The sequence below is a fragment of the Sminthopsis crassicaudata genome, chromosome X (genome assembly GCF_048593235.1).
Source record: "Sminthopsis crassicaudata isolate SCR6 chromosome X, ASM4859323v1, whole genome shotgun sequence".
Lineage (NCBI taxonomy): Eukaryota > Metazoa > Chordata > Mammalia > Dasyuromorphia > Dasyuridae > Sminthopsis > Sminthopsis crassicaudata.
In genome coordinates this window covers 43211656-43500013 of record NC_133623.1, presented here as the reverse complement: position 1 = coordinate 43500013, position 288358 = coordinate 43211656, and the positions used below count along the sequence as shown (strand labels likewise).

Genomic DNA, 288358 nt, shown 5'->3' with positions numbered 1-288358 from the left:
CCACAGTTTGTCTAGCCATTGCCCAATCAATGGATATCTACTTTGCTGATACATAAATACACTGATGCAAAACTGATGTATATCAGGATTCTCTTTCTATCAGTGACCTGTTTGGAGTATAACACTAGTAGTGCAATCTCTGGATCAAAGATTATAGAGATTTTAGTCACATTATTTGTATAATTCAAAATTGCTTTCTAAAATGGTTATACTGATTCACAGCTCCACTAACAATATATTAGTGTGTCTTCTCACAACTCCTCTGACATTGACTTCGTTGTCATCTTTACTAAGTTGTGGGATGTGAGGTGAAAACTAGGGGCTGTTTCAATTTGCATTTCTCTTAATTTCAGTAATTTGGTGCATTTTTTCATATGGCTAATAATTTTCAAATCTTTTTTTGATAGATCATATCATGTGACCACTTATCTTTTAGGGCATGGCTTATGGTTTTTCATGTACATGTTAATTATTTATCTTGGAAATGAAATCCTTATGAGAGAAGTTTGATGCAAAGATTTTTTTTCTCACTCTGCTTCCTTTCTTGTTCTATATGTATTAATTTTGTTTGTGTGGAAACTTTTTTGCTTCATGTAATCAATGTTACTCATTTTCTCTTTTGTAATTGAAATTATATGGTCTGCTTCTCTTCGAATTTTTTAATGGTATAATCTATTTGAAATCTATTGTGGAGTATGGTATAAGGTGTAGGTCTGAGACTACCACACTGCTATGCTGTTCTTAGGGGAGGATTTTCCTAAATAATTTGTTTTCTCTTTTATCAAACGCTGGATTATTGAGTTCCATTGTTTCTGATTCTCCCTTATCTAGTCACTTCTACTAATTGATCCCTCCATACTTTAACCAGCACCATCTGGTTTTAATGATCCACTCCTTGATAACATAGTTTGTGATATTGAAGTGCTTTGTCCTCACACTTTTCATTACTGTCCATTGATATTCTAAATCTTTTGTTTTTGTTTTTCCAAATGAATTTTGTTGTCATTTTATTGAACTATGACTTTGATTTGATTGAATTATGACTTTGATAATTCAATTGGTATGGTACATTAAATTTGTGAATTGACTTTCGTGGCATTGTTGATTTTACTATATTGTTTGGGACAGCCATGAACACTGAATATTCCACTCCAGCTACTTAAGCTGTTCTTTATTTCTTTAAGGAATGTTTTGTAATTGAATCTATACTAGTATGTTGTATACCTTGGAAGGTTGATCTCCAGATAGTTTATGTATTTTGTAATTATTAGGAAGATAGTAGGTGGCCCAGTAAGTAAGAGCACCAAGCCTGGAGTCAGGAAGACCTGTGTTCAAATTTGGCCGCAAGTACTTACTAGCTAAGTCACTTCATTCTGTTTGCCCCAGTTTCCTCATTTGTAAAATGAGTTGGAGAGGAAAGGACAAACCACTCTAACATCTCTGTCAAGAAAACTTCAAGTGGAATCATAAAGCCAACTCAAAAGTTATTTTAAATGGGACTTCCCTTGATATTATTGCCCCTTGGATTTTGTTATCACATAGAAATGCAGATGATTTTTGAGGATTTATTTTGTAGCCTGCAACTTTGCTGAAGCTGTCAGTTTTCTAAGATGGTATCTTGCTAATTGTTTGGGATTTTCTAAGTAAACCATCGTATTACTAGCAAATAGTTTTATAGTTATAATAGTTTTATCTCTTCATTACCTGTTTTTATGCTTTTAATTTCTTTCCCTTGTCTTATTGTCTTATTGATATTGCTAGTATTTCTATGGCTATATAAATTATAGAGGGGAGAGTGGGCATCTTTTCTTCACTCCCTTAGGTACCAGGAAAGGTTCTTGTGTATTTTCATAGCATATATTACTTGCTTTCGGTTTTGGATATATGCTCTTTATATATTAAAAAAAATTCCCTTACTGTTTATACTTTGTAGGGTTAAATAAATAAAATGTGAGTGTAGTACTTGTTAAAGATTTTCCCTCTATCTAATGAGATAATCATGTGGTTTTGGATGCTTTTGTTTGAAATAGAATTATTATGTTGATTGTTTTCCTAATGTTGAACCATTTTTATATCCCTGGTATAAATCCAACTTGGTCATCATGAATGATTTCTTGCATGAATAGCTATTGTCTATGTAACAGCATTTTATTTAAAAATTTTGAATTGATACTCATGATGGTCTTTATTTCTGTGCTTCACCCTCTCTGGTTTTGGTTTAGAACTATATTTGTATCATAAAAGGACTCTGGTGGGATGCTTTGTTTCTCAATTTTTGAGAATAATTTGTGTCATATTGATACCAATTGTATTTTAAAAGTTTGATAGAATTCTTCCAGGAATCTATTATTAAAAGGAGTTGTTTCTTTTGTATTTCCTTTACAACTAGATCTGTTTTCATTTCTGAGATTGAATTATTTAATGTGTCTCTGCTGGTTGACCCTCTGTTACTTTGGGTATATTATATTTGTGAGGGTATTGCTTTCTTTTTTGTTTTGTTTTCTTAGCATAGTAGATATTTATTTATTTATTTTTCTGATTTTACCTTACTCATTTGTATTTAATTGATTAGCTTTTCATTCTTTTCTTTTAAATCAGTTTGACTAATGTTTTTTTTTTTTTTATATATTTTAATAGTTTTTATTTACCAGATATATGTATGGGTAATTTCACACATTGACAATTGCCAAACCTTTTGTTCTAATTTTTCCCCTCCTCTCCCCCACCCCACAGATGGCAGGTTGACCAATACACGTTAAATATGTTATAGTATACATTAAATACAATATATGTATACATGACCAAACAATTGTTTTGCTGTACAAAAAGAATCGGACTTTGAAATAGTGTACAATCAGCCTGTGAAGGAAATCAGAAATGCAGGCAGACAAAATTGGAGGGATTGGGAATTCTATGAAGTGGTTCACAGTCATCTCCCAGAGTTCTTTCGCTGGGTGTAGCTGGTTCAGTTCATTCCTGCTCTATTGGAACTGATTTGGTTCATCTCATTGTTGGAGAGAGCCACGTCCATCAGAATTGATCATCATATAGTGTTGTTGTTGAAGTATATGATGATCTCCTGGTCCTGCTCATTTCTCTCAGCATCAGTTCATATAAGTCTCTCCTTGACTAATGTTTTATGAATTTTATGAGTCTTTTCAAAACTAGTTTTTAGTCTTATTTAGTGTTTCAATAGGTATTTTGGTTTCCAGTTTTTGTATCTCCCTTTCAATTTTTAATATCAACCTTGTCCATCAATTAGGGAATGGCTGAATAAATTGTGGTCTGTGATTGTCATGGAATATTATTGTTCTATGGGAAATGATGAGCAGGAGGCTCTCAGAAAAAAAAAAAACCTGCAAAGGCCTCTATGAACTCAAACAAAGTGAAATGTAATGCATACAAAGTAATAGTAATGTTCTGGGATGACTAGCTGTAAATAACTTTGCTATTTTCAGTAGTACAATGATCCACGACTACTCTGAAGGACTTAAGATGAAAAATCCTACCCATACCCAGAGAAGAAACTAATCATGCCCAAATACAGATTGAAAGATTTTCTTCTCCTCTCTTTTCTCTCTTTCCCTCTCTCCCTCATTTCTCACTTTATTTTTCTTGAGGGTTTTTTAAATTCAGGGTAGATATCTATGTTATCTTTTTTTTGCTGAGGCAATTGGGGTTAAGTGACTTGCCCAGGGTCACACAGCTAGGAAGTGTTAAGTGTCTGAGGCCAGATTTGAACTTAGATCCTCCTGAGTTCAGGGCTGGTGCTCTATCCGCTGCACTGACTAGCTATCCCTCTATATTTTATTTCACAACATGACTTTTATTGAAATGTTTTACATAACTTCATATGTGGTTTCTTAATAGGGATTGGGGTGGGGATAAGGGAGAAAAATCTGGAACTCAGAAGTTTTAAAAACAAGTATAAAAATTATTTTAAATGTAATTGGGAAAAATATTAAATAATTTTTGAAATGTAAATGGGAAAAATGTTAAATAAATTTTGAAAAAATTAAAAATTTCTATCTCTTTGGCTTCTAATTTTATAATTCGTTATAAATATCCAGTTGATTTTCTTTTTAAATTTTGTTAATATATATTTATAGAGATGTGATCTTCCCCTTCCCCCAGGTTGCTTTAGCTACATCCCAGAAATATTGGTATGTGGTTTCATTTATCATTTCCTTTTGCATGATTATTTGTTCTTTCACAGACATTTTCTCATGACAGGATTTAATTGTTAAATTTCATTTTGCATCTATGTTTTGTTTGTGCTTCCTGAACATATGAATATTTTTATTACATTATAGTTTATAAAGAACATATTTACTATTTGTCTTTTTATTAAAGGTTTTTATTTTCAAAATGTATGCATGGATAATTTCAACATTAACCCTTGCAAAACCTTGTGTTCCAATTTTCCCTCCTCTTTCCCCATCCCCTCCCCTAGATTGCAAGTAATCCAATATATGTTAAACATGATAGAAATATATGTTAAATTCAATACATGCATACATATTTATACAATTATCTTGCTGCAAAATCAAATCAAACAGGAAAAAAATGAGAAAGAAAATAAAATGCAAGCAAACAATAACAAAGAGTGAAACTGCTATGTTGTGAACCACACTCAGTTCCCACAGTCCTCTGTCTGGGTGTAGATGATTCTCTTCATCACAAGATCATTGGAACTGGTCTGAATCACCTCACTGTTGAAAAGAGCCACGTCCATGAGAATTGATTATCATATAATCTTGTTGTTGCCGCATATAAATGATCTCCTGGTTCTGCTCACTTCACTTAGCAGCAGTTCATGTAAGTCTCTCCAAGCCTCTCTGAAATCCTCCTGCTGGTCATTTCTTATAGAACAATAATATTCCCTAACATTCAGATATCATAACTTATTCATCCATTCTCTATTTGATGGGCATCCACTCAGTTTCCAGTTTCTAGCCACTACAAAAAGGGCTGCCACAAACATTTTGGCACATACAGGTTCCTTTCCCTTCTTTAAGATCTCTTTGGGATATAAGCCCAGTAGTAGCACTGCTGGGTCAAAGGGTATGCACAGTTTGATAACTTTTTGGGCATAGTTCCAAATTGCTCTCCAGAATGGTTGGATTCTTTCACAACTCCACCAACAATGCATCAGTGTCCCAGTTTTCCCACAGCCCCTCCAACATTCATCGTTATTTGTTCCTGTCATCTTAGCCAATCTGACAGGTGTGTAGTGGTATCTCAGAGTTGTCTTCATTTGCATTTCTCTGATCAATAATGATTTAGAGAACCTTTTCATATGACTAGAAATAGCTTTAATTTCTTCATCTCAAAATTGTTCATATCTTTTGACCTTTATCATTTGGAGAATGGCTTAAACTATTATAAATTTGAGTAAATTCTCTATATATTTTAGAAATGAGGCCTTTATCAGAACTCTATGTATTTTTATATTTCTTTGCAATATAAAGTGATCTAGTGTTGCAAAAGTTCCATTTTGTGAAAAAAAGAGTCTCCTCATTGACATTTCAATTCAATTCACCACATATCTGAATACTGCTAAGGGAGGGAGTGTGTGTGTGTGTGTGTGTGTGCCCGTGTGCACATGTGTGTGTACCCATGTGTGCCCGTGCTTGCCCATGCCTGCATGCTGCAGTGTAAATCAAACCCTTAGTTTTCTCAGGGCACTTCACCCGGCCTTGCCACTTTTGTACTTTTCTGAGGCCTCCTTGTCGTGTAGTTTTCTGTTACTTTAAAGTTGAAGTGACTACAGAGAGCTGAAAAATCAGTTGGTGGAAAGTAACCAGAGGAGTCTAGATCTAAAGCCTGAAGGGATCTCAGAGGATGTTTAGTCTAGCTCTCTTCCAGGCCCAGGGAGGTTTTAAGCTAGTTAAGCAGCCAAGTCAGAATTTGAACCCAGGGCCTCTGCGTTGATTTTCACCACCACATATTTGGCTCTTGGAGACTCGAATCTCAAGAATAGACATATGCATCCAGTATAAGCATTTATTAAGCACCCAGTATATGCTAAGCAGTCAAGATGAAAGGTGAATGACAGCGGCTGCTTTTTAACCATACTGTCCAACAACTGGGTTACAGATCCAAAAGCACAGCATTACAAAAGGCAGTGGTCCCTTTCGGGATGCTGGGGCTGAGGACAGAAGGTCATGGGAAGGAATCATAGAAAAACCAGGGTTGGACTTGAGGCTCGGAGGGCGGCGGCTGGACTTTAAGAAATGGTTTTCTTCCTCTGAGGTGCTGGACCCTTCCTCTCCTGTTTAAACTTGACTCTGAGTCAGCTCAGTGTTACCAGTCGTTGAATTCAGAGGAACAGGGGAATTTATACTGTTTATTGATGGATGCTTTTGGCAAAATTGAGGGAAAAAGGAAGGTGGATGACTGTGATTTGGTGTCCACATTGGGTCTCAACCCAACTCAATTGTAGACTCATCTACACAGTATGCTAATACTTTATTTGGAAATAGGGTGGCATACCGAGCAGGGCAAGAAATCCAAGGAGCAGCAGGCTGGGCTTCATCCACTAGCCATTCAAACAATCCTTTTTCTCCTGCCCAGGGCATCAAGTTACAATCAGGGATTTAGAGCTGAAAGGGGCCCCAATGGCCATCTATGGCAGCTACCTCATTTTACAGATGAGGAAAAAGGGGCTGAGAGGGGAAGGGATTTTACCTAGAAACCCAGGGAGCAAGTGGCAGAGCTGCACCTGAGCCCAGTCCTTGGCCTCCAAATACAGTCAGTTTTCCACTCCGCCAAAGGACTGGAACGGGGTTCTAGATCACGTTTTGTGGCCTAAGGTGTCCTGGCAGTTTAGGGCAGCCCATGAGTCTCTTCTCAGAATCATGCAGGGATGAACTGCATAGGATTACAAAAGGAACTACATGATTATAAAAGAAACCAATTACATGGAAATACAGTTGTCAAAATATATTTGGAAAACAAGTTCATGGGCCCCAGATGGGCTTCCAAAAAACACAAAAAGTCTATTTTTGCAACCAAGAAGCATGGAATTTTAGACCTGGAAAGGCTGCTAGACCTTCAAAACCAGTCCCAAGCAGAGAAGGGTGTTCTTGGTGCCAGCAGTGGGGAGGGGAGCATTTTTCCCCATGATGGAGCAAAGACTTCTGTCCATGCCTCCAACCTAGTGGTCCTTGCTCCCAGGCTTCTAAAAGGGGGAGAGGGGAAGGTAGGCCTCGTGTGGGGTGGCAGAGTGGGGTCCAGTGCCAGCAGAAAGGTGGCGGCTGTAACTCTCTTGGTGTGACCACACCCTTTGTCAGCCCCTCCCTCCTGTAGGCTTCATGGCCCCCCTATCTTCTGTGCATCACCCATCCCTGCCTCTTCTCCAACTGGTTTTGTCTAAGGTGGGAAAAATGCCTCTAGTCTAACCCTTTTATTTTATAAAGGAGAAAACTGAGGCTCAGAGTGGAGACCTCTTCAGTATTTCATATTAGCATTATGGAGAGTCTATAATACAGGACACTCCTCCATTCTAACAATTTTAGGGAATGGACAAAGAATTGATAAGTCTGATTTCTAAAGTATTTTATTGTCCACAAAACACTTTGCGTCACAACAACCCATCAAGGTGTAGGCACCACTAGTATTATCACTCCTAGTTTATAAAAGTACAAAGGATCTGTGATCCCCTAAGATATACTTGTGGTACAGTTTATCTCTTCTGCCAATGTATACCTGAACTTTTCATGACATTATTATTTACGATATGAGGTGATTATTTCCTGAAAGGAGAATAGACTAAAAATATTCTCTTCACTGGGAAAACATCATCATTTGCAATGCTGCTCTAATTTTTTTTTATAGGGAGATTCTTCTTTTCTTGCTATTCCCAGGCCCATTTTCCTACCCCCTTGTAAGAACTGAAGCATCCTACTAAAATGTAACAAACACGTTTTAAAAATCTATTTTGTGATTTTGTAATTTTAATTTAGTTTCTAGATGGGCAGGGCAATCAGTGCTGCTCACTGCCTCAGGTGAATAGACACAAATATCTTGATGCCATGGACTGGCATAGTGCATGGCCCATAGTAAGTAAATGCTGGTTATTACTATTACTATTATTTTTATAATATCCTGTGCTTGTGGGATAGGGGAGTAGTAAGTTGGGAGACTTGATTTTCCACTCTTGTTACCTTGCCAAGTGGGATGCTGTCATCTCTCCATGGACACTATCACAAACTGTTTATTCTCTGTTCTAAATCACCTTTGATGAGAGAAATGCAAATTAAGACAACTCTGAGATACCACTACACACCTGTCAGATTGGCTAAGAAGACAAGAAAAGATAATGACGAATGTCGGAGGGGCTGTGAGAAAACTGGGACATGAATACATTGTTGGTAGAGTTGTGGAATGATCCAACCATTCTGGAGGGTAATTTGGAACAATGCCCAAAAAGTTATCAAACTGTGCATACCCTTTGACCCAGCAGGGTTACTAGTAGGCTTATATCCCAAGGAGATCTTAAAGAAGGGAAAGGGATCCACATGTGCAAAAATGTTTGCGGAGGCCCCCTTTTTTCCCCCCCAATTTAATGCAGAATATCTTTGTGTTACGATGTTAAAATACTTTTAAAAATTGTCTATTATTTTGCCATGGTATGCAATCTTTTTTTTTTTTTTCTTTTTTTTTTTTTTTTGTGGAGGCCCTTTTTGTAGTGGGAAGGAACTGGAAACTACATGGATGCCCATCAGTTGGAGAATGGCTGAATAAATTATAGGATATAAATGTTATGGAATAATGTTATTTTATAACAAATGATCAGCAGGAGGAATACAGAGAGGCCTGGAGAGACTTGCATGAACTGATGCTGAGTGAAATGAGCAGAACCAGAAGATCATTGAACACAGCAACATCAATATTATATGATGATCAGTACTGATGGATGTAGATCTTTTGAACAATAAGATGATTTAGGCCATTCTAATAGACTTGTGATAAGGGAGCCATTTGCATCTGGACAGAGGCTGTGGCACAGGTACTCTGTGGATCACAACAGAGTATTTTCATGTATTGTTTGCTTGCTTTTTTTCTTTCTCACTTTTTTACCTTTTTAATCTGATTTTTCTTGTGCAATATGATAATTGCGTAAATATATATACAATTGCACATGTTTAACATATTGGATTATTTGCTGTCTAGGGGAGGGGGCAAAGGAGAAGGGAGGGAGAAAAATCTGGAACACAGGGTTTTGCAAGGATGAATGTTGAAAGCTATCTTTGTGTGTATTTTGAAGAAAGTTATTATTAAATAAATAGTTTATTTTCAGGGCATTTGCTAGGCACTTTCTTTGAAGGGAAGCCATTGGATTCCATATACCCTCCTGCCTGTCACCAGCAAACTCAGCTCTATCCCAGAAGCACAGAATTTCAGAGACGGTGCCTTGGTGGGCATCTAGTCCAGCTTGTGTACCAGAAAGCATCATATACAAAGTTGATCCTCTGGCCTCTGCTTGAAGGTCTCTAGGGTGAAGACCACTACTTTCCCGGGCTGCCCATTTCCTTTTGGGACAGCTCTAATTATTATTAGGCATCTTTGCCTAACATTGACTAGAGACCTGCCTCTGAAATATCTACCCACTGCAGGGAGGATTCTGGGAAGATGGCAGAGTAGGTCAGTTAATTTCAAGGTTTCCAGATTTCCCCCACAACCAGAATAAATTGGTGCTTCTTGGTGACCATAGACTAGAGAAAAATCAAGAAGACTTGGGGCAGAACAGGGGAATTCCTGGTACAATCCAATAGGACCCAAACACCTCCAGGCTAGTTCCCCACAAACACCAAGCCGTGACCCATGGGGCTAGCAGGACTTAGCTGGATCATTCTCAGGAGCCACAGGAACTTTCACTCCTGGACAGCCTGGGAAGTTGTCAGGCCTGGCTGTGATGCTGAGACACTGCCCTGATCAAGAGGGAAGCAGCACACTGGGAGTGCAGAGGGAGTGGGGCAGGGATGCTGCTGGCTGCCAGCACTTGCAGGAGGGTGGAGCTCTTGGTTTGGGGTTCCAGGGCAGAGGGGAGAGCTGAAGTGCAGCTAGAGGCACCCGGCCCACCCCACTCCACAATTAGAGATGCTTCCACTAATTAAAAAGTGAATCAACAAAGAAGGAACCCAACCATAGAAACTTATAGGAACAGAAAACTGGAGTTCATCTTCAGAGGATAGTGAAGTTAAAAAAAACTTCTACCCCAAAGGGACGAAATGGCTCCCTGCCCAGAAGAATTTATAGAAAAGCTCAAAAAAGAATTAAAAAATAAATGAGAGACATTGAGGAAAAACTAAAAAAGAAAATCTAAGAAAAACAAGATTATGAAAAAAATCAACAAGAAAAAGAGTCTTGATGAAAATAACTCTTTGAAAATTAGGTATTGGCAAGGGAAAGGCAGTGAAGCTATAAGAGAACAAGTAATAATAAAACAGAATATAAAGAATGAAAAAATAGAATAGAATATGAAACATCTTATTTAAAAAATAACAGAATTGGAGAAGAAATCAAGAAGAGAAAATATAAGAATAATTGGACTACCTGAAAGCTGTGACCAAAAAATGGACCTTGCCACAATAATGAAAGAAATAATCCAAGAAAATTGTCCTGGAGTGATAGAACATGAGAAGAAAGTAAAAATAGAAAAGATCCACCAATCACCACCTCAAAGAGATCCTTTATGCAAAACACATAGGAATAATATTGCCAAATGTTGAAACCCCAGATCAAAGAGAAAATTTTGCAAGAAACAACAGTAACAACAACAATAAAAACGAATTCAGATATGTTGAAGATATAATCAGAATTGTACAGGACTTAACAGTTTCTGCAATAAAAGATCCCAGGTCCTGGAATCACATATACAGGCAATCAAAAGAATTAGGCCTGTGGCCAAAAATAGCATGTCCAGCAAAATTATCCATAATATTGAATGAAAAAAAAAATGGACATTCAACGAACTCGCAGATCGTAGGACTTTATTTCAACAAAATCTGAATTCAATAGGAAATTTAACATGTAAGAGCCCATATCAAAGATCAAGTTCAAGAAATTTAACATGGACAAATGATTTCTATCTTTTAAATGGAAATATATGTTTAAGATTGATATCAGCAATAGAGTAGCTGAAAAGAAACAGGGGGGCAGAGTTAAAGTAAAAATAGTCATTATGTTGCACAAATGAGGTCCAGAAGAATAGACACAGAGTCATTAGGAGGGAAGGAGGGCTCATAGGTTCTCTGATACTCCCCAGGATCAAGTACAAAATCTTGTGCCTTGCTTTCAGAGAGGTCCCTTCCTACCTTTCTCACCTTTCAGGGCCACACCCTCTCTAGCATCCCCTGCCATCCTGGGCTTCCTGACCCAGGACCCCCCATCTCCAGAGCCTGAGCGTCCTCCCTGGCACATTGCCCATCGCAGGGACTCTCTCCCTCCTGCTGTGCCCTTCTGGCCTACTCCACTTTTGCCTGTGTCCCCCCTTGCACAAGAAACCTGTCCCGGGCCTCCTTTCTTTTTAGGGTTTCTTGCTGTGGATGATCCCCCATGCACCTTGTGTACATTTAGCCTGTGTGCTGTTTCCCCCCTCCCCCCTTCTCCACTTATATTGTGAGCGCTGCCAGGGCAGGGACTGGATTTTGCCTTTCTGTGTTAGGTGATGAATAAATGCTTGTCCCCCTGCCGACCCACACGTTCTTTGGCCTCCTTCCTTCCCTCCCTGCCTCCATCTGCATGTCCCGAAGCCACTTTCAGAGAGGGAGGGGAGAAAGAAATGCTACTGACGTTTCCCTCCCTGCCTTTGCTGGGCTACCCAGGTCTCCATTTCTGCCCTTGCCAGCCCAGCACCATCCTCTCAGCTGTACCTGTAGGGTAGGCTCAGGTGTACCAGGGTACCTGGGGGAAGACTCAGTGTAGGGGCCTCAGTCCTCTAGGAAGTGTATAGACAAGGTCAGAAGCATGTTGCTTCTGAAAACTGAGGTTAAGCAACATTGGCCAAGGTCTCAGTTTCCCCATGCATAAAAGAATTGGGTTGGATTAGAGTGGTAGGGGGTCTCGAAGCTCTCTAGGGGGTATTGAAGCTCATATGGAGGTCCTGATGCTCACTAGATGGAGCTTTCTAGGGGGTCTTGAAGCTTACTAGGGGTCCTGAAGTTATCTAGGAGCTCTCTCGGGGGTACTGAAGCTCACTATGGGGTCTTGAAACTTACTGGGGGTCCTGAAGTTCCCTAGGAAGTCTAGGAGCTCTCTCGGGGGTACTGAAGCTCACTAGGGGGTCTTGAAGTTCTGTTGAAGGTCTAGGAGCTCTCTAGAGGGTCTTAAAGTTCTCTAGGAGGTCTAGAAGCTCTCTAGGAGGTCTCTAGGAGGTCTAGGAGCTCTCTAGGGGGTCCTGAAGCTCTCTAGGGGGTTTTGAAGTTCTCTAGGAGATCTAGAAGCTCTCTAGGAGGTTTAGAAGCTCTCTAGGAGGTCTAGGAGCTCTCTAGGGGGTCTTGAAGCTCACTGAGGGGTCCTGAAGCTCACTAGGGGGTTTTGAAGTTTTCTAGGAGGTCTAGAAGCTCTCTAGGAGGTCCAGGAGCTCTCTAGGAGGTCTAGAAGCTCTCTAGGAGGTCTAGAAGCTTTCTAGGGGGTCCTGAAGCTCACTAGGGGGTTTTGAAGTTCTCTAGGAGGTCTAGAAGCTCTCTAGGAGGTCCAGGAGCTCTCTAGGAGGTCTAGAAGCTCTCTAGGAGGTCTAGAAGCTTTCTAGGGGGTCCTGAAGCTCACTAGGGGGTTTTGAAGTTCTCTAGGAGGTCTAGAAGCTCTCTAGGAGGTCCAGGAGCTCTCTAGGAGGTCTAGAAGCTCTCTAGGAGGTCTAGAAGCTTTCTAGGGGGTCCTGAAGCTCACTAGGGGGTTTTGAAGTTCTCTAGGAGGTCTAGAAGCTCTCTAGGAGGTCCAGGAGCTCTCTAGGAGGTCTAGAAGCTCTCTAGGAGGTCTAGAAGCTTTCTAGGGGGTCCTGAAGCTCACTAGGGGGTTTTGAAGTTCTCTAGGAGGTCTAGAAGCTCTCTAGGAGGTCCAGGAGCTCTCTAGGAGGTCTAGAAGCTCTCTAGGAGGTCTAGAAGCTTTCTAGGGGGTCCTGAAGCTCACTAGGGGGTTTTGAAGTTCTCTAGGAGGTCTAGAAGCTCTCTAGGAGGTCTAGAAGCTCTCTAGGAGGTCTAGAAGCTCTCTAGGAGGTCTAGAAGCTTTCTAGGGGGTCCTGAAGCTCACTAGGGGGTTTTGAAGTTCTCTAGGAGGTCTAGAAGCTCTCTAGGAGGTCCAGGAGCTCTCTAGGAGGTCTAGAAGCTCTCTAGGAGGTCTAGAAGCTTTCTAGGGGGTCCTGAAGCTCACTAGGGGGTTTTGAAGTTCTCTAGGAGGTCTAGAAGCTCTCTAGGAGGTCCAGGAGCTCTCTAGGAGGTCTAGAAGCTCTCTAGGAGGTCTAGAAGCTTTCTAGGGGGTCCTGAAGCTCACTAGGGGGTTTTGAAGTTCTCTAGGAGGTCTAGAAGCTCTCTAGGAGGTCTAGAAGCTCTCTAGGAGGTCTAGAAGCTCTCTAGGAGGTCTAGAAGCTTTCTAGGGGGTCCTGAAGCTCACTAGGGGGTTTTGAAGTTCTCTAGGAGGTCTAGAAGCTCTCTAGGAGGTCCAGGAGCTCTCTAGGAGGTCTAGAAGCTCTCTAGGAGGTCTAGAAGCTCTCTAGGGGGTCCTGAAGCTCACTAGGGGGTTTTGAAGTTCTCTAGGAGGTCTAGAAGCTCTCTAGGAGGTCCAGGAGCTCTCTAGGAGGTCTAGAAGCTCTCTAGGAGGTCTAGAAGCTTTCTAGGGGGTCCTGAAGCTCACTAGGGGGTTTTGAAGTTCTCTAGGAGGTCTAGAAGCTCTCTAGGAGGTCTAGAAGCTCTCTAGGAGGTCTAGAAGCTCTCTAGGAGGTCTAGAAGCTTTCTAGGGGGTCCTGAAGCTCACTAGGGGGTTTTGAAGTTCTCTAGGAGGTCTAGAAGCTCTCTAGGAGGTCCAGGAGCTCTCTAGGAGGTCTAGAAGCTCTCTAGGAGGTCTAGAAGCTCTCTAGGAGGTCTAGAAGCTCACTAAGGGGTCTTAGAGCTCACTAGAGTTTTGAAGTTCACTAAGACCCATCAGAAGTAGCATCCCTGAACAGGGTCCAGGACCCAGCAGGGACACCCCCCCCTCCCATCCTATCCCCACCCCCCACCCCCCATTCCCTTATATGTACTAAGGGGCAGTGGGGGAGGGATGTTGAGCCCTTGTTCGCATGTGCAAAGAGCGCCTTTTTCGCGTTAGCGGATGTACCGTTATACACTTTATATACCTTGCGCCACTAACCCCGCGGTGACCCTTATGGTTTTGGAACTCTACAGAGGAGGTAGGGAACGGGTCTCACTGGTCTTGGGGAAAATAAGCTTGTGGGGGGAGTTTGAGGCTGGGGAAGACCCTCGCTGGGCAGGTGAGGGAAGAGGGGAAAGTCTTGGGTGGGAGGTGGTGGGCTTTGAGCGGTGGGCAGGTGGGTAGGTCTGGCCCTAATAGCTTTTCTTGACGTCGTGTCGACGACATCTTGGCCACTTCTCAAGCTCTTTTTTGGTGTCTTTGAGTTGTGCTTTCCCACTCAGGCCTATTTTTCTCAGTACTCCTTGGAAGGTCTCCTGAGACCGTTGGGGACCGATCCTTCGACCTGAACTGAGCCTTCCCTCCCACTAACTGGTGAGCGGCCCCTCGGACCATGTAGGCTGCCCTTCGAAGAAGCTTTGAGTCCCTTTCTCTTCCTCCCCTATCCCCGGAGCAGCCAGTGGCGTTCGCTGGCGAAATGCCCCAACCAGGCGCAATAGAGTTCTAGAAAGCAATGGAAAGAAAAGGAAGTGGGGGCAAAAAAGCAGAGAAAATGGGCTACTAAGGAGGGATAGAAAGGGGGGGGGCTTGTGGGACTATAGTGGGTGGCGGAGGCCAGATGCTTGGGAGCAAGTGCTCCGCTAACTACGCCCAATAGAAAAAAAAGGAAAAGAGAAAGACATGGAGGAAGATGCCGGTGAAAAGGGAACGACAGAAAGCAGAGCCGGCATGCTTGGTATTGGGTTCTGAGGGTCACTAGGCGGGAGCGGAGCCACATGGAGGGAGATGAAAGAGTGCACTTGCAGGGATGGGAGGTGTGGAGGGCCCAGCAGAACTGTGCAACTGCAGTGTGTAGGGCAGCAAAAGAGGGCGCTAGCATCGGACCCCAGCCTCCCTCTTATTGCGCTTCCGCGTGCATCCGTCGAGGCCTGCCGCGTCCCCTCTATACCTGGCTTTGTTTACAGCCACACCAATGCTCCCTGCTCTAGGTGATCCTCCTCACGGCCCATCCCTCAAGCAGTGACTGCCTCCTGAAGCTTCATCTCCAGTAGCAGGAACACCACCGCCGGCGGCGCAGGCTCTTGGATTCTCAGTAAGCCTCCTTGGTTTCCTCTCCTTTCTCCATGGATGGGAAGGGGATACAAAAGGAAGGCTAAGGGGGCAATCCTGGGTTGAGGGCCTGTGAGGTGCCCCGCAGCCCTTCCTCCCTCTTCCCGTGGGTCACCCTGAGATGGTCACTTCCCAGGGTCCCAGAGAATAAATGCCCTGCCAGGAATAGACCCCAAGTGGCTGCTTAGAGATAGGCCGGGCTGTTCCCACTTATTATACCGAGTAGGAAATTGAGGCCCAGGGAGCCCCAAGTCATTTGCCCGAATCCCTAATATAAGGGGTGACGAGGGCCACTAAATCCCAGCAAGTTCCAGCACTCACTCTTCCTTCTTCCCTTTGCCCCTCCCTCCCTTCTTTGCCCCTCCCTCCTCCCTTTGCCCCTCCCTCCCCCCTTTGCCCCTCCCTCCCTTCCTTTGCCCTTCCCCTTCCTTCCTCCCTCCCTCCTTCCCTCCCATACTTCCTTCCCTCCCTCTCTCTCTTCCTTGTCCCTCCTTTCCCTCCCTTCTTCCCTCCATCTCTTCCTCCCTCCCTCCGTCCTTTCCTCCCTCCCTCTTTCTGTGACATTCCTTGTCAGATGTGGGACTCGCATCACACCTCTTGGTTTCAAGGGCTACGCTCTGCTGTTCCATGGTCCAACCGACCTGTACTTCTCCTGTAGCCTCAATCAGGCATTCCCTGGATGAGTGAAATCATGGATTCGGTCCCCATCATCCAATGATAGCGATCTATAAGGACCTATAGTTTCAGGTCCATGAACTAAAACACATTTTTAATGGGTAGATTTCAGTATCATTGGTTTCCTTTGTAGTCTGTGTATTTTATGAATTTCAAAACCTGATACTGAGAAAGGGTCCATAGGTTTCACCAGGTTAATGCCACCTCACAGGAAGTTGTCAATGAAAAGCTTAATAAGACCCACTTATTCAGAATGCTCTAGAAGGGTTTCTTATTAGGTGTAGACTGAATTGGATCATGTATCACAGAAAACTGTCTTTCTCCTATTGTGTCCGGACACCCCAAGTATTATAGGGGCTCGCACACACCTGTGCTCCGAAGCTCTAAATGAGGCTTCTTCGCTATTTGGGAGCCGTCAGTTTGGCAGACCTATAGATGGGCCCCTTCTCAGAATAAGGCTTATAAATGCCTAAAATGACATCCAGAGGTTCACCTAGGAACCAGTGTCATTGAAATATCACCATCAGAATATTTTTTCCAGTTGAGTTCTTGGCTTTCCCCCCCACCCCCATTAAGAAATCCTCTCTTAATCCTCAGAATCTGGCACCTTTCAGAATGCTTCCCAACTCTGACCTCCTCTTTATGTCAGCAGAATCTGCCAAGTAGATTAGGAGATGATGTCAGTAACATTTGAAAAACAACATTACTAGCTACCGATAATTAAAGTTCTTGGATTGGCATGAATTACCTTTAATTGGTTGTTTTTAAGAGTTGCTTTCAAAGTTTAATAAGAAAAACATTTAAAAGTACTATTAATTTAAGATAGAAGCCCAGTACAAACTAATTAGACTTCCTTTGTCAGTCATTTTAACATGAAAACAGATCATGATGATTGAGTCATCACCCAAGGATTCTTTACCCACTCGTTGCCTTTTACTTTTCACCTTTGGTCATAATGAGAATTCAGTTTTTGGGGTTCCTGTTGTTTCACTTGGTATTATTGCATTAAGGTCAGGCCAGACTTTTTAAAGCTATTATGCTTATCAGTCTGAATTACATTGTACAAATGTGTCCGAATTGATCGAACTTTCTCCCCCATTGTAGGACATTTGGATTACCTCCGAGTTTTTTGTAAGGACAAATAATGATGCCATGAAAAGCTCCAAGTAGCTTTAAAAAATTATTGGAGAAGGGCACGATTGATACGCTTTCAGAATATATTCCCAGCAGTGGGATTATTGACCAGTAAATTTTTCTGCAGGGCTTAATAAAGCTTTAAAGAAACATTTAGCTACTGCTATGCTTGGTGTGTTGAGAGGGAGGACCACCTGGTTTAAATGGAGACACCCAAAGCAGCAGGAAGCACGGGTAATAAGGGAAAGGTACAGTCCCTCAAACTCCTCCCATTGGGATATAGTGTCCTCTTTTTGGAGCACAGGCCAACATCCTCAGAGTAGAGCTGAGCAAAGGGTAGGGACAGAATACAACCAGAAGCTAGAAGAGAACAACCAGAAGAGAAGCTTGATAAAACTTGAACTATTGTGAATCACATGAACAAAACAGCACTATATGTGAAGATGAGAATCAAATAAAAGTGACAGTAAATAGCCAATGAGCCCAGAGTAAATGCAACCGAAAATTGATTTTTGTAGATGCAAAAAAGAATCCTGGTGGCACCTTCCTCAGAGGGAATAACTAAAAAACAATGAGGATACTTTTGGGGCTGACTTTCACCAAAATACAAAGTAGGTTTAGTTGGTGGTACTCCTGTTAGATGTCAGTGTTAACATTTTTTAATGAAACCAAAAGGCCTTTAGGGAAGGACTAATCCTCAAAGGGTACCAGATAGGAAACCAATGGTGTTGTGTGTAAGATGGGATGGAGCCATGTAATGCAATGCAAAGAGTGCAAGTTTGGGGTCAGAAAGTCCGAATTTGAATCTTAGGTTCTTGTCTATAAATGAGTTCGATGAGGAGTGACCTTTAAAGGTCACCTGGAGACTTTGGTCTCAGAGATGACTGCACTCTACCAGTGGGAGAATTGTAGCCCATTCACACCTCTTCATCCTGTGTGACTCAGGTCCAGGTTCTGTACTTGTTCCAAGGCACTGGGAAGTTGCCCCTAGATCAGCTGGCAACGTGTGAATGCCCGAGGGCCCCATGAGTGACGTTTGTCACCTTCCCTACCAGTATCTCTGGTGCTTCTTATATGCCTTCCTGACCCCATATGTTTCTCAGTTTTCATACCCCTTCCACTTCATTCAGTTTTAGTAATGTGTTGTAGCATATGCACGACTCGCCATTCCCTTTTGGACCACAGGTAGCCAATTCTTTTGTGTCATACTCTATGACTTTTAGTTATGATTGCCTATTCCTTTTCTCCTGGGGGAATGAATACAGGGATTGATTGAAGTAAATAGAAAACAATTTCAAGTAGGGTAAGCACAGAGAGAGAGAGAGAGTGAGTGTGAGAATGTGTGTGTGTGTGTGTAGAAGGGTACCCAAGATAAGCCTTGAAGGAAGCTGAGGATTCAGACAGGTAGAAAGGGGGAGCATCCTGGCTGGACAGAATGGGAGAGCTCTGGACTCAATCCAGATTTGGGTTCCCTTACCAGCTCTGTCATTTAATTGGCTCTGAACGAGGGTAGATTATCTTGTACCTGAGGCCCTCAGTTTCTTTAGTTGTGAAGTAGGGGGCCGTGCTAAAACATACGCATGTGTGCTTCCGACTGGTCTCTGCCTTGGCTTTTTGGCTTTCTTCAGAATGCCAAGGTTACCGGTGGCTAGACACCAAAGGTTTTCCCATCAGTGGTTTTTGGCCAGGATGATACAGAGAGCGTGTCCTTCCCTCTGAGTTAGTGCATTGGGCTGTTTGTGGCACTGGAATTTGGATTCATGGAAGGTAGTGACTGGGAGACATCTCGGAGACTGTTGGCTCTCTCCCCCTCCCTCTCTCCCCTTCTGTGATGGTGGACTTGGGGTCCCAAGGGACCACTTGGACTCTTGGTGAAGTAAGCATTTGGTAGGGCTTTATCTGCCTCTCTCTAGTGGGTCAGCCTTCCTTCCAAGCCTTTCCTTGGGCACGCCCTCAAGCCACTTCAGAGTAGGGATGATTTGGTTCACATTTTTTGGGTCTCCTCCCCCACTCCTGACTCCCACAAAGTCTAGTGCATTGCTGGCACATAGTAGGCCTTTAGCAGATGCTTGTTGCTAGTTCTGCAACCCTGGGAAAATAAGTTCACCTTGGAGAGAGCCCCAGAACTCTCTCCAAGACTCCTAAGGTACAGAGGAGAGTTGTCCGGGCCTCTGTGAGGAAATTAGGGGTCTGGGTCGTCCAAACTTGAGGTCCCCAAAAAAGGAAAGGTAAAAACCAAAAAACACTAAGAAATTGTTGCTAAATAGAATAGGTAACGGCACAATCATGCCAACTAATGCACATGATCCTGTTTTAAACCCAGTTAACTGATAGGAGGGGGGCACGGTTGCGTGCATAATTGCTGGCAATTTTCTGCCAGCAATTTCTTTGCTTTCGGGGTCTTATTTATTTGCAGGATTTGGGGTGTCTTTTTTTTGAGACATTTTAAAACAAACTAAAATTAGGCTTCCCTGCAAACAGAAAACGTTGTAATGTTTTGTTTTGTTTTGTTTTGTTTTTTTCAATTTAGCAATCATTGTGAAGTACCTGCTATAGGCTAAGTACTAGAGATGCAGACTTGCATCTTCCTGCCCTTGAGGAGCTTATGTTCTGCTAGTGGTAATATGATGCACACACAATAACTAGTATTTGAGTACCGGAGAGTTTGCAATGTAAAGTGTTTTATCACCAATTTTTTTTTAATTTTAAAAATTTGTTTTTCTTTACTGATATTTGATTTTCCCACTTACATGTAAAGATAGTTTTCAGCATTCATTTCTGTAAGATTTTTTTTTTATAAAATTTTTTTGACAGTATATATGCATGAGTAATTTTTTTATACCATTATCCCTTGTAATCATTTTTCCAAATTATCCCCTCTCTCCCTCTACTCCCTCCCCTAGATGACAGCAATCCCATACATTTTACATGTGTTTTCTGTAAGATTTTGAATTCCAAGTTTTTTTCTCCCATTCCTCCTCTCTCCCCAAGACAGCAAGCAATCTCAAATAGGTTACCCATGCACAGTTATTTGCAACATTTCTGTATTAGACTATATTATCTATTACTAAGATTTAAAGTTGTTTTTCTTGATGTCGTTTGTTGTACTGTAATCTACATTTTCCAGTGTCTCCCCTCAGCCCTGCCTTCCCAGAGAGCCATCTTTTATTTTAAAAAAAAGAAAAAAAAAGAGAGAGAGAGATCAGAAGAGAGGAATTCCACAAAAGTAATGAGCACATCAAGCACGTTAGGCAGTATTGCACAGCCGTTTCCTCCCACCTTTGCTTTGCTTTCAGTGTTTCCTGTGGAAAAGTCTCCGTGTCCAAGCAGGGGCCGAGATCCCCTTCGTCCTATTTCATTCCTTGTCCTCACTCCCCCTACTCTTGGGACTTTTCTCTTGCTTTTTTTTTTTTTAATTTATGCACCGAAAGAAGCATCTCTATAATGTGGTACAATACAAAAGCAATTGTAGACTGAACTGCTCATCTGTGATGCACAACTTGCTACTCCTTTCCAATATACCGCAAAATTGTCACATAAATTTCTCCTTTTTTTCACTTCTTTTCCCCCATTTTTTTCAGCTAATAAAAACCCATGGGTCTAAGCCCGGGGATTAACCGAAGTTGGGGAGGGTATTTTCTGAAATAGTGTGAGAGAGGTTTTGGACAGAAACGTTGCTCTTTGTAAGGCACAGAAAAGTTCCAAGATGTATTAAATACCTGTGGAATCTTAGGCCGACTAGCGTTTGCCATTTAGAAAAACATTACCTGGCCCCCGTTGGTAAAGACCATTCTGGAGAGGGCTGGAAAGGTCTTCAGGATGCCAATGAACAACTGACTGAAAATCAGAAAGGGACTTTATAACCCTAAGTTGGGCCCGGACTTGGGATGGAGACGTTGTCCTTGGCCTGCATCGTTCAGGGACAGATCCGTAAAGCTCCCCCAGCCCTGGTGGCCACTGGTCTGTGCCCTGAGAGAGATTGGCTCAGGATTCTCCCCTGGAGCAAAGCCCCACGGAGCTCGGGGTAGGGAGGGGGCTTCATTCTGGCACAGAGACTGGCAGAGGATTTCTTCTGGGTGGGAAGTCTTGGTCTGGAGGGGCCTTGGCTGCGTTTGGGTTCAGGGAGACCAATGGTAGAGCCCCTCCTCCCCTGGGAGTCACCTCAGCTCTGGTGTCCGGCCGAGGCCTGGAAACTGGTAGCAGAGAGAAACTCTTTGCCCTCCTTCATACCCAGCAGAGCCGTACCTAAGAACCGCGTGGTATCAGTGAAGCACCGAGCCCAGCAAAGATTGTAAGCCCTTTGAGACCAGTGAGGAGCAAACAGCTGGAGCAGTTCGCAGACATCAGCAAACACTGACAATCTTGAGGGTGTGAGATATCTATTGCATTTCCACCTGTGTATTGGCTACGGGTACCGTTAGCCCGTGCCCTTCCACATGTGTACCCTACGTGATTATGAGCCTTGGCTGCCATTCCCTATTCGCCGGAACCTTTTGATGCCTGTGTGGGTGTCACCCACTGTATGCTATGTGCCTGCTTATTCTTATCCTTATTTTTTCCCGTATGATACTTACCAGGTATATGACCCCTGGACTTGGTCTCTTACATATGTATACCCCATTCTACCTACTCCCTGGCAGTGGCTCCCCTACTACCCCACTCTTTCTGCTTGGGATTTCTCTACCCCTATGATTGCTGACCAGTGGCCTCTTGTTGCCCAGACATATGGGCCTTTTTACATGATTTCTGACTTCCAGGAGTTCTTTCCTGTTTACTACATGGTCACACCTGTATACCTATATGATTACTTCTATGTGGCGACCCAGCCATTTGGCCTGCCTGTCCTGGTGTATGCCCCTTCTTATGTGGGGCTACTTTCACAGCTTCTGCCAGCTTATATTGCCCCTTTTACACCAGTTCTTCCCAATGAAGTGCCTGCACAGCTAATCCCAATAGGGAACTACATCATCTATGGTCCCTTTCAGCACCCTTTCTATAATGGTTTCAACTTCTTCTACATCTACTGGCTGGGTTAAATGTTACTCCACAGATTCCAGTTCCCAGGAGCCATCTCCTTTAAGTAATGCCTCATATATAGAGAACACCTTAGGCGTACTCTGCCTCCATCTGATTCTTGGTGCCCCTTTGTGTATAAGCTTTATTCGTGTTTCGTCACTTGTGTACTCACTGTGTGTTCCACTTTTGGATACCTCCATTTACTAGGCATACTTACAGTGCATTGAATGTCTATATTTTTCCAGGAGAGAGTGACCAAGTTTATTGGAGCAAAATGTTCTGATGTTTCTGCTTGTAATAAATTTTATTCCATTAAATGCCTTTTCTTCAAACTATTTGTGTCTTGTCTCACTAATAAAGATAAGAATTCCCGTAGAGACTTTAGAGGTATTATGTTTGAGCGGCTTTAATACCATAGAGTTTCTTGAACCCACGCTCACTTTTTTTGGAAAAGGAGAGACCTGGAAGATGAACAAGAGCACCAGCAGATACTGTGGGATAGGTCTCCATCCAATTTTCACATTTGACATGACCTTAATACTTTTGAAGCTATGTTTGAACTGGATGGTTTCATGACATTTTTTCAATACATTAGGCCATTCGTTTTCAAATAGTTATGGTTTGGTGGTGGTGTATTAAAGTATGGCTATCTGTTGTATCACTCTGTATATGTAAATATAATCCAAAATGAGTAGTTGAGGTATTGATTCTTTATTTTTTTTTGTTTTTTATTAAAGCTTTTTTATTTTCAAGACACATGTATAGTTTTCAACATTCACCCTTGCAAAACCTTGTGTTCCAAATTTTTTTCCTTCTCTTGCCCCCATTCCCTCTAGAAGACAAATAACCCAATATATGTTACACATGTGCCATTCTTGTAGACGTATTTCCACATTTATCGTGCTGCACAAGAAAAATCAGATCAAAAAGGAAAAAAATGAGAAAGAAAGCAAAAAGCAATCAAAGAACAACAAAAAGGTAAAAATGCTATGTTCTGGTCCACCCTCAGTTCTCACAGTTCTATCTCTGGGTATAGATGGCTGTCTCCATCACAAGGCCATTGGAACTAGCCTCAATCATCTCATTGTTGAAGAGAACCACGTCCATTAGAGTTGATCGTTGTATTATCTTGCTGTCACTGTGTATATAACGATCTCATGGTTCTACTCACTTCATAGTAGGGAGAGAAAGGGGAAAGGTATCCAGTGAGAACATGATGGCAAAGTCCAGAGTAGTGTACCTTGGATGGGAAATGAACAAAGGTCTGGGGTGGGCATCCGTCTCAAATGCAGGATTTGGGATGAGTTCTCTGCTATGCCCTCCTCAATTAGAGGCTCCAGGGACAGAGTTTCCTGAACAAGAGGTGAGTATCAAAGCTGATCTGATTTTGCAGGAGAAAGATGTTTCCCAGCCATGATATGATGGGGAAGTCTAGAGCAGAGCCACCAGCTGGGGGAAAAACCATGGCTAGGGAAGGGAGTGTTCAAGTTTACCAATGGTGGTGAGGTGAATAACATCAAGGTCCGGTCAACTGTCATTGACTTTTGAAATTTAAAATTCTACTCTTTACACACAAGAAAAAGAATCTTCATATACACAGCAGAGTACAAATAATGAATACTGGGTAAAATTGTGAGTTTCTGTTTTCATACAGCTTGCCTTTTTAATAACTACGTAATTCTACCCATCACTTCAAAAACTGTCTTCCCTGTATGGACTGCTTTCTGTTCTTTTGATTTCTATGCATTTAAAAAGTACAAGGGCATGCTCTTTCTCTTTTTCTTCCTCTTCCTCTCTCTCTTTTCTCCTGCTTTCCCCCTTCTCTCTCAGTCTCCTTTTTTCCTCTCTCCCCTCTTTCCCTTTCTTTCTTCCGTGTCTCTATCTTCCTGTTTCTCTCTTGGTGTCACTATTGCTGGCCGCCCACAAATAACAAAGGGGAAAAATCCTTCTAACAAGTAATTATAGTTGAGCAAAACAAGTCCATTCAGTGATTGTGTCTGAAAATGCACACCACCGCCTACATCTTGCATCTTGTACTTTTCGGTCATAAGATGGATAGCTTGCTTCCTTACAAATCCTCTAGAGGTGCAGGCCTGGCCATTACATCGATCAGTGTTCTCAAGTCTTCCAAACTGTTTTCTTGCTATTGCTGTCCTTGTTATGTACATTGTTCTCCTGGTTCTGTTCACTTTACTCTGTCTTCTTTCCAAGTTTCCTGGAAATGGTTTATTGTCACTTCTCACAATGCAATAACAATATTCTATTACTTCATATACCACATTTTTGTACCACCTCCCTTAGATTCTTTGTTTTGCTTTTTTCCTCCCTTTTTAATTTTGTTTGTGACTATTTCTTCCCTTTATTATCCTCCCTCATAATTCTTTCTTTTTTTTTTAAACCTGGCTGTTTCCTTGTTGAGTTTAATATAATTTTTATACTGAACTCTGTGTGTATGTATGTGTATGCACGTGTGTGTGTGCGAGCATGTATATAAGTAACTTTTTTGCTTGCATGTGTGTGTTCAACCCTTATTTGCCCATTTCAAATAAGTGAAGTTCAACTGATGTTCATTCCCTCCTTTTAACTCTTCCTTTATATTTATATTTTCTTCTTCCTTTCTCTGATGATAATTAGCAAGTTCCACCTCCTTCTTCCTTTCTACCTTAAACCCTTTCCAAACCTTTGGAACAGAACCAGCCCAACCCCCAGATCCCTGTTTTTATTATTTAAGTCTTTTCTGTTAAAACTCCATTTTAGTCTAAGGAGGCTATTCAGCTACACAGGAGAAGTCATTCTTGACTGTAAGCTTAGCTTTCACCTTGTAGAATATTGTAATCCAAAATTTCCTCTGGCTTTTCATAGAAGCTGTCACCCTCACTATAGTTCCTTGGTGCTTGAACTGCCTTTCCCAGGATGCTTGTGCTATTTTTTCTTTCATCTGGGAGCTTTGAATTTGGGCTAGGACATTTGTAGAATTTTCCCTCTTGAGGTTCTTTTCAGGAAGTGATCAGTAGATTCTTCCTAATTACTTTGCTCTCTGGTTCTAATAGATCTGGGCAGTTTTCATTGATGACATCTTGAAATATAGTTTTCAGGCTATATTGTTTTTAAACATGGTTTTCAAGGAATTCTAAGATTCTTAAATTCCCTCATTTTTTCCAGGCCAGTTTTTTTAAAATATCAGATATTTTATGGTTTCTTCTGCTTTTTAAAATCTTTTGATTTTGTTCTAATATTTCTTAATGTTTCATGGAGTTGTTGAATTCTGGTCAATTTTGTTTTTCAGGGATTCCATTTCTTGGGCAAGGTTTGCTATTTATTCTACCAGTTCTTCAAACCTGTTGTTTCAAGTTTTACCTTTTGCATCATTTTTCTAGGTATTCCTGTAGTCTTTGTAAACTACCCCCTTTTTTTTTCTTTGAGTCTCTGCTTACGGTTGTCACGGAGTTAGACTTGTTCCTCTCCAGCTTTAGGTCCTAAGGGATCAGGGCTTTGTTGCCAGAACCACACTGTGGCTCCTGTTGCACTTTTGGGTCAGGTGGTCTGCCCTGCTTGGTTATAACGTGGGTTCTTTTGCTGACCTCTACCTCGCAGGGTTGCACCCTTCTCAGGATATTTGAGGCTCTTCAGGTTCCTAGAGCAGTGTTAGGGACCTCAGACCTGAGCCCATCCCACTTTGAGCTTTAGAGCAGTACCTTTGTGCTTTACACTAGTGTCTGCCCACTACCATTCTCTAGGACTCTGGTGTTTTCTGATTACTCTGGAATTGTTTCAGTGCATCCTCCCGCTCCTACTGCCTTCAGACACAGTCATGCAATTCGGTGCTTCCAGTTCGGTGTGGTACACAGTGCTATGAAGTGCCAATGTGGACTTGGCAGACTGCCTCCCGTGGTGGCTAGAGGTAGATTAGTGCTCCCAGAACTAGGGGGAATGAATGCTTCACTCCCGGCAGGGAGCACGGCAAGATTCCGAGGGTGGATGGCTGGATGAGAAGGAAGCATGGCCCGGGGCCTGCTGGATTAGGGATGGTGGGTTAGTTTATATTTGTACTCAACGTTGATGACAGCGCAGCCTCTGGACAGACTTCCAAAGCTGAGTAGATGAACTCTCTTTGGGGCTGAGAGTGGGGTGAGGATTTATGGTCATTAGAGATCTAGCCCTGGAAGGTCTAGTGGGGAGAGGGGAGGGAATCTCAGGCCAGTCTCTCAGAACTTTAGGTGCAAATAGTAGTAGTAGTGCATTCATTGTATTCAATCCTAGCATACATGCCAGGTACGTATATTAGTGAAAGATAATAATGTAACATCTATCACACATCACATAAATACAAAGACAACACCTAACACATGTAGTAGTTACATGCCATCCACTCCAACATCAGACGTGGCCTTGCTTAAATGAGTAACGATTTCTCCCATCATTCCTTAAACCTCCCAAGTAAGATTGGTCACTAGCCAAATAGATGTGGCACTTTTGGTGTTCCCTGAGCCTGTGGATGATCCTGGCTGACTATCCATCTCCACATGCTTGCTGGCCCTTAATAATAATTGTATTTGTATGTGCTTCAAAGTTTGCAAAAAACACTTTATATATGTTATCATCACCAGGAAATTTATCATCAACTTTGGTACTCATACTTCATCAACATCCTCTCTAGTCTCTGTCCCTGTGATTGAAGTGCTTGTCGATAGAACAAAAACTCCCAAAGTATCCACATAAATAGGGCCCAGAAGCCTAGTCATCTTCATTTCCCACCAGTTATACTCCTTGGATTCAGCTCCTGTGCCAAGTTTCGTCCCTCCTCCTTTCCAGTACCCCGCCTGCCCCCCTTTTCAGCTTCAGTGTTATCTTCCCGGATTCCTTGAAGGTAGGCACTTACTGTCTTTTTTTTTTTATTTGCATCCCCAGTGCTTAGCAGATACATAAAATGTTTATTGGATTATTTTGTCTCATTTGATCCTGAGCAGATGTTATTAGTTAGCAGCAGAGCCCAGTTCTCCTGACTTCAAACTCTAGCACTTCTTCCTCTCTACCCAGTTGCCTCTAGGTGTTGTAGAATGATGGACTATCTGAGCTGGAAGCGATGTCTAGCCATGCTCCCTCTTTGACTGTTCTTTCTGGAATGTTTTCTCAAGTTAGCAAACTTGATTTCATCTGAAACCTTTTCTCATTTCACCTTCTGGCATTCAGAAAGACTTGACTCCCCCCTGATTACAGAGCACCCCTGGCTAGCCTCTCCAACACTGGTTGAGCTTTTACCCATTACTCTCTGACTCACAAGCTTTGTTGGAGGAGTTGAAATACTTCTTGCTCCTCACTGCTACTCCCCAAATTTCCCTTACTACTGGCACTCGATGACCTTTTCTCCTGTGAGGTTCATTCACTAAATTTATCACTAAATTGACATTGTGATACTTGTTATCTCCTCGGATTTACTCCTTTCTTCTTCATTGAGTTTAATGCCTACATCACAGGTTTTCTCCACAGTAATTTGTGCTCTCATTCTGGGGGACTTCAAAATACCATACACTGATACTTCTTCATCAGTCTGTTTAAATCACATGACCCATTCCTTCACTCAGCAACACATAAAAATGGTCATGCCCTTGATCTTGCCATTACTTAAAAGTGTTCTTCCTTCATGTCCATGAACTCCAAAATATCCTTATAGGATCATTACCTTTTTGTCACTGTTTTTCCTCTAGCCTATGACTACTGTGTCTTGTGGTCATCATGATCTCTAATCCTTCTATACCTTAGTTATTTCTCAGGCCATCATCTTGACACTGGCTATAGACTCTTTTTTTTTTTTTTTAGTTGTTATTGAACTTTCCTGCAGGAATTGTACTGTTAGCATAATAAAAGTGAAGGGAAGTTGGACCAGCATCTTCAGCAATTAGGGAATATTCTCAGCTTTTGAGCAACGTGCAGCGATGCTGAGGGGCAGCTAATGGAGGCGGTGGCCAACACCAGATGGTGTTGAGGACTGATAGACCACCAGCTGGACTGTATGGTATGATTTCCAATCCAGAAGTTCTGCTGTATCTCACTAAAATTAAAGGAGAATGAGAGCAGAAGTGGGAAAGAGACTTGGCAACTCTACCCAGTTTGGTTTTTTGTTGTTGTTTTTAAGACCCAAACATCTTTTGGGCAGAGGATGATTTCTTCTAATGAGGAAGGAGAGGATGAGCAGGTCTTCACCATCAGGGAACTGGGCAAGTGGCATGAGAAATTCTGTTCAGTTATTCTCAATCTCTGCTCTATATATGAATGGGGTTAGATGGAAACCCTTCGAGTTACTCAAAACATCACAAGTAGTTTAAAACAACATGGCTCTCTGAAGGATGGAAAGAGCCAGAAGACATTTCTTCTCCAGTGCTGAAAAGGAAGGAAACTGGAGGACTTTGCTATACCAGCAAAAAAAGCTTCCCTTTCAATAACCCTGTGTTGCTCATAAGGAAGGCAGATGGCAACTGGTATATGCTATAGGGTCACTGAACTCCCCAATGCTTTTTAAAAATGTATTTGCCTATTTAATCCATTCTTAGTAGGTTTTCAGAACTATGAGCCCTTCTCTCTCCTCTAATGCCTCTGTACTTCGAATGTATAACATAATTATTATTTTTATCTTTTTCTAGGTGGTTGTGGCTTTTTAGAGTTAGATTATACTCAACTCTATCCCTATCTTTCTTTTGAGCTACCAAAATTGCTGATATCAATCTTAAACGTGTGGTATACATTTTCATGTTAAAAACATAAATTTGTCCATTTTGAGTTCCTTGAAATTGGTCTTTGATATTGGCTCTTATATGTTAAATTTTCTATTGAGTTTGGGTTTTCTTGAAGAAGAGTCTGGAAATCTGCAAGTTCATTGAATGTCTATTTTTTTTCATTTAGTATTATGAATAATTTTTCTGGATGTGACATTTTTGACCACAGGCCTAGTTCTTTTGATTGCCTGTATATATGATTTCAGGACCTGGAATCTCTTATTGTGGTTGCTGATAAGTCCTGTACAATTCTAATTGTATCTCCATCATGTCTGAATTGTTTTTTACTTGTTTCTTGCAAAATTTTCTCTTTGATCTGGGGTTTCAAAATTTGACAATAATATTCCTCTGTTTTGCATAAAGGATCTCTTTGAGGTGGTGGTAGATGGATCTTTTCTATTTTTACTTTCTCTTCATGTTCTATCAGTCCAGGACAATTTTCTTGGATTATTTCTTGCATTTTTGTGCCAAGGTTCATTTTTTTGGTCACAGCCTTCAAACTGTCCAATCATTCTTATATTTTCTCCTTTTGATCTGTTCTTCAGTTTAACATTCAGTTCTATTTCTTCATTTTTATACTCTGTTTTGTTATTTCTTGCTCTTTTATAGCTTTACTGGTTTCCCCTTGCCCAATTCAAACAATCAAAGAGTTATTTTCATCTTTAAGACTTTGTATCTCCTTTTTCAGTTGGTTAATTTTTTATAATCTTGTTTTTCTTGGATTTTTTTTTTTTTTAGTTTTTAAATGTCTCATTTGATTTTTTAATTCATTCTTGAGTTCTGTAAGTTCCCTCTGGGCAGGGAGTCATTTAACATTACTCTTTGAGGTAGAAGAAACTTTTTTTTTTATATCAATATCCTCTGAAGATGAACTCCAGTCTTCCTTATTCCCATAGCAAGTTTCATTGGTTGTGTTCTTTATTCTTTGCTGATTCTTTTTTTTTTTTTAATTAGTGTAAGCACCTCTAATCCTGGCATGGGGATATGCCTCCTTTAGCTGCACTTCAGCTCTCCCCTCTGACATGGAACCCTAAATCAAGACTCTCCTGTAAGGGCTGGCAGCCAGGAGCGTCCCTGCTCCATTGCCTCTGCACTTGGGCTGCCTCTTTCTTGCCCAGGGCCACAGCTCTGCTGCACTACTGGGCCTGAAGTTCAGCAGAGGTTCTTTCTGATCCTGACTGGCTGTCCAGGAGGTAAAAGTTCCTGTGGTTTCTGCTGAGGTTGCAGCCAAGCCTAGCTACCCCCCAGGGCTCCTCACTTGTTGTTTCCATGGAGCTAGCTTGGAGGTGGCTGCAGTTCACAAGGGTTAATCCCAGGCCTGTGGGCTTTTGGATCTTCTTGGGTTGTACTAGGAAGACCTCTGTTGTGCCCCCAACTCTTCTTGATCTTTCACCCATCTGTTTGCCCTGCAGCACAAATTTATTCTGTTTGTGGGAGAAATCTGGAGAGCTTGGTATTTACTGACCTACTCTGCCATCTTCCCAGAATCCTCTCTGCATTTTTCTTTCTTCCTATGACTGAGACTAGTCAGGAGCAGTTTGCTTTCACCATGGAGGGATTCTGGTATACTTTCACTGTCCTCCTCCAGGGCTACCTGAATTCTCCTTTATAAAGTCATAGTATGATAAGCAAAGAGCCTCTCTTCCTGAAGGCGTTGTTACATACCACTACATTGATGGCATAAGGTTGACTGTGCTAGATGAAATCAGTGACAGAAGCCCTAGAACACAAGTAGTGGCCCATATGAGGACCCCTAAGAAAAATACAGGTTCTTGCCTCCTCAGTCAAGGTTTAGGGAATACAGTGGATAGGGAAAACTGGAGATTCTGGATTTTCTGGAATAAGCTACTGATACTCTTCTCTATGATCTAAGAAGGTAAGTACAGAGGCCTACTGGACTCTCGAGGTTTTCAGGAGCCCACATTTTCTACCTGGGTATCCTGATACTCTTGACCTAATCATCTACAGATCTTCTTCTTTCATATGGGACCCAGAATCAGCTTTATCCATGGAAGATGTGAAGCAGGCTCTCTAACAGTCTCTCCCTTTGAGCCCTTATGATCCAGCAAAGCTCATGTTTCTGGAGAGCTCTGTCCATCCACTAGACTGAGTGGAGCTTTTGGCAGGCCCTAAGGGATGGCCACAACGAGTGTCTATTAGGCTTTTGTAGCTGCGAGTTCCCCAAAGCCCTCTTGCTACACTACTTTTGTATAGCAGTTGTTCACCTGTTATTGGGCCCCAGGTTGCTACTGAACAGATGATACAGTGTTGTACAATTATCCTTTGTCCAGAGTTGCCTATTATATGTTGGGTGAGTCAAGATGTTCCTCTTATAAGATGGATAGGGCTCAGGAGGCTTCTTTTGCCAAATGGAAATAATCTATTTAAAATCATGACTGCTTGAGTTCTTTAGTATTTCTACCTTTCACAAAAAGGTGGCAGCCATGCCAGAGACTGAGGACTCCAGTCTACATCCCCACTTTATCTGCTGGTCCAAAGAACCTCCATTTGTAAAGAGCTACTGCTTGACAATGCCATTTTGCCTGGTTTACCAATGGCTCCACTGTAAAAGAGGAAAATGCAACTAGACTTCAGCAGCCATTAATCTGGTAACAGATATTTAGGACTGAGGCGGCAAACGGGAAATACACAGGAGGGATGTGGCCCCCAACACTCCTGAATGCTACCGGAACTGAATTAAAGTAATTAGGACATATTTAACAAAATAGATAAAAAAGAAAATAGATGTTACATTTTAAAACTGTAGGAATCCTTGTATGTGGTTTAGTGCCACTCTTGCTGTTTGGGTTTGACATTACTGATACAAGGACTGGGATACCTTGCAACAGCTTCTAGGCTACTCAGTTCCAGACTGCATGGTTGCCATATGAGAGAGCCTTGACAACTGGGACAGAAAAAAATCTTCATTACTAATTCCTGAACAATGGCCATGGGTCTGACCAAGTATTCTGGGGCTTGGAGAGCGTACGACTAGATAATCAAAGCTTCTTCCCTTTGGAATCAGAACCAATGGGGTAATTTTGTTGCTGTTTCTATTACATTATGTTTATTGTACTCATTACTACTCATCTGCCTCCACGGCTTCATTTGGCCTAATCACCATTATGCTATCAACGTAGTAGTGTATAACAATGTCAGTACCCATCAGAGACATCATCTGCTAGCTGTTATGAGTCAAAAAGGTCGGGGATTTGCTGATATGGATGTTATGGCAGTGATGCCATATCGTGCTGGGCGCAAGACCATAATATCTCCCTAAGGACAGCCAGCTAATCCTGCTCAGCTGTGTTCCTTGTGCCAATTGAAACACCCTATTAACCCAAGTGACTCTCAGATTTTTCCCAACTGGTGAAATGGTACTGAACCATCTCAAATCAAGAAGTGTGCTCCTGATAGTCAGTAGCTACATCATCATACACGTGACTGTCCAGGTCATAGTCTAACTTTCCAGAAGCCATGTCTTTGACAAATTAGAGCTACCTTAGTAAGGTTCTCCTTAATAAGGTTTCTGGGAAGTCTCCAGGAAGACCAAACTGATAAGAACAGGCTGTTTTTGCATATGAAATTGGGATATTTAATTGGGAAATTTTTTTTATTATAGCTTTTTATTGACAAAACGTATCCATGGGTAATTCTTCAACACTGACCCTTGCAAAACCTTCTGTTCCAACTTTTGCCCTCCTTCCCCCCATCCCCTCCCCTAGATGGCAGGCAGTCCTATACATGTTAAATATGTTAAAGTATATGTTAAATACAATATGTATACATATTTATACAGTTATCTTGCACAAGAAAGATCAGATCTAGAAAAAAGGTAAAAATATCCTAGGAAGAAAAACAAAAATGTAAACAAACAATAACAGAAAGAGTGCAGATGCTATGTTGTGGTCTACGCTCATTTCCCAGTTCTTTTGCTGGGTGTAGCTGGTTCTGTTCATTATTGATCAATTGGAACTGAATTGGATCCTCATTGTTGAAGAGAGCCTGTCCATCAGAATTGATCCTCATATAGTGTTGTTGAAGTATACAATGATCTCCTGGTCCTGCTCATTTCACTCAGCATCAGTTCATGTAAGTCTCTCCAGGCCTTTCTGAAATCATGCTGCTGGTCATTTTTTATAGCACAATAATATTCCATAATATTCATATACAATTTATTCAGCCATTCTCCAAGTGATGGGCATCCACTCAGTTTCCAGTTTCTGGCCACTACAGAGAGGGCTGCCACAAACATTCTTGCATAGTGGGTCCTTTTCCTTCCTTTAATATCTCTTTGAGATATAAGCCCAGTTGAAACATTGCTGGATCAAAGGGTATGCACAATTTGATAATTTTTTGAGCATAGTTCCAAATTACTCTCCAGAATGGTGGGATTCTTTCACAGTTCTACCAGTGTTCCAATTTTCCCACATCCCCTCCAACATTGATCATTATCTTTTCCTGTCATCTTAGTAATTGGAAATTTTTTTTAACAAAATAAATAAAATTACAGTAAAGCACAGATCATATTACATTTTAAAACTAGATCAATAAAGCCTATGGAGATTTTTTTTCCCCTGAGGTTGGGGTTAAGTGACTTGCCCAGGGTCACACAGCTAGGAAGTGTTAAGTGTCTGAGACCAGATCTGAACTCAGGTCCTCCTGAATTCAGGGCTGGTGCTCTATCCACTGCGCCACCTAGCTGCCCCCTGGAGATCTTTATGTACAGATTAGTGGCCCCTGTTTCTGTTCTGAGTTTGATACCACTATTCTAGAAGATCTTCAGGACCTTGCTTCTCTGATGGTGGCATGTGAAAGGATCATTATCTACTAGGGTTCCCCCTTTTCTTGTAGCAGGGATTATTTTCCCCTCAAATAAGACAAAACTGTTACCAGGACCAGATTGGCTCTTATCTTCCTTGACACAACTTCCTGCTCACCCAGGGGCATGAAAGTTTCATCCATATGGATCTGGAGCTGCTCTAACTTGGTATATGTCTAAAAACCATAGGAGTCATTATATTCTAGCCAGCTGCTGCTTTTCTAGTCTTCTTATTTTCCAATGTGTACTTTTCAGTCCCTTGATACTGGCCTTCTGACTCTTCCATGAACAAGACCCTCTTGGGTCTGGGCATTTTCTCTGGCTGTTCCCCATATCTGGGATGCTTTCCCTCCTTCATTCTAACTACTTACCTCCTTGGCTTCCTTTAACCTGACTAAAATCTCACCTTCTCTAGGAAGCCTTCCCTAACCCCTCTTAATTCCAGTGCTTTCCCTCTTTTCTTTTTTCCTTTTATTTTTTTTAAATGATAGCTTTATATTCACAAAACATATGCATAGGTAATTTTTCAACATTGACCCTTGCAAAACCTTCTGTTCCATCTTTTCCTCTCCTTCCCTCCATGCCCTTCCCTAGATGGCAGGTAGTCTAATACATGTTAAATATGTTAAAGGATATGTTAAATCCAATATATGTATACATATTTGTTAGTTATCTTGTTGTACAAGAAAGATTGGATCTAGAAAGAAGGCAAAAGAACCTTAGAAGGAAAACAAAAATGCAAGTAAACAACCACAAAAAGTGAAAATGCTATGTTGTGACTCACACTCAGTCCCCACAGTCCTCTCTCTCAGTGAAGAAGGCTCTCTTCATTACAAGATCATTGGAACTGGCCTGAATCATCTCATTGTTGAAGAGAGCCACATCCATCAGCAATGGTCATTGTATAGTCTTGCTGTTGCCATGTATAATAATCTCCTGGTTCTGCTCATTTCACTTAGCATCAGTTCATATAGGCTTCTCTAAGTCTTTCTGGCTTCCCCTCTTTTAACTATTTCCTCTTTATACTGCATCTGTAGCTTAGTTTGCATATATTTGTGTATTGTTTATTTATTAGGTTGCAAGTTCTTTGAGGGAAAGGACTGTCTCATGTTTCTTTTTATGTCCCCAGTGCTTAAATGTGCCTGGAATACAGTGGGTGTTTATTAAATATTTATTGAATGAATATGGACCAGATGCTTTTCCATATGAAGGTAAAAGGGACCATGTCTAGAAGCTCAGTGCTGTTGTATCCTTGTTGCATAGTCTTGCTATATTATGGTCAAGTAAACTTCTTTTCCTCTTTTTAACTGTTAAGTCACTTACTAACATGCATTTCATCCCAGCATGGATCCTGAATGAACAGTGATAGGATCAAGACTGCTATCAACACCACTAATGATCTCCTTTGCTGGATGCTTATCCTAGTCATAACTAATTGTAAGTGTATACTCCAACGGTCTGTCTTGTGCCTGCTTCCCTTCTCTCTCTCTTTTTGTCTTATTGACTTCTTTGGCAACCTGGAGAAGTCTATAAACCTCTTCTCAGGATACCGGAGTTTTTTGTTGTTATTGTTGTTAACCATTAAAAATTGAAGGAAATGCTAAATTTCAGTTAGAACTCGGTGAAAATAACTTTTTTCCCCCTGAGTTCACAGACCCTCTTAAATCTGTCTGCATGGACTCCTGGTTAAAAAACCTCTGTGCCACATTAACTTATTTGGTAATCAGCTCCCATGGGTTCAGTTTTTCTATACAGATGTTTTCCAAATTTATACCCATCCCTAATCTTCAGTCTGAGCACCAGTCTCCTAAATCCAATAGCCTTTGGAGAGCTTAAGCTGCATATCTCATAGTCATATTATTAACAGTTAAAAAATTAAGGTAGACTGAGGCACAAAGTTCTAAGCATAATCAATTTCTTAGTAAACTTTGAATTTACCTGTAAATAGGATTTCAGCTTTCTCAGTAAAGCTATAACCCACTTATGAGGTTAATGGCACATTTTTATAGTTTTGTGGAGTACAGAAAATACGAAGGCTGGCATCATAGAATAAAATAGGATTGAATGGAAATTGGGAATGAGGGCTAGCAACAATACATTCCCTTCCCTTCTGTGACTAAGAAATGTTCATAGTTTGAGTCCAGCTGCATCTGCAAAGACAGAGAAAGTAAACCAGATATCTTTAAGAGATAACAAACCACACATCTTTGGAGGATAACTTGGTGGGACTCCCAGGTATCCATCTACTCTTTTAAGGGTAACAGATTTCCTTGACACAAGAATAGAAAGGAAGATTAAGAGGAGAACTGGATTTCTAGGCTTAACTCAATACAAGCCAGCTAAATTTCTGAATTAGGTTTAGAGACAAAGAATCATGTTGTAGGCAGTTGTAGGACAAAATCAATGAACTGTAAATAGGATCAAGTAAAATGACACAGAATCAATCCGATTTTTTTCAATTCCCTCCCTTTGATCAATGAGAGACATGTAGTCTCTCTTAAATCACTTTAAGTTAACTCTAGAAATTTTTAACTTTTATTGTGATTTTAACATATTGTGATTAATAGTATATACCGACGCCACATTTTTTTCTGGTGTCACTTCAGAATAGGCTTAACACAACACTTAACATGAAATCAAAGAATGATTGTAAAGTAGAGGGCAATAAGCTCCTGTTTACCAAGGGTTTACCAAAGGTGGCTAGCATGCTGCTTCCCTGCAGCCAAGTGAATCAAGAGCTGGGATTCTACCAGAGCTCACTTGAGGGATATAGTTGCATTTATGTTGGATCTTATATAGTCTTGTCACAATGTCTACGGACTGATTTGTATAAAAACCAGATTGATTAATCATAGCACAAACTAGAATATCTAAAAGCACAAGGAATAATATCTAAAAATATCTATAAATATCTAAATGGACTAATTTTAGAGGGAGGATTTATATGTCATCAAGATAACAAAAAGAATTCAGCAAATATAGATATTGTGAAAGAAAAAGGCAAAGTAATATAATTATGATCATCAATATTAACTAACATCAAATCTCCTTGTACCCCACTCTCAATGTCCACTTTATTTTGGTTCCCAAATGTCCCACATAGTCATATGCTCTCTGGAAACACATTGGTTCTCTTGGACATTGTGGAATAGAACTTTGTAACTTTTTGTAAAGACTGTAAATTTTGCTTTTTTTTCTATAACTAGTTTTTGTGGTAAAAACCAGCTCAAACTTTATGGTTCAAATTCCATTAACAATAGAGCTTTAAGAAGAATATCAAATTAGGAATCCATAGTTCACTTGAAACTTCAGAGAATTTAGATTTTATATACCCTGTGCTGTTTCTCCCTTCATCTAAATAAAGCAGATATAGACATTTCCAACAGTAGACTGAGGAGTCTTAAAAAGAATTGAAAGATTTTACTTGTAAAATGAGCTCTTCTGGTTAGGGATTTGCTATTTATCAAAGTAAAAATAAGCTAAAGTTAAGAGTGCTTTTCTAAATTGGCATTGACTTGATCATCCTTTAACTTTTTAAGGCCAATGTTCCTTTATTTTATTCTTTATTTTTAATTTAAGCTCATAAAAGGGGCTAAAACTTCAGTTTTACTACTTACAATTGCTCTGTGATGTCAATTAGCAAATTATGTTGTTATAGTTAAGAAATTCAAATAACAACTGGAGAAATCAAAAACTAAACATTTTAACGTACCATAGAAGTCAGAACTCTGAAAACTTTTTAAGTTTTTAACTTTTTGAGTGTTTAAGAAAAAAACAACACAGAAATGCCTGGTTTGTGCAGAGGGTAAACAGTGCAGTTTTATATATAGTCTTTAACCCAATTTTTAGAACTACTTATTGGAAAATATTCAAGGCTGATATATCCTATTAGGGTCATTTACATTTTACATACAACATCATGAGCTTTAGTTGCTTTCTCAAATTTTACTTTGGATAATTCCCCGTTAGATGTATGAAATACTTTAGAGATCTAATCCTGAACACGAACATTCAGCTATTGGCACTCTTTGCCAATATGACTTTACTCCCCTGGTTCACTGGCTACATAAATGGATTTTCACAAAAGATGCTTATTTAACTTCAGTGGTAACGATGACATCGAGATAGGATGTGTTAAGTATTTAATCTCAGATCAAGAGCAGTGTATATCTCAGACAAGCTGTCTATAATTAGTCATATTTACATGTTTTGTCCACAGTTTTAATTCCAAATTAAATCATGAATTTAAGCATAGATTGGATTTCCCTTTGAGATAATAAAAGATGGGTTACAAGTTACTCTCTTCTAAGAGAACTGATTGCAAGAAAAAGAAATTTTTTTCTTATAACCAAACAGAAGATGTTTCTGATTTTAACCTTACAAATTAATAGATTTATATCTTTGTCCCATAAATTTCTTCATCTTTGTCTAATTATTCCCATGTCATTCTGAGATACTTTGAGGACCACTGCATTCATAGGCAATCACTGTCAGGTTTAGGCTTAACCAGGTAGGAAACATTCCTCTTTGAAAAGAAATGGCACAATGGGGAAACTGAGCCAAGAGTATACTACCATAATCCACACCAAAGTCGTCCCTTCAATCTTTCCCAAGAACAAAATCTATCTACAGTGGTTCTCAGGCTGAACTCCCTTGAGCAGATGATGGCATTTACCTTGGATGGTGGATTACTGACTTAATAATCTTTCAGACAATTGTACCTGAATTCAGAACTCAGAACAATATCAGCAAAATTTCCCTAAGCATAACTGGGACTGCATATAATTATTAGTACTCTCATGTTGTTGCACTAAGTTAGTTAACTATAAAAAGTTATCATGCCTAATAAAAAAAAATCACTCAACATTCTTTTTTTTTTAACACAGTAATTATTATTATTTCCACTTAAAACATGTCCAATTAAATACTTGATAGTTTTTTGTTTTTTGTTTTTTAACATTTTGACCATAGCTTTTAACAACCTAATTAACAATTTCATGTTATCCAAATCAAAAGAAATGAAATTCTTCAGTGGTAGAATTTTATCATTCTGACAGGATTTCTTAATATAATAAATAGTTTCCAGAATTTATAATTTAAGGAAATTTAAAAACTCAATAATAACACTCACAGTTCCACAAATTCAAAACATGAAACTATGCATTTCCTCATTATCTTATGTAAAAAAAACATTCATCTTCTCACCTTTAGTGTTTTATTATAATCACATCTAACACTCAGTGCCCAGTACAGCATTCAATTAAAGAAATAATATTTAACATTTATGTAGTGCTTAACATATGCCAGGCTTTGTGTTTACAAACTTCATAATCAACTACAGAGACTAAATATGGATCAAAGCATAGTATTTTTTACCTTTTTTGTTGCTGTTATTTGTTTTTTTTTCCTTTCTTGTGTTTTTCCCTCTTTTGATCTGATTTTTTTGCACAGCATGATGAATATGAAAATATGCTTAAAAGAAATGCACATGTTTACCTATATCAGATTGTTTGCTGTTTTAGGGAGGGGGAGGGGGGAAGAGAGGGAGAAAATTTTGGAACACAAGGTTTTGCAAAGGTAAATGTTAAAAACTATCTTTGCATGTATTTGGCGAAATAAAATACTGTTAAAACTGAAAAAAAGTGAAATGAAAGAAACAAACAAACAAAAAAAACAAAACACCTTTATAATCTTGTGATTCCTGCAATAACTCTGGGAAGTATGTGTTATTTTGATCCCTTGAATAGATTAGTAATCTGAGGTAAGCAGAGTTGAGGTCACTTGCCTAAAATATATATATATTTTTAAATTAAAGCTTTTTGGGGCAGCTAGGTGGCACAGTGGATAGAGTACCAGCTCTGAAGTCAGGAGGACCTGAGTTCAAATTAAGCTTCAGACACTTAACACTTCCTAGCTGTGTGACCCTAGGCAAGTTACTTAACCTCAATTGCTTCAGTGTTAAAACAAAAATTAATTAATTAATTAAAACTTTTTATTTTCAATACATGCATAGATACTTTTCAGCATTTTCCCTGGTGAAATCTTATGTTCCAATTTTTTTTTCTCCCTCCCTTCCCCTCTATTCTCCCCTTTTGCCCTCCCCTAGACAGCAAGTAATCTAATGTATGTTTAACATATGTAATTATTCTAGACATATTTACACAGTTATCTTACTACACAAGAAAAATCAGATCAAAAAGAAAAAAAAAGAGAGAAAGAAAACAAAATGCAAACAAACAACAACAAGAGTGAGTATGCTTTATTGTGATCCACACTCAGTCCCCACAGTCCTCTCTCTGGGTGCAAATTGCTCAATCCATCACAAGACCTTTGGAACTGGCCTGAATCACCTCACTGTGAAAAAGAGCCACATCCATCAGAATTAATCATCATGTAATCTTGTTATTGCCCTGTACAGTGTTCTCCTGGTTCTGCTCACTTTACTCAGCATCAGTTCATGTAAATCTCTCTAGGCCTCTCTGAAATCATCTTGCTGATCCTTTCTTATAGAGCAATGATATTCCATAACAGTCATATGCCATAACTTATTCAGCCATTCTCCAAAATGTATCTCCAAATGTTTGTAGCAGCCCTTTTTGTGCTGAATGGCAAGGACTGCTACAAAAACTTTTGCACATATGGCTCCCTTTCCCCCTTTTATGATCTCTTTAGGATACAGACCCAGTAGAAACACTGCTGGATCAAAGGGGATGCACCGTTTGATAGCCCTTTGGTCATAGTTCCATATTGCTCTCCAGAATGGTTGGATCAGTTCACAACTCCACCAGCAATATATTAGTGTCCCAGTTTTCCCACATCCCCTCTAGCATTCATCATTATCTTTTCCTGTCATCTTAGCTATTTGCTTAAAATCACACCAGCCAACAAATTTACAGAGCCCAGGTTTTTTAAATTTATATTTTCCTCTATCTGTGCTTAATGCCAAATCACACTGTAATGTAGTCTCATGTTAAACCTTTACCATATCAAACATGGATTTACAATCACAAAATCAAAATGTCAAATTTTCCAAAGGCCCACATACTTCTAGTACTTCATGCTATAGGATTCATACTCTCTGTTTACTGTCAGAGATTTAAAGTGGAAGTCTCTTGTTTCTCATCCCCCTTTCTAGAGTCCCTGAGAATTTTAAGAACAAAAAATATTCTTCTAATGGTCCTGTCAAGAACAGAATTTAATTGTTATCTTGAAATAATTCTATGTTGCAAATATATTACTATAGTTTCCATATGATAAAGAATAGCCACACGTTTTTTTTTTTTTTGTCCAAGCTCCTTCAAATCTCTCTTCAAAACTCTAAACCCCTTTTACTTTCAAGCTCTGCTTACTCAAACTTTCTCTGTTACCCTCTATGTATATTAAAGCCCTTTAAAAGAGGATCTTTTTTGTTTATCTTTTATATTCTTATCTGCCTCTTCTCTTTCATATCCCAGACTATCTGCAAAACTCATTTTCATTCCACTGAATTTCTGCTTTGTAATTTGACAACACATTTTGTTCCTAGGTAACCTCAGTTAATTCTAATACTGTTGCCTTTAGGGTCCTAAAAAGCTTAGAAACACATTGTTTATTCAAATACCTTTTGGTGACTTCTTATTTATCCAAACAATTAAGTTCTATTATATTATTCATAGAATCATTTTTTCTAAATTGAATTTTATTTATATTCAACTTGCTCTCTTGAATAATTTTCTTTTCATGAGCAACAAACAAGACAGTTCTTTAAAATCTAAATTGTAAACTGGCTTTGATATTTAGCCCAAATTGACTTTCCCTTCTCTAATCTGTGGTGTCAATGTAGAGTAGGGAGGAAGATCTCTTAGGGGTATAACTCCTCTGTGGAGTGAAGTGGACATAAAGGTTCAGATTTTTCCCTTCCTTTGTTCTTTCTCTCATATCCATCTTTGGGGAGGCTGCTAAATTTTTCTATAACCTCTTACTCCCTCTTAGGCAGAAAACATAGATGTACCACTTAATTCAATGCAGAGATTGATTGGCAAAAGTAGAATCAATAATTTCAATCATGTAGTTTGAGTGGATCTAGCCCCAAATCCCACCTCCATATTCTACATAATCTATTCTTAAAATTGGTAGGAGTCTCATTCTCTTCTTAACAAGTAGTTCAAAACCTACTCCAGTTAATATCCACATAGGAATTAGGGAATCTTAACATAATTTACTGTAAAATTTCTAATTTCAAAACACAGAACAATTAAAAAATTCTTTTTAATTTGATTTGTACTTAGTTTTAATTTGTAAAACTCCCCCAAGTATCTAATTAAATGTTCTAATGAAACTTATTTACTTTTTAGTTGTTCTTTGTTTTACACAAACTTTTCTCTCTATGAACTAGCAAATCGTTAATAACTGGCAATTCTAGGTGCTGTTGATATTCTAAATATCTAATATCTAAATCTAAACAAAAAATAATTCTAAATGTTGATAAACAAATGCAAGCTGCAACCTATTTTTTTTTTCACTTTGGAAGTTCATTGATACTACCTTCAAACTAGTTTCAGTTCCCTTTTCTCTAATCATGAAATGACCTTCCCCTTGCACTAATACAATAAATCTCTCATTTTCCAAGCAAAGAGTGATATAAGATCTGTGTTGTTTCTTTGTAATTTTCACAGTTCTTTTCTCATTTTTCTTTAAGACAAATTCTACAGAGAGTTAAAACTCACCAAAACATTTTGCATTTATAAAAACATTCAAACTATGATTTGAAATTCACAGCAGAGAACATATATTTTAGTCTCTGATTTGTTTATTATGCTATAAATTTCTACAGATTGGAGGAAAGTCCTGTCTCTCTTATCTCTGTTTTGCTTGTCTGCCTTCCTAACTTCTTCAGAGTTAGGAAGAGAGAGAAAGAGAGTCTAGTCTCAAGAAAGTTTTTTTTTCCTTATTGTTCTTGGGCTAAGACCCCAGCAAAAGGCTATTTTGACTTTCAAAACTAGATAATATGACAAGACATATATACAAAACACTTGCTAACAAAGTTCCTTAAAAAATTCTGTGTACACAAATCAAAGTTTCCTTTTTTAGGTCAAATTTTAGGTCCCTTGGAATCCTTTGAAATTCTTATATATCTTTTAGACTAATGATTTTGGTTTTCCCTTTTCTGATTAGGAAGAATACTCATTTACCAGATAGTTATTTTTGACTGCCAGCCTTGCCATTTGACAATAATGGTTTCTTATGATATGGTGCTTCTTCAATTCCTTTTTAAAATAGGTTGTTGCTCTGTTTCTTTATTATCATTTCATCTTCCTGGAGCGGAAGTGGATAAATTCTCTAAGGGGTGTCTTGATGTTTCAGTATTTCCCTGAAGGGATGTCAGTAGTGTTTGCCCCTCCAGAAACCTTGGAGCCCTTCTAGAAGAAAAGGAAATTTTCCCAATGGTCTTAATCCCTTATTCTGATTCCCAGGTTTAGTATTGTCAAATACTATTGAATGCTACACTTAAAAACATAAATAGGGCACTAAGATAAACAAGTAACTTCCCCAACAGTATGGGGCTAACCTTTAGCTTGTTAAGCCTGGATCTGAGGCAGTGAGAGTTTGATCTTGATGCAGCTTTTCAGCAAAGAAATCCCTAGGTGGAAAATCTTACCTGAGTATACTTTTAAAAATAATAGGTTTTTATTTATTTATTTTAATAATAGCTTTTTATTTTCAAAATCCACGCAAAGATAACATTCACCCTTGCAAAGCCTTATGTTCCAAATGTTTCTCCCTCTCTTCCCTCTGCCCCTCCTCTAGACGGCAAGTAGTCCAATATATGTTAAACATGTGAAGTTCTTCTATATGTATTTCCACAATTATCATTGTACATAAGAAAAACCAGATCAAAAAAGGGAAAAAATGAAAAAGAAAACAAAATGCAAGCAAAACAATAACAAAAAAGTGAAAATGCTATGTTGTGGTCCACACTCAGTCCCCACAGTCCTCTCTCTGAGTGCAGATAGCTCTCTCCATCACAAGTAGATTGGAATTCACCTGAGTATTCTTAAAGGGCAATTTTTCCCAAGAGGCTTCCTTAAAGATTAACTTCCCTCTTCCAAATTCCTTCATGGTTACCAAGTTATAAGTTAAAAAATCATTAAGGTAGACTGAGGCATAAAGTTCTGAGCATAATCAATTTATTAGTAAAATGAGTTTTCTTTTTAGCTAATCCTAAATTACTTTTAATACTCAATTTTATTGAGCACATAATTATATATTGTAGGTCCTGAAAATAATTTTTTTTCCTGTTTTTTCCTTTGGGTAATATGATTTTCCTTTCTCTTTTTGGGGGGCCTAATTTAATAAAAGTTCAAGAATTCAAAGAACCAATTCTATTCTGTTGATTTTTATTTTCTATATTCTCCAATTTTCAAGATTTTCTATTTTGTGTTTATTCAGTTTTATTTCCTTTTTGATTTATTTTTACTTTTTAAAATTGTGTATTCATTTCATTAATCCTCTCATTTTCTGTCTTTTTTTTTTTAATAGAGCTCCATTCTGAGCTACCTCTCTGACTTAGCACTCTCTGGTTTTATAGGTTGGTACCCAAGGGGATGACTATTCTTAGGATTCAGGGGGGTATCTCAGGACCCCTCACCAGTGTGTTTTCCATTAGCAATCAGTAAATAGTTAACTCTCTTAGCAAAGTCATTTATTTAAAATATTATATGAACAGTAGCTACAAAATATCTTCTTTGCCAGTAGAGAGAGGACTTAAGCCAGCAAGTGTTGTTACCCTATACACAAACTGAAATTCTTGGCTTTTAAAGCAGGCTGTCACTGAGAAGCTGAAAGATTATGTATTTGAAGCCAAATTTAAAATTTGAATAAACAACAAATTCACTGACATATATTTTGATGAGTGCCAAGTTGGAAGTTATTTGTTGCAACATCACTAGCCAACTATGAGTTCATATCTCCTATCAGCCAGAAAAGACAAATGTTGATGAAGATGCTCTATCAATGCAAATCTGATGATATAGTTAAACTCCTAGAAAGAGTAAAAAGCCCATATATGATATCCAGGGACTGGATCTGTGGTTTTACTTTTATTGGGAACTCCCTGGCAAAGCACTTCCTCCCAATGTAGGTTGGTGCTTTCTCTGTAATTTTCAGTCTTAGTAAATCTAGAGCACTAAATTTGTTCAGGGCTACATAGCCAAGATCTGAGGCTGCAGGGAGCTGAACTAGGCAATCATAGGTGCAAATGAAAGTTTGGGACTCTCACCAGAGGGTATTCCATCATTTCTTTTAAACTTGGTTATACATTATGATTACTACGGTCCATGTTGTATTTTCTGTGTGTGATCTATATATTTAGTCATTGGATGAAGCTCTGTTGTGTGTGCTTTTTTTCCAAGTAGACATTTGTGTACTAAGTTCTCTCTCTCTCTATTGTGTTATAATGTATTCTGATGATTATATACCATGTATTATATTCACCTATAGGCTCTAATGCTAGCTGCATACAGTTTTACAATGAGTGCCATGTAGTAAATATCTGCTTGTGCATTGCACTGTGTAGCTGGAGGTTATCTTATACATTTAGACTGATGATGTGTATTTTAGTTACCTGATGAGCAATTATATACCTTGATAATTTGCAGGGATTGGAAATACTTTACTTGGGGGGACAATGTAGGAAGACTTGAGATTTTCACTGGTCAAAGCACTCAGGCTTTGTTGCTGACATATGCATAATATTGACAGGAATTCTATATAGCTTACCTTTTATTCTGATTCAAATTCATTTATAGTTGAGCCAGAGAAGATCTGGGGAGTGTGATAGACTGTCTAAACCCTAATTCAGATAGTTAGCTTTAACAGAAGGACTCGCTCTCTGGCTATACCTAGAGGTTGAAAAAGGAAGACCCATTCTCAGCCGGGCAACACCCTGCCTGGCTTTTATTGACTAGATGAGATAAAGGGACAGGTTGCCATCCTGCCTTTATCAGAGAATAGTTTTAGTCACTATCCCTCAGAATACTAAAACTAAAATAATGGAATTATCCCTGTGGAGATTAGCATGCCAGAAAAGACTACAAGACCAACAGAAGCCCATGAGACCATCAGGACCTTAGCAAAGCTTAGTGGAACAATGTGACTGGCAAGGAACAGGCTCAGCAAAGATGGAACCACCCCAGTGAAGTAAAAAGCTCTTCATGGGTTCTTTGCCCAAAAAAGAACAGGACCAGCAGTGATACCATGGCTAGTGATTATTATGTGCCCAGTGAGAACAGTGCAATAATATCACTAGAAAACACTGGGAGTGTGAGCTCTCTTAAGTATGAGGTACTCTTTTGTAAGTATTTCTCATGTATAGGCCTCTCATGGATGATCACTCTGTACTAAGGGTGCCTATTTCAGACAGATTATGCCCTGAAGGGGAATTTTTTTTATCGAAATCTTATTTTATTATTCTATTATCATTATTTATATTCTATTTAATCAAATTCCTTTGATTTGAACCAATTGTCTTTTCTGATCAATAGAAAAAGTAAACCCATTGGTGGAAGCTCATGAGCTAGCATTTTAAGTCTGTGTGGCTCCATAGAGTACCTTGAATGTGGGAATGTGAGAAGGGTACTCCAGTTGCCACATTTAATAGGTCAGGATGGAGTTATTAAAATTCTATTTTTCTCCTTTTTATTTCTCCTCTCTGTTTGAGAGATGGTATAAAATGATGGATAGAGAGACAGCCTCAAAGCTAGGAAGGCTTGGATTCAGAGGCCTAGCTCTGACACATATTGGCCATGTGACCTTGGATAAGTCACTCAAGTTCTTAGTGTTTTAGGACAATTTTCTAACACTTATAAGTTGCAGAGAAGGCATGGACTTAGATCAGTAGAGAAACTTTCCTAATCAAGGCAAATGAAAAAATTAGGTCCAATCTGCATCTCATTTCTATTCTGGTTTTCTTCCCGTTTTGATCTTGTGTTTTGATATATGGATGTATTCTTAGAGAAAGCGTTCATGATGGCTAGACCATAGGTTTCTGGGTAGTCTGCAAGTCCAACTTCTGTCAACTTATTCTTGATTTCTATTTTACTGCATGGTTTTGGTCATCCACTCCTTACATTGAAGAAAACTCCATAGACATTGATAAACTTAAGATTATCTGGCCAATCTAAACTAAGATGGTGGAGTGAAAGGCAGAGACTCACTGAGCTCTCCCCCAAATCTCTCCAAATTCCTTTAAATAATGATTCTTAAGCAAATTCTAGAGTGTCAGTAAAATTGGTCCAATGGGAGAGGAGATACAAAAGCTCACTGAGGAAACTAATTCCTTGAAAATTAGAACTGAACAAAAGGAAACTAATGGCTCTGATAAATGAATAAATAATAAAACAAAATCAAAAGAATGAAAAAATAGAAAAAATGTGAAATATCTCACTGGAAAGTAGATCCAGGAGAGATGATTTAGAAATTATTGGGTTACCTGAAAATCATGATAAAAAAAAGAGCCTGAACATCATATTTCAAGAAATTATCAAAGAAAACTGTCCCAATATTCTAGAACCAGAGGGTAAAATAAATGTTGAAAGAATCCACCAATCACCTGCTGAAAGAGATCTCAAAATAAAAACTCCCAGGTCAAGGAGAAGATATTTCAAGCATACAGAAAGAAACAGTTCAAGCCTAGTGGAGCCACAGAAAGGATAACACAAGATTTAGCAGCTTCTACATTAAAGGGTTAGAAGACTTGGAATATAATATTACAGAGAGCAATGGAGCTAGAATTATACCCAAAATCACCTACTCAGCAAGACTGAGTATAATCCTTCAGAGGAAAAGGTAGATAATCAATGAAAGAGAGAACTTTCAAGCATTCATGATGAAAAGACCAGAGCTGAATAGAAAATTTTGTTTTTAAATACAGGATTCAGGAGAAGCATAAGGAGGTAATCAGGAAAGGGATATCACAAGGGACTTAATAAGGTTTTTCTGTTTACATTCCTACTTGGAAGGATGATACTTATAACTCATTAGAACTTTCTCATTATTATGACAGTTAGGAGTATATATAGACAGAGGGCACAGGGGTAAGTTGAATATGAAGAGATAATGTCTAAAAAAATAAAATTAAGGAGTGAGAGAGGAATGTACTGGGAGAATGGGAAAGGAAGAGGAAGAAGGGCATAAATTGTCTGCCATAAAAGAGGCAAGAAAAAGCTTTTACATTGGAGGGGAGAAGGGAAAGGGGAGGGGGAGTGAGTGAACCTTCTTCTCATCAGAATTGGCTCAAAGAAGAAATAACATACACACTCAATATGGGTAAAGAAATCTGCCTTAGTCTGCAGCAAAGTAGGAAGAGAAAGGGATATGGGGGAGGGTGAAAGAAGACAGGGCATATTGGAGGGAGGGGGTGGTCAGTAGCAAAATATTTTTGAGGAGGGTCTGGGTAAAAGGAGAGAGAGAATAGAATAAAAAGTTAGCAACAATGACAGTGAAAAGAATTTTGAAGCAAAATAATTTTGAAGCAAGTTTCTCAGCTGAAGGCCTCATTTCTCAAATGTAGAGGGAACTGAGTCAAATTTATAAATAAAAATAAAAGCTATTACCCAATTGATAAATGATTAAAACATATGGCCTATGCCCAAAGGAATAGAAAATCATTCATATTCTTTGACCAAACAATACCACTACTAGACATGAATCCCAAAAGAGATTTAAAAAAAGGAAAAGAACCTATATGTACAATACATATTTATTGCAGCTCTCTTCTCATGGCAAAGAATTGGAAATTGAGGGGATGCCCATCAATTGGGGAATAGCTGAAGATATTGTGGTATGTGATCATGATAGAATATTATCGTTCATGGAAAATGATGAATAGGATGTTCTCAAAAAAACTTGGGCAGTCCTTCATGAACTCAAGCAAAATGAAATGTACCATATACAAAGTAATGGCAATGTGGTGGGATGATCTGCCAAGAATGACTTTGCTATTCTCAGCAATACAATAATTCAAAACTACTCTGAAGGACTTATGATGAAAAAATGCTATCTATACAGATGAAAAAATGCTATCTCTAAGTATGGATTGAAGCATACTCTTTTTTAACTTTATTTTTCTTGAGGGTTTTTTTTGGGGGGGGGAAGAGGAGAAATCTATGTTTTTTTTTTCTTTTTGCTGAGCAATTGAGATTAAGTGACTTGCCTAGAAGTCACTCTAGGAAGTTTTGTGTCTGAGGCTAGATTTGAACTCAGGTCCTCTTGACTTCAGGGCTGATGCTGTATCCACCGCACCACCTAGCTGCCCCTGAAATCTGTGTTTTCTTTCACAACATGACTTTATGGAAATGTTTTGAATAACTTCACATGTGTCATCTAAATGGGAGTTGAAGGAGAAAAGAAGAGAATCTGGTACTCAAAGTTTTAAAAAAGAATCTCTGGATAAAGTAACCAGGATGATGAAGGGTCTTAAGCTTATAACCTGTGAGGATCCATGGAAGGAAATGGGCATATTTAGCCTGAAAGGACAGAAGACTGAGGAAATCTTTATAGTTGTTTTCAGGAGTGTGTAGGAAGAAACAGCAGTTACATTTGGCCCCAAAGGACAGAATTAAGAGCAGTAGCAAAGAGGTAAATTTAGGCTTCATGCCAAGAAAATCTCATAATAATAACTATCTAAAAGTGAAACATTGCCTTGAGAGAGTAGTTTTCCTCCTTGGAGGTATGTCTTCATGCAGACTCAGATGACCTTTCTTCAGGTATGTTATTGTGGGGATTGCTTTGCTGCACTAACTAGATGGCTGCTAAAGTCACTTGCATATCTCAAATTATATGATTCTTTGTGTGCATAATAACATAATATCTATAATTAGTGTAATTTGCTTCTCCACTTGTGTAATCTCAGATCACAGGTTCTTACTTTTCTTCACAATCTATGTTCAGAGGTTGGAGTTTATTTTGCTTATGACTAATCTCTCCCTGAATCTAATCTCCTCTTTTAATACCTTCTCTTTTTACCTGTTTCTATATTAGGTTTAGTATTTTTCTACACCAAACTCCGTGTGTGATTAACTTTTCTGATTCAGTTGGCAGAGAAACTCATGTGATGTTTGCACCCTGTTTTTTCCTTTCTTATCTTGATTATATGAGATTATAGGTTCTTTTCCCTTCCTCTCCTTTCTTCTCTAGTGTATTCATTTACTTCCTTCTTGTTCTTCCTTTTAATATTATCAAAATATAGCAAAACCATTCTCAAATTCTCTGTATTATTTTATTTTTATTTATTAATTCCATCTATGACCCTTAAAGATAGTAGTTTCTGAGGGGATACTTTTTTGCTCCTCTCCCTATTGTAATGTGTTCACTTCATCATTGTATAACTTCTTCCCATTGATCCATTATATTTACCTTCTTGTGTTTCTCTGGATTTTTGTGTTTGCATTTGAAAGTTTCTGCTCAGCTCTGGAATGTTTTGAAGCTGTCAATTTAATGAAAGATGTTTTGTTTGTAGGAGTAGACTCAGTTTTGTTGGCTAAGTTATTCTCGGTTGTATTTATCTTTTGCCTTTTGGAATACTGTATCATATTACAAGGTCCTCTCATTATTCTAGTAGCTGTCAATTCTTTGGTGATTCTAAGGCTTCTCAGTACTTCAACTCTTTCTTCATGGCTGTTTATTGTATTTTTTTCTTTGACCAGAAAGCTCTGGATTTTGACTGGCATTCCTCAGAGTTTTCATTTTAGAGTCTCTTTCAGGAGGTTATTGATGAATTGTTTCTATATTTTAACATGTACACATATATTGGATAACTTGCCATCTAGGAAGTGGGTGGGGGGAAGGAGGGGAAAATTTGTAACACAAGGCTTTGCGAGTGTCAATGTGGAAAAATTATCCATGCATATGTTTTGAAAATAAAAAAAGCTTTAATTAAAAAAGGTAAATTTTTTTTAAATTTTCATTTCCTCTCCTGGTTTTAATAGATATTAGAAATGATTTCTTAAAATATGGTATCCAGGTTTTTAAAATTTGGTTATGATTTTTAGGTAATATGATTTTTCCTAGATTTGATTATCTCTCCTTAACCTGTTTTCCAGATCAATTTTTGATATGCAATACCATACCTTTTATTCTATTTATCAATCTTGATTCCATCCCCCCCTTGCAATTTTTGTTTTCTCGTGGAGTCACTGATTTCTATTTGGTCCATTTTACTTATCACAGAGTCTATTGCTTAGACAAACTTATGCATCTCTTGGCTAAGTGGTTTATTATCTTTCAAACTCTTATATTTAATTTCCAGTTCTTATAGTGTTCTTCTTTATAATATAATTTTTAACCTCTTGCTTAATCCCCCCTCCTATAATTTATTAGAATTAGGTCAAAAAATTCTAGTGGTCAAGCAATTAATTTTGTTTGTAGATATTAGGGAGTTATTCTTTTTTTTTTTTTTTTCAAGTTTAGGGTATCTCTGGATCCAGAACATTTCTTTATCATCATTATATTCTTCTGCTCCTCATATTTGTCTGAATTATAATTTTATGCCAACTTTTAGAAGGAATGATGGGACCTTGTTTGGTTCTGCTATATATATACAAACAGAAATAGATATATGTTATAAGCACACACATATGGATGTGTGTGTGTGTATATCTGTATATATTTATATACAGATATATGCTTTAAATTACTAATAAGAAGAGAAATGCAATTAAAAACAGTCCTGAGGTTTCACCTCACATCCTGTCAATTGACAGAGATGACAAAGGATGGAAGACTCAAGTTGAAGGAATTGTGGCACGATAGGGACACCAGTGCATTATGGTGCACCTGTGAGTCAGGACAACAATTTTAGACATTTGCCTATACCCTTTGCTACTAGTCTACTAGTAGGATCTACTAGTAGGCTTTTGCCTTGAGGAGACCATTTATAAGAAGAAACTTTCCACATACACCAAAATATTTATAACTTCACTTTTTGCACGAACCAAATATTCGAAACAAAGTAAATGCCCATAGATTGGGAATGGTTGAACAAATTGTGCTGCCTCAATATAATGGAATATTTTTTTGCTGTAAGAAATGATGGATGTGATAAATATAGAGAATCATGGAAAGACCTACATGAACTATTTTGGTGAAGTAAACAGAACGCAGTGATTACAACAAAAAATGAGAAGACATCCCCAAATCACACTTCTCTGCAGAGGTGGGTGGTCCATGAATATGGGATATAGCATATATTTTTGGATTATTTTGTTGATCAGTTATGCTATTTATGTTATTTTCTTTTTGTCTTAAAAACTTTGTTATATGGGATGGCTCTTTGAGAGGAGTTAGGGGAGGGCTGCTGGGGGAAGTTATAATGGTGTAAAAAAAGTAAAAACTTCATCACAAACTTTTTTTAAAAAACAGGGTAGTCCAAACTTCTGGCTGAGGAACATGGAGCACAAAGCTGTCAGGCCTGAGGGAATAAGGATTAATATAGGGGAGATGGTTATGGAAATCTCTCAGCTCACTTTAAGACTGACATCCTATAGCTGAGGGGAGAGATTGACCATGAAGGAAGGTCTGAGGGTTTCCACCTCTGTGCCCTTAGAGAGTTAGGACTACATTGTTGCTAACTGTTTCTGCCAGCTGCTATATAAAGAGTTGGGCCAGTTCAGCATCTTGGCATGAAACCAAGTAGTAGCAGCAGCAACAAGCAGCAAAGCAAGAAGCATGATAAAGTGGTAGAAGTAGGGGTGACAATAAGAGTTCTTCTTTTCTGACCTCCACAGCTTTGGGAGAGGTCCATAGCTGCTGGTCAAATATGAGCCAATAAAAGAGGAGCACTAGGTCTCAAATGGTAATCTGGGAGCAAAATAATTTTTTTCTTTTAAAAGTTTTTGTTGTTTTTTATTTTTAACATCACCATAACAATGTACGGATCCCTTCCCTCCCCCTCACCCCCAAGGACAAATAATATCTTTTCAGAGAGAAAAAAATTAGCACAATTGATCAATAGATTGAAGAAGTTTTAAAATATTCAATGTGTAACTTTTGTGGACCTCTTACTTTCAGAAAGGGCTTTATTGGGGGTGTCTTCTCATCTCTCTTCATTTAACTTCTGTTTGATCTTTATAATTTTATTGCATTTACTTTTGAGTTTTTGATGTGTCTATCATTCTATTTGCATTGGTGTAGTTACTATGTGTATTGCTTTCTTAGCTCTGCATACTTCATTCTATATCTATTCATAAAGATCTTTCCATGCTTCTATGAATTTATCATATATATATATATGTATATATATATATATATAATTTTTTACAGCACAGTAATTATTACATTAATGTACCACAATTTGTTTAGCTATTCCCCAAATTAATGGGCATTTATTTTCCTTCCAATTCTTAGCAGTCACAAAAAATACTAATATAAATATTTTGGAGTGTAGGGAGACATTTTTCCCTTATCAGTGGCTTCCTTAGGGTATAAGCCCAGTAATGGAGTCTCTGGTGTTTTAGTCACTTTATATGCATAATTCCAAATTGCTTTCGCAAGTCCTCCCACAATATCTAAGTGTGTCTGTCATTCTACAACCCCTCCAACATTGCCTTGCCCCTTTTCATAATTCTTGGCAATTTCCGTGGTGAAGGTGAAAGCTCACAGTTATTCTGATTTGCATTTCTCTTCTTATTAATGATTTGGGGCATTTTTTCATATGGCGAATACTTTTCAGTTCTTCTTTTGAAAACTGTTGATAGCCTTTGATTATCTATTGGGGAATAGCTGTTGGTTGTATTTATTCAGAGAAATCTGAGCTGAGGATTTTTTTTTGCCTATTCAACCTTCTTATCCTAGATGCATATTAATGTCTTTGCAGAAGCTTTTCGGTTTTTTAATTTTTGAATTGCCTCTAACTCTTGTTTGATTAAGAATACATATCTTCCTCATAACTGTGAAAAATATATGATTTGTTTCTCTTCTGATTTTTTAATAATATAATTTTAATATAAAGGTTATTTATTCATTTAGAATGCATTGTGGTATACAGTGTAAGGTATTATTCTAAGTCTAATTACTGGTGTGCTACTTTCCAATTTTCTAGAAGTTTTATCAAATAGAGAGTTTTTCTCCAGGTAATTTGTGTTTTCTACTTTATCAGGCACCAGGATATTGAATTCTATTGCTTCTGAATCTCCCTGTCTAGTTGACTCCCATTGATTGATCTCTCTAGTCTTTAACCAAAATCAGATGACTACTGTTTTTATAATATAGTTTGAGCTCTGGAAGTGCTATTCCCCCTTCATCCCTCCTTTTTTTCATCATTTCCCTTGATATTCTAGATCTTTTTTTCCAAATGAATTCTGTTAGTATGAAGTTATCAAGTTAGTTTGTCAAGTTATGTAAAGTATCCCCTTAGAAATTTGATTAGTATGACATTAAAATGTAAATTAATTTTGGTATTGTGGTTATTTTTATTATATTGACATGGCCTTACCATGAGCATTGAATATTTGTCCAGCTATTTAAGTGGTTCTTTGTTTCTTTAAAGACTACTTTATAATTAAATCTATACAAGTCTTTTATGTGCTTTGAGAGGTAGATCCCCAAATATTTTATGCATTTCATAGTTTTGGGGAATGGGATCTCTCTATTATTGCTTTAAGTAGTTTGTTGTTATAATAATATAGAAATACTGTTGATTTTTCAGGTTGATTTTATAACCTGTAACTGTCGCAGCTATTAATTGTCTCAATATCTTTTTTTAATGAAAATACTGATTTATTTTAGACGATTTAGTAATTATAAATTGAAGACATACAAAGCTAGCTTGTAGCTCAGTTTTCTGACCAACTTCTAATCTACTCTCTTATATTCTCTTATAATAAGCCACCTAACTGAAAAAAGTATTGCCAAGCATTGCTCTCAATTGTAAACATGCTACTGACCATATTCTCAAATTTGCTATTTTAATACATAGAGCTTGAAAAATGTAAGTTCCTTTTGCAAAACCCTTTAAAGATAAAAATGCCATTATACTTACTTTGCTTGGAATTAAGACATTATTAATTAAGATAGTTCCAATCAAGCTGAAGCGTGTGATCAAATTAACTAAAAAAGAAAAGATCAAAAATGAAAGTTCCATCTCTTAGACTCAAATTTAATTCCTCAGATCAGAATTTTCTCATTTCTTCCCTTTCATTAGTTTGAGCACAAATGATAATGCAAGAATCTTGACTGTATCTCCCATTATATTACTTTGTTTTAAAGCCTTGTCTCAATATCTTTGTTCATTTCCTATGACTTTCCAAGTAAACTATCGTATCATCAGCAAATAGCAAATATCCTCTTTACCTATCTTTCTTTATTCCTTTAAGTTTTTTTTCACTTGTCTTATTACTGTTGTTCCAGAACTATAGGAAATAAGAGTGGGGAGAGTAGATATCTTTGCTTCACTCTTGTATTTATTGGAAAAGATTCTTGTTCACCCCCGCCCTTGCAGATGATGCTAGCTCTTAGTTTTAGACATATTCTTTTTATGATGTTTTAAAAAGATTCTTCTATCCTTATAATTTGTAGAATTTTTGGCAAAAAAGAATGTATTTTTAAAAATTGCATATATTTAACTTGTATCAGATTATTTGTTGTCTTGGGGATGGGGAGGTAAGGGGGGAAGGGAAAAAATTTGGAACACAAAGTCTTACAAAAATGAATGTTGAAAGCTATCTTTATGGGTATTTTTATGTGTGTCTTTATGTGTATATGGAAAATAAAATACTATTGAACAATGAAGAAAACAAGAATCTGTTTTTTTCAAAGGCATATTTTTCTGCATATATTGAGATGATCATGTGATTTTTGGATGTTTTGGTTTTTAATATAATTATATTGACTATTTTCCTAATATTGCTCCTTGCCTGTATCCCTGGTATTAAATTTCACTTGTTCATAATGAATGATTTCTTGGATCAATCACTGTAGTCTGTATGATAAGATTTTGTTTACAATTTTTGAGGCAGTGTTCAATAATGACATTGGCTTATAATTTCCTCCTAAGTTTCATCTTTATCTGTTTAATATATTAGGAATATATGTCTTATAAAAAGATTCTAGTAGGATGCTTTTTTCTCAGTTTTAAAGAATAATTTGTAAAGTCTGAGTACTAACTGTTCTTTAAAAGTTTAGTAGAAATTTTCTTCAAATGTATTAGGATAAGGAGCTTTTTTTCTTTAGTAGTTCCTTTACAATTGTATCTGTTTCCTTTTCTGAAATTGGATTAAGATCTCTATCTGGTCTTCTGATGCAGTATTTTATATTTTTGAAGGCACCAATTTATTTCCTTTGTGTTCTTTATTTTTGTGAGCATCTACCTGTGCATTATATGTTCTGAATATTTTTTAATTTCTTTTGGGTTTACTGTAGTTTCACCTTGTTTATTTGCTATTTTATTGATTTGATTTTCTGTTCTCTTCTTTGTAATCAGATTAGCTAAGAGATATCAAATTTACAGGGAATATTGATCTTATAAAATGAAGAGTCAAGTGGAATTTGCAGTTGAAGTTTATACTTGGAAAGCAAGTTTGAAAGATTTGAACAAAAAAGACCAATTCAGAGGTCATGGAGGCATATGAGGTGGATAGCAAAGCAAGCAAAGAAATGAGGGAATGGACAGAACTTTTGATGATTTTGACAAAAGAAAGAAGTAGGAATTTAAAATGTACAAATCATAAAGCAACAATAAAGCAGAAGAAAAAAAGGATGGAGGAGGAGCTGCTGTGGAGGAGGCTGCATCGATAAAGCAGCAGGGAATACCTGAAAGAGAATCTTTAATGAAGGAGAACGTGGAAATAGCTTCCATTTTAGCTTTAGCATACTATCAACAGTATTAGTTAATTTAAGGGCTCAGAAACAGAGTAATGCAGTAGAAGGAACTGTTCAAAAATATTCCTACAATTTCCATTTCACTGTTAACAGGATTTATATATGAATTTCAAGGAGGAAATCCTATGACAGTATAACAGATTACCATATTTCTACAAGTTAAACAGTGCTTGGTAAATATTTGGAAGTAGTATTTGTCATTTATTCCTTTTTATGTCACTTCTTAACCAGATAGCAACAGTTGTAATTATATATTTTTTAAACTTTTGCCTTGCTGATTTCCTTTAACCCAAGCTTTCATGGCAACATTTAAAGACATTTTATTTTTCAGAAGGTCTTGCTGAGTTGTGATATTTTGATATTAATATTCAGTATCACTAATATTCATAGGAACATAAATTGAATTAAGGGATTAAAATTGGCTAAGATGAACCTCAAATTGGACAAATTTTAGTGCTGAATACTGGAATATTGCCTTTCTCTTCTTAAAATATTATGGCTGCTTTTCCTTCTTTATTCCACTGAAATTTTTTAATATACTCACTTCTACTTCCCTGACCTCCATATAAACTTCCTTTGTCACAAAGAAAACCATTTAAGTAAAACCATTCATCATAGAATCTAATGGTGTATGCAGCATTCAGTATCCACGGGCTTCTTCTACCTGTCTAGTAAGAGGCAGGAGGTGTGTTTCAAGATCTGTCTTTTGAAACAAATTGTAATTATTGTCTTGATCCCGAGTTTCTCACCTTTCTTTTTTGACTAATTGTTATAACTTCATTGCAAATATGTACTATATTCTTCTTAATTAGGTACATGTCTTCTTTTTCTTACTTGATTTTAGACATTTTTTCCTAATGGTTCTTATTAGTCATTCTTTTTAAGTTTTCCATTTTCTCTTTTCAGTCTCCTTTTAAATAAGCACATTTACTTGTTGATTTAATTTAACTCTTTAAGCATTTTACTTTTATCATTTACAGTTATCTTTTTTATGTTGTGACAGTTATGCTGTCTTTGATGTGGGAAAGAGGTTCAGGTTAATCAGGATCTTTCAGAACTTCTCCAGGAAATTTTGGTTTTGATTTTTAATGTATTATGATGTTACAACTGACCTATTGTTTGTTTAATTGAGTATAAAACCAAAGTGTAAAAATTAAAACAATTATTTCTTTTTAAAAAAGAGGCTTTTTGAGGCTTGGCAATTGTCAGTGCTATAAAATTACCCATGCATATATCTTGTAAATAAAAAGCTATAATAAAAAAATATATATATATATATATTTTTTAAAAGGCTTTTTGCAACAGGCTAGGCAAGTGGTAAAGAGTGTGAAGGTGGTAGCAATAGAAATAGAGAGGAGGAGATCAGTGTAAACATTGTTACAGAGGTAAAGTTGATAACTGTCCAGGAATAGGGGGAGCGAGATGGTAACCCCAAACTTGTGAACATGGGAGACAAATTGAGTGATTGTCCCTTTTTCCTACAAGTCAACCCACTGGTAGCCCATTTTGGGCCATGTTGAGTTGGTGATGCTGAAATGCATTAAGGTTGAGATCTCCTCTATGTAATTGGAGTTCAGAAGAGAAGTCAGAGCTAAAGATAAAGATTTGGGAATCCTCTGCATGGATGTGATAGTCAAAGCTCTGGGAGATTGCATAAGATTACTAAGAGAAAGACTAGGAGAAAGAACAGAAGAGGCCCATATTAAAGTGTCAGGAATAGCAATAACTCCCATTTCCCTACTATTTTAAGGTTTATAAAGCACCTTCCTTCCAACAGCACTGAGAGGAAGGTAGTGCAAATGTCTCATTTTTTTTAGGTAAGGAACCTGAAACTCTATAAGGGTCATAGAGCTGGAAGTAACTTTTGAGGTTATTGAGTCCAACCCCTTCATTTGAGGAAACTGAGGCATAAGAGATCACACAGCCAATGAGTGTTTGAGGCAGGATTCAAACTCAGGCCGTCTTCTTCTTCTTCTTCTCCTTTTTTTTTTTTGCTGAGGTAATTGGGGTTAAGTGACTTGCTCAGAGTCACACAGGCAGGAAGTGTTGAGTGTCTGAGGTCAGATTTGAACTCAGGTCCTCCTGACTTCAGGGCTGGCGCTCTATCTACTGTACCAACTAGCTGCCCCAAAACTCAGGTCTTCTTGATTCCAGCTCATTTATTCATTTATACCACTCTGAGAAGTGACTTGCCCACGAGGCTGTTAAATGTTCTAGATGAAGATGAGAGCCCAGACTTTCAGATGCCAAGTCTTACACTCTATCTTCTGCCTCCCAGGAAGAAGACAAGGGGGCTAAGACTTAGGTAGCTCCTGGCAGCCTTGATTACTATAGACAAAAATGTATTCAGTTCCTCTAAGCCTATGAGAGCTTTTCATGTTCTGTAAAAGTGGTGTCAAATTTGGATAGAAACAGAGACCACTAATTTGTACATTAGGATGTCCACATATTGACTTAGTTTTTAAATGTAATATGACCTGGGTTTCGTCGTTTTCTTTTTTTGTTAAGCATTTTTCCAATTACATTTTAATTTGGTTCAGGCCGCACTTGGGAGTCTTGTTGTCATTATGTGACCTGCAAGCCATGTGCTCAACACCTATATGCTAAAGCCAGTTCATTGTATAATACTGGGAGGAGGCAGAGGTACTACAGTAGACACAAATTAAACATGTCAATCAAGATCATGCACCTTCTTTAAAGGAACCTCTTTCAAGACCATCTGGAGCTCAGAAGCCAGGACTAGAGATAAAGATTTAGGAATCATCTGATATGGTCGTTGACGCTGGGGGGAGTGCATGAGAAAGAACAAAAAGGTCCAGGAAGGCCCCTTGGGGAACAATCAAATTAAAGCATCAGGGATACTAATAATTCCCCTTTCTCTGGTGCTTTAAATATTGAAAACTAATGTCCTAGAGCTGGGACATTATTGTGGAATATTGTAGGGTCTGTTAGATTATGCCTGCCATTATTCATTTCACAGTATCTGGTTTGCAGACTTTGGGATCCTTTTATAATTTAAAAATTTTTTTAAATTAATTTTTGTTTATTTTAGACTTAAATATAAAAAGAGAAAAAAAAACCATACAGGATTCCATACAAAACCATAAATTTCCATTTCAGACTATTCATTTTTAATAGTATTTTATTTTTTCCAATTACATATAAAAATAGTTTTCAAAATTCATATTTTGTAAGAATTTGAATACCAAATTCTTCTCCCTTCCTCTTTCTCCTTCCCCTCGCTAAGACAGCAGGCAATCTGATATAAGTTATAGGTTATATATGTGCAATTATGTTAAACATATTTCCACTCTATGATCCTCTTATGATATTTCTTAGAATTTTGTGACTTCAGATTTCTTCCTTCCTCTGAGGAGTGCAAATGAGCACTTACTGCTTTTTGGAGAATATATACATTCATAAACACATGACCATAGTAATAATTGAAGCCTTCCTATCTCCCCCATGTTTGGATCATTTTGTTTTAGAAGTTTACTCCCTAAAGGACCCACATGTATAAAAATGTTTGTAGCATCCCTTTGTGTAGTGGCAAGGAACAGGAAACTGAGTGGCTGCCCATCAGTTGGGGAATGGCTGAATAAGTTGTGGTATATGAATGTTATGGATTATTATTATTGTATAAGAAATGATGAGCAGGATGATTTCGGAAAAGCCTACAGAGATTTATATAAATGTGTAGTGAGTAGAATCAAGAGAATCTTGTACACAGAAACAAGAAGATTATGTGATGATCAATTCTGATGGTCATGGCTCTTTTCAACAATGAGGTGATTCAGGTCAATTCCAACAGATTTGTGATGGAGAGAGCCATCTGCATCCAGAGAAGACTGTAGGAACTGATTGTGGATCACAACATAGTATTTTCACCTTTTTTGCTTGTTTGTTTGATTTGTTTCTTTCTCATTTTTTCCCTTTTTGATCTGATTTTTCTTGTACAGCATGATAAATGTAGAAATATGTATAGAAAAATTGTATATATTTAGCATATATTGGATTAATTGCTATCTAGGGGAGAAAGGGAGGGAGAAAAATTTGGAACATAAAGTTTTGCAAGGGTGAATGTCAAAAACTCTCTTTGCATGTATTTTGAAAATCAAAAGCTATTGTTGTCAAAAAAAAGTTTATTCCCTGTCTCATAGAGAATCTATGACATGTATATCAAGAGGAAAAGCACTTCCATCCACGGGACTTTGATATGTCACTCTGAGGAAACAACTCAAGGCCATCCAATTGTCATTGCCAGGCAATTCAGTCAGAACTCCCAGGCAAGATTCATGCCCATCTTAGCTATTATTCTAATATACTTATATAGAATTTTCAAAAAATAAAATTTGTGTAATGCTTTTTGTTGTTGTTTTTCATCACCTCTATTTCTCAGTGTATCCCTCCCTCAACTTTCCAAAGAGCTATATCTAATAAAAAAGAAGAAAAAAACATTTTTAAAAAGATGGTTTAGGAAATTTAACATATCAAAAAAGTCTTAACATCTACCGTGTCTTATGTCTCTCATCTCAGATTTCTGCAAATAAATAGGGGAAAGGGGATGCTTGCAAAGAAGTCAGAGTTAGGGAAAAGCAGTATAGTCCATCTTTCTCTGGCAATTACTCCAGCACAGATTAAGGAAGAGTACTATACTGAGACAGTGATCGGGAAATCCAAGGACAAACTACAGCAGGTCATTTTTTCAGCCAAGGTCAGCAGAGAGAGACAGTGAGAAGCCTTTGGGTTCTGGGGAGGGATTATGTTTTTTATTTTTTTCTCAATAGTATTTTATTTTTCCGAATACATGTAAAGGTAGTTTTCAACATTCATTTTTGTAACACTTGGTGTTCCATATTTTTCTCCTACTTCCCTTATCTCTCCCTCCCCAAGACAGCAAGCAATCTGATATAGGTTAAATATGTGCAAGTCTTTCAAACTTATTTCCATATCTGTTATATTATGCAAGAAAAATCAGACCAAAAGGGAAAAAATACAAGAAACAAATAAACAAAAAAAGGTTAAAATACTGTGTTTCTTTTTTTCTTTTCTTTTCTTTTTCTTTTTTTAGGGAGAAGAGCAGAAAGCAGTAGTTTATTTATTTATTTATCTATCTATTTATTTATTTAATTATTTTTGCTTGTTTTTAAAATTCTGAATTTAATAAACAAAATAAAAAGCATATTTCTAAATTTATAAAATAAAATAGAAAAAAGAAAATTGTAGTTGAAACTTTTGGTCTCTTATGTGCAACTTGAAGCACTCATTTTAAGTTTGTATGCTATAAAATATCATTTTGGTCATGAAAGTTTTGTAGACCAGTAAAAATATTTAGAGTACCTATTCACAAAGAACATTATAGTATCCATTTCCTTATGGAACTAGAGAAAGAAAATAAAATTATTTGAAATCCAGGCCCCTCCTGTTAGTGGAAATCATTTTCTGCATATTTCCCATCTCCATATCTCCAGAAGAAGCACAGATCCTTCTTAGCTCTTCTGTACATCAGATTTCTTGTTCTGGACCAGATTACCATCCTCTCTTAGGTTCCTTGTGTTTGGCATTTACTCACTGGTCTATTAGAAAAATTTACTTTCTGCATCTAAAATGTAAAAAAAATGGTCATAATTCAAAGATGAGTAGAAAATAATGAATATAAAAGATCAGAATTTGATTTTTATAGTGTATATATAAACCACTAAATAATCACTAAAATAAACTAAGTGCAAAACCCCAAACTTAGTAAAGTTCTTGAGGATAAAATAGATGGAATTTCAAATTATTTCACTTATTATTCTTGTTATTAAAATACTGTGTTTCAATCCACATTCACTCCCCATAGTTCTCTTTCTGTATGCAGATGGCATTTTTCATCCCAAGGCTATTGGAATTGCCTTGTCATCTCATTGTTGAGAAAAGCAAAGTCCATAACAATTGATCATATAATCTTGTTTCTTCCACGTATAATGTTCTCTTGGTTCTTCTCACTTCACTCAGTATCAGTTCATGTAGGTCTCTCCAGGCCTCTCTGTATTCATCCTGCTGGTCATGTCTTACAGAACAATAATATTCCATAACATTCATATACCACAGTTTATTCAGCCAGTCTCCAATTGGTGGGTGTCCACTCAGTTTCCAGTTCCTTGCCACTACAAAGAGGGCTGCCCCATGTGGGTCCCTTTCGCTCCTTTAAGATCTCTTTGGGATACAGATCCAGTATGAGACTATTACATCAAAGGGTATGCACAGTTTGATAGCCCTTTGGGATAGTTCAAAATTGTTCTCCAGAATGGCTGGATCATTTCACAACTCCACCAGCAATGCATCAGTATCCCAGTTCTCCCACATCCCCTCCTACATTCATCACCTTGCCAATTGAATAGGCGTAAGGTAGTATCTCACAGTTGTCTTAATTTGTATTTCACTAATCAGTAGTGATCAAGCATTTTTTCATATTTAACTATAAATGACTAACTTCATCTGAAAATTATTAGTTCATATGGTTTGACCATATTTCAATTGAGGAATGGCTTGTATTCTTATAAATTTGACTCAGTTCTCTCTATATTTTAGAAATGAAGCCTTTATCAGAAACACTGGCTATAAAAATTGTTTCCCAGCTTTCTGTTTCCCTTTTAATCTTCACTGCATTGGTTTTGTTTTTGCAAAAATATTTTAATTTAATGTAATTAAAATTATCCATTTAGCATTTCATAATGTTCTCTAGTTCTTTGGCCATAAATTCTTCCCTTCTCCACAGATCCGGACAGGTAGACTATAGGGATGGGGTTTTCAATAGGAAGGATTTAGCAGACCCTTCTATCAGAGGGACTGGGCTGGAGCCTATGGCAGGATTGCAAATCCAGTGAGGAATGGGACTGAAGCTGCATGCATCCATCTGACTCCGAAGCAGAGTACAATTCTAGTGTGAATTGAGGTTGTGTATTAGGGCAAAGAATGTGAGGCTTCCAGTGTGGACCAGGTCGAAGGCTCAGTACTGGGTGAGGATCAGGAACAGAAGTGAACAGCGGTTGTGGCTCTAATCCCAGATTAAGGCCATAGATCTAGGCTTCATCCTAAAACTAAGTAACTAGAGCAGGGAACTCCAACCAAGGGTGAATTTGTGGAATATACCTCAGACCAACAGAGCATTCCAGGAAATTGATGTGGGGCCTAGTTCAACAATTCCAACTAGGGCAAACTGGGAGTTGTATCATCCAGACCCAGACCAGGACTGGGAGTTTACTAAACTCAGAAGAGGAAGCCATTAGTCAGATTTTGCCCTAGGTTAGACTGCTTAAGGGCACACTGAAAATGAATAATTTCCTGACCTGAAATTCTTGAAGAACTCTCAATACCCAGAAAATGCAGCAGCAAGACACTAGGGAATATATATTAGGATCAAACAAGGCCCCAACATTCCCTCCAGAAATGCACAGGGCCTGGCCCTAACACAAAGTCCCAATTTGGGAAATCAAACTAGAAGAATGAGTAAACAAAAATGGTAATGAACCATCATGGAGTCTGAAATGCTCAAGATACAAAGCCAGAAAGATAATAACTTCACACAGCTTGGCCATGATATCACCCAGAATTCATTGAAGAAATGAAGCAAGAGATGAAAATGAATATAAAAATTACATTATAAATGAAAGTAATAGGAAGACAAATTGGGAAAGAAATTATAATGCTAGAGAAAAGACTTGGAAGATAAATAAATAGTTTAATACAAGAAAAAAACCTCAACCAAGTAATAGACTTCCAGTAAATTAATCAAAAAAGGTAATGATTCCAAGACAATAAAAATATTAAAGTAAAATCCAAAGATTTTTAAAAGAAATTAAAATTATGTAATATGAAAAAATACATTAAAAACAGGTTAAAGAAAAAAAAAGGTTGAAAAATCATTGTACTATCTGAAAGCCATAACCAAAAGGGGAGCTTGGATGCCATATTTCAAGAAATCATGAAGAAAAGCTCCTTAAATATTTTAGAACCAGAGGGGAAAAAAACAGAGAAAGTCACCTCTTGAAAGAAAACCCCCAAATGAAAACTCCCTGAATTTCATGGCCAAAATTCAGAACCTTCAGGTTAAAGAAAAAATTATACAAGGAGCCACAGTATTACAAAAGATTTAGCTGTTACCACTACAAACAAGCTGAGAGTGTGTCATTCAATCAACAAAAATTTATTCCATGCTAACTGTGTGTTAGACACTATGCTAAGTATATTAAAAAAAGGCAAAACCAGCTTGGAATATTATATTTCAAAAGGGAAAGTATAAAGCTTTACAATCAAGAATGAGTTACCTGGCAAAATAGTGTATAATTCTACAAAGGAACAAATAGTTCTTTAATGAAATAGAAATCTCCCACGTATTTCTGACCAGAGGTTAGTAGAAAATTCAAAATACAAATACAGGAATCAAGAAAAAGGCAAATACATTTGAGCAATTGAAAGGAACAACACAATGATGGCGTGGCTACATTTTAATTAGGGAGAAGAATATTTCCCTTTGGAACCCTAATATCTTTAAGGGCATTAGAGGGAATTAAACAAGAGAGAGAATCTGGGAGATATTATGTTTTGATTATTTTAAAAGAAGGAAGAAGGGTGGAGAAGAATACATTAGACTAGGGAGAGGGATGTACTACTTCAGATAGTATATGTGAGAGAGACTACAAACATGGAGGAAGCAGTAGAAGTGAGCATCACTTGTCTGAACCAAATAAAGGAGAGCTGAATACACATAGTTTGTTATGGAAATATAGTAAACCTAACAGAAACAAAGGGTAAGGTAAATTCAGGGAGGTATTACTCATAAGCAAAACAAACTTCAGCCTCTTATAGGGGATGATGCTGGAGGAAGAGAGTTATAAGGAGATAAGGAAAGGGTAAGAATCTGTGATTGATATCTGAGCAAGGGCCAGAAGAGAGGAGAAATAGATTGCATCAAGCATAGTCCACCAGGTTTATGCATCCTGCTTTCTTATCATCTTATTCTCTGGAAAATGGGAGGCAGGTGACTATCATTCTAACCTCATTCTCTGTCCCTTCACCCCCCACTGCCCACTCTCTTATTCCTTCTAATCTGGAAATCACATCCTCCCCATATCGGAGTCTGAAGCTTCCGACCCTTTCACTGTGCTCTACAGAATATCTGCTTCATACATAACAAATTAGTTTTAATCTTAAATCTCTTCCTCATATGTTCCTTCCATCTTAGAGCCACTGAAACCTGGCTCCCTAAGCAGCTTCCCTGGCTATCTTTGCAACACTAGTTGTTCTTTTGTTCATAATCCTAACCCATTGCTTAATGTGGGTTCTGCTGTTAAGTAGTTGTATGCCCTTGAAAAAGTCATTTATCTGCTCTGAGTCTTGTGAAGTGAAGGATTTAGAGTAGATGACTTCTAGAGTCTTTTTGAACTCCAGATATAAATGACAGTTTATTTCTTTTCATCCTAGCCTGTGTATCAGGCACCTATATCAATGAAGGATAATACAACAGCTATCACACATTGCATAGAAATATATGACAAAGGCAATATCTAACACATGTAGCAGTTATATACAATCCACACATTTAATTCCATCCTCTCCAGAATCATGCATGGCTTGGCTAAATGAATAACTACCTCTTCCATCTTTCTTTTTTTTTTTTTTTTTTTGGCTTTTTATAATTGAAGTTTTTTTTTTTCCCCACACATATGCAAGGATAATTTTTTCAACCCTTGAAAAACCTTGTGTTCCAATTCCCTCCCCTTCCCTTCCCCCCTCCTTTAGATGGCAAGTAATCCAATATATGTTAAACATGGTAAAATATATGTTAAGTCCAATATAGGCATACATATTTATATAATTATCTTGCTACACAAGAAAAATCAGATAAAAAGGGAAAAAAGGAAAAAGGAAATAAAATGCAAGCAAACTACAATAAAAAGAGTGAAAATGCTATGTTATAATCCACACTCAGTCTCCATGGTCCTCTCTCTGGGTGCAGATGGCTCTCTCTATCACAAGATCATTGGAACTGTCCTGAATCACCTCATTGTTTTTTTGTTTTTTATTTTTTTAATTAATTTTATAATTATAATTTTTTGACAGTACATATGCATGGGTAATTTTTTTTTACAACATTATCCCTTGTACTCACTTCTGTTCCGAATTTTCCTCTCCTTCCCTCTACCCCTTCCCCTAGATGACAGGCAATCCCTTACATGTTAAATGTGTTATAGTATATCCTAGATACAATATATGTATCCCCTCCTTGTTGATGAGAGCCATGCCCTTCAGAATTGATCATCACATAGTATTCTTGTTGAAGTATATAATGATCACCTGGTTCTGCTCGTTTCACTCAGCATCAGTTGATGTAAGTCTCTCCAAGCCTCTCTGAAATCCTCCTGCTGGTCATTTCTTACAGAACAATAATATTCCATAACCTTCATATACCACAATTTACCCAACCATTCTCCAATTGATGGACATCCACGTAGTTTCCAGTTTCTGGCCACCACGAAGAGGGTTGCCACAAACATTTTGGCACATCCAGGTCCCTTTCCCTTCTTTAAAATCTCTTTGGGATATAAGCCCAGTAGTGACACTGCTGGGTCAACAGGTGTGCAGTTTGACAACTTTTTGAGCATAGTTCCAAACTGCTGTCCAGAATGGCTGAATCCATTCACAGTTCCACCAATGATGTATTAAGGTCCCAGTTTTCCCACATCCCCTCCAACATTCATCCTTATCTTTTCCTGTCATCTTAGCCAATCTGACAGGTTTGTAGTGGGACCTCAGAGTTGTCTTAATTTGCATTTCTCTGAACAATAGTGATTTAGAGCACCTTTTCATATGGTTAGAAATGGTTTAATTTTTTCATCTGAAAATGGACTATTCACATCCTTTGACCATTTATCAATTACTTCCATCTTTCTTTAAGCTTCCCAAGTATGCTTGATTATTAGCCAAATAGATCTGGCACTTCTGGCATTCTCTGAGCCTATGAATGAGTCAGACTAACTACTAATCACTACAGGCCTTCTGGTCTTTAATAATAATGCTACATTGAATTTATATCGTATTTTAAGGTTTGCTAGCCACTTTCCATATATTAGCTTGTTTGGTCCTCACATTAGCCCTCTGAGTTAGGTACTGTTGTTAGTTAGCAACAGAACTCATTTCTGATTTTAGCATTCCTTCTTCTCTATCAAATAGCTTCTTGGAGGCTGTAGAATGCTATAGAAATGGCAAGATCATCTAGTTATATACCTCTTCTATCACTGTGTTTCCTGGAACTATTCCATGATTTCATGTTAAATCATTTCCTCTTCAACTCCCTCTGCTTTCTGGTTCTCCCTGAGACCTGTCTTTCTTGATTGCAAGGTGATCAAGTTTTGGCCCATGATATCTCTCAACAAAATATCTAGCAAGTTATAGAAACAACCCACCAATTTCCTTAATGACATGGCATCCCTGGCCACTCTTTTTTTTTTTTTCTGAGGCCGGGGTTAAGTGACTTGCCCAGGGTCACACAGCTAGGAAGTGTTAAGTATCTGAGACCAGATTTGAACTTGGGTCCTCCTGAATTCAAGGCTGGTGCTCTATCCACTGCGCCCCCTAGCTGCCCCCATCCCTGGCCACTCTTTCCAACACTGGTTGCATTTTCACCCATACCACTAACTCACTGGTAGGGATTAAAGAGTTGGAGTATTTTTTGCTTCCCATTGCCACTTCCAGGTTCTCCCTTCTACTCCTATTATTCAGTAACTTTTCATTTGAGATGCGTTCAGACCACTTTGATCACCCAGTCAAGACCCTGATAGCAGGTATGTACCATTCTCTAGGACATACTCCTTTCCTCAGTAAGTTCAGTGCCTAGCTCACTTTGCCTCTCTCTACCCCTGCCTATTTTTATACAAGGGAACTTCAGCATCCAGATCAGATAGTCCTCTTGAACCCTAACCTCTCTCAGTTCTTCAATTTACTCATTTTGTGATTTACTCCTCCATCCCCCCTCAGCTACACATAGTGATGGTAATGTCCTTGATCTCGCCATCTCCCACATGAATTCCATTTCTATGTTCACAAACTGAAATTCCTTTATCTGATCATAATCTGTTGTCAACGTCTCCCTCTGCCTTACAATCACAAACTGTTGTCTGTCCTCACTATGACCTTCAATTCCTGTCCTTTCCCAGACCATCACCACTCTACCGAATATACTCTACTCCCTTCATCATCTTGACTGCTCAGTGAACCATTTCACTTGTACACTGTCCTCTTCTCTTGCCCCCTTTTCTTATCAAAGATATCGCCTTGCCAAGCCTTCGCTTTGGATACTTCCAGCATATACTGCCTTCACTCCTACTCACATGCTGCTGAACCAAGCTGGAGAAAACCACGAGATCATGCTTACTACAGTTTATGTTACATAATCTCAACTAGGCCCCTACTGTGGCAAGGCATTCCTTTTATATTTCCCTAATAGATTCACTATCCCACTCACCGCAGTAGTTCTTTCAAGCCTTGTCATCCTTCTTTAAGCTTCCCAGGGTTTCCCCTCCCTCTCCCATCTAAGCTGAGATCCTTGCCTCATTTCACTAACAAAATTGAGACCATTTGCCAAGAGCTCCCTTTTCTCCCCATCTCACATCAGTCAGATACCTTCTGCCACCATCTACTCCTTGTCTCCTGTGAAGATGTGGCCTTTCTCCTTGCCAAGGCAAACCTTTATGATATGTACAAGTAATCCTATCCCATCCTGTGTTCTCTTGCAAAATTTCCCCCCACACACATCTTGACTCTTTTTTTTTTTTACTACTTCCCTGTTGCTTACAGATCTGCCAAAGTTTCTTTTATCCTAAAAAAAAAAACAAAAAATTCCCCCACAAACTTACTGATCTGTCCATCCTTGCTAGCTATTAGCCTATATCTTTCCTCCATTTTGGGGGTGAATTCCTTGAAGAGATCTTCTACAATCACCAAATTTTCCTTTGTGTCTCCTTTCCCCTCAACCTCCCAAAGACCTCTCCCATATAACAGAGACATTTTTTAAAGAAAAAAGAGAAAAAATAAGCAAAACCAAACAGTAAATTTTAAAAATCTGAAATAATATGCATTTTCCCACACTCATGATCATCTCACTTCATAAGAGTGAGTTGTGAGAAGTATTGTCATATCTATTCTTTGGGGCTATATTCTTTGTAATATTGCAACCTTCACTTTTGATTGTTTTATGGTTCTTTTTGTTAATGTCATAGTCAAGGATACTGTTTTCTTGGCTCTGTGTACTTCATTATACCTTGTCAGTTCATGTAAGTCTTTGCAGGTTTCTCCATGTTTATATTTACAAGTTCTTATAGTACAATGATAGGCAATTACATTGATGTACCACAGTTTGTTTGTCTGTGCCGAGCTGATGGGCATCTGCTTTGTTTTCAGTTCTTTCAATTGCAAAAATGTTCTTTTATACACATTATATATATATATGTATATATATAAACTTTTCTTTTATTAGAGACATCTTTTAAATATATACTAAATAGTGGAAATTCTGGGACAAATGGTGTTGATATTTTAGTTGCTTTATTTACATAATTCCAAATTGCTTTCCAAAATGGTTGTACTGATTCACATTTCTGCTATATTTCTCATATATATCCTGACTTTCCCTTGGCAGATAGATTGCCAAATATTTTATACTATCGACAAGGTGCCTATATTTCCACAACTTCCAACACTGACAATTCCTATCAAATTTGCCAATTTGCAGAGCATGAGGTGAAATCTCAGAGTTGTTTTCATTTGTCTTTATCTAATTATTAGTTATTTGGTACCTGTTTGTGTGCTCTCAAATTTGCATTCCTTCTTTTGAGAATTCTTTGTTCATAACCTTTACCACTTATCTATTGGGGAATGACCTTTGGCCATATATATAGTCTTTAAACATTGTACTATATACATATATATGTATATGTATACACAGATAAATATTGTAAGTCCATATATCTTAAATGTTAGACTCTTACTTTTGAAACCTGATAGGAACATTTATCATTTTACCACCTCCCTTCTTAATTCTAGATATATTGATTTTGTTTGTCTAGAAAAATTTCCATTTCATGAAATCGGTTATCAGTTTTATCTTTTGTAATTGTTTCTATTCCTTATTTCATTAAGAATATATCTTTAATCTGTTTTGGTCTTTTTTTCCAGAGGCAATTGGTGACTTGTTTAGGGTCACACAGCTAGGAAGTGTTAAGTGACTGAGGTCATATTTGAACTCAGCTCTTCCTGACTTCGGGGATGGTTCTCTATCCACTGTGCCATCTAGCTGCCCCTGTCCTTATATTTTAATGATGTAATTTATCTATATTTGAAAATATAGACATGTGTAGCTATGGGCTTAGGAAAAGGGGACAGAGTAGCTGTATGTATAGGAACCTTGTTGCCTCTGGCCATCAGTAATGGCAGCAATACAAAGCCCTCATTTTCATAATGTACTATTTTTTTTTCTCTCTTGAGGCATTTGGAGTTAAGTGACTTGCCCAGAGTCACACAGCTAATCAGTATCAAGTTTCTGAGCCTGGAACGAACTCAGCTCCTCTCGACTCCAGGGCCAGTGCTCCACCCACTGCACCATCTAGCTGCCTCCAAGTACTCTTGAAACTTTGTTTAATAACATTTTTTTGTGAAAGACTTCATGAGGATATTTGAAAAGAATATTGGGCTGGAAAACAGACTCTAAATCATCCTGCTCTTCAGCAAATTTAGTTGTATGGCTTTGGGCAAATCAATTAACCTCTCTGTGTTTCACTCCTCCTATCTATAAAATGGGAGCAATACCTACCCCTATTTACCTACCTCACAGAGTTGTTGTGGGGATTAATTAGATATAATGTTTGTAAAACATTTGAGCTCCTTGGAGAACAGCTCAAGTTAAATATACAATAATAAAAAAAATTGACTTGATAGATCTCTGATTATCACAAAATGGGAATAGTATAGAAAGTACATCTTTACAAAACTTTGCCATGTATTAGGGCATAGAACCTTAACAAACAAATGCAGGAAAGCAAAAATATTAAGACCTTTACTGACCACAGTGCAATAAAAAATCATATTCAAAAAAGGGCCACTGAAGAAAGAATTAGAGTAGATTGATGACTGAATTCTAAATAATTGATAGGCTGAGAAGAAATGTAAATGACAAGATTCTTTCATCAAAGAAAATGATAACAATAAATCAACATATCAAAAGTTGTGGAGTATAGCCAAAACTGTCCTTAGTAGAAAATTTATATCTTTAAACACTTCTGTCTATAATCAAAAGAAGGAATAGATCACTGAAGTGGACTAGTAATTAAAAACACTAGAAAATCTGATCCCATAAAATACCAAAATAGAAATAGTGAAGATTAAAAAAGAGCTATTAAAAACTGCAAGAAAAAGAAAACATTGACCTAATACAAGTAAACTGATTTGGGGTGCAGGGAACAAATAAAATAGATAATTTATTGACTGTTTTGCATTTTTAAAGGAAAGAAAAGACTATGATTAGTGTCCCTACCTTTTTCCTCTCTCTTTAGTCTAGCCTCTGACTTCATTATTCAACTGAAATCACTTTTTCCAAAGTTATCAGTAGTTTTTTAATTCTCAAACCTAATGATCTTTTTTCAAGCTGCATCTTTTCTGACTTTTCTGCAGCCTTTATCTTTTGTCACTCTCTGTTCCTTACTGCTATCTTCTCTTTATATTTTCATGGTGCTACTCTCACCTGGGCAACAAGGTAGGTCAGTCTGGAGACACACAAACTCATCTTCCTGAGTTCAAATCTGGCCTCAGACACTGAGTAACTTTGTGACCTTGGGCAAGTCACTTTACCCAGTCTGCCTCAAATTCCTCATCTGCAACATGAGCCAGAGAAGGAAGTGGTAAACTGGAGGAGTATCTCTGCCAAGAAAACCCCAAATGGGGTCACAGAGAGTTAGTCACAACTGAAGTGACTAAACAACAAGCTGTCTCCTGTTTCTCCTACCTGTCTGACCACTTCTTCTCAATCTCCTTTACCAGAGACTAATTTAGGCCATGCCAGCTAATCAGTGGTATTCCCAAGCCTTTGTCTTGGGACCTCTTCTCTCTATATACTATTTTGTTTATTGACCTCATCAGCTCCCATGGAGAGTTGTCATCTCTATGCTGATGGGTCTCAAATCTACTTATCCAACCTTAATCTGTCTTCTGATCTCCAGGTCTCCATATTTAGCTGCCTATTAGACAGTTCAAATTGGATATCTCAGACATCTTAAATTAAACATATCCAAAAAGACACATGTTTTCCCCCAAGTCCTCCCATCTTCCTCTCTTTCCTGTTGCTGTTGAAGACTCTGCCTAATCCTCAGGTCTTGAAATCTGGATGTCATTCTCAAGTCCTCACTCTCTCCCCATATCCAGTCATTGTTAAGTTCTGTCACTTTTACCTTCACAACATTTCTCACATGTAGCCTGTTTCTTCTACTACATCAACCTGACAAATGGCTTTATCACTTCACATCTGGACTATTATAATAGCCTTATTTTTGGTCTCCCTGCCTCAAGTCTCTCCTTACTCCACTCAGCTGTCCAGTTGATCTTCCTAAAGCTTAGGCCTGAGCATGTTATTCCCTCAGTCTTCAAACTCCATGATCAAATATAAAAGTCTGACTTTTACAGCCCTTTATAATCTGTCTCTTTCCTACTTTTTCAGTCTTTTTGTATCTTACTCCTCACCAAGTACACTATGATCCATTATCATCAACCTTGTTCCTCAGAAAACGCATTTCATTCCCCAGTTGTGATCGTTTTCATTTCATTGTTTGTCTCCCATACTTGGAAATCCCTCTCTCTTAATTTCTGTATCCTGGCTTCTTTGACTTCTTCAGATCTCAGATAAAAAAATCACCTTCTATAAGAAGTGATTCATGATCTCCATTAATACAAAGGCCTTCTCTTGTGAAAATAGATGTAGCTTATTTGTACGTAGTTGTTGCCTATTGTCTCCCCCATAAGACTGTGAACTATTTGAGAGCTAGAAATGTTTTCTTGCCTTTATTCGTTTCCTCTCTGCTTGGTAAGTGCCTGACATATAGTAGGTACTTAATTAATACTCATTGATTGATTTGAAAGAGGAAAGCTAAGTTACCAATATCAAAAATGAAAAAGGAGAATTCAGAGCAAATGAAGAAATAAAAGAGTTATTACAAACTTTTTTGCCCAACTCTATGACAACAAAACAAACAACTTATTTTAAATGTTTATAAAATATATTTATATAACATAGTTATTTTGCATACTCATATTTGTAATAGAATTATATTAAGATATTTAATATAATACATAGTATATTATATCTATAATTTATAACATATTTGTAAAAGTATAAAATGTGCAGATTCACAACACAGCATTTAGAGAATTTACATAACTAAACTCAGAACAAGAAATTGAACAGGCCCTAAATGAACTCTTAAAGCAAAACCCCCTCAGCACCAGATAGATTAAACAATGAATCCTTTGAAACATCCAAAATTTAGTTACAATATTACCTTTACCATTTGCAAAAATAGCAAAAGTTAGAAAACTTTCTAGTTTTTTATGTGCTGCAAGTATGATCTTGATATTCAAAATTACAAAGCCTCAACAGAGAACAAAAATTATAGAACAATATCCCTAACAGACATAAAAATAAAAAATTTAAATAAAATGTTAGCAAAGGGGCTGTAGCAATATAACAAATGAATCATATACTATGACCAGGTTGTATTTATTGGAGTTGTTTAGGGCTAGTCCAGTATTAGAAAAACTAAAATTATAAGAAACCATTTTAATAAGAATAACAGTAGAAATCATGTGGTTATATTAATAAATTCAGAAAAGATTTTTCTTATAAATATAACACTCATTTCTGCTTTTTGAAAAAGCACAAAAATAAATGAGCTATCTATTAAATGATAAGGGTATCTATTGAAACTTAAGAGTCAAGATTTTTTGCATTTGGGATAGACTAGTTGTATTTCCAGTAAACTCAGGGGTAAGGCCAGTATGCCTACTGTACTACGATGATTTGATGTAATGCTAGAATTTCTGTATGTAACAGTAAGAACAAGAAATTGATGGAATAAGCATTGACTAAAAGGCAATAAATATGCTTTTGGAAGATATTATGAGGTTTAATTAGAGAACCCTATATAGTCAACTGAAAAATTAACTGAAACACTTATTAAGCTATTAACTTTAGCATAGTTGAAAGATATAAAATAAGTGCACATAAATCATCAGCATTTCTGTATGATACCAAGAAAAAAAGGAGACATTAGAAAGATAAATTCCATTTAAAATGATTTCAGAATATATAAGATATTTAATATTCTGCCTGCCAAGAAATGCTTAGAAACTAAAGGCATGCAACCATGAAATAGTCTTGAAATTAATAAAGATAATTCTGAAAAATTGGATTAATATGAATTACTCATGAGTAGACATAGCCAATAAAATAAAAATGATAATCTTACCTAAATTATTTTATTCAGCGCCATACCAATCAAACTATGAAAGGATTGTTTTTATAGAGCTAGAAAAATTAACAATAAAATTTATCTATAGGAAACAAATGTCAAGATTTTTAAGGGAAGTATAAAAAAAATATGGTAAAGATAGGGTCTACCCATATCAGATTTCAAGTTATATTACAAAATAGTAGATATCATGAAAATTTGCTGTAAGTTAACAAAAAAAGAGATGGAACAGGGAAACAGACTAGTTGCACAGTATACAGAAGAAAAAGAATCTTATAAATATTCTAAACCCAAAGATCCTCCAGTGAGCAGAATAAAAACTCACTTTGACAGAAACTGCTAGGAAAACTGGAAAGTACCAAGGCAGATACAAGATTCAGATCTTCACCCCATACCATGTATCAAGATAAACTCCAAATAACTTAGATATTTGTCTTTTATACACTGAAATTATAGGAATACATTCACTAAAGCCCTCTGTATGGAAATAAAGACAGACCAAAAATGATAGCAATACAACTTGCTTATGAGCAGACTCAAAGTATAATACTATTTACTGCTATACCAATCAAATTGTCAAATGACTGCTTTATCTAAAAAATAATGAAATTCATTTAGAGGAACAAAAGGTCAAGAATCTTGGGGGAAATATGAAAAAAAAGTAGAAATCATTATAGCAGTACCAAATCTCAAATTATACTGTAAAGCAATAATCATCAAAATGATTTGATATTGATTAAAAAATAGAGAAGTCAAACAATAGAATAAATTAGGTACACAACATTAATGAAACAAGTTAATCTAGTGTTGGAGAAACCCAAAGATCCTAACTACTAGAATAAAGACTTATTATTTGACCAAAATTGCTAGGAAAGATTGAACAGAGATCTGGCAGAAATTGGGGTTAAATTAAACACCCTATGTCATATACCAAGCTCAAAATTATTTAGGTATTTAATTAATGCACAAGGGAAAAACTTTTCATTAGCAAGTAAGTGATAAGATTATAGATGGTAAAAATGAATAATTATTATTCATAAAATTAAAAAGTTTTTACGCAAACAAATCCAATGCTGCTTATTAGAAGAAAAATATTGAATTGTAAAAAAAGTTTCTGCAGGTTTCTTCCAGAAAGTACTAATTTCCAAGGTATATGAGGAACTGATTCAAATTTATAAAAATAAGAGTCATTTCTCAATTGATAAATAGTCAAAGGATACCAACAGGCTGTTCTCAAGGGAAGAAATCCAAGCTATTAACAGCCATGTAAAAAAAAAAAAAAATCCAAATCCTTAACAAGTCAGGAAATACAAATGAAAACAACTGAGCTTCCAGCTTATATTAATGAGACTGGCAAAGTTGAGGAAAAATTAAAATGACAGATGTTAGAAAGGCTTCAGAAAAACAGACATATTATTTCAGTGTTGATCCAGTAATCAGTTGTTCTATCCATTCTGATAAGCAATTTGAAAATTTACCCACAAAGTTACTAAATTGTATGTGCCCTTCCCAGCCTATACTCCAAAGAACTTTTTATTGTGTCAAAGAAATTGAAAGTAAGGGAGTGCCCATTAACTGAGGAGTATATTCCTCAGTTTTAAAATATAAATATAAAATATTATTATGCCATAAAAATGATAAAAGGAATGGTTTCAGGGAAACCTTGCAAGAATTGAATGAAATTATGCAGAGAACATTTTATACAGTAAGAACAACATTGCAAAGACAAACATCTTTTAAATACTTAACTCTGATTGTGCAGTTTACCAACTACTATTTTTACAGATTTGGTGACAAAATATGCTACCTACCTGCTGAGAGTCAGTGGATGGATCTAAGATGTAGAATGATAAATATATTTTTGGATATCTCCAGTGTGGGTGTTCATTTTACTTGATACATATATCTGTTACAAATTTTTTGTTTTTCTTTTTGCATAGACCTGTGTCATGGAAACAGAATAAACACTAGTTAAGAAAAAAAAGTTTTAACAAAAATAGAGAAGGATATACTTTCTCATAACTTTTCCTTGGGCCTTTGCTTTATAATGTTTTAACATCCAAGTTTAATTGTTTATTGTCCAAACATTTTGTCATTAGTTGGGTAGAATATTCCATCATCAGAATTTTGTTTGGTCATTTCATTGATCAGAGTTTTAGAGTCTATCAAAGCTTTTTGTCTTTTCAGTGTTGTTGTTTTTTTTAATTTTTTTTTTATTACATTTGAATTCCAAGCTCTTTCCCTTTCTTTCTCCTGATCCTGCATTAGAGAAGGCCAAAATTTGACAAGTATGTACGTGCACACTTGTGAAATTATATAGTTGGTAGTTCCACATATATCAGTTCCTTCTCTGGAGATAGACAGCGTCTTCCTTCATAGATCCTTTATAGTTGATTTGAATATTCATGTAACTCAGAATAACTTAGTCATTCATATTACTCTTTGAACAATATTGCTATTATTATATATAATATTCTCTTGGTTCTGTTCATTTCACTCTTCATTTTTACATGTTTTTCCATATTTTTTTCAAATCAACCTACTCATTTCTTTCAACACAGGAATATCCCATCACAACCATATCCCACAAGTTATTCAGCCATTTCCCAATTGATGGGTATCCCCTCAGTTTCCAATTCTTTGCTAAACAAAGACAAGTGCTATAAATATTTTAGAACATATAGCTTCTTTTCCTTTTCCCCTGAAAACCTTGGGAAGCATACCTAATAGTCCTATTTCTGGGTCAGAGGTGATACCCAGTATCATAACTCTTTGGACATAAATCCAGATTGTTCTCCAAAAAGACTGGATCAGTTCATAGTTCAACCAACAGTGAATTATGGTCCCAATCTTTCTACATCCTCTCCATCATTTCTTATTTTTCCCTTCTATCGCTTTAGCCAATTTAATAAGTATAAGATGGTATTCAAAGCTTTTTATGTGCATTTCTCTAATCAGTAATGATTTAGAACATTTTTTCATATGACTACATATAGCTTTGATTTCTTCTTGCAAAAATTGCCTGTTCATATCTGTAGATCATTTATCAGCTGGAGAATGACTCATATGCTTATAAATTTGACTATTTTTATATGTTTGAAATTTGAGGCATTTATCTGAAACACTAAAATTTTTTACCCAGTTTTCTGCTTTCCTTCTAATCTTGGCTACATTGGTAATAGTTGTGCAAAGCCTTTTTAATTTAAGGTAATCAAAATTATCCATTTTATACCTCAAAATGCTCTCTATCTCTTACTTATTCATAAATTCTTCTTCTATCAATAAATCTGATAGTTAATGTGTTCCATGTTCTCATTTACTTATGATATCTACCTTTAGGTCTAGATCATGTTTCCATTTTGACCATATGTTGGCAAATACTGTAAGATATTGGTCTATACCTTATTTCTGCCAGACTGCTTTTTGTTTGTTGTTTCAATAATTTTTTTTTACCAGAATGAGTTCTTACACTAAAAATTTAAAACTTTCCATTTATCAAACACAAAATTACTACAACCATTTACTACTGTGTATTTCATATATATATATATATATATATATATATATATATATATATATATATATATATATATATATATATATATATATATATATATTCTATTCTACTGATTCATTTTGTTTCTTAACCAGCACCAGATAGTTTTGATAATTACTGCCTTATAATAAAATTTAAAATCTAGCACTGCTAGACCTCCTTCCTCTACCGTTTTTCATTAGTTCCTTTGATATTCCTGACCTTTTGTTCTTCCAAATGAATTTTGTCATTACTTTTTCTAGCTCAATAAAGTAATTTTTTGGTAATTTAATTGGGCACTTGCTTCGGCAGCACATATACTAAAATTGGAACAATACAGAGAAGATTAGCATGGCCTCTGTGCCAGGATGACACACAAATTCATGAAGGCAATTTAATTGGGATGGCACTGAATAAGTAGATTCATTTAGGCAGAATTGTCATTTTTATTATATTGACTTGGCCTACTGATGAACAATTAATATTTCCCCAATTATGTAAATGACTTTATTTGTATAAAAAAGTACTTTATAATTATCTGCATATATTCCCTGGGTTTGTCTTGGCAATTATGGTCCCAGGTATCTTATGTTGTCTATAGTTATCTTAAACGACCTTTCTCTTACTATCTCTTCTTTTTTTTAAATTAAATTTTATTTTAATAGCCATGAAAACCACGAACAAGAGAAACAAGAAAAACAGGGGAAATAAATTTTGCATAAATATGGATACTTGGCTGGAACACTGTTTTACAAATATATATATATTAACTAAAACATTTTAGAAGCATTTTTAGCCCACTCAAATGTTCTTTTCCTCAACATCTGAGGAATTCCTGAACATCCTCCTCATCTTTGGAGACTACTGAAATATATCAAGGAAAAAAATGCAAAGTGGAACTGCATGATAGTACAAATTTTAGACCCGAAGTGTCCATCCATTTTCTTGAAGAAAAGTCACTGAGCAAGCCAGTGATCACCCAGTTTATAGATAAAAAAGCCAGGCAAGATATTAAAAACAGGCTGCTATATGTGGCAGAAGCAGAATCTCTATGTGGGTGGTACACATGTATAGCACAGCAGCACATGTGACATGCTAGGGCTGTATCATATCCAAGATGGTGGGACAAGGTAAGGCAGTCACTGGCTAGGGATGTGCCACTCAATAGAAAAGAATGATTTGCCCTGTCCTCTAATAATGGCATCAAACCACTGGCCAAGCAAAAATGATTACCTTTATACCACTGAACTAGAGGAGCAGAGTGGTGAGTCTGGATCTGGATACATACCCACTGATGCTAGCAAAGACATCTTTCTAAGAAATGGGCCTGTGTCACATCTTCACTATTTCTTATGATTTTCTTAATTTTTTTTGAAGCCAGTATAGAAATGCTGATTAACGTGGGTTTATTTTATATTCTGTTGCTTTGCCAAAATTATTATTTCAATTAGCCTTTTAGTTGAATCTCTAAAATTTTCCTTTTTTTCTCAGCAGTATTTTATTTTTCCAAATAGTTCAACATTCATTTTTGTTTTCAAATTTTTTTCTCTCTCCCTCTCTTACCTCATCCTTCTCCAAGACAGAAAGCAATCTGATTTAGGCTATGCATGTACAACATTTCTAAACATATCTTCTTACTTGTCATGTTGTGCAAGAAAAATCAGACCCAAAAGGAAAAAAACCACTAGAATGAAAAAGCAAACAAACAAAAAAAAATGAAAATACTCTGTTTCAATCCACATTCAGTCTCCATAGTTCTCTTTAGATGCAGATGGCATTTTCCATCACAAATCTATTGGATTTGTCTTGGATCACTGCATTTCTGAGAAGAGAGAAGTCTATTGTAGTTGATCATCACATAATCTTGCTGTTGTTGTGTACAACATTTTTGCACATGTAGGTCCCTTTCCCTCTTTTATGATCTCTTTGGGATATAGACCCAGTAGAGACAATGCTGGATCAAAAGGGTCTGCACAGTTTTATAGCCATTTGGGCATAGTTCCAGATTGTTCTGAAAAATGATTGGATCATTTCACAACTCAACCAATAATACATTAGTGTCCCACTTTTCTCACATCCCCTCCAACATTTTTCATTGTCTTTTCCTGTCATCTTAGCCAATTATATAGGTGTGAAGTGGTACCTCAGAGTTGTCTTAATTTACATTTATCTAATCAATAGGGATTTAGAGCATTTTTTTCATATGATTGTAGATGGCTTTTATTTCTTCATCTGAAAATTGTCTATTCATATCCTTTGACAATTTTCAATTGGAGAATGGCTTATATTCTTATAAACTTACTCAGTTCTCTTGGAAACATTGACTGTAAAAATTGTTTGCCAGTTTTCTGCTTCCCAGTTATTAGTTTTGTTTTTGCAAAATCTTTTTAATTTAATATAAGCAAAAGTATCTACTTTGCATTTCATAGTGTTCTCTAGTTTTTCTTTGGCCATAAATTCTTCCCTTCTCCAAAGATCTGACAGATAGATTATCCCTTGCTCTCCTAATTTGCTTATAGTGCCACCTATTCTGTCTAAATCATAAACCTGTTTCAACTTTATCTTGGTATAGGATGAATCTCTAGGTTTTCTTAAGAATCTCATTATATTATCTGTTTTAATTTTTTTTATTATTAAAGCTTTTTATTCACAAAACATATGCATGGGTAATTTTTCCAACATTGACCCTTGCAAAACTTTTTGTTCCAAATTGTCCCCTCCTTCCTCCCACCCCCACCCGCATCCCTAGCTATCAGGGAATCTAATATATGTTAAATATGTTGAAATATATGTCAGATCCAATATATGTATTCATATTTATACAGTTATCTTGTTGCACTTGAAAAATCAGATCAAGAAGGAAGAAAAAGAAAAATTGAGAAAGAAAACAGAATGCAACAAATAACATCATATCTGTAAAAAAAAAGGAGTTTTATTTCATCACACATTCTGATTCCTTTACTTTTTTTCTTCTCTTATTGCTATTGCTACAATTTCTAGTACAATATTGAATAATATAATAATATTATAGGCATTCTTGTTTCACTCTTGATCTTGTTGGGAAGGCTTCTACCTTACCTCTGTTATGGATAATGCTTACTGATGGTTTTGGGTAGATGCTTTTTGTCATTTAAAAGAAGAATCTATTATACCTATGCTTTCAACTGTTTTTAATAGGAATGAGTGTTGTATTTTGTCAAAAACTTTATGTATCTACCTATATAATTATGTGATTTGGGGGGTTACTTTTTATTATTGATGTAATTGATATAATTAACTAGCCCTGCATTCCTGGTATAAACCCCACTTGGTCATGATATATAATTGTTGTGATATATTGTTGTAATCACCTAGCTAGTATTTTATTTGGGAGTTTTGCATCAATATTCACTAGAAAAATGGCTCTATTATTTTATTTCTTGTTTTGGCTCTTTGCAATTTAGATATCAGCATCATATTTGTTTCATAAAAGGAATTTGGTAGGACTCTTTCTTTGACTATTATTCCAAATCATTTGCTTAATATTGTAATTAGTTTATCCTTAAATGTTGATAGAATTCATTTGTAATCCATCCGGCCTTGATGCTTTTCTTTTAGGAAGCTCACCTGTCCTGTTCAATTTCTTTTTTCTAAACTAGGTGCATTGAGATATTGTTTCCTCTTCTGTTAATCTGAGTAGTTTATATTTTTGTAAGCATTCTTCCATTTCATTTAAATTGTTAAATTTATTGGCATATACTTGGACAAAATATCTCCTAATAATTGCTTTAATTTCATTTTCATTAGTGGTATATTTAACCTTTTCATTGTTGATACTAGTGATTTGGTCTTTTTAAAAAAACCATATTAACCAATGCTTTATTTTATTAATTTTTTTATAAAGCAACTCCTAGTTTTATTTATTAATTCAATAGTTTTCTTGCATTCAGTTTTATTAATCTCTTCCTTAATTTTCAGGATTTCCAATTCAGTATTTAATTAAGGATTTTAAATTGGTTCTCTTTTTAGCTTTTTAAATTGTTGACCCAATTTTTTGATCTCTATTTTTGTTAATGTAAGGATCTAGATATAAATTTTCTCCTGTTTACTGATTTTGCTGTATTCCATAAATTTTGCTATGTTGTCTCATTTTTATCATCTCAGCCATAGGAATAGAGAAAAGAAGCATTAGTGAGGTCAGTAACCACATAGCACTCATGTTGGTTTCGTGGTACTGTGGCATTCATGAAGTTAGGAACAGCTGTATTGATGGGCTGATGAGTTTGTTCAGCTCCCTGTAGTTGGCCATAAACTTCTGGGTACCATCTGCCTTCCTCATGGGCAACATAGTGTTGTTTTAATGGGACCCGGTATAACAAAGTACCCCATATTTCTTCATCTTCATCACTAGAGAAGGAATATTTTTCCATCTCACCCCCAGGGAGTCAAGATTGTTTGGGTAACTCTAAGGGATTCCATTTGTCCCTACCCACATATATAGAGGACGCTGAAAGGACCTGCACAGATATTAACTCCTGAGAAAGCACCCACGATACCATATCCTTCCATGGTCTTCCCTCCTTTAAATGATCTAAATAGGGTAGGGGTTTTTGGTGGATGCTTTAGGCTTAAGTGGGACTGGAGGGCCTTTAAGAACATCCTTTAAGAACTTACTGCTCCATTGCAGATCCACTTGGGGAACTGGCTCCAATGGGAATTCATCTTTATGGGGTCTGGTATAAATAGCTTCATATCAGCCACCTAAAAAAGGCTTTTATTGCATGGCCCCTGAAAGCCTACGTAGGTCTCTGTCTCTATTTGCTACAAGGATTCAGCCATTTCACTTTATCTCATGTTGGCAGTACAACTTATTCAGGACAGTCAACAATAATCAGGGAATGCTGAATTTGTAACTTTTGTTTCTTTCCTGGGAACCCTCCCCTAGTACCCACTGAGATCACTGTAATTTTGAGAGATATGATAATTCTGATCAATGCAATGATCATTCATGATTCCGGAGGACTGATGATGCTAAATACTGTCCACTTCCTGAAGAGAAATGATGGGCGAATATATATAGAAGGAGACAAGAGATTTTGGATATTACCCAAAAGGGCTTTTGTTTTGCTCGACTAGTCCATTTATGTTACAAGGGTTTTTCTTTTCTTTTTTCCGGTGAGAGAGGGGAAGAGGTATCAGGATGCAAAGATAAATGTTTCATAATAAACATTTTAATTTTCAAAAAAGAATCATTGCATTTCTTGAAAAATATAATTTTAAAAGCTTGCATATGATATTACAAGAAATCATAAAGGAAAACCATCCAGATTTATCTGTACCAGAGGGCAAAGTAAAGATGTTCTTTCTCTGGGTGTAGCTGGTTCAGTTCATTACTGCTCTATTAAAACTGATTTGATTCATCTCCTTGTTGAAGAGGGCCACATCCATCAGAACTGATCATCATATAGTATTGTTGTTGAAGTATATAATGATCTTCTGGTCCTGCTCATTTCACTCAGCATCAAAATTGAATATAATCTTATGGTGCTGGAGAGCAGGAAGATTGTAGGGAGAGATCCTTAGTGGAATAGAGGAGTTTTAAGCTTTTCTGATAAAAAGAATAGAGATGAGTAGCAATTTTGAAATGCAAGCACAAAAGTCTAGAGACAGAACACTAAGTTTATTAGAGCTATTGCTTGCGTGTACATGTGCTCGTATAGCCTATTGCTAACATTCCAATAGTGAGAGAAGAAACCAGCATCCTTTCAGACACCTTATGTCTTCAAAGGACATTCAGGGAGTTAATTAAGAAAAATGGAGGACCTGGTAGTAGCTTGTTTTGTTGTAAGGGTTTTAAGAAGAGAAAGAAAAGGAGAGGTAAAGAGAATTCACTAGTGCAAAAAGAAGAAGGGGATAGAACTTATTATTTCTTATTATTTGGGAATATTAGAAATCCCAACATGAAGGAAGGTCTGGGGAAGTGCAGCGGGCATCAGATCAACCTTACTCTTGTCAAAATAGACCAAGGAAAGTTGAGTTTACAACCTTACTCTTGTCAAAATAGACCAATTAAAGTTGAGTTTACAATTTGTCGTGGAATTACATGCAGCTCCAAGGAATCCCAATAGACAGGGACAGAGAGGTAACAGGGAGAGTAATACTGGAGAGAAAATAGTTCTAAGCAAAGTAAACTTTCTGAGTCTGGCCCTAGCCACAAGAGTTAGGAGGTCACTAAGTAGTAACCCTGAGATGGACTTGCCCAGGTTATAAATATTCTAAGGACTAGAGAAAATGCATAGTTAGTAGCAGATATTTTCCTTCCCCTACCCCAGAACCTGAGCAGAAAGGGTTGAAAGTACCACTTGCAGCAAAATAGCTTAACACATCAAAGGGGTGGACTAGTCAACAGTATATTGACTGTACCTTAACTTTTTGGTCACTATCCCCAAAGACTGTGTGAATTTGTGGGAGCTTGTGCTATGGGTTTTGGGGATATGTTTTATACTAACCTTTCTTGCTATATCTTCTTAGAAGATCCATTTTTTAAAAATGCTAATTGACTAAGCTGCCTTAAAATGTTTTTTTCTTTTTCTTTTTCTTTTTTTTTTTTGAAAAAACTATATTAAGCTTAATAAGGGTGTAACAAAATTGTTCTTTCTGTATTCTGTACCTTTTTGTCTCATTGTATTTTAAAATATTTTATTAATGCTCTTTTTTACATAATTATCACTCCTCATTAATCCATCTCTACTTCTATCTACTCAACACATAGTGGAATCACTACTTTGTAAGAAATATATGAATTTAAGCAAAATTAGGCATGCCTGATTCTATACCTCCAGGTATTACCTGAAGGTATCACCTTCCTCTCTACCAAAAGGTAGGGATATAAGTTTTAACCCTAAACTTTCCAAGATCTGACTGCTTGTTATTTTGGTCAGAATTCTGGGGTTTTTCAAATTTGTTTTCCTTTCATGCCATTACTGTGGTCAACTATTGCATTCTGTTGATTTCACTCTATATCAGTTCATACAAGTTTTTTCATATTTCTCTAAATCTGTTATATTTATTATTATAGTAGACTAAATTCCATTATATTCTCATACTAGAATCTGTTCATCCAGGAAATGGATTTCCTGATTGTCCCCAATTTTGTTTCTACTTCTTGCTGTAACAAACAGTATATTCATATGGCACCTTTTCCTGACATTGACCTCTGCCTTTTTTTTTTTCTTGCAAATTGATTCTCGCCCACAGTTCTTTAATAATAAGAGTTTACATTTATATAACACTTTAAGGTTTGCAAATCTCTTTGAGCTTCACAACAAGAACCCTATGAGGTAGATGCTATTATCCCCATTTTACAGATGGGACAACTGTAACTGAGATTTTAGTTACTTGTCCAGAGTTATTCAACCAAGTAAGCTTGAGATAGTATTGAAACTCTGGTTTCCTTGGTTTTCTAGTTATAGTGCCACTTAGCTTCCTTAAAATAGTGAGTGAGCTCTCATTGAAATCAAAGTCAAACATATTAGGAATCTATTTTACAATCTCCATTCTCTAGTGAGGAAAATAGACTCTACTCCTGCAGTAGCTTTACTGGTCTTTATGATCTTTTATGATTTTTACTGATATTTATGATCTTTACTGGTCTTTATCATCTTTACTGATAGTTATGATTTTTACTAGTCTCTATCATCTTTGCTGATCTTTATCATCTTTACTGATAGTTATGATTTTTACTAGTCTCTATCATCTTTGCTGATCTTTATCATCTTTACTGATAGTTATGATTTTTACTAGTCTCTATCATCTTTGCTGATCTTTATCATCTTTACTGATAGTTATGATTTTTACTAGTCTCTATCATCTTTGCTGATCTTTATCATCTTTACTGATAGTTATGATTTTTACTAGTCTCTATCATCTTTGCTGATCTTTATCATCTTTACTGATAGTTATGATCTTTACTGGTCTTTATCATCTTTACTGATAGTTATGATTTTTACTAGTCTCTATCATCTTTGCTGATCTTTATCATCTTTACTGATATTTATGATCTTTACTAGTCTCTATCATCTTTACTGGTCTTTATGATTACTGACAATGATCTAGTAATCACAGCTGGAAATATAGTCCCTTGGCAGCTTCAGTGGCAGTTAAATATCATATTGGAGAGAGGACTTGGTGTCAGGGGACAACTGAGTTCAAACCCAACCTCAGACACATACTAGATATGTAACCCTCTCAGCCTCAGTTTCCTTATCTGCAAAGTGGGGTTAATAACAAACTCCCGGTGTTCTTGTGAGGATCAAATGAGACCCCGTGTAAAATTCAGTGCTTCAGTTGGTGCCCTCTGCCTGAAGGCCAGACATGTTACATTTCATCCTTCCCCCAGGATTCACCAGTACCCTTAAGGGGAAATTGAGAGGAGGGGATCTAGGCTCTCTGCCAGTGGCTCTAATCCCTACCTGTCATACCCTACTACTATACCCTTGAGTATAGGGGAGGTTGGTCCCCTGTACCCCAGTTTCATTTAGCCACTAGCAATCAGATTAGCCTTCAGCAAGGAATATTTACTTCAAAAGTATATAACAAATATGCTAATATACAACATGTGGGAGGCTTAATCCCCCCAGTACCACCTCAGTCTCTGGATAAAGAAGGGGATTAGTTTCACAGTTTAGCTTGGTTCCTATAGAGCACACTCCCAAGTATCAAGTCCAAAAACTTCCTCAGGATCAAGTCCCAGGCACCTTGGCTTTCTCTGGGCTTTCCTGCTGGTTACAACATCCCATTTGGAATCCTGGCTCCCAGGTCACCGAGGCTGGTCTGGTGGGGGGATTATCTCTTGCACTTGAAATTGAGAAGGACAAACAAAACAGGACAAAAAATAGGGATACCCTGAATTATGGGGTCCAAATGGAAAGAGGGTAAATGTATTTCCCCTTTCTTGGTTTAGTTCATAGCATCCATACTGTGGGTGAATTAAACGTGAGCTTAGTTCATCCTTGAGATGTAGATGGAAAGAACTTACAGGAAAGAGAGAGATTGTCTCGGTGTGGCAGTTTTTAGAGACATGTGTAGTTGAAGGAGGTTTCCCCCCCCCATGTGGTAGGAGAATGCATGTTACACTGTGTCCTCATGTTAGGCAAGTTGGGCAAACTCCAAGCCCCATTATACATATAAATGCTTACTGTTATTACCCAAGGATGTAATTCATCTGGTTATGGGAGCTTAAATTCTTCAAGGACAACTAGGTCCACCTTTATTCCTTCCTTATGAGTTGTTCATGCAGTTAATAGAAAGATATTCTATTTCCTGTGATCCTTCCCCCCTTTTTCTTGCAGTTGTGAGATTTATACATTTTTCACGTAGGAATCAATTTTGATTTTTCATCAAAATGTTTCTTCCTAGACATTTTGAGCAGATTCTAAAAAAACAAATTCTGATATGCTGGCCAGTCTCTATAATTTCCTACTTACTTTTTTCAATTAACTAGCATTTGTTTTCTCTCCCTCCCCCCATTGAAAAAAAGAAAAGAATCAACAAAATCTTTGTAACAAATATTCATGTTCACGTAAAATATATGGCTACCTTGACCAAGCCCCAAAATGTATGTTTCTCTTCTACATCCGGTCCATCATCATTCCATCAAGATGTGAGTAGTAGGTACCATCATTACATTGATCAAGATTGTTTGTCTTGACAGTGTTACTTCTATGATATAAATGATTTACCTGGTTCTACTCACTTTATGTCAGTTCATACAAGTCTTAACAAGGTTTCTCTGAAACTTCCCCTGCCCCATTTTCTACAGAAATATTATTCATTGCTTGTGCTACCTTTTAGCAAAATGTAGTTTCCTTGTTTTATCTTTTCATCCAGCCTATTTTCATTGTTATCTTGAGATCTTAATTGTTACTCCTGCTTTTTTGATTTCACAGATAGCATGAAATTTTTGCTTTAGCACCCATTTTAATTGTTCATCTTTCTGTTCTGCTGACCTCTGTGGCTTCCTTTAAGTCTCAACTACAATCCTTCCTTCTTCAAGAAGCCTTTCCCATCCCCTCTTAATTCCAGTGCTTTCCCTCTTTTAAATATTTCCTATTTATCCTGTGCATTGCCTCAGTCAAACTAATACTTGTTAGAGACCTTAGCTTTAAAAGGCCAAGGTTTCCCGCTGCATCCAAGGCCATCTCCAGTCATCCTGATCTAGATCTGGCCACTGGATCTGGAGGAAGGAGCGATGCTGGTGACTTTGCACAGCCTTCCCTCGCTTCAGTCCAATTCACTGCATGTTATGGTATCACATCCCTGCTATCACAGTCCTCTTCAAGAACAAAGGACAAAAAACCAACAACAATAATTTGTCCTGTATGTGGCTTGTTTTGTATATATTTGTTCACATCTTGTCTCGCCCTTTAGATTATAAGTTCTTTGAGGACAGGGGCTGTCTTTTTGCCTCTTTCTGTATCCCCAGCACAGTGCCTAGAACATAGTAGGGACTTAATAAGTATTTATTGAATTGAATTGAACTGCAGTGTATTTCTTATAAACAACAAGTTGGATTCTGCATTCTAATCCATTCTGTTGGCCACCTTTGTTTTAAGCCCGAGTGCATTCCATCCACAATTATGATAGCTGATTGTGTATTTCCTTCTACCTATTCAGTAGTACTTCTTCCTCTCTTTGCTCTTCAGTCTCTCTTTAGCACAGATTCTTCTCCTTTCTTTCTTGCCTTTTAACCTTCTTTTCCCAATCCCCTCCTCCTGTTTTCCCATCCTGTAGATCAACCACCCTACTTCTTGGGGCTCATGGTCTCTTTGCCCCACTTTATCTCCAAGTCCTGGTGACTCTGTCTCAGCCTCCCTACTGTGGATGCCTAGTGCTTCTGGCCCATCTTTCGGGTAGAATTGGGGTAGGTTAAGCTCGGCTGGGCTGCTATGGATTAGTACATTCAGGAGCCATATTTTGAAAACTGGAAGGTATGTCTCAAGAAGTATTACTGAGATTAAGTCGCTTCCTTCTTGGCTTGCTTCTGGTTCTTTGGCTCTCAACGCTTCCCCGACCCTTTGATCACTTTGCCTGGAGCCTCCTGTAACTCTTCTTGAAGGCATAATAGAAAGAGACGATGGCTTTGGACTCCATCATTTACTATGGTTAGGGCTTTAGTCAAATCACTTCACTCCTGTGGAAATAAAAGCCTTCAGCTGTCAAATGATAAGACTTAGTAATACAATCTCTAAGGTTCCTTTTAGTCTGGAAGGTGCACAGGGTTTCACATCAGGGGACCTGGATTTGAATCCTGACTTTGCCACTTAGCCCTTCAGCAGGTCATTGCCCCTCTCTAGGTCCATGTTTCCCAATGATTTAAGATGAAGGATTAGTGGACTAGATGGTCTCTAAGCTCCTTCCAGAGCTTGGCTCTCCGAGCCTCTGGTTTTCTGAAATTTTTTTCCACCCGGTTGCTAATTTCTGGTGTGATTACCCCCTGACATCAATGCCTCTTCTGTTCTCAGTCTGTCTGGTTTCCCTCACCACCTTGGTTGGGCTTGGCCTGAAGCCAACTTGTGGAAATGTCTGAGGGTTCCCAGACGAGGCCTATACTGCTCTTCCTGATCTCTCTCCTTTCTTAGACCAGTTACCTCCTGCGTCTTGGAACTGATCTCCTGCTAAGAGGCTACTGAAAAATGCCCATTAGCTGATCAGCCACTTGTGTTCTGTGAGACTACTGTTACCTCACCTGGCCATTGGATTATTCACCAGGGGCTTCCTTCTGCAGGCAGTCACATTGACCCATCTGGGTAGGCTGGCTAGTAGCGTTTTGGGTTCAGCATTTTCCACCCATGGCACATGCTCGGCTCTGAAAACCCAAAGAAACCTTTTCTGTTCCTTACATTAGAAGAGCATTTTTGCTATCCGGCTCCAAGGAGGTTGTTAAACTGTAACTGAAATGCTACTATTTACCAATTTCAAAGGAGTTGGAATAGTTCCACCCCAGGAAACTTAAAAAACAAATTCCAAAGCTCTAATGATAGGGGCTTTTTAAGTAGATAGAAGTTGATAGAGGCACCTGTTCTCTGGGGAGGGAAAAAATGTTGGTTTTGGAGTCAGAGGACAAAACTTTGAATCCGAGGCCTATGCCCCTTACTGCTTACGTGAACTTGGCCAAGTCATTCAGCCTTTCTCGAGTCAGAGTGGCATTGGAGACAGGGGACTGGATTTGGAGGCATGAAGACTAGGCACGGTTGCTTACTAGATTTATGAACCCCCAGGGAAACTCACTGTACTGCTTCATTTCCCATATCAATGGAAATACTGGCCCCAAGGTCTCTATCTCTGAGTCTGTGTCCTCTGAGTCTCAGTTTCTTCATCTGTAAAACCAGAGAATTTGGATTGTAGACAATCTAGTAGAGACTTGATTTGACCAACCAGGAAAGAATAATAGAAAGCCAGAGGGAAGCTGTGAGAAGTCTTGTGACCACATTCATTTTAAGTGGATATGAAAGCAATTTATTCTGAAGAAGTGCTCACTGGGCAGAAAGGTGCTTTGAAGGAAGGTAGAGGAATCCAAATTATCTAGGTCTGGGGAGGGAGGAATGGTGCAGGGCCGTTGGAGTACAAAAATGCATCTCTGATTTCATTAGAATGGGGCAGTGTTGATGAGGGATTTCTTTCCATCCATATAGATTAACTCCTGTCTCCCAACTTGACTGAAGGAGCTTCCTGGGACACTGAGAGGTTAAGTGATTGGCCCAGGATTGCACAGCCAGCCAGTCTGTATTAGAGGTGAGACTTGAACTCAGGGCCTCCTGACTCAGATGTTGTCTAGTCTACCCAGATTTGAAGAGGTACAGCATCCACTAAGTGCTTGCCTATCTACAGGTTGAAGAACTACAATGGGGGTACCTGCTTCTCTGGAGACAGACTTAGGAAATCTTTTCTGCCTTGTGCGTTTCTTTGCACCCTTCCCTCCCTGTTCCTTCCTCTGCCCTCTAAAGACAAGCAGAACAGACCTGATTCCTCTTTTAACACTCAGCAGCCTTTCAAATACTTTTTAGAAGAGACCTCTAAGTCCTGTCTTCTTCAGGCTAAACAGTAAGTGATAAATTGTTATTCGAAGAGGCAATGGAGGCTGAAGATATTGTGATGAAAAAAGTCAGCATAGGTCAGTGTAAGTGAGTCCCCAGACAGACCACCTTCTTTTAAATTTTGCTGTGTAAAACTTACTTCCCTTTTTATCAAACCGATTCTGCCCCTTATCTCTACTAAGCTAGGATTGGTCAGTAAGGCTCTAAACCAAAGCTTCTTAAACTGGGGGTCCTATAACTGAATGTGGGGGGTCACAAAATTATGATCTATTATCAGTAAATGTTTGGTTTGTAGACCTATTTTATATACCTTTCTACCTGAGATCGCATAAAAATTTCTCAGGCAAAAAGAGATTATGGGTGGGAAAAGTTTAAGAAGCTCTGTTCTATTCAAATCATCTTATGCAAAGCCATAACAGGGATGCTATTTTGTCTGTTATTTCATGTTAGGATGCCAACACCAAAGGGTATGTACTTCTTCCCCAGTACAATACTCTGGTCCACGGTCCCCTCACCTCTGGGCCTTTTGCCACTTCAGAAAGTCCTGGGGTTGTATTCTCCCATTGTCACTCTCCCATTTTGCTGCTTCTTTCCTCTAAGAGTTTGAGAAGAGACAGTTCTTTTGCCTAGGAATTTGGGATAAAACTCCCTAGGGTACAGGCCTCCCCTGTGCCCATTCTACTGAGCCTAACCAAGGCTGACTATCACATTGTGCCCTATCCCCGATCAAATGAATTTACCCTGGGTACAGGAATGTGTTGCACGTGCTACATTTATGATGATTCTGGATATGATTTAATAGACTTGGTTAGTACCCCATGCTTCCCTCCCCGGCCTTCACACTGAAAAATAAAGGGTTTCAGTATCTCTTCTCCATTGCTATCAGCTTGAGGCCCACTAGCTCTCTTTCACTCACTCTTGGGAGTCAAGGACTAGCATCCTAGTTCTGTAACTTCTTGATATCAACTGGCTGTTACAAAAGGATATTTACTTTGAAGATATGGCAAGAACGAGTATAAACATTTTGTACAACTTGAAGGAACTGGACTTATAATTTAGCTCAATTTTCTTATAACATTTATCTCACCAAGTTTCTGGCCAAAGGAACAGATTAGTCCTTGCCTCAGCTTCTGCTGGCCTAGGGTCCTGAAGGTCAAACCCAGAGTTACTTAGTTTTTCCTGGAACACTGTTTCTTGAATCCAGATTCTGGGATATTGGGATAGTTTTTGAATTCATGAAGTTAGAAATTCCAAAATCCTTCAACTAAAAGGGAAAAGAACAAATATAGAGATACCTTCCTAGGGCCATATGACTTCAGAGGAGAGGAAGCCCCACTTGCTTTTCTCTGTAGATCATTGACTCACCAAATGAGATAAGGAAGTTTTGGCTGAAAAATGCTTCTAGAGCTAATGGAGGAGTTAGTGGACTGCAGCCGATTACAGAATGTCCATGCGTATTCTATAGTCCCTGATGTGTTTGAGCACCAAATGAGGATGTTTAGGAGAGTAATTGTCACCAAATGTTGGGGTTTAGTCACGTGAAGAATTCACAATGGCCTTTCTCTTTGGCAAAAGCTATTTTTATTTATGAGAAGAGGTTACAAGCAAAACGAAGAGGTAAAATAGACACCAGGAGTGGTAAAATGGGAAATGGATTTGGGAAAGCAGATAGTTAACAATGGAAAAGACAAATTCCCTAGTGGACCTCACAATTAACAAGGAGAAAGGGAATATTCCATAGAGTATTCCCTTAACTGACAGGTTAAATCCATAGAGAGTTTAGCACCTTAAAAGAGGTAATTAGCTACAAGAAGAGACACAGGGGAGAAAGGGTGAGAGGAAACACACCACGAGGCATGAGGAAGAGGGGAGGAGAAAGATACCATGAGGCAGAACACTGTGTCAGACTGACCCGAAAGGGATTCAGCAAAGATGACATAGACCATGGACAGATTTATAGGGGAAATTTAACTTTGAGGACTTGATATAACTTGGCCTTCTGAGTGGATACAATAAGGGGGTGGGTTATAGAAAACCTCCAGAGGAGGTAGGCCTGTAAGGTTGAGCTGATCCCCATCTGTACCCTTCCCCACTTGTCTCAGGGAATAATCTTTCTTTTAAAAATTGTTTATTTTATTTAATATTTTCCCCAGTTATGTTCGCAACAATTTTTTTTTACATTTGTTTTTAAGATTTTTGAGTTCTAGGTTCTTTTCCCTTATCCCCATCCATAATTAAGAAACAACATGTGAGATTGTGCAAAACATTTCCATAAAAGTCAAGTTTGAAAGAAAAAAACAGGTCTCCCATCCTAATGAAAATAAAAACCCTCAAGAAAAAAGAGAGAGAGAGAATGTTTCAATTGCTGTATTCAGACATAATCAGTTCCGTCTCTGGGTATGAATAGAATTTTTCATCATAAATTCAGGGAATAATCTTATTAGTACTTCAGGCATTTCTCTGTCAATCCCACCTGGTTACCCAGGACCTCATCAGTCTCTCCAAGTCATTTTCATTCCATGTCATCATGATGACCTCCCTCCCAGAAGCCATCTGCCTAGCTCCCACTATACGGAGATAATAGCTATACATATGCTAGACCATGATCACCTAAGTTTGAATTTTGATATCTGCCAACTCTAAATGATCTGCACATAAAAGTAAGCTCCTTGAGGGCAAGGACTGTTTCATTTTGTCTTTGTGGGCCCATTTGAGCCATGAAAGGTTAAGTGTTGAAAGGATCATAGGATTCTAGATATCAAGTTGGAAGGAATATTAAATTCCAAATAGTCCAACCCTCTCATTTTACAAAGGAAGGAATTGAAGCCCAGAGAGGGAATTCTTGCCTAAGTTTGCACAGATAGTGACAGAGCCAGGATCTGATTCCAAATATTTTCTGCACCACTATGGGACTAGAGATAGAATCAAGTAATGGTTTTGGGTTGGCTTTTTTTTTTCTTTCCAATATGGGCAAAGTTGGACATGTAAAGGCAAAGGAGACCACATAAAGCATTAAGGGGATAATTTCGGAGCAGAGATATGAAGTGTAAGGAAGAATCTCTTTGGAGAAACTTGGAAGTCAAAATTGATGAGAAAACTGGAAAAGTGACAGGATGATTGAGCCACATCCTAAACCTACATGGAAAGGAACACTGGCCAAGACACATTTCTAGAATAGACTACTAAATGGGAAATAGTAGCTTGGGGAATTTGCCCCAGCACACCCAAAAAAACCCAAAAAACCCACCGTAGGCAAAGAAAAAAAATCGGTCTAGTTGTGTTGGGAAGTATCCAAGAAAGCACCACAGTTGTGCTTTAGGTTACTTTGACAAGAGATGGTTCAGCTTTACACTAAGGGGTAGACTTGGGGCTCAGGTGGAAAAGATAGCTGTCCTGCAGAACCGCAGGAGAGAAAATCTGGTTTGGGGACAGAGAAGTGAGGATTGGGCCAAGGGATCATTTTAGCACTGACAAGGCTGAAGCATGAGGCTTTTATGACAAATGTCTCCCTATACTGTATACATGCATCTTCTTTGATACCACTTGATAGGGAATGAAATATTCTCTTGTCCTGAGTGTCACAGAATCATGGAAGAGCAGGTTCTTCAATTGCTGTTTGTGACTCCTTTTGGCATCTTGTAACTGAATGTGGGGGAGAGGTCACAAAATTATGGTTTATTATCAGTAAAAGTTTGATTTGTATACCTATTTTATATACCTATATATCCAGGGTCATGTAAAAATTTCTCAGGCACAAAGGGGTAAGCTAATGGAAAAAGTTTAAGAAGTCCTGGTCGAGCCCAACCCTTAAAATTACCTCTAGTCCAGGGGATTTTAATCTTTTGGGTGCCACAGACCCCTTTGGCAGATGAGGGAAACCTATGGACCCCTTCTCATGTTTTTAGATGTATAACATAAAACATATAGAGGGAAAAAGGAAGCCAATTACTTTGGAATATAGTGATAAATATATTAAAAGTTCACAGACTTCAGATTAAAAACTCCTGCTCTATAACATACTTCATGGATGGTTATCTAGTCTTTGCCTGAAGATCTCCAATAAGGATGAACCCAGTGCCTCCTGAGACAGCTATTTCCTTCTCAGGATGGTTATAATTGGCCAGAAATTTTTCTTTATGATGAGTCTAAATTTACCTCCCTATAATTGCCATCCACTCCACTGCCCTCCCCACTTCCCATTGCTCTTGGTTCTGCCCTTTGGGCCAAGAAACAAGTCTAATCCTTCTAAAGGACAAGCCTCCAAGTATTTAAACATAGCTATCCCTCTTCTCCTCAGACTCTGCTTTTAAAAGAGAGCATACTCTGATTTTTTTTTTTGTGAAAAGACAGAAACAAGAGGAGAGACAGAGATAGAGATAGAGACAGACAAAGTCAAAGAGAGACAGACAGAAAGAGATAGAGACACAGAGAGAAACAGAGACAGACCCAGAGAGACAGAGAGATAGAGACAGAAATAGAAGTAGAGAGACAGAGAGAGACAGAGACAGAGAAAAACAGAGAGAGAGAGGGGAGGGAGAGGAAGAGAGAGAGAAAGAGGGAGACAGACAGATGGATGGAGGGAACAGATTTGTGTCCTTGGGGCATCAAGGTAAGGGAGCAAAGTTTGTTTATCCACTTAATATAATCACTACCCCCATCCATCCCATCCATTCCTTCTCCACTACACATGGCCACTGAAATAATACAGATAGGCAGCAACAAGACATCAGACCACTTGTTGGAGGAAAATATACCTTTACCTGGAAGCTTCCTAGAGACAAGAAGATGAGTTTGGGATAAAGCTGAGGGAATCTAGTTATCTCAGTAACCCCTTAGCTTCAGAACCAAAACGAGTTGAAGCCAAGTACCAGGAAGGGACAGAGCCATCATATGGAGGAGTAAACGTGGACCTTGTCTTCCAATAGTACTGTGAGTTGCAAAGTAGTTGATTGTTGATCCCTAGTTATTTTCCTTTTCGGGGGACCATCAACCACAGAGATAAGAGAATAATTCTAGAGGACCATGTGGACCCTGGAAAGAGGGGCCATTCTTTGTCTTTTGGGGGGAACCTCAGCCTTAGGGAAGTATCATGAGTTGGGAGGACTTTGTGAGATGGAGGAGGAGGAGGAGGATGTCTCACTGGAGGACAAAGTTGTTTTCACTGTTTCTGGATCAAAATCCTTTATATTTTGCTTCTTCGGTCATGTAAAATCAAGCCTGACCTGTATCAAATGTATTGTGAGCCCCTTTGACCTTTTTGTATAACAATTTAGACACAAGCTATACTCTAGTATTCCAAAAAGAAACCTTGGCAGGGGGACATGAATTAAAGAGTAATTTGTAAGATTGACACTAATACATCGTTGGTGGAATTGATTCAACATGCTGCAGAGCAATTAGGAACTATGCCCAAAAAAATTCTGCATACACTTTGATCCAGCAGGGTCTCTACTTGATCTGTATCCCACAGACGTCTTAAAGGAAGGAAAAGGGCCTGTATGAGCAAAAATGTGTGTGGCAGCCCTTTTTGTAGTAGCAAGAAACTGGGAACTGAGGGAATGCCCATCAGTTGAGGAATGGCTGAATAAGTTATGGTATATGAATGTTATGGAATATTATTGTTCTGTAAAAAATGACCAGCGGGATGATTTTAGAGAGGCCCAGAGACATATAGGAACTGATGCTAAGTGAAATGAGCAGAACCAGGAGATCATGGTACACAGCAACAACAAGATTATACAATAATCAATTCTGATGGACATGGCTCTTTTCGACAGTGAGATGATTCAGGCCATTTCCAATAGACTTGTGATGAAGAAAGCCATCGGCACCCAGATAGAAACTGTGGGGACTGAGTGTAGATCACAATATAGCATTTTCATTTTTTTTGGTTGTTTGCTTGCATTTTGTTTTCTTTCTCATTTTTTTTTCTTTTTGATCTGGGTTTTTCTTGTGCTGCACGATAAATGTATGTATATAAGAATTGCTCATGTTTAACATGTTTTGGATTACTTGCTATTTAGGAGAGGGAAGAGAGGGAAAAAATTTGGCACACAAGGTTTTGCAAGGGTGAATGTTAAAACTTATGCATTTGTTTTGAAAATAAAAAGCTTTGATAATAAAAAAGTCGAACCCATTACATATAAGTTCAGGGTTTGAGTTCTCGGATTAAAGGATTCTTTGTATGAGACAAACATGGTCTTTCTAGAAAGGGTAAAGAGCATAGAAAGAGACCTATACACGTATTGTAGGCCTATAGTGTTAATGAATAGTGATTCTAAAAAAAAAAAAAGATTAGGAAAACATCATAGCAATATAAAGCCCTCTCTGAAAAATGTATTATTACCAAGCTGGATTTATTCCAGGAATGCAGTGATGTTTCAGTATTATGAAGACAATTAGTCTAATAAACTATATTAGTAAAACAACAAAAATCATGTGATTATATGAATAGATGGAGAAAAAGAGACTTCAATGGAATAAAACATTCATTCGTCAAGAGCACTAAAAAGCACAAGAATGAGAATTGTTTTTCCTTTAACATAGTGAAAAGTATTTGTCTGAAACCAAGAGCTAACATTCTTTGTAATGGAAAAATTTCAAATGCTCCCCCCTTGAAAACTGGATAAAGCAAGGATGCCCAGGGTCAGCAGTATCATTTGGCATAGTTCTAAAATGTCAGTTTTAGCAATAAGAAACAAAAAGGCAAAGAAATCAGAAACAACAGCAAAAAAAAAAAAAGCTAAAATAGTTTTGTTTGTTACTTACATCCAAGATAATCAACAAATTGAGATAGTAAAGAAGTCCTGCCAAATAACAGAACCCTAAATCAGCCCACAAAAATGATCTGCATTTCTATGTTACTTATACAACCCAGGAAAAAATGATAGCGAGAAAAAAAATTGCCATTTAAAATAACAAAATGTATTAAATATCTGGAAATTAGCCTCCACACAGGATTTTTGTAAAGATAACTATGAAACAGTTTTTTTTGTGTATAAATGGTGATGTATTCAATGTTCAGGGTTGAAGCATAGGAATATAGAGGAAATGATGATCCTATTGAAACCCACACATTTCACTCAGTACCAGTGGGCTATTTTGTGGAACCAGACAAAGTAATAAGAAAACTCACATGGAAGAATAGAAGGCCAAGAATATCAAGGGAAAGAATGAAAACAACAATAGGAAGGTTGATAGAATAGAAGGAAGATAGTAGACTGCATTATTAGTACATCTCATATTATACTCTCAAGTGCCCAGGGAGTCTGGCACAATGATGTGGAGTCAGAGGATTATGGGATCACTGATTTCAGGCTGGCAAGGGTGTCGGAGGTCATCTACCCCAATCCCTTTATTTTACAGAAATTAAATTAAATGGGAAATTAAAGCCAAATGACTATGCTAAGATCATACAGAGAGGGTGAAATAAATCTATAATCCTATGAGACCAGAGTTCCTTTCATTCAGACTTGGCAACTTTATACCTTTCCCACTTGGTCTCTCATCATCCCTATACTTTCTGAAAAATCATCATCCCTATACTTTCTGAAACAAACTGCACGGATTGCCAGCTCAGTGTTCTAGCCTTCCTTTCAGGCCTCTTTCATGTCCCTTCTTTTATCATACATAGCAATTCGTGCACATAGTAAATGCATACTAAATGTTCATTGACTGACTGACAGTTTCTATGAGGCCTTTCCTGATCTTTCCAGCTCATAGTGATTTTCCCCTCTTTTGGATACAGACTTTATCATGCAATATAGACAGTCTTGGGCATGCTTTGGCAACTCCAGTGCGATTTTCATTTTTCTTACATAGGAGAGTTATTAAACAAAAAAAAAAAAACCTTTATGATCTTGGGCTTTGCTAAGAGAGGGTTAGCTTCCAGGAGTCAAGAAGCAACCGTCCTGCTGTCCTCTGTCCTGGTCAATCAATTAATAAACATTTATTAACCTCCTCCTATGTGCCAAGCTCTGTGCTAAATGCAGATGATACAAATAGAGGTAAAAGAAAATTCCTTCCCTCAGTGAGTTCACAGTCTAATTGAGAGATCACTTTGGGAATCTTATACTTAGCTCTGGATGCCACCTTTTAGGAAATATTAATAAGCTGGAAAGCATGCAGAGGAGACTGAGCAGGATGGTGAAGAGATAAAGTCACGACATAGGATTTGTTTAAGAGACTGGGGATAACCTAGAGGAGAGAAGGCTTAGGGGGAATATGGCAGCCATCTTCAGGTATTATAATGGCCTTCATGTAGAAGATGGGTCAGAGTTGCTTCTTTGGCTCCAGAGGGCAGAACCAATAGCTATGGGGGTTGAGGGTAGGGGTGAGAGGGTACAATTCAGAGGCTCTCCGTACCAGGAACAGCTTCCTAGCAATTAGAGCTATTCCTGAGGGGAATGAATTGCCATGAGCTATCTTTTCCCTCACAAGAGGACTTTAAGCAGAATATGGATGTACACTTGTTGGCTTAGAGCACCCAGCTTGGAAGCCTGAACACTTGAGTTCCAACCTAGACTCACTTAATGAAGAGCTGGGTGACATTGGCTAAGTCACCTAACTCAGGGTTTCTTCAACTTTTCTCACTAGAGAAATTTTTACTTGACTCCTGGTACACAGATATGTAAAAATAGGTATACAAATCCAACATTTACTAATAATAAATCATAATTTTACCCCTCCCCAAGTCAGTCACGAGACCCCATATGGGATTGTGAACCACATTTTAAGAAACTGGGACTGAGGCTTGCCTCCATTTCCTCATCTGTAAAATGGGAATGATAATGATAATTGTTAAGTGCTCAGTACAGAGCCTGGCATAGACATGCTACATAGGCGTTAACTATGATGCCGGTGATGCTGACTCTGCTGGGATTCTCATTGTGGGATTGCCTCCGAGATCCTTTACAATTCTGAAGATTTTCTGGTTTTGTCTCTGGCTGGATCCTTCCTGAGGGCAGATAGGCGAGTTAACCCACTTTCCAAAACGGAGCGTGTATTCTGCCTTTTTGCAATGTCCCTAGCAGCTGGCTCAGGATGCATATTGCCTTTAGGTGCACAGTGAGCACTTGATATTTCTGACCATTTGGAGGCATGAGGTTTCTAAGGATATTTTCCATAATCCTTAAATTAATTGGGTGGTCTTGGGCAAGCCACAGTACCTCAAAGGCTGTTTCTAAAGCCGAAGTGAGTATTCCAGTAGCTGAGAAGGAGTAGCCTGCTGGGGAAAAGTGCTAGGTTCAAATTCTTCCTCCTACACAGATTACTTGATTTTCTTTGGCTCAGGCAGCTGGGAAAGGCTTTGTGCAGAAGGTGGGATTTTAGGGGAGACTTAAAGCCGGGAAAGCCAGGAGGTAAAGGTTCGGAGGGGCAGTATTCCAGGCAGGGGGCCCGGGCCGTATAAATGCCTGGCGTCCGGAGATGGAATGTTTTGTGCAAGGAGGCCCGTGGGCCCAGAGCGGAGTCTCTGGAGGGGAGGGATATAGGGAGAGTGCAAAATTAGGCAGGAGTCAAGTAGTGAAGTTTGTTTTTTAAAGCCAAGCCGAGGATTTTGTTTTTGATCCTGGAGGCAATAGGGAGCCCCAGGAGTTTATGGAATACAGTAACAAGGAGGATCTGCACTTTAGGAAGATCACTTGAATAGCCAAATGCAGGATTGACTGAAGTGGAGAGATAATTGAGGCCGGCCGTAGGGCCGTGGCCCGAGGGTGAGCTCAGGGTTTGCAGCGGGGCCAGTGCTGGTGTCTAGAGGACAGGAGGAGTTGGGCCAGAGAGATTTTAGGAAGGGAGAATCCCCCGAACTTGGCAACAGATTACATATGGATGGGGGGGGGGGGCGGCAGGGTGACTCTGATGTCTGCTAGGGGGAGGAGGGTCGGGTCGGGTGGAAATACGAAGCTACAAGTCGTCTACCAGGACTTGAAACTCATTTCAGTGTACTTTTAGGAGGGATTCTCCTAGCAAGTCGTTCCCTCCTTTATCTCACTGTAATTTGGGGGAACGTGTGTGAGTTTGTGTGTGTGTGTGTGTGTGTGTGTGTGTGTGTGTGTGTGTGTGAGAGAGAGAGAGAGAGACAGAGAAAGACAGAGAGAGACAGAGAGAGAGACAGAGAGACAGAGAGAGAGAGAGAGAGAGAGAGAGAGAGAGAGAGAGAGAGAGAGAGAGAGAGAGAGAGACAGAGAGACAGAGACAGAGAGACAGAGAGACAGAGACAGAGAGAGAGAGAGAGAGAGAGGGAGAGAGAGAGAGAGAGAGGAGAGAGAGAGACAGACAGACAGACAGACAGACAAACAGACTCATCGTCTCAGAAAAAGCCGGCACATTGGAAATGAAGCTGTGGGGGATCTCCCAAGCTGGCAACGTTTCCAGCATGGCCCGGGGTTCCTCACGGTGTCTGTCCCCCGCCCCCAACTGCTTTGGAGGAGCCCGGCCCCACCGTCCACTTAGCCCGGGCCACCGGAAGGCCTTCTCCGAAGGCTCGGCCTGGGGAGTGCCCTCGCTGCCGAAGCACAATTCCCAGAAGGACTGAGGCGGGACAAAGGGGAAGCGGTCCCTTTTTGTGGTGGGGGTGAGGGGAGCAGGTGCTCAGAGTGCGTTTTTTTAAGTACAGTTTGCGTGCTGAGTTGACAGCAGCTCCCCGCCGGCCACCCCACAAAGGGGAGAGAAATTGAGAAGCCCCCTCGTTAGTTTGTCGCTAGAGAGCTCTTGCTTAGGGAAGAGCTTACGTTTCCCCAAGTTAAGTAGTGACCCGCTTGGCCCTCTGCAAAGTTTTGCCCCGGGGAGGCTGCGGCCCCCACCCCCTCAAGCCCCCGCCGGGCACGTTCGCTTGGGACCGATGGCCGTTCGCTCCCTCCAACTCTTCCGTTAGAAAACTCGGGTCGGAAAAAGAGAAGAAAGTAGGAAGCGAACCCCCAAAGCGCCCCCTCCCTCTCCCTCTCCCTCTCCCTTCGACTCGCAGCCGGGGCGGGAGGGAAAGCGGCGAGCATGTGCTCTGCCCCGGCCGAGGGGTAGCCAGCTGGTCCGGCCCGTCCTGCCCTTGCAGTGGCTGGAAACCCTCGGTCCCACCCCTCCGTCCTACCCATAATTGAATACGCAAATTTGGAAGCCGAGCGAGCCAATGGAAAGGGCCCTGGTCACGTGATGCCCAGCCCCTCCGAGGTGAGCCCGTAAGAAGTTGGGCTGCTCGCAGTCGGGAGGCAGCGCTCCCGAGAGCACTCTGAGCGCCCGGAGGCAGCGGCTGCGAGGCTGCCGAAGGGGGAGTGGCGGCAGCGGCGGCGGCTCAGAGGACGCCCGAGAGCCGGCCGAGAGGAAGGAGGGAAGGGGTGTCCGCACTCCCTGCAAACGGGAGAGAAGGCGGTTTGGGGAGACGTGCGCTGTGCAGTGACGAGAAGCTCAGGGTTAGTCCTGACCGCCTCTGTCCCGTCCCGTGCCACGCGTGCCCCCTTTAGCCTGCGGAACCCTTTCCCAGGCTCCACACGTAGCCAGGCAGGCAGGGCTCGGGGTCTCAGCCGCCAAGATGCCGATCATCCTGTTCCTCCTGGACACGTCCGCTTCCATGAACCAGCGCACCGAGATGGGGACCACCTATCTGGACATAGCAAAAAATTCCGTGGAGGTTTTTCTGAAGGTGAGAGGGGCCGGAGCTTGGGGGCGCGGGGGAGGGGGGGGACGCGGTGAGGAGGCGCGGGTCGGCGGCCGGGGGAGACCCGGAGAGGGGTGTGGTCGAGCCCGGGCTAACCCCGTGCGCTCTCGCACTCTCTTCTCCTCAGCTCCGCTCGCGGGACCCTAACAGCCGGTTAGACAGGTACATGCTGGTCACCTCTGAAGATCCACCCTATTGCATCAAGGTGAGCCAAAATGACGGAGGGGGGCATCTGGGCCGGGCCCTCGGGCCAATCCCACTCCCCACCCTTCCCTTCGGCCTGTCTGACCCTGAACCACTCTGAAGCACCTGTGCCCCGGGTCAGCTCCCCACAGCGCGGGCTGAGATGAAAAGAGGGAAAAAACCAAGGGGGGGTGAAGAGGCCAGGAGGTGGGTCGATGCTGCTTTGGAGTCCATACCCTGAGTGCCTGAGAGGGAGGGGAAAGGAGGGAAAGGGTCCAGTCCTCAGCTTGAACCAGACCCCTTCCTGGGAAATAGCAGATATTTGTCTTAGGTTAGGAAGGGTTGGGGTGAAGAGAAGTTGAGGTGGGAGAGGCCCCAGGCCAAATACTTGGAGATCAGGTTCACGGCATCCTCTCTCCCTCCTTCTTCTCTCCCCCCCCCCATTTTCCCTTTTTGCAGTTGGCAATTGCTGGTGCTTCCATACCGCCTCCTTGGGCGTTGGAGGACCAGTTCTTGCTAAAGCAACCCTTCCTAATTCTTTTTAACCTCCATGCCTCATGCCTTAACTTTTAACTTAGATCTTTTAGCTAAGATCCCACCACTCATGCCATAGCTAGGGTGCTTCCAAGACATCTTGGAACTTCCAGACGTTCAGTGCACCCAGAAAACGCTGTAATTCTGCAAAGTTATATGCGGAGCACTGGGCGGGAGAGTGAGCCGTTACAGGTTTGTATTCTCGGCGGCGACATCGAGCAGATGCATATGCACAGAACCTGGGAATGGGCAACATTTTGCAACACATGAACTATAATGTGAATTATTCGGTCACTGGGAAAAGACTGGAATGCAGGGGTAACTTAAGTACACCGAACAAGCATGACCTTGCAGTCTAGAGACACATTAATTTGAACCTTGACTCTGACACCATGAATGTTACTTTTTTGTTTCAATTTCTTTCTCTAGCATAGAGATGATAATTCCTTTAGGACCTCCCCTTCCTCCTTAAGGTTTTAGTGAGAACCAAATGAGACTGTACAGAAAGTATTATATAAGTGTCAGCAATTATTATTAAGGGCCCTTTTCAGGAGAGAGAGAGAGAGAGAGAGAGAGAGAGAGAGAGAGAGAGAGAGAGAGAGAGAGAGCGACCAGAAATGCTACTAGCAGTAATAGCTTACATTGATAAGGATGTTCTCTAAAATGCTGTGCCCTTAGAATCTTAGGATGAGATGGCAGGGATAGAATCTACAGTAATTCAGTCCAGAACATTCTGTTCCATCTACCTACCTCCACCCCCAGCTCTCCTGAGTTAGGATTGATCGGTTTCTCTGAATTCACTGGTCACAGGACAACCTTAAAATGTGGGGGCCCTGGGCATATAGTTCTTTTCCCATCCATATGTGGGCAGACACTCAAGTCTCTTCTCCTAAAACTTGTGGTATAGTCATTGCTTCAGCCAAAATCCTCTCTTGTAGTCTCTCATCTCCCTCTGCCTCACCCAATCAGAATCCACAGTTTCTATTCCTCTCTTCCCTTCTGATCCACTGTCTTCTGGAACCCCCACTGTTTTCAGTCAACTCCCTTTTCTCCTAGATTTCTTTCCCTCATGCTCTTTCCACATTTCAGAACAGAAATATGGCTTCCTTCTGAAGCTATTCTCTCCCTGGCAATACTCTCCATTGATGGAGTGCTCCTTATTTCCCCAAGATGCTCTGGGTCAGGAAGAGGTGAGGTACTCCTCAAACCCCTCAAACTTCAAGATTTTCAAATACATGGTGGTGTCCCTTCAGATATCCTCATGTGCTCACCAACATCAATATCTGTTCTATTGACATGATTAAGAACTTTGAAATTCTGCCCTGATCTATCTTTTCATCTCTCCCTTTACCTCATTCCTAAACCTATTTTCCCATCGTCATCATCCCATTCTTTCATCCCTATTCCAAGCTTTCTTTCTTTCCTCCCTTCACAATCTTAACTTTGTTTTTTTGTTTTGTTTTAAAGATTGGGTATTTCCATCTTGGTGAGGCTGGAGATGCAGGGACTATTTTACTTGTGCACCAGATTTCACTCAAATTGACTTGGGAGCTTTGATTTGCTCCAGTTACAATCTGGGCTGGTTTAACTCCTTACAGGCACACACACACACACACACACACACACACACACACACACACACACACACACACACACACATTCACACACACACACACACACACACACATATATATATATATACACAAACACATACACACACATACACACACACACACACACACACACACACACACACACATTCACACACACACACACACACACACACATATATATATATATACACAAACACATACACACACATACACACACACACACACACACACACACACACACACACACACACACCCCTCTCAGGTGTTACCACATTCACTGAGAACTTCATCTGATTGACTTAATCCACTGTACCCCCAGCACTCAGGTTCCCCAGTCTAGTACTAGGCTAATGGGAGTGTGCCACCACTCTCAAAGTTGACCAGTTCAATGTAAATTATCATCTACTCTTAGATCCCTTGTCTACTTGTTCTCAGTTTTCATTCTCCTTGACCTCCCTTGCAGTTTATAACACTGTTGACCATCCTCAACTTTTGGATACTCTTTCTTCCCCTAACTTGCTTGCTGCTGTTTTCTATGTTCTCATCTCACTACTTCTGCATCTTCCATCTGTCCATTCGGTAGGGATGTCCCACAGGGCTCAGTCCTAGATCCTCTCCTCTTTTCTCTTTATTTTCTCTGTCTATTATATATATATATATATATATATATATATATATATATCCTGCCAGTTGCCAACTTTTATACTTCCCCAGTGCCTTAGTTTTTGTATCCATATCTCTATATGACAATTCCCCTATTTAGACCCTATCACTTGGACCGTCCTTTCTCTTCAATCCTCTCCACAGGGGCCAAAATAATCTGAAATCACAAGTCTGAACATGATAATCCCCTGTCCAGAAACTTGCAGTGGCTCACTGTTGCCTCTAGGATCAAGCACTAACTTCTCAGTTTGCTATTTAAAAGCTATCACAGTTTTCTTCTAATCTTCCTGTCCAGGCTTATGCCATATTACCCCCTTTCACATATTTTATGTTATAGTCAAATTGATCTACTAAATTGTTCTTCATATTTAATGTTCCATCTCCCATTTGCTTTATATCAGTACTTTTCATGCTTGGAAGGCATTTCCTCCTTACCCCTATCTCCTAGAATGCCAGCTTCTTTCCATCCTTAGTTGAGGTATCTTCTACAGGAAATCTTCCCTAATTCTTCCTTCCCCCAGTTTGCTAGGACCCTCTCTTTCAAATGACTTTGCCTAGGTGTATGTGTACATGGTTGTTTCCTATGTCTCTTTACCTTCCTCCATTAGACTGTAAAATTAATTGAGGTAAAGGAGAATTTTCATTTTTGTCTTTGCATTTTCAATGCCTCTTACACAGTAGAAATTTAGCTAAATGACTACATTCAATTGAATTAAGTGACTTAACTAGGGTCACCAGCTTGTAGTTGATAGGCAAGTCAAAGGACTGGTACCCTAGGTGAGCCTCCTCACCTCAGGCAGTCAAGAAGCATTTCTTAAGCACCTACTATGTGCCAAACACTGCTACATGCCAATGAAAGGATGTGACTGCCTGGTGACTGGGCAAATTACTTAATCTCTCTGACTTTTAGTTCTCTTACCAGTAGGATGGTAGATTTAGAGATAGAACAGTCCCTGAGAAGGGCACTGAGTTCAAATACCTTATTTTACATGTCAGAACAATGAGTTATGTATTTTTTAAGTCACTTGTCCAAAATCACAGAGCTAGCAAGTGTATGTGATGGGATTTTAATCCAGTTTTCCTCAAGTCCAAGCCCAGTTACCTATCCATTTTTCTACACTTTGTTGTCAATTTAGTTATTTTCAATTGTGTCTGATTCTTCATGATCCCATTGGGGAGTTTTCTTGGCAAAGATACTGGAGTGGTTTGCCATTTCCTCTAGCTCATTTTATAGATGAGAAAGTTGAGGAAAACAGGGTAAAGTGACATGCCTGAGGTCTCACAGATAGTAAGTGTCTAAGGCCAGAATTGAATTCAGAAAGAGGAGTTGTCCTGACTTCAGACTAGGCACTGGCCACTGTGTCACCTGTTGGCTCTTATTCTGTGCTCCCATTCCCTCTCCCTCCTTCTCTCTCTTCCACTCCCACTGCCTACCCCCCTCTCTTTTTCTGTCTCCCCATTTTAATAGCATTTTATTTTTCAAAATACATGCAAAGATAGCTTTCAGTGTTCACCCCTGCAAAACCTTGTGTTCCAAATTTTTCTCCCTTCCCCCAAGACAGCAAGCAGTCCAATACAGGTTAAACATGTTATGCCATCTTTTAATAAAATAATATAAGGGTTTGAACTAGATTCTTTTAGCTAAAGATTTATGATCTTGTGATTATACTGCTTCTTATTAAGTCACTGTTTATTTTTAATGTTTTAAACTAAGTTTTATTAATATCTTTTAATATCAAAATTTCCCCTAGCATTCTTTCTCTTAGTCCTTCACAGAGTTATCCCTATAATAAACAATGTTTACAAAAGAAAAAAATAAAAAAGGATCTGTACCCCCCAAAAAACCAAGGCAAAAATCAGCATAATTGATCAGAACATCAGAAAAAAATCTGAACATATATACAGTGTTTAATGGTTGTGGATATCCTACCACTCTGAAAGGATGAGTAAGGGTTTTCTCTCATGTTTGCTCTTTTGAGCTATGCTTATTCTTTGTAATTTAACAACATTCACTTAATTTTATTGTGTGGTTCTTTCCATTTTCATTGTTGTAGTTTTTTGACTCTGCTTATTTCACTCTCTATCAGTTTGCTTCTCTATATTCATAATATTCAACATTCCTTATAGCACAGTAATATTTAATTACATGAACATACTACAATTTATTTATATATATGTATATATATACATGTACACACACATATATATTTACACACACACACACATATATATATACATATATGTGTGTGTGTATGTATGTTATGTCTTTACTTTGTTTCCAACATTGCAAAAGTGCTATTTTGGTGTTTAGAAGCAATTGAAAATTTCTTATCAGTGGTCTTCTTGGGGTATAAGACTGGAAATTTTGGGATAAAGGATATGGACATTTATTTGCATTATTCCAAATTGTTTTCCAAAATGGTTCTACTGATTCACAGATCTACCAACAATACACTAGTGTGCTTTTCTTCCCACAGTCCCTCTGACAAACAACAAAACTGGGTTTTAATAACATGGCAGAGCAAATGCCCTGATAAGAGTTTTGCATCAGGCAGGAATCAGTTTATATCTACCAAACAGGAAAGGGTTTGACTCATCACCAGGCTTATTTGGGAGGATAATTTTTTAGTCTGAACAATTCAAAAACCATTTTAATCAGGGAGTGAGTACTCACACTAAAGCTACTTAAAGCACTGGAGATCATTGGGAGATAGGCTGGAATCAGAAAGATATGAGTTTAAATAAAAATAAATAAATAAAACCTCAGATGCTTACTGGTTGTGTATAAAATCCTGGGCAAGCCTCTTTACCTCTGTCTGCCTCAGTTTTCACATCTGTAAAATAGGGATAATAATACTAATCTCCTAGGGTTATTAAAAAGATAAGCTGAGATGATATTTGTAAGAAGTATTTAGGACAGTACAGTGCCTTTGATGCAAAGTGAGTGCTATATGAATACTCTTTTCCTTCCCTCCCACTTGAAAGATTCTTGCAGAATCCTTTTTTTTTTTTTTAAGTTGCTTAGTTCTCTTTAGATGCAACATCACTTTTCCCTCTTGATTGGGTACTATGACCTACTGAGAATTAGAACTTAGATGGCATAAATTATATTTTTCTTGTGAACTGAGTCTCCCCAACTTACCTAAGCTGGAAGTACAGAAGTCTGATCCCACTACTTATGAATATCAATGGGGACATAGACCTGTTCCCATTCTGACCTGGAACTCTAACTCTGCCCCTCTTTAGACAATCTCATGCTTCCTCCATTCCTCCCCCAACCCATGGATTAATTGTATTTGTGTTAAATTTCCCATTCCACTCTATTCAGTTTCAGTCCTGCTAAAGCTCAAATTGATGAGCTCCAATGATCTACCAGCTTTCAGCTTCTCTAGAAGAAGGATCATAGGCATGTACTATCCGGCTGTGATTGTTCTTGAATTTTTTTGTTTTTATTTTTGTTCATATCTCTGATGTTTATTCATTTGCCTTGCATTTTTTATTCAGAGATGTTGAACTTGTTTAGATGCCTTAGTGGCCATCTTCTCTTTTAATATCTTTCCTGATGATTTAAATGCTTGCAATAAAGGTTTCTGAGGTGTTTTTTTCCCTCAAAATCTTGGGTAATTTCAGACTTTTCCCCTCTTTTTGACTTCTTCCCTTTTGATGGCAGATCCCCTCAGGGCTGGACCTCAAAGCTTTCTATTTTCTACACTTTTCACCAATTTCAGTTTCTGTCTTTTGACTTCTGGAGGTACAGAACTAGCTCAGTTGGGTGGCAGTCCCCTTTCTTCAGACCTAGGATAGTCTTCCACGCATACTTTGTCCCTTTCTCTAGTTCTTTTTATTCTTTGGTGTTTTGGCTAAGTGAGGCTGCAGCAATATGCCATAGCTCGAGGAAGAGCAAATGTCCTCTTTAGACCATGGCAGAAGTAGGAAAATTATTGAGCACAAGCCTATGAGTCAGGTTTCTAGTTAGGGACTGGGAGGGAGGGAGGTACTGAGTTAGTCTTTAGGGACTAGGATTAGCTTTCTTTGGTGTTAATTCATCAGATTGTTACTTTATTAGACTATTTGGTGTCAGGTTAGTTGCAATTACTTGATTTTTTTTTATATTTTAATAGTTTTTATTTACCAGATATATGCATGGGTAATTTTACAATTACTTGATTTTTTTACACAATTCTTATTTTGGAGTATTTTGAGAATTTGGGAGAATTAAAGAAAATGCTGAGTCCCTCTGACTTGTTGGTCAAATGACCCATAAATGAGTTTGAGATTTCTTAACTACTTCAACATCCTTTACTTATTACTAGTTAGATATATTTGGGCCATTTTAATGGGGCATATGAGTTCATTTAAACACTAACTAGAAAACAATTCATATATGTATATTCATACAAAGGGACAATGTTGGTGGAAAGAGCTGAACTTGGGGATCACAGGCTCTGAGTGTGAATCTAGGCTCTGCTACTTAATACCTATATCATCATTACTTCATGTCTCTGGGCTTCAGTTCCCTCATCTCTAAAATAAGGTTTAAGTGGCTTCTGAGTTCCCTTCCATTCTGATGCAAGGTCCTGATCGCAGTCTATATTCTATTCAATTCTTAAATATCCTTTAGAGGTACCCCTTATTACATTCCCTTGTCTTTCCTGGCCCCCTCCCCCTTACTAAAACAGTTCTCCTCTAAAACAGGGTGTTCTCCAAGTCCAAATGAAATTTTAAGCTATTAGAGTTTTGGGGATAGCCTGTATGTTGTGCTCTGGATTTTTTTTCAAAATCAATTTGATTAATTTTGTTTTGTTTTGATACCAGTCATATACCATCAAATGACTTCTATCATGGCCCTACTGTGATGAATCTTTTCTAAGGTAAAATTGTTCAATGGTTAGCATTGGGGGAGGAATTTAGAAAATGACCCATCTAGCCTTCTCATTTTACAGAGGAGGAAACTAGGATCTGTACAGAGAGGAGTATCAGGGTCAGGATTCAAATCTAGGTGTTCTCATCACTTCAATATCCTGCCTACTTTGATAAGTCTTTTGGGGAAGGAAGCCCCTAGTACCTAGCACAGTGAGTGTTCTCTTTCTTGATAATATAATTGGATGCTGAAGAAGCAATATTTTTGAAAGAACTGCTTTATAGTTATCCTGTGCATATCTGAGTCTAAAAATCAACTTTAAAAGTACCCCAAATAGTATTTTTATAGTTCTAAAAGGGTGGTGGAATTTTTGGTAGGAAAAAAAAATGTAAAATTCAGCCTTATGTCACATTATGATGGCCCAGGCAGAATTTCACTAGAGTTTGACTTTACACTTGTACCTAAATCATTTAATTGGTTGCCCATCTCATGTGTATTTGAAGCATGGGTAGCAGAACATACTGATGTTAACTTCACAATTAGGAGCTGATCATTTTCATTGCTTATTCTTTATAGTTCCCCAAGTTTCTCTGGTATTGAGTCAGTGTTCTTTCTCATAAGAAATGTCCAAGAGTGGCAGTGTGCTTCGGTGGTTAGAGGGCAGTGGGCCTATATTCAGGAAAATTTGAGGTCAGATCCCACCTTTGCCACTTATTATTGACACATGTTGGGCGAGTCTCCTCTTAAATAAAACATTAAGTTATAAATGAGGTTATGAAATCCAGGCCCTTGACAAGAGTCCCTCAGATCAACCTCTATGAGGCTCATTAATTTAAGGAAATAAGCTTTGAGTTCTTTTTGAACTTTTAAAAATTGTACTTCAGTTCTCCTTGCCACAGGCCATGATAGCTTCCTGTTTGTCAGTTTTGTTGAAAAATCTTTCCCCAGGATGCTTCATGGCCACTCTGAAGGTTTTCAGTCTGAAAGGGCTGATGTTTGAGAACATCTGGTGGATTTTTCTTGCTCCAAGCTGAATAAAAGTCTTTTACTTGATGATAACTCCAAGCCACAAATATTGGCTTTTGGTCAGACTGATTCCAGAATGTAGGCCCTTCTCAGGTTGGCAACAGATGTATTGTTTCTGCTCTAAATTTCACTGCTCATTCAAACCTGAGATCCCTTCAGACATATTCTCTTAGACGGTTTAAAGGAATCTTTAGTCCAGTCTTGGCAAAGTAATATGCAGTATGGTTTTCTATTCATTTATTCTAGGTCCTGAGCAATATTCTTTATCCATCAATAAACACACCTTCACATTTCTCAGGTCTCAATTTATATAGCCAGCTCTAAACATTGAAAAAGGCATTTTCTTTGTTCAATTTTCCCCCTCCTAGAAGCATATTTGTTGGCATTGGAGTAGGTGTAAACGTAGAAGATAGTTTTTTTAATAAGCACTCTCCCAGCATCTATGGAGTGAAATAGCTACATGATACAGCACCACAGTAATTCTTCATGGGAAGAGTCCTTGCAAGTGGAATTTTGCTGGAAGTAGGTAGTTCTGAGTACATGAAATGTCTGGGTTCCCTGAAGGACTGGGTCATATTTTGCCACATGCCCTGCCATGCAGGGAAAAATGGTTTTTCAGAACAACCGGTCTCTTTAGACCACTTATTTGTAGTAAGCTTTGGTATGGATTGAAACCTTAAAGCACTACATAAATGTTAGCTATTGGACTTACTAGTCATAGAGGCCCAGCTCCAACCAATCCATCAGAATGATTGAGAGGTAACACACCAAAGCATTAATCAGAGCTCCGGAAGGTTCTGCTTATCCATATTTGATAAGCAAACATGTGTCCAAAATGTGTGCAAACAGCTTCTCATGTAAGTAAGAGATTCAGTCACATTTATGCTGACCTGATCAGCAAATCCTTTTTTCAGAGAGAGGGTAAAAGTCAACTGTCAATCCATCCTTGCCTGAATTAACTTAACTTTCTAAATTAGAGGGCTTTTGGTTCCAGATCCTGGTACTGAAGCAAATAACCCATTGATGTTTACTGCTTGAACAAAGGCATAGGATGAATGAATGAAGCATTTATTAAGCACTTACTATGTGCAAAGCAATCTACTGCCAACCTAAATAAAACAGTGTTTTTGGCTTTATCGCTGACCAAATTATCATCTGAGCCCCAGGGTTACCCAGTATATAAGTGAGAGGTACAGAAAGCACATTTATCAGATTTATCAGTGATACAAAGTTGGAATCCAAAGTCAGGATCCCAAAACATTTCCAGGCTAGATCACTATGCTGAATCTACTGTGATGTAATTTAATAGGGACAAATGTGTTGTCTTGGATTTGGAGTCAAAAGATCAATTTCAGAAGCCTGGGGAAAAGGCACTATGACTGAGATCTGGAGTTTTAGTAGATTGCTAGCTTAGGAGCACTCAGCAGTGTGGCAGAGCAGTCCCGGAAAGCTAATTTGATCTTAGGTAGCACAAAGACAGGACTAGCTTCCAGGGAGAGGAAGTGACAATCTTTACAATTTGCCCTCTGCAGAGCTCATCTGGAATCTTAGGTTCAGTTTCCAGTGCCAGAGATGAGGAGCAACACTGATAAGTTTGAGAATATCCAGAGGAGAGCCACCAGAATGGTGAAGGCTCTTGAGTATATCTCATATGAGACATGGTTGAAGGAATTAGGAACCTGGAGAAGAGACAATTAGGGGAGGGATGGAACTAATTGTCTGCTAGTAGTTGAAGGAGTACCCTAGGGAAGGGTGATTAGCCTTGGCCTGATTGGCCCCAGAAGGCAGAACAAGAAGCATTGGGGAGAAGGTTCAAATAGCTATTCAAGGTTAGGAAATGCATCCTAAAAAATCAGAAAAAATACAGGGTTCGGGGAAGATGTTACATGATGTTCTAGATAAGGGAATCAAAACTTAATATTATAGTACACAAGTGAAAAACATTATGCAAACGTGGCCTTTTGTACTCTTTTGGAATGTATAAATGTCCAAGCTAATGGGCATTGTCCCCTTGATGAAGAGGCTCCCTTTCAAAAGCGTGTTTGGAATTTTAAATACATTTTCCTATAAGAAGAAAAAAAAATTTAAGTTCTCACTATGTACCAGCACCTTTGCTAGATACTAAGAGAAAAGTGAGGCAGTCCTTGCCTTATAAATTTAAAACAGTTCTCTATATAGTTAAAAAATGAGGGCTTTGTTAGAGAAACTTGCTATAATTTTTTTCCCCTATTTTCTGTTTCCCTTCTAATCTTGACTTCATTTGTTTTATTTGTGCAAAAACTTTTAAATTTAATATAATCAAGATAATCCATTATGCATCCTGGAATGCTTTCTCTTTTGGATGGCCATAAATTATTCATTTTTCCATAAATATGGCAGGTAAAATATTCCACGCTCCCCTAATTTGCTTAAGATATCACCCTTTATGTCTAAATCATGTACCCATTTTGACCGTATCTTGGAATACATGCGAGATATTGGGCTAAAGTTTTTGCTAAAGTAATTTCTGGCTTTCCCAGCAACTTTTGTCAGCTAGTGTCTTCTTATCCTAAAATCTTGTAATTGTAAAATTGTAACCCCCTCCTTGTCAAACTTTAGATTACTTATAGTCATTTACTTCTACATATTGTGCATTTAATCTATTCCACTGGTCCACCACTCTATTTCTTAACCACCTTGAAATACAATTTGAGATCAGGTACTGCTGAGCTACCTTTCTTTGCTTGTTTTCAATTGATTCTCCTGATACTGTTGAGCTTTTATTCTTCCAGATATATTTGTTACTATTATTTCTAGCTCTATAAAATAATTTTTCTTTAATTTGATTGATTAATTTAATTAGATTTAATTTGATTTGGTAGGGTACTAAATAAGAAAAGTAATTTAGGTCTGCCCCTGAGCAAATAATGTTTCTTCCTTCAGTTGTTTAGATCTGACTATTTATATGAAAAATTTTATGTTCATTTAGCTTTGGGGTTTATCATGGCAGGTAGGCTCCTAAACATTCTATATTGTCCTCAGTTTTTTTAACTGGAATTTCTCTTTCTGTCTCTTCCTGCTGGACCTTGTTGGTAATATGTAGAAATGTTGATGATTTATATGGGTTTATTTTATATCCTGCAGCTTTACTGGTTGTTGATTTTTTCAGTTCATTTTTTTTAGGTTTTCTAGGATTTTTAAAGTATACCATTATATCATTTGCAAAGAGTGATAGTTTTGTTTTTCTTATTACCTGTTCTAATTACTTCAGGTTGTTTTGGTCCTATTGCTATAGCAAGCATTTCCAGAATATTGAATGATAGTTAATAAAGGGCATCCTTGCTTCACAGAAGCTGATCTTATTTTCTAGTAAGGCTTCTAGCTTGTCCCCATTACAGATAATTCTTGCTGATGGTTTTTGATAGACACTACTTATTATTTTCAGGAAAGCTCCATTTATTCCTATGCTTTCTAGTGTTTTTAATAGGAATACTGTTGTGTTTTGCTAAAAGCCCTTTCTACCTCTATTGAAATAATCATGTGATTATTTTTGTTGGTTTTGTTATTGATGTTATCAATTATACTGATAGCTTTCCTAATATTGAACTAGCCCTGAATTCCTGGTATATCTCCCTGGTCATGGTTTGTGATCTTTGTGATATATTGTTTTAATTTCCTTGCCAACATTTTATTTAAAATTTTTGCAACAATATTCATTAGGGAAATTAATCTATAGTTTTCTTTCTCTGTTTTTGCTCTTCCTGGTTTAGGTATTAAGACCATATTTGTGATGTAAAAAGAATTTGGCAGGACTCCTTCTTTGCCTGTTTTTTCCAAATAGAATATATAGTATTGGAATTAATTTTCTTTCAGTGTTTGACAGAATTCACTTGTAAATCCATCTGGTCCTGATGTTTTTTTGTTAGGAAGCTCATTTATGGACTGTTCAATTTTTTTCCCCTAAAATAGGCATGTTTAGATATTCCAAATTCTCTTCTGTTAATCTGGGCAATTTATATTTTTGTAAATATTCATTGATTTCACTTAGATTGTTGGATTTATTGGCATGTAATTGGGCAAAATAGCTTCTAATAAGTGTTTTAGTTTCGTCTTCATTTGTGGTTAATTCACCCTTTTTATTTTTGGTACTGGTTATTTGGTTTTCTTTCCTTTTTAAAAATCAAATTAGCCAATGATTTTTCTATATATTTTCCTTAAAACCAGCTCCCTGTTTTTACTTATTAGTTTTCTAACTTTCAATTTTATGAATGTTCTTTTGATTTTAAGGATTTCCAATTTGGCATTAATTGTGGATTTTTAATTTGTTTGGGTTTTTTTAGTTGCATGACCAATCTTTTCTTTCTCTATTTTATTGATATAAGCATTAGAGATACAAATATTCCCCTAAATACTGCTTTGTATACAACATAAATTTTTGTGTATTGTCTCATTGTCTTTGACCCATTCATTCTTTCAGATTAGATTATTTAATTTCCAATTAATTTTTAATCTGTCAGTTTTTGTGAAGTTGCTATATACAACTAAAAAAAGGTATATTCCTTTCTATTACCTTTCAGTTTTCTCCATGGGTTTATTATACCTAACTTTTCTAAAATTCTATCCTTAACTTCTTAATTGATTATTTTATGAGTAGGTAGTTCTAAAAGAAGAAAGTTTTAAGTCTTCCCACTAGTATAGTTTTACTGTCCATTTTCTTCTGCACATCATTTAACTTTTTGTTTAAGAATTTGGATGCAATGCCATTTAGTGTGTATAGGTTTAGAATTGATACTATTTCATTATCTTTGATACCCTTTAGTAAAAAGTAGTTTCTCTGCTTATCTCTTCTTATTAAAGCTACTTTTGCTTTTTCTTTGTCTGAAATCATGATCGCTAACTCTGCTTTTTCCCCTCTAACTCTGCTTTTTAAAAAACAAAACAAATACAAACCCTTAGCTGAAACAACAGATTCTACTTTGGTCTCTTATTTTTACTTTGTGTGTCTTTCTGTTTCAAGTGTTTTTCTTATAAATGACATCTTGTTGGATTCTGGTTTTTAATTCATTCCTCTATCTACTTCTATTTTATGGGTGAGTTTCTCCCATTCACATTCACAATTAAGATTAACTATTCCCCCTCCATTTTATTTTTTTCCTTCTGTTTATTTCCCTCCTTCTCCTCCTCCTCTTTCTCTGTTTCTATTTCTTTTTCTGAGTATGTGTGTCTCAAATTTCTCTTTTTCTCTGTTTCTTTGTCTCCTCCCCTTCTCTGTCTGTCTCTATCTCTGTCTTTGTCTCTGTCTTTCAATTGATCTTCCTTTTTCTACCCTACTCCTTTCCCTCTCTCCCCCTCTTCTTTCTGCTTTCTTATCGTTCTTGTCTCTCTCCCTTTCTCTCTGTCAGTTTCTCTTCTTCTCTCTCCCTGATTTCCCTCTGTCCTTCCTTCCTTCTCTGTCTTTATCATCCCCCTCTCTCCCCATGTCTCTGACACTCTCAAAGGTGTTCATCCATTTCAGTTATGTCTTGACTCTATGACTCCATTTTGAGTTTTCTTGCCAAACACAGCAGAGTGCTTTGCAATTTGCCTTTCCAGCTCATTTTACAGATGAGGAACTGAGGCAGACAGGGTCACACAGCTAATGAGTATTTGAGTTCAAATTTGAATTCAGGTCTTCCTGACTCCAGACCTGGTGTACTCTGCCCACTGCATTAACTAGTTTCCCCCCTTCTCTAGATAGATAGATAATAGCTTATTTCCTCCTCTCCCCTTACCATCTCTCTCTATAACTCTCTTCTCTCTCCCTCTATCCCTTTCTCTCCTTTCTCCATTCACCTTCTCTCTCTCCATTTCCCCTTCTCTGTCTCTCTCTTCCTCCTACTTCTCTCTCTCCCTGTATCTGTCTCTTCCCCCATCTGTGTCTGTCTTTCTCTTCCCCTCTTTTCCCTCCCTCCTTTTTGATCTGTGTGTCTCATTCTCCTTCCCTCTCTTCCCTCTCTCCTTTGTTTCTTCTCTTCTGTCTCTGTATGTTTCTGTCTCTCCCTTTCTGTTTCTCTTTATCTCTTTTTCTGTCCCCCTCCTGAATATTAAAAATGATGCAGGCTGGTTCCTTCCTGCTAACCCCCTACCCCAAACACTGTCTCCCCAGAGCCAGCTCTGGCTCTGATTGTGACCGCAATTCTGCCCATTTAAGGATTGAGCCTTTTCCTGTTGAGGCAGGTACAGATGCTGCCAGATGCTGTACAAATCAGTGGAAACCTAAAAAGTGAGACATGGAAGAGTACTAGCAGCTTTGTTCCTGCCTGGCATGTAGTAGGCATTTAATAAATGCTTGTTTCATTAAATCAAACAGAGACCACTCTGTAGTAAAACCTGAGCTTATATTTTAGGACTTATTGCAGCCTAGCAGAACCCAGAGGCTTCAGGAGTCAGGCATCCTAGTCTGCAGCTCAGGGACACCCCTACAGCCTCCCCACCCAGTGCTGCACCCAGACCTCCAGGGACAGCAGACTCACTTCTTCCCAAAGCAGCTCGCTTGCTCCCCTTTTGTGTGGCTCCATTCCTAGGCTGCTTTTTCTTGTGTTGAGCTAAAATCTGCCTTCTTCATCCTTTTATTATTCCTAATTTCACTCTCTTAAACAGTTCCCCTTTCATGTGAAAGCCCTTCATACTATTGAAAACAACTATCTTGTGTGCCTTCTCTCCTCCCTCCCCCCGTCTACATTGCCTTTTCTAAATATACCTAGTTCACAGGGCTGTCAATGTAGAACTAAAAAGGAGTTCACCTTCACGTAGTCCTACTTCCAGCCTTTCGAGAGATGAAGTTTCTCACTTCAGATCACACAAGTGGTAAGTGGCAAAACAAAGATTTGAACCCACTTTCTCAGATTTCACATTGAGCCCAATTTCCACAGAACCATGCTGCTAGTCTTTTATTATAGCAACCAGGCCTCCCGCCATCCTGATCATCCTTTGCTGGACACTTTCCTGCTTACACTGTGGTGCACTGAATTAATAAACAGCAGGGTTTCAGTGTGGTCATGCTGACGTTGGCCAAGAGACCTCTCACTGCCCCCATTCTGGACTCTGAGATGACATCGATTTTTTTCAAATTTCCACTTCAAATTAGACCTGTTGATCTGTGTGTGACTCATGGTATATCTAAATTATCGGGAATCCTCATAGGATTCAATTCCATTTATTGAGTAAATGTTTTGTGTTAGGCACTGGAAATAGACAAACACACAAAAAAGTCCCGCCTTTCCATTTTACTGGGGGTTCGGGGGAGTAGAGCCAAGGGTAAATTAGCAGTTTTGTTTCTAGCATATGACAGTAGATGATTCCCAGAATTCCTTTTGGTAGCTTCTCATTGGTATTTGCTCATGATGATATACACCTTGGTGCCATAGCCTCTGAGCCAGAAATTTCAGCCTGCTATAGATAGCCTTCTTACTTCAGCAACCCACAGCACAGTAACCCTGCATTAAGCCCCTCTAGTGTTATTGACTATCTACAGTCTTAGTTGATTCAGGGGCTTCTTTTTACTTTGGTCTCAGTTATGTAGCAGGATTCCATTTTGAAACTTAGGAATGAGATCTTGAATATCTCTGACTTTGCTGTCCAGGGGGTATTTCTACTCGTGTAGAAGTTAGACCAGACAGCATCTTTAGGTGCCTTCTGACTGAGAGATGCTGTGATTTCTTGTCGGGTGGGTCCTAACTTGTGCTCATGGCTGGATCTAAAATCTGAGATTCTGTATGATCTTGAACATGGTGGTGGGGAATAACAACATAGTTCTAGTTGGTCAAATTTGCATGGGTTGTGATGTTTCACTTGCTCTTCAAGCTGCCAGTCTTTCCATTTCCCAGAAGCAGGCCAAGAGATGTCATCAGGTTGGGGGAAAAGAGGCTGAGATGTCCAGAGATGACTCACTGCTTAGAGAACACCAATAGCTATGGCCCCGATGCCCAAAAAGGAGGTGGTGGAATAAGTGTAGAGCATGGAGAATGATGGCAAGGCAGCTTTGTATGGCAGGCCCCAAGACTGCAGAGAAGCAAGGAAGGAGGAGGTCTGCCAAGTCACTGTTACCAGAAGTTGTGATGATCTTTCTCATGCCCATCATGAATGCTACGAGGAAAGGCAACCACATTTCTCATGATATTCAGTGTTGCCTGTGGATGAGTGATGCAAATATGCCCTGCTCCTTCACTCGCCTCTCAGAAGGGAAACCTGTGTGTGGGCCAGTTTGATTTCTAGTGAGAAGGCCAGTATTGGCATGGCTCAGCTCCATCAGAAACATGTTGACTTGGTCAGCAGACAAGGATCTTATATTTCACATACCAGCAGTTGAATTAATGTTCATAGATGGTCTCAGAACCATTCTAAAGAATGTCCTGCTTTTTCCTTCCTTAACAAGGACAGAACTCAACTTAGTCAAGCACAGACTTGACTTTCTGTCTCCCGGTTGGTATGGAGATAGATTAGATACATTAACAATTCTGGACCAGAAGTAAACACTATTCAGCCAAACCATGCAAGGTCAGTTTATAAATACCTGGACCAGAGCTTGACAGCATCCAGTTCTGTGTGTGTTTTTACCTCCCTTTCCTCTTTCCTTTTTCCCACTGTAAGTTAATCTGGTCCTTGAAGAAGGTGCTCAATTGCTGTCATGCTCTGTGTAGCTACCTAACTTGTTTCTATAGAGAAGAAAGAAGTGTTTGTAAGGGCACACACAGATGATTAAAAAAAGAGCAAGAAATGCTTTTAAAAAAACCAGTTCTGTATTCATTCCCACCATTGAAAAAGAAGAGTTGTGACAGTGACGATATCTGCTATGTGCATTTGTATTAAAGAGGAGAGGATGATTGTGATCATTTTCTGTCCTTTTTCTTGTTGCCATCTGCAATACTGAGATTCAAAGTATAGTCAAATGGCCAAGGCTATTCTCCCATCCACTTGTGAAGTTCACCTTTCGATCACCGAGGGAACAATTCTGATTGGAAGAGAGTGCAGTCTGAGTACAGCTGGAGGTTTGGGGTTTACTACACTAATGTTAACATTACTTACCAAAAAGTAGCCAAACTCAATGCGGGACTTCAAGGCAAAAAGCCTTGCAGTCATATTCTGCCTCTGGTATCAGCTCTGGGATTGTGGGCCTTCCCATCATCCCTCTGGTCCTCAGCTTCCTCACATATGTAACAAGGATAATAACGCCCCCATACCACCTGCCTCCTGGGGTGGCTGGGAGGCTCAAATCAGGTGAGATATGTATAGCTGGAAGGAAGGAAGAAAGGAAGAAAACAAGCTTTATTAAGTACCTACTGTGTGCTGGGCACTATGCTAAACATTTGCCAACTCTTATCCCCTTTGATCCATACACAACTCTGTAAAATTGTCCCCATTTTATAGTTGAGGAAACTAAGGTAGAAAGCCATTAAGTGACTTGCTCTGGCTCACGGAGCGAGGAAGTGTTTGAAGCTAGATTTGTGTGGTTCTATGGCTCTGCATCACCTAGGTTTGGTGTGCAATGATAATGCCAATTATTATTACCATCCATAGTATTTCCAGAGTGTTTTGAAAGAATGAAAAGAATTTAGCAAGTGCTCTCTTCCTTTCTTCCTTTGCAGTGACTCTGATTTGTTCATCTTGCCACTGTTACCCTTATTTCTTCATACCTAGATTCTTGCAGTGGGCTCATTGATCTTCTTTTCCTCTTTTACCCCATTCCAGACCCATCTATTCTGTCTACTACTACTAGCTTAATCTTCCCCAAAATCTCTTTTCATCATGTTACTTCCTCCTGCCCAAGAACCTGTTCCTACTGCCTACACAAATCAAGTTCCAACTCTTTTGCCAGCTCTGTGTTTCTAAAATATTGTTTTTTATCATGTCACCACCCTGACACCAAACATCTATAGTGAGAGCTCCTAATTAACAGCCCCATGGAAGTATAAAACTCTTAGCCCTGGCCTTTCATGTTCTCTAGAATCTCAAATGACATCATATCATACCTTATTTCCCAGTCCTCAGCCAATCCCTTCTCTTTCTAGCTAGACTCTTGGCTTGTTTGCTGTCTCCCGTACAGACTCTGCTCATTTACCTGTCTATGCCTTCCTCGCAATCTCTCTTCCTTCCTTGAAATTAAGGACTACTATTTCCACTGCTATATCTCCAGGGACCTATTAAAAGCTTGACAACTACTTGTTAATTGATTTTGATCCTCCTGGAATGAGAGGATTGAACCAGATGATGTCTCAAGAGATATAAAGCTCTGATTCTTGGCTTCTCCTGGTTCTTTATTTCCCCTTGATAGTATTCAGTGGTGACTAAGCATTTGTTCAGTCTTTGCACTTCAGAATATCTTAATATTATAGATTCTTTTTTCCTAGCACCTTCATCTTAGAGATAAAGAAACTGAAGTTCAGGGAGGACAAGTGACTTGATAGAGATGGAATGCAGACCCGGGTTGTGATTCCAAATCTAATGCTTTCCTGAGAATGGATCCGGCTGTCTCCTCACTAGACTATACTACTTACAGATTGATCCATAGGCATCCACAAAATCTGAGCCCCATATTTTATACACCTGTGAGGTGGATTACTTAGGTGGGACCCAATAGCCTGCTCCCAAGGCATCACTAAACCAAATATTGTACAGTCTTTCCTACCAAACAGTGATATATTCTTCAGTTGACCTCTCATTTAAAAAAGAATTCCTATCAGTAAACTTTTTTTAAAACATCACTTTGATTGGTGAATCTCTCCCTTCTCCCCTGCCCAGGGAATCATCCATTATAAGATTTTAAAAGAGGGAAACAAAGAGGGAACCAAGACATCTCCTGAGTCTGACAGTATATGTAATGAGTATTGCCTACCTCTGCTCTCTCACTTCTGCCAAGAAAGGAGGGACCGCCCTCTCTAGTTCTGTGTGGACACATCAGCTTGTCAGAGGCTAGTAATTGGGAAGAAAACTGACTTCTGTTGGAGGTCTAGTCCTGTAGAGACTCAGGAACTGGTGGACTTCATTCCCACCAGGCCTCTTCTCTCTTACCCCCTCATAGCATATTCTGTTAGCTGCTAAGAACAAAATAAATGGTAACCCCTCCTTTGTCCCCCAGTTCAACTAGTCTGCTATAGAAGTGGCTGGTAGGATTGGGATTGGGATGCAAAGGATTGCACTTATTTCTCATCTTGGGATGGTGCTGACTCATTAGTACCTGGAGTCTGGCGGAGTCATGATGTTCTTCCTGGTTTTGTCTTTATATTCTTCTGTCTGTTGGACAAGTTGCCTAAATTCTTTCCAATTGGTATCTTTCATTTCACAGAATTTTGAGCTCAGAAACTTTTTCTGCCTTGTCCATGAGCCTTCTCTCTCAAGATGAGGGTAGGACACTCTCTGCTCTTGTCTGGGAGAATCACTTAAATAAAACCTGGGCTGATGCTCTGATTTCACCCTGTGCCAAGCAGCTTTAAGTGCTACAAAGAATTTCAGCAACTACCCTCTCTGAGCCTTGATATCGTAGCTGATGGTACGGGGCAATGCCATGCTGATTTACCAACATTGCCTATTCTCACCTTCTTCAAAGGCATGTGTGCTTGGCTATTTTCTTCTTCGACATTGGGACAGCTGTCTTGTACTTGGCCTTTTTGCCTCTTACTTGAGGACTTCTGGAATCTGTGATTCATGATGATTTCTAAAATATAGTTAGGATATTCTTCTGCCTCTTTTTTATTCTGTATATGCTTGGGCTGGCTGTCCCCAAAGTTTTAGTGCAGTCAGAAGCAGCTCCTCATTTTCCATCCAGTTGAAAGCTTCTTGGGAGTCGGGAATGTTTCATTCATTGTTTTTGGATCCCTTGCCGCTTGGGCAGTGTCAGGAACCTCATAGCCAAATTAGGAAATGCTTGTTGATTTATTGAGCGGCTACACAGGCCTATGGGCTTTAGTGTTTTCCTGGTCCTGTTTGGTTTCTCAATGTAAGAGCATATAGCAGATTCCTCCGTCTCCTCCCTTAGTCGGACAGTGAGTGTCCTGGGTTACATGCTGATTGCGAGGCAAGAAAACCATATCCACCACCCTACCACCTCATTTTCTTTTAAAAAAAATTAATTTCAAATTTCCTTTAATTGACTGAAATCCACCTTCCCTCCCTCCGACTTTTCCCATCTCCCCAACTGAAAAAAGAAAAACAGAAAGTGTTTGTAACAAATACGTATAGCGAAACAAATTCCCATCCTGGTTGTGGTCACAAAATGTCTGTCTTCACCTGCCTTCTGAATCCATCACCTCTCTGCCAAGAGGTACAGAGTCTTTTCCATCATGATTTCTCTGGCATCACCCCCACCCCGATTTTGCAAAGGACTAAAACAAAGCTCAGAGAGGGAAAGGACTTGGCTGAGGCTGAAATAAAAATGAAGGGCCCCAGCTCCCCTCTTGCCTGCCTGCCCATCAGCAGCCGTGTGCCCTCCGCCATTCAGCCTCCTACAGTACAGTGAGTCGGGTCTCCTGTGTCCTGTCTTCAAGAGCTTCTATGTGCCGGTGACTGCTGGCTGGCTGCTGAATCCCACCTCAGGCTGTGCACTGCTCTTAGCCCTACCGTTTGCAGCTCCTGCTTTCCAGCTGCTCTTGAGTCCCTCTAGTCTAGAAGTTTTATAACCTGGAGTTTGGAAACAGGCTTAATTTTTTTTTCTTATGGACATACTGCATCATAACTGGTTTCCTTTGTAATTCTGTGCCTTTTCTTTCATGTATTTAAAAGCACGATTCTGAGGAGTCCAGAGGTTTCCCCAGACTACTCAAGGAGTCTATGACACAAAAAGGGTTAAGAACCTCTGCTCTAGATTCAGCCCAGTCCCATCTCAGTTTCCCACAGAAAAAGCTGACTTTTCATTAATAGTGACACCTGCTCTCTTGTTTCCATTGAGCCTGAATGGCAGCAGGTATGGCTTATATAGGATCATGGGGTCAGAGCTGGAAAGATCTTTGGGATTTAGCTCAATCCCATCATTGGGCAGAGCAGGAAACTGAGGCCCAAAAGAAGAAGCAAATGATCAAAAGTTACCTAGCTAATAAATGGCAGATCTCAGATTCGAATCCAGAAATTCCAACCCTAAGTAAGTCTAGTGCTCTTTCCATTGCATCTCTTTGAGACTTTACCTCATCTTGACAGATAGAGCACTTCTGTGGTCTTTTCTGTATCCAGTTTTGTGTCTGTTATCTCTTCTCTTGTAAGCATAACAAGAACAGAGTGTGCACACTTGATATGCTATCTGCTTACTTGGGACTACACTGATTTTAGGAACAGATCTGAAAGTCACCACCCATGCATTGGTCTCCCCTCCTAGAAGCTCAAAAGGTTGGAATACGACAGAGGTGCGTTTTCCTTATCTGTCAGGGTGATATTCCATAGAGTCTCAAGGAATAGGAAGAGATCTAAGAGGCCACCTAGTCAAATGAAGGCTTGAGCAAGAATCATTTCTTTCATCTCCCTGATAGATGGTCAGTTAGCCTCCTCAAAGATCTCAGCAGCGAGGATCCCGCTACCTCCCAAAGTGGGCCACTCCCCTTTCGGATCTATATTAGGAAGCTACGTCTGCCTCTGTGAGTTCTGACTCTGTCAGGTTCATTTACCTCTCTGGCCGACATCGAGGGTCCTACCCGAAGAAAGTGCTTCTCAGAATAAGCATTTCAAAGGAGTTTTACTTGAGAAAAGGAAGAATTTCTTTTCAGAGATGGGAGAAATAGCGAAGAACTAGCAGTGGCCATCAGAGACCCACAGAGTCACAAAGAAAGAAGAGTGTCTGATGCGAGTCCAGAAAGAGAATGGCCAAGCTCCAGATGGTGCCGGATGCTTTGCGCATCTTATGCGTTGCCTAATTGGGTATTCCGTTTTGAAACTTAAATGTTATTTGATCTTACAGGCTGGTTGGAAAGAGAGTCATGCCACATTCATGACTGAACTGAAAAACCTTCATGCTTCTGGACTGACTACCCTTGGCCAGGCTCTGAAATCTTCATTCGATTTGTTAAATCTGAATAGATTGGTGTCTGGAATAGACAGTTATGGACAGGTAATGATACATTTAAGTGCTTACAGCTAACTGTTTTTGCTTTTGCTTTTTGGTGTGACTAAGGATTTATGCTTGGCATTGTGAAGTTTTTCAATTTCTTTGCACGGACTCTGGAAAGCTGATACAACCCTAAACTCTTTTTTACAAAATGAATAAGGTTTTCTCGGTATTGATGGCATTCGTTTGTTCCAAATTATGTATTGGTGTTCCTACGCGTCACATTTTTTTTTTCTCACAGGAAACAAAGCCCATTGGTCTGGCATGGATCTTGCTCCAATGGAGGCCAAGCCTCCAGTTACAGGTTGGATGAATATTGTTGTGCCAGGGTAGATATGTGGAGTGTATAGTCAAAGTGCGTGCCTTTTTCAGAACTGTCAACTGAAACGTTTGAGGAAGAAGGAAAGGTCAAGAAGTACTCACCATGCCCCTCCCCACCCTCCTTTCCTTGCCCTGCCCACCAAGGGGTCAGTGGCGCAGGCACTGTGTCTAAAACCAACTTAACAGCTGCCAAGACTCTTCTCCCCTTCTCTCACTTGTACCAGTGCTCAAGCCTATTAAGGGGTTTGTTTGACCTTGTGATCTATTCCCAAATACATTCATTTCATGATTCTTTCAGCTCTAGCATTGAGGTAGATTATTATGGTCTCTAGGAGGATCAGGGCAAAATTGAATACCATTTCTGAACTTGCTGCTAGATTGTGATCACTTGGACTTCAGTCTCCTTTGAAATCAACTTTCATACCCTGATCATTTATGTTATTCTTGAATCAAGAGGGGAAAACTATCCTCTCCATCAGCATTTTGAGAACTATCTGCTGAGTGAAAATTTGTTAATAAAAGGTTATTGTTTCATTCACTAATCTTTTTGTTTTTCAAATATAATTTTAGGGGAGGAACCCATTCTTTCTGGAACCGTCTCTTTTAATTGTCATCACAGATGGAAATAAATTAACATGTCCAACCGGTGTTATAGATGATGTAAGATTGCCTTTTTCATAGAACTTTAACTCAATGGCTGGGAATCTGCAGTTAGTTCTGGGGGAGGTAGATTTGTTTCCATGAGCAACGGGTTTTGATCAAACCGTCCACGTTGACCATCCCCTAAAGGCAGGGGAGGAGTGGGGGCTTTAAGTGCTACATTTTAAGATGAACTTTGCCTGATCTTGCCTCATCAGCTTCATCTCCCTTTGACTTCTCCTCTGCCTGGAAGTGAGCTAACCAAAGAACCTTTCCGCTGGGACCAGAGGGTATTTGCCCTGGTGTTGCGTATTCCTGGGACGTACGTGCCTGACCCAGAGCCGCTAGGGAGCATACCAATGGATGACTCTATTATTACACAACTGTGTGAAATTACAGGAGGTATCAGGCATAACTTATGGTCTTGAAGTGACAGGAGGGGAGGTTAGGTAGAGGTCTGAATAGCTACGTCAGCCCTGTTTTCGACACTGAGTATTGACAGATAATCTATCTGCTGTTCATCCCGGGAGGGTTATCCCCATAATGGCTCCTATTAAGACTCAGCTCAGGAACCCTCCCGTAACTGAGAAAGCCCTCCCTGATTCTCCCTCCTCATGCCCAGTCTTTAGAGCTCTCACTCCCTTCTCAGTTATTTTGTATCTTAGGCATCTGGGTATGTGTTATTTACCTTAGGTGCCACCTCCTCTAAGTACCCTTCCCCCATTTCCCTCTCTCCCTGCTCCCTACCTAGCTAATGTTGGCAGCCCCCACCAAACTCAAGCTCCTTAAAGATGAGGATTTTTAAAAATTTTATCTTTGTGTCTCTAGTTCTGATCAATCAAAGGAACATTTATTAAGTGTCTATTATGTCAGGCACATAGTAAGTGCCTAATAAATATTTTAATGGAATCAAATTGAATAGCAGATTATCCCCTGTAATATGGTAAGGTTTTCAGACATATTTTGTCTTGTGGAATTATCTGTTAGAAAGCAAAAGGCTCATTCTCGTATTCTTTCTTTTTCATCCAGGACGTTCCTATTGTATCAGGAGCCACAAAATGTTGAGCTATTGCTTAGAAACTTTAGTTCAGAAAATTCAGATTGGTGTTGTTGTCAAGTTTGAAAAAGCAGAAGTAGAGCCTGTTTTGCCTCCTGAAGAAATGAAAGGAAAGAAAGGTAAGTGTGAGACTTGTTGGTGGGAGGGAGGAAGGCTGGGCTCTAGGAGGCTGTGTTGGCTTTTTCCCTGCTGCTGAAAACAGCCCCCACCCACATCCCCACCTTTTGCTTGGCTGTAGGCTCTCTGCTGAGAAATTGGCAGGCCGTTGTTGATCCGTGCAGGCTCATCACAATCCCATCCTTGCCTCTTCACTGCACTGCCGTTTTCTTGAGAGTCAGCTGATGCACAAAAGTAGAGGGAGACAAGTTTTGCCTAGTGCTCTTTCGGGCAGGAGAAATAAGTCACGTGGAAAATCCAATTTTCAATCATTGAAAAAAGCCTCAAGGATACATAAGCTACAGTGTGCTCACAGCTCTGCCGCACCTGGCTCTGTGGCTTTGGGGTTGTCTTTGAAAAAAAAAAAAAAAAAGAAGAAGAAGAAGAAGAAGCAAATCCCCAGTCAGCCCAAGGACCTCCTTAAAATGTCTCCTCTAGAGATCTAGTGAGCTTGATTGGTCCATCTATATCTCCCTATCTCTATGCATCTCTAGATGTCTCAGGCCTTCCTCTGGGTGTTTTCTGGAAATATAGAGTCAACTCACAAAGGAAGTTCCCTCAAGGAACTTCCACCCTTCCCGGTAGGAAGGACAGAGGTGTCCAAAAGAATCTTTCTAAAACATTTCTTTTGAGGGCCTTCATTCTGAGTTATTGGGGTTGTTTAGTCACATCCAACTCTTTGTGATCCCATTTGGAGTTCTTTTAGCAAAGATACTGGTGTGGTTTGCCATTTCCTTCTCTGGCTCATTTTACAGATGTGGAAACTGAGGCAAACAGGGTGAAGTGATTTGCTCAGGGTCTGCTAGTCTTTAGGATCCCTTTAGTGGACAGTGATCATTGGTTTCTTCCTATTCCCTAAATCGTCATATATGAATGAACAAATGAATATTTCAGAATATAACAAGTACTTAAGATATACAAAGCACTGTGCTAAGCTGAGGATACAAACAGAAGAGTCAGACAGTCCCCGCCCTCACAAAGCTCACACTCTAATAGGGAGGGGAAGTTTCATTTGCCCATCAGATAGGGTCCCCCAGTTCTTAGAGTGCAAATGCTAAGCCCTCTTCCTTTCTGTCATTTCTGCCGGTACGATCCCATGATGATGGTGAACCGTTTGAGGGGCCAAGGTGTCTGTAGCACCTGCAGGGGCAGCGAGCAGGCTGCATCTCCTTCCTAGGAGGGTGGCTGAGGGCACTGGGCTGTAAGTATTGCTGTTCCCAAGGCCTCCTGGGATGTCCCCATAAAGGTCTGAAGGGAGGTCATACTCAAGACCATAAGCTTCTTGAAGGTAGGAAGACTTGTTCTGTTTGTCTCTCCAGTGCAGCCCCTTGGGTTGGATAGGTAGTTTTGCCAAAGCCCTGTCTGGCTGGAAGAACAGACCCTGACCCATAGAGCAGTAAAATCCCTGATCTGATTCCAGACCTGGCTTTGACAATTTCTAACTTTTCTTTCATCATACCTACTTTCATCTGTGCCTCAGTTTCCTCATCTATTAAAATGGGGATGATACTCTCCCACTACTTAATTCCCAAGCTTGTTGGGAAGGAAATGCTTTATAATCCATTTTGCTACTGAGTATCTCTAACCATTTCTCAGCCCACATCAGTCTCCCTGTAGCTTCCACCTAAAGGCCCAAGCAGAAGATCTTTGGGTACTTGAGAAGGCCTGTCCTGTGGCCCTTGGGTCTTTCCTTCTCCAGGCTAGACATGGCCAGTGTCCTCAGCTGATCGTTGTACAGCCTACTGTTGGGGGCCGGCCCTGTCCCAGCAGGCTTCCTCTCTGTGCCTTTCCAGCTTTAGCGGTGTCCCTGCTCAAATTTGGCCCAAGTAAGATCTCCTTCACTTTCCCTTTTATTCCAGGGATTAAAGACAATTTGGGGCTGGTCTATAGGACTACAGATTCCATAGCATGTCAGAGGTCAGCTAGCCAACGCTGGCCCTGTCTCCCTTCCCCTTTAACAGGAGATGAGACTAGGGATTGGTGCTCAAGGTCACACAAGTACTCATCATAAGTCATTTTTAGCACACTTTCAGATTTGCAAAGAGCATCACAGAAATTCTCATTGGAGCCCTATAAGAACCCTGCAGGTAGTAACATCCCTCTTTGCAGATGAGGAAACTGAGTCTAATGCATATGGCACATTAGCTGGATGGTACAGTGGGTAGAGTGCTGGATCTGCAGACAGGAAGACTTAGGTTCAAATCCAATCTCAGACCTCTTTCTTAGCTGTGTGATCCTGCACAAGTCATTTTAATGCTGCCTGCCTTAGTTTCCTCAACTGTAAGGGGGGGGGATAATAATAGCACCTACCTTAAAGGGTTGTTGGGAGAATCAAACGAGATAATATTTGTAAAGTGGTTAACACAGTGCTTGGGATATAGAAGATGTTTAATAAAAGCTGACCCAGATTTTTCCATCTCTAAAGCCTGCACTCTAGCCACTGTCACAGTCTTCTCAATAAAGTAATAGGCAAAATCAGGATTTGAACTCAGGTCCCCAACTCCAACTCTAGGCTTTTTTTTCATTGTACCCTACTGCCTGCATCCACTACATTTGCACTGTCCCTTTTGTGACAGGGTTCGAGAAACACTCCCAAGTGTGAGCGCTCTTTCAGTGAAGTTAGAGGCTCATTCAGTAGCCCTCATCACTAGACAAAACACTTTGCTATAGCTTCTGACTAAATGTTTTTCTCAGCTTGTCTGAGCAGTTCTTATGCCACAGCTTGGTCTTTGTGGATTTCTACTAGACCTGGCCAAGTCCTTTCTAGCCGGATGCTTTTTTATAAAGTTAAAATCATAGATTGGCAGCATGCATTGTAGAATTTTCACTTGGGACTTGGGAAGAAAAGAGTAAACTCTGTAGTAAAGGATCACTAGGTCAACAACCTTTCTCTCCCCTTCTTCTCTCATTTCTCCCTCCCTCTCTCTGTCTCTCTTTCTCTCCCCCCCTTTTTTTAGCAAGGCAATTGGAATTAAATGAGTTGCCCAGAATCACACAGGTAATAAGTATCAGATCTGTGCCCGCTGCAGTGCCACCTAGCTGCCTCCAAAATCTCATTTTGATTCAAATAAGTCTAGGATGCCTTTTGTTTTTAAGTTCAAGTTACTTGAGCTCTAATTGAACTTTGTTGGGCAGTGTGGGTGTAGCATTCTGCCCTGTAGCCTCCATTTTCCTACTGAGATACCAGAAGTATATATATATATATATATATATATATATATATATATATATATATATATATATATATATATATATATATATATATATATATATATATATATATATATATATCATTATCTATTCTCTGGAACCAAATGATGCAAAATGTGGTTTTCTTTTATTCTTTTAAAACTATTTCAACTTGTGATTTGCAAACTGTAGGCCAAATAATATTAGAATGGTAGCATATTATGATAATGCGCATTATAAAAAGACTCCCAAGCCCATCATCTTTTAGCAGTATTCACTACCGAGGGATTGGAGGAAAAGAGATATGGGCTTCCTTTCTTTTTACAATAGTGTCATTTGACCTATAAGGAAAGTATAGACAGTTTCAGGTCTATTTTGCATTTCTTTGAGACCTTTAGGAATTTGCCAGGCAATATAACCTAGTGGGCAGAACCCTAGATTTGGAATTGGGAAGACCTGTCTTCAAATGGAGTTCTGGGACACTAACTTGGCATGTGACTCTCTAAGCTTCAGGCAATAATAACCCTGAGCTGTTGTTGGAGCTGGGTTGAAATTGAAGGTCTTTAATGTAGTCAGGGTTAAATTTTCTCATTGTAACTATTTATCATGTTCTTGGGTCCAGTGGTATCATTTGAAATGACTTTTTTTGGGGGGGGCGTTGACAGCAGCTTGTCTCAATTGTGCCCTACTAAAGCTACTGTGGAGACAAGGTTGCTGACTGGCTAGACCCTTAAGTGCTTAAGTCCCAAGTTGCCACACTCTAGCTGCAGAGGGAGTTTTCACACTGGGATTTCTTTATAGGGATGAAATCTCAGATATCCAATGCACAGGGAAAGGGATCAAAATGAATTAATATTGTGACAAAGATTTGCTCTTTCCCAAGGAAGACAGCTTTGTTTCATGAGCTTTGTTAATAGGCTATAACCAAACCAGCTACATTACATCACTTGAGTGAGCCCCCATTTCTCACCTTTTCCTTGTGTAGTTGGCCACCTTAATATGTTCATTTTCCTAAAGTTATGTTTTCACAGTTTAAAACATTAGGTGGGCAATGACCCTGTGCTGGGTTTCAAACTAATTCTCTGACCTAATCATCAAGACAAGCAGAATGCTTATTCTTTACTTTGAAATAACCTTCTCTAGAATATATTATTAGGACTCCTTTGTTTCCGGCAAAGGGAAGAAAGGATCTATAGATTTGATTGAATTTCATATTGCTGGCCAAACTAATGCTGTGACTTAATAATTAAGACAAGCAGAATGCTTGTTAACTATGAAATAACCTTCTATATGAGACATATTTATTTATACTAAAGGGAAGAAATCGCCTTTAAGTTTGTCTGGATTACATATTGTTGATGTGTTTCCATTCAAACTGAGAATGACTGTCAAATATGATTATTTTATTTTTCATTTAATTTTTTTCAGTTAATGAAAATCCATCTTCTCCCCTCCATTCACATTGAAAAAGAAAGAAAAAACCCTTGTAATAAACAAGTCTAGTCAAGCAAAACAAATTTCTACATTGTCCATGTCCAACAAATATGTGTCTCTGTCTATGTACCAAGTCCATCATCTTTCTGTCTGATGAAACATGATAGCTTGGTTCATCACAGATCCTTGGAAGCGTGGTTAGTCATTGTATTCTTAAGTCTTTCATAGTCATTTGTCTTTATGGCTGTTACTGTAGAAATTGTTCTCCCACTTCTGCTCACTTCTTTCTTCATCAGTTCCCAAGCTTCTCTGAACTGGTTTCTTATAGTACAATAGTGTTCTAACACATTGATTCATTTACCATAATTTGTCCAACCATTCCCCAATTGATGTGACCCCCCCCATAATTTTCACTTCTTTGCTACCCACCATCAAAAAGAGTTGCTCTAAATGTTTTGGTATATATGGGCTATTTTCCTCTTTTGCTATCTTTGGTGTTACAGACTTGTAGCGGTGTTGCTGGGTCAGAGTATATACAATTTAGTCACTTTGGGGGCACGGTTTCAAATTGCCTTCCATTCTGGCTGGATCATTCATAGGTCCATCAGGGATGGAGGTCTCTTAACCATTTGTTATTTTCGTTTTTCATAATTACTATCCATTAGTCCCGTGTAGAGAGTGCTTCAATGTGCATTTCTCTCATTTTAGTAGTTTTGAGCATTTTTCCTTATATAAGTTGATAGATGGAATTTTTTCCTTTGAAAATTGCTTCTTCATGCCTTTTTTAATCACATTTTAATTGAGTAATAGCTCATGTTCCTATATATTTGGATCAGTTATTTACATGTCTTAGATATGAGACCTTCAATGGAGAAACCTGTTACAGAGGTTTTTCTCCTTATTCTGTTTTCCTTCTAATTTTGACTGCATTGATTTTCTTTGTGCAGAAACTTTTGAATTTTGTGTGATCAAAATTGTCCATTTTATCTTCACTAAATCTTCTCTATTCTGGTCATCAGCTCTTTTCCTGTCCACAGATCCCAAAGGTAATTTTTGTCCATCGTTCTCTGATTTGTTTTAAGATGTCACTCTTTATATTTAAAGTCATCCATCCATTTGGAGCTTATCTTGGTATATGGTACAAGACGTTGTTTCTGTCATAGTTTCATAGCAGTTTTTGTCAAATAGTGAGTTTTGTACTCCAGTAAGCTGCAGTCTTAAGTTTTATCAGACATTTAAGCTATTGTATTCATTTGCTTTGATATTAATGCACGCCTCAGTATTTCTGCTGTATCTTAATTGTTACCAAATCATTTTGATAATTTTTGCTGATTGCTTTTTTTTAAACTTGACACAAATGGAGTGGAGCCACCACGTCTTAACAGGAAGCTTAGCCAACCCCTCCATATGACCACTTTTCAAGCTAAACTGGCATCACGGAATCTATCCTGAGCAAATTCTAAAAGCTTCTATTCCTAACTGATTCTTTATATTGTGTCCTCTTAGATGCAGCCTGCAACACCCCAGAGTCACTAACATCCTCTGGCCAGCAGCAGTGGCACAGCAGCCGAAAACTCATTTTTGTGCGTGCTAACCCTAAAACTGGGATTCCTGTTGGGCACTGGCCAATTCCTGAATCTTTTTGGCCTGACCAAAACTCACCCACACTGGTAAGTATCTTTAATTCAAAGGGGAACCTGTCTTCTGCAATTTTGATTTGTTAGTTTCAATGAACACCTTTCTAAGAGAATTCTGGGAAATAGGGATTACAGAATACAGCTGAGACTCCTAGCAGTCTCTATTTGTTTCCAATTACACATGCTTTCCTTAGAACGGCCCTGACAGAGACCGTACCAGAATTATTATATCCAGTTTACAGAAAAAGAAACTGAGGCCCGGAGAGGTTACAAAGACTTATCCGGCCTCTCCTGATTTCCAGGCCAGCATTTTTTCTTTTGTAGCAGGCTCCTTTTTGTGTATACAAAAGCCGCAGTAACTCCTTCTGGCCAGCAGAGGGTGCCAAGTGAATCACAGGCCTGCCTTTTGTCCCTGCTACTCTGAATGCAAATGCAGAGTTCCCATTAAGTTGGGCTTCTTCCCCTTCTTGTATATCCTGGGCTCCTGGCAGGCAAGCTGGTGAAACCTAGGCTTCTTCTCAGCATAATGCTTTTAAAGGCATAAAATAAAACCCAGAGGATCCTTTCTACAAAGGAAATCAATTATGTTGAATTATCATTACCAAAACATTAAAAAAAAAAAACTGATGGGCCTTAGTTAAATACCCTTGGTTCTAAGGATGACTGTTTTAGGTCCTAGAATAGAGAGAATTCTGTTTCTGTGTCATCCCAATGAGCAATCCTGCTTTGTACATAATATCAATTGGTTGGTTCCTTTGACAAAAGTACCCTGATTAGCTGTTCTTGACCATGAGTTTCCTTTTTTCCTCCTTTCTGGCCACTCTTCAGCTCATCAGTGACCTTCCTGAATTGTGCCCAGAACTGAAACTAAATGGGATTTGAAGTGGGCAGAAAATACAGAGGAACTAGCCCCTCCTTCCTTATTCCTGGAAGTTATGTCCCTCTTAATGCAGCCCAAGGTCGAATTTATTTGTTTGTTTATTTTTCTTTGTCAGTGCCTGCAGGCCAGCTGTTAGCTCTCACCAGAATCCCCACTGACTTTTTCCTCCCTGAATATTCACTTGGTGCTGAGACACTGCTTGGACAACCTCTAACCTCACAGTGCTAAGGAATAAGACCAAGCTTGCCTTGGATTCTTGAGGGAATTTTTGTAAAGGCTCACTCCCTTGAATTAGAACAAAATCACGTGGCCAGGGTAGCTCTTGCCTTCACTATATTTCCAATTAGAAATGCTATGATTTTGGTTTGATTTGCCTTAATGTAGCAGCTGGTGATGGAGGTGAACAGTTTGGGTGACCCCTGTGAAAGTCATTGTTCACATCTAGAGATCTTCCAACACTCTGGGAGCACTATTAAAAATACAAAGTGTTGTTGGGTTGTTTGGCCAGAGATCATGGTGGAGTTTGCTTGGCGATTAACGGGTGGTCTTGTTCCTCTTCCTTTCAGCCTCCTCGGGCAGCTCACCCTATCATTCGATTCTTCTGTGTAGACTGTGAGCCCATGCTCATAGAAAAACTGCCCTTCGACAAATACGAACTTGAACCTTCTGCGTTAACTCAGCACATCTTGGATCGCAAGTCACCTCAGACTTGTTGGCAGGTACTTGACCTTCATCTAGTAACAAATGCATGCAGAGCCTCTCTAGGATTAGCTCATTGTTCTGCTCAGTTTCCTTGGTTAGAGTGGAACAAATTCCTCAGTGCCTCGAAGGGAAAAGAAGATTTTTAGAAAGAGAGAGAGAGAGAGAGAGAGAGAGAGAGAGAGAGAGAGAGAGAGAGAGAGAGAGAAAAATGTCTTGAAAATTCTAACAAAGGGCTTCCATAACCAAGCATATTGTTTTAGGCCTCCATGTGTATCATTAGGCAACTTGTCCAAGCAGAGGTAGAGTAGCTGGCCTTGGATTTGAGAATGTTTGAGTACAAACCTCCCCTCTGATGCTCACTGTCTGTGTGTCCTGGACAAGTCACAACCTCACCAAGATTCAGGCAAGCTTTGCCAGCTACTTTAGTAGTGGGAGTGTCTTTAGGCAGGATGATCCAATGAAAAGGCCGATCCAAAGGATCCAGATTTGAAACCTGCCTCTGCCACTCACTTCCTTTGTGACCACAGGCAAATCCCTTCACCTCTCATGTGTTCGATGGATGAGGTAGCCTACAGAACCAGTGATCTGTGGCCTCAGCAGTCCTGATTTCCTAGAGTGGTTCTAAGCTTTCAGGAAAAATACCAGCTAAAAAAACTGGATTTTCTCATCAAAGATCTCCCAGCCCAGAAACTTGCTGGGACTGTGATGGGATCTTTGCCTGTGGGGTAGCTAGTTCACATTTCTATGGTGCATAAAGGTTTGCAAAGAATTTTACATTTCTTTGCGTTTTTTTACATCATTCATTACATAATGCAATTTTATATGAATTTTTATTTATGTACAATAATTACATATTATCTCATTTAGTTTCCGTAGTCACCCTGGTGGTAAGTACCATTATTCTCCTCCTTTTACATATGAGGAGACTGAGGCATAAAGAGAGAAACTACCTTTCTTGGGGTCACACAGCTAGTGCCTGAATCAAGATTCGAACTCAGGTTTTCCTGACTCACAGATCTAGTTCTATAGCCAATATAACATTGCCTCTCATATATCCGTGTGTTACAGGTAGCGGTTGTGAACAGCAAAAGTGAAGAGTTGAAGTAACATCTGCCCTGTAACGTCACCTCCTCACTTAGAAAACTTAATGATGAGTACATTAATTCAGCCCTGAATCGTAATTGGCCAATTATCCTCTCTTTCTACACTGTAAGACCATTGAGTGATCAGGGATGATGAGGTTCTCTCTACTTTTCCAAGAAAAGATTTGCAAGTGGACAGCTCCTTCATCTACATTGTGGATTGAGAAATTGTCAAAAATTCCCCTTGGAAACTAAAACCTGTTAGCCAAAGGAAAAGAGTTCAAAAACAGGAGATAAAGGAGCTAGAAATTTAAAGGGGGCAGAGTCAGGCTAACTTAAAAGCAAAATATGTGCCCTGAATTTATGTACTGAAGCACTGAGAGGCAGCTTAATGGAATGAATCACCAAGCACTTAATTACCTAGCATATGAATATATAGGATAGAGGGTCAGCCTTTGATGGCTGCTACCCATATGACCATGCGGGTGTGTTACTTAATATTTTTTATATTCCAGGCAACTCTCTTTAAGACTATGACTTAAGATCTGAGTTGCAAATACACTTCAATGGAGGGAAATTCCCCACCGTGGGAATGGGATTACAGCTCCAGGTGTTCTGAGCCCTCTCTCCTTTCCTCCTTCCCCAAATTTAAATTTAATCTTTTCCTGTAATTTTTTTCCATAATATATCCTTTCCAGATTAATCTAAGAAATTTTGTTCCTTTGTATAATCATCATAATAATACTGATATAGCTCCCATCATATGTGATACTTGGAGATTTGCAAAGCCCTGTGCTGACAACCATCTTTTCTATCATATATTATTTTGGTTTTGACTATGGGAAGGGTTTTTCGAGTTGACTCCATGTGTACTGTAGAGAAAGGGAAATAGGCAAATGCGTAAAAAGCAAGGAAATTTGGCAAGGCTGAAAAAGAGATGAATGAGGGGTTAAAAATTTGAAGAAACTGAATTGGTGTAATCCATTTATGGTATGCTTCAATCAGTTCCAATAACCCCCCAAATTGATGTCCCTTTCACAGAATCATTGGATTGAGCCTTATGTAAGCCATCTCACTGCCTCCTCATGACAGTTATGACACTAAATTCTGCTTCAGTCTTCTAATTAAGTTGCTCCATGCCTCCATTTTTCTTGAAATCTGATGGATATGATTGAAATAACTTAACCCTGCAATCTCAGTCTCCCTTCCAGTGGTATGGATCACAGCCCCTCCATGCCTGTCCCTTTTGTTTGACCCATGTTCTTCTACATATCCCAGAGGGCCCACCCTATGGAAAGTGCTGGGGCCCTTCCTCTAATATTACAGGGGCATCAGGCTAGCCCAGTGATTGTCAGTCACTTAGCCCTCAGCCTCATTATATGATCAGTCTACCTCCTTTGCTAGCCCTGCAGTCATGCCATTCATTCTCTTAATTGTTGGCAATGTGCTTGTCAAATCAAGTCCATCTCAAGTCTTTCCATTCCCCTTTGGGTGACCTGCAATTTTGATTCTTTGGAGATTTTGGTATTCCGTAGCGTCCAGAAGGTGGGAGGTGATGGTTGCGCTGTCCTCTGCCCTGGTCAGACAACATCTGGAGTGTTGTGTTCAGTTCTGGACGCCACATTTTAGGAGGGACGAGCTGGAGAGTGCCCAGAGGAGGGCAACCAGAATGGTGAGGAGACCGGGGACTCTGTCATATCTAGGATGGTTCAAGGAGCTGAGAATCCTTAACTTGAAGACAAGGGTTGGGGAGGGGGACGTACTGGCCAGCTCCAAGTTGTTGTAGGGCTGCTATGTACAAAAGGAGGATTAGCTGCTTGGCCATAGAGAGTAGAACTAGGACCAGTGGGGGGAAGCTCAACAGAAAGGAAAACTTCTGATGATTAGAGTTGGGTAGAAGTTGGGCTACTTCAGAAGGTAGAGAGTTTATGCATCTAGTCTTGGCTCAAAGACCTTCCCTTTCCTGGAAGTCTTCAAGCAAAAGCTGGGTGCTCATTCAGCCAGGGGTGTTATGGGAGGGATTTTGACTCAGCTCCGGGTTAGGTATTCCCTTCCAACTCAGATTCTATGCAATTGTGAAGGGGTTCAAATATCAAGTGAAGGAGTATGGATTAAATAGGGTAGGGGGGAGGAGGAAACCATTGAAAGCAAGGATTTTAGAGGAAAGGGGAGGAAAATGACATGAGATTTGTGTATTAGGTGGATTACTTTGCTAGTATCATGTAGGATGGATCAGTGAGAATGGGAACTAGAGATTGGGAGAACAGTCAGGAGGATGTGGCCATTCCAAGATTTCGGGAAGACCTATACCAAAATAATGGCCATGGGAATAGAAGGGGAAGAAAGGGAGATGGATGAGGATGTGAGGGATCTTGCATAAGGAGAATCACTCTCTCTATATATAAATTGAGGAGGATGGACTTGTTGATCTCTCCAGTCCCTTCCAGCAGCAGCAGCAGATTATTGTCCTGTGACCATGAGCAGATGGGGGAGAGGGAGGAATCCAAGAAATATCTGGCAACAGGTGTGTTTGTGAGGGTAACAGGAGGACCTCCTTATTAGGAAAGTTAGCTATTCTAGATCATGGGGTAGTGATAGATTGGTAGTGTTAAGATCAGAAGTTCTGAGCTGGAAGAGACTTCAGAGGGCACCTAGTCCACCCCTTAATTGTACAGATGAGAATTTAAGTGCCTTTTGGAAGGGACTGATGTCTTTGTATGCCCCCCCTCACTCAAATCCATTTCTCTTGCATGTAATGGCATCGCCTCCCTGATGGCATGGTCCTATTCGAGAAGGAAGGACAGATTATCACTACAGCAATCCCTAGGGCCTAGTACAGTGTATAGTAGGAGCTTAATAAATCCTTTGTTGATCCATTGGTTGGTTGATGGAAGAAACAGACTCAGAGAAATAAAGGGACTTTCCCAAGGCCATAGGTGTAGCTGAGTCTCTGAACCCATTAGTCTGCCCAGTGCCCACACTTGCTGATTTTCACAGCCTAAAAGGGAAAAGGAATTCCTCTTGATCCAAACAAATGCCTTCTTCTTGTCCCCTCCTCCCCAGGAGTCAAGTTCTTTTTATGAGGAAGAGGGGGAAAAGAGTGTTTTAATGGCCAATATATGTGCCTTGCCCTCAGTAGCATAACATCTTGGCTTTCATTGGGTTTGGGAGGATTCACTGTGACGGGGTACTAAGAGGTATTGAGTCCGAGAGCCTGGGCTCCAACTTTAAGCAAAGTCATGTCACCTCTTGAGAAACCCAGTTTCTTGAACTGTAAATGGGAGTGCTCATCCTGAGACTCCTTCCATCCTAAGACTGGTTCTGGGGAAGGTGCTTTGTTGCCAGCTGAGGACTGGCCTTGGATTTTTCAGCATGATCCTCTGCTTTCGTTCCATATGTTATCTCCAGAATGTGTGCTCTTGCTGGGCCCTGGGCTCTTCCTAACCAGGAAGGTTTTCTCACTCAGGACTTTCTTTCTCTTCTCATTAGGTGTTTGTGGCTAACAGCGGGAAGCACAGTGGCCTGGAGCACCCATTTGGGTACCTGAAAGCGAGTACCTCTTTGACATGCGTCAATCTCATTGTCCTGCCTTACAACTACCCTGTCTTGCTCCCACTTTTAGGTAGGTAAAATGTGTTTTTTGGAACTGCCTTGGAAATGAAGGACAAAAAAGAGACATCCTTATGTGTATGTTTGAAATACTCAATTTCTTGAGGTCAGAATGGTGGAATAAGGACCTAATCTTTGGGGAACAATCACCATAGCAAGGCAGCACTTTAAAGGAAAAAATTTGGAGAGACTGCCTTCTCAGTCATTAATTAATGGATGTCATTAATTTCCTGACCATTTTAACCCCTACTCAGTAAAGTGAAGTGGACCACCCCCCTCTATTACTTCTAAGATCACATAACAAGCCTCTCTGGCATGTGATGCTTTTCACAGCCTAGCCCCTTCTGACCTGTCTTACTATGTACAGTTCAGCTACCCAGGTCACCTTGCTTTCCTCCAGTAGGTGACATCTCACTCCCATGTGTGGAATGCTTGGCCCCTCACCTCTACCTTCCAGATTCCCTAATCTCCTTTCAGATTCGGCTCACATCCCCTCTTCTACATCTTCCTCTCCCCATCTCCCTGCCCAGTGAATGCCATCCCTCCCAGATTTCCTTCCTCCTAAATCTCTGCTCTTGTATGACATGCAATGTTATTTACATCCTGTTTCCACCATTACAACAAGAATTTCTCTAGGCAGGGACCAAGGTTTTGCCTTTTTTTGTATCTCTGGTGCTCAGTAGGATGCCTGGCACATAGTAGGTACTTAAGAAATGCCAGTTGCCTAAGTGTCTTAGCCATTTCCTTGTTAATCCAGTGGACAAGTAGCCCCCGGTTTCTGAGAACTAAGTGCAATTAGCAATCTGCTAGGGTGGGGGGGGTGCCCCCTACCCTTCTAGTATGCACACCGTGTTCCTCCTGGCTTCCGGAATTTTTATCAGTAGCTTTTTTTCAAAAGCTTTTTCAAAAAAAAGACTGATGGATGCTTTACCAAAAGGCTTGCAAGCCCCCTCCCTGTTGATGATATTCAGTGCCTACCTGGTGATATATAAAAGAATGATATAATTTTAAGTATAACAACTGTTGATTTTCTAATAGCAATTTCAGTTGGGCTAATTGCAGTTGATTAATTACATATAATTTAAGTAAGATCCTTCGGATCAGTACTGTGAATAAATTGTCAATAACCGTTGTATCGATACTGTGAATTAATTGATTGTTGCTAATTGAACCTGATTTTGGATTGAAGGATCCCTTTCAGCTCTGACGCTGCAAAATAAGACAGGGCATTAAATATTAGGCAGAGGAGTATAAACTTAATTGGGTAGGCAGTGGGGAGCCATTAGAAATTTTGTAGTAAAGGGGGTTGCATGATTAGACCTGTGCATTCTGATTACTTTTATGATGGAGTATAGGATGGATTTGTGAGAGAAGAGATTAGAGGCTGGGCGTTGTGTCAGGAAGCTCTCACAATTGTCAGGCTAATGGGAATGAGGCCCTGCGCTGGAGTGGTTGCCATGGGAGTGAAGAGGAAAGGAGATAGATATGGATGTGAGAGGTACTGTGTGGGCAGAGACTGTTTCCTCCTCTTTAAAAAGAGGCCTTAAGACTCAGTGACCTCAGAGGTGCCTTTCAGCTCTCAAATAAGCAAAAACAAGAAAGGACATTTGTGTAAAAATAGCAGATCTATCAAACCAATTAAAATAGCCAGCATAAAGATGCAGAAGACTGACTAAACTACCGATTTATCCATTATAGATCTGGTGGGAGATCAGACTGAACTGAAGGGGGAGGAGGGGAAGGAGAAGATGGTTGCTTGGTTTATTTCTTGTTGTCGTCATTTATTTTTGAGATCCAGCCCTCAGTGTTATTCCAAGAGAACCATACATTGATTTGTCCAGATCTGAATTCTCAGGTGGAATATGGAAGGTGGCAGAAGGAGAGGGGCTTTATAGCCAGAGAACCAGGCTTCAAGTCCCATCTGTGTCCCTTATTAGCTATGTGGCCTAGGCAAAGTTCTTGGGGACTCAGTTTCCTCTTCTGTAAAATGAAGTAGTAGCGCTGCATGAATTCAGAAAAGCCCTTCCTCCTCAGAACTGGTGATCCCTTAAATAGATCTTTGACACAGTTCCTTAGGTCATCATTTTGCACCAAATATATATTATCATTATAAAATTCAAGTTAAAAAAGAAGAATTGTAATTCTTCAAGTTAAAAAAGAAGAATTAGTAATGATTTTTGTAATGGCACAAATTGATTGAGAAGAATCCATAGATTCATTTAGTCTGCAAGCATTTGCTTTTTTACACACTACCAGAGAATATAATTTTTATTCTTTAACCTTTAAATTAGGCCATTAATGAGAGAAATGCCTTATTATGGAAAGTCATCAGTGAATTTCAGCTCTGATCAAAAACAATTAGAGCAGAGCTTCAGTGCCCTACCATCCATCCCTTTTTCTCTCAGTCCTCCACCAGCCCTAGTGTCACCGGCACTCTCAGCCTCCTGTTGCCATGGTACCCCTCTCTCTAGGCTCACCCTTCCCCCAATTCAATTTGCCCAGATACAAGAATTCCCAGTCACAGCTCTGAACACGGCGACAATACGGATTTGCTCATTTGAATAGATGTTGAAACTCACAGTTGGGAATAATGCAATCTTTTCTCATTTTGTTTCCCATAATAGATGAATTGTTCAGGGTTCACAAGCTTAATCCAAGCCCGAAGTGGCTACAGGAGTTTGATGAATACTTAAAATTCATGCCTTCATACTTCCTATCAGTATGTAATATACATTTTTTATATATATATATGCATATATGTATGTAGGTATGTATGTACGTGTGTATGCAGAATTCAAAGAGATGGTTACTGGTTCCAGAGAGCAGTGACGCATAAGCTCCTGACTGGCAGTATGATTTCTCTCCTTGTTACCTACCATAGCAACTAGAGGGCTATGCAGTAATATACAAATATATATTTAAAAAAATATATATATATATAAGTATATATATACACATATATATATATATATATATGTATATACACATTTGTATGTATGTACGTGTGTATGCAGAATTCAAAGAGATGTTTATTGGTTCCAGAGAGCAGTGACGCATAAGCTCCTGACTGGCAGTATGATTTCTCTCCTTGTTACCTACCATAGCAACTAGAGGGCTATGCAGTAATATACAAATATATATTTAAAAAAAAAAAATATATATATATATATATATACACATATATATATATGTATATACACATTTGTATGTATGTACGTGTGTATGCAGAATTCAAAGAGATGTTTACTGGTTCCAGAGAGCAGTGACGCATAAGCTCCTGACTGGCAGTATGATTTCTCTCCTTGTTACCTACCATAGCAACTAGAGGGCTATGCAGTAATTTGTAACATCACGAAGGAACAAAATGCAGCTTTTCAATCCTTAGACTATATGGGTTTTTTGCCTTTTTTTCCTTCTGAATTTGTCTTCTGATGCCATAAAGATTCTAAGATGGCTCCCCTCAATTTAATTTGTAAAACTCACATTCTGGGACTGGAACTGGGACCATCTCCTTTGGATTATAAGAATAAACTTAGTTATGATCATATATTGTGTGCATGTTGTTGGGGTCTCACTGCTCTCTTGACATAAACCATTAGTGCTTAATTGTTTTAAAAATGCTATGAAAAGGGACAGCTCAGTGGCGCAGTGGATAGAGCACCAGCAAATGTGGTCTCAGACACTTAACACTTCCTAGTTGTGACCCTGGGCAAGTCACTTAATCCCAATTGCCTCAGAAAAACAAACAAATAAATAGAGATGCTTTGTTAGATTCTCAACAGGGAAGGACAAGGATCACCAAGAAGCTGCCTAGTCTGTCCCATTTTCATTTTTACGAATTGAAGCCTCAATGCAAGAAACCTGTTAAGAGAATTTGTTCAGCTCTCATATTGTAACTGGGGCTAGACAGGTCACACTAATTCCATCCTCTAATACATTTCCAAGCTTGACTGGAGAAACCTGAAACTTAAGCCCCTCCATCCATTCATTGGTTTACATGTAAAAAGAAAATAAGCATCATGACCTTTGACTTGTTCTAGAATAACTTTAGGGACCAGTATCTAGAGATGGAGAAGCAGCAGTTTATTATTCTAAGTTGCTTTCCCCTCTCTTCTGGTGTTTTAATTTCCTGTACCTTCCCCTGCTTTATGATATCTCCTTTTTTTTTTAATAACTCCTTAATGTCTCACATGTAGCTCTATGCATCAGTATTTTTTTTTTTAATTCTGAGTAATGAACCATGTCCTTGAACTGAATTTTGAAGTGTTTTAAATTTTGTTCTGTTCACACTAATGGTATATTTTGTTTCCTTATAGCCATTAAAAAAAGCACTAAGGTTTATGGGTGCTTCCAATTTGGTGATAGAAAATTTAGAATCTGGACTTAGTTACAGCATCATCACTTACCTTAAAAAACTCAACCAACAGGTAATATTTTTAACTTGAATTTTCATTGTAAAAAATTATAAATGTAAACTAAAAAGGCTTTGCCCTTTGAAGTGTATTTTCTCATTCACTATGAAATTTTATAAATTGGTATAAATATGTATAAATGTATAAAATGTATGTATATATTTATACCTTCTGGATTATTGACAATGAGATTATCACTGTCCCTTGAAGTACAATTAGCGATTTGTTAGTAAGGTGTGCTACCATCTCTTTCCTCCTTTCCACTGCCAGTTTGTACCAGACAGGTAGCTCTGAGAGGATCAGAGACTTGGCAGATCTTGTCTAGCAGGCCATGTTTTCTCCTCACTTCAAATCTAGTTTCTGAGTTCTGGCTTAAAGCATCCCTCGTTCAGTTTTCTTTTGATTGATTCTAGACCTCTAGCTTTGGTGTAGAAACTCCCTCCCCCAATGCTCATCTGTCACTTACTAGCTTAGTCCCCTCTTGGGATGCTGCCGAGTTAAATGGCTTTTCCTTCAGTCACAGTCTCAGAGACTGTGTCTTTCTAACTCCAAAGATGTGTCTTTGTTTCACATTCCCATTTTTTAGGAAATTTGATGTCATTCCTTTTTTATCAGGAAATGGAGGCATAGATTCAACAAACCTCTTGAAAGTGTAGGTTCAGGGGGGAACTAGACAATAGAAGAGGATGAAGAGGCAATGGGTGCTTTTGTGAAGTTCAAGAGCTTGGTGAACTTCCAAAGTGAAGATGATTCTTTAGCCTAGTAGAAAAAGTCCCAAAGAATCAAGAAGGCAGCATGGGAATGTACTAAATCCCATTAGAGACTGTTGCCCACTATTACCCAAAATGCACTTGCTAAGCTGCAAAGTCTTCCACATTCCTTGGGACCATTAAACATGACAGGAAAGGGGAAGGGGTTTAGCATTTATTAAGAGCCTACTATGTGCCTAGCACTATTCTAAGTGTTTTATAAATATGGTCTCATTTGATCCTTTGAGGTAGGTGCTGTTATTTTCTTAATTTTACAGATGAAGAAGCCAAGGCAAACAGGAATAAGTAACTGGCCCAGGATCACACAGCCCATAGTAGGTGTATGAGACTGGATTTGAACTCATTTTTTTTTTTTACTCCAGGCCCAATGCTCAGTGTATCAGAGTACACTGGCGTCACCTAGCTTAGATTTCTAGAAGACATAGAGTGTGTCCAGTGATAGAGAATTAGTGACTATGCTTTTCTATAACCTTTTGTTCTCAAGCAAAAGTTTGTTTGAAAAATTGAAATCTACAACTTTCTCCCCCTAACATCCACTCAGTCAGTTTTCCATATCTATAGATGTTAGAGAAAAGGGGCTGACTTGCACTGACAGAGGGTGTTCCTGCCTCGTCCTATACTGAGGTGGTCACGTTTAGATTTTTTTTAAAGGAATTGCTAAGCAAACCCTAAATGCATTCTTTTTGATTTCTTAGTAAATACTAGCTGAGAAAGCTTAGCCTTTTCATTCATCTGAATTCAAATCCAGTTACTTCCTAGCTGTGTGACCCTGAGCTAGTCACTACTGTTTGCCTCAGTCTCCTCATCTGAAATGGTGGTGGTTGTTGGTGGTTGTCCTTCGTTCTTGAAGAGGACCAAAATGAATCACCACCATAGAGCCAAGTTACAACGGCACAGTACCTTCTCTGATGAGGGTGTGTTATGCTGAGTGGTCCAGTGTCAGTGTCTCCCAAGTGAGCTGGAGAAGGAGACTGAAAACCACTTCATTATCTCTGCCAAGAAACCCCCAAATGGAAAATCAATCCCAACTGAACAGCGTTCTTCAAAGTTTGTGTGAACCAGATTTTTCCTCTGGGATTTGTTTTTTCTTCTTATGATTAAGTCATAATGTTTTCCCAGTGTGAATGCTTTGGAAAGATCATTGGCCTTGGAGTCAGGGTAAGCAGGGTGGGCATCCCAGCTCTGTTACCTATAAGATGGGCAAGTAATTCAGCTCCCCTGGGCTTTGGTTTCCTACTCTGTAAGCCCACCAAAATGACCTCAAAGTTCTCTAGAGTCGATGACCAATAAGACTCAAATTGGAAGGTAAAGCAGTTATTACTGAAGATATTTGTCTTTCTTCACCCAACTGGGCAACATCACTCTCAGTCACTAGTTCCGTTTGTTGACTTCAAGGAAATGAGTGGTCGTCTTAGGAGAAACACAGGGTTGTCCATTGTTTCAGCCATTTAGGATAATTATGATATGGTAGGGGAAAAGTTGTTGGGGATCTCCAAAAGAATTCTTTTCAATATTGTTGACTAAACAAAGATACTGAGTCTGTTTTCGCATGCTATGTGCTTCTCTTTTAGAGCAAAGTTGAGGCTGAGAAAAGAAATGCACTGGTGGGGAAGAAACCTCCAGTTGAGACTGGAATCAAAGTGAAAACTTTCTCCGTGATTTCTAGTGCTGACTTTCACTCACATCTTAAGCCTTTGTCCTCAAGTACTCATGTGAGCCTGATAGAGCTGAATGGAAAAGAACAGCCTACGTTCGAATTAGCACTCCCAAAGAAGGTAAAGAATACACAATCATTTAACCATTTATAAATACCTCCTATTTGCCAGGCACTAAGGATACAAGTACAGAGAAAAAAACAATCCTACTTTTAAGGGGCTTACATTCTCCTGGGGTAGATAATAAGAACTGAAATATTTTTTAACCTTGGCTCAGATGGGTTATTTTCATACTGACAGAGTTATTAGTTTGAATAGATCAGTCCATCCCTAATTAAGCTGATCAGCTATGATATCCAAGCATAACTTGATTCCCATAATTTTATAATTAGCCTAGACTGAAGTAGCAGTTGTGGGAAGGTTTATACTCTAGCTCTCTCCATTCCTCTTGCTTTTGCTCCTTTAGGTTCTTCTAGTAAATTTTTTTAATAATAGCTTTTGATTTTCAAAATCCACGCAAAGATAGTTTTCAGCATTCACCCTTACAAAACCTCATGTTCCAAATTTTTCTCCCACCTTTTTTCTCACCTCCTCCCCTAGACAGCAAGTAATCCAATATAGTTTAAAACATGTACAATTCTTCCATATATATTTTCCACATTAAACATGCTGCACAAGAAAAATCAAATCAAAAAGGAAAAACATGAGGAAAAAAAAGCAAACAGCAACAAAAAAGGTGAAAAAACTATGTTGTGCTCCACACTCAGTCCCCAGAGTCCTCTCTCTGGGTGTAAGATGGCTCTCTTCATACAAGATCATTGGAACTGGCCTGAATCATCTCATTGTTGAAAAGAGCCACGTTTATCAGGATTGATCATCATATAATCTTATTGTTGCCATGTATAAATGATCTAGTTCTGCTCATTTCACTCAGCATCAGTTCCTATAAGTCTCTCCAGGCCTTTCTGAAATCATCCTGCTGTTCATTTCTTACAGAGCAATAATCCATCACATCCATATACCATAACTTATTCAGCCATTCCCCAGCTGATGGGCATCCACTCAGTTTCCAGTTCCTTGCAACTACAAAGAGGGCTGCCACAAACATTTTTGTACATATAGGCCCTTTCCCCTCTTTTGTGATCTCTTTGGGATACAGACCCAGTAGAGACACTGCTAGATCAAAGGGTATGGACAGTTTGATAGTCTTTTGAGTATAAGAACTGAAATATTTAGAGCAAAAATGTACAATGAATAAATACAAATCTAGCCAAAGTGGTTGTAGGCCAGATAGTTTGGGGTGGAGGGGCTCTAGCCATTTGGGGGGGGGATCAGGAAAAGTTTCATGCTTTCCCTAAAAAACTTCATGCAACAGACAGTGGCTGAGCTGCCTCTTCAAGGAAGAGGCTTTTGATGTTGGAGGGAAGAACTGGCCAGAGAAAAGACATCTAGCTAGGAAATAGAGGCTGTTGTGTCACATGGCAGCAACAAAGAGGAGGCCACAAGGACTAGATTGCAGAGTGGGAGAGAGACAGTAATGTCTACAGAGGCTGGAATGATAAGAAGGGACCAGTTTATGGAACACTTTATATTTGATCCTAGACTCAACAGGGAAGCACTGGAGTTGGTCAAGCAGGATTGTGACATGTTCAGATCCAGGTTTAACTCTTCCAGGGTCTGGAAAAGAGACTAAATGGGGAGAGACTTGAGGCAGGAAAACCAGTGTGGAGGCTGTTGTGATAATTTAGAACAGAGGTAATGAGGTCTGAACTAAAATGGTGGCTGAGATTGGATAGAAGGGGTTAGATCAGAGAGATGGTGTGGAGGTAGAAAGAATAAGCACTTTGGGGGAGGAACAAAGGGGAAAATGCTGAGACTAGCAACTAGAGACACTGAAAAGATGATGATGGCCTCTGAAACAGGAAAGGTTAGAAGAAGGAGCAGCTTTAAGTATTAGCTTGAAGATATGGATATTTTCTATAGAACCTGAGATTTGGAATAATAAGAATTCTTTTTTTGTTGTTGTTTTCGTTTTTTGCTCATCAAGTTTCTTTTATTAATCAACTTTTTTTCTTTTTTAAATAGCTTTTTATTTTTCCAAATACAAGCAAAGACAGTTTTCAACATTCAGCTTTGCAAATCCTTGTGTTCCAGATCTTTCTCCCTCCCTTCCTCACTCCCTTCTCCCAGACAGCAAGCAATCCAATATTTACTCCTGCTCATCTAAACACCCTTCTCTACCCCACCTTATCCTATTCTCTCCCCCCCTTATTTTTTATCGATTATAGGGTGCTATACCCTTCATGGTATATGGCCCCTATCTAAGGCCACTGTGTCGGTTCTTCCTCTGCACTTCATTTGTATAGCATGATTGCTATTTTTACCTTTTCCTAGACCAGGGGTTCTCAAACTATGGCCCAGGGGCCAGATGCGGCCGGGTTATGGCAAATGGGCTGAGGGGCGGAAAAAGAGTGTGACTTTTTGTTTGTCCTATAGTCCAACAGTCTGAGGGACAGTGAACTGGCCTCCTATTTTAAAAGTTTGAGGACCACTGGTCTAGACAGTTTGGCTTTTTAGAGTCAGATCTTAGCTCTGCCCCAATTGTTCTTTTGGACTACCTAATTATTGATGTAAATCTTAGACATACAGTTTACATTTCCACGAATAAAATACAAAATTTGTCCTTATTGAGTCCCTTGAAATTAATCTTTCATGTTGGCTCTTTTAAGTTAAATTTTCTGTTGAGTTCTGGTTTGTTTGAGACAAAATCTGAGTTCGATGACTGTCCATATTTTTTCATTTGATATTATAATTTTGTTGGATATATTTTTTTCTGCAGGCCTAATTCTTTTGACTTTTGATATATGTATTCCAAGATGTGCAGTATTTTATTGTAGCTGCTTATAAAATCCTATACAATTCTAATTGTAGCTCCAGCATATTTGAATTAGGGACTTTTTTTGGTTTGTTTCTTATAAAATTTTCTCTGGAGTTTTTCTATAAATTCTATCTGGGCAGGGAGTTAAAGTTACTCTTGGTAGTAGAAGAGGTTTTTTTTTTTTCAACTTTACTGTCTTCCTGTGAAGATGAACTCCACTCTTCTTTATTCCCATAGGAAATTTCTAGGTTTGGGGTCTTTCTCCTTTGCTCATTTTTTTAAATGAGAACTTATTATTGTAACCACCTCTAATTCTGTGGTGGGGGGAATGGTATATCTCACTTCATTTCAGCTCTCTCCTCTGACCTGGAACCCCAAATCAAGAGTTTCCCCCCTCCTGCAAGTGCCAGCAGCCAACAGTGTCCCTGCCCCACTCCCTCTGTACTCCTGGTGTGCTGGTTCCTTCTTGTCCACGGCTGTGGCTCTGCAGCACAGCTGAGTCTAGCATTTCTAATCAGTCGTGGTTCCCTCAGTCTGCCCAACTCAGACCCTCTACTCCCCAGGCTGTTCAGGAGGTGAAAGTTCCTGGGGTTCTAAATGAGGCTACCAGCTGTTTCTGCTGAGTAGCTTGGAGGTGTTTATACTTCCTACCTAGGTTAAACCTAGGTCCTGGGGTCTTCCAATTTTGGGGGGTTATCCAGGGACCCCTTTTCTGCCCTTTTCACTGGTCTATATTCACCCTGAGGTGCAATTTTGTTTTGTTTGTGGGGGAAATCTGGACAGCTTGGAATTTTCTGACCTACTCCACCATCATCCCGGAGTCCTCCTCTGTTAAATCACTCTTAATCATTTAAACAAAATTGTGTTTATGTTTTGCATCAAAGGTTCCACCCTAATTGAGGTTCCTTACACTTTTGTTAAAACAGGGTGCAAAGCCTCACCTATATACGAATCCTTTTGATATTCCTCGGAGCTGTCTTTTAGACCAGCTAACTAGAATGAGAGCCAGTCTGCTGAACACATTTACAAATGTCGTCGGGCAAAATGAAGGTAAGTGGATTGCAAGAACAAGATTTGGACAATTCCTACATTATTAGAGTGGTCAACATATGGATGGGATTGTTCAGATATGACCGAGATGGCATCGGTCATCTTTTTAAACTCATTTTGTGCTGGTACTGTTGCCACCACTGCTGCTGATGGTCTTGGCTTTTTCCATATCCTCACAGATTTCTCTCACAGTATTCCAATTATGCAAATGGGCAACTACCAAGAATATTTAAAGACGGCGCCTCCTCCACTTCGGGAGGTTGATTCAGAACAACCAAAGAGACTTCATGGTTTTGGAAATCCTTTCAAGCAGGATAAGAAGGTGAGAGATGCAGTCTCATTTTTGCCCAAACAGATGCTCCATATTATATTTACTTTTTTTTTAGAGGGGGGGGGGAAATCAGGGTGAATAGCTAGTAAGTGCCTGAAGCCAGATTTGAATTCAGGTCCTCTGACTCCAGGGCCAATGATCTATCCATTACACCATCTAGTTACCCCTCTGTATTATTTTTCTTGATGAGATCCTTATGGTCCAAAATTGCTCATCTTACTTTTGAAGGACTAGAAAAGTCCTCTGAACTACCATCAGTTTCCTGCTGAACGAAAATCCTAATTGGAGATGGGAGGCTCCTGTGGTACTCTGATCATTGCCACTGCCATCAGCTAAAAACATTGTCATTTCTCTTGATGTTTGCTGGTTCTTAAACATGAATTGCTATAGTGAATGAATAGTCCTGCTACAGTTTTTGTAGTGGAGAAAGAGAATTGAGAGGAAAGAAGGCTAAACAGGAAAGTAAATAATTCAATTTAGGGACAGGGTGGGCAAGTTTGGCTGGAGCATCAAATATAAGAGATGAGTTCAGAAGGAAAGGAAGGTTTATTCTTTTGGGGAGGTGGCAGGATGTGAAGTAACTTATTCAGGCTTACAAAGCTAGTAAGTTCTAAGGCTGGATTTGACTCCCATAACAATGCTCTATGCACAGAAGTGCAACCCAGCTGCTCCTTAGAATCATTTTTTGGTTTTTGGAGGCAAGAAGAATGTACATTCTTGAAGGATAGTCTATAGTTTACCATGTCTTTACATAATTAACTGAAAGGTTTAGAGAATGCAAAATATTCCTGTGTTTGTTGACTTTAAAAAGTTAGATTGAGAAGCACAAGGCAATGGCCTAAGAATGCTCCTCTGATATATTTCAAAGTCTTACAAGATTTAGAGCAACTTGATCTAACGTGATACAAGAAAAATTAGGTGGGTGAAGAATGTCTGAGACCGGGCTATGCTATACAGTTGGATGGACAACCTACAAAGCTTGTCTATCAGCATACATATTTTGAGACAGACACTATAGATGGATTACGGGCTAGGCCTAGAAATGAACATGAGGAGAATAGACTGTATGGCCTTTTGGAAACTGCTTTTAATGAGGCTTTTTGTTATCAATATTCTTCTAATGACATTAGATGACTGGGTCAGCATACCATAATCTTTGAAGAATTAAACCTGTATCTTTTATTTTTTTGTTACTTATTGAAATTCATTAATTGATGCCTTTTAGGGGATGATGATTGATGAAGCTGATGAGTTTGTGACAAGGCCTCAGCACAAAACGAAGCGCTCTGGAGACCATCACTCTATGGGATCGCCGAGGAAACGGCGAAGCTTGTCCCCATCTACATCAAAGAAGTTACACTCCAGTGGAAAGGCAGCATTGGCATCAAGGTCATTGGCAAGCCTATCGAGGTCATCTGCATCCCCGTCGAGGTCGTCAGGATCCTCATCAAGGTCAGGATCCCCGTCGAGGTCATCGGGATCCCCATCAAGGTCATCGGGATCCCCATCAAGGTCATTCTCATCGAAGGCATACCTTTCGAGGGCATTCCCATCGAGATCATTCCCATCGGCTGTATCAGCAGCATCAACAGCATCAGCATCGGTGGCATCGGCATCGGTGGCATCGGCATCGGCATCGGTGGCATCGGCATCGGTGGCATCGGAAGCATCAACATCAGAGGCAACAGTATTGGTGGCGGCAGCAGCAGCAACGGCATCGGCATCGGTGGCAATGGAAGCATCAACATCAGAGAAATCAGTATTGGCGGCGGCAGCAGCAACGGCAACAGCATCAGTGGCATCGGCATCAGAGGCAGCAGCAGCAGCGATGGCATCAGCATCAGAGGCATCAGCATCGGTGGCAGCAGCAGCAGCGATGGCATCGGCATCAGTGGAAGCAGCAATGGCATCAGCATCAGTGGCATTGGCATCAGAGGCATCTACATCAGAGGCATCAGCATCGGAGGCACCACTGGTGTCGGCATCATCTTCGCCATCATCATCTGCAGGTCTCCAAAGACCTGATCCATTATACAAAGGTATGGTTCATCGTTCTATGTTTTTTTTTCCCACCATTTTCCAAAACAATTAGCCTTTTTTTAATGAAATGTTGTTGCTCTAGGACTCTCCTTCTCATTTTGGCCTTCCTAATTTGCAGAGTGGCCAAGATGGCTGAGTATCCTATTCACATAGCTCTGGCTTGAGTTCTCTCTTGCATCCAATAAGCATTTATTAATTCCCTTTATTTAGGGCACTTGCTGGTACTGGTCTTTACACAAGGCTTTACACATATATGAATTTATGTGTGTATACACATATGTATATGTAACATAAGCCACTTACTAACTTTTATAATCCTTCACCTGCTTGGAGCATCAGTTTCCTTATCTGTAAATGAGAAGAGTGGCCTAAATGATCTCTAAGGTCCCTTCCAGATCTAGATCTAGGGGTCCTGAAATCATCCCCACGATGTTGCCTTTCCATCATATATCATTCAGTCATTGGTCCTGCTTTAGTTATTGTTCACTCATTAAATAGCCATTCACAATAGTCAACATTGCCCTTGCTGATGTCTTCCAAGTGCTGTTCCACCCCTTTATATTTTGGTATTAATGATGATTCTTCTTCATAATCACCTTGTTTCTCTTCCCTTTCCTAATCCGCACAAATCAGCAGCTATCATTCCTTAGAGTGTGCAGAAATCATTAGCCAGTCTTCCTTAAAGCTTTTCTGTGCTTTGTCAGCCCTCACCAAATCAGATGTGAGCTGGGTCCTCTTGCAACCCAGCCCTGAGGTCATATGTCCTGTAGAGAACTATGACTTTCTCCTTTTTACTAATTTCTAGTATAATCCTTCAACATAAGCAAGAAGCTTCTGACAATTTATGTTTACAATGGAGAAGTCAAAACATCCTGAGGCAAACTAGTGCAGTTCCAAGCCAACAGAATGGGTACCTTGTTTTAATTCTACCATTTCCTGTAGGTATTCATCATGCAAAGGGAAAAGGTGCTTAGGGTCATCTTCTTGAATTTGAATAATATCTGTCAGGAGCTTTTTGCACCATAGTCACTTGAATTAATTTTATCCTCTCTAATTTGAAGAAAGTAATACCTGGTGGTAATTTGCCCCTAAATGAGGAACCAAACTTTGTGAGCCAATGAGGCCTCTCTCAATTCTATATCTTAATGTGATTTCCAGATGCAAGTATAGATCCAGATGAAAGCGAAGAACAGTTGGAAGATGATCAATTTTCAGGTAGCGCATCATCACAGTCAGTTGAAGCTATGGATGAAGCTATGGATGAAGCTAGCGTTCTGAGAAGTGATTTGGATGCTCTGCTCAACGAGCTGAATAGCTTAAGTGACGGGTTGGTCTACAGAGCTGGTGGCACAGTTGGTAGAGGATCAGGAAGTCTCAGTCGCTCCCCACATGGCCAAAGAGCAACAGCAACCCCGGTGGCGGCAACAGCGGCGGCAGTGGCGGCAACGGCGGCAACGGCAACGGCAGCAACAGCAATGGCAGCAACAACAACAGCGGCAACGGCAGCAACAGCGACGGTGGCAGCAACAGCAACGGCGGCGGCGGCGGCAGCAGCAGCAACGGCAACGGCAACACCAACAGCAACACCAATGGCAACGGCATCGACATCAACAGCTGCAACACAGTCAACTTCAGCTTCTGGGGCTAGTTCATTGGACAACCCACAGGAGGAAAGCGATGCTAATTTCAGAGTTCAAATACTAAAGGAAGTGCCCGGAGGAAGTAAGTATTAAAAGTCTGTGAGCACAGTCGCTGATGGAGGGCCTGTAGCTGCCATGAGGGGAAAAAATTGTCATTTGTTATAGTCAGGTTTTAACCCATCTTTGGGTGGTTCTTCTTTGCACTGCTTATATCTCTGTAAAGCAAAACCATCTGATACACAACTGTGACTGACAAAACATATAACATTCTACTTTGCAGCTTGCCATTCCTTAAGAGAGAGGAAGGAAGTGTGTTTTAACATCAGTCTTCTGGAGTCAACGTTGGTCATTGTATTTGATCTGAATTGTGTTGTTTTTCCTTTGTCATTGTATTTTGTTCTCCTGGCTCTGCTTACTTCATTTTGCATCACTTCTACAAGTCTTCCCATGCTTCTATGAATTCTTCATAGTCATCATTTCTTATAGCACAGTAATATTCTATCAGATTCATGTACCATAGTTTGTTCAGCTATTCCACCAATTGGTGAGCACATAATTTGTTTCCAGCTTTTTGCTACTACAAAAGGGCTGCCATGAATACTTTGGTACATAAAGGATATTTCTGTCATTGATCTCCTTGGGATACACATGGGAGTACTGGGTCAAAGGGTATGAACAGCTTTAGTCACTTTTCTCACATAATTCCAAATTATTTTCTAGAAGAGCTGATTCAATTCATAGCCCCCGCCCCAAACCATGTTAGTGTGCCTTTCTTACCATAGCCTCTCCAACACTGATTATTCCCAACTTTTATTGAATTTGCTCATTTGATTGGTATGAAATGATATTCCACAAAATTGTTTGAGTTTGCATTTTGTGACTCAAACGATAGAGCCCTGGGCCCGGAGGCAGGAAGACCTGAATTCAAATGTGGCCTTAGATACTAGCTAGTGGTGGAATCCTGGGCTAATCATTTAACCCTCTTTGCCTTATTCTACTGGAGAAAAAAATGGCAAGCCAAGAAAACTCCATGCTAGCATTGGCATGTCGTGGCCCACGGAGTCTCGAAGAGCCAGACAGGACCAAAGAATGACAATTTATTGTTTAAATAATTTTTTCATAGGATTGTCAATAGTTTACATTTCTTCTCCTAATAACTGTTCATATCCTTTGGCAAGGCATGGTCACTTAATAGCACTGAGTTCCCCTCCCAGAGTCCTTTTTTTTCCCCAGTTTTATTGATGCCTTTTTTAAAAACATCAGTCACTTCCCCATATATTCCACTCCCACCCTTCCAATAGAAACCTCCCTTGTAAAAAAGCAAAACAGGTAAACACAACCAACACAATGACCACGTCTGACAGCCTGTGTGACATTCTGCAGCTGTAGCCCCCCACCACTCTGTCAAAAGGAGAGGGAAGTGTGTTTCATCATCTACCCTCTGGAACCAAGGTTGGTCATTGCATTTAATCTGAATTTGGATGCCTGTTGTTTTCCTTTATATTATTGGAGTTATTGTATATAGCATTCTTCTAGTTCTGCTTTCTTCGATAGACTTTACTTTCTCCATACCTTCTCACATTGCTCTGAATTCTTCGTTGTCAGGATCTCTTGTAGAACAATAGGATCCGTTCCCTTCACGTTCCCTGATCACTTCAGCCATTCCCCAGGTGGTGGGTGCCTGCTTTATTTCTAGTTCTTTGCTACCACAAAAGATAGAGATGCTCTACATATTTTGGTATCTGTGAGTGCTTTGCCATTTGCCCTCCATGGACAATAAATAGGGATGCCTACTAGCGAAATTAGTTGAATCAGAGGATATGAATCATTTTTATGATTCAGCTGATAGCTTTTCTGGCTTAATTTCAAATTGTTCTTCAGAATAGGTGCACCGGTCCATGGTATCATCAATGGAGTATCTGGGTGCTTGTTTTCCCACTGCCCCTCTCAGTGACTGTTTCTATCTTTTGTCAGCTTTGCCAATTTGCTAGATAGGAGGGCAGTTGTCAGACCTTTAATTTGCATTTGTCTTAGCGATGTGGGTCGTTTTTACATCGTTATTGATGGTTTATATCTCTCTTTTGAAAACTGTTCATCTACTTTGATAAGCTGTGCTGTCGTTACTTCACTCTAACTTCTTAATTGTAGAAATCCCCAGATGAGACCTCAAACCATAGGCCCAGACTCTTCATCAGTTGTAAATAGCAATGATGACAATAATGCATTCTCTAATGGCAAGTAGGGAAGGGAACTTTTGAAGATGTACCCATCATAAATGGCAGACTCCTTTGGACTTCTGAATGTGTTGAGGGAGAGAAAACCCTACTCTGGGAAAGTATATATCCTGATCAATAATGGTGTGTATCTCTTTAGAGTAAGTAGAAAGTATGGCCAAAGCTAGGTATAGTGGGAAGACGGCTTGGACGCAGGACACCCTGTATCCAAATTGGGTTTCTGAACTTTAACCAGCTCTGTGCTTCTAGGTGCGTCTCAAGCAAACTTTCTTGGACTTCTTACTAACTATGCTGCAATCTGTGTTGGGAGAGAGGGAAAGCCCTACTCTAGAGAAGTCATGTGTGTTAACTTTGCCAAATCTGGGTCAGAAATCAGAGCATTTTGTAATAATGCTGTTTATCAAGCCAGAGTATACTATCAAATGGAAAACTGTGTAATAAGAGTGAACATTAATATAATAATGCTGTATACTATCAGAAGCAAAACAGTATGTGGTGCTAATAATATTAAGAGCAAATGTTGACGTAGTGCTTCCTATGTGCCAGGCAGTATGCAAAAAGCACTTTATTATTTCATCTGATTCTCACGGCAGTCCTGGGAGGTAGGTGCTATCATAATTCCCATTTTACCAATGAAGAAACTGAGGCAGATAGGTGAAGTGACTGGTCCAGAGTCACACAGCTAGTATCAGAGATGAGGTCTGACCATTTAGTTTCAAGTTCTCTCCCTCTCTCCTGGCCTTCACCAACCCCTTGAGAAGGCAAACAATATAATAAGGATCCTAGCGACGCTGTCGTACATCTGGGTAAGTCAGAGAAGCTTTGTCATTTGCCTAGGGTCACATGATCAATGATGGTTAAAAATCTGGGTGGAGGAGGGGGTGGCAAATCCAGGCTTCAGACTCAGTCTTTTAAGTCTACTCATCTTTCTACTTCCTTAAGCTCCCTTTTGAAAGAGCACTGGGGAAGCCTATGGCCTTCCTAAGAAGAAGGTTGATTTATATTGGAGGTGCTAAGATGTGCTTCTTGGACTATAGACTCTCCTTAAAAGAAGAGCTCTCTGTAGTTCTGTGCAAAGAAGCTCCTTGAGGATAGAGACTCTTGGGTTTTGCTTTTGTATCTCCAGGGCTTGGTACATGGTATATGCTTAACAAATGCTTGTTGATTGGTTGAGTATTCTGAAAAAGAACCCACTTGGATTCAAGCTTTATTTATATAAGCCATAATTGGTGGAGAAGAACTCCAGGGTCTATTTGTACAGTATGATGAGCATAAGATATTCTTATTTTCAGCCAACCAGAATAAGTCGGATTTTCAGGCATAGGGACAAAGCACAGGAGATAGGGATTCAGAAGAGTGGATTCCAGAATTTGACTTCCAGATGATGCAGATTCAATTCAGTCTCCAAACACAGTCTATATGGTAACTTGGACTACTTGACCTGAACACATACCCCTTTTCCTTATTTGAGATTATGGTATCATCAGTTTGGAGCTGACAGGAAACTATTACATCTGTATATAAGATGTAAGATGTAATCTTATAGACATCTCAATAAATACAGAGTTGAAAAAGGAGAGGACAACAATAAATAGGGATATTGGAGAAGACTTCTTGCTCTTTTTTTAATTATAGTTTTTTATTGACAAGACATATGCATGGGTAATTTTTCAGCATTGACCCTTGCCCCCTCCCTTAGTCCCATACATGTTAAATATGTTAAAGTATATGTTAAATGCAATATATGTATACATATTTATACAGTTGCCTTGCTGCACAAGAAAGATTGGATCTAGAAAGAAGGTTAAAAAAAAGCCTGAGAAGAAAAACAAAAATGCAAGCAAACAATAACAGAAAAAGTGCAAATGCTATGTTGTGGTCCACACTTATTTTCCGGTGTTTTTTCTCTGGGTGTAGCTGGTTCAGTTCATTACTGCTCTATTGGAACTGATCTGGATCCTCTCGTTGTTGAAGAGGGCCACGTCCATCAGAATTGATCATCGTATAGTACTGTTGTTGAAGTGTAGATGTAGTCTTGAAGGAGAAGGATTTGGATAGGCAGAGGTAAGGACAGACTCCTACTGACCTTGATTTTCTCCATAAAGGAAGAGATGCCATCAGTGGGAAGGATTAGGATATACATTTAGAATAGACACTTCAGGGAGTATGAATCAACTCGGAAAGAAGAAAAGAATTGACGTGCAACAGCGAAGGCCCCAGTTGATTTAACAACATGAGACTGTAATGTACCCAACACATCTTAAGTCATCTTCACATCCCCCTCAGCCTCTAGCATATGGAAAGTACTTGAACAGTGTATGCGGGTTGACTAAAGATATGCTGGTTAACTAACTCTTTTTTTTTATAACTACTTTCAGGTTTAAAAAATGAATTCTAATTCAGCACCTTGAGACACCGCTAGAAGAGCTACACTTCAACAGCTTCCCAACCTATACCATTAATGATGACCAAGAAGAAGTAACAATGGAATTTCCAGATTAACACTAAGAAATGACAAGCTTTCCGCTCTCTTATTATAATGATCGAATCTAGTTTAATTTCTGCCTTTGCCTATAGGGCAACTTTATAATACAAGAGTCTGAGTTCAGCTATGATAGCATTCTAATTTGACGACTCTTGGCCAGCAGAAGCTGGGATGTGTAGCCATAGTAATTTCTTTTTAGGGAGTGGGGTAGCATTTTTTTTCCTGTGAAGGGTGAAAACCCTCTTTGGAAGGCTGACAAGTATCTTTGCATAAAGTAGGTGCCCCCTGAACAGACCCAATCTTTTCTCTTGAAAGAGCATCTACCCCACTCTCAGCCACCATGTATTCAAAAATCATTGACATTGCCACAGGCCTAATATCATGAAATATTATTTGTTGTGCTTTTAAAGGCTTACTTTGATGTTGATTGTTTTTACTAGATCTATCTGTTCCTCTCCCCACCCAACTCACCTTCCCTTAGGAAAAAGATCATTTAAGCAAAACCAACTGAGTTGGACAATTTATGCAACATTTCACCAGACCCCTAATTCCTCGTTTTACCAATGAAAAGAGAGAAGTTTAGCTTAGCCGTGCCTTTTAAATGATGGAGGTTTCTGGGTAGACTGATCTGGAGAGTGAATCAACCTGCTAATTGGGTATTAATGAAAAAACAAGGCAGCCCTAGTCCCTTTTCCTAGCACTGGTTGCACCTTCTCTCATACTTGCTGACACCTTACTTCTCTCCTCCTGGATTCTGTAATCCAGCTGTACTAGCCTACTTCTTGATTCTCTCACTCCATTTTAGTCTTCTCAGTACCTTTGTGCTGGCTTATCGCCATGCTTGGAATGTTTTCCTTCACCTCCCCCACTTAGAATCCTTCAAGATATACAGCCCAAACGAATTCGGCTTCAGGAGACCTTTTTCCAGCCCCCCAGCCACCAAGTCCCCTGCCCTCTTCCCCTCCCTCCCCCAAGTCTGCCAAGTGTACTCTCTCCTTAACTCCAGCCGCCAGTGTCTTTGCTGCTCAGGTTATCTTGTACCTATTCTCTGTGGATCTTGTATATGCCTATATGTGTACATTTTGTCTGTCCCTTTAGAATGTAAACTCTGAGAACAGGGGAAAATTTCCCTATTTCTTTGTATTCCCAGTGCTTAGAACAATACCTGGCACACATGCATCTGGATCAATTCCCCCTGCCAATCCCTTAAATATTCTCTCTCAAACTCTGTTTTGCTTCGTTTACAGATTTTGTGAAAAATAGATTTGAAATTTCCCAGATCCCTGACTTCAGCTTTCTTTTCATCCTTTGAGGATGACGCTTCTCAAGGCAGACATGTATTCACTGTGCTTTATAAATGCTAAAAGTTTTTCATGTTCTACAAAAATTATTTTTGAGCAGTACTGTTAAAAGTCATTAATTCTGTGACAATTGTATCTGTTTACAAATAAAGTTTCAATTCAACTCATTTTCTTACTCCTGAAAGTGCCTACTTATTGTACCTATGTGCTCATTGAAACAATGGGAGCTGATGAATATAGGTGAGTCTCAGAACATCCCATGTGTGTGTGTGTTGGGGGGGGGGGAGGTTGAACAATGAACCAGGAGAAGAAATGGTCAGGTCAAAGTAAAACCAGGAGAGAGAGATGACCTGTAAGCCAAGGAAGAAGAGAGTATTCAGGAAACCAACAGCCAACTATCTCAAGAGTTACCAAAGAGATTAAGGGGGGAAAGGAAAGCAAAAAAACAACTGACCATGGCCTCCCCCTCCCAGTAAGTAAATTCCATTGGCTCCCTATTGCCCCCAGGATCAAATAGCTTGTAAAACCCTTTACAAATCTGGTCCCCTCCCACCTTTCTAGTTGTGATCCAGTGACACTGACCTGTTTGTTGTTCCTTACATTTCCCAGCTTTGGTATTTTCCCCGGCTGTCCCCTATGCCTGGAATCCTTTCTTTCCTGGGTTCCCTGATTTCCCTCAGGTTTCAGCTACCCTGTCATCTGAATGAAGCCTTTCCTGGTCTCCCACAACCCTGGTACTAGCCTTCCCTCTGAGATTCTCTCTCTTATATCTATTAATCTTGTTTAAAGATAGTTCTTTGTCGTCTCCCCCATGAGAGTGTGAGCTTGAGGTACCAATTTTCAGTATCCTCAATACTTGGTACGGTTGTGGGTGCATAATAGGGGCTTGTTGACAAGAGTGAAGTAAAGATTGAGAAAATGACCTCTGAGGAAGCTGTTTCAGTAAGAGTGGGTCAGAAGCAAACAGTTGTAAAAATGAGGGGGATCAATGATCGAGTATAGACCCTGACAAGAGGTCCATAGCTGGCATCTGAAAACTTTCAATACTATTAGATATTTATACACATTTCTTTCTTTTAAGTAAGTATTTAATCTTTTGTTTTAATAAATACCTATATTGTAATTCTGGAGAAACTGAGGCGAGAGAGAGGTTAGAGAGTTATAATAATTTAATTTATTGAGAGTAAGTCAATTGACTGGATCGGACTCTCGTCTCCAAGTATCCAGTCCCGAATGTGGGGTGTAGATATTTTTTATAGGGAGACACATAATATAATATAATAAAATATATTATATATATTATACAATATATATATTATATCAAATAATAATATAATATAATAGGGAGACATAATGGGGAGCGGATGGGGATGATATAATGGAGAGGTGCCCGAGATGGGAAAGATATCTGATATTCTGATGGGAAAAGGTATCTGCTATTGTAATAGATTGGGATGGGGAGTAGCATCTGATATTCTAAAATATAAGATCTTTTATCCTTATCAATTATTCTGATGATCAAGAGGGAAGGGTGATATGCTAGCCTGAGGTTTGGGGTAGAATGACTGAGGTGGGGCAGTTCAAGGAGACTTGTGGCATTACAATATCTCCCAGTGTAATAATGCTCGCTCTCTCTGCTCCTGGAATGCCATTTATTAAACACTTTTTGAAAAGAAAGAAAAAGTTCAACACTTAACATATCAAAAAAGTTTGCCATTAAATGCAGTGTTCTGAAGGTGGACATTCGGTAAAAGAGGGGACTTTCAATCATTCCTGATGAAAAGATCAGAGCTGAACAGAAAATTTGATCTTCAAATGCAAGACTCAAGAGAAGCACAAAAAAGGTAAACAGGAAAAAATCTATATTATTTAAAGGTTAAATTGTTTACATCCTTACATGGAAATATGCTACTTAGAACTCTTAAGAATTGTATCTTTGTTAGGGCAGCTAGAAGATATACATAGAAGGTGGGGGTAGAAGTTGACTTTGATATGATGATGTAAAAAAGAAATTAAGGGCTGGAAAAAGGATTGTACTGGGAGAAGAGGAAAGGGGAGGTAAAATGGGGCAAATTACATCACACGAAGAGCCACAAAAGACCTATTACAGTAGAGGGAAAGAAGGGGGGTGAGCGTTGTTTGAATCTTAATTTCTTTGGATTTGGTTCAAAACAGGAATCCCAGAGACACTGATGGGTATAGAAATTTATCTTTACCCTATAGGGAAATGGGGTAAAGGGAAAGAAAAAGGAAGAGGGAAGATTTGAGAGAAGGGAGGGCAGAAGTAGAAGATGAAAGGGGCTGATTAAGGGAAGTGGAAGTCAGAAGCAAATGCAGTGTTCTGTACCCATAGTCCTCCACATCTGTGAAGCAGAGATACCTCTCATTTCTTTGAGTTCAAGTTGGATTATTATGGTTTCACAGGATTTGGTTTTGATTATTCTTTCTTTTTTTTTTTTTTTTTTTTTTTTTTACATTTGTGCTATATGGATTGTCTTCTTCCTGGTTCTTCTTCTCTTTGTATCATTTCACATATCTTCCCTTGCTTTCTAATCCTTTGTTGTCCAGTAGTTTTTCAGTTTTGTCTGACTCTGTGACCTCAGTTAAGGATATCCTGGCAGAGATACTGGAGCGATTCACCATTTCCTTCTCCAGCTCATTTGACAGATAAAGAAACTGAGGAAGACAGGTAAAGTGACCTGTCCAGGGTCACACAGCTAGTAAGTGTCTGAAGCCAGCCTGGGACTCAGGAAGGTGAGTCTCCCTGCAGCGCCATCTAACTGCCTTCTCTCCCTCTGAAGCTTTGATATGCTCAAGTGATCCTTTTCTACCTGGTCTCCTTCACCAGATTGCCCTCTCTGTCAACTGCACTCATTTATATCTCTCCCTATGTACCTGCACCTTGTTTGTATTGTCCACAAAAATACTCACATCTCTCCGATCTTCAAGAAACCTCCCCCTCCTCTTGTCCTTTTATCTCCTCTGCCCTTTGAAGGCGCTGTACCATAGGTTCTTCCTCTCACTTCTTAACCCCTTAAAATCTGGCTTCCAACCTCATCATTTCATTGGAGCTGCTCACTCGGAACTATGGAGGCTCAATATGGATGGAAGCATTGTATTTTCACCTTTTTTGTTTGTTGGCTTTTTCTTTCTCATGGTTTTTTTTTCCCCTTTTGGTCTGATTTTTCTCACTAAACAGGACAAATAATGGAAATTCGTTCAGAAGGATAGCACATGTTTAATTTATATCAGATTGCTTGCTGACTTCGGGAGGGGGTAAGGAAAGGAGGGAGGAAGAAAAATTTGGAAGTCAATCTTACAAAAATGAATGGCAGACTCTCTTTACATGTAGTTGGAAAACTAAAACACTATTGAGAAAGAAATAACTCTCTCCAAAGTTACCAGTATTCTCTTCTTTGCCAAATCCAACAGCTCTTTCTCAATCCTCGCCTCCACCTCTGCAACTTTTGACACTCAAGCACCTTCTTCTTAATACTGTCTTCTTTCTAGGTTTCCACAGCACCACTCTCTCCTCGTTTTCCTCCTACCTAGCCAATCGTTCCTTCCCTAGGACCTCATCCAGATCACATCCTCCAACTATAGGAGTATCGCAGGGTCCCGTCCTGGGCCCTCTTCTCTTCTCCATACACATACTACTTGGTCAGCTCATACTGAGAGCTCTCAAATCTACCTCTATCCTGCCCCACTCTCTCTGCCGACCTTCAATCTCGAATCTCCAACTGCCTTTCTTTCAGAATCTTGTACTAGAGATGTTCCACAGACGTCTTAAACTCACTGTGTCCAAAACAGAACATTCTCTTTCCCTCTAAACCCTCCCCACTCTGACCTTCCTTCTTACTGTTGACAGTAACACCATCCTCCCAATCCCTCAGGCTGGCAACCTGGACTCTTTTCTCTCTCCCCTTCCGCCCATAGCTAATCTGTTGCCAAGACCCGGTGATTTCACCTTGGCAACATCTCTTAAATATGCCCTCTTCTCTCCTCTGAAACTATCACCACTTTTAGTGCAGGCCCTCATCACCTCTTATTGACTATTGCAGCAGCTGCTGGAACATCTGCATGCCCCAAGCCTCTCTCAACTTCCAATCCATTCTTCATTCAGCCACCAAAGTGATCTTTAAAGCCCAGGTCCAACCATGTTACTCTCCTACTCCATAAACTCCAGTGGCTCCCCATTACCTCTAAAAGCAAATACAGAATGCTTTGGCACACAAAGCCCTTCCCAGCCTGGACCTCTTGTAGCCCTTTCCGGTCTTCTTACTCTTCCATCTAGCAACATTTGACCTCTTGGATGTTCCAGGAACAAAACACTCATCTCTTGTCTCTGGGAGTTTCCTCTGGCCTTCCCTCATACCTAGAATGTCCTCCCTCCTCCTTTCTGTCTATTGACTTCTCATCTTCTCCAGGAAGCCTGTCTCAACTCCTTCTAATTCTAATGCCTTCCTTTTCTTTATTCGTTCCTTCCCCTCCCCCCACACAGTTTGGTTTCTTGTCTTCCTGTTAGACTGTGAGCTTCTCCAAGGCAGGGATTGTATTTTGCCTCCTTTTTGAATCACCAGTGCTTAGCCCAGTGCCTGGCACACAGCAGCTCTTAATAAATACATTTTGACCCACAGAATGGCTTCTCCAGTCACATTTTCTCTCTTATAGCATCATAATATCCCATGCCATTCATATACTACACTTTGGTTAGCCAATCCTCAATCTGTAGACATCTACTTTGGTTTTTGGCTTTTGTTACTCCAAAATGTGCTATTATAAATCAGTGCTGGCAAACTCAAAAAAAGGGGGGGCCACCAAACTATTAATGAGGGTCCCTGTAGGCTATATATTGATATAGTTTGAAAATGTAATATTATCTGGGTTTCACTATATTTTTTTATTTTATTAGATATTTCCCAGTTACATTTTAATCTGGTTTGGGCTGTGTTACAGGCTGCAGGCTGCATGCTGCCTACAGGACTGACATCTCTGAAAAATAAGATGGTGTACGTGGGGCCTTTCTTTTTTGTTTTTGCTCCCCGTGGGGTGTGTTCCATGCAGCGGAATCTCTGGATCAAAGATAATGGACCTTTTAAGCATTTTATTATTTAATTCTAAAGTGTTTTCCAGAGTGGTTGGAACAATTCACAACTCTTCCAGCAATGCGTTCGTGTACCTCTCTTTCCACAGTCCCTCCACCACTAGTTCCATCTTTTGTCTCCTTTGCCAATTTGCTGGATGTTATCATGTCTCATATCATTAGTGATTTGAGACATTCTTTTACATGGCTGTTAATAGTTTGCAATTTTTTTTAGATTGCTGATCATATCCTTTGTCCACTTACCAAAGAATTGCTTTTTGGTCTTATATGTTTGCCAGTTACATATATATCTTGACTATTAAACCTTTATCGGAGATTCCCTTCCCACCACCATCAACATGTCCATGCAAAAGATTTTCAATTTTATTTAGTCAAAATGATCTGTTTTATCTTATAGATAAAACTAAGAATTCACTGCCACCAAAAGAATTGGGAGTTAAGGCAGTGCCCATAAATTGGGGAGTGGCTGAACAACATGTGGTATATGAAGGTAATGGAGTATCCTTGCTCTATAAGAAATGATCATCAGGCAGATTTTGGAAAAACATGGAAAATATTTCCATAAACTGACCCTGAGGGAAGTGAGCAGAACCAGGAGAACTATATAGACTTAGCTCTTCTCAGCAATATAGTGATCCCAGACAGTTTCAAAAGACTTGGGTGTGAAAGAGCCATCCACATCCAGAAAAAGAATTATGGAGACTGAATATATACTGAAGCATACTATTTTCACTTTTTAAAATTTATTTTTCTTTTTTGTCTTTTTTCCCCCCTTTTTTTCTGATTCTTTGACAACTTGTCTTATATGAAAGGGTGTTTAACAGGACTGTATATGTATAACTTCTATCAGACCACTTACTGTCTTGGGGGGGGGGTGAGGACAAGGAAAAGGAGGAAGAAAATTTGGAACTCAAAATCTTACAACTGAATGTTTTGAAAACTATCTTTACGTGTAATTGGAAAAAAATAAAAAATACTATTAAGTGAAAAAAAAATATCCACTGCCACCCACAGCTGTGAAAGGTATATGATCTCCCACCCTTGTAAATTGTATTTTTAACATTCAGTTTGCATATCCCTTGTTAAATTTTTTTTTTGGGGGGGGAGTATATGTAAGATGTTGACCTAGCTTCTGACAGACTGCTTTCTATTTTTCCAGCAGTTTTTGTCAAGCAGAGAGTCCTTTCCTTATTAATTTATGTTTTCAGAGTTACCAAATGCTGTGCTAAGTTCAGTTATTTATGATTTTTTCTTGTCTAGTCTCTTCCACTGATCTATTTTTCTAATTTTTAACCCACACCAGATAGACTTGATGAGTATTGTTTTGTAAAATAATGTCAAGTCGAGAACTGTTCATTCTTCCTTTGTTCTTTTTTTTCTTCATTATTTCCTTATTCTAGATTTTTTTTCCCCTCCAAAAGATTTTGATTTTTATCTACCTTTGTAAAGTCCCCCTTTGGTAGTTCGGTAATACAGCACTGTTAGTGTAAAGCTAATTTTGACAGCATTGTCATCTTTATCACATTGGAACTAGCCATAAGCATTGAATAGCCCTCTTTATTTCTTAAAGGATCATTTTGTAACTGGATCTATACAGTTATTGAATGTGCTTTGGTAGATTGATTCCTAGATATTGCATTCATTTTCCAGTTATTTTGAATAGGGTTTCCCTTTCTAGTATTTCCTCCTGGATTTTGTTATTGCTATAAAGAAATACTATTGATTTTGTGAGCATATCTTGAAAAAAAAAATCAGTTACTTTAATGAAGCAATTAATTGTTTTGTTTTTTCTTCTTTGCTGATTCCTCAGGGCTTTATAAGTAAATCACCAGCAAATAGGGACAATTCTCCTCTTTGTCTCTTTTTATGTATTTAATTTCTCAAGTCTTGTTTTTTTTTTTTTGCTCTACTGACATTTCTAAACCATGTCAAATAACATGAGGGAAAGGGAGTATCTTTGCTTTACTTGATTTATTGCAAAAGAAAAAAAATGCACATAATGCTAGCTTTGGATTTTAAATTCTTTTTTATCATATAAACAAGATCTTCCTCTGACTATGTTATAGAGGGTGGTTAGCTTAAATGAGTTGTACTCTGTCACAGGATTTTTCTGCATCTAAATCTATAATGTGGTTTTGTTATCTTTTTGTTTTGGCTGTGCTTATTCATTATTCTTGTATTTTTGGAACATCTGTGCATCCTCACTAGAAATCTAACTTGATCATAGTGAATGAGTTTTAAAACCAATTCCTGCAGGGATTTTATTTTAAAAATGTATTTGATATTCATTAATAATGCTGTTTTGTGATTTATTTTGCTTCAGCCTTCACCGGTATAGGTATTAGGATATTTGTCTCATAAAATGCTACTACGAACAGTCATAACATAGCTAGCATTTATATAGCACCTTAAAGTGTGAAAACGGCTTTATGTATGTCATCTTATTTGATTGTACTGGCACATTGTAAGAATCACAGAAAAGCTCTGCACAGCCACGTGTCCAGCCCAGATCAGCATGGCCGCTGATGTGAATCGGCATTAGCAGCTGGGTTTATACCAAAGCATACCTTCCCTCAGAGAAGAGGGGCTGGGAGTAGGGAGGGTGCAGTAGGAGAGCTGCAGACAGCTTGCTGGCTAATTTGCTCGTGAAAGGGAATAGTGTGAAATCAAAATAGGAAATGGGGGACACTGAGAATACCAGCATGAGCAAACAGTAAACTTTAGGAGGTTTATAAGCAGAGGAAGACTGGCAAGATAAGCCTGTGTGTCTGGTCCTTATTCTACAGAACAGACACATCCCCATAAAGATGACAGTGAACCTTATTTCCCCATTGGATTCTTTAAAAACAAAAGATTTCTAAAGAAAAAAGGAAAAACCCATGGTGATTCTGCTCTCGTTGCCCCCTCTCCCCTCTTAAAGGCAAAAAAGATGCCAGACAAGGGCTTTTCATTTGGAACAGCCAATTACTTTGGCTCTGCTGCTGCTGTATAAATAATTGAATCTGCGAGAAAGATTTGGAACATTGAAACAGAAAAGTTTTATTTTTTAAAGACTGAATTTGATAGGAAATGGAAGGAACACACAGACACACTTTCTTAAATTCTATATACAAACTTCCACGAATATAACAGAGGCCAAGCAACTCTAGAATTATCATAAATGAAATTGGCAGATGTTACTTGTTCTAGTTTGCTAATTTAAGGAAGAAACACATTCTAGCTAATTTGGTACATTGATAGCTACTAATAAGTCATTCTATATATTCCTTGACCAAGACATGTAAAGAACAAAATCCTGGAGAAGTGAACAACACACTTATGCTAAGCAGTAATAATCAGAGTGATATTAAAATTGCTAATTGAGGTATCAAGTCTCAAGCGTTCACAGTACAATTCAACCACTTTGCTGGCGTTATGTTAAATAACATCAAAATTATAGAACTTGGTGTACATTTTCATGTACTACAGAAGTCTAGCCTAACATTTAAGTTAAATGTCTATTGGAACAAAGTTGGAGAACAATTTATACAATTACAACAATATTGTAAAGACAATCAACTTTGAAAGACTTAGAAACTCTGATCACAATAACCAATCACAATTTAAGAAGATCATGATGAAACAGGTTACCCATTTCTTGATAGAAAGATGACACACTCAGAGGGCAGATTGACACTTCATTTTTTTAAACATAGCCAAAAGCAGAGATTTCTTTGAATGACCATTTATGTTCACAACAAGGATTTCACTTGGTTTTTTTTTTTTGTTTTTTTGTTTTGTTTTTTTGTATTTTTTTGTATTTTTTGAGTTTTTTGTTTTTTTTTGTTTTTGCTTCCTCCGTTGGAGGAGGAAGGAGAGAAAGAAGATGGATCTTTGTTTGGAAGGAAATTTACAAACCCAGACAGGGCTGTGTCACTTCCTAACAGTATAAGTTTTGTTGTAGGTATATCATTAATTGTTGTCAATCTCCCTCGTGGGAAGATATATAATGCTGAAGTAACATTGTACACTTAGGATTTTATCAGAGAGCCTTAAAACTTAAATGACATACTGAGACCAGAAAACCAGGCCACTGTCCCCTAGTTTAAGGGGACAATATTCTGCAGTGACCCAGCACATTCAAATTTGGTTTAATAAGACTTTTTCAGGTTATTTCGTGTAAACCGAAGAGAATAAAGGTCAGAATTTTTTTTCTTCTTTAGGCTTCATGTGTGTATGTAAGAAAGTATGTGGCACGGTTTAGAAACCTGACTTTTCCTGTGAGTATAAGGCTTAAGAAAATAGTAAGAAGAAGCCTGTCAAATGACTTTGTTTCAGAGAAAATATACTATCACACCGAAACATTTTTAAAACTTCAGAACACAACATTGACTGATTAAGTTTGAAACCCATTGATCTTTTGATTTACCTTTTGTTCACCTTTACAGACACACTCAGTCCTCACTGTCTGAAGAAAGTTCTTCGGCCTTCTTTATGGTTCGCCATCTGTCCTTTAACATCACGTTTGTTCGGTCTTGGAACTCGTAGCGTGCGAGGATTTTCTTCCACTGGCCCTCTCCGTACTTTTTCACCCCGGATCTCAGCTTCATGTCTTCCTCCCAGGTCCAGGATCTCCTTTTCTTACCAGAGGGTCTGTCCGAGGTGCTTGCTTCATTGTCATCTTCGTAGTCATCTTCGATGGTTTCTACATCGTCAACGACGATGTTTTTGCGTTTTTGCTTGGCCTTTTTCCTTTGAGGGCCCATTTCTCCACCTGTGTCATCCAAAATTCTCTGCTTTGTTTTTCGCCGTTTCATTTGGGTGAGAGAAAAGTAATTCATATCAGACTTAACTAGAAATTTTGGATACTCGTCAATGACAATGTGGTTAGGTTCTTCTTCAACCTCCCTGACAACTGTACCTGTTGCAGGAGTATTTTTCACTATTTTGGTAGCTTTCTTGATCAGAAAGCTTGAAGATTTTTCATTTATCACGTGGTGCACGAAAGCTTTGACTTTCCTTATCAGGCAGTCATAGCTGAAGTAGCTAAAAAAAGTATGGTTAGGATCTTTCTTAGCCACTACTCTGAACAGGATCTTTTTCAGAGGCCTGTTGCTGTCATTTTCACCAAACACTCTCCTAAAGACTGCCTCTGCTTCTCGGAAACCTTTTTTCTCCAGGCATATTGCTACAGCCTGAATTCGGAGTAAATCATAGATATCTTCAAAACGCACATCTTTTGAGTAGCCCATCCTAACCCACATAGCCAATGCTGACTCCAAGGGAGTACTTACTGTGTTACCATCAAAGCGCATATCTACGCTTTTCCCTTTGCAGATTCTTTTTAGGAACTGACATATGTGCACAGTTTTTAGCTGAAGGAGCGAACGATTGTGGACCCCACAAGAAACCGCCTCCATGGCAGTGATGTTCTGGTTGAATTCCTCCAAGAGGTCATCACAGAAGGCATGGCAGATATTCATGCATAAATAATCCATCACCCAGCCAGCAATGATGGATCGGACCCGAGTATGGGTCCAGTCCTCTAAGTCCTCAAACAGAGGTAGGCAGGGTCCCAAGGGCCCTCCAAAATCCTCTATCTGAAGAATCTGGAACCACAGTTCGTCTTCGTTCTCTCTGGGGGCCGGACCGGCTACCCCGTAGTTAAAGTCATCATCATCATCATCATCATCCAACAGATCCACCACCTCAATTGCCTCATTGCCCACCACCTCCACTATCTGCACATCATCATCATCATCTGTCACCTCCACCACCTCCACTATCTGCACATCATCATCATCATCCTTCTTCACCTCCACCACCTGCACATCATCATCATCATCGTCCACCAAGTCCACTACCTCTATCTCCTTCTTTTCCTTCCTCTTCTTCTCCTTCTCCCTCCTCCTCTTCTCCTTTTTGGCCTTCCTGTCCATGTAGGCGTCTACGTCTAGGACCTGAGGGGCCGTTTTCACTGCTGCCTTCCCGTTGGCCCTCCTCTGGACCCCCTGCTCCTGGACCCCCTGCTCAGGGACCCCGTGCTCCCGGACCCCCTGCTCCCCGACCTTTTGCTCCCGCACCCTCTGCTGCTGCTGCTGCTGCAGCCTCTGCTGCTGCTGCAGCCTCTGCTCCCGCAACCTCTGCTCCTGCAGCCTCTGCTCCTCGGCCTGAGCAGGAGCAACCCCAGGAACAGGGACCACTATGGGCCTCTCCCGGACCACCTCGAGGACCCAAGTCGGGCCACTCTTCTGCCAGCAGACCACCCCCTGGGTAGGGGTCTGGCCTATCTTCCGCCGTAACACCACCCGAACTGGGTTTGGGCCCGGGATCAGCTCCTCTCGAATCACCCCCTGGTTTAAGCGCCGGACAGCCTGCTGCTGCTGCTGAACCTGCTGCTGCTGAGCCTGCTGCTGCAGAGCCACCTGCTGCTGCTGAGCCTGCTGCTGCTGCTGAGCCTGCTGCTGAGCCTGCTGCTGCTGAGCCTGCTGCTGAGCCTGCTGCTGCTGCTGAGCCTGCTGCTGCTGCTGTTGTTGTTGCTGGAGTAGTCGCTGCTGCAGGCGCCGCTGCTGCCGCTGATAGTGCCGCTGCTGCTGCTGCTGCTGTAGGCGCTGCTGCAGGCGCTGCTGCAGGCGCTGCTGCTGTCGCTGCTGTTGCTGCTGCTGACGTAGTAGTAGCTGGCGCTGCTGCTGGCGCTGCTGTTGGCGCTGCTGCAGGCGCTGCTGCTGCAGGCGCTGCTGCTGCAGGCGCTGCTGCTGCAGGCGCTGCTGCTGCAGGCGCTGCTGCTGCTGCTGCTGCAGGCGCTGCTGCTGCTGCTGCTGCTGCTGCTGCTGCTGCTGCTGCTGCTGCAGGCGCTGCTGCTGCTGCTGCTGTTGCTGCAGTAGCAGCTGCTGCTGCTGCTGCTGCTGCTGCTGCCGTCGCTGCTGGCGCCGCAGACGCCGCTCCTCCTGGGCCGGGTCTGGGGCGGCCTTGTTCTGGGTCAAGTCCAGGACTGGGACAGGTTCGGTCTTCACCTTGACTAGATTAGGCTCCAGAGCTGGGACTGGGGCTGGAGCTGGAACCGAGACCGGAGTTGCTTTCTGCCGGCCTCCCCCAGGGGCTTGGGCCGGGGCCTGGGCCGGGGCCTGGGTTTGGGCCGGGGCCTGGGCCTGGGTTGCTTTTGGCCGGCTTCCCCCAGGGGCTTGGGCCGGGGCCTGGGCCGAGGCTTGGGTTTGGGCCTGGGCTGCTTTGGGCTGGGCCCCCCCGGGCGCTGGGGCTGGGGGTGGAGCTATAGCCTGGGGTGCTTTGGGCTGGGCCCCCCCGGGCGCTGGGGCTGGGGGTGGAGCTATAGCCTGGGGTGCTTTGGGCTGGGTCCCCCCAGTGGCCGGTGCAGGGGCCGGGGGCGGAGTCATCGTCGGAGTCTGGGCCGAGGTTGCTTTGGGCTGGGTCCCCCCAGTGGCCGGTGCAGGGGCCGGGGGCGGAGTCATCGTCGGAGTCTGGGCCGAGGTTGCTTTGGGCAGGACCTCCCCGGGCGCTGGTGCTGGGGCCGGGGGCGGAGTCACCGCCGGAGTCTGGGCCGGGGTTGCTTTGGGCAGGACCCCCCCGGGCGCTGGTGCTGGGGCCGGGGGCGGAGCCAAGGCCGGAGTCTCGGTCGGGGTTTCTTTGGGCAGGACCCCCCCGGGCGCTGGTGCTGGGGCCGGGGGCGGAGCCAAGGCCGGAGTCTCGGTCGGGGTTGCTTTGGGCAGGACCCCCCCGGGCGCTGGTGCTGGGGCCGGGGGCGGAGCCAAGGCCGGAGTCTCGGTCGGGGTTGCTTTGGGCAGGACCTCCCCGGGCTCTGGTGCTGGGGCCGGGGGCGGAGCCAAGGCCGGAGTCTGGGCCGGGGTTTCTTTGGGCAGGACCCCCCCGGGCGCTGGTGCTGGGGCCGGGGGCGGAGTCACCGCCGGAGTCTGGGCCGGGGCCGAGGTTTCTTTGGGCCGGACCTCCCCGGGCGCTGGTGCTGGGGCCGGGGGCGGAGTCATCGTCGGAGTCTCGGCCGGGGCCGAGGTTTCTTTGGGCCGGACCTCCCCGGGCGCTGGTGCTGGGGCCGGGGGCGGAGTCATCGTCGGAGTCAGGACGGGGGCCGGGATTGCTTTGGGCCAGACCCCCTCGAGGGCTAGTGCTGGGGCCAGGGCCGGGGCCATAGCCGGGATTGCTTTGGGCCAGACCCCCTCAAGGGCTAGTGCTGGGGCCAGGGCCGGGGCCATAGCCGGGATTGCTTTGGGCCAGACCACCCCGGGCGCTGGTGCTGGGGCCGGGGGCGGAGTCATCGCCGGAGTCAGGACCGGGGCCGGGGTTGCTTTTGGCTGGAACCCCCCGAAGACCGCTGCTGGGGCCGGGGGCGGAGTCAGGGCCAGGGTTGCATTGGGCCTGAACCCCCCGGGGGCCGGTGCTGGGGCCGGGGGCGGAGTCATCGCCGGAGTCAGAACTGGGACCGGAGTTGCATTGGACCAGAACCCCCCGGGGGCTGGTATTGGGGCCGGGGGCGGAGTCATCGCCGGAGTCAGGACCGGGGTCGGGGTTGCTTTTGGCTGGAACCCCCCGGGGGCCGGGGCCGGAACCATGGCCGGAACTATGGTCGGAACCATGGCCGGAGTCAGGGCCGGGGCCAGAATCATGGCCGGAGTCAGGGCCGGGGCCGGGTTTGCATTGGGCCGGAACCCCCCGATGGCTGGTGCTGGGATCGGGGGCGGAGTCATCGCCGGAGTCAGGGCGGGGGCCGGGTTTGCATTGGGCCGGAACCCCCCGATGGCTGGTGCTGGGGCCGGGGGCGGAGTCATCGCCGCAGTCAGGGCCGGGGCCGGATTTGCATTGGGCCGGAACCCCCCGGGGGCTGGTACTGGGGCCGGGGGCGGAGTCATCGCCGGAGTCAGGAGGGGGGATGGGGTCGCTTTTGGCTGGAACCCCCCGGGGGCCGGGGGCGGAGTCATCGCCGGTGTCAGGATGGGGGCCGGGGTTGCTTGCGGCCGGAACCCCCCGGGGGCTGGTGCCGGAGCCGGGGGCGGAGTCATCGCCGGAGTCTGGGCCAGGGTTGCACTGGGCCTGAACCCCCCGGGGGCCGGGGCCGGGGCCGGGGGCGGAGCTATGGCCGGAGTCAAGGCCGGGGCCGATGTTGCTTGGGGCCCGAACCCCCCCGGGGCCGATGCGGGGGCCGATGCCGGAGCCAGGGCCGGAGTCAGAGCCGGGCCCGGGATTGCTTTCAGCCAGACCCCCCCTAGGGCTGGGGCCGGAGCCGGGGCCGGAGCCGGGGTGGTTTTCGGCCAGACCCCCCCGGGGGCCGGAGCCAGGGGTGGGGCCGGGGCCGGGCCCGGGGTTGCTTTGGGCCAGCCCCCCTCCTGGACTGGGGCGGGGCCCGTGGTCGCTTTCTGTCGGACCCCCCCGGGGGCCGGGGCCGAGACCAGAACGGGGGTCGGGGCCAAGCCCAGGGTAGCTTTCGGCCGCCCCCCCCCGGATGCGGGGGCTGGGACTGGGATCGAGGCTGGAGCTAGGGCCGGGCCCGGGATGGTTTTCGCCCGCATCCCATCCGGGGCTGGGGCGGGGCCCAGGGTTGCCTTCTGCAGCATCCCCTCCCGGGCTGGGGCGGGGGCGGGGGCGGGGGCCGGGCCCGGCCCGGGGCCGGGCCCGTGAGGGATCCCGCTCCGGATGGGGACTGGGGGCAGCCCCGCCTTATGCAGGAGCCCATACCGGACTGGGTTGGGGGTCTTCGGCTCGGTCGTTTCCATCGCTGAGGCTGGGGTCGGCTTCTGCTGGACCACCTCCCGGACTGGGGCTGGGGCCTCGGCGGCCTTCTCCGGCGCGCTGGCGTTCCCGCTCCACATCCTCCGACCCCACGAACCTAGCAACGAAGAATTAGACGACCCCAACGTGGGTGCTGTACAGGTGCCTTCCTAGAGAGAAAAAAAGGGACCTAGGTCCCTCTAAGAGTCCTCCGGAGATTTTAGCATCCTAAGGTTACCCTAGCATCGGCGTAGCCTGCTAGAGCTCTGGACGGATGCTGCCAGCTCTAGAGACCAATCCTGTTTATTTTGGAGATGCTGTCCCTAGGGACCAGAGAGAGAGACTGCAGCAAACCTTACAGCTGCGTAGTACAGAACTGCGGCAAAAAGAGGGAAAAAAAAAAAAAAAAAGGGGCAGAGCAATGATTCTTGGAAAAATGACTACGTTTAGGGGTGATGTTTTTTGATTTATAGAAATGATTTTCTGAAGCTAAATTTAAGGGGAAAAATGACATAAGATGGGGATGGGGGAGAAAGGGATGAGTTTTACTCAGTATTACCTGAGCACATTTAACACAATTAGTTTGTTCTCCCTTCAGCTCCAAGTACACTGAAAAATATGTTGAAAATCCAGCCATTTTGCAAAGGCAAAAAATCTAAGGTAGCCACAATCAGCCAGTCAACAAGCATTTATTAAGTCCCCATTATGTGCCAGGCACTGTGCTGAGCACTACAGTTACAAAGAAGGGCAGAACCAAACCAATCAAACCCCAAACCCCAAACCCCAACCAAGCCTGCTCTTTCCAGATGGAAAGGAGGGAGAAAACATCCAAATAAATCACTGGCTACAAACAAGCAGATAAAATAAGGGTGGTCTCAGAGGGGAAATATTAAGATTAAGGAGGAATCGCAGAAGATGAGGAGGAAAAAATGGTCTCAATTTACAAAGAAAAAAATTCTGGTATGGTAATTCACTTTTGGTGCAACTGACTTGGTTCAGCCATTCTGGAAAATAATTTGGAGCTGGCTAGGGTGGTTCACCTTTCCAATCCCTGATGTCTGGGAGGCTGAGGTTGCTGGATTCCTTGAGCCCAGGAGATGAGAGCTTCAGTAGGCTAAGCCAAAATTTCTTCAACTGTGGCTGGAAATAATTTGGTAACAGTAAAAAGGATCAAATATTCTGCCAAGATGTAATTCTTGATGTAAAACAAAACAAGCACATCCATCTCATTAGCATGCAAATTTGTTTTCATCTTTAAAAAATGGAAAAATTATATATATGCATATATATACATACATACATACATATATATATATATATATATATATACCAGAGAATTGTTTTAAAATAAAATTTTAGGATTTCTTGTAAATGTTTGTTTTGCATATCTCTTTTATATACCTATGTACCCAGGGTCACATACAGATTTCTTTGGGGGGAAGAGGGGGAGAGAAAGGGGCCACAAATGTTAAAAGTTTAAGAAGCTGTAGGGCTAAACCAATAATAAGGTATCCCTATTAAAGCCCTAAATCTTGCACCAATATGGTGAGAGATGAGGAAGACAAACTGCAGAGATCAGAAATGCTAATCAGTATTGCCATCTGCCCAGCCCTTACCTTCTGTACTTTCAGCCTCAGTAAGATGGGAAGACTGGGTTCTTAAATGGAAAAAAAAAAAAAGCCATTTGAAACTATGCCCAGAAAGTTACCAAATTATAAGTACCACTTGTTCCATTTATGCCATTACCAGGCCTAGACCTCAAAGACATCAAAGAAAAAGGGAAAGGATCAGTAGATACGAAAATATTTGGAGCAATTCTTTTTGTGGTAGCCAGAAACTGGAAAGGAAGGGGCTGTCCTCTTATTAGGGAATAATTAAACAAACTGCAGCATATGGATGTCATGGAATATTACTGTATCAGAAGAAGTGATGAAGGGGTAGTTTTAGAGACCACTGGCAAGACTTCTCTGTGAACTGATGTAAATGGAAAAAAACAGAATCAAGAGAATAATTTATACAGTCTGATCACAGCATTATACAGGGCATTCTAAGACTTCGAAGCAGAAAAAATGGCTTGGAAAGACTCTGATCAATGCAGTGATAAAGCACAAATGCAAAGGAACGAAGGTGAAACACACAATACCTTCTGACTGGTGGTGAAATTAAAATAAAATACATTTTCAGTCAGGGCAAATATGGGAATTTTTCTTCCTGGACTACATAGATATTTATCAAAGGATTTGTTCTTCAGCTTTCTATTTCTCTTTATTTAGTGCAGGGAGAGGGGTAAGGTCAGATTAAGTTTGTAAATGATTGTTAATTTTAGAATTAAGTATAATAATGATGATGATGATGCAGTTAAGAAAAGAAACTGAAGCTTAGAGAGAATAGAACTTGTTTCCTTTTTTTTTTGTCTTTGTATTTATGGAACATTTCCTGCAGCACAGTAGATATTTAATAATTTTTCAAACAAACAAAAAGCCAGTCATTGTCAGCATTGAGAGCAACATGGATCTCATTTACCATCAAGATACTTACTGGCTGCTGATGTAGATGCTAGGGAGTGAGCAGTGGGAACCCAAAGCAGACTTAGTGACTGGCTCTTCCTCAGTAAAAGATCTAGACAGCAGGTCTTTGGGGAATCACAGGTTCCAAGACTAGGTCCTGACAAGTATTTTCAATTAATATGTCCTTGACAACAATATCACTCTCCACTGAACAATCCTAAAAAACAAACCAATGCAATAAAATAAAAGTCCCCCATTGACTCTGCCAAAAATTGCTCCTCCCCCCTCTCTTTCTTTTTAAATTCATTAAATGCTTCCTCTTGGGAATTATCATTGCATTGATCAGAGTTCTAAAATCCTTCAAAGTTGTTTTTCTCTATAATGTTGTGGTCTTTGTATAAATTGTTTTCCTGATTCTAGTCACTTCAATTTGGGTCAGTTCAAAGAGGTCTTCACTGTTTCCTCTGGAACTGTCCGCTTCTTAATTTCTTACAGCACAGGAACATTATGCTACATTTGCATTTGGCTATTCCCTAATAGGACAGCCTTAATTTCCAATTTCTTGGTCACCATAAAAAGAGACACTAAGTATTTTGTATATATAGATCCTCTTCCATCTTCTTTAATTTCTTTAGAAGATAGATAGATAGATAGATAGATAGATAGATAGATAGATAGATAGATAGATAGCTGGGTCAAAGAGTATTCCCAGTTTGGTAACTTGCTTTCCAGAATGGCTGAACCAATTTGGTTTCACAACACTGCATTGGCGTACTTGTTTTCCCACAGCCCTTCCAATATGTATTATTTTTGCCCATCTGATAGGTGGGAGGTTACTTTAATTTGCATTTCCCTATTTACTAGTGATTTAGAGAATTTTTTTTTATATGCTCATTGGCAGCCTGGATTTCATCCATTGAAAACTGCCTGTTGGTAGCCTTTGACCATCAGTCTTTTAGGGAATGGTTCTTTGTCATAAATCAGTTCCTTATAAATCTTGGAAATGAGACTCTCATGAATGAAAATTGCTTCAAAGATATTTCTCAATTGCCTGTTTCTCTTCTCCTTTTTGTTATATAGCTATATATAGTTATATATACCTTTTTCCCCCTATATATAGGAATATATGACCTTTTGAACTTTATATACCCCAAATTGCACATTTTATCTTGTATGATTCTATCATTTGGTTTAGTGATGAGCTCTTCACCTATTCAGAGATAGAAAAGGTAATCTCTTCCTTTGAGCTCTAATTTGTTTATGATGTGACTTTTTATTTTTGATATTTGTGTCATGTGTCCATTTGTAGCTTATTTTGGGATATGATATGATGATCCTAATTTCTGTCAGATTGCTTTCTCATTTACCCAGCAGTTTTTGTCACATAGTGACTCGTTCCTTCAGTAACTGGGATCTTTGGGTTTATCAAATATTATTCTACTCTGCTTTTTTGCTTCTATATTTTGTCTACCTAATCTGTGCCACTGATCAACCTCTCTTCTTTTTAAGCAGTACAAAAATGACAAAAACATTTTTTTAGTTGCAAGCCCAATTCGTTGACCTTCTCTTTCTCTGTTATGCAAGTAGGTCCTCTAGAGATATAAAATTTCCCCTTATTGCCACCTTGGCTGCATCCCACACATTTTGGTATGACATCTCATTGTTGTCATTCTCTTGGGTGAAATTATTAATTGTGTCTATGATTTGCTGTTTCACCCAATCATTCTTTAGGATGAGATTATTTAATTTCCAATTATTTTTTGGTCTATTTTCCCCTGGCTTTTTATTGAATGTAATTTTTACTGCATTGTGACCTGAGAAGAATGCATTTACTATTTCTGCCTTCCTGCATTTGAATTTGAGGTCTTTATGTCCTTATATATGGTCAATTTTTGTATAGGTTCCATGAACTGCCGAGAAGAAAGTAGCACAAGATATTTTAATGATGATTGGTTTGTCGTACAGTCTAGTGGGTAGGTGAAGATACAAGTTTGTAAGTTGGGAGAGACAGTAGGGGTGTCAAAGAGTGCTTATTGGGAGCTAGCCCAGATATGTTTGCACTTCACATGGGTTAATCCCGACCTGGGGTCTTTGTTAAGATTTTGTTGTATTGTACTAGGAGGGCCACACCAGTCTGTGTTCACCCTGAGGCGCAAATTTGTTCTATTTGTGGGGGAAATCTGGAGAGCTTGAAATTTACCAGCCTACTCCACCATCTTCCCAGAATCCTCCCCAAGAACTTAATATTAAAGGGCAAATTATTTTTAAGTTTTTTTTAAAAAGCAGATCATATGCCTTTCATAGTATGCATTATTTATTTTTAACATTAATTTTTAAAAAATTAAGTTCCAAATTCTCTCTCCCATTCCCTCCCCCCACACACACCTTAGAGAAGGCAAGAAATATGTCGATTATACATATAAATTCATGCAAAACATATTTCCATATTATCCATGTTGCAAAAACACCCACAAGAAACAAAGAAAGTGAAAAAAAACATCTATTTCAGTCTATACTCAGAGTTCATGAGTACTCTCTCTGCAGGTGGATAGCATTTTGCATCATGGGTCCTTTGGAATGTTTTTGGATCATCATCTTGGCAAGAATAGCTTAAACCTTTCATAACCATCCTACTTGTCATTTCTTATAGCACAGTAATCTTACATTATAAACATATACCCCAACTTGTTCAACCATTCCACAGTTGAAGGGCATCCCTTCAGGTTCCAATTCTTTGCCACCACAAAAAGGGCCGCTATAAATGTTTTGTACATTTAATTCTCCTTCTCCTTTCTTTACCCTCATTGGGATACAGACTTAGTGGTGCTATTACTGGGTCAAAGGTATGTACAATTTTATAGTCCTTTGCTTATTAATTCCAAATGATTCTACAAAATAGGCTGGTTCACGTCTTTACAAAAAGCCCCTGCTTTACACCCCAATCATTTGTAATTTTCCTTTTCTGTCATATTGCCAACCTGGTAAGTGTGAGCTAGTATCTCAGAAGTAGTTTTAATGTGCATTTCTCTAATTAGTAGTGATTTAAAGTTGTTGTTTTTTTTAATGTGACTATTGATAATTTTAATTTCTTCTGAAAATTGCCTGTTCATAACCTTTGACCATTTATTAATTGTGAATTGCTTATTTTAAAAATTATTTTTAAATAATTAAATTAACTACAAATTAAATTATATTTAATTAATTATATATAATTTAATTATAAATTAAGTAATTAAGTTATTTTTTCAAATCTGGCTCAGTTCCCTATATATTTGAGCAATGAAGCTTTTATCATAGAAACTTGATGTAAAATTTTTTTCACCAGTTTCCTGCTTTCCTTCTAATTTTGGCTACATGTTTTGTTTCTGTAATAACTTTTAAAATTTCGGAATCATTCACTTTACTTTGTGTGATCCTCTCTATCTCTTGTTTGATCATAAACTCTTCCTTTATTCATAGATCCATACTCCACTAAGTTACTTATGATATCACCCTTTATGCCTAGACCATATACCCATTTTTATTTTGGGTATATGGTGAGAGATATTGTTCTATTCCTATCCTCTGCCAAACTGTTTCCCGGTTTTCCCAGAAATTTCTGTCCGATAACTACTGTAAGAGCTTGGATCTTTGTGTTTATCAAACACTACGTTAATGTGGCCATTTATTGTGTATTGTGTATTGTGTATTGTGTGAGCCATCTATTCCTTATCCAGTACTAAATTGTTTTTAATTTTTAATTTATAAGTTTGTAATATATTTTTGAACTCTGATACTATTAATCTGCCTTCTTTCACATATTTTCATTAATTCCCTTTATGTTCTTTTTATTCCAGATAAATTTTGGTTGTTTTTTTCCCTCTAACTCTATAAAATAATTCTTTGGTAGTTTAATTGATATGGCTCTGAATAAGTAAATTAATTTAGGTAGAATTGTCATTTTTACTACTTTGGCTCAGCCTAGCCATGAGCAATTAATATTTTTTTTCCAGTTGTTTAGATCTAAATTGCTCTGTGTAATGTTCTAGTTAGCTTTCTGGAGGTCTCAAGACCAGCCTTGGTCTCAGCAGAATAATCACCATGAGAATATTCAGGAATGAAGTCCAAAATCTTTATTATCTCCTTCACTGTCGGTCTCCTTCGCCAAGGGTCGGGCTAGCTTTCTGGGGGACCTTCAGATGGGTCTTGGTCTCTGTGGAGGAATGCAGGAGGCAGGAGAGCCACCAGAGGGTGGTCAAGTCTTCTCTTCCCTGTGGCTGAGTTTATATACTCTATTACAATTAAATCGATTCATCATACTGAGTATAAGCCAATCATTATATCACTAGGGAACCATTATTGGTTGGAAGATTTAATCAATCATACTGAATTAGAGAACTATTAATCACCATGCTAAACTAGATAACCATTATCTTATCAACTCCCCTGAGTTAACACCCTTCTCCAGAGTTCTGGCCCCTTACAGCTTTGTGAAAAAATGTTTTACAAATGTTTTTGTATAGTTCCTGGGTTTGTCATGGCAGGTGGTATTGTAAAATGCTGGCAGTTATTTTGAATGGAATTTCTCTATCTTCCTGCTAGATTTTATTGGTAATGTATACAAGTCTTGATGATTTATGTGGCTTTATTTTATATGCTGCAACCTTGTTAAAGTTGTTCATTGTTTCTACTAGTTTTTAGTTGATTTTCTAAGGTTCTCTAAGCATACCATCATATCATCTATAGAGAGCTATAACTGTAAACTAGTCTAACCATTCTGGAGAACTATTTGGAATTAACCTTAATGTCTATAAAACTGTGCATACCTTTGACCCAGCATTACCACTACTAGGTCTGTATCCCAAAGAAACTGAAGAAAAGGAGAAAAGACTTATATGTGAGCAACATATTTATAGCAGCTTTTTAGGGGGTGGCAAAGAATTGAAAACTGGGGAATAGCTGAAACAGTTGGGGTATGATTGTGATTGGAACACTATTGTGCTATTAGAAATGATGAATGGGATAGTTTAAGAAAATCCTGGGAAGACATATGAACCAATGAAAAGTGAAGCAAGCAGAACCAATTGGGAAAGGCTTAGTTACTCTGATCAAGACAAGACCCAAGACAATTACAAAGAATCCATGATGCAAAATGCTATCTATCTACCTTCAGGGAGAGAGAACTGATGAACTCTGAATGCAAAGTAAAGCATTACTTTTTTTTTTTTTTTTCTATTCTTATTTTTATTTTTAATTTTGTTTCTGGGTTTTGTTTTGGTTTTTTTGGCAACATAGCTAATATGGAAATATGTTGGGAGCTCAAATTTTTTGAAGATTATTAAAAATTTACATGTAATTGGGAAATCCTTAACAAAATAAAAAACCCAAGATTTTTGCAGCAATATTCATTAGGGAATTTGGCTTATAGTTTTCATTTTCCATTTTTGTTCTCCCTGGTTTAAATATCAAAACCTTTAAAATTATCTATATAGTACTGGGATTAATTGTGACTTGTGACTTAAATGTTTGATAGAATTCACTCAAAAATCCATATGGTCTTGGGGAATTTTTTCTTTTTTCTTTTTTTTTTTTTAGACAAATTCTCAATAATTTTATTAAAGAAACTCAGAACAAAATTTGAGAAGTACTGCAATAGACTATATATTCCCTAGCTATCTCCTCTTATCCCTGTGGAAGAAGAAAGCAAATACCTTTCTTCTGCCTCACCTCGGTATGTGGAAATGTTTTTTTTATTTATTTTTTTTTAATAACTTTTTATTTACAAGACAAATGCATGGATAATTTTTCAGCATTGACAGTTGCAAACCTTTTGTTCCAACTTTTCCCCTCCTTCCCCCTGGGGAATTTTTTCTTAAGGAGTTCATTTATAGCTTGTTCCATTTATTTTTCTAAGATAGGATTATTTAAGTATTCTATCTCCTTTTCTGTTCATCTGGGCAATTTATATTTTTATAATATTCATCCATTTAACTTAGATTGTTAATTTTACTGGTATATAATACCAGTATATTTATATATCTTTATATACCAGTATATATATATATATATATATATATATATATATATATATATATATATATATATATATATATATATATATATATCTTTATTGGTGGGGCATTCACCCTCTGATTTTTGATACTTGTAATTTGGTTTCTTCTTTTTTAATTAAACTATTAGTTTATGTATTTTATTAATTCAGTTTTTTTTAACTTTCAATTTTATTCATCTCTCCTTTGATTTTCGAGATTTTCATTTTGCTGTTAAATTGAGGATGTTTGATTTGTTCTTTTTCTAGGTTTTTTTTGTTTTGTTTTGTTTCATGCACAATTCATTGATTTGTTTTATTTTATTCAAGTATGGATTTAGAGATATAAAATTTCCCATAAGTACTACTTTGATTGAATCCTACAAATTTTGGCATGTCTCCTTGTTGTCATTATTTTAAATGAAATTATTTATTTTTTCCTATGATTTGTTCTTTGACCCATTCATTCTTTAGACTAAGACTGTTTAGCTTCCTATTAATTAGAAATTAAATCTATGCATACTTGATCTATTTTAAATGTATTTTTAAAAATTTTATATATATATATATATATATATATATATATATATATATATATATATATATATATTTTTTTTTTTTTTTTTGCTGAGGCAATTGGGGTTAAGTGACTTGCCCAGGGTCACACAGCTAGGAAGTGTTAAGTGTCTGAGATCAAATTTGAACTCAGGTCCTTCTGACTTCAGGGATGGTGCTCTATCCACTGTGTCACCTAGCTGCCCCTAAAATTATATTCTTTTCAGCATTTGGTTGTGATGTTTTGATGCCCCTAATACATGGGCAGTTTTGTGAAGGTGTTATTTACAACTGTTCCCATTCAATTTTCTCCATAAGTCTATCAGATCTAACTTTTCTAAAATTCTATTCATTTCCTTAATTTCTTTCTAATTTATTTTATGGCTAGGTTTATCTAGCTCTGAGACAAGAAAGCTGAGGTCCCCCACTAATATAGTTTTATTGTCTATTTCCTCTGGTACATCATTTAACTTTTCCTTTAAAAATTTGGATGATCCACATCCAGAAAAAGTATTAAGGCATCTGAATGCAGATCTAAGCATACTATTTTCACTTTTTAAAAAATTTGTTTTTTCTTTCTTGTAGCTTTTCCCTTTTGTTCTGATTCTTCTTTCACAACATGACTAATATGGAAATATGTATTAAATTGCTTTCTGTCTTGGAGAGGAGGAAGGGAAGAAAGAGAAGGAGAAAAATTTGGAACTCAAAATCTTACATAAATGAATGTTGAAAACTATCTTTACATATAATTGGAAAAAAAATATAATACAAAAAAGCCAAAAGTTTGGATGTTATGCCATTTGATACATACGTGTGTAGGACTGATATTGCTTTATTGTGATGCCTTTTATAAAATGTAGTTTCCCTGTTTATTTTAATTAGGTCTATTTTTGCTTTTGTTTTGTTTAAGATCATACTTGCTTTTTTACTCCAGCTCAAGCACAAGAGATTCTGCTTTAGCCCCTTTTAATTTGTATATATCTCTCTGTTTTAAGTGTGTTTCAGGTAAACAATATATTGTTAGATTCTGGTTTCTAGTCCATTATGCTATCCCCTTCTATTCTTTGGATGAATTTATCTCATTCACATTCACATGATTACTAAGTGCATTTCTCTCTATCCTATTTTCTTCTAATTATCCTTCTCTCACTCTTTTTTTTTTTTTACCTTGTCCGTCCTCAGAAGTCTGTTGTGCTTCTGACTGCTGCTTCCTTTAATCTGCATTCTTTTTTATTATCTCCTCCCAGTCTCTTATCTCATTCCCTTCCTACTTTACTACTGAGTAAGATACATTTCAATACTCAATTGAGTGTGTATATATGTATTCTCTCTTTTTTGAACCTTATTCTTATGACAGTGAGGTTCAGGGTTGCCTACTTCTCACCATTTTCCCTGTCTGTTTTTCTTTGAGCATTTTTTATGTGAGATCATTTTCCCCATTCCTCTTCTTCCTTCTGCCTTCTCCCAGTATATCCTCTGCCTCATCCATCCTTTTTTTTTTTTTTTGATCATCCCAACATAATTGACTCACTCTCATGCCTTCTGTATATATAGTCCTTCTAAATGACAATGATCACATTCTTATGAGTTACATGTATCATTTTCCCATGTAGGAATGTAAAAACTGTAACCTTATTGAGTCCCTTATAATATTTCTTGAAAGTTTACCTTTTTTGTGCTTTCTCCTGGGTCTTGTGTTTAAAAGTCAAATTTTCTAGTTAGCCCTGGTCTTTTTATCAGGAAGGTTTCAAAGTCTTCTATTTCATTAAATATCCATTTCCCCTCTGAAGGATTATATTCAGTTTTGCTGGGTTGTTTATTCTTAGTTGTAATCCTAGTTCTTGCGTCTTCCAGAATATCATATTCCCAACCCTCCACTCGAGTCTTTAATGTGGAAGGTGCTAAACATTATGCTTATGGCCCTTTAACATTTGATTGGTTTTTTTTCTAGCTGCTTGCAATATTTTTTTTTTCACTTAGGAGCTTTGAAATTTGGCCCTAGGATCTCTTTCAGGAAGTGATCAGTAGATTTTTTTTTCCCCATTTCTATTTCACCCTCTAGTTCTAGGATATCAGGGCGGTTTTGTTTGTTTGTTTGTTTGTTTTTGTTTTTTGTTTTTTGTTTTTTTTTTGCAATATCTTGAAATATGGTACCTAAGTTCTTTTTTTGATCATGGCTTTCAGGCAATTCATTAATCTTAAATTGCCTCTCCTTGATTTGTTCTTCAGAACAGTTGTTTTTCTGTTGAAATATTTCACATTTTTTTTTTCATTTTTACTTGATTTTGTTGTGTTTTGATGGCCTGTGGAATCAATAACTTCACCTTGTCCAATTCTAATTTTTAAGAATATTTTTTTCTCACTAGTATTTTATTTTTCCAAAAGCATATAAAATAGTTTTCAATATTCATTTTCATAAAACTTTGTGTTTCAAATTTTTTTCCCTCCCTTCCTCACCTCCTCTCTCCCCAAGATAGCAAGCAAACTAATATAAGTTAATTAATTATTTTCATCAGTGAAGCTATACTTCTTTTACCATTTACCAATTCTGTTTTTTAAGGTATTATTGTCTTCAGTATTTTTGTGCTTTAAAAAAATGAAGTTGTTAATTGTCCTTTCATAAATTTCTATAATTTATTTTTCCTCTCTCTCTATTTCATTTTTAAAGTCACTTTTTAGCTTTTCCAGAAATTGGGCTTGTGAACAATTTACATTTTAATTCCTTTGAGGCTTTGTTCATAGCTGTTTTGATATAGTTGCCTTCCTCTAAGTTTGTGTTTGATCTTCCTCATCACTATGGTATCTTTTTATGGTCAGGTTTTTTGGTTGTTTGCTATTTTTCAATTCATTTCTTGACTTTGAACTTTATGTTAAAGTTGGACACTATTCCTGGGGAGGGGTAGGACATTGTCCCGAGCTTCAGATTTTTTCAACACTGCTATCTTCAGAGCTAGCTCTGGAGATTTATAAGTTTTTGATATTTCAAAGGTGATATGATCTGGGAAGAGGTGTGGTCACTGCTCTCCTGGTCTGTGCTCTGGTCCTTACCCAGGTAAGGCTCCTATTTCCTTGGGATCTGTTAGATTAAGACTTATGATTTATTTGCTCCTACAGAATGGCTTGCTCCCACAGGTTGTGGGATATCAGGTTGTATGAAAACGTTTAATAACAATGAATTATAAAAAAGGAAAACATTGACAATGCAGTTCTTATAGCAAAAACACTTAATGCGTCCTATGATTAATATAACTAGTACAATACAAAGAGATACAGAGACTAGAGAGGGAGAGAAGAAAGATTATATCACAGATTTGGGGAAGCATCAACTTTGCAGACCTCAGGCTGGGGAATCCTGGATCATAGCCCTGCAAGTCCTGACCTGTAGAGTCCCAGGCAGAGCATCCTCTCTATGGGATGAGCTTCCAATTTGGGTATTGATGTATCATGACTTAAATAGCCCAGGGAACAAAGGTGGCTAAATGCCAGCAATACTGACTCACTTTCTTGAGCGAATCCAGGAGGCCAGTCCTGCCAGAGTGTCAAGAGTGAAGCTTTACTCCTGGAGTGGCTACTTCCAGTATATAAACACATCCTTAGTGGATTTGGCCAGAATCCCACGGGATGCTGTTCTTTAAGCTATATTTGTCCCCTGGGTTATTCAGCAGCTGCAAAACTCGGGTGAATAATAGTTCACTGTACTGTAATTCCCCCATGGACATGAAGGAAACTGAGGGCTGAGACCTATAGAATATTATCCTTATGTCTATCTCATTCAGGATCATGAGTAATACTACTCCTCAGGACTCTGATCCCTAGCAATCAAAAGTACTACAGTTCTTCAAGGCTCCTGACCCATTGTGGCTGCAAATGATACTTCTCCTCAGAGCCTCTGATCCCTTATGACCCAAGAGCTTCTCTCCACCTAGAAACTGTGACTGTAGCTGAGTGGGGCAGCTAGATGGTACTGCAGTGGACAGAAAGCTTTAGGCCTGGGGTCGGGAAGACCTGAGTTCAACCTGGCCTCAGTTTCCTCTTCTGAAAAATTAACTGGAGAAGGAAATGGCAAACCCCTCAGAATCTCTGCCAAGACAATCACAAATGGGGTCATGAAGAGTTGGACACAAGTGGAAAAAGACTGAACAACAATGGCTTAGTGGAGGGTGGACTGGAGTGCAGAAGGACTTGAGACATGAAGAACTAACAAAAGGATATTGTGATAGTCCTTCCAGACCTGAGGTGATGAGGGCCTGTACCTGGGCAGTTGTACAGTCAGAAGAGAGAAAGGGAGACAAACTCCATAACACTTTACAACAGATTGGGTGTAGGGAAGGCAGGGGGTGAGGGAGGGAGAGTAAGAAGTGACAGATGACACCTAGCCCATATAACTGTGAGGATGGTGGTGTTCTTGGTGGGAGTGAGAAAGGCAGAAAGAGGGGAGGATTTGGGAGAAAAAGACAGGGAGTTCAGTTTTGGACATGAGTTGAAAATGTCAATGGGGGATCGATTTCAAGATATGCAATAGGCCATTTCCAAACCCACGAACTTGGAAGCCGTGCATTTGTGGGTGATGGCAAGATCCAGGGCATGACCATGTGACTGCGGTGAGGTGGAGGAGGAGGTCATGGGCTATGGGCAAGTTGAGAAACTAGGAGTTTAGGGTTTTGGAGGGACACTCACTGTGGATGCTGAAGTCCCCTCATGTGAGGGCAGGTGTTGGAGGAGGAGAGACACTGTGAGCCAGGCACTAAAATGGCTGAAGAAGGAAGGGGATTATCATAGAATTCAGTAGGCAACAGTACCTGGAATCTTGATTGGTCAGTATGGATTGAATGAATCTCATGGAGGAAAGTTTCTGAGAGAAGGTGGTATAGGGAGAGCCTGGAAGCGGCAATGGGGAGAGGGGAGCATTCTGATTTCCTTACCTCCATGAGTGAGTCGGGCTATGTCAGTGAAAGAGTGGAAAAGGGAGCCAGGAAGGCTGTGTCATCAGGAGGGAGCCAGGTCTCAGGGAGTGGAAGAGATGGAAGGGATAAGAAAGGGAGGGGTTTAAAATAAGAGTGGTTACCTATAGCGATATAAAGTGCATTACTTATAGAACAGGCCTTCCCGAGAGCACATTAGAAATGGGTGGTAACTTTAGTGTAAAGTATGAGTGGGATTGATGAAGATTTGGGAGAGGGTTTGATGGAATGGGAGCTGAGAAATGAGCTCAAGTATTTTTTTTTTATCAAACTCAGGGGATTGCCTCTGCTGGAAAGATTGAAACTGGTGGTGCTGGAGTGGAGAGATACCTATATAGGAGCAGCCTCATATGAAGCAACTGGTGGAGGTGGAATTGTAAAAAGCCCCAGAGGATCCTGGGATAAAAGGGGATGAAACAGCTGTTACTGGATGGCTAGGGGCTGGGAGACTCTCCTCCTTCTCTGTCAGGCTTAGTATTAATGTCAATATAGTCAATCTAATTGATCTAAAATACTTTTGGCTGCTTGGGAAATAACAGATATGCTACAGCAGGGGTTTCAACTTTTTTGGAGGGGGTTTCCATTCAGTGAAACCTACATAGCCTTTCTAGCAATCACATTTTAAAATGTTTAAAATAGAAAACATGGGATTACACAAGAAACTAGGTATCTTGAAATAAAATTCCTTAACATTATTGCTTTCTAAGAATATCTCAGATTTGTCATATTTTAATTTATATAAATATGCGTGTTTATCTTGTTTGTATATTTGCATATTGTCTCTCCCCTTTGTCCCGCTCCCTTACATTAAGAGAGGATTCCTTCAGTCCTTTGAGGTCAGAGACTAATTTTTGTCTTTCATTGTTTCCCTAGCAGTTAGCACAGTGCCTAGCACTTTGTGGGGACTCAAGAAATACTTCCTGACTTGAAATATATATATATATATAAAATTAAAATATTTTCAAGAACAATGAACCCCAACTTAAGAAGCCCAGCACAAGGAAGACCTATGTACCTATACTGAAGATGGTTTATTTATAGAGACAACTTCCAACCACCTGTAACAAGGTCAGTTTATCTCCTATTGAGTAAAGCCATCCTTTTTTTGCATCTTTTTAACTTTCAGGAACATCAGAAGGTCTTATTTTTCTTTATGGAATCCTACTGACCTTTCCCAGAAGTCCATAGTGTTATACTTTATGGCAGGGAAAACGATTCTTCCTGACCAAGAAAGGGAAGAAAAACACTGTATTCTAGTATTCTATCACTTCTAAAGCACACTTGATTTGCTCATTTTTATTGGGGTGTCCTTGATTGGCTTGGTCAGGGCCGATATAAGTTTGAAGTAACAACAAATGTATTGACCTCAAGAACTCTAGTTGCTAGGCTACCTGGCTCATGTTTATACCATCCTTTTCCTGTTGTAAAATTGAGGGCAAAGTCTAATCACCCTGAAGTATGTTTTTCATTTCAAAATGCATTAATTTCATAAAATGCAGGAACTTTTCCTTCTGTCTCTGTAGCCCAGTCCGTAGCACACTGACTTACCTTAATGGAAGCTTAATATGTACTTATTAGCTTGTGTAACATGGGTCTATTAACAAATTAGACACTGTTACTCAAAGATGCATTCTTAATCCCAGGATTAGATACAGAATGGCCTGATCTCTGAGGCCATTTGTTGAGCCGTCTCATTTTGCAGAGGAGGAACCGAGGTTCACTGAGGTGAAAGACCCTTCCTGAGGTCACACGGATAGTACCAGAATTTAAATTTCAACCCAGCTCTTCTGACTTCAAATCAGACAGGTTGCTCCCTGTATCATTACCCTCTTGGCTCCGTTTCTGACTGTGTAGCTAATGTGACAGCTGTAGACAGAGCCAGGGACTTCTAGCAGCAACCGGGACCTTCTCAGCCTGGAGCTCCATCTCGGCCTCCATCATGCCGACACTCTTCTTGCACTGGTGAAGTCCTCCCAAGACCTCCATTTTTGGATGGGAACTCAAGCCGACCAGACTTCACTTCCCTCCCGGCTCCACTTCTTGCTTTCTGAACTCAGGCCTCCAAGTAGCCTCAGTGTCAACCTGGAATTTCCCTCAGTTCCCGGAGCCTCCTCACCTAGGAACAATCATGTGTCCCCATGGACTTCTCAGAGTGGAGCAGCTAGCATCTATCAGGGTGACCCCTGTCTCCCATGGGTGAGTTCCTCCCACGGCCTCCATTCTGAGGAGGGGATCAGTCCGGCCATCCTTCCTGTCTCTGCTTCTGAGTTTTTGGACTTGAATACCAAGCTTCAGATGCAGTCCCACTCTGAAACACCCCTCCACCATTCCAGCCCCCTTGTCCCACTGGTGAGTTGTTTTCAAGGCTGTCATTTTTGGGAGAGGCCCAGAATGGATAACCATTTCCCTTCTGACTCTGTTTCTGAATTTCCAGACTTGGATATCACTTCTCAGCTGTGTTATCACTCTGGAACATCGCTCCACCACTTTGACCCCTTTCTTGCATTGGTGAGTACCACCTTTGGCCTTCCTTTGGAGCAGGGTCCCAGAGCAGCTGACTTTATTTCTAATCCTGATTCTTTTTCTGACTTTCTGGACATAGACAGCATGCCTCAGTCCCACCTTGGAACAGCCCTTTACCATACTAGCTCCTTTGTCCCTCCAGGATCTGCCTCTGAATTTCTGGGATTGAACAGTCAGCTGCAATCTCACTCCAGAACCTTCTGTCCCCATCCCATCCTCCTTCTCCCATTAGCCAGTTCCTCCAGGAGCCTCCATTTTCAAGAAGGAACTAGGTCAGCTACCCTTCATTCCATTCCCGGATCTGCATCCCAACTTTTAGACTTGGATAATAACATGTCTGAGCTGCCTTCTCACACCGGAACATCCTTCCATCGTGCTACTTCAGCTCTACCGTTGTTGAGCTCTTTCCAGGAACTCCATTTTGGAGAGGAACCAAGGCTGGCCAACTTTCACTGTCCTTCTGGCCCTGCTCCTGCCTTTCTGGACTTGGATACTATGCCTCAGCTGAAGTTCCATCCTGGAACAGCTCTCCATCATACCAGCCCCCATCTCCCTTTAGCAAGTTCCTCTGCGAGCCTCTGTTTGGGGAATGGAAGCAGGCAGGCCCATTTTCATTCCCTTCTTGGCTCTGCTTCTCAATTTTTGGATTTGGATACCGTGCCTCAACTACAGTTTCACCTGTACCCTGGGACACCCCTTCATAATGATAGCTGCCATCTCTCATTGGTGAATCCTTCCGGGGGTCTCCATTATGGGGAGCAGCCCAAGCAGGTCAACCTGCATTCCCTTCCTGGCTCTGCTTTTCAATTTCTGGATGTGGACAACGTGCCGTGGCTGCAATCCTACCCTGGAACATCTCTTCACTACTTCAGCCCTCATCTCCCACTGGTAAGTTCCTCACAGGGCCTCAATTTGGGGGAGATTTCCAGTCCAGCCAACTTTTGTTGCCCTTCTCTCTCAGCTTCTGAGTTTCTAGACTTGGATACTATGCGTCAACTACAGTCTCATTTGTACTCTGGAACGTCCCTCCACCATAATAGCCTCCATCTCCCAGTGGTGAAGTTCTTTCAAGACCTCTATTACAGTGAGAGGCCCAGGTATACCGACCTTCATTCCCTTCCTGGGTGTGCTTCTGACTTTCCAGGTTTGAACACCACGCGTCAGCTACAGTCTCATCCTGGAGCATCCCTTCATCTTCCTGACCCTCAGCTTCCATTGGTGAGTTCCTCTCAAAGCCTCAATTTTAGGGAAGGGCCCAGGCCAGTCAACCACCATTTCTCTCTTGGCTCTGATTCTGCCTTAATGGACTTGTTCCCCATGCCTCAGCCACAGTCTCACCTGTACCCTGGAACATCTCTCCACGTTGCTAGTCATCATTTCCCATTGGTGAATTCCTCCAGAGGTCTCCGTTATGGGGAGGAGTCCAGACAGGCCAACCTGCATTCCCTTCCTGGCTATGCTTCTCAATTTCTGGACACGGACAACATGCCTTGGCTGCAATCCCACTCTGGACCTTCTCTCCACTACCCTGGCCCTTGCTTTTCACTGATGAGTTCTTCACAGAACCTTAATTTGGGGGAGATTCCCAGTCTGGCCTTCTGTCTCAACTTCTGACTTTCTAGACTTGGACATTATGCATTGGCGGCAGTCTCTGTTGTGCTCTGGAATGTCCCTCCACTGTAATGGCCTCCATCTCCCAGAGGTGAAGTCCTCTCGAGGTTTCCATTTTGGTGAGGAGCTCAGACCTACTGACCTTCATTCCCTTCCTGGCTTTGCTTCCAACTTTCCAGATTTGAACACCATGCTTCTGCTGTGGTCTCACCCTGAAACTTCCCTCCTGGGAGACCCTCCTGGTCCTCAGCTTCCATTGTGAGTTCCTCTCACGGCCTCCATTTAGTGGAGGGGCCCAGACCTATTTACCTTCATTCCTTTCCTGGCTCTGCTTCTACCTTTCCAGATTTGGAGACCATGAATCAGCTGCAATCTCACCTGGGAACTTCTCTCTACCATTCGAGCCTTTGTATCTCATTGATGCATCCCTGCCAGGACCTCCTTCTTAAGTAACTCCCAGGCCAACCAAAATTCATTGCCCTGCCATCTCTGCTTCTGAATTTCTGGACTTGGACACCATGCCTCAGCTGCACCCTCAGTTTTACCATATCAGTGCCTGTTTCTCCTTAGGGAATCCTTCTTGGAGTCTTTTTTGGGGTGGGTCCAGGACAGTCACCCTTCATCCTTTTCCTGGCTCTGCTTCTGCTTTCCAGACTTGGACATTGTGCCTCAAATATAGTCTCACCCAAAAACATCTCTCTACCGACCCACTCTCCTTTTCCCAATGGTGAGTTCCTTTTGAGGCCTCCACTTACTAAGCAATCTACATTGCCCTCTTGGCTCTGCTTTATATTTTCATGTCTCAGCTGCAGTCTCATTCAGAAACATCCCTCTCCCATGCAGGCTCCCTTTCCTCCATGGTGAGCTACTGAGTAAAGGGGTCAGGGATGCTCCATTTTGGAAGAAGCCCAGATAAGCCAACTTTCATTTCCTTCTTTGCTCTGCTTCTGACTTCTTGGACTTAGACACTGTGTCTCAATAGCATTCTCACCTTGGAACCTCCCTTTTTCATGTCAGTCCTCTTTTCCCATTGGTGAGTTCCTCCGGAGCCCTCTACTATGGGGAAGGGCCCAGGTGGTTAACCTACATTCCCCTCCTAGCTCTGCGTCTGAGCTTCTGGACTTAGACTCTTTGTTTTACTTAGTCTCACCATCAAAATCTCTACCCCTTGCCAGCCACCTTCTCTACTGTTGAGTTCCTCCTGGAGCCTCCATATTGGGGAGGGTTCCACATCAGCCAATCTTTATTCCTCTTTGGCTAGTGCATCTGACTTTTCTGATTTGGAGCTTGCGCTGCATTATCAGGGTGGAACATCCTTCCAACAGTCAGCCCTGCTTCTCTTGTTGATGAACTCCTCCCAGAATTCAAATGGCTTATTTGTAGAGCACTCGACCAGTGCCTAGCTCCCAAGAAGTGTTCAATAAAGGCTTTTTACCTGTCTATGCCATTGTGCCTCCTTGTGTCACATATTACTAGAAGTCCATGAAATTATCTTATCTTGATATCTAAAATTCTGGAAGTCAGGTGAAAGAAACAGGATAGAATGTGCTAAAAGCATCTTTAATGCTCGAGAAGAAATACTGCCAGAAAAAAATTTTTTTACACTGTTTCTAAAGACATGGGCATTGTAAAGGACATGAAGAAACACTCTTTGGAGCAGGTTAAGGATTTTAGTTCCTATTGGCCATGGCAAGAAAATTTAACAAAAGGGGAAAAAACCCAAACCTGGTTCCTTTGTGCTACAGCCAGGGCTGTTCAAAAGGAAGATCGCTCAATATACCAACAAAGAGAACAGATATAGCCAGAATTATGCTGGCATATATTTCAAAATAGATGTTCTGAAACTAAAACCGAGGCCATCCAATGAGACAGCATATCTCCCTAATTAGAATAGAACTTTGGGTTGTTTAAACATTTGGTAGGCTTCTGGGAACCCAAGTGTATCAAACTGTTTCCCCAGTTTCTTAAAAAGTTAAGTAACACTGTAACCGGAGAGGTCTAGAGAAAACAATATATAGACATTGCCAAATGTCACTGAAATTGTTAACTATATTCAGGCATTCTACAGCTCTTTGAGTAATCATATAGTACTGGAGTCTTACTTACTCTTCTAAATTGTATCTTATTGCTTTATTTATTTAGGACAGCTCTATTAGCAGGTTAGATTGTATCACTACAAATTGACATTTATATTCACTCAGTTTGACACACTGCCCCCATTCTCCTGCTATTTTCAAGCCTCTGGAAGACACTAATTTTCACAATTGTGGAAATAAAAAAAAATTCAGGAGCTTAAGCCTGCTTCCGATTCTTTTTGTCTGTGCTAAATCTTTAGGTGGATATTCTTGATTAAAGAAGGAACTTAAAAGTATCCAACATGCAGAATAGATGAGATATTTTGAGAGAAAGGGCATCATCTTCCCAAGACTTATGGCCTAAATGGAGTGATCTCATTTGAACACTTTCAAAAGGTACTATCAAGCCAACTAAAGATTTTCATTGTCAAAATGTTATTTCTCCCTCTTTGTCACGTAGCATTAAACATTTTTGAGAAACAGACACATGAGAACAAGGAAAAATGAAGGACACTTGATTGAAAGTAGAAGCGGTCACGGTAACCAGTGTAAGTGATTTCTTTGCTATAATTTAAAAGTCACAGTTTTGTTCACATACTTCACATTTAAGTTCCTTCTGTTGAGATTAGAGTACATTTCTATCCTGATTCATATTCAAAGTAGGTTCAATGCCTCTAGACAAAGTTGAAAAGTTGGGGTTTTGTGGTGATAGTTTTAAACCTAAGAAAATACTCTAAGTCAATGTTGAAAAAATTATCTTTGCATATGTTTTGAAAATAAACAACTTCAATAAAAAAAAGAAAATACTTTAAAACTGTAAACTTACCACCCATTTTTTTGGATACCATGCTATTTTTTTTATGATTTGCTACAATTTTTAAAAAATACTATTATTTATCATTTAGAGTAACACTACACGATGGTTGCCACCCTTTTTAAAGTTGGATCTATAAATTACAGTGAAAGGGATATTCTGGTAGAGAAAAGTGGCTTATGAGAAGCTTCCTAAAGATCAGATCAGTGATCTGGCCAAGTTTTCTTAAGTAATAAAATGAGTTTATACCATAAAATAGAAATAAGGTTAAACACATTTTTGCATTCAGGAATGGAGAGTGTGAATGAGAAAACCATGCAGCATGCTTTCAATAAGCTATATAACATCATATATATTTTATTTTAAATATCATTTAACAATTAATAGTTAAGAAGGGAAGAAGATAGAAATTGTTCCCCTATCTCAATCACATAGTCAGCCTGTATCTTTAGTAATAAATGGCATGGATGTAACTAGGAATTTAGCCTGGGCATATTTCTTAGAAAAAGCTTTTTTCTACCCCCTGGAGTCCTGATATTTTTGGAAGCTGGTCAGTAGTGCCGAGGCATCTTTTCTTTCCCTCCTTCTTCTACATATTCACATATCCTAATAAACTGTAGATTACAAGACTTGACCGTACAGTCAAATTGTATACAGTAAGCTTCCATAGCAAAAAAGTTTAAACATGCCCATTGTACCGATGAGGAAAGTAAGACCTAGAAAGGTGAGCCTATTTGCTTCTGGTCACACAGTTCCTAAGTGGGAACGCCAGCACTAAAAGGCAGAAGCTCCTAACTCCTATTCTGTCCAGCCTTCTTCCTACTATCCTGAACTTGTTCTCTGAGGACATTTTTTTCTTCTAACATGGAAATGTTGTTGTATTAAATTGTTCAAACAAATAGATTTCACATATACACAAAATTTCATTGCAGTGATTTTTAATAGACCCTTTGTTAAAGGGAAAAAACAAGAGTCAGTGACTTGATTCCAAAGTATAATGTGTATGAGGAAGACAGAGCTGGGACATAAAAGGCCTGGCTAGTCTGTAAGCTCCCTGTGACTATTTCTTCATGTGAATAGTGAAAATGTATCTTACCTATATCTTATCTTATCTTACCTATATCTCACATTGTGACTATAAGGATAACTGGGATACTGAATGTGAAAATCAGCTAGGGAAAAACAAAACAAAATACCAAACAAGAAAAAAAATCAATTTAAAAAAAACATTAAACCGTGATACCATTTTTTGTACTTAATAGTATTTTTTCCAATTATATGTAAAATCATTCATTTTTCTAAGATGTTGAGTTCCAAATTTTTCTCCCTCCCTTCCTCAAGACAGCAAGCAATCTGACATAGGCTATACATGTACAATCATGTTAAATCTATTTCCATATTAATCTTGTTGCCTTTGGGCATAGTTCCAAATTGATCAATTCACAACTCCATTAACAGTGACCAATTCTTTTTTAGATCTATTTTCAAAAACTACAAATATAACATAACCAATAAATACATTCTCTCACAGACAAAGAGATCAACATAAGTACCTTTAAAGGAATTAAACTTGATACATACATTTTTGTTAGGACCAATAATTTCTGCTGTACAAGCGCCCAGTATCAATGCAGCTGCTGACACGGGAGTCCCAGAGTCAGGAGAAAAGTAGTTATCTGGAGGAGTCGGAACAATGTAACTATATGGAAAAAAATCAGTGATCATTTTTTCTAAACTGGAAAAGTTTCAAGTGTAACCATTTTCAAGGGGTTTTGATGAGCTACCATTTTGGTTTCCAAATACACTTCAGTAAAGAATATTTAAGCTTAAGAAATGGAAACCAACAGCTTTTTCTGTCATGTATGCTGAAAGCCAAGTAGTTAGTTTACACAGCATTTCCACAAAAATACTTTAAATTGTAATGCAAACAAAAAAAAATTATCATTAAAACTTCATTGTTCTAAGTTTTTTCAATAAAGTATCTGGCAAAAATAAACACATACATACATACACACACATATATCTTTTTAAAATTAATTTATTTTTTACAAAATTTTTATGCATAGGTAATTTTTTAGCATTGACAATTGCAAAACCTTTTGTTCCAACTTTTCCCCTCCTTCTCCCCTCCCTTTCCCCCAGATGGCAAGTTGACCAATACGTGTTAAATATGTTAAAGTATAAGTTAAATATAATAATGTATATATATCTTAAGCTAAGAAAAATGTTTTAATATATAAAAAGGTCAGACCAATTTCACAGCATAATTGTTGCAATAACTTAGCACTGCCCTTCCCATTCATGTGGGAGTCATTGCATTTACATATTACAAAAAAGATCATTAGTTCTATTTGAAAATCTAGAAGAGCAAAATCAATATCATTCCAAAAATTTTTAAAAATAATTTTATACTAATAATTCTAACATTTCAGCTTATTATTATTTTCTATAAAAACCATCAATAATACAGAAGTTCCAGTTTGACTTACTTTAGTGTGGAGTTAGCCAGATAACAAAGATATACAGCACAGCTTGAAGACCTTGCCGTCTGGCAGCCTGGAACAATCCTTTCCCATGGTGATTAAATCATAAAAAGATGGGTGGTTCCTTAATGCGTCAAATGTCCTTGAAAGAGATGGTTGAAAGAAAGTAATTGATATTTTGGTGAATGTTTAGAAGAATTTTAAGTAGAATAAGCATTTTAACTCTACAAAAGCTGCTCCATACTCAAAAATGTTTCTATTTTATCCATGAAACTAGAATGTAGTTATCTATATGCATACATACATTTAGTTATTAGAAAAGTGTTCTGAAAACCAGCATGTGCCCATTTAAAAATTATTTTTATTATTTATTATTTAATTTATTAGTTTTATTCTAGCATCTCCACAAATAGCAAAATAAATGGAGCCTGGTAGGATTTAAACCACAAAAGGGATTCTATTAAAGATGAACAAGACCTTAGAGATCATTCAGTCCAATCCCCTCATTTTACAGAGGAGGAGACTGTGCCCCAGAGAGAGGTCATATCTGATAAGTAATGGAACTAAGACTAGGACCCTGATCTTCTGACTTGGAATCCAATGCACTAAACCCACAAGATTATCATAAGCCTCAAGCTTCTCTCCATTCCAGTCCATGCTCCATTCAGTTGCCAAGGTAATTTTCCAAAAATATAAGTCAGTCCCTTGCCCAATGAGCTCCAGTGGCTCTCTCTTAACTTGCAGAATCAACTATAGTTCTCTGGCATTTAAAGTTATTCAATACCTAGTCCCAGGCAATCAAGTCAAGAAGCATTTAATACCATGTGTCAGGTGCTATTTTAAACACTAAGGAGGCAAAAACATCGATGCTCTCGAGGATCTCAGAAATTAAACAAAGGACACAACATGCAAAAAAACCATGTGCAAACAAGATACATACAAGACAAATTTGGGATGAATCAACAGAGGGAAGGCCCCATGTTTAAGGACTGGGAAAGGTTTCTTGCCTTCTGCTGGGATTTTAGATGAAACTTAAAGGCCAGGGAAGCCAACAGGCAGAGATGAGATGGGAGGGAGTTCAAGGTAAGGGGGAAAGTTGATGAAAATGTCTGGAGTCGGGAGATGGGAATGTTTTGTATTAAAACAGTAAGAATGTTGTTCATCCAGTGTTAACTGGATCCCAAAGTTCTGTGGTGGGGAGGAAGGTGTAAAAAAAACTGAAAAGCTAGGAAGGGACCAGTTATGAAAGGTTTTAAAAGCCAATCAAAGGATGTCCTCTGAGAAGAGAGATGGGGAGGGGAAGGCTGTGAGGGGAAGGGAGGGAGAAAAAAATTTGGAACACAAAATTTGCAAGTGTGAATGTTGAAAATTATCTCTGCATATGCTTTGAAAAGAAAAAGCTTTAAAAAAAGAAAAAAAGAGATTTCCTTGAGAGTACAGTGCCTGGCATAAGTAAAAACTCCTTGACTTATACTACAGTCTATTTAATGCCACTCTATTTTAATCTCTTCTCTGATCTCTTTTTAGCGCTGCCTTCAAAAATTATTTTTGAAAAGTAAGGAGGTATGTGGGAGTGCACAAGAAAAATATTTGTTTCTCTTTGGGTAGGCTAAATTTTAAAATCTTCCCCAAGCCCTGGAAATGCATTTTAGCTCTAAGGACTAAAGGCCTAACAGATACTTTCTCCTGGAGTCAATAAGACAACTGTAATGACTAATAAAAATCCTAATATCAAAACTTGCGTGTAAGCATTGACATTTTATTTTGACATAATTGACAAATGCACTTAGAAATTTTTGATAACCTCTGTCCCAAGATTACTTCCATTCTCTCTTTCTTTCTTCCCTTCCTTCCTTTATCCTTTTTCCCCCTCCCTCCCTGTCCCTCCCCCACCCCTCTCTTCACTTCTGAGGTCCAAAGACTGACAGTAGGAATAAAAATGTTAAAATGTAAGTTAATGTAATATAAGTTAAGATGTAAGCCTGACTTTTTGACAATGAGATGATTCAAAGCAATTCCAATAGACTTGTGATAGAAGTACCATCCACATACAGAAAGAGAACTAAGGAGACTGACTGTGGCTCAAAGAAAAGTATTTTCACCTTTGTTGTTTGTTTGCTTGGTTTTTTTCCCCTTTCTCGTGTTTTTCCCCTTTTGACATGTTTGTTTGTTTTTTTTTCATGTAGCCTGATGAATATGGAAATATGTTTAGAAGACTGGCACATGTTTAACAGATATAGGATTGCTTATTCTCTTGGGGAGGGGAAAGGAGAAGAAGAAAAATTTGGAACACAAGATTTTGCAAAGGTGAATATTGAAAACTATTTTTGCATGTGTTTGGAAAAATAAGACTATTTTAAAAAATCTAAGCCTGAGCTCCCAGGTATCTTAATAGGACAGTGGCCTTAGAATTTCCCCTTCTTTCTTCTGTTAACAAATTTATCTTTCGAATTCCTATTTCAAAGCTTCAGCTCATCCAGAGGGAAGCAATCAAGACTTTGGGTAACACATTCAAACAAATCTTTTTTGACTATGTTTGTGTTAATCATTGTGTTAAGTTCTTTAATATCATAGTATCATTTTTTATCCCAACCCTACTTTCCATAGTCAAAGTCAGCCATGAAAAAGAAAAGATGTACTTCTGTACTTCCTGACAATGTGTACTATACCATAACAGGTAACTGTGAACACCATCAGTGTTTGGAAAACTATCTGTGAGTACAGAGACAAGGATTGTACTCCTTGACTTTCAGAGCTGGAAGGGTATTTAAAATCATCTAATCCAGATGATAAATGAAAATTCAGAGAAAGAGACTCAGTGGCTTGTCCAGAGTCTCACATAGCTCTTTGGTACCAAATCAGGAACTGAAATTCCAATCTCCTGACTTCTGGTATTATGTTGGAACCACAGTACTATTTACCTGGTATATAAATCATGTAAATCTAAGTTTTTCATCTTCATCTCTTTTCTGCCACCAAATGGCATTTCATTATGTGGATATTAAAGTATAGTCAAATTTTCACTTGACTCACTCTAAGCGGCTGCTGCTGCTGCTGACACAATCATCATTGAAATAGACTTTTTTTTTGGCTGGGACAATAGGAGTTAAGTAACTTGCCCAGGATCACACAGCTAGGAAGTAGTAAGCCTCTAAGGTTGTATTTGAACTTTGGTCCTCCTGACTTGAGGGCCAGTGAGCCATCTAGCTGCCCCCTGAAATAGACTTTTAAAAGGACTTATAACCTAGTTAGAATCCCTACAATTTTAGTTATTGAGAACAAACAGTAAGTATCAATTTTCTTGATATATAGGTGCTTGAGTTCCAAAACCTGCCTTTGAGACTCAAGGCCATATTATTGTGCTATATGTATCTAGGATCTTAAACATGGAAATGTGCTTCTTAATTAATAAAAAAAATCTTAATGAACCAGCAACATGAATATTTCTAATTTTAAGAGGTAAGCATATATAACAAAAACAGGCAATAGGAATCAATCACAGTTGCATTACCAAGTATCTTTTTCTCCCTTAACAGCCAAGAAATCATACTAGTTACTATTAAATACTGGACAGCAAAGAATGATAGGATGATGATGATAGCAATGCCTTAGTTGTCTGATTGTAGATATTAAAAGGCAAAGTGAGGCATGTGCTTCTTTGGAATTTTTTTGGAGCCAGACACATAAAGACCTTTTTAATCTTAGTGAATGGCAACAATAAATACCCAAGTTGGTTATTTCAAGGGCAGCATTAGCACACGAGATCAAAACAGAAAGATTGTGGTTTCCTGTTCCTCAGATTCCACTGTAACTTGAGTAAAGAATACATAATTTCTTGTTTAGGAAAGGAAGAACTTAATAGAATAAAAATATCAAACGAGAAACTAAGACTCAAATTTCAAAATCTTTTTAATGGAATATAATCTTACATCTATTGGCAGTTTCATCTTCCTTTTCTGATAAACTCATATAAGAATAATCTAGAAAAAGCAGAAGCACATGAGTAACTAACTCACCTAGAGCCAGCTTTCTTCTCTTAAAATATTCTAAGCAATAATAAAGGTTTGACAAAATCACATCACAAATAGCATACTGCTAATTCCAGGCCCTGCAAAAGCTTCTATGTTCTATGTTCATTTACTTTATTTTATGATATATTTTATTTTCACAACCTACTTTGTTCCCTTATCAAAAAAGAGACAAGTTTTGGTCAGGGTAATTATGAGCCAGACATCTAGAAAAGGTTTTTTTTCATTGATAGGAGAAAACTCTGAAGTGGAAACAAAAGAAAATAATTTCTTTTATTCTTCTAGTTAGCAATGCACACATATAATTCTTAATTATTTCAAGAAAACTTTTTTTTTACTTAATAGAATTTAATTTTTTTTCCAATTACATTTAAAGATAGTTTTCAACATTCATTTTTGTAAGATTTTGAATTCTGATTTTTTTCCCTTCCTTCCTTCCCCTTTCCTCCAAAAAGCAAGCAATCTGAAATAGGTTATATATGTGCCAACATGTTAAAATATTTCCATATTAATCATGTTATGAAAGAAAAATCAGAAAAAAATACAAAAACCACAAGAAATTAAAAAAAAGTGAAAACAGGGGCAGGTAGACAGTATAGTAGATAGAACACTGGTCCTGAAGTCAGTAGGACCTGAATGTGACTTCAGACACTTAACACTTACTATTGTGTGACCTTGGGCAAGTTAACTGCCTCATCCTCCCCCCCACCAATTAAAAAAGTTAAAACAGTATGCTTCAAGCAGTCTCCATAGTTCTTTCTCTAAATTGGGTAGCATTTTCCATCAAAAGTCTTTTGAAATTGCAAGAAAACTTTTTAAACTCCCAGCTTTAACCCTTTCAATGGTGGGCAGAAATTTTTATCCAGATGCCTTAGTTTCTTACAGAAATGGTTTCTTATGTTTCCTATATTGCAAGTTACCTTATCTGTATATAGTTGAACTTCATCATAGGGTTCATATTAGAAAAAAAATTGGATTTAGTAAGAGTAAAATAGTAAAAAAACTGATATGGCAAAAACTTGACTTAAAAGACTAATGTATAAAAGTAGAACTTAGTGATGTTTGCTTAACACCAGCATTAAAGTCTTCCAAAGTAGATAAAGACTCACAAAGCATCTTCACTTAAACACAGAGTTTACATTGGGACTTAGCACTAATTTGGGGGACGAAAAAGATGCATACTTGTATTTATTATATAGCATAGTAGATTATAATTTGCATACATAGTGAATGTCATCCTCACTGTCAAGGCATCCAACAAATGGAACAAGTTTTTTCCCATACTGCTAGGCTTTTGAACAGTCACAATTTCAACCTTACAGGATTAGAGATTAAAGTTTAAAGGGTCTTCAGAGGCCATCTGGTCTAGAGCTTTTTCCTTTAACAGTTGAGGAAACTGAGAAATGACTTCTCAGAGACACTCAGCTAGTATTCATCAAAGATTAGATCTGAATCCATGTGTTTTCAGAGTAAGGAAAATATGTTAAAACTCAAGTATCCTTCTAAAAAATATTGAAAACAGAATCAGTTAAGAATTAAAATAAATTAATCAAAAATTAGTTAAAAGAGAGCTACATTGGTCCAACTCCCAACTTGCTGTTTTTGGTCTCTAGGCTTAAAGTCCAATTTGACTTTTTAGAGCTATTATTTGATCATCATTAAGGCTCTATTGAAGAAATAAATAATATTGCATTGCAAAGCACAGAATCGAAGTTTTGAGGTACAATGGTCTTAATTTTCACAATTTTTAAAAACAAATGTTACTGAGTATTGAGAATTACCAGAGCAACAGAGAATTACAGAGCAACAAGGAATGCTGATGAAAGTAGAACTTGTTTGTAATTAAATCCAAAACCAGACTTTAAAACAGAGATAAAAGCATTAGATTGTAAAGGGAATACTTTGGGGGCCAATTTTTTTTTCCAAAATTAAATCAAATAAGGTCTTAAAAGCCCAACAAGAAAGTCTTCAGAACTCTTAATTGTTTTATTTTATTTTTAAATTTTTTATAAAGCTTTTTATTTTCAAAATGTATGCACAGATAATTTGACAACATTGATCCTTGTGTAGCCTTGCAGTTCTTATTTTCTCCTTCTTCCCCCCACCCCTTCCCCTAGGTGGCAAGCAATTCAATGTATGTTAAACATGTTAAAATATATGTTAAATCTAATATTATAAACATATTTATACAATTCTCTTGCTGCACAAGAGAAATCAGATTTAAAAAGAAAGTAAATGAGTAAGAAAACAACAGTTGCAAGCAAGCACCAACAAAAAAAAAGAGTGAGAATGTTATGTTGTGATCTACAGTTCCTACCGTCCTCTCTCTGGGTGTAGATGGCTCTCTTCAGTACAAAATCATTGGAACTGGTCTGAATCATCTCATAGTTGAAAAGTCACATTCATCAGAATTGATTATCATATAATATTGATGTTGTATAATGTTCTCCTGGTCCTGCTCATTTCACCCAACATCAGTTCCTGTAAGTCTCTCCAGGCCTTTCTGAAATCAGTCTACTCATCATTTCTTATAGAACAATAATATTCCATAACATTCATATACCATAACTTAGGCCATTCTCCAACTGATGGACATCCACTCAGTTTCCAGTTTCTGGCCACTACAAAGAGGGCTGCCACAAACATTTTTGCACATGTGGGTCCCTTTCCTTCCTCTAAGATCTCTTTGGGATATAAGCCCAATAGAAACACTGCTGGGTCAAATGCACGGTTCAATAACTTTTTGACCATAGTTCCAAATTGTTCTCCAGAATCGTTGGATTCTTTCACAACTCCACCAACAATGTATTAATGTCTCAGTTTTCCCACATCCCCTCCAACATTCATCATTATTTGTTCCTGTCATCTTAGCCAATCTGACAGGTGTGTAGTGGTATTTCTCTGATTAATAGTGATTTAGAACATTATTTATTTAGAGAAATAATTTTAATCTTTTCATATGAAAATTGTCCACATCCTTTGATCATTTATCAATTGGAGAATGGTTTGGATTCTTATAAATTTGAGTCAATTCTCTATATATTTCAGAAATAAGGTCTTTATCAGAACCCTTAAATGTAAAAAGGATTTCCCAGTTTATTGCTTCCCTCCTAATCTTGTCCACATTAGTTTTGTTTGTACAAAAACTTTTTAACTTAATATAATCAAAATTATCTATCTGGTGTTCAATTATGAGTTCCAGTTCTTTGAACACAAATTCCTTCCTTCTGCACAGATCTGAGAGGTAAACTATTCTACATCCTTCTAATTTGCTTATAATATCACTCTTTATAGCTAAATCATGAACCCACTTAGATCGAGCCCTAATTTCTTCCATGCTAATTCCAATTTTCTCAGCAGTTTTTGTTAAATAATGGCAACTCTAATTTTTTTAAAGACATAACTTTATTGATATCGGTGCGCCCTCTACTGTCGCAGCCGGTAATCCCTTCATAGCTTACATCTTTGAGAAATGTGGCCTCCAAACTTTTATCAGCCTACAAGCCTCTTCGGATTTAGCTAGATCCTCGGTGGGCAGGAAACCTTGACACCTTAAGAGCTAATAACTTTATAGTGAGTTTCAAGACCCACTATATCATCTTCTGGACCCTAAGTTTCGATATAATTCAACAGTCGTTAGCTGTCAGGTTTCTCTTCAAAAATTTTCCATCTCCCTCCCTTGTGGCTGCTGTCTCGGTTGCCCAGTAGTGGGTCTTATCTCCTTCTCTGGCTAAGCTTCATTGTCCTCCTCTCCATAATCCCCCGGGTTTTATTTATTTGTGTGTATGTGTTCGCGCGCGCGCGCGTCTGACTCGGTCTCTTGCCTCCATCAGTTTTCCCCTGCCCTCCCCATCAGCCTCAGGGTGCTGGACAGAGACTGGTACATCGGGTTTACTTCTATACTTGAGTCCCACTCAGGAAAGCCGGCTCAGAAGGGCCACCCCGCCCCTTCACTGCCTCATCCCTCTCTGAGCCGGCCCTCCGCCTTTCTCCCAGGCTCCCACGAGTTTCTCCGGAACTCCCGGCCCGAGTTCCGTATCCCTTACGCCACGCTGGGGCGAAGGCAGTATGGACTAGAGTGAAAAGGCCAAATTGCAACACTTCCACGACCATGACTCCCACAGAGCGAGACCTAAGGCAGCGGAAGCGGAAATGGAAACGAAAACGAAAACGAAGCGACGCAGCGTCTCCTTCTTCGCTAGGCCAATCAGAGAAGGAGCCGAGCGGCGCGGATAGATTACGTCACAATCATGGCGGCGAGAGGGAAATTCAAGCCGAGATAACGGCTCCGTGCGGCCCGGGATAGGAAAGTGAGGAGAGCGTAACTACTGGAAAGGGGAAGAAGTGAGCCCCACTGTCCAAGCCAATGGCTTTTATTTAAGGGGGTGGTGGTGGCGGGGTCTCGCGGCCAGGAGGCAGGACCGGCCGCGGGAGCGCGCAAGTGGGCGGGTCACCTTCAGAGCCCAGACTTGGATGCTTGCTACCTTCCGAATCCACGTGACCAGCCACGATTTTGATTGGCTGCTGGCTGTTCTGCGCAAGGGCTTTGGAGGAGCTACGTGGAGAAGATGGTGGCAAGTGTCTGGACTGGAAAAAGTTCTAAGAAGGCACTCAAAACCCTGGGTTTTTTTAAGCACCCGATCTTTTGACAGGGGAAATGGTTGCCTTAGTCTTAGGATATTTAAGCGGGGAATCTTAAGGGGTCATTAATAATGGATGAGAAGACAATGACATCTTTATTCTAACTGAAATTTAACATTTCTTTGATTTAAAAATAGAATTCTGAGGAGGTCCATAGGTTTCACTAGGCTGACTGCCAAAGGACACAATAAATGTTTCAAACCTCTGGTTTATTCAAACTTCTCTATTTAGTCAAAGAGAAAATTGAGCTCTCAGCACAACTTCCTCATTTGTCCCAGAAAAACAAAACAAAACAACAAGAACAAAAAAAAAAAAAAACCAAACAAACAAACAAAAAAAACTGAGCCCTATATCTTGAAGAGAAAGCTGAGACTTGGAGGGAGTAGATTTGCCCAGAATATTGCAGCACATCACCAGAAAAATGTGCAAAGAGCCAGACCAACAATGTTCAAACAAAATGTAGTTACTCAGGGATCATTTTAAAAGATAGAGGAAGCAAAATATAGCACTCATTAGGTGACTACTATTGGTTAATAATCACATCCATTAGAAGCAGGCATTATTTAACCTTTTTTTTTTAAACCAAAAGGTGAAATTTCTAAATTTGTAGATGATACAAAATTCTTCTATGAAGTGCAACATCAAGCCAATGCCATTCTTCACTATGTTTTCTGAGAGATCTGCTGTTTCCTAAAATGGGAACATAACACTACTTACTACTACTACTATTACTACTACTGCTACAACTATTACTATTACACTGTAAAAAATTTTTTTAAATAGGGTCCAAATTATATATATGATTAAAAAATGCTACTTGAGGATACCAACCCAGAATATTAGAGGGTTTTAATAACATTTAATGTTAACTGTGCATTCACTAGCCATATATGAATGAAACTTTCAAATACTTAACCTATTGGACACTTCCATTGGAATATCTGAGTTGTCTCAAACTCAAACTGTCCAAAAATGGGTTAATTATCTTTCACCCAAACTTACACCTTCTGATATGACTTTTTCTGTTAAGGCACTATCAGGTTTCAAACCTTGGAGCTACCTTTTAATTCATGCTTTACTCACCTCTCATAGAATCTATTATCAAGACCTGTTGATTCTGCCTCTGCAATGTCTTTCCCATCCATCCTTTTCTCTCTATCTTCCCATCACTCTAGTTTAGGCTCACATACCTTGGCCTATTACTATGATCTCTTTACTTTAAAAACTTAAGTTTTCATTGGACCTGTGTCTTTTGTTTTTGCTGTCTGAACTGATTAGTATTTTTTATCACATTGTGGTCTATAAAGGATTTGTTTGCTACTTCTGACTTTTTACATGTGTTTGCAATATCTTCATGCCCAACAACACATGTTTAGAGTGGGTAAAAGTGAGCATATGATATTGAGACTTTTGTATATTCTTGAGCAGTCTTGTTTAGATGATACCATAAGTCTTTAAGCACTAGTTTATCCAACATTTTTTTCAATTCTGTATTGTCCCTTTTATTTATCTTTCTGTTAGATTTATCCCAAACTGAGAGAAGAATATTGATATCTGTCATTTTTGTGGAGAGGCAGATGGCAGTTCAGTGAATGGATACTATACAAAATCATCTGCTATCCTCATTAGTATGTTTGTGTTATAATTGTGTTTTGCCCCGGCTGCTATGTGTTTCTTTCAAGTCCCCTACCCCCCGTTGTTCATCTTGTTCTTTTTTCTTCCCTTTATCTAATTATTTAATTCTTCCTTTTTTCCTCTCATTTAAGTAGTTTTTTTAATTCATTGTGTCTTCTAAAAAAGGACTTTTTCCATCATTCTCTTCATTATTTATCTTCTATTTCTGTTTATCCTAGACTTTTATTCTTTGATTCATGATCCTTATACTCATTTAGTCTTTATATTTCTTGTGGACTTAAAGCTTTTAAGATACTTATTTTGAGTGTCCTCTTCTAAATAGTTTTTTTTTTCATGTTATTGTCATATAGATCTTGCCCACTGAATCCCTTTTTCTTTCACAAATTGAGGAGTTGTCCATCAATAGGGAAATGGCTGAATTTGTAATTTTTTGCCATCACTAAAAATCTACCATAAATATTTCTGTACTTTTTTCTTTTTGGTTTTTATCTCTTTGAGAACCAAATTTAGTAATAATATATAAGAATTATATATAATCATGATGTAATACTAATGTGATTTAAGAAATTATCATCAGGATACTCTTAGAAGAATCTGGAATGACTTCTAGGAATATTCTATAATGATCAATAGTGAATGACTTAGCTATTCTCAGCAATCAATGATTCAAAACAGTTCTGAAGGATTTAGGATGAAAAATGCTTTCCATTTCCACAGAAAGAACTGATTGAAGTATAATTTTTTTTCTTTACTATCTTTTTTGGTTTTTTGGTGTTTGTATTTTTTTCCACAACTACATATTTTTCTACAACTAACATGGAAATATGCTTTTCATGACCAAACATGGTAAACTATATCAAATTGTTTGCCTTCTCAATAAGGGGAGGGAGGGAAGGTAGGAAGGAATGGACAGAAATTTCAACTCAAATTTTTTAAAGAAATGTTGAAAATTTTTTTACATGTAATTGGGGGAATAATAAAATCTTAAGTTACAAAAATATATATCAGTTCCTACAGGTGATAGAATTGCTATTGTCCCATGGTAGGAATTTTCCTATGTTCCTGATAGTGCAGTTCACCTTTACCTTCCCAAAGATTATCTTTTTCCCAATTTGCCAGACAATCTCCTGGGTCCATACTTTCCCTCTCTTCTGAATATCACTTTTCCCCAATAGTTCTTATTTCCCTTCTCCTGGAGCAAGATGAGTACCTAAGTACTAAGTAGTACATATTATACCCATTGTAAGGTCCTGACCTCCTTTTACAGACTATCACTCTTCCCCTGTCAGGAGCTTCATCAACGATGCCCACTACCCACAATGAAACAAGATTTATTTCCCTTTCCCCAATTTAGTCCCTCCCTTTGTCTCCTTACCCATTCTCCTGTAACCACTCTTCTTCCCAAGAAACTACAGGAGTTCTCCTTCATTGTTGATCTTTAGGTCCATAACACATTCCCCTCTAGTTTCTTTCTGTCTCCTTCCCTTTTAGTTATCCTCCTATATTTTAGTCCCACAAAACACTGAATCATCTATAGGCAGGGTGTTGTGAGGTTTAGTCTGTGATGTTTCAGGTGTATTTCTCCACTATGATTTCTGTTTGTTTTCTGTTTTTACCTTGTCTCCTTGTGTACTTTTAGAAAGGAATCTCTTAATGATCTTGTTATTTTTTTGTCCTTAGTTTTAGTTTGTCTTTCCTTGATTTATGTTTGAAAAATTAATAATTTGTTCGTTTTTTTTTTCTAGAAATGCTTTGAACACCATTTTTGAATGTCCACCTTTTTTCATTAATGGGTAGGTTCTGGTTTGCATGGTACATCAGGTTGGATTGCATCTTGAGCTACTTTGTTCTTTGGAACACATTCTATTACTTTCTGTGGTTTCTGGTGGCTACAGGGTAAACTTACTCAAATTTATTATTTGTCATTAAATTTTTTATATTTAACCATCTATATTTAGCCTCTATGACTCCTGGAATTTGCGGCAGAGGGATCTTTTGGGGGGGAAGCAATTTGTGCATTTTTTTCAATTGGTACTTTATTTTCTGAGTGCAGAAGTTCTGGGTACTTTTCTTATGTTATTTCTTGCATTATAGTGGTCAGGTCTTTTTTTTAATTTTTTAAAAAAATTATATCTTTTTTTTGACAGTACATATGCATAGGTAATTTTTTACAACATTATCCCTTGCACTCACTTCTGTTCCAATTTTTCCCTTTCCTCCCTCTACCCCCTCCCCTAGATGGCAGGCGGTCTTATACATGTTAAATATGTTATAGTATATCCTAGATACAACATATGTGTGCAGAACCGAATTTCTTGTTGCACAGGAAGAATTGGATTCAGAAGGTAAAAATAACCTGGGAAGAAAACCAAAAATGCAAACAGATTACACTCATTTCCCAGTGTTCTTTCTCTGGGGGTAGCTGATTCTGTCCATCATTGATCATTTGGATCTCAATTAGATCTTCTCTTTGTCGAAGATATCCACTTCCATCAGAATACATCCTCATACAGTATCATTGTTGAAGTATATAATGATCTCTGGTCCTGCTCATTTCACTCAGCATCAGTTCCTGTCAGGCTCTCCAGGCCTCTCTGTATTCATCCTGCTGGTCGTTTCTTACAGAGCAATAATATTCCATAACATTCATATACCATAACTTATTCAGCCATTCTCCAATTGATGGACATCCATTCATCTTCCAGTTTCTAGAGTGGTTAGGTTTTTTGACTTATTTTTTTTCAGAGCCCTCTAGTTCTTAAGTTGTCTGTACATATCCTGTTATCAATATGAATGGAGAACATTCTTTCTTTTAATGTTATTGCATTCCCAGTCATTTATTCTTATTTTTGTTTCTTTGCTGAGACTTAACTCCATGAATGCAAGTTTTTCTATTCTACGAATTATTTCTAGTGTGCAGGCCATAAATCTGCTTTTACAATGTCTGTTTCTTTTTTAAATCATTCAGGAACATCCTTTTGTTGTTCCATACTCTCATAGGAATCCACAAGTTCCTCTACCTCATTAGGTGCTGATTGATTTTCCTTTGTCTTGCAATATTTCTTACATAGATGTTTGGATTCCCTTTTGTTATCAATAATATCTTTCCTCTTTAATCATCTAGTTGTTGAGTTTTATTTCTCTTAATGCCTTCTGTAATTTGTCTTTTCCCTTTATCTTCCCATATTGGTCACTCTTTCCCTTTCACAGCCATTTCCCTGGACTCTTGGCAAAGCCATGTCAGCATACTTCCCTCCTGGAAAACTCACATTTCATTGGCCCCAATCTCTGCCCCAGATGACTTCTAGGGAAACAGGCTTAGCCCCAGACAAGATGCTAGGTACTTTCCCTCAGGCTTAATGGAATGCTATACAGCCACATACACGTGTCCTGATTTAGTTCACTCTGTTCCTCAGTTTTTTGAGCTCTTTTGCAGCACAGTGCTACCACTCAGAAAACTATCCCATTAGGACAAAGTTTTCTACATTTTGCTTTTCTGTAACTCTAGGAGAGCGAGAGGAGAGAGAGATATTTGAACTCTGTTACAAATTCTTGAATTGGTTTGTGCAGCCCTACTACAGTGAAATGAAGTGAAGCAGGAATTGTTAAGTGAGCATGTTGGGAGTTAGCGATTGCTTTATCTGCTGTTTGTTCATTGAGTTTTTATCTTGTTTGAGTTCTTGGTGTCCTGGACCCTGGAGATAACTAAAATTACTTTGTTTCTTGTGCATATTCCCAATTTTGGAGCAATTTGAGAAAAGATTTTTATCTTCTTGATCATATGACCTCGAAATCTTAATATGTTCTCTTAACAGCCCTTTTTACCTTTTATTCTTTCCCCAACTCAATCCATTTTTCTCTGTTCTTTAATGATCTCATTAATGTCGTCAGATTAAATTATCATGTCTTTCAGATCTCCATAATCTAGCTCTAATCTTTCTCTCCAGCAAGAATTCCTGTCAGCATTTCAAATTCAACATGTTTAAGTTAAAACTGATCCCCTTTACCCTGCCTTCCCCCAAGCCCACCACTTCTCCAAACTCCCCTGTTTCTGTTGAGGGCACTACCAACTTCTTACTTCTTCCATCCTTCACTCAGCACCAAAATGATACACCTAATGCACAATCTGATCACATCACTGCTCTATGCAAGAAACTTCCCTAGATTAAAATAAGTCCAGCACTTATATTGCTCTATAATTGAGCTCCAAATTTCCTTTTCAATCTTTATCATAATATTTTAATTTGATTTGAGATTTAGGGAAGAGAAACACAGATCACATTCACAGGGACCTCCAGTATAATTTTATTAATATCAAAACAAAAGGTGCAACAAGAATTTGGATCGGTTTGTGACATGGTCACTTAGGTCTCTTGTTCTGAGTGAAGACATGCCATAGAATATATGAGGTCCAACCAAAAGTTAGGCAGCTCTGCCAGGATTGCAGTAGTTCCTGTGTATTGGACTTTATATTATTTTATACTCAAGAGTGCTACTCTTTACAAGTGCATCAGTCCAAGGTAAACAGAAACCAAGAGCCTTTGTACATACTGATCACATGTAAGTTATGGGATTCAAAAGGAGATTGATGTATTTCCTCATTGATCACTGGTTACTCTCAAGGATTCATCAATCCTGGTAGCTTTTGTTTATGTATGTACCTCCTCCTTCTGAGGGAAGGGGCCTGATGAGGCTGCTTTATGCACTCCTCTTCACACACTCCTTGTTCTTTTTAAATTTTTATTTATTTTGTTAAATATTCCCCAGTTAAATATTTTTTCAATTTAACTTTCATTAAAAATTTTTAATTCCAAATTCCCTCCCACTCCTCCCTATCCTTTTAGAAGGCAAGAAATATGATATTGATTATATGTGTGAAGTCTTGCAAAACATATTTCCATATTAGCCATGCTGCAAAAGAAAACACACACACAAAGAAAACAAAAAATATGCTTCAATATGCACTCAGTGTTTATCAGTTCTCTTTCTATAGATGGATAGCATTTTCATCTTGGATCATTTGGAATTATCCTAAATCATTGTCTTGATCAGAGTAGCTAAGTCTTTCACAGTTGATCATCATTACAATATTGTTATTTTTACGCATACACTATGTTCTAATCCAGTGGTCCTCAAACTTTTAAAATAGGGGGCCAGTTCACTGTCTCTCAGACTGTGGGAGGGCCAAACTATAGTAAAAACAAAACCTCACACTCTGTCTCCGCCCCTCAGCCCATTTGCCATAACCCGGTGGGCCGCATAAACGTCCTCAGTGGGCCCCATCTGGCCCGCGGGCCATGGTTTGAGAACCCCTGTTCTAATCAAACTAGCCTATTGGGTTCCCTAAACTTTATATTCTGTCTCTCACCTTTGTGCTTCTGTTTTCTTTTCTGGCCTGCATCTCAAAATCTCCGTCTTCCTTCATTAGAGCTAAGGCTCAATTCCCAGCTCCCTAGTGAATCCTTTCACAAAATCACAAAGTTGGCATATGACTGTCAGTATATGAACACAGATATTCCTGGGCCTATATCAAGTCATTTCATCTCATTCCTTAGTTCAAATTGTCTTGTATTTACTTATATATACAAGTTTGTAATGAGAGCCCTTTCCATTCCCCCTGTATCTGTCTGCGGACATGAAAGCCCCAATATTGAAAAACCTTGTTTTGGCATTAAATATATAAGTTCTATAAGTTTAAAACCCTAGAGTAAAGCATTGAAACATAAAAAGAATTAAAAGTTAGAAAGCAATATCTGAAACACTTTGGGATAGTAAAGGTAAAGAAAGCCTTTTTCTGTTTTTCCTTATTTATCTATTTTTACCTTACTCCCAAAATACTCCCATCCTTTCATATTCCAAGGAACCATGCATATGACTCCCAAATTAGAAGAGCAATAGTCTAAGTCACAATACAAGAGAGAAAAAAACTTGATCTTTGCTTTTTGCTATTATCATGAATTATTTTAATATTGCAGGTCCAATTGGAGAGAAGCTGCCTCTTTAGCAATCCCAAGCTAATTTCCTTCCAGAGAGGAGTCCAGGTACTAAAGTTAATACCTTGAATATATGGGTTGCTGAGTATGAAAGTAGGACTCATTAGAGTGTTGGTTGGAGTGGCAGAATCCTGGCACTCTCAATATGGCAATCTCAAGTTTTTTCCCCTTCTTAGAGAAGTCCAAATGACATGGGAGAGCTATGGATTTGGAAGACTTTAAGATATAGGGCAGAGGTAGAGCTCACTGGAGAGGGAAGAGAACAAAGTCTTTTGCTAATAAGCTACTGTGAATCCTTTATGTATTGATTTCCTGAATGTTCTGTGGATTGGAATACAGGCTTGTTCTGTGTCTGATATATATATTGTTATCTTGAATGCTTGTATGGGAGCTCGTTAATCTTACCTACATTTCCACAGATATAGCTGTGAATTAAATTCAAGCTATATTCTGAGATTTCTCATCATCAACTCTATGTAGGAGTAACATGGACCAAAAAGAGGATGATTCTTTAGGGTAACCTCCCAATTGAATGCAATATATATAACTCCTGAGCTTGAGGTGCTAAGCCAGAGATTAAAATTACAACAAAAAAGGAAGCTTGGAGTTATATTTCCCTGAAGATATTAACTGACAATAGAAAGAGATCTGGCTGGAATCAGAGGATCTGGGCAAATCCTTTTCTTTCCCTATGCCTCAGTTTCTTCATTTATAAAATTGAACTAAATAGCTTTCAGTCCCCTTCTAACTCTAGTTCTGTAATAGTCAATAAGCATTTATTAAGCTCCTACCATGTATCAGGCTAAGACAGTCTGCCACATTTTAATATGAGACACAAACAAGCAGATATGTAAAGACAGGCTATATAGAGGTAAATAGTTAATAATTAACAGAGGGAAGGCTCTCAAATTAAGAGGGGTTGGAAAAAAGTTTCCTGTAGAAGAAGAGATTTTAATTGGGACTTAAAGGAAAGCAGGGAAGCCAGGAGGTAAAGATGAGGAGGGAGAGATTCCAAGCATAGAAGACAGCCAGAGAAAATGTCCAGAGCTGAAAAATGGGGTGAATTGTTCATGGAACAGCCAGGAGACCAGATTTCCTGTATTGAAGAATACTTAGCAGAGGGTAAGATGTAAGAAGACTGGAAAGATAGGTAGCATCCATGTTATAAAGGGTTATAAAAGTTCTTGTATTTTTTTAATTATTAAAGCTTTTTATTATGAAAACATATGCATATATAATTTTCTACATTCACCCTTGCAAAATCTCATATTCCCAATTTTTCCTTCTCTTCCCCCTCCACCCTCCCTCAGAGGCAAGTAATCCAACATATATGTTAAGCATTGCAGTTCTTCTACACATATTTCCACAATTATATTGCTACGTAAGAAAAATCAGATCAAAAAGGAAAAAAAAGAAATAACAAAATGCAAGCAAACAACAACAAAAAGAGTGAAAATGCCATGCTATGATACAAATTCAGTTCCCTTGGTCCTCTCTCTGGTTGTAGATGGCTCTCTCCATCACAAGTCTATTGGAACTGGACTGAATCACCTCACTGTTGAAAAGAGCCACGTCCATCAGAATTGACCATCGTATAATCTTGCTATTGCCCTGTACAATGATCTTCTGGTTCTGCTCATTTCACTTAGCATCAGTACAGGTAAGTCTCTCCAGACCTCTCTGAAATCATACTGCTGATTCTTTCTGTTATAAAAAGCTCTTTAGGAAATCTACTTCTGGCTGAATGGAGGATAGATTGGAATGGGGAGAGATTTGAGGTAGGTACACCCATCATCATGTTCTCATAGTGCAGGTGTGGGGTGATGAGACTCTGTACCAGAGTGATGGTGAGTATAGAGGAGAGAAGGAGGCATATTTGAGAGATAGTATAATGGTGAAATAGTTCTTGGCAACAGCTTGGAAATGGATGATAAAGGAGAGGGAGGAATACAGGATCTTCTAAGATTGAGTCTGTGGGACTGAGAGGATGATGTTGCCCTGTATAGAATAGGGAAAGTAGGATGATAAAGACTTTTAGAATAAATGATAATAGTGGATAGAGCACCAGCCCTGAAGTCAGGAGGTCCTGAATTCAAATCTGGTCTCAGACACTTAACACTTCCTAGCTGTGTGACCCTGGGTACCCAATTACCAAATAATAATAATAATAATAATAATAAATGGTAATAAAAATTTAAGAAAGAATAAATGATAATGAGTTCTGTTTTGGACATGTAGAGCTTAAGATGTCTACTTGAACATCCAGTTCAGCTGTCTGAGAGGCAGTTGGAAATAAGAGACTGGAGGTCAGCAGAGAGGTCAGAGGCAGGATGGGTAGATTTGAGAACCATAAGCATAGAAATGGTCATTAAATCTATGGGAGCTGATGGGCTCACCAAGGGAAGTCATATAGAGGGAGAAGAGAAGAGAGCTCAGGACAATCTGTGAAACACCTCTAGTTAGAGGAAATGACCTGCATAAGGATTCAGTGAAGGAGACTTTGATCCTTCTGGAATTTGTTCAAAAAGATCAACAAAATACTAGATTTCATTTAGAAAAACTTTGGAAACAAAATAGCATAATGCTCTGGTTATCAGAAAGTTGAATACATCTGTAGTTTGATTACAGAAAATTGAGCAAAAGTATTTCTTGTCAATATGGCTGCCTGAACCGTGGCAGGATTCCATGTATCTAATGTAGCAAAACCCTGATCAGATGAAGAAATTCAATGAAAAGATATGATAGATAATTTCAGGCTGGGACAAGATGTACAGGATGTCAGCCACTATCTCTAGAGCTATTAGAAAAGGGAGCCATTAGCAAAATCAAAGACAGTTCATTCCGAGATGCCTTCTTGCATGACCAGATAATGGTCAGAGAAACATTGCCTGAAGGACTCTATGTCCCAAGACAGAAGGAATGGGAGGTTCTAGGGTTTTCAGAAATCTTCAGAGTAGAGACCTTGGAAATGTCTAGAAATGGTAGTAACCAAACCATTGTTGTGTTACAGTTCTCAACAACCCAGACCCAAGGGCTTTGAGATCCCTAACACTTGGTCCTGAGATGCCAGAGAGGGCCTTAAAGATACAGGAGGTTGATGTCGGCACAGGAACCCAAAGTGAGACACAGAGCTGGCCACCTGATCCGAAAGCAAATGGGAGCAAATCCTGGATTGGATGTGTAGCCCCAATTTGAGAACTAAAGCTAGAAAAATTTGAATAAATCAAAGGAAACTAGTATCAAAAACATTGCAAATCTAGAGATCCCCTAAACAGAAAAGAAAGTAAGTGTAATTCTTATTGTGTCTCTATTGCTCTTTGGGTGACCCACAGTTTTAATTTTTTCAGGGCTGTAATATTCCATGCTTTACAGCTATACCTTAGAAGATTAGGATTGGATTTCTATTTTTTTTTAAGTACAGAAAAAAGTTTATTGACACAATAGACATGTTTATATAGATAGATAATACTTTTTGGCTGCAGCTTTTTTTTTTTTAACTTGATTTTCTTGAGGTTGTTTCCATAGGCAAGATATATGTTTGTTTTTTCTATATGTGTGTGATTGTTTCAAGTCTCTTCTAAAACATTTATTATATGAACTTGAGCAAGATCACTTAGTCTTTCAATATCCTAAGTATTTTCTAAAACTTATATATTGTTGAGCAACTTGCCACTTTGTTTTTTTTAATAATTTATTAATTTTATAATTATAATTTTTTGACAGTATGGGTAATTTTTTTTACAACATTATCCCTTGTATTCATTTTCCCATATTTTCCTCTCCCTCCCTCTACTCCCTCCCTTAGATGACAGGCAATAGGATTGGATTTCTAGATTGGGAAGTTTGTTGGAGTGAATTAAATTGAAGGAAGGAATTCTGGCTGTTAGCTTGCCATTTCTGATCTGAACAAATTTCTGACAATCAACTAGAAAATATACATTTAAACCCTTTAAGTTCAATATATCCTAAAGTTCCAGAGGCCTTTTAGAACCCCATTTCTCAAATGGTAGATTGTGATCTCATGTGGGATCTTGGGAACTGAATGTGGATATTGTGAAATTATGATTTAATATCAGTTTGATTTTTATACCTGTTTTATATGCCTGTATACCTGGGGTCATGTAAAAAAAGCTCAGGTGAAAAGGGGTCCCAAGTCAAAAAATTTAAGGACCCCTGCTTTAGAGGAACAGGCCTAGCAAACATAAATTTTGATTGGTCATCAGGGCTTCAATAAGATATCCAATATTCCCTAGCCAACCACATAAATAAGCACATAGTGCCAGCAGCTTCCTAAATTATATTTTAATTTATATTTTAGATGAAAAATCCTACTGGAGACCTTTGGTCATTATATAAGTCATAATTCTTTATACTCTTGTAGCTTTCTACAACTTGGAGGGGGAAGGAAGAGACTTGGGTAGTATATATTTGTTTTTGTCCCCTCCTTAAGGAGCAATTCCTCTGGGTCTCCAGTTTCTCCCATCCTCCTCTTTCCTTGCCGGGTTATTGGTTAGGACCAGTAAGCATAATTCTCAGAAAGGTACTGGATAGTCTAAGGACCTTCTTCGCATCTTAATCAATATATGGTTATATGTAAACAATAAGAATGAAGCTATGGGGATGAATGAGGAGTCTTTTTCTTCTATCATTCTTGATTTTTCACTCAAGTATTTGGGATCTTTAGTGACAAAATACAGCAATTATATCTCAACAAAGGATCGAAGAAAATCCATTTGTTGTACACAAAAATTCACAGTAGTGAATTTCATTTAAACCAGATCAATAAAGTAACTATCCCAACTGCATGCAAGTATTGTGCCCATTGTTATCAGCAATTCCATAATGGCATTAACAGTATGAATTGGACCTATGTAAGTGCCACTTATAGCCTCTGTGTCCTTGAAAAAAGCTGCTCTACTCTTAGGCTTTTTTTTCCCCTTTCTCTCTAAAATGAGAAAGGTGGAATGAAATGTTCTGCAAGGTCCCTTCCAGATCTAAGTACCATGAGTATAATTTAATTTGGGGAGGGGTACGGAGATGAGGCAGTGGGGGTTAAGTGACTTGCCCAGAGTTAGTGTTAAATGTCTGAGATCATATTTGAAATCAGGTCCTCTTAACTTCAAGGCTGGTGCTCTATCCACTGCGCCATCTAGCTGCCCCTTTAAGCATAATTTTATATTACAAATCACAATGCTATTTTATTACACTGAAATGCCAACTTCATTTTGACCATTGTCAGAATTATGGAAAAAAAATTTTTTTCAACTTTTTTTTCTAGCAAATATGTTCAGGTCTTGCTGCTTCCTAAGAATAAAAAAGGAAGTGCTTTGATACTGGGTGCAGTAAAAAGATTATTTCATTGATCTTCCTAGTTGGGGAATACATTAATAGGACTTCTTTTTAAAAAGCAAAAAGCCCAGCATAAAATAGTTGACATTGATCAGTCAGGCAACAAGTATTTCTTAAGCACCTACTAGGTGCCTGACGTTATGCTAAAATTCTTTTTTTAATAATAGCTTTTTATTTTTCCAAAATATATACAAGGATAATTTTCAACATTCACCCTTGTAAAACCTTGTGTTCCAAACCATTTTCTCTCCCTCCCCCCTCTTCCAGACAGCAAAAAAGCCCAGCATAAAATAGTTGACATTGATCAGTCAGTCAACAGACATTTCTTAAGCACCTACTATGTGCCTGACATTATGCTAAAATTCTTTTTTCAATAATAGCTTTTTATTTTTCCAAAATATATACAAAGATAATTTTCAATATTCACCTCTACAAAACCTTGTGTTCCAAACCATTCTCCCTCCCTCCCCCCTCCCCTAGGCAGCAAAAAACCCCAGCATAAAATAGTTGACATTGATCAGTCAGTCAATAGGCACTTCTTAAGCACCTACTATGTGCCTGACATTATGCTAAAATACTTTTTTCAATACTTGGTTTTTATTTTTCAAAATATATACAAAGATAGTTTCCAACATTCACCCCTGCAAAACCTTGTGTTCTAAATTTTTATCCCTCCCTCCCCTCTCCCCCAGACAGCAATATGCTAAAATTCTTGACCTCAAGGAGCTCATATTTTAATAAGGGTGACAATGTGAAAATAGCTAAGGGCATACAAGGCATATATATATCAAGAGGAGCCCAGAGGGGAAAGACCTATAAGCTGGGGGAATTGGAAAAGACTTCCAGAAGATGAGATTCTTATTGAATCTTAAAGAAAGCCAAGGAAACTGAGAGGCAGGGAGGGGTAAGGAGGGAGATCTTTCCAGGCATGGGGACAGCCAGTGCAAAGGCATGGAAATGGGAAATGGGACCGTCATAGTGAGAACAGCAAAGTAGGTCAATAGGACTGATCATAGAGTTCATGAAGGAGAGTCAAGCGTCAGAAGGCTAGAGAGGTTGGAAGGGGTCTGTTTGTAAATGTCAAAGAACTTTCTATTTGACCCTGGAGATAATAGGGAAGCACTGGAGTTTCTTGAGTAGGGGGTTGACATGGTTGGACCTGTGCTTTAAGAAAAGCACTTTGGCACCTGAATGGAGGATGGGTTGGAGTGGGGACAGACTTGAGGCAGGCAGACCCACCGGCAGCAATTGCAGTGATCCATGTGTGAGGTGATGAGCACCTACAGCGGAGAGATGGCAATGCCAGAGGAGAAAAGAGAGTTTATTAGAGGGATATTATTGCACTTTAGCTCCAAGATGTAGCAATGGAGTCCTCCACCAATTTGGCCTTGAGCATTGGCATTAAGCCCGCTCCTCTACAGGTTGGAAGGGGAGGGGAGGGACCTTGTTGGCAAATTTTTCTCTTTCCTTCCTTCTACCCTTCATAGATCAAAGTATGACCCATTTTATCTCCAGTTTCTCAGACCAGAGAATTCTGGCAATCCAGCCAATTGTCTTTATAAAATCCTCCAATCAATGCCATCCACTCCGTGGAAGATCAAAGCAAAAATCTCTCCTGTTGCCCTCCCTTTCCTCCTTTTTTTCCTCTGTTTTCTCTCCATAGCCCCTTCTCCTTTCTACCTTTTAAAAATCTCTCCCAGTTATCACCTCACCTCTCACTATGCAAGTAGCCTCTGGAGCTACCCATGCTTTATTTTTCCTCAGTTATTCAGATTAGAAAGGTGGAAGAAAGGCAAATATTATATCACTATGATGCACCAGTTGGAAAATGAGAGTTAAAACTATCTGATACCTTTATTTTTATTCTCATGCTTCTCAACGAAGCTGGAAAAAATCATGAAACCATGCTGACTAGGTGCATCACAAATTTGTGTACTTGTAACTGAGCCATTACAGTTGTGAAGCAGTCCTTTTAGACCTCTCTAACTCACTATATCACTTACCACGGTGGCTTTTCCAAACCTTTTTGTCCCTTTCTAAGCATCTCATGGCTCCTCTTCGCCAACCCTTTCAGCTGAGAACCTCCTATTACTGAAAAAATGGAGACTATTCACTTCAAGCTTCCTCTTCCTCCTCTTTCTCACCTCAAATCAACCTGAGCCTTCTGCCATTCCTTCCCCATCACCCCTATCTCTCACTTTAAGAAATAGTCTTAAAAAAGAAAAACAAATAGTCTTGTCAAGGCAAATCCCAACATGTGCACAAATGATCACATTTCATCCCATTTTCTCCAGCAAATTTCCCCTTCCATTATCCCCACTCTTTCGCTTACCTTTAATCTCTCACTAGTCAGCTTTCTTCCATCTACAAACATGCCTATGTTTCTCCCATTCTCAGAAAACATCACTTGATCTTTCTATCCTTTATAATTATTGTCCCATATATGTCCCACATTTTGTGGCTGAACTCCTTGAGAAGGTAGTCTGCTAAGGTGCTGCCTCCTCTCACTCTCTTAGTTCTTTAGTTTGCCTTCCATTCTCATAATTTCATCAAAACTGTTACCAATCATCTCTGATTGCCAAAGCCAGTGGCCTTGTTTGCTCAATGCTCATCTGTCTCTGTAGCCTGTGACACTATTGATCATCTTTTCTCTAGGTTTGCAGGATACCACTCTCTCCTGGTTCTCCTACCTTTATGACTGTTCTTTCTTATTCTCCTTTGCTGGGTCTTCATATAGGTTAAGCTTACTGACTCTGGGTATCTTCCAGGTCTCTGATCCGAGCCTTTTTCTCTTCTCTCTCTATACTATTTCCCTTGGCTCCTACCTATTCAGCTATTATCTCTATGTTGATGATTCTCAAATATCCTTGGCCAACCCTAACCTCTCTACTCACCTCTGGTCTCACACCTCCAAGTGTCTATTGGATATTTCAAACTGGATGCCCTGTATACATCTTTAAGCTCCACATATCCAAAACTGAACTCAATATCCTTTCCTCTCCAAACCTTCCTCTCTTCTTAATTTTCCTATCATTGTTGAAGGTACCACCATCCTTCCAGTCACCCAGGCTCATAACTAGTTGTCATCCTTGCCTCTTCAATCTCATCCTCTTTTCACACCAGGACTTCTTAAATTTTTTCCACCCATGACCTCACTTAGTGCAATAAATTTTTATGCGATCCTGGGTATATATGTATGTAAAATAAATATACAGATCTATCTTTTATTGATAGTAAATCATAATTTTGTAACTTCCACATTCAGTTATGTATTCCACATAGGTTTGAGACCTATAGTTGAAGAAGCTTTGTTCTGTACAATCTGTTGCCAAGACCTTTTTACCTCTGTAACTTTTTTTAGAGATGCCCCCCTCTCTCCTCAGATACCGCATCACCTGATGCAGGCCCTCATTACCTGGACTATTGCAATAATCTATTTGTGGGGCTGCTGAATCATGTCCATTTATATCCGAGTCCATCCCCATTCAAAATGATCTTTGAACCATGAATCCATCCACATCGCCTCTACCTACTCAATCAACCACTGTAGCTCCCAAATCACTTCCAGAATCAAATATGCAACCCTCTATTTGGTGTTCAAAATCCTTCATAATCCCCTCTCTTACCTTCCAGTCCTCTTATACCTTCTTCCCCAATATGTATTCTTAGACCCGATGACACAGGCCTCCTGGATGTTCCATAAACAAGACACAATCTCTCAACTCAGTGAATTTTCACTGTCAATCTGCCATACCTGGAATCATCTTCCTTCTTGTGTCAGCCTCTTGGTTTCCCTGACTTCCTTTCAAGTTCTTGCTAAAATCCCACTTTCTACAGGAAATCTTTTCTGACTCCTCTTAATTCGAGTGCCTTCTCTCATTTGATTATCTCCAATTTATCCTGTCCATACCTTGTTTGTATATAATTGTTTTTACATTGTCTCCCCCCGTTAGACTTGAAAGCAGGATCTTTTGCCTTTTTTATATCCTCAGAATTTAATACAATACCTGGCACAAAATAGGTGTTTAATATTTAATGATTGTCCAAAGTGTAAAGGAAGCCAAAGCCAAGGAGCATCATTAAGTTAATATTCTGGCTTTTCAGAACTTAAGAGGTTTGGCCAAATAAAGAATTTTGATGTGGCTTACAAAATGTGAAAGTGTTCAAGTTCCTCAGGATATTTGCACCAAGTAAAGAACTATACATCTCAATTCTGTTATTATCTGGAAAAATAGATCAGGACAGGTAATTTATTAGACTACCTGAAAGCTATGATCAAAGAAAAAGTCTACATCAAAGAAAAAGCCTACACATCATATTTCTTTTTTTTTTTTAATTTTAATAGTTTTTATTTACCAGATATATGCACAGGTAATTTTACAACATTGACAATTGCCAAACCTTTTGTTCTAATTTTTCCCCTCCTTCCCCCCATCCCAGATGGCAGGTTGACCAATACATGTTAAATATGTTATAGTATAAATTAAATACAATATATGTATACATGTCCAAATAGTTGTTTTGCTGTACAAAAAGAATCGGACTTTGAAATAGCTACACATCATATTTCAAGAAATTAGCAAGGAAAATTGTCGTGATATCTTAGATTCAGAGGGTAAAGTAGAAATTGAAAGAATTTACTGATTGCCTCCTGAAAGAGATCCCAAAATGAAAATTCCCAGGAGTATTATAGTCAAATTCCAGAGCTTCCAGGTCAATGAGAAAATACTTTAAGCAGCCGGAAAGAAACAATTCAAATATTGTGGAACCACAGTTAGAATCATATAAGATTTAGTGATTTCCATGTTAAAGGAAGAGAAGGCTTGGAATATATATCATTGTAATCTAGAATCACCTATCCAGCCAAATGGATTATAATCCTTCAGGGGAAAATGTATATTTGATGAAATAGGACTTTCAAGCATTCCTGATGAAAAGACCAGAGCTGAATAGAAACTTTGCCATTCAAACACAAGTTTAAAGAGAACCATAAAAAGGTAAATGTGAAAATGTAATCGTAAGCATCTCAATAAGGTTAAACTGTTCCTATTTGTCTATGGGTAGGTGATATATGTAACTCCTAAGAACTTTATCATTATTAGGAAGGTTAAAAAGGAGTTTACATAGACAGAGGGCATGGTATGATTTGATAATGTTGGAATTATCATCAAAAAAAGGAGGGTGGAGAAAGAAGAATGCATTAGGATAAGGGTGAAGGTAGCTGCAGAATGGAGGAAATTTTCTCTCATAAAAGAGGCATGCAAGGAAGAGCTTTTATGATGGAGGAGGATAATGGGGTGACTGTCAGTCAATGCTTAGAGCTCAATCTCATCAGAATTGGTTCAAAGAAGAAAGGAGATACACACACACACACACACACACACACACACATTCAAGAGTGTATAGAAATTTAACTTACCCTGTAGAGAAATATGAAGGGAAGGAGATAAGAGAAAAGGGGGGGAAGATAACATGAAGGACAAATTAAGGGAGTCAGTGGTTAGAAGCAAAATACACTTGAGGAGGAACAGGATAAAAAGAGAGAAAGAGGAAGAAACAAGACAATGGAATGGAGGGAAATACATAGTAATCATAATTGTGAATGTGACTAGGATGAGCTCACCAATAAAAAACTGAAGGAGATAACAGAATGGATCAGAACCAAAAAAACAACAATGTTGTTTACAAGAGTCATATTTGAAACAGAAAGACACAGAGTTAAGATAAAGGGCTCATATGCCTTCAATGATGTATAACAATGTAAAAATTGTTTTACATATAATTGGGGGAAAATAAAGTATTAAATAACATAAAATAAAGAGCTGGAGTAGAATCTAATATACTTCAGTTGAACAAACAAAAGGCAGGGTTAGCAAACATGATCTTAGACAAAGCAAAAGCAAAAACAGACATAATTTAAATGGATAATTAGGGAAACTACATTTTGCTAAAAGGTACCATAGGCATTGAAGTAATATCAAAATGTTTTGCAACAAGTTTCTCTGATAAAGATCTCATATCTCAAATAAATGCTGAGTCTAGGACTAAGTCAAAATTACAAAAGCCATTCACAATTGATAAATGGTCAAGGGATATGAACAGCCAGTTTTCATAAGAAAAAATAAAATCAGATGACATGATGGTATACTTACAGAACCCCAAAGACTCTGCTAAAAAGCTATTAGAAATAATTCAGAACTTTAGCAAAGTTGAAGGATACAAAATAAATCCACATAAATCCTCAGCATTTTTATACATCACCAACAAAATCCAACAGCAAGAGATACAAAGAGAAATTCCATTCAAAATAACTGTCGATAGTATGAAATATTTGGGAATATATCTACCAAAGGAGAGTCAGGAATTATATGAGCAATATTACAAAACACTTGCCACAAAAATAAAGTCAGATTTAAATAATTGGAAAGACATTCAGTGCTCTTGGATAGGCTGAGCGAATATAATTAAGAAGACAATACTCCCTAAACTAATCTATTTATTTAGTGCTATAACAATCAGACTCCCAAGAAACTATTTTTAATGACCTAGAAAAAAATAACAGAATTCATATAGAACAACAAAAGTTCGAGAATTTCAAGGGAAGTAATGAAAAAAAAAATTAAGTGAAGGCGGTCTAGCTGTACCTGATCTAGAACTATATTATAAAGTAGCAGTCACCAAAACCATTTGGTATTGGCTAAGAAATAGACTAGTTGATCAGTGGCATAGGTTAGGTTCACAGGGCAAGATAGTGAATAAAAATAGCAATAGCAATCTAGTGTTTGACAAACCCAAAGATCCCAACTTTTGGGATAAGAATTCATTATTTGACAAAAACTGCTGGGAAAACTGGAAATTAGTATGGCAGAAACTAGGCATGGAACCACATTTAACACCACATACTAAGATTAGATCAAAATGGGTCCAAGATTTAGGCATAAAGAACGAAATCATAAATAAATTAGAGGAACATAGGATAGTTTACCTCTCAGACTTGTGAAGGAGGAAGGAGTTTGTGTCCAAAGGAGAACTAGAGATCATTATTGATCACAAAACAGAAAATTTTGATTACATCAAATTAAAAAGTTTTTGCACAAACAAAACTAATGCAAACAAGATTAGAAGGGAAGTAACAAATTGGGAAAACATTTTTACAGTTAAAGATTCTGATAAAGGCCTCATCTCCAAAATATACAGAGAATTAACTTTAATTTATAAGAAACCAAGCCATTCTCCAATTGATAAATGGTCAAAGGATATGAACAGACAATTTTCAGATGATGAAATTAAAACTATTTCCACTCATATGAAAGAGTGTTCCAAATCACTACTGATCAGAGAAATGCAAATTAAGACAACTCTGAGATACCACTACACACCTGTCAGATTGGCTAAGATGACAGGAACAAATAATGATGAATGTTGGAGGGAATGTGGGAAAACTGGGACACTGATGCATTGCTGGTGGAGTTGTGAAAGAATCCAACCATTCTGGAGAGCAATCTGGAATTATGCCCAAAAAGTTATCAAAATGTGCATACCCTTTGACCCAGCAGTGCTACTACTGGGCTTATATCCCAAGGAAATACTAAAGAAGGGAAAGGGACCTGTATGGGCCAAAATGTTTGTGGCAGCCCTTTTTGTAGTGGCTAGAAACTGGAAGATAAATGGATTTCCATCAATTGGAGAATGGTTGGGTAAATTATGGTATGTGAATGTTATGGATATTATTGCTCTGTAAGAAATGACCAACAGGAATACAGAGAGGCCTGGAGAGACTTACATCAACTGATGCTGAGTGAAATGAGCAGAACTAGGAGATCACTATACACTTCAACAATGATACTGGATGAGGATGTATTCTGATGGAAGTGGATATCTTCAACATAGAGAAGAGCTAATCCAATTCCAATTGATCAATGATGGACAGAATCAGCTACACCCAGAGAAGGAACACTGGGAAATGAGTGTAAACTGTGAGCATTGTTTTTGTTTTTCTTCCCAGATTATTTTTACCTTCCGAATCCAATTCTTCCTTTGCAACAACGACAGCAACAACAAAATTCGGTTCTGCACATATATATTGTACCTAGGATATACTATAACATATTTAATATGTATGGGAATGCCTGCCACCTAGGGGAGGAGGTGGAGGGAAGGAGGGGAAAAACTCGGAACAGAAGGGAGTACAAGGAATAATGTTGTAAAAAATTACCTATGCATATGTACTGTCAAAAAATGTTATAATTATAAAATTAATTTAAAAAAGAAAAGAAAAAAAATCAAAGTTATTGGGGCAGCTAAGTAGTGCAGTGGATAGAGCACCAGCCCTGAAGTAAGGAGGACCTAAATTCAAATCTGACCTCAGACACTTAACACTTCCTAGCTGTATAACCCTAAGCAAGTCACTTAACTCCAATTGCCTCAGCAAAAAAAAAAAAAAAAAAAAAAATCAAAACTATCTAATAAAAAATGGTCTAAATCACTTTTTCTTAGAGAAATGCAAATTAAAATAATTATGAACTTCCTCCTCACACTTATCAGAAATGACAAATGCTGGAGGGGATGAGAGAAACACAGGTATACTAACCAACAGCAATTGGTGAAGTTGTGAACTGGTTCAATAATCGTTCTAGAAACAATTTGGAACTATACCTAAAGGGCTATAAAGTTGTGCATTGTCTTTGACTCAGGAATTCCACTAGTAAGTCTGTATCCCAAAGAGATTAAAGAAAAAGGAAAGGATGTATGTACAAAAATATTTATAGCAATTCTTTTTGTGGTAGCACAGAATTGGAAATCAAGCGAGAGGATGCTCATCATTTGGGGAATGGCTGAACAAGTTGTAACATGATTGGTTTTTAAATTTTTTTTAATTAAAGCTTTTTATTTTCAAACATACACATATATCATTTTCTACTTTCACCCTTGGAAAACCTTGTATTCCCAATTTTTTTCCTTTTCTGCTTCCTCTCCTTCCCTCTCCCCTAGACAGCAAGTAATCCAATATATGTTAAACATGTGCAGTTCTTTTAGATATTTCCACAATTATAGTGCTACACAAGAAAAATCAGATCAAAAGGGAAAAAATTGAGAACGAGAACAAAATACAAGCAAACAACAACAACAAAAAAGTGAAAACGCTATGTTGTTATTCATACTCAGTCCCCAGTCTTCTCTCTAGGTATAGATGACTCTCTCCATCACAAGACCATTGGAACTGAATCACCTCGCTGATGAAAAGAGTCACACCCATCAGAATTGATCATTGGGTAATCTTGATGTTGCTAAGTACAATGTTCTCTTGGTTCTACTCATTTCACTCAGCATCAGTTCATGTAAGTCTCTCCAGACCTCTCTGAAATTATCTTGCTGATCATTTCTTATAGAACAATAATATTCTATTACATCCATAGCTTATTCAGCTATTCCCCAACTGATGGGCATCCATTCAGTTTTCAGTCCTTGCCATTACAAAAAGGGCTGCTACAAACATTTTTGCACATGTGGGTCCTTTCCCCTCTTTGATGATCTTTTTGGCCCAGTAGTGACACTGCTTGATAGCCCTTAGGGCATAGTGCCAAATTGTGTAGCATATGATTGTGATGGAATAATATTGTGCTATAAGAAATGATTAGGGGGACAGTTTCAGAAAAACATGGCAAACCATGTATGTACTAATGTAAAGTTAAGTGAGAAGAATCAGGAGATCATAGTGCACAGTAACAGAAATGTTGTAATCATAAATTGTGAAAGACTTGATTATTTTGATCAATATAGTGATCCAAGATAATTCCAAAAAGTACATAATGAAAAAAAAATGCTAACCATCCCCAGAAAACTGATAAACTCTGAGTTATTTTTCTTGTTTTTGAAATATGACTAGTAAGGAAATATGTTTACATAATTTCACATGTATAATCAATATCATATTGCTTGCCATCTCAGGGGGTAGGGAAGGATGAAAAGAATTTGGATTCAAAATTTTTTAAAAGGATGTTTAAAAATGAATAAATAACATACATTTTTTTAAAATCCAAAAAAGTGAGGAAAAAAAGGAAGGGTTTATAAGTACCAAATGTACAAATGTATATATTGGGTACAGGACAACTTTTGTTCCATCCTACAGAACATGCAAAAGCACATGAAAATACTCACAATAGTCCAGAGACAATGAAGCAAAATGCATAGACGTATTTTTCTTTCTGATATCACCTCCTCTCCTCCCCCCCATTCCCTCCCCCAGTAGATTCAGAGCAGAGTACTACTCTGTGCTTTGGACTCTCCTCAGATGAAAATTGCACTTGGGCTTACAATCAGACAACATAAAATAATTCCAGTGACTCATTCATTTTCTTTTACTTAAAAAGTTTTATTGATACTTCTTGTCATATCAGTCATTTCTGGAGTGGGGAAAGGAATAACCCATTTCCTCCCCACAGATTTAACCCTCTCTTGCAAAAAACAAAAAAACAAAAACACAATGGTTACATCTATTATTATATACAGCATTCTGATGTAGTTGTCCCCTGAATTTGGCTACGCTGGGTCTTCCAGGAATCTTAGCCATCCACATTATCTTGGGGGGCAACTCTAGACACCAAGGTATATATCTTTTAGGAGGTACCTAGGGACATGACCATAAACTCCATAGAAAGAAACAAGGCTTTCCTTCCCTTCATGCTCATCCAAGTGATCAGGACCTTGTTTGATCAGCAACTTTTATATTTGGGCTAGGAATGCTGATCAGGGTAGGTGGGATGATGAGAACTGATAAAAAGCCATTCAACTTTTATTTTGCCTGTTTTCTCTACTAAAATTAATAATCTTTGAATAGGAAAAGACAGAAGAAAAATGGCTAATTGAGAGGCGATACCAATGATAAGTAGGAAAATAATAAGAGAGCATCTTACTGCCCTAAATGACACATATAAAGTACTTCATCAGGCATGTGTGATTGCTGAGCCTGTCAGTGACCTTTGAAAAGTCATTGAGAACATGAGGCACAGCAAGATCATATCCATGAGGGGGCCTAAATTCATGCCATCTGAATATCAGCTGAAAGAATCATTTTTAGCTTATAATAAAGAAGATCTGGAAGGGGGGAGTTGGGAAACATGGTAGCAGTCTTCTAATATTTACTGAATTGTCTCATGGGAAGGGATTAGGATTTCTGCTTTACCCCAGGGAACAGAACCAAGAACAACGGGTAGAAGCTGCAAAGAAGAATGTTGCCTCTTGGCAGGTAGTGTGCTCCCCCTCACTATAGGTCTTCAAGCAGGGGCTGAATGACCTCTCCCCACCCCAGGCAATTGGTGTTAAGTGACTTGCCCAGGATCACACAGCTTGTAAGTGTTAAATGTCTGAGGCTGAATGACCACTTATTGCTGGTGTTATAGAGGGAATCTTAAGGTATGAAATTGGACTAGATAGCCATCTGAGTCCCTCTCCAGTTCTAAAATGGCATAATTCTATAATGAGAATATGAAGAGTGAATGTTCTCCAGATTTTCCAAAATGGGAAGAAAATGTTGTTTGCCTATAAAAGAATGATAAGTTTGACCTCTATATTCCTCTCAGAGGTCTACAATGTATTATTATAAGAATGGTTACTGAAGATCAGATGAGTTAATATATGCCAAGTGCTCTGAAAGTGCTGCATAAGCATGAGCTTTTATTACTATTATCTAGAAAGGGAAATGTTGATCAGCAAGAGCCAGCATAGTTTTGCCAAAAGCAGGTCACACTAGTCTTGAGTTTATCTCTTTTTATGAGTGTGTCACTAGACTGGTAGATTTTATATATACATATATATATATACACACACACATATATATATATCATATATGTATATGATTATATATATATATATATATATATATATATATATATATATACACATATATAGTTTTTTTTAAGCAAATCATTTGACAAAAAAAATCTCTCTGTTCCTGAAGAAAAGATAAGAGTCCCAGAATGCCATGGGCTAGATGATAGTACAATTTGGTGGACTCAGAATGATGAGATTAGGATCCCTTCAATTCCTGGTCAGGGAACCAAAATGATGAGGTTAGTGAAAGGAAAAGACAAAAGAAAAAATGGCTAATTGAGAGGGTCTGGCATCCCCAAAAGATAACTTCTCTGGGGGGAGACTCCAAAAAGGATCACAGATTAAAAGGGAACATAGTTTCAGAGTGATAATCTTAAAGGGGACACAGTTGCAGTAAAGGGAACAATTTCTCTCCCCCTTCAAGAACACGTTGAATATCTGGTCTAAAAGAATAGCCAGTTTTATCAATAACTTGAATGACAGCATAGATGCCATGTTGATTCAGTTTGTATGTGACACCCAGCTGGGAGGGATAGCTTATATGCTTGTGCAGAAGTCAAGATCTTGCCTAGACAGAACATTAGGATGAGTTGGATATAACAAATGGCCTGGGTGATGGCAGGGGAGCAAATATACCATAGCCACCATAATCTGGACTGGGTAGAAAATTTGGTAACCTTATGACTTTCAAAGGAGGAGGGATTAACCAAAAAAGTTAATACAATTTGAGTTTGAGCTGCACTCAAATTCAGTGTTCAGAAGTAGGGAAGGGCTAACACCATGGAAATCTTCCCTGATCAGAAAATATCTGGAATAATAAGTTCCTTTCTAGAAGCCACTGTTCAGGAAGGACACATAAAATAGGAGAATAACTAGGGAATGAAACTCCTGCAGTATGAAGATCAGATTAAGAAACTGAGGATATTTAATCTAAAAAAGAGAAAATTTCGGGGAGAAGAGAATTATCTGAAAGTATTGCAAAAGGCTTTCATATGGGAAATGATCTCCAGTGAAGGAGAACTCATGACCTCACAAGGAAAACTCTTTTCACTAGTAGGAAGCTTTTCTGTCCAAGCAGTTAGGTGGCACAGTGGAAAGAGCAGCTGGACCTGGAGTCAGGAAGTCTAGAATTCGAATCCAGCCTCTGATACTTCTAGCTGTTTAGCTAAACACGTTATTTCACCTCTGCTTGTCTCAGGTTCCATATCTATAAAATGGGAACAGTAACAGCAAATTTCCCAGGGTTGTTGTCAGAATCAAATGAAATAATAATTGTGAAGCATTTAGCACAATGCCTGGAGCATAGTAAGAACTATATTAACTATTATTTTTTATTAAACCTAAATCTACTTTCTTTGGTGGCAGTTTCTACCTATTGTTCCTGGTTCTGAACTCTGAGACCAAGCAGTTTAAACTTAATCTCTCTTCCTAGCTTCCTTAACGAATCTCTCAGAACTCATACCAGAGACCATGGCCTGTAGGTAATTCTATCCCAACCTTATTCCTATTTCCAATTTAACTGCCTCTCCCAGAACAGGATTTCAGGAAAACTTCATCCATGCTTCACTTTATTCCTTCTAATAGTTTGCCCTCCCCCTCCAGTTCTGGAACCATGAACCAAGAGTAAGTCAACTCTGCCATTGCTCCTAGAGAAAGTGGGTTAATCTTCACTTTATAGGGCCCACTTACCATTTCCATATCTTCTGGACTAAAGTGTTCCTGATGTGGTTCGAGGACCAAAGTGATGTGGATGATGTAGACACCAGAAAATGGTAGGCACCAAAAGTTGGAGTTTGGTCACGTGAGGAATTCACAATGGCCATTATCTTTGGCAAAAGGTCGATTTATTTAGGGAAGAGCTTATAGACAAAGTGAAGGGGCAACAATAGACACCGGGAATGGTAAATATGAAATAGAGTTGGGAGAGCATATGAGACAAGTTCTTCAGTGGAACTCAGTTGCCCAATAGAAAGGGAGCATCCTATGAGGTGGAACATGCCCTTAACTGGTAAGCTAAATCCTGAAAGGGACTTAGCACCTTAAAAGAGTTACTGTAAAAGAAGGAGAAGTGGGATTAGGAAGCCTAGTAGAGTTAGGGGAGATAAAATGAGCTTGGGGAGGGGTAAGAGTGCCATGGCAGACTGACCCAGAGGAAGTCAACCACCATGGTATTTTATAGTAAAAATTTAGTCTCAGGGACATGCCTGGGATTTCTGACAGGGCATGGCAAGGTGAGGCTGCTCAAGACCTCTAGAGAGGGTGGCTCTCAGTTTGACATAACTTGGATTTCAGACTGGAAGATCTCCTCAGAGGGTGGTACCATGAAGTTAAGTTGATCTTCATTATCTCCTTCTCCCTGCCAGCTTCTGGGATTCATTTTTATCATTTCATCTGCTATAACCACGCCTAACTCTAAAGACCTCATCACTCCTCTCCAGCCAGCACTCTGCTGTGTTTTGCTTCCCTCATTGGGATGTAAACTCCAGCTGAGCTTGGTGAGTGCTGTAATCTCTGCTACTAGAGAAACTGAGGCTGCTGCATCTGCTGTGCTCAAGAGTTCTGAGCTACAGTAGAGCTAAGTCCATCAGGTGTCTATACAACATTACTATGATGAACCACCAAGACACAATGCCATCAGTGTATCCTACTTAAGGAAAAGGTCAAAAATGAAGCAAAACAAAGAATGAGATAGAAATCGCAGCACTTCCAGCCTGGGATATGGAGACCCAGTCTTAAAAAAATGGAATATAAGCTCCTTGAGGGCAGGGATTGTCTTTGCTTGTATTTGTATCATTAGTCTTAGCATAATGCCTGGAACACAAGTAAGTTCTTAATAAATGCTTTTTCATTCATCCATCCCACAATTCTGTTTGTTGACCCCAGAGAGGAGAACTAGGAAGAAAGGGTAGAAATTGAAAATTTAGGCTTGATGTCAGAAAAAAGTCTTCCTGATGATTAGAGAGTTCCCAAAGTTGAGCAGGCTGCTTCAGACAGAGGTAACTTTCTCCTTATCAAATTTCCTCAGGCCAAGGCTGTATGCCTACTTATCCGGGATGACTGAAAGGCAGGGTGGTCAGGAGGGGTTCTTAGTCAAGGATGGTTCTGACTAAATTGCCTCTGAAGTTTCTTCCAGTACCAAAATCTGGGATCTTATGAATATCATGAACTGAAGTCATTTGGGACTTTTAGAAGTTATATCTAACAAATGATGAAAAAAATGTCTTTACTGTAAAGCCCCTCAATGATCTTGTAACATACATTATTATCAGGGTAAGCCTCATAAGCCAAAGCAATGTTCCTGGGCATTTAGCTTGAGCCAAAAATTAACCCAACTGCCTGCTGTTCCCATCTCTATATACAGACTGTCCCAGCACTTGGGATGTCCTCTCTTCTCTCTTCTACCTTTTAAACTATTTACCTTCCTTTGAAAAGTTTCTCAGGTATGGTCAATGTCTTTTTTGATCCCCCCACACTGGATGATGCCATTTAGACCAAACTTCCTTTGGATTATTTTAAACTATATTTTCTACTGGACTTCTTTGTGTGGCTATTGTCTTTCCCCAGCGAAATGTAGGCTCCTTGAAGATAGAAATTATTCCACTTTTGTATTTGTATCTCGAGTAAACACAGTACAGTGTCTTTTTTCATTTTGGCAAGGCAAGTGGTTTGGCCAGAGTGTCTGAGGATGGATTTGAACTTAGTTCCTCCTGACTCCAGGGCCAGAGGGTCTATCCACTGCACCATCTAGCTGCCCCACAGTACAGTGTCTTGCACATAGTAGGTGTATGACAAATGTTTGTTGAAGGACTTCATACCCAGATGATTTGATTGAGTGACTGCAATGCAGTGAGACTCTAGGAAAAGATGAGAACTAGTTAGACTAGTGACAACATGAGGATCACAAATGTTAAGATGAAAGGGATCTTCAAGGTCATCTAGTCTAATCTTCATTTTGAAGATGTGAAAACTGAAACCTAGAACCTCAAGCTGCTCTTTGCATGTGGTATAGTCATCTGTGTCTTTTCCCTCTCCTCTATCAGATCAGTTACTCAGCTCTATGACTTGCTCCTTCAATATGCCTCTCAGCTTTCCCCCTAAGGTCTCATTCATCCCGCCACCAGCCTAGTTAGTGGCAGATGCCTTATCCTGTAGGCATCAGAGACTATGGTGACCCCCAGAGAGGATATATGGGCCATCTGTGATATGAAGGCAGCAGGGTCCCTGACACAGGGAAGCACAGCTGAGATTCTGGGATTTCCTCCAGACAGTGTACCATCAGTGGAAATAATTTACAAAGCTTTGAGTCAACTCTCCTTTCCATGGTCGAACATGGACAAGTAGAGGTAAGCCCAGCTACAGGATGCAGTTCTATGTTGAATAATAAATGCTTGTTGAATGAATGAATGAATGAATGAGCAGTAATATTGGCTGAGAGGGAACAGAATGATACTAAGGAAATCAAGCTTAGTTTCCCCGAAGGCAAACAACAGTTTCAAGAATGATAGGACTTGGAGCTCCATCGTGAGAAATCCTCCTGAATGCATAAGAAAGTAATGAAATGCTATGCAAAGCATATGGACTCATAGCTGTGAAAGCCCTCTGATGATTTTGGACACCTGAATCTAAAGACAACTCTGCATCTGTTGTAAAATAGACTCTGCTGGCCTTGAATAACAGGAAATATATACATGAAGTATGAGACCTATGCCCAGAGGATTTCCGAGGGAAGTGCTGCCAACACAACTGTTTACTCGGATAACAAGCAGTGGCCAAGCTTTAGAGCTCTGAAGAAGCTTGTAGATTTCTTGACTTCTTAAAACAATATTTATTTTTATTCTGAACTTAACAAACACCAAATATAATGCACATTTCCATATATATAGTAGAAGAAAAAAGGGGACTGCACATGAAATCTCAGGTCTTTTAATATATAGTTTGCTTTTTTAAATAAAATTCCACCTGCAGCATTTAGAACTGTCCTACTTATCTGTCCTTTTCCTCTGATTTTCCTTCTGTTTTCTCTTTATTTTTTTTTTTAAAGATGTCCCAATGACCCTCTTTTCCTTCTTTTCCTTTTTTCTACACTATTCCTATATTTCTTCACACTCCCAATCCAACCCCAAATTAGCAAGGGGCGAGAAGAAAAACAGAGCCTTTATGACAAATATTAATAGTCAAGCAAAACAAATTCCCACTTTTACATGTATGAAAGTGTCATATCTTGCATCTTAAGTCTATCATCTCTCTTACAAAAAGTGGGTAGCACTCAGCAATCCTCTGGAACTGTGATTATTGCATTGATCAGTTTTTAAGGGTTTCAAAGTAGTTTTTCTCCTGAATGTTGCCATTATAGAAATCATTCTCATGATTCTGCTCACTTCATGCTGTGTTAGTTCATATAGGTCTTCCCAAGTTTCTCTGAATTCATTCATTTTGTCATTTCTTATGTCAAAGTGTTGATGTTCAGTTGTGTCTGATTCTTTGTGATTCCATTATGGGGTTTTTCCAGCTAAGAGACTGCAGTAGTTTGCCATTTCCTTCTCCAATAGATTAAGTCAACTAGATATTAAATGATTTGCCCAGAGTCATACAGCTAATATCTGAGACCAGATTCGAGCTCTATTCTTCCTGATTCCAGACCCAGTACTCTATCCCTTGAATCACTTAAGTGCTGAGTACAATAGTATTCCATTATTTTTATATACCATTATTTGATATTCTTCAGTAGAAGGATATTCCCTTAATTTTCATTTTTTTGTTACCACAAAAGAGCTACTATAAATATTTTGGGACATATGAATCCTTTCCTTCTTTTTAAAATCTCTTTAAAGTATAGATCTAGTCATAGAATTGTTGAGTCAAAAGTTTTGCATAGTTTAATGGCTGTGATAGAAGCAAGGTTTTCTTGACTCAGTATCCCTGACTTCCTTGACTTCCTCCTTCCGTATAACCTGAGGGTGTTTCCACTTCACAGTGCAGTTTTTGTTGAATAATGAGACCTTACCCTAATAACTAAATTCCTTGGGTTTATTGAACACTATGCTTCAATGTTCCATTGCTTCAGGGTTCCGTTGCTTCTGTATATGATGTACCTAATCTGTTCCAGTAATTGACCTCTCTATTTTTCAATCAGAACCAAATCTTCTTTCCTGAAATCAAGTCTATTTTTACCATAGCCTTATCTAAAATCACACATATTATTCTTGCTTATTTTTAGTTCATTTGGGCATAAAAATTCTACTTTTTTCACTTGAAAAATAATAAATTCTACACGGTTTTTAACTATAAATAAATTTCAATATTTCCTGTATTTTTCTTTTTTGTTAAAGCTTTTTATTTTTAAAACATCTTTTCAATACTCATCTTTGCAAAATCTTGTGTTCCCAATTTTTTCCCTCCTTTCCCTCAACTCTCTCCCCTAGAAAGCAAGTAATCCAATATATGTTAAACATGTGAAATTCTTCTATACATATTTCCATAATTATGCTACACAAGAAAAAGCAGAACAAAAAGGAAAAAAAAAAGAGAAAAAACAAAATGCAAGCAAATAACAACAAAAAGAGTGAAAATACTATGTTGTGATCAATACTCAGTTCCCACAGTCTTTTCTCTGGGTGCAGGTGACTCTGTCCATCACAAGACCATTGGAACTGACCTGAATCATCTCATTGTTGAGAAAAGCCTGATCCATCAGAATTCATATACCATAACTTATGCAGCCATTCTCCACTCACTTTCCAGTTTGTTACTACAAAAAGGGCTGCCACAAATATTTTTGCACATGTGGTTCCCTTTCCCTCTTTTATGATCTCTTTGGGATACAAGCTCATTAAAGACACTGTTGGATCAAAGGGTATGCACAGTTTGATAGCCCTTTAGTTATAATACCAAATTGCTCTCCAGAATGGCTGGATTCTTTCACAGCTCCACCAACAATGTATTAGTGTCCCAGTTTTCCCACATCCTCTCCAATATTTATCATTATCTTTTCCTGTCATCTTAGCCAATCTGAGAGATGTATAGTGGTACCTCAGAGTTATCTTAATTTCTTTGATCAATAGTGATTTAGAGCACTTTTTCATATGACTAGAAATAGTTTCAATTTTTTCATCTGAAAATTGTCTGTTCATATCCTTTGATCATTTATCAATTTGGAGAATGGCTTGAATTTTTATAAATTTGAATGAATTCTCTATATATTTTAGAAATGAGGTCTTTATTAGAACCCTTGAATGTAAATTTTTTCCCCAATTTATTGCTTCCCTTCTAATCTTGTCTGTATGTTTTTTGTATAAAATCTTTCTAACTTAATATAATCAAAATTATCCATTTTGAATTCAATAATGTACTCCACTAATAAAATTCAATAATGTACTCCAATAATATACTTTGGCTGTTATCCTTTGTAAAATCAAACTATCCTTTGTTCTTCTAATTTGCTTAAAATATCAATTTATATCTAAATCATGAAGCCATTTTGACCTTATCTTGATATAGGGTGTTAGGTATGGCTCAATGCCTAGTTTCTGCCATACTAGTTTCCAGTTTTCCCAGCAGTTTTTGTCAAATAGTGAGTTCTTATCCCAAAAGCTGGAGTCTTTGTGTTTGTCAAACACTAGATTGCTATAGTCATTGACTATTTTATCCTGTGAACCTAACCTATTCCACTGATTGAGCACTCTATTTCTTAGCCAGTACCAAATGGTTTTGATGCCCCTTGCTTTATAATATAATTTTAGATCTGGTTCAGCTAGACCACCTTCATTTGCATTTTTTTTCCATTAATTCCCTTGAAATTCTCGACCAAAATTTTGTTCTTCCAGATGAACTTTGTTATTATTTTTTCTAGCTCTGTAAAATAATTTCTTGGGATCCTGAGTGGTAGGGTAAATAAGTAGATTAATTTAGGTAGTATTGTCATTTTTTTAATATTTGCTTGGCCTACCCATGAGTACTTGATATTTTTCCAGGTGATTAGATCTGAAAGTAGAAAGTGTTTTGTAGTTGTGTTCATATAGTTCCTGACTTTGCCTTGGCAGGTAAACTCCAAATATTTTATGTTATCTACAGTTATTTTAAATGAAATTTCTCTTTGTACCTCTTGCTGCTGGGCTTTGTTGGTAATATATAAAAATACTGATGATTTCTGTAGATTTATTTTGAATCCTGCAACTTTGCTAAAGTTGTGAATTGTTTCTAGTAGTTTTTTAACTGATTCTCTAGGAGTCTCTAAATATACCATTCTATCATCTGCAAAGAATGATAAATTGTTTTCCTCATTACCTACTCTAATTCCTCTAATCTCTTGTTCTTCTCTTATTGCCAAACCTAACATTTCTAATATAATATTGTTTAGTAATGGTGAGAGTGAGCAACCTTGTTTTACCCTGATCTTATTGGAAATGGTTCTAGTTTTTCCCCATTACATATGATTTTGCTGATGTTTTAAAATCCATCATTGGATCCTTTGAAGGAAAACTCCATTTATTCCTATACTCTCTAGTGTTTTTAATATGAATTGATGTTGGATTTTGTCAAATATTTTTTTTTGTTACCACAAAAGAGTACTATAAATATTTTGGGACATATGAATCCTTTCCTTCTTTTTAAAATCTCTTTAAAGTATAGATCTAGTCATGTTGGGTCAAAAGTTTTGCATAGTTTAATGGCTGTGATAGAAGCAAGGTTTTCTTGACTCAGTATCCCTGACTTCCTTGACTTCCTCCTTCCGTATAACCTGAGGGTGTTTTCACTTCACAGTGCAGTTTTTGTTGAATAATGAGACCTTACCCTAATAACTAAATTCCTTGGGTTTATTGAACACCATGCTTCAATGTTCCATTGCTTCAGGGTTCCGTTGCTTCTGTATATGATGTACCTAATCTGTTCCAGTAAATGACCTCTCTATTTTTCAATCAGAACCAAATCTTCTTTCCTGAAATCAAGTCTATTCTAGGATATACTATAAGATATTTAATATGCATGGGAATGCCTGCCATCTAGGGGAGGGGGTGGAAGGAAGGAGGGGAAAAACTTGGAACAGAAGGGAGTACAAGGAATAATGTTGTAAAAAAAAAAATTACCTATGCATATATACTGTCAAAGAAAATGTTATAATTATAAAAATTAATAAAAAAATAAAAAAAAGAAAGAAATCAAGTCTATTTTTACCTAGCCTTATCTAAGGCTATTATTGAGATGATCATATGATTTTTGTTAGTTTGATTATTGATATAGTCACTTATGCTAAATTTTCCTAATATTGAACTAGCTCTGCATTCCTGGTATAAATCCTACTTGGTCATGGCATATTATCCTGGGGATATCTTGCTGTAATCTCTTTGCTAATATTTTATTTAAGGTTTTTGCATCAATATTCATTAGAGAAATTGGTCTATAATTTTCTTTCTCTGTTTTGACCCTATCTGGTTTAGGTAACAGCATCATATCTGTGTCATAAAAGGAATTTGGTAGGATTCTTTCTTTCCCTGTTTTTCCAAATGGTTTGCAATATTGGAATTAATTGTTCTTTAAATGTTTGGTAGAATTAAAATGTTAATCCATGTAGCCCTGGAGATATTTTCTTAGGGAGTTGATTGATAGTTTATTCAATTTCTTTTTCTAAAATGGGGCTATTTAAGTAATTTATTTCCTCTTTTGTTAATCTGGGCAATCTATATTTTTGTAAGTATTCCTCCATTTCATTTAGGTTGTCAAATTCATTGACATATAGTTGGGCAAAACAACTCCTAATTATTGCTCTAATTTCCTCTTCATTGGTGTAAAGTTCTCTCTTTTCATTTTTGATACTAATAATTTGATTTTCTTCTTTCCTTTTTCTAATCAAATTAATTAAAGGTTAATTTATTTTGTTGGGTTTTTTTTTTCATGAAACCAACTCTTAGTTTTGTTTACTAATTTAATAGTTTTCTTACTTTTAATATTAATTCAATTAATTAATCTCCCCTTTTATTTTCTTTTTCTAACTTTTTTAGTTGCATGCCCAGTTCATTGATCTTCCCTTTCTCTGTTTTATACAAGTAAGCATTTAGAGATATAAAGCTTCCCCTAAGAATTGCTTTGGTTGCATCCCCAAAATTTTGCTATGTTGTTTCATTATTGTCATTCTTTTAGATGAAATTATTATTCTGTCTATGATTTATTGTTTCACATGCTCATTCTTTAGAATTAGAGTATTTAGTTTCCAATTAATTTTTGGTATATTTCCCTCTGGCTTTTTATTGCATGCAATTTTTATTATGATCTGAAAAAAATGCATTTACTATTCCTGCCTTTCTGCATTTGATTTGGGGGTTTATGCCCTAATACATGGTTAGTTCTAGTATTGTTAAGAAAAAAATATATTCCTTTTTGTCTCATTAAGTTTTCTCCAAAGGTCTATCACAGTGGTCCTCAAATTTTTTAAATAGGGGGCCAGTTCACTGTCCCTCAGACTGTTGGAGGGCCGGATTATAGTAAAAACAAAACCTCATACTCTGTCTCCGCCCCTCAGCTCATTTGCCATAACCCACATCTGGCCTGGGCAATAGTTTGAGAACCCCTGATCATATCTAACTTTTCTAAAATTCTGTTTACCTCCTTAATTTCTTTCTTATTTATTTTGTGGTTTTATTTATCTAGTTCTGAGAGAGCAAAGTTGAGATCCCCCACTAGTATAGTTTTGCTGTCTAATTCTTCTTGCAGCTCTCTTAACTTCTCCTCTAGGAATTTGGATGCTATACCACTTGGTGCATATATTTAGTATTGATATTGCTTCATTATCTATGGTACTCTTTAGCAAGTTATGGTTTCCTTCCTTATCTCTTTTAATTAGATCAATTTTTGCTTTTGCTTGATCTGAAATCAGGGTGGCCACCCCTGTTTTTTGTTTTTTTTGTTTTTTTACTTCACCTGAAGCATAATAGATTCTGCTCCAGCCTTTTACATTACTCTGAATGTATCACTCTGGTTTAAGTGTGTTTCTTGTAAAGAACATATTGAAGGATTTTGGCTTTTAATTCAGTCTGCTGTCCACTTCCATTTATTTTAAAATGCCTGATAGCCCTCTATTTCATTAAAGATCAATTTTTCCCCTTCCAGGACCACACTGTTTTTCTGGGTAGATTATTCTTGTTTGTAAGTTGTTACCCTTTGCTTCTTGAAATATTATATTAAGATCTCTTCTATTTGTTGGTAGCATCCAAATCTTATGTGATTTTGTCTGTGGCTTCTCAGTTCTTGTATTATTTCTTTTTGATTGCTTACAGTATTTTCCCTTTGATTGGGAAGCTCTGGATTTGGGCTCTGATGTTTCCAGTTTTCAGTTTGGGGTTTCTTTCAGGAGAATCTTAGTTCTAAGATATCAGCACAGTTTATATTTATTATGTCTTGAAGAAGTTTATTTAAGGTTTCTTTTTTGGGCTAAGTATATTCATTTTTAGGTAGCCTAATGATTCTTAGATTTTGCCTCCATGATCTATTTTCTAGATTGGTTGCTTTTGATAACATATCTTATATTTTCTTATTTTTCAATCTTTTGATTTGGTATTGATGTTTTTATTGTCTTATAGAGTCACTTATACTTGGCCCATTCTAATTTTCAGAGAGTTTAATTCTTGGCTAAGGTTTACCTTTTTTAAAGTATTAACTCTCCTTGTCATTTTCCCCCCTAGCTAATCCTTTTGTTTTTCTGTTCCATTTCTTGCAGGTATTTATACTCCTTGTGGCCAGGACATTATTTTTTCTTTGCCTTTATTTGGACTCCAACCTCAGCTAAAGGCTTGTATTTGAGTCAAAGTACTCGTCCTTATTCCTGCATGGTATAGAAAGGTTCTGTTTGATCCTGAGTTAGATGAATAAGACTAGGCTCTGCCTTCTGCAGAAATTGTCTTGCCTTGTTTCCTCTTGGGGCCCAGGTTGCCTGAATCCTGATAATTCCCTTTCTCCTGTTAATGTGGTTTATAATGTGGGGTTTGTTATTAAATGATATGTTTCTATCATGTGAAAAATTCACAATGGCCATTCTCTTTGGCAAAAAGTAGATTTATTTAGTGGGATAGGTTATAGACAAAATGAAGGGATACAATTAGCATTGGGAATAGTAAATATGAAATAGAGTTGGGAGAGCATATGAAAGATAAGTTCCTCAAAGGAACTCAGTTACTCAATAAAAAGGGAGCATCCCATAAGGTTGGGACATGCCCTTAGCTGGCAGGCAAATCTTGAAAGGGACTTAGCACCCAAAAAGAGTTAGTTGTAAGAAGGAGAAATGAGATTGGGAAACATGGTGGAGTTAGGAGAGCTACCACATGACATGGGGGAAGGGCAAGGAGAACAACAACAAGGAGAACAAGGAGGCAGAGTGCCATGGCAGACTGACCCAAAGGAAGGTAGCAGCCATGGAAAGGTCCATAAGTAGATTTTATAGGGAAAATTTAACCTCAGGGACATGACTGGGATTTCTGACTGGGCATGGCAAGGTAAAACTGCTGGAGACCCCTACAGAGGATGGACCTCAGGGGTTTGACATAACTTGGATTTCAAGCTGAACAGACAACCTCCTCAGAGGATGGAACCATGGAATTAAACTGATCTCCATCAGTCTTTTCCCTGCCTGCTTCAGGAATTAATTTTTATCAATTTCTCTGCAAACCTCACCTAACATTGAAGACCTCATCACTGTCATGGATGGGGCTTCCAGGTTCTCATACGCTGGGCACTGCTCTGGCTCTGTCTCCTGACATGGTTTACCTTAAATTAGGCCTAGATCGGTCCTACTTCTTGCTGGGGAAGTGGGCTGCTCACAATTCACCTTAGACCTCCCTAAACTTGCATGTCTGCTCAATGCTTCTGTAGGATTCTGGCAATCCTTTTGCAGTCCTAAATATAATAAAGGACTTTGTAGTTGATTTTCTTTGTACTCATTATTATTCATTCTGGCTCATTTTTAGCCGGTATAACGACACCAGTTTCGCCATCCCCTCAGCAACATGGGTTTTGCTGTAAACAACAATCAAATGGATTGGTCCATGGAACCAAGGTTCAATCTGTGCCTTCCTGGATCCAGTTTCTTCATAGCCTCTGGCCTTATTGACTTGGTTTACTGATCAAATAAAGACATAAAAGCCTCCAGGTGGAGGCTGAGGAGCTCGAGCTTCACTGAAAATGCTCACCCTAAGGCAACATGAGTCACTGTAGTCACTGTAGCCTCTGACCAGAAAACAGTTTAAAGAGATAAGAGGGCCCCAAGCCAAATGTTGCTATATTAAGATTGAATAGTCCTGTGTTAAGGCTAAGTAAACCTCCTTTTTTTGATTGTGAAATTACCTGTTTGTCTCTTATTTTGTGCTACCACTGCCTCTAAATCACTAAGGTACAGGCCTAAATCACTGCTAACAGTTCAGTATCTGGGCTCCTTCCCTGATTTTTTGTCTAGGGTGAGGGAAAAGGGTAGGGCACCTCACCTGCCTAGTCTAAACATCACATATCCTAGCCTGGCTTGAGAAAAGGTTAAAAACTTTTTTAGTTTCCCCAAAGTAGCAGACCAGTCTTCTTAGGTGTTTTTAAAGTCACTACTAGGGGCAGCTAGATGATGCAGTGTGTAGAGTACCAGCTCTGAAGTCAGGAGGGCCTGAGTTCAAATTCACCCTCAGACAATACTACCTGGACAAGTCATTTATCCCCAACTGTCTCACTAAAAATAAAGAAATAAAAAATTAAAAGAAATAAAAATAAAGCCCTACACAGAAATATAGGGATGGGGGGGTACAGAGCTAGAATTAAGAATATTTGTAGCAAAAAGTGAGTCCAAAGTAAATGGCATGAAGTGTTGTTAAATGCTTTTGGAGTGACTGCTTCATGGATTGGGATAGCATTGAACCGATACCAAATTTACATTTGATACAATCATCAAACCTTAGGTACAATGTTTTAGCAGTTGTCATTAGTTGTTTCACCCATTTCTGACTTCCCTTGGCACCATCTAGGTTTCCCTTGGCAAAGATACTGAAGTGGTTTGCCACTTCCTTCTCTAGATTATTTTACAAATGAAGAAACTGAGGCAAACAGGGTGGACGTGACTTGCCCAGGATCTCATAAGCTAGTATCTGAGGCTGGATTTGAACTGAGGTCTTCCTGATTCTAAGCCTGGTACTCTATCCCCTGTGCTACATAGCTGCCTACACTGTGTGATAGACTTCATGTTAAGTGCTGGAGAGAAAGAAAAAGGGAAAACAGTCCCTGCCTTTAAGAAGCCTATATTTTAATGGGGGAACAAATGCTCATAAATAGGTATATACAAAATATATACTGAGTAGATGGAGGGGAATTTTATCCAAGAGGACAGGAGCAATTGACAAGAGTCAGATGTTCTTTGAGCTAAGTCTTGAAGGAAGCCAGGAATTCTTCCAGGTAAAGATGAGTAGGAAAGTATGCTTTCAGGGAGTAAAGTATAGGAAGACTGGAAGGGTAAGAAGAGGCCCTTTTGGGAAGAGTTAAAAATGCCAAACAGAACTGTTTATATTTGATCCTAGAGATAATAGAGAGTCCTTGTAATTGATATGATTAGAACTGCCCTCTAGGAAAATCCCCCTGGCAGCTGAATGAAAGATGGACTGGAGTGGGAAAACCTTTGCAGTAAGGAGACCAATTAGCAGACTATTGCAGTAGTCTAGAGTTGATGTGGGCCTGAAATATATGAGTGGAGAAAAGGGGATACATAGGAAAGATGAAGAGAAAGCAGAAACAAGATCTTACAACAATTGGGATGATTGAGACCAAGTAGTCCAAGGATGGCGCTAAGGTAGCAGACCTAAACGACTGGGAAGATGGTGGTACCCACAACAGGAATAGGCAAATTTTGGAGGGAGGGGAATTTGGAGGAGAAAATAATGAGCCCTCATTTGAACATGTTGAGTTTAAGATGTCTACAGGACATCCAATTCGAAATGTACAATAGGCAGTTGGTTACAGCTGCCCATGTACCATCTGGTAGCTTCTCATTTTAACTAATTATTCTTGCTAACTAGATGCTAAGTTCAGTTGTTTCTGTACTTTTGAGGAATTGCAAGTGCAGTCAATGCCCTCTAAATTCTGGTGCTCTGAAGCACCAGTTGCCACAGTTTAATTAAGGTATTAGGAGGGGGGTGTCAAAATAACAATTTAGCAAGTTAAAATTTATATAAGTCTTACTTTGCAATTTCCTAAAAGCAATCCAGCCTACTTTTCTCCTTCTAATTCAATTCTGGGCCCAAATAATTTTCCTTTTTTTCCCAACTCATTTTTCATTTGCAATATATGTCTAAGATATGTATGTGCTATATTATATATACATACATATATATATATATATATATGTAATAGTATAATATATATTTATACTAGTCTATGAACTAGTATAATTGTATGGGATAGCCATACAATTACTTATCATAGTCTGAGCATTATGCATTCTTCATTCATTCACCTATAGTTAAATTCTTTTGAGTGAAACTGGATCACACACAGAAGATTCTTCTATGTCTAAAGTCTTGATGTAATCAATGTAATAATTATTCACAAATAATAGCATCTGGAGGATCTCATCATTCACAATGAATCAAGTGATCTCCCTCCAATAATGAATGTCTTTGATGAACATGCTCTCCTTTATTATCTCTTTATGCTCCCTTATTAATGATCAGAAGGTTGTTGAACAAGGCTAGCTATGTTGTTACAGCTTTTAAGGAATCATCTGGAATTTTGGCATGTGCATGGGAGACACCTTGTTGAAGGAGAGCCTTGAAAGCAATATTTTGTTCTGCCAAATTAAATATCTTTTTATTACCACCAACATTAAACAAGATGGGATCTTACATTCTTTCCATCTTTCATTCAATCGTATTATGGAAAAGATGTGATCTACTGTGGAAAACCCTTTGTAAAAGCTTGCTTCCTCCCTCTAACTCCCTCATTAAGGCTGCCTTTGATGTGTGTATAGATCTTTCTATAACAATTTTATATAGAAAGGAAAGCAAGCCTGTAGGTTCCAAGATGTACCCTTGGTTGTCTTTTTCTTGATAGTAATAAAGTATGAGATTTTTTTTACACCTTTGGTATCTTCTCCCACTTCAGATACCTTGTGATTTGATTCTTTAATACCTTCAAAACTGTGAAAAATACTTTTGACCTTAAGTTTCTCCATGAAATAAAGATCTCTTTTTTAATACCAACATTTTTATGGTGGCTCAGAGTCATGGAACATTCTAATCTCTATAGAATTGAAGTTAAGGAAATAGCAAAACAGAAAACAGCAAAAAATTAGGTGGGAAAAGTAGTGTAAAAGAGATCTTCAAAGAAATGTGTGATTTTAATAGTATTTTGTTTTTCTAATTACATGTAAAGATAGTTTTCAACATTCATTTTTGTAAGATTTTGAGGTCCAAATTTTTTCTCCATCCCTCCTTTACCTCTCCCTCTTCAAGAAGCAAACAATCTGATATAGATTATATATCAACAATAATTTTAAACATATTTCCATATTTGTCATGTTGTGAAAGAAAAACCAGAACAAAAGGGGAAAACCATGAAAAAGAAAAAGTGAACCAAAAAAAGATGAAAACAGTGTGCCTTGATCCTCATTCAGTCTTCATAGTTCTCTCTTAGGAAATAGATGGCATTTCCCATCCCAAGTCAATTGGAATTGTCTTGGATCATGGAATTGCTGGGAAGAGCAAAGTCCATTACAATTGATCATCACATAATCTTGCTGTTGCTGTGTACAATGTTCTCCTTATTCTGCTCGCTTCACTTAGCATCAGTTCATGTAAGTCTTTCCTGTAATTGGCCGGCTGCCCTCTTTGTGGTGGCCAGAAACTGGAAACTAAGTAGATGCCCATTGATTGGAGAATGGCTGAATAAATTGTGGTATATGAATGTTATGGAATATTGTTGTTCTGTAAGAAATGACCAGCAGGATGATTTCAGAAAGGCCTGGAGAGATTTACATGAACTGATGCTGAGTGAAATGAGCAGGACCAGGAGATCATTATACACTTCAACAACAATACTATATGAGGATCAATTCTGATGGACGTGGCCCTCTCCAACAATGAGATGACCCAGATTAATTCCAACAGAGCAGTAATGAATTGAACCAGCTACACCCAGCGAAAACTCTGGGAATTGACTATGAACCACTACATAGAATTTCCAATCCCTCTATTTTTGTCTGTCTACATTTTTTACTTTCTTCACAGGCTAATTGTATACTGTTTCAAAGTCTGATTCTTTTTGTACAGCAAAACAACTGTTTGGACATGTATACTTATATTGTATTTAACTTATACTTTAACATATTTAATACGTATTGGTCAACCTGCCATCTGGGGGAAGGGGTGGGTGGAAGGAGGGAAAAAGTTGAAACAAAAGGTTTTGCAATTGTCAATGCTGGAAAATTACCTATGCATAAAATTTTTGTAAAAATAAAATTTAAAAATTTAAAATTTTTAAAAAATTTAAAAAGAAAAAAAGAAATCAGCCTGCTGATCATTTGTTATAGAATACTAATGTTCAATTATCTTCATACGCCGTAACTTATTCAGTTATTCCCCAACTGATGGGCATCCACTCAGTTTCCAGTTTCTTGTCACCACAAAAAGGGTGGCTACAAACATTTTTGCACATGTGGGTCCTTTTCCTTTTTTTTTTTTTTTTTAATTTCACTGGGATACAGACCCAGTGAGTTAGTTGATTATTGTCCTTCCTTCTCGAAGAACCGAAATGACATCACTATGTTAGAGTTGAGTTATGGTGATCAGACCAATACAAGCTCAGAATCCTGGGCCACAGGTTGGACACAAATAATCCCTGTGAACATTTGAGGTAGCTTCTCTAACTTTGTACATCTTGTGTTTCTTCTGGGCTAATACTATTTTGCTTTGCTCATTTTTGCACCTTCTTTAATGAAGATACACCATGCTGGGCAGTCCTGTGCCAGTGTCTCCTGGGTCATACAATCCATTCTAGAGTTCTTAAGAGATACTTTGAGAGTGTCCTTGTATTGCTTTTTCTGACTATCTTGTGAGTTCTTACCCTGAGTTTTTAATAAAATAATTATTTGGCAAATGTGGCCAGCCCAACAGAGTTGTGCTCTCTGCAGTAGAGTTGGAATGCTTGTCAGTTTAGTTCGAGAAAGGACCTCAGTGTCTGATATCTCATTCTGCTGGGTGACCTTCAGAGTCTTCCTAAGACAATTCAAATGGAAGTTTTCTGGAAACCATCCAGGTTTCACAGGCATACAACAATGAGGTCAGCACAATGACCCTGTAGACTTTCAGTCTGGTAGTCAGTGTAATACCTCTCCTCTCCCATACTTTCCTTAAGAGCCCCCCAAACACAGAGCTACAGACCCAGTAGAGACACTGCTGGATCAAAGGATATGCACAGTTTTACAGCCCTTTGGACATAGTTCCAAATTGCTCTCCGGAGTGGCTGGATCAGTTCACAACTCCATTACCGAGGTATGATTTAAAAGGAAGGTGGGCTGGACATGTGGCAAAAAGGAGAGATAACTGATAGCCCCAGTGTTCCACTGTTGCCTTCGTGATGTCAGAACGAGGGGAAGATCCTTAGCATGATGGATCCATGCAAACTTAAAAGCTAGGACATGATGAGAATCTCACAGTATGGCTAGATATACATGGGTTATTTTATTTTTTTTTCTATTAAATAAATAAATGGAAATAAATTAATAAAAATAAATGAATAAATAAATAAAATTATTTTATTAAACTGAACAGATTATAGAAAGTTGTGGTGGAAGAAATATCTGATTCTGCCCCTATGGAAGTTTCATATATATATATATATATATATATATATATATATATATATATATATATATATATATATATATATATATATATATATATTTTTTTTTTTTTTTTTTTTTTTTTTTTTTTTTTTTTTTTTCCCTTTCATCCTTGACTCTTGATTGATTGGCTGGCTAAGGGGACTAAAGACTCAGGATGGTGAAATCACTTCCTGGTCATCTGAACAAAAGCAGTCATTTCAAGTGTGCTCTAATGCTTGGCAGGGATAAAACAGTGGGCAACACTACCAAGGGAACTTAGTTTGGCTGGGTCCACATAGTGTTTTCTCCTACTATGAGTAAGTGATCTCTTGTTAACTTCTGAATGATAGCTGAGTATTTCAATTTTGTTCCAATGTCAAAGCTAGACTACCAGAGCACTAATTTGAGTTAGCCTCAGTTCAGAATAGAATAGAATAGAAGACCAGCCCACTGACAGGGCCCATACCTCCCTCTGATTCTGGGGAGACTTACCTCCCTTGGTGTGCCCCTGTCTATTCCTGGATTATAATAGTAATGTGAAATGTGAGCTCACTTCAAGTATTTGAAGAGCTGTCATGTGCCAGAAGCCCTATATTTCCTTTCCTACGTGCTCATTGGAATCAAGAAATATCTTAAATACTGCCTTCTTTCTAACTTTAAAAAATTCAGTTTCATTATATTTTCAAGTCTGCATTCTCTTCCTTCCACCCCACCCCAACCCCAATTTTGAATGCAAGAAAAAACAAAAGTCCTGTTATAACCATGTATAGTCAAAGCTAAACAAATTCCTAAATTGTCTGTCTTAAAAAAAAATATATATATATATATATATATATATATATATATATATATATATATATATATATATATATATATATATATATATATGTCTCATTCTGTACCCTGAGTCCATCACCTCTATGTCAAGAGGATGTTTCATAATCAGTCTTCAGGAATTGTATTTCTGACTCCCTACTTTTAATCTTGCTCTCAGAGTTAATTTTCTGGAAGTTTCCCAGTTCTCAATCTCAAGCCAATGTATTTGTTTGCTAAATTTCTTCTGGGATTAATTTCCTCAACCCTTACCTCTGATTTGGGGAGTCCTCTGATCTATATCCTTTCCCCTACTGTTTCTGTATCCCCTAACCTAGGTGGACTCTATCCTACTCCTAGCTATGTAATGATAATACTAGTAAATAATAACAATGGCTGAAGCAGCTGGGCACCTTAAAGGAGAAAAAAGAGGCAGCATGTGCCAAGAAGGTCAAAACCTTCATTTCCACCTTGACTGCCATCTCCCCTCATCCCCTAAGACCCAGAATTCAAGAGACTTTGGAATAGCAATGTTTCCGGCTCAGTGCCCTCAACTATCATCCTAGGAAGCAGTCCTGGTAGAAATGGAGCTTGGCCACTGCTCCTGCAATGGCTACATAACAAACAGATATGGGAGTTCCAGAAGGGACTGTTCTTTCCTTCAAAGTCCTTGTCCTTGGCCTTATATAGTTCAGTATCAGAAATTGATATTTAATCAACAGAAATGACAGTAGAGAAGTATTATCATCTGTGTTGCTGCTGCATCCTAAGGACCATGGGACTTTTTTCAATCTGACTTGCCGTCTATATGCCATTTTCTTCCATTAAACTGTGAGCTCTTGAGAACAGGGACTGGCTTACCTCTTTGTCATCTCCACTGCTTAGCTCAGTGCTTTGTACATAGTAAGCACTTGATAAATTATATAGCACTCTTAAGATTTGTAAAGCTGTTTATGTATATTATCCCATTGGATCCTATTTTTACAGTTGGGAAACTGAGGTAGGCAGTAGTTATATGATTTGATTAAGGTCACATAGTGAGGAAATGTCTGAGTTTGGATTTGAACTCACAGAGATGAGTCCTCCTGACCCCATCCACCGCAGCTTCACCCAGCTGCCTCCACTCCTTTAGCAGAGAACATGATAGAGAGTGGAAAGAGGATCTGGAGATGGAACTGGAAGACCTTTTTTGAATCTTGATTCTGCCACTTACTATCAGTGTAATCTTGAGCAAATCAAAGAATCTCAGAGTTGGAAGGAATCTCTGAGGCCATCTAGTACAACCAATCCACTCTACCTCATTCCCAAAAGTTGCTTATTCCATTTCTGCCAGAGATCTCCCATTAGGGCCAGTCTACTACCTTCCAATCAAATGGAAGAATATATTTAAAGTCCTATATAAATGTTGAAGAAGCAGTGTGGGATGATGAGTAGGACAGTGGACATGGAATCTGGAATAACTAGGTTCAGATATTCATTATCTCTGTAACACGAGGCAGGGTCATGTGGCTTCTCCCTATGCCTAGTTGCTTCATCTCTAAAATAGCCTCTAAGTTACCTTCCAGCAGATCCTAAGATCCCGTGTTAGCTATTGTTATTACTCCAAGTCAGCTGTCATTGTTAGGGAGGTTCATGAAGTTGATCTTAAGCATAATTCTTTGAATGAAGGGATGTATATTTGTGAATTTCCATAGGGGAAAAATCTTTTTAGTATTGATTAAATGTAAGAGCTAGCAGAGATTTTAGGGTTGTGGAGTTAGTGGGCATATGTTGACAGTACTGTGGAGTTAGTGGGCATATGTTGACAGTACTGTGGAGTTAGTGGGCATATGTTGACAGTACTGTGGAGTTAGTGGGCATATGTTGACAGTACCTTTTTCATTTACTAAGTGTGTGACCTAAAGCAAGTAACTTTCCTCCAGGCCTCAGTTTCCTCCTTTGTAAAAATGAGGCAGTTGGATTTGATGACCTCTAAGCTCTGACACTATGATCTTCCTGTTGGTCCTCATTTAACAGAGAAGGAAATAGAAATCCAGAGATGGGAAGGGTCAAATGGGGTGTTGGAGGCTGGAGCCTATGTCTACTGGCCCACACTGCCTGTATACAGTCTGTACAGAAAATGATATCATGGTGGCTCTTGCCTGGTTGGTACGCAAACAATAGGTGCTTAATCCATGAAGCATAAGGCATGGTGCCAGTAAGCGAGATGCTGCCCTTCCCAGAGGCAGGGGGATGGTTTACATGACCTTCCTCCCACTCACCGGGCTGTAGGGACCAATGAGGTGGCGGTCCCTTTAAGAGCTCTGGCCGCGAGGAGTAGGCGGTCGTTCGGCCAGCCAATGCCGGGCCGATTCTGCCGAGTCTCCGCCCCTCTTCCCATGAGCCCTCGGGAGTGGCCGGGGACAACAAACGGCATCTGGTTCGGGGGGCGGATGCAGTGGCATTGGGGCTGGGGGAACCATGGCACTAGGCGCCTGGCGGAGAGCTCCCGTGCGCGGCAGCGGCAGCTCGGGTTCTCGAAGCCCTGCGCGCGGGCGGCTGCTCTGGTTGTTGTTGGCAGTTGGCGCTTGTGGCTGGGCGGGTGCCCAGGACGGTGGCGGAGCCGGAGCTGTAGGGGCCATGGAGGAGGAGATCGTGTCCGAGAAGCAGGCGGAGGCGAGCCACCGGCAAGACAGCGCCAATCTGCTCATCTTCATCTTGCTCCTCACCCTCACTATCCTCACCATATGGCTCTTCAAGCACCGACGGGCCCGTTTTCTGCACGAGACTGGCCTGGCTATGATTTACGGCAAGTGCCTCCCCTTTGCCCCCCATCCTGCCCTTTGCGACCCCCTCCCCTCCTTTCCTCTCCCTCTCCTGCCACGTCTCCCGTGGAAAGGGGACCCGCTGCTTGGCCCGGGACCGCCCCGGGACCGCGGCTTCTTGGGGTCCCTGGGGAGGAGGGCTGCCCAAGTGATGGGGTGGGGAGCCGCGCCTCGTAGCTTCTCGGAAATTGTATCGGGGCTCCCTGCCTGGGTGGAGGGCTGGGCTGCAGGAGTCCCCTCGTCAGTTTTGGGGGTTCTCTGAAAAACTGATTCGACCTCTACTTGTCTTCTCGCACCCACTCAGCTATCTGTCCTCGCGGCGGACGAAGGAAACATCTTTTCTGTCTCTCCTTCTGGTCAAACTTAAAGCTAAGGGACCTTGGGGAACCGATCTGTCGATCCATAACAATTAGCTGCGACTCCTTAACAACCTGTTGGCTACGTTCTAGTAGGAATTTGTTAGAATCCCACACCAGAGGTTCGGATTGCCCCAAGTCAGCTAACGAAAGAGTTAAAAGTTTTCCCAGGATGGTAGTTACTACACAACAATCAAGACGGTTAATCTAAAACTAATTATAAGCACTACACATCTAGAGTCGTGAGATTATTAACCCTTTACGAGTGGTGTCAATGGCTTTCCATTCTGGTTTTTTCTTCTTTTTTCCTTTTCTTTTTGGTTAACGGGAAAGGAGGGAAGTAATGGCAAACAGCCCCCTTGGGAGAAACAGATCTGTCTCGTTCCTAAACTGGTCCCTCTAGAGAGGTTTTGCTGACTGTCTTAATCAAAGATGACTCCACTGAGTGATCACTGTGTCTATGTGGCTTTATTTATGTCTGAAGAGATCGTTTCTCACAAATAATCCCTTTTACCCAGCATACAGGTGAGATTGGTTTGTTGTTTTTTTTTTTTTCTCACTTGTGGCTGTGGCAGGGAGCCCGCTGATGTTTGCCCCTTTGCCTCAGACTCGAAGTCAGTTGAAGACTTTGGCTCCCGAAGAGCCACTCCATTCATGAAATGTTTACCTCTGAGTATGTATCTCAACGAGGATAAGAAAAGGTGATTTTCTGTGAGTTTCAGAAAAATGCACAAACCCGTGTCATTTTCCCTCGGAAGGTAATGATTTTCTTAGATTGAAGCTCATCATGGTTTTAGAAACTTGGCCAACTTTTCCATCTCTTTTCCTTTATAAAGACTCCTGAGAGCATAATCCCGCTGTGTGGGAGCCTTTGGGTAAAATTGAATATTGGATATTTTGCGTTATTTCCCATGTAATCTTTTTATCCAAGTAAATGGTCTAGATATCCTGGTTTGTACATCTTGCTGTAGTTCTCCATTCTCATTTGCTGGGTACGTACAGTGTGCTAGACACAGGAAATAACCCCAAACTGGAAGACAGTCTGTAATCCAGTTAACAGGACAAAATGAAGACCCAAACACAAAAATATTAGTGTCATAAGGTTCTATATGCCAAATGCCAAATTCTTCCTTCCTAGGAGGATTGGGTTTTCCTAGGTTAGGCTGGAAGGAATGCTATAAATGCTCAGTTGTATGGTGGAAGCATAAACTCTCTCTGATCGTTGTTAAAATGTTGCATTAAAAACAGGTGGGTTACTGTTAACCTTTGCTAAAAGGTTAAATGATTAAGCTTGAAAAGGTAGAGAATTTCTGTTGAAAGGATTAATTAAGGTATTGAATGAGGACATAAAATCAGTAAGAAGCAAGGAAAGAACATCTATTGGTCTCTGTTTTGGGAGGGGGCGTTTTTTCCTCTGGTGTTGCCTGATGTGAGAACACTAATTCATTTTTCATCAACCAGCATTACTCAAAGCTGGGGGAGAGAAAGAAAGACTAGGGCTAGGTTTTTACCCTTTGAAAATTTAGAGGGATACAAGATAGGTTTAAAAAAAAAATCATCATTTGTATTTAAGTCCATTGGAGAGGACCAGAATGCTGTGAGGAAGCAGGTCCTAAGAGGAAGTTCAGGAAAGGCTTCTTGAGGTGCCAGCTAGTCAGGGCCTTAAAAGATGGGGGTCGAGTTCCAATCTGGCCTGGAGCCAGGAGTTCACTCCAAATGTAGTAAGGCACTCCACTGACTAGTCCCCCTTGACAGTTGGGGTTTTTTCCATTACTCTCTTAACCTCTCAAGGTTTCTTAAAATGCAAAATGAGGATTAGTGGTATTTATCTACTTCTCTGTCTTTAAGGGTTAGTGTGAGCCTGAATGAAAGGGTGCAAAAAGCTTTCAAGTCCTTGGCACTACCCAGAGTAAGCCTGGTTTGGGTTTTTCTTTTAATCCAATTGAGCATCTTTCCCAATTTTTTTCTTGCATTTCTCATACCATCTTAACTACTGGTACTTTTATTCCCTTCTTGCCTACCCTCCAGCCTTTAAGATTGAAGTCACTGATTGTTTTTTTTTTTCCTAGCTTTGGGTCCATTTTTCTATTTGAAACCAAGAAATACTATTTAAGTATTTAATTCTTTTCTTTTCTTTTGAAAAAGTAAGGGTATTTTTTGTGAAAACTAGAGTTTATATAATCTAATATGGTTAGTTGGTTGTCCATAGAAATCTTTAGAAATCTAAGCTGTTGAGTGTTTTGTTCAACTAGCTAGCTTTCCTAAAGAATTTAACATCGTCACAGCCAAAAATTGTTAAGCTAAGTTGAGCTTTAAGTTGATCTTCCACTATGATCATGAGTGCCAATTTGCTTATAAATAGTAATAAAAAAGGTTGAAGCATATTTCTTTGCCTTAAGCTTCAAGCAACCTAAGGGTCGGTCACTTAGTATGATTCACTGAAAATTGTTCAGAGGGCAACAAAAATGAGGAATTGTGCCTTTTTTCCTGACTGTTCTCTATGTCTGGTGAAACTGTGAGGTCTAATCCAATACCCTTAAGAGAAATTAACAGATCAAAGGGTTTTTTTGTATGTGTTTTTTAAAGACTATAAAATGTAATCTGATTTGGCCATGATTGATGTCACAGTGATAAGATGTCTCATCATGGGCATCCAAATCTTGATTTCTCCTTCTGCAGACTAGAACAATGAACTGAAACCAACAGGATGAAATTTAAGAGGGATAAATGTCAATTCCTACATTTTGGATGAAACCCCCCCCCAACAAATGTACAAGTAGAGGAAGGGGGGACCTGTCAAATGAATTATGGGTGGAGGTGGGAAACGAATTTATTTGATTGCATTATGAAATGGGGAAGTGAAGCAGTAGATTCTATGAAAAGATGATTTGTAAGATATTTTCTCATTAGGTAATCTTCCTGCTCTATTACTTATATGCTGCTCTAGAAATATTGGGGTTAGTGATCTGTGATATTACACTGGGGAAAATTACCCATCTGTCCATCCCCTGCTTATGAGGATGTCAGGTTCTCCGATTTAGGAATTGAGCAGTAATTTCAAACATGTTTGTATTTTGGTCTGAGTACTGACTCTTCAGAAGCTCAGGCTTGGCTAACATCATTGATTTTTTTTTTTTTTTTTTTTTTTGCATCAAAAACTAGTGAAGTTTTTAGGGGTTTTAAGGAACTGGTTGATGCCCACAAGGTACTTATAGCATTCTTTCTTTTTAAATTATAGGGCTTTTGGTGGGCTTGGTACTTCGATATGGCGTTCATGTTCCAAGCGATGTTAATAATGTGACATTAAGCTGTCAAATGCAGACAAGTCCGGCTACCTTATTAGTGAATGTTAGTGGAAAATTTTATGAATATACACTGAAAGGAGAGATCAGTTCACATGAACTCAATAATGTTCAAGACAATGAAATGCTTAGGAAGGTAAGCTTCTAATATGTTTATTTTGGATATATATTTTTAATTCTATCACTAAAGTGTTGCAGAAGGGAAAATGATCAATGTCTTTAACACATTATAAAAGACTCAATGAACTCTTTTAATATACACAGTGAAGTATTAATTAAGTATAATGCTTGGGAAATTTCACTTTCTGATTAAGGCATAACTCATTAAATTTTCTGTTTTGAATTGTGTTCCAAATATTTCTAACCTGTTTTCCTGCCTTAATCTTTCTCGTATTCAATTATTGCAATGCTTCAAGATGCTTAAAATAATAACTTCTCATGCTGTAGCACCTGACAGTTTATCAGAGAACTCTCCTTCCAACAACCAGGTAGGTAGTAATGGGAGAATTAGCCTCATTTTTCAGATGAGGAAACTGAGGCTCAGGGATGTTAAAGGAGTGCCTTTCCCAAGATCACATAGCAAGTAAGTACCAAAAACTGAGATTTAAATACAGTTCTCTTTTTAAAAAAAAAATCAGTCATTTCCTGATATATTTCTTCCCTCCAACATTGAACCTTCCCTTGGAACAAAGGAAAACAGTTAAGTGCAATTGACTGGCAAAGCAATCATGTCTGGAAACGTAGGCTACATTCTACTGAAAGGAAAGGATGTGTGTTCCATCTTTCCAGCAGTTATTTCACCACCTGTACTGCTACATCAGTTCCCATGATAGATGAATTTAGATATATGGATTCTATAGGGGACTGAATTGAATCTCACTTGCCACTCTCCTCCTCCTCTCCCTCCATGCACACAAACACTCCAGAAGTTACTTGCCTCTGCATCCATTTCCCATTCCTAACTTGGCATTTTGCTTCTTTTCCCTAGCTTTTCTGTGTCACAATTGTTTAGGTTGTTACGTTCCTCTCTTCCAATTTCTCTGTCTTCTGCCCTTTGGAAAACAAAATAACTCAATGTCCATAAAAGAAGAATCACTGAGTGCTTGTCATAGATGTTCCTTTGAACTCGGTGTCTTCTCAGGTCTTCTCTATTGGAGACCAGCCAATTGTTGCCCTCTTTAGGTTCTCTCTGTGGAATTTTATTTGTTTTAATGATGAAGTAGCAATACTGTAAGTTGTAATAACATACTTGCCATCTAATAGAAGTGTTTAGTTTTTTATCATTCCAATAATTTACAGAGTGGCTTAGTGTGAGGTTTTACAAAATATTTTCATTTTAAAGAACTTAAAACCTTTTTTTTCTCATCTTTAAACAGGTCACTTTTGATCCTGAAGTATTTTTCAATATCTTACTTCCTCCAATTATATTTTATGCAGGATACAGTCTGAAACGGGTAGGTGCTTCTACATTTGTGTGGTCCATAGTGGGTACCAAGTGTTTCTGAATTCAGTTGACTTTTCTGTGCACATTGTGTGTGGGAATCTTCTTAATGACTAGCTCTTTCTATAGTCCCATCTCATCTTTTTCTTTTGCTTTGTTAGCTTTTCCTTTTTGGACCCTCACATTGTTGCCTTTTTGCACTTATCCCTTTTAATCCACATAATGCGTGGTATGTTAAAACCTGAATCCTGAGTTTTTGTTGTCAGCCAGTTGGTACATGTCCTACAAATGTTGGTCAAATTGAGTAACCAGAGACCTTATTTTTTAGAGACATTTCTTCCGCAACCTTGGGTCAATCCTAGCATATGCTTTTCTTGGGACAGCCATTTCTTGTTTTGTGATAGGGTAAGTATTTGTAGCCTGAGATATTTAAACGAGATTTCAAGATCTCTCTAAGATATGTGTGTGTGTATATATATATATATATATATATATATATATATATATATATATATATATATATATATGTGTATGTGTGTGTGTGTGTGTGTGTGTGTGTGTGTGTGTGTGTATGTGTGTTTGTGCATATATGTATTTATAGCTTGTATAGCATACTATTTCTGAATGCAGCTAGAAATGTTTGCAATTTTACATTCACTCATGTTTCTCAAAAGACTGGACGTTGCTTCCATGCCTTAACAATGACATGCTTTCAGAGTTGCGATCACCTAGAAGATACCCAACTAGGTTTTCCCCTGCCTTTTCCACTATTCTCAAATTCAGCAGTGGTTTGTGTGTGTCTGAGTGGTAAATATTTTTACTGAACAGGTCAATTATGTATGGCTGTGTAACCTTGATGAAAGCAACAGGACAGCTCGGTGGTGATTTCTACTTCACCGACTGCTTATTGTTTGGTGCTATCGTGTCAGCAACCGATCCAGGTATGTCTTCTAAGGAGCAGCCTTTTGTGCCTACTTTCCTTTTTTGCAGTGTGGCTTCTGTTTCATTTTATCTTGTAGGTTTTCTCAATTCAAGCAGTCTGGGATTCTCTGTGGTTTAAGCATACACATTGTTTTACTTGTACTTTATTGACCATTAAATTGGGTGCTATTTAAGGCTTGAAGTTTTTTTTTTTTTTTTTTTTAATCTAGGATCATTCATGATGGTACATGTCTTTTTACCTGAAAGTGGGAAGTGAGTTAAATATGTTCATTAAATTAGAAACATCTAAGCAATTCTTCCACATCCCTAAGAGAATAGTCACCTAAAATCTTTGCAATTGCAACTTCTGGCTTTAGAGTTTCCAAATGACAAAGGATGTGAAATGATGGTTCCAAATCGTTTGTACCAGGTACAATTTTAACTCTACTGGATACAGTTTAATGGTGTTGGAAGGCTTTTGTTTGCCTGGCAGAAAATGTTTCTCCAAGATTGGATTTATGCTTACTAAGTAAGAGGTGTTTAAATACAGAAAGGACTGCTTCCCTTGTGCCTTTTGTGCCCACTCTACCAAATGCTAGTGTTGCCAGGTCAGTTTAATTAGAGTGAGCGGGATTGTAGTTCTTTTCCTCAAGCCTAAGTGTAGTGGATGGCTACATTCCATTGAAGAATAAAGGAAGCAAGAAAGTACAGAGGCCGAGGCTTTGGCACTCAGTCAGAAGCTCACTCTGCTGCACCTTTTGGTCTCAGTTGGAAGAGGCTTGTTCCATTTGGCCTTTTGACCTTGTGAATGACAATTAATATTTAATAATAATTAATATGTGATAAATCCTAGTTACCTCTAAAAAAACTCTCTGGGCTTTATTGAAAAGGGAGGAAAATGTGTCCTTTTTCTGGTATAAGCTGACCTTGAATTAAAATCAGACAGGATAATGTTTTGAGGCCAGCAGTTGGTATCATTTAGCTTTTAAAGATGGAGCCCTCCAGGGCTTTCTTCTTAATGTCCATATGTACAGGTGTCCATACAAAATTATCTTAGCCCAGGAGGCTCAAACTTTATGGCTTTCTGCAGCCTACAGTTTGGTTCCTTGTTCTTTCCAGGAGCCAGCCAGTTATTATATTGCACAGCCTCCCTTACTGAAAGAGATTTACCCATATTTTTCAAGTTTCTGAGGCAGCCAGATTACTTATTAAAGGTGATCAGTTTAGCCTTGTTGTTTGAACCTCCTATTTTTTTTTTCATTTGCTTGTAAAAAGGTAGCTAGTTAGATGGTACAAACAAAACTGTTTTTTTCTTGAATCTGCCAAATAGGGGACTTGATGTTTCCTTGAACTAGATAAACATTCTCCCCAGTCTTTGCCTTGGACCATGGGGCTAGCCTTGTCATGTTATAGCAGCTCACCTCCAGAGAGGAGAGCCGTAAGTTACTGTTTAATATTCTGGAAGTTACTCTTGTATCCTCTTGCTTTGCTGTTATGATATCTGTACGTTCCAGTTGAAGTGCTTTACAAGGGAAATTGCATCTTTTCAAAATGCCGGCTTCTCAATTTTAGTTGCCTTTGGAAGAGGTTCTAGCATTTTCGGACTACATTAATCTTTCATGGTAGCCTTGGTTTATGCAGCAAGTGGGCCGTGCATGGCTCAGCAGTGAAGGTTATAATACATATGGCTTCAGTCTCTTATTTCTCTAGGGTTTCACTATAACTAGTTTCTTCATTGTGGGTGAGTTCCTTCTTTCCTGCCTCCCTCCCCTTTGCCCCAAGGTGTCAATGAATCAGTAACATTGACTTCTTTTTATAGTAAACAGCCCACCTGTTATTTTGGCCATTAGATGGATCTGATGGAAGATTTTGACACTAACCAAAAACCAACATTCTCCTTGTTTTCCCTTATTGTTCATGAAAAGCATTGGTTTTGATATTTGGGGATCTTATAGAGAAAACAAGCTACAAGGTAAAATCCACAGTGGGGACTATCTGTCTGTCTATCTCTCTCTATTTCTACTTCTATATGAACAATATTCTACAACCTAGAAGAGAAATGATTACTTTATCTTACAATAAAGCTATGAGTAAGATCTAGATGGAAAAGAAACCGAAGAAGAGATATTTTTGAAGCTTATGCTCTTTATGTGTTCATACTCAGTCCTCCGAGTATTAACAAAACTCAAATCTTTTATTTTAAGCTGCTTTGGAGATGGAAAAAAGAATTTTTGTATGCATGCAATCGAGGGAATGGTGTTTTTGATATAATAATATAAAAGAAAAGGTTGACACATCTAAATTTCTGTTATAAATTGTGTTAGAATTTTTTGTGAAGAAGTTAATTTCTGATAACAAAAATCAAGTTCAGGTTATGATGATAAAGAAAATCAATTGGGGCAAATGTATTGATAATGACTATTCTTTTTTTGCAGAAATAGATTTGTATATTCAACTTTAAATATAATGAAATGATATATATTTTAATTCTGTGAGAATGAGGACATCCTTTTATATTAAAAGATTACTATTAATGAAAAATGTTTTATTATGTTTTGACATGAGGTTTCCTTTGCAGATAATGACTTTTCTTAAAACAAAAATTTTTTGTCTTTATCAGTGACTGTTCTTGCCATATTCCACGAACTTCAAGTTGATGTTGAACTCTACGCGCTTCTCTTTGGAGAGAGTGTCCTTAATGATGCTGTTGCTATAGTATTGTCTTCGTAAGTGTGTTGTGTTTTTGTTTCTTAAAATTTTGGTGTGAAGTATTATGGCATATGAGCCAAAAATCCCCTGTCTAATCAAATGTAATCTGAATCAAATGATTTCTAAACTGCAGAATTACTTTGAATAAAATATAAACACGTGGGCAATACCTAAGTTACCTCCTATTGTTATAATTTCTAGATTACACTTGCTATGCCAGTTGGTCTCTCCCTCCTCCCATAGTAGATAGCTTAGGAATTCTGAATTTCCTGCACTACTGAGCAAGTCCCCAAGGTCTTCTGGACTTGTTCTTTCCCTATGTGGGGGTGAAAGAATGGAGAGGACAGAAGCCCCATATATTTTTTTTCTTGAATTCACTTTTGTCCTCAAGTTTCGCCATTCTGGATATAATAGAAGAATGGATTTAACCATCCTAAGTACCCTTTTTTGCCTTGCTATCAAATGAGAAATCATTTTTTGGGTTTTGGCTCTCCCGTACTGGTTTCATTTCCTCCTCCTGAGTTTTGCCATTTAAGATTTGGTTTGACGTGGCAGTAAGTTGGTCCAACAGATTTCAATGAGTATAGTTTTGGAAAGCCTTTTCCCCCATCTCTCATCCTCGTCACTGAATTTTCACAGCTGTTCGCAGCTCATATATTGTTAATTCAGGAAATACAGCATAAGACTAATTTCTTACAGAGATTTAAACAATTTCATTCTTTTAGTGAATCTAGATGCAGAGTCAAAACTGTGTACTAATTGGGAGAAGGAAAAAGGAATTACAAGGCTTCTAGCTGTGTTGTTTTCTGAGTTGCTAAAAACAACACATTCCTCCCAACAAATGTTCATTAAAGGACTTGCTGTGGGTGGAAAGCACTGTGCTAGTTGCTGAGGGAGATAAAAAAGTTTAAATAAGCATCCAGCCTGTGTCCTCATGGAGCTTTCAGTCCTATTAAGATTCCAGTTTTCTGGATCATTTGTGTATCTTGGCTCACTGATGCCGATTTCAAAGAAGAAGAGTACAGGGGGGAGCTAACTTCTTGGATTTTTGTGCTCCCTAAAAATGTCCCTGGCAAACAGTCTGTCTTTCTCATTGGCCTCAGGGCTTGAGAGTTGGGGAGAGGGAAAACAGCAAAACAACAACAACCTGAAAACACTTTACTTCTAGCTCAGATGTGTTCTTGGTTTTTTTTCCTATTTGAAGTCAGCAATATTATTTGATAAAGTTGGATTTTTAAAAATCATCTGGAAAGCTTAGGGTTTAACATAGAAGTGTAAATATTGGTAAAGAATAATTTTTTTTTTAAATTGAGTTGCCATTTTTGGCTGGATGAGTCTGAAGATGCCCTCTTTGAAGAATACCAGGTATAATAAGAGCTTAAATTTCTTTAGCACTCTGAGCTTGAGAAGGTGCTTCCCTCACCTAGCTCACCCTCCCTCTTCTCCTTCCCCCTGGAGTTAGTGCCATCGTTCTCCCCGTTTTATAGATGAGCAGGTTCTTCGCCCACTTGCCCATTGAGAGATGAAACTCAAGCCTCCATAAGCCAGTGCTCCTTACCTCACACCCCACTGCCTTTGGAGAGGCTGCATGATTGTCTTAACCCAGTTGGGTAAATGAATTCCCATCTCCAAGCAGGAAAGAAACAGACCGTGTCAGGGTTTCATTGGCCCCAGGGCATTACCAGCTAGAGTGCTTGCTTAATGCCTTTAGTAGCACCCTTCATTTGCTTTTTGGATAGTTACAAAAACCCCAAGTCTGGGATGGCTGGGAGTAAAAGAGTTTGTGCCACGAAATAATTAAGATGGATTTGCCCCCATCTATCACCCAGCATCCTCTGCATTGGAGAAAGGGGAGCAGGACCTAGGCCTGAGTTTTATAAGTAAGAAAAGGTAAGGGAAGCCATTGAGAAAGACTTAGTTTCAGGAGGCTCAAATTATGCCTCTGTGAGATAAGGTGTTGCTTGAGAGTGAAAACCTGAGCTACAGCTTCAGTCTGGAGGCCAATTTTTTTTTTTAAATGAACTGCAAGCCCTCCATCTGCTTTTAACCAGAGGTTAATCTTCATTTTTCAGTGACATTTTGTTTTGGGTTCCTTGGAAATGAGTACATAGATGAATGATCGGGATGATTCATTCCAATCATCTATACTTTGACCAGGGGAAAGCTGAGGAAGAGCAATCTTTTTCAAGCCAAATTATAGGTGTTTTATTGGAAGCATTACTCTGAAAATATCCCTCGGGAAAGGGAGCAAACCTTATCACTGGTTAGCTGTTGTTTATCCTGTTATCATGAATGTGTCACTCTATAGTAGAGTGACCCAGACCATTAAAAAAAAAAAAACTCTTCAAACATTAATTCATTAAAGGTTCAAACATTAATTCAAATAACTATATCAGTTATTTGATCAATATGATGTCTCTCCATTAGAGATATTATGTTACATTGAAATATTTCACCCACATGTTTACATTTTTCATTTTGAGTCTGAATATGAAATTTAAGATCAACTTTCACTTGCTTGATTTTTTTTTTATTAAAGCTTTTTCTTTTCAAAACGTATGCATGGATAACTTTTCAACATTGACCCTTGCATAATCTTGTGTTCCAAATTCCCCCTCCTTCCTCTCACCCCCTTCCCTAGATTTGCCTCAATTTTTTGTATATTTTGTTTGGTTTTAAGCACATTTTATTGACTTAAACTGGTGAATGGATATAAAGAGAGTCTTGTCTATGCAATATACCGAATATGTTTTTATACTTGTAATCAGAAGCATATTGCCGTAGCCATAGGAAAGATAAAAGGAACATGTGTTTTGTCTGTTTGGAGGGTTCCCTGGCCATCCCTTACTTCCCTTTCACTGATGTACCTTTTTTTGATTCTGTGATCTGACAGGATTTTTTTTAATACCTCTAGTAACGAATTAACTAAATCCAAAACTGATTTAGGAATAGAGTGTTGTTACTGGGGACCCAGTTTGCTTTTTAAATCTGTGTCTGTTTCAGAGGGTGAGTACTGCCAAAGCGCTGTTCGACCCAGATTTGGGTTAAAAAGTTGAGGTAGGGAAGGCATCCTGTTAAATGTCGGGGGCTTGACTATTACAGAGTGACTTGGGTAGTTAATATTCCAGTGGGGTGGGGGAGAAATGCATTCTCTGAAGATGCTGACAAGTGGATTGTTATAACTGCTTGAGCTCAGTGAGCAGTCTCTATGGGTCCTCCTCTCTACAAAATGTTCATTCCCCTGTGTAGCTCTGGGGGTGGTTCTTGCGGTTGAAAAGTACTTCAAGCAAACCAGGTTTGCATCTCGAGCAGTGTTGATGTGTTGATGCCTCTGCTCAGAATAAGTGGGCCCAGTTTTCATTATCTTGGTCACATTAGTATGTAGGGTTGTGAGGCACTCAGATGCTAAGAGTGCTCGAACAGAACTTTCTTCCTGCTCCGTGTTCAGATAACTGGCTGGAAGGAGAGAGCTAAAAGCTTAATCCAGTTTTCATACACAGTACAACGGTATACATATATACCGTTGTACCATGTATGAATATATATTATATATATTATTTTTAATCTATAACTAAAATTGACATTTGAGCCAAAATCTGCGGTTTTCTTGTATGCACATGGAGATCTGGGCAGGTAGGCTATTTGAATTCGAGTTACTGAAATTCTTTTTTCAGTAACTCGAAGCCAAAGAGCCTCTTTCTCCAATGCCCTCCCCATCTTGAACATTAGTTTTCACATAAGAACTGCAGGCTCTTTCTTCACTTCTTAATAAGTGAAGTCTCTCCCTTTTTCAGTTCTATCGTGGCCTATCAGCCAGCTGGAGACAATAGCCACACATTTGATGTGACAGCCATGTTTAAGTCTATTGGAATCTTCCTGGGGATATTCAGTGGTTCCTTTGCTATGGGAGCTGCCACTGGAGTGGTCACAGCTTTGATATCCTTTCTTTGCTCTCTGGGGAAGGTGCTTCAGTGTCCAGCATTTATGCTTTGGAATTTGAAATGTAGGTAAAATGTGGGGTTGTGTTATGATTGCTGAATCTCAGTCACTTTTTTTTTTTCTTTCAAAAGACCAAATAACAACTTTGACTAATTTTGCACCAGGGAAAAGATTTTGTAGTTTTTATATTATTATAGGTGTGAGTTTTACAACAAAAGAGGAATTTGGTATATTTCCACCCCTACTTCCTTTTTGAAGGTTACAGAACAAATTAATGTGAATGTATGTACAGTTACAGTATTTTCTGTCTTAAAATGCCTGTTAGTTCTTTCCCAGCAGAATGACATGTAACTTTTGGCACTTCGGTTAATGAGAAAAGCATGAGAAAAGTGGCCGTGGTGTCCGATAGGTCACATATATAGCTTGGCTAAGGAGAAATCCGAGTAGTTTCATCTTCTCCTACAATGTCAGACCGAGAGGATGGGAAGGGAATAAGCATTTATTAAATGCCTACTATGTGCCGAGAACTTTATAAATATTGTCTCATTTGATCCTCACCGCAACCCTGGGAGGTGAGTATTGTTATAATCCCCATTTTACAGATAAGGAAATGGAGGCAAACAGGTTACATGATTTGCCTAGGGTCACACATCTCCCAAGTATCTGAGGCTGGATTTGACTCCAGACCCAGTACTCTGACCTTAGAGATATGTCCAATCCTCTCACTTTTTACATGGGCCTTAAGCTCCAGGGAATGGAAGGGACTTGCCCAAGTTCATGTGGCAAGTAATTAGTATAGCTGAAATCTCAGTTCTGTTAATAATTTACACATTTTGCTTAAGATTTCTCCCAAGATCTCTTAGTTTGCTTTTGTGGGGGAGGTAGTACTCTTTGTCTCTTGGAAGGTAAATGAAGAGAACCATTTGAACATCTCACTGTATGGTAACCAGCCAGAAGCAGTCATTTTGGAGGCAAGTCATTTTTGTTCTTTGGTTTTCCCTATGTGTACAATGCTTTCCCTGGGCGGTTATAGCTTAAGATGAGCTGTGAAAATGCTTTGGAAAATCAAAAAGGCTAATACAGATATGCAGTTTTAACTTGGAGATCATCTTGACACGTGTGCAAGAGAGCTTAGTTTTTGGATCTGCTGCTCTTGCCTCTACATTCTGTTCCTTTCTCCACATATTTGGGGGAAGACAATAGAAGACTATAACTGATTTTGACCAAGAAGAATATGGTGACCACAGGCTTGCTTTCTGAAGGAGAAGCTGTGGGTCCCGCTCTCAGTCAGAGTAGGGGCTTCCTAACCTTTGGGATCCTGCACCCCTTGGAGAGGCCTTTGGACCTTTTCTCAGAATCCTATATATTTTTTTTAATTACCAAGGAAATCAACTATAGTGAAAAAAATTTTTTTTAATCCACTGACTCCCAGGTTAAAAAGCCTTGAGACCCAGATGAAACTTTTTTATTCTTTTTTTTTTTTAATTACATTAATTAGATTTTGTTTTCATAATGTTGAGGGAGGGGGAAGAGAAAGTATATGAGCTTGCCAATTTCTTATGCTGCAATGAAAGTGCATTTCCTCATTTTGAGATCAACCTTAACAGTCTTACGTGACGAAGTTCACCAAACTGCGAGAGTTCCACTTGCTGGAAACAGGCCTGTTCTTCTTGATGTCCTGGAGTACTTTCCTTCTTGCTGAAGCCTGGGGTTTCACTGGTAGGTCATGTTACCTTTGTGATTTTAAACATTGAGAGGGAATGGCTGGGCTGACTCTTCCTCCCTCCTGTTCCTTCTCTCCCCCTCCTTTCTTCTCCCACCAAAGAAAGTCGGGAAGAGTGAGCCCCTCATCAAGTACACAAACACATTTCTCTAGATTGTGGTCCCCCCCTCCATTTTTGCTTTAGATAGTAAAATTGCTTTTCACATGAAACCATGGGAGAAATGCAGAATTAAGGGAACCAGTTGTCAAAAAAAAAAGTTAGGGAGTTCCTTTTTTGCTAGTATGAGTTTCTTAGCTAAATCTGGACTTTGTCCTCACTCCAGGTGTAGTGGCGGTCTTGTTTTGTGGCATCACACAGGCGCACTATACATACAACAACTTGTCTCCGGATTCTCAGCATAGAACCAAGCAGGTAAGAGAGACCTCCTGGGAACTCATCTCAGAATGGTGTGCTTCTTTGCCAAGCAGTGGCCTTTGGATTGGCTGCCCAAAGCGCCCACGGCTTGTTTGCCCAGTCCGGCCCCTGACTGTTCCTCCCTGGGGTGGGCGGTAGCAGGGTGGACAGGACCAAGATCTTCCCCAGTCCCTTCAGATTTCTCCATTTGTAGCAGCCTTGAGGAAGCTGACAGGGGCTGCTTCTGGGAGGTCCAGTAAGGGCTAACTTGCCTGTTCTCTCTGTTGTTGTTTCATCACTGACATCTCCAGACATCCTGTGGCCTTGAGCAGTGGTGGCCCAGCCCCTACAGAGGCGTCTTGAGTGCTCCTGCAGGCAGGGTATCTGTGAGGATCCGGCAGAGCCCAGACCCTCCAATTTGCAGGCTAATGAGGGAGGGAGGACAATGGATGAAAAATGTGCCAGATACAAATTTGTACTTGATTACAGCCGTGTAGAGAGAATAAGCGTTCTCGGGCTGCTTAAGTGATTAGGACCAGGCAGGATTAGTTAGAAAGGCTGTACTGACTATTAGTGAAGCGACAACAAAGACATTTTTCTTGTTAACGAATTGAGTTTGTGGCTCCAAGAGACACTGTTTTTCCTTTCAACTTTGAGACAGAGTACTTTTCATCAAGTGTTTTGTTTTTTAAACCTGGGTTGCTCCTTGTTATAGATTTAGCTCACCTATGAGACCAGCATTTTGCTGGCCACATTGAAGAGATGTGAAAGAGAGAGACTGAGAGAGGGACAGATGGAGGGAGGAAGAAAAATACAGGAGAGGGAGAAAAAGAAATAAAGGGAAGAGAGAGAAATAGGAGAGACAGAAGGGAAAAGAGAGAGGAACGGTGAAGAAGGGGGCAGAAACAAAACAAAGGAGAGTGGTAGAGGGAAAAGGAGAGACAAAGAAAGGAGCAGAAATGGGGGGAGAGAGAAGAGTCCTTCCTTTTTAGCCCAGGTAGTGAGAAGAGTCTCATAGAGGTCAGTGTGTGATCCTGATTGTCCAATAGTGACATGATGTGTGATAATAGGATTCATAGAAGGCAGGGCTCATGGTAGTGTGGATGTGTCAGGAATACTTCATGGAAGAGAGAGAACTTGAGTCAGTTCTTGAAGGATGGTAAGATCTGGGACAGGGGATGGAGAGTGGGATGAGGAGTAGAGGATGTCAGTGCAAGAAAATGCCCTGTAGGGAGTAAGACAGAAGACCCACGCTAGGGAGTGGTAATTACAAAAGCCTAGCCCTTTTCATACACAGCTTTACCTAAAAAAGGTAGAGGATGGAGCTCTCTGTGTCTTGAATTTAGACACTCAACAGTATATATTAGGCACTGTGGAGAGTACAAAATAGCCAAAGCTGTGATGGCCTTCCTTTCCATCTTTCAGGGAGATAATCATATCCTTGGACACTAGGCAGTGTCTCCAGGCTGAGTTTGGCGACATGATAATGAGCTTGAACCTTGATCGCAAGGCAACAGGACAGAACCTTTTGAGTGCTAGCCTTAGAATCCAGAGAGTTCTGGATTACAATCCCACCTCTCTCAGACACTTAGTAGCTTAGAAGCTTTTTGTTCATACAAAACCCCTGACTTCTCAGAGCCTCAAATTCCTCATCCATAAAATGATTCTCCTTCTTCCACTGCCTAGCTCCCAGGATAGTGAGAAAACAATGGCAAAACATCCCAGCAATCCAAGAAGGTGAAAGGGTTTGGCAGTGAGGAGCCCATTTTGAACACAGTTGTAAATTAATATGAATGGTGGCTTAGGAAAAATTTACTGGGTGGAAGGTAATGGAAGAGTAGCCAGATAATGATGGAGTAACAGAGAAAAGGAAATCCTTTAGGAAGCCGTTAATGTTAATCAAGGTGAGAGGTGATAAAAGTCTACACTCAAGTCACAGCCTACAATTATGAAAAAATAATCATTATTAGTTTTGCAAGGATGAATGTTGAAAATTATTCATGCATATATTTTGAAAATAAAAAGCTTTTAATTAAAAAAAAAATAATGATTATTGTGGTCCAAGAAACATTCCCAAGAAAAAAGTATATAAAAGTCTTCTTCCTTTAGCCAATTAAGTTCTGTAATGAAGATCCAAAGATGACTAGAAGAATGATGATGCCATTGGTTGACAGAAATAGGGAAGTTAGAAAGGGGGAAGCTGGGTCTTGATCATCAGAGATTGACTCCTGGAAATTTGGGGGGCTTGGAGTGGGCAGCTACACATGTTTGTCTTCCATCAGTTTTTAGGATATGTGAATGTGTTCTATGTAATTCAAGCATGATTAAAGAGAATGGAACCTTATATCTTCCCTAGAAAACATTTTTAAAACCATTTTTTTTTTAGTTGTTTGAGCTTCTCAATTTCTTGGCGGAAAATTTCATCTTCTCATACATGGGACTGACACTCTTCACTTTCCAGAACCATGTCTTTAACCCGACTTTCGTGGTAGGCGCTTTTGTATCCTTGCTTGTCTGGTGGTATTTGGGGAGCATTTTGCAATTGCCCTGTTTTGGATTGGGAGGGCACAAGAATACATTTATAGTATGTGTGTGTGTGTGTGTGTGTATATATATATATATATATACACACACACACACACACATATACAGTTTTCTCAGGCCAAAAATACTAGGAATTTCCATTCTCCCCCTACTCCCCCCACCTTGTTTTCAAATTTGTTCAAAGAGATAGTGATTTCTAAAGTATATCTTCAGCTAGAAATTCACTACATTTCACCAAATGGCCAACTGCCCTCGTTACAAAAATGATCTGTAACAAGCACAGGACTTAAAACAGGGGATGGATTACTAAGGAAGAAGGGAAAACTGCCCACTAAAGAAGCCCACTAAATCAACATGCTTCCAGACCACGAGAAAGGCCAAATGAGGCAGGAGCAGGCAACCAAGCTGGAAAAGAAAAAACTGAAGAAAATCCTGTCTTCAGAGTTGCAGATTGTCCTTTGATCATCCCAAGGAGTGTTCACTTGGGCATTCTCCTTGGCTCCTCTAGGCCCCGAGCTTTGCTTTTCCCTTGGCCTCTTTGACTTCTGTGTTCTTGTCCTCTGTAGCAGAGTGACAAAGACAATTCTATAATCTATGAAAATAAAGTGACATTATTAAGTATCTTTTCCTCTCCCTTGAGTTCTGTGTTCCTTAGGCCTTTAGGAAAGATATGAGAATACTCTTCTCCCTAAACTTCATCTGCTCACATGGTAAGTCCTTTCTTATCAGCCAAACCAGGAGGGCCACACTTGGATCAGGCCCGTTCCAGATCTTAAAAGGGCAAGGTAGTTAAGGTTCCCTGTTCTCCATCTTGAGGAAGGGACACTTAAGAGGGAATAGAAGTCAGTGCCTAACAAATGGGGTGGGGAAACATTTTCATTTTGCCACAGGATTCCTTAGCTATGGCCTGACCAAGTCACTCTTCAATTCTCTGAACCTCATTTTCCTCATCTGTAAAATGGGGACAAAAGTACTTATAGGGAGGTGAGAAAAGCCCTTTGAAATCATATAATTGTAAATTATTATTCTCCTTATTACTTAAGTCAATTTTCAGCTCTTAGCCATCATATTATAATAATCATTGCTAGCTCATAATGAGCTTTCAGTCCAGTAGAACTTCCCAGAACTGCTTTTCAGACATGTATCCCCTATCTTATTTTTGTACAATTGATTTTTCTTTTAACCCAAGTGTTAAGTTAGGGGAATGTCTGCCCCGAGCATGTGAAGCTTTCCATAGCAAAATGGGCAAATGAGAACAATTTGTTCTAATAGTCACGAAGGCAAAGGAAGTAGGCATTATGGAGTGTTTAGGGCTTGGTCAAACATAGAGGATGCCAAGGTCATCCACTGCAGAGACTAGTTGTCTTGCCACTGGATTTCTGGTGACTGGAAGAAAGAGTGAGGCTGATGACTTTGGACAACTCTGCTTCACTTAAATCCAATTCATACATAAGTCAAGATATAATCTCACGATGTGATTGGGCCTCCTAGAAAAGGACAAAACAAGTACCATTTAGCCTATGATTTCAAGTTTTTGACCTTTTTAGATCCCAATGTATTAACTATCCTTCCCAGCTTTAATTCCTCTATAAATTTAATAAGGAATGCCATCTAAATCTGATAATGCTCAACAAGATGGAGCCCCAGACTAAGATTTGGGTCCAGTTGTCTTTGCTCCATTAATCAGAAAGACTTCTTGGTTCTCATCACTCATCCCGTTTTGAACCCATCTAACTGTACTATAATCAGGGCACATCTATCCATCTCCACAAGGATATTGTGAAAGATCTCATCTGGTGCCTTGCTGCAATTCAGCTGTAGCACAAGCCTTCCCTTAGTCTAATAATCCTGTCAAAAAAGGAAATTAGGTTAGTCTAGAGTGATTTGTTCTCAGTGTAACCATGCTGGGGTTTAGTGATTACCTGCTTCCAGGTGTTCACAAACTGTCCCTTTTAATAATTTATCTTGCTTTAGAATTTGAGTTGAATGTCTCAGACTTTCACCCATCACCATTATCATTTTAACAATTAAATTTAAACAAGTGAAAGAAATTGATCCTTAACATGTTAATGTGTTTAGCTTGCCATTTTCTTGGGAAGAGCTGCCAATATTTATCCTTTATCCTTTTTACTTAATTTGGGCAGAAGAAATAAGATCGGATCAAATTTTCAACATATGATGATGTTTGCTGGTAAGTATGTGATTCTATTCTCTTTTTCCTCCCCAAGCCACCGCGCAGAATACGAAATGATCCTCTAAATGGAAATGGCTGCCGGTGACATCAAATCCTTTTAATTATTGAAGTGACAAGAGAGGCAGCTGTGCTGTAGTGGCTTAGAAGTGCTGGGCTTGGAGTCAGGAAGCCCTGCGTTCCAATCTTGCCTCAGATGGTTTGCCATCTGCAGTTGCTGGAGGCAGCAGTGTGCAGAATTCCTCACGCTGTTGAAACCGGAACACTTTCATGTATTTTGGGTATTGAAGTTAGAATTTTATGGTGAAATGTCCAAAAGGCCATTAGATTATAAGCTCTTTGAGGGCAAGGACTGATTTTTGCCTCTTTTTGTATCTCCAGAGCTTAGCACGATGCCTGGTGCCTACTAGATACTAGATACAGTTGATTTGATGGAGGTCATTTTGTGGGGAATTATGCCCCTTTGCCTACCGTGGTTATTTTTCCTCATTTTAGCTCTCAATTTCTAGTTTAATTGGATCACATTCAGCAAGCATTTATGAAGTTCCTACTTTGTGCAAAGCACTCGGCCATGGCTATGGATGCAGTGACAAAAATAAGCCAGCCCCTGCTTACAAAGAGCTTTCCTTGTACTGGATTTGGAGGAGTGGGAATACATTTCTATGTAGAGGAATGTGGTTTGGCAATAATGTCATTGACTTATTGTACCCAACTCCACCACATTTTGACACTAACTGCTCCTTTACAATGTTTTGCTTAATATTGTTAGGTAGGAAATAGGAGAAGAGGACTTGGGAGATGAAGTGGGGAAGAGAAAGATGAATGATGGTTAGCACTGTGTACTAGACTTTATTTAAAAAAAAAAAAGAAGGTTATTTTTTCATTATTTCCAGTTTCTCCTAAATCCTTTGGCTTCTGTGGATTTCTTGGATTAACCCATGGTCGATGGGTTAATAGCATAAAACAATCCCGTTTCTTTTCAGGTCTTCGTGGTGCAATGGCCTTTGCCTTGGCCATTCGGGACACTGCCACCTATGCAAGGCAGATGATGTTCAGCACAACACTCCTGATTGTGTTTTTTACTGTGTGGGTGTTTGGTGGGGGCACCACGGCCATGTTGTCATGTCTGAACATCCGGTAAGTGCAAACTAGACAGATGCCTTGCTGTTGTGATGTTAAATTACAATTCAGACATTTTGTCAGACAAATTGGGAGTTTGAGGAACAATTTCAGGCTTCACCCAAAAAAACAGCATTGTTTGTGACCAAGTACTCCAAGGTTAAAGTTGGGAGACTTTTGTTTTTAATATTTGAAAATGTACTTACTTTGAAAGCTCCCTCTCATCTCCCCAGTCCCACATCTGTTTCTATGGAAACAGCAGCCTGGGTTGTTAAAGCCTTTGTAGGTTTTAACTATGTGTACTAGCTGAGACTTCATAGCCCTAGGAACCTACTGAGCTCCCCAAATCTACAACATTGACTAGAGAAAATAATATGGTTCATTAAAAAAAAAAAAAAGTCCAATTTAACTCCTTTCCTTTTCTCTTTCTCTTCATTTCTGGGAAAGGGTCTAAAACCCAGGTGTCCAACCTCCCGTACCTGTCTAATCCTGGTGAATTATTTTCTTAATCCAGATCAATCATTGAGGCACCCGCTTTTGTCCGAGACAGTCATTTGTACATAAGTGCAAACGGGAAAAACCTTCAATATTGTTTCAGGTGATAGTGCTTTAGAAATTAGCAGTCTTAAGTTCTTTTCTTTCTTTTGAAAAGCCATAGAGTAAGATGCTAATACTTAAAGAGTTATTACTAAAGGGATAATTATAGTTTCCTAAATTATCTAATTAGCTAATTTCTCAGGAGGGTCTTTTTTTTTTTTTTTTTTTGTTTTTTTTTTAGCTTGGGGGAAGGGTTAAGTCAATGCAAATCATGCAAAAAATGGAGGCTAAACTCTTGCCTGCCTTTATATGGTTCCACTCTCTACCTCTGGTGCCGGAGCAGACGATTGAATTGATATGATCTTGTATTTTCTGTTTCATGTGCTCTGTTCCCCCAGTGAAGATCTTTAAGGGCAAATTTTAAAACCACTTCCATCCCTTCCCAAGTGTTGAGCCCAGGACCGTGTCCCCTATATGTATTTACTGCCTGTGGGATTGTTTAGAGATGCTGAACTCTGTGCGACGACTCTCCTGGACCACTAGGTGTCACTTTACATTTGTAGATTTGCTTAGAATCTGCTATTAATATGCAGATTATGGCCAGCCTTTTGACATTTTTAAACCACAAACTGTGAGCCTGACCACACCTTTGTTAGACTCCATTCCATCTGAACCATCTTTTTCTTCCTCCAGGCTTTGCTTTTAGTCCCACAATAGCACATGGAACTGTCATTTTCTTGTGGTATTAGCCATCATTTTGAACACATCCTTAGAAAGTCAGAAATGACCACTGAGCCTTGCAGCTGACTTTGTCCATTAGCCTTTGACAGAGCCCTAGATGTTTTTCTCTTGCAGCATCTGATGATGGTGGAAATGATCTTGAGAGGCTAGAAAGAAACCTACCTTCCCTAAATACTTTTCTTTGTGGGGTTTTTTTTTTTCCTGTCTTTGGAATAGCACCATAAAAATAGCCTCTTTTAAAGGGGAGACAGCAAAATCCCTTTTTCCAAACCTGATATGTGCCAGTACTGTAATTTCCAGGGAAGAAATGTCATTTTGTAATTAGTTTGAGAGATTGAGAAGCATAACGAGGTACTCTCTGTAAAGCACTTAGCACAGTGCCTGGTACATGGTGGGTGCCTAATACTTATTCCCTTCTTTCCCCTAATGAGATTGGCAATCCAAATTTGGAATCCATGCTATTTTTATTAATGATGGCTTTACAATAAGGGCTGATATTTCACTTTTATTTTCATCTTGATCCCACAAAAACTCTTTGAAAATGTCTGACTCTTGGTATTTTGTCTTTGGAGTCAGAGAGTTTGGGGTTCAAGAATGTCTTGCCTCTGACACAGCCTTACTATATAACCCTGAAGGTAACCGACCTCTCACTAGCCCACCCAAGTCTCCAGTTACCTGCCTTCGTGAGTGGAAGGAGTTTCCATACCAGGAGTCTCCCATGCGAGGCAAATTAGAAGTATAGACTGGAAAAATGTAACAAAATAATAAAGCTCATTAAAATTACCATCTGCTTCATTGGAAGGGCTTCCCACCCTGAGTTCCCTGCACCAATGAAATCAGTTTAGTTGAGCACTAGGTTGAGCTGTGGAGTTACAAAGGCAAAAATGAACCTGTCCCAGGCCTTGAGGGGCCACCAATTTCCTGGGGGAATGAAACATGTAGACAGACGCCTTAGTAGAAGCCAATTTGAGGAGGCAAAGTATACCACAAAGTGGAAAAGAGGAATCGGGGAAAGTCAATCCCAAATCTAGGCAAAACCCAAAATTTAGAGAAAAGGAAACTGATTCCCACAGAGGTTGTGACTTCCAGGTGCCACAGGTGGCAAGCAGGGGACAGAGCTAGGACTCCAGCTGGGACTTCAGCAAGTCTAGCACTCTCTCCATTGCATACTATCATATTATTTGTGTTTAAAAAAGTGTTAACATGACCAATATGGAAATACGTTTTAAAGAATTGCATGTTTTTAACCTTGTCGTGGGGAGGGGAGGAGAAAAATTTGGACATAAAGTCTTATGAAAATGAATATTGAAAAGTTTATCCTGATGTGTTTGGAAAATAAAATACTATTGGAGATTTTAAAATGTGCTGCCACAGATTTAAAAGCCCCGATTCTCATCTGCCATTTGGGTTTCCTCCTTTAGCGTTGGAGTTGATTCAGATCAGGATCAACTGGTAAGTACTCTTGGATGTTTCTATCTGATGTGAAGTTGCTTGTAATGAAAATCAGTAAAAAGCTCGCTTTTTCTGCTATTTTTTTTAAACGAAGCTGTTTCTTCCAGAGTATAGCTGGTCTCATGGTATCCAAGGTGATGGTTCTCTTATCTTGAGGGTTCTTGCATTTCCAAGTGACCACTTTGACAAGGGGGGCCTTTTTCCACTTGGGTTTGCACACAAAGGCTGGACTCTGATGGAAGCCTTCCTTTGGCTGGCTGGCTGCCCTCGCTTCCAAACTTGGTGACCGGCAAGAGCCCTTCAGAATTACCCAGAAATAGTTGAGCCTACCTGTTTAAAGGATGCCAGCATTTCTTTGCCCTTTGTCCCACCCTTGTCCTAATGTCACACACATTTCTGAGGTACAGGAATAAATCTGTAAAGTCTTATTTCAGTTAAAATCCTGCTTTCTAATAGAATTGCTTCTTTCTGGTGTTTGTTTACTTCCTATTTACCAAACCTCATCAGCCAGTGCATATCTCTTCTCTTTTTGGGACTACTTGAATGTCTGGATGACAGGTGCAAAATATTATTTTACATAGCACATATAGTAATTATTCATAAAGAATCAGAAGAATTTGGATGGTTTGTGTTGTATTTCGTTTCAAAAGACATTTCTTGGTTTGTTTTCTTCCATGGTAGGATGAAAAGAAATCACTTCACTTTGCTAATTGATAAACAAGCCAGCTATTGAGACTGTAATCTCTCTGACTTGGCCTACCTCCCTAGAGCAGACCGGGCAATCCTCATGGCAGGCTGCTGGCCACATATGCTAGGAGTTTGGTAGATCAGAGCTTTTTCCCTGGGTGGAGAGGGCTGCAACTCAGCAGGTAGCAGAGGGGAATAACAGAGGGATGTCAGGGGACATCCACATGGCCCTTCAAAATAGCCCAGGGTAGGTAACTTTCTCCCTTGATTCTTTGAGAGGACATGGGTATCAATAATCAGTTCCATTGGCCTAATCTTTCTCCTCTCGTTACACAGAGTTTCCCGGAAAATGAAAGAAGGAACACCAAAGCTGAAAGTGCTTGGCTTTTCAGGATGTGGTACAACTTTGACCATAAGTATCCTTAAATTGAGGAGGATATGGAGGGTGGGCAATAAGAATTCTGACTTGGCTGCTCTCGGGTTTGTGCTTCCCCTCCTTTGAGGAGAGAGCAAGATCTAGTTCTTCTTACCTAAGTGGGTCTCAAGACACTAAAAGCAAAAGTTGCAAACAGTGGAAAGATGGTTTTCCCTTCTCTTTGTAAGTATTCTCATCTGTCATTGACAACAGTGCTGGGAGAGGTTGTCATTCCCCCCTTTACAGATGAGAAAACTGAGGCTCCTTGAGGAAAAATAGCTTGCCCATCATCACACAGGTAGCCTGTGCGAGAGCTAGGATTCCCAGCTTGCTTGACTCCAGAACCTCCAGTCTACATTGACCTCTTTCCCCATTGCTATTGAATTTGATTCTCCTGAGCTCACAATCTTCCATGACATTTATAGACAAGTAGTTTCACAGAATATGTTAAAGTAAGATTTTGTGACAGTGAATAGTTTGGGATCATTGGGATCTGTTCAGTTCCCTGAATGTAGTGAACCATCTGTCCAAAGGGTGTGTGTGTATACTTAAACAGATACACATAGCATATAATTGAGCAGTATGCAGCTTTCATTGACTTTTTTTCATTGTGGATATCATTTGGGAAGCTTTTTGTTGGTCAGGGTTCAAAAATAGAGGATGATGAAGAAATCTTTAAGAGTTTGGTTTATCAGCAGTGCACATGCCTTTCCCAAAGGAATAGCTACTAGCATAGCAGTATAATGTAACAGAGCCCTGGATTGGGTTTGAGGGCAAGGGCCCTTGTCCATTGTTAGCTTTGTTAAGCTGGGTCAGTCCCTTTCCCTCCCTGTGCTTCTGTTTTCTCTTCTATAAAATGGGGGGGTTGGATTCCATCATTTTTAAGCACCCTTCTAGCACTAACTGTTATATTCCACATGAGCTGTGATAGCCCCCACAGTGACCATTTTAATTATTTCCTAGGTTTTAAGCCTTTGCCCCCCCCCCACACACACACTACAGTCCTTCCTAGACATGTTTTTGACAGTGTTGCTCCTTTATGGACTGCTTAAACCATATGTTTCTAAAATGAGTCCCTTATTAATACTGACTAAAATTAATTTCTTGCATATTAAGCTGACAGTTGAACAGAGGGAAGGATCATAAAATTCACTCTCATTATTGTGTTTTTCAAGTCTTCTTTACCAGAACTGGTATTGTCTTGCATTTAGAAATATCTAGGAAATATGTAAACATATCAAATATCCCCCATCCTTTCTGTGTATGAGAGACCATCTAGTCTAGCCCTTTCATCTTACAGATGAGGAAACTGAGTCCTTGAAAGGTGAAATGGTTTTCCAAGGTCTCCTAGGAGCACGTAACAATACTGGGATTCAAACCAGGCCTGGGATTTTAACTAAATTTCTCTGGCTTGAAATCCAGCATTCACAGATTGAACTAAAGTTTTCCCCCTTTTTGATCCTTAGATCACGTGGGCACTCTGGTGAAGGTGTGGACCATTTCTTAGAATCATGTTTATAAATGCATAAGATAACATACGTGGGACCAAATGAGGAAACCAAAGATTATTAAAAAGAAAGGTGTTGTTTTTTTCCCCATCCAAGTTCATGGATCCCCTTTAATTCCCTCCAAAGGGGTCCCAGGTTAAGAACCCCTGAGTTAAACAATGAAAGCTTTGAAAAGAAAATGAGAACTCATCTTTTCCCCTTGTCCATTTGGCTAAGAGCCTACAGTATGCTAGAACATAATGGACTCTCGCTTCTAAAGCAACTCTACAAGAAGCAAGAACATATAAGTTCTTGTGGTACATTAAGGCTTCCATTAGGGAGAAAGCCGTGTCTTTGCGAAATTGCTTAATGTTAATTAAATTAGAAGCAGCAAATTTAGCAGCATTTAGGACATGAGACCTTTCTGGATCTTTGATGTTTTTCATCCATTTTACTTCATTGAACAAATATTTGAGTGCCCTTTGTGTAAATCTTATTTTTTAACACAAAGTATATACTCTGGATAATGGGTGATATGAAATAACAGAATTATCTTCATGTAAAGATATGTTGTTTAAAAAGACAAATAATCTTCCATGGGTGCTACCCACTTCTTCCCACTTCTAATGGGTAACAAGACTTGAGTCACCTCAGTAGTACCAAGTAGACTAGTGACAGCTGAAGATTGACTTGTGCAGCTTTCCATTTTTTGGCTTTCTTTAAATTGGATGCCCCCCCTCCCCCCAACAAATCTAATAGCACCTTCCTCATCCCTTCCCCTTGTGGGAAACTCAGGAGATCTGGACAAGAAACCCAGAGTATAGGTGCAGTGAATGGCATGTGATTTTCATCACTGGTGGGGAATGGCCACTTTGATGAGAACAGAGATTTGTGGGGGGGTTTAAATCAATGGGTAAATTTTAACAGCATTTGACAGTTTCTAGGTTTATAATCCTACTAGTTATGAACAGATAATTCAGCAACTTTCATGTGCCAGGCTTTATGTTGGGAAACCAAGACAGGTGAGACTGGCTCTGCCTGCCCTGGAGACTTAGAGCTTATTTTAAAAACTTGGCTTTTTTACTCTGAAGAGTAAGTAGCCATCATCTCATTTGTTTGCCTTTGGGGGAGAGGTACAGTATTCTAGATGGAATTTCAAAGGTCATTTACTATCTCAACCTGTTGAATTTCATGCAAGCTTGTTTTCTTGGGATTAGTCATGATAAGAGTGGTATAATGAATCAAGTTATTTCTGAATGCTGGGTCATTGATAAGTAATTTAGAGGGGGTGGGGTTGAGGAAATGCTGTTATTCCTACTTTGAACCATCATTTCCTTCTCTGGTGCTACTCATGGTCTCTGATAGTTTGATTTTTTTTTTTTTTTTTTTTTTTGGTGGGGAACAAGTAAATATTAAAGCTAGACTAGTGATGGAAGCATGTAATTTTTTTTTTTTTTTTCAAAATAACAGTTTAGAGAGGTCTTTGGAATTAGGACGGTTCCCTTTGACAACTTTTTGAGCAATAATTTTAAGGCTTTCACTTGGAGGTTTTGATGGACAACTTACTTTCGCTACCACTACTTTTAAGTCCCATGATTCAAGCTGTCCTTCTCCAGATGATGAATTGATTAGCATAACCTTTTCCTCTCTCTTCCTAAGTTAATTAAGGAGTGACTTTAACATAATTCGGGCTCTCTAACTTGATATTAATTTCTTTCATTAAATAAATTGGGCCTTTTGGTGTGATTAATAAGGACTTTTGAGGTTCTTTCTCCCTTAACAAGCACAGCTATCTGAAGCCCCTCCTGACCCACAGTGGGCCTCCTCTTACTTCGACGCTCCCTAGTTTCTGCGGACCCCTTGCGAGATGCCTGACCAGCCCCCAAGCTTATGAAGTAAGTAGTCCTCATCGGCCAACTGTGCTTGACCTAACTTCAGCTTGTCTGGTCCCTGGATTTCTTTGTTGTTGTTGTTTGTTTTTTAAGCCACCAAAGCATGCATGGGCTTTAAGGAAGTGAGCCCCTTTTACTTAGCCAGTGGAACATTTGAGCATGTCCAGAAACCTTTGTGTGTGATTCTGACTGAAAGTCTGATGGGCAGTACCAAGCATTGTCTTTGGAGCACCTGGAGTTTTCTAGTGGCACGGGATTGGTCCCTGGCTTTGCAGTATGTGGCCGGGGCTAGGCCTTTTTTAAATCCTCCCCCATGAAGTGGCAGGAGGATCTCAGTCCGTGTTTGTGCAGCTCCTGTGAGTAGTGGAGGATGTGTAGTGGTGTGCGCTTTTATTCTTGTGGACCTCAGACACAACTTCTCTCTTCCCTCTTGTTGGAGCCATGAGCATGTCAAGGCATCGTCTAGATCCCCTCTTTCTTTCTTTAGCTTCCAGTTTGGGTTTGTGAGTCCTTGCATTCACTTCTAAGCATTAGAGCTTAAGTGACTGATGCATGGACCAGACTTAGGAAAGAAGTCTGATTTTGAAACAGTTTGATTTTTCACATCTGAAACCCACCCTTCTAATCCCAGACCTACCCTCTAAAAAGAATCCATGGAATAGCATATTTATCTCAGCTGTTTCGGGACAAGAATTTCCCAACTGTTGAAGAAACGGAGGGTATCATCTCAGCCAAGATGGATGTGGTCAAATATTGATGGTAATAACTCATACCTGGGTTTGCAAAGTGTCTTTCTCCCCTGAGGCATTGCATTCAGTACTGGCTACTGCATTTTTGGGGGACGTTGATGTCCAGAGGACGGTGGCCAGGATGGCAAAATGGCTGACAACTAAGACTTAGAAAAATCAGTCCAAAGAATAAGGGCTGTTTAGCCTGAAGAAGGGAAGGTTAGGGGGTGGAGGGATGACAAAGTAGCCGTCATCTGGAAGAGGGCTTAGTATTGTGCTGCTTGGCCCCAGAGGGCAGAACCGGGAAAGGTGGGGAGGGAAGATACTGGGGGGAGGGGGAGCAAACTGATTCTTAGCTCAGGAATTCTATTTATTTATTTATTCATTCATTGGTTTGTTTGTTGTCATTTTTTTCTCTGCTATGGGGGACTTATTGATTGCAAAAAATTTACCGTTAAAGAGAGTTGTTATCATTAGAACCTTCAGTTGGTGACCTGGGAGATCAATGGTCTGGTGCTGAGGCTGCCTGCTGTTCTTTGTCGTATCTTCAGAATTAAGTATATCAGGGGATAACTTATTTCTAAGTATTGCTTATATGAAAGTAAATATTTTTCATGGACCTAGCTCACCTGTGACACTTAGAATTTGGTCTTCTGATAAGAAAATCGGCTTGATAAGTAACATTTGTTTTATCTTTTTGTTTAGAATCAGGAACAACTGAAAGATGATGATTCTGATCTTATCTTGAACGATGGCGACATTAGCTTGACGTATGGCGATTCTACCGTCAGCACTGATTCGATGTCAGCCAGTGCTCCCAGGAGACAGATGGGAAACCCTTCTGAAGATGTCCTGGATCGAGAACTTGCCTTTGGGGACCATGAACTCGTGATTCGGGGAACCCGCCTGGTTCTCCCAATGGATGATTCGGAGCCCCCGTTAAATATGTTAGATAATGCACGGCATGGGCCAGCTTAATATTTCTTTTGCTCACTAACCTGATTGTAAAATCCTCATACGCAATTGTGAAGAAATGTGTACTACCTACCAAGTCCAATGCATGTATCTGACCGTTTAAGCTGTATAAATCCTGTTTATATGGCATAGCAAGAATGTATGTGTTCTGTATAGGACAGATTGTGAACAAGCAATTCTTTAACTAAAAATATCCCCTGTTTGCCTGCACTTTGTGGAGTTGCATTGTTTCCAGCCCCCTGCATAGTGATAGTGGGTCCTGCTGCCTTTTTCAACCCAGTACCAAAAGAGGCTGAGTTATTCATTCTTCTAGTTACTCAATACTTAACCAAAATACCAAATTTTGGGAGTAAGGCTTAGTTTGAGATGGGAAAGGGGTGATTTTCTTTCCCAGAAAGATTTGGGAGCAGGGTCTAATTCTGATAATACTCCATGGGTCCTGCTTTTCCTTGCCATTAAGAGTGGCCTATTTCAGGTCCAGAGCCTGATTGCAGAACTGTACTGACCGGCTTTAGCTCTGACTGTTTTTCACCCTTGGGTGAGGGTGGGGGGGTTGATGTTGGCAAGGAAGGAGGGGTAGGGAAGTCACATGTTTCCCTGGACCAGAAAGAGCCAGGCTGATGAGCACAATGCAGTGCCCTTTGTAAAAGATGGAGGAGGGAAGTGACTGAAATAATTTAAAAATTCCTCCTGATCAGTAAGTAATTCCTCTTTGTTTGTACTGAAAGATATATATATATAGAGAGAGAGAGAGAGAGACATAAATATAGTACAGCACATTCTTTGGGGGGACTAGGGTGGGAGGGTGGTCATAATAGGATGGGGATTTCAGAGGCCTCTCTTGAAACATAAATATTCTGCCTCAGATATGATTACCTTTAGATGCTAAATTGCTGCTTAAGTTTTGGTCATATGTGATACATAAAACAAGCTTTGTGGTTGGGCCCTTTTTCTGGCATTATTTAAGCCGCTTTTCTCACTGTAAGCAGTAGACATAGCACCCTTGAGTTGACCACGTCCAAGTGTCATTTGTGTAATAGTGTAGTTGATAATGAAAATTAATTTATAGATCTATTATCGCACTTGTGCCCACTCCCAGCATCCAGTGGAAACCCAACTGCTTTTGGGTAAACTGGAACATGGCTTTATCTCCAAGTCATGTTTCCAAAACCAATTGCAAACTGAAAGGGAGAAGAATGTTGCCTTTTCAGTAGTTAAAAAACATTGCACTTTGAGAACTCCTTAGCATGCTTTGTGGCTAATTGTCTTTGTTTCTCTATTTCTTTTTAACTTGAAATACTTGAGCTGCCATATGTATTGGAACTTTTTTTGTTTTTTGTTTTTTTTTCCTAGGAAGAGCACAGAACAAAATTTACAATTTTGCTTTCAGTTTATTATGATGGAAATTATTTGAGATGCAGTGAATACTGAGGACTCTTTTTTTTTCCCCTCTCTTTTCAAATACAAACACTGACTACTTATATTTCAGGAAAAACAATTCAATGTTTTTTTTTGTTTTCTTTTGTTTTCTTGGATCAGAGTAACCTTGCCTTAAATTGTTTTATCCCTGGCTAGAACTGATTTCTTTGGTGTTGTAGTTTGTTCCCAGCAAGCTGCTCTTTTGTGTAGTATAGGTTTGCGCCTCATGGCAGTTTTAGCTTTAGCTGGAGTCTTTGGTACCATAGTGCCATGTCGGAATTCTGTGGTGTGTTCATTTTTCCGATGTGCTTCTTTGTGTAGTCCAAGATTTTGTCATTGTATGTTTTGAGGTGCTGTATCGCTTCTCCATGCTATTATACATGTTTCAAAAGGATATTCAATAAAGTTCTACCACTTTTTTATGCTGTCAGGTGACCGAGTTCGTTTTCTGAATTGTTAGACTTCTGTCGAATGGTAGTTCCCACTAAGCTGGTTCTTGCCCTTTTTGGGGTGGGTAGACACCGAGACCTATTTAATGAACTCATCATTTTTTAGTTGGGCAGATCTACTTTCTAGCTTGTATGGAGGGGAAAAAAGAAGCTTGCTCCATGGAAATGATAAGGTACAGGGGTCTGGCTATACTCCTATACCCCATCAGAAGGTTTTTAACTGTACATCAGCCTTCCACTGAGCTGGGGATAGATGAGTCCTTCCAAACTGAGAGGGAGAAGAGCAGACTGCAGATGTTGGGCTTTCCTTTGGGGTAGAGTGTGAGGGGTTCATCTGATAGACTGCTTTTAGATTGTTCCCTTTTGAGTGTGATTCACAACATTTTCCTCTGGGAAAGGATTGTTGAAGGGTCAATGGGGTCTTAACTTAGTTTGTGTTGGCCCAAGTGGGGTGATTGGTTTTTGATATTCATATTCCTTCAATTTTACCTCAGAGGACTTATGCCAGGGTTCTAGAATCTTCTTTTAGAAAAGGCTGTCATTTAAGGAAGAAAAAAAAAACAGTCTTGCAAAGCCATTTCTTCTTAATGAGAAGGAACAAATGCTACCTTCCTTTTAAATTTTCTGCCATTCTTTATTTTTGCACCTTTGGGAAGAGGGCTGATTAAGCAGACAAAAACAGGAAGAT

General features: G+C 39.1%; 2 protein-coding genes, 2 long non-coding RNA genes and 1 other non-coding gene across 7 annotated transcripts; 4 read left to right on the top strand and 1 right to left on the bottom strand.

Moving 5' to 3' along the window:
• The first annotated feature begins 79113 nt into the window (after positions 1-79113).
• On the top strand, positions 79114-79216 carry LOC141549265 (U6 spliceosomal RNA). Its single transcript, XR_012484301.1, has one exon. It is a non-coding gene; the product is annotated as a U6 spliceosomal RNA (small nuclear RNA).
• Positions 79217-103081: 23865 nt separating this feature from the next.
• On the top strand, positions 103082-162123 carry LOC141548461 (integrator complex subunit 6-like). Its single transcript, XM_074277349.1, has 17 exons — positions 103082-103518; positions 103661-103738; positions 126308-126457; positions 127346-127435; positions 127633-127816; positions 128444-128590; positions 134757-134920; positions 136334-136486; positions 141041-141173; positions 143785-143879; positions 145477-145587; positions 147914-148117; positions 151802-151925; positions 152105-152247; positions 153482-154295; positions 155455-156018; positions 160549-162123. The coding sequence occupies exons 1-17, from the start codon at positions 103408-103410 to the stop codon at positions 160566-160568; spliced, it is 3285 nt and encodes a 1094-aa protein (XP_074133450.1). The 5' UTR covers positions 103082-103407; the 3' UTR covers positions 160569-162123.
• Positions 162124-177644: 15521 nt separating this feature from the next.
• LOC141549177 (uncharacterized) lies at positions 177645-200412 on the bottom strand. The gene is made up of 4 exons (XR_012484273.1): positions 200335-200412; positions 199427-199544; positions 178388-178428; positions 177645-177911 (listed from the first exon to the last, which is right to left on the bottom strand). It is a non-coding gene; the product is annotated as an uncharacterized LOC141549177 (long non-coding RNA).
• Positions 200413-208608: 8196 nt separating this feature from the next.
• On the top strand, positions 208609-246637 carry LOC141548673 (uncharacterized). Of its 3 annotated transcripts, none has more exons than XR_012484027.1 (4): positions 208609-208700; positions 216608-216673; positions 218133-218285; positions 245511-246637. It is a non-coding gene; the product is annotated as an uncharacterized LOC141548673 (long non-coding RNA). The 3 variants fall into 3 exon arrangements; XR_012484028.1 differs by lacking the exon at positions 245511-246637 and adding an exon at positions 219636-219892; XR_012484029.1 differs by having other exon boundaries at positions 208619-208666.
• Positions 246638-255838: 9201 nt separating this feature from the next.
• On the top strand, positions 255839-287651 carry SLC9A6 (solute carrier family 9 member A6). The gene is made up of 16 exons (XM_074278098.1): positions 255839-256233; positions 259844-260043; positions 261284-261361; positions 261677-261753; positions 262177-262289; positions 264890-264995; positions 268773-268914; positions 270531-270636; positions 270964-271052; positions 273421-273534; positions 275658-275769; positions 276753-276906; positions 279588-279618; positions 280642-280721; positions 283997-284102; positions 285533-287651. Exons 1-16 carry the CDS (start codon positions 255906-255908, stop codon positions 285803-285805), a joined length of 2109 nt encoding a protein of 702 aa, XP_074134199.1. The 5' UTR covers positions 255839-255905; the 3' UTR covers positions 285806-287651.
• Positions 287652-288358: the final 707 nt, after the last annotated feature.

What these genes read in the sequence shown, in the direction of transcription:
- LOC141548461 (XM_074277349.1), top strand. Translation starts at nt 103,408, where the DNA reads ATGCCGATCATCCTGTTCCTCCTGGACACGTCCGCTTCCATGAACCAG. An exon ending in ATCCACCCTATTGCATCAAG is followed by an intron (nt 103,739 to 126,307) that starts GTGAGCCAAAAT and finishes TTGATCTTACAG; the next exon opens with GCTGGTTGGAAAGAGAGTCA. An exon ending in ACTGTGTGAAATTACAGGAG is followed by an intron (nt 127,817 to 128,443) that starts GTATCAGGCATA and finishes TTTTTCATCCAG; the next exon opens with GACGTTCCTATTGTATCAGG.
- SLC9A6 (XM_074278098.1), top strand. Translation starts at nt 255,906, where the DNA reads ATGGCACTAGGCGCCTGGCGGAGAGCTCCCGTGCGCGGCAGCGGCAGC. An exon ending in TGAAGCCTGGGGTTTCACTG is followed by an intron (nt 270,637 to 270,963) that starts GTAGGTCATGTT and finishes TCCTCACTCCAG; the next exon opens with GTGTAGTGGCGGTCTTGTTT. An exon ending in CTCAGCATAGAACCAAGCAG is followed by an intron (nt 271,053 to 273,420) that starts GTAAGAGAGACC and finishes TTTTTTTTTTAG; the next exon opens with TTGTTTGAGCTTCTCAATTT.